Here is a 288358-nt window from a genome sequence, read left to right as displayed (position 1 = left end):
TGTATTGTACTCTCAAGCGCTTAGTACAATGCTCATAGTTAGCATTCAAGAAATAATGTTGGTATTTGTTAAGCGCTTACTATGTGCCGAGCACTGTTCTAAGCGCTGGGGTAGACACAGGGGAATCAGGTTGTCCCGCGTGGGGCTCACAGTCTTCATCCCCATTTTACAGATGAGGTGACTGAGGCACCGAGAAGTGAAGTGACTTGCCCAAAGTCACCCAGCTGACAAGTGGCCGAGCCGGGATCCGAACCCATGACCTCTGACTCCGAAGCCCGTGCTCTTTCCACTAATGTAATTTCCACTAAGAATTGAGTGGAAATTTCCACTAAGAAATGCCACTAATTGATTGTGATTCATTCAGTCGTATTTGTTAAGCACTTCCTGTGCGCAGATTGTGACGTTTATTAGGGGCCAAGCACCGTAGGAAGCACTAGGGTAGACACAAGATCGTGAAGTCTGTTACAGTCCCGGTCCCGCACAAGGTAACATTCTGAGGAGGAACAGCTATTGAATCCCCATTTTATAGATGAGGAACCTGAGGCTCAGAGAAGCTAATCGAGCCGAGATTCGAACCCAGGTCCTCCGACTCCCAGGCCTGGGTCTGTTGCACAGACATCCTCAGTAGATGGGCCGTCAAGGTTCCACGGAACTCCAAGCTGGGGTCAGGGCCAGATGGAGCCTGTCAGTCAAACCACCAAGTGAAGTTGCTCTGTGAAATCGATTTTTCTCCCGTGCCTGCCGTCAGCTTCCTCTAGGCTGTGAGGTCGATGTGGGCAAGTCACCGTGTCTCCCGACCCTGTCTGACTCTATGCTCCCAAACGGCATCGTGCTCCGCACACTGTTAAGTGCTCAGTAAATACAATCAATTGATCGACTGAACGGTAGAAGAATTTACCTTCTGACGAGAGACAGCGTGGCCTTGTGAACGTAGCCCAGGCCTGGGACTCAGAGGACCTGGGACTTCCCTTTATCTGCCGTGTGACCTTGGGCAAGTCACTTCCTTCTCTGGGCCTCAGTTTCCTCATCTGCAAAATGAGGATTAAGACTGTGAGCCCCACGTGGGGCAGGGACCGTGATTAGCTTTTATAAGGTTGGTATTTGTTAAGCGCTTACTACGTGCAGAGCACCGTTCTAAGCGCTGGGGGAGATACAGGGGAATCAGGTCGTCCCACGGGAGGCTCCCGGTTAATCCCCATTTTACAGATGAGGGAACCGAGGCACAGAGAAGTATAAGTTAAGCTGATACCTACTCCTGTGCTTAGTACAGTACCTGGCACGTAGTAAGCGCTCAATAAATACCGTATTAAAGACCGTATTAGAACAGATGCTCACGGGAACAATCACCCAGTTATTTATTGAGCACTTACTGTGTGCAGAGCACTGTGCTAAATGTTTGGGAGAGGCCAATACACCAGGATTGGTAGCCGTGTTCCCTGCCTACAGTGAGCTCCACTGATCAGTCGGTGGTATTCATTGAGGATTGCCCAGTCATACACAGAATGCTACACTAAGCATTTGGGAGAGACTCAATCGATGGTACTTATCAATCAATCAATCAAGTCCCATCGATCGAGGGTACTTAATGAGCACTTATCATACCTAGAGCTCTGTACTAGACATTTGTATAATACAAATACATGTAATGCGAACGATCCCTGCCCTCAAGGAACTTGAAATCCCCTGTTCCCTTTCTCAATAATCATAATAATGATGATGGTATTTGTTAAGCGCTTACTATGTGCAAAGCACCGTTCTAAGCCCTGGGAGGCTACAAGGTGATCGGGTTGTCCCACGTGGGGCTCACAGTCTTCATCCCCATTTTCCAGATGAGGGAACTGAGGCCCAGAGAAGTGACGTGACTCGTCCACAGTCACACAGCTGCCAAGTGGCGGAGCCGGCATTCAAACCCATGACCTCTGACTCCCAAGCCCGGGCTCTTTCCACTGAGCCACGCTGCTTCTCTCAACTCCACTTTTGGCAACCTTTCTAATAATAAGATGGTATTTGTTCAGCGCTTACTATGTGCAGAGCACTGTTCTAAGCGCTGGGGTAGATACAAGGTAATCAGGCTGTCCCACGTGAGGCTCACGTCTAAATCCCCATTTTACAGATGAGGTAACTGAGGCACAGAGAAGTTACCCAGGCACTGTACTAAGCACTGGGGTGGATATGAGCAAATCAGATTGGACAGAGTCCCTGTCCCTCGTGGGGCTCACAAATCCCCAATTTACAGAGGATGGAAGTGAGGCCCAGAGAAGTGAAGTGACTTGCCCAGGGTCACACGACAGGTGGTGGATCTGGGATTAGAACCCGTGACCTCTGCCTCCCCAGCCCAGGCTCTTTCCACTGAACCCCGCCGATTCCCTTTCCCCCTGCTCTTCTGGGGCCGGGGGTGGAGCGGAAGAGGCCTCCGCGGCCTCAGTGAACCTGGAAACGGGGTCAGTGGGTAAGCCCGGCCGAGCACCGAACTAAGCGGTTGGGAGAGCACCACGGAATCAGGAGACACGGTGCTCGGCCCCCAGGGAGCTGCCGTTCCAGAGGGGAAGGACCCTCGGGGCTTCAGAAATACAACGCGAAAGCTTAGAAACGCTCCGGCTGCCCCAGTCCTCGATTCCTGCTCATCGGTTCTCCCGGGATCCACCCTCCATGGCGGGGAGAGCGTGGTTTCTGAAGCGCAGAGGATGTGGTCAATCCCCCCTGCCGTGACGATTGGTCAGTTCATTCATTCAATTGTATTTATTGAGTGCTTACTGGGTGCAGAGCACTGTACTAAGCGCTTGGAATGGACAGTTCGGCAACAGATAGAGACGATTCCTTGCCCAACCGCGGGCTCACAGTCTAGAAGGGGGAGACGGACAAGTAGACAGGCATCAATACCATCAAAATAGAGAAATAGGATCATAGATACATATTCATTCAATAGTATTTATTGAGCGCTTACTATGTGCAGAGCACTGTACTAAGCGCTTGGAATGCACAGATCGGCACCAGATACAGACCCTGCCCTTTGATGGGCTCACAGTCTAATCAGGGGAGACAGACAAAAACAATAGCAATAAATAGAATCAAGATATATACACATCATTAATAAGGCTCACGTGGGACAACCTGACTACCCTGTATCTCCCCCAGCGCTTAGAACAATGCTCTGCACATAGTAAGCGCTTAACATACACCAACATTATAAACTAGAGTAATAAATATTATATACAAATACGCACAAGTGCTGTGGGGCGGAGAAGGGGGTGGGGTAGAGGGAGGGAGTTGGGGTGATGGGGAAGGGAGGAGGGGCAGAGGGAATGGGAGGGCTCAGTGTGGGAAGGCCTCCTGGAGGAGGTGAGCCCTCAGTAGGGCTTTGAAGAGGGGAGGAGAGTTAGTTTGGCGGAGGTGAGGAGGGAGGGCGTTCCGGGACGGCGGGAGGACGTGGCCCGGGGGTCAGCGGTGGGACGGGCGAGAACGAGGCCCAGTGAGGAGGTGAGGGCGGCAGAGGAGCGGAGCGTGCGGGCTGCGATGGAGAAGGAGAAGGGGAAGTGAGGCAGGAGCCCAGAGACACCCCTCCCAGAGTTAAACACAAACACACACACACACAAACACACATTCTCTCTCTGTCACCGCCCACCCCTCCACACCAACACATCTCAGCACCAACAACCTCTCTGGTCTCTCCCCCTAGCCTCAACGCAATGTTAAAGAAGGAGCTGATCCATTCCACCAAAGACCAAGACTCCTTGGCTTTAAAAAGCTACCGCACCGGCATCCTTCATCTCCCCTGGCTCTTCATTCCATCCACTTTGAGTCGATTTTTTCTTTTGGTCGACGTTTCGTTCGCCAAAAAATGTCACCTTTAGCTTTCCGGTGGCTTTACCCTGCTGCGATTGAAGCGGATCACTTACGGCTTCCTCCCTTGAACCCTCAGATAGGAGCCGGTGCTGTTCGTTGGGCAGACTGGGAGCGAAATGCCGTAGGAGAACCAAGAGAACTGCCTAGAGAATAAATAGAACTTTATTTGTATTTTGCCCAAAAAGGCATTCATTCAATCATATTTATTGCGCGCTTACTGTGCAGAGCGCTTGGGAAAGTACACTATAACAATAAGCGGTGACATTCCCAAATCATTGTTGAATTGGTGTGACTTCCATTTGATCGTACACGTTATTAATAACGGTGATGATTGTAAAGTGTTCTTGTCTGTCCGTCTCCCCCGATTAGACCGTAAGCCCGTCAAACGGCAGGGACTGTCTCTATCTGTTGCCAACTTGTTCATCCCAAGCGCTTAGTACAGTGCTCTGCACATAGTAAGCGCTCAATAAATATTGAATGAATGAATGAATAAAGTGCGTCCTATGCGCCAAGCGCTGTACTAAGCGCCGGGGTAGATACAAGACAATCAGATCCCATAGGGGGCTCACGGTTTAAGGAGGAGGGAGAAGAGGATTCGAATCCTTCTAATGAAGATGAAGGAGATGAGCTTCAGAGAAGTTAAGTGATTTACCCGAGGTCGCCCAGCAGGTCGTGGTATAGTGGGTTGAGCATGGGTCTGGGGATAGGAAGGTTGTGGGTTCTAATCCCAGCTCTGCCACGTGTCTGCCTTGTGACCTTGGGCAAGCACTTCCTTTCTCTGTGCCTCTGTTACCTCAACTATAAAATGGGGATTAAGACTCTGAGCCCCACGTGGGACAGGGACTGTGTCCAATCTGATTAGCTCGTAAAATAAATAAAAAAAACCATGGTGGTATCTGTTAAACGCTTACTATGTGCAAAGCACGGTTCTAAGCGCTGGGGGAAACGAGGTGATCAGGTTGTCCCACGTGGGGCTCACAGTTTTAATCCCCATTTTACAGATGAGGTAACTGAGGCACAGAGAAGTTAAGTGACTTGCCCAAAGTCACACAGCTGGCAAGCGGCGGAGCCGGGATTCGAACCCCTGAACTCTGACTCCCAAGCCCGGGCTCTTTCCACTGTGCCACGTTGCTTCTCGTATCCACCCCGGCGCTTACTCCAGTGCCTGGCACACAGTAAGTAGAAGCGGCATGGCGTAATGGCTAGAGCCCGGTCCTGGAAATCAGGAGGTCATGGGTTCTAAACCCGGCACTGCCACTTGTCTGCCGTGTGACCTTGGGCAAGTCACTTCACTTCTCTGGGCTTCAGTTACTTCATCTGTAAAACGGGAATCAGGACTGTGAACCTCTCGTAGGACAGGGACTGTGTCCAACCTGATTTCCTTGTGATAAGAATAATATTGATGGTATTTGTTAAGTGCTTACTATGTGCCAAGCTCTGTTTTAAGCACTGGGGGAGATACAAGGTTATCAGGTTGTCCCACGTGGGGCTCACAGTCTTAATCCCCATTTTACAGATGAGGCAACTGAGGCACAGAGAAGTGAAATGACATGACCAAAGTCACACAGCTAAATGGCGTAGCCGGGATTAGATCCCATGACCTCTGACTCCCAAACCCTTGCTCTTTCCACTAAACGTCGCCACTTCCCCAGCGCTTAGTACAGTGCTTTACACGTAGTAAGTGCTTAGCAAATACCATAATTACTATTATTAACAAAGAGGACTATTATCATTATTATTATTAGGTCCGTGGCAGAGCCGGAATTGGAACCCATTTCCCCCGCGTGCCAAGTCTGTGCTGTTTCCACTAGGCCAATTTAACGAGATGCATTAGGGGAAGAAGCGTGGCTCAGTGGAAAGAGCCTGGACTTCGGAGTCAGAGGTCATGGGTTCGAATCCCGGCTCTGCCACTTGTCAGCTGTGGGACTGTGGGCAAGTCACTTCACTTCTCTGTGCCTCATCTGTAAAATAGGGATTAACTGTGAGCCTCACGTGGGACAACCTGATTACCCTGTATCTACCTCAGCGCTCAGAACAGTGCTCTGCACATAGTAAGCGCTTACCAAATACCAACATTATTATTATTTTCATAAATCGGCTATGGATTATAGAGCTGAGACTTAATAATCCAGCGAAATGGGCACAAAACAGTTGTTGCGGTCCGCAGAAGAAGGGGCACTGTTGATTTTAGTTTTCCAAGGTCTGGAGCGCGGTGGTCAATTGTATCGTGAGCGAGCAGCGCTGTGCCGGGCGGTTGCGTGAGTCCGGCAGAAGCAAGACGCTTATTCGCCGCCCTCGAGGAGCTCGCAAACTAACAAGGGAAAAGGACGGAGCGCAATTATCGACCAAGAGGGTCATCGGGAGAAGACACTTCACCGTGGCTTTGGAATTGGTTTTTCCAGGCTGACAGTACCTTCCCTCAGTTACTTTTTTGAGTCACTGCAAGAGAATATCGCCATTCATTCTGTGTAGTGATTGACAGTGTGTGAATGAGTGGCTCATGAGGAAAGCTGCCCGATAATAGGACTTTGTGAATGGCTGATGATGATATTTGTTCAGCACTTACTGTGTGCAGACACTGTTCTAAGTGCTGGGGTAGATCCAAAGTAATCAGATTGGACACACTTCCTGTCCCACTTGGGGATCCCAGTCTTAATTCCCATTTTCCAGACGAGGCGACTGGGGTCTGAGAACTGAAGTGACTTGCCCAAGGTCACACGGCAATACTAGTAATTATGGTACTTGTTAAGCACTGACTATAGGCCAACCATTGTTCTAAATGGTGAGGTAGATAGACGCTAATAATAATGTTGGTATTTGTTAAGCGCTTGCTATGTGCCGAGCACCGTTCTAAGCGCTGGGGTAGATACGAGGGAATCAGGTTGTCCCACGTGGGGCTCACAGTCTTCATCCCCATTTTCCAGATGAGGGAACTGAGGCCCAGAGAAGTTAAGTGACTTACCCAAGGTCACACAGCTGACAAGTGGCGGAGCTGGGTTTAGAACCCACGCCCTCTGACTGCCAAACCCGGGCTCTTTCCAATGAGCCACGCTGCTTCTCTTCCCGGCTCGGCCACTTGTCAGCTGTGTGACTTTGGGCAAGTCACTTAACTTCTCGGTGCCTCAGTTACCTCATCTGTAAAATGAGGATGAAGACTGTGAGCCCCACGTGGGACAGCCTGATTCCCCTGTGTCTACCTCAGCGCTTAGAACAGTGCTCGGCACATAGTAAGCGCTTAACAAATACCAACATTATTATTATTAATCAGGTTGGACATAGTCCCTGCCCCATATGGGGCTCCCAATCTTAATCCCCATTTTCCAGATGAGGTAACTGAGGCACAGAGAAGTGACATAACTTACCCACCGTCACACAGCATACAGGTGGTGGAGCCGGGAGTAAACCCAGGTTCTCTATCGTCCAGGCCCGTCCTCTTTCCACTAGGCCATGTTGCTACTAATAATGTAATGATATATGTTAAGCACTTGCTCTGTGCCTAAATGCTGTGCTAGGCTCCAGGTTAGATAGAATACCAGCTTCGCTGTCTTCTTTTGGCATTTTTTACAAGTGAAAAATAGAATGAGCCAGTTTTTGTCGGGTAATTTGTGATGAAAAACTGTTTTCCTGAAGTCCGTGAGCGGGGGCTCTAATGATAACCACCAGGGCAGCTACTTAGTTGCAGCCACAAAATGGTGGCCCGGTGCCCCGATTAATCAATCAGTGGTATTTATCGAGCACTTACTCTGTGCGGAGCACTGTACTAAGTGGTTGGGAGTGTGGAGAAGCAGCACGGTATAGTGGTTAGAGCCCAGGCCTGGGAATCAGAAGGTCATAGGTTCTAATCCCTGTTCTGCCACTTGTCGGTTGTGTGTGATCTTGGGCAAGTCACGTCACTTCTCTGGGCCTCAGTTACCTCCTCTGTAAAATGGGGATGGAGGCTGTGAGGCCCACGTGGGACAGGGACCGTGTCCAACTTGATTTACTTGTATCCACTCCAGCGCTTAGTACGGTGCCTGGCACCTACTCAGCGCTTAACAAATATCCTCATGAATTAATTAATTTCAGTCCCATAGAATCGGTAGACACGTTCCTTGACGCCAAGGAGCTTACCAGTCCCTAGAAGAGTCACTTCTTCCATTTTCCGGCGGCACGTTGCCAACTCTGCGACAGGCAACGAGTTCTAGCTTTCACGCGCGGCCGCGTCGCAAAGGTTGGGTTAGCGAGTCTCCCCAATCCCTCGAGAGTTTGACCCGCCCCAGGTTTAAGAGAGCGGACCCGTTTCGAGTAGGCTGTGATGCGTGAGAGACTGCTTTTTTCCCCGCCCCCCGTTTCCTTGTCTTTTATCTGCTTTCTTTGCTCTTCGCTCCCGAGGCAGCGAAAGCGGTCGGAGCACCCCAAGCTTATCCATGTACTCAGAGAGCAAATCTTCACCTTCCAGCTACCAGCAGGCTCCGCGTCACTTCCATGTCCCAGGTAGGCCTTCCAGAACTCAGCTCCTCGCCGCTCCTTCCTTCCGTCCTCTCCGGCTCCCTCTCGGCTCTCCTCCCTTGCTGTGTGAAATCCGGCGGGAAACCCCTTCCGTCCTTCTGAAAGGCCGTCTCTATCAGTGAATCGTTCAGTGGTACTTATTGAGCGCTTACTACGTGCCGAGCACTGTACTAGGTGCTTGGGAGAGGGACATGGATTTAGGAGATACCTATCGTTAAAGAATATATTAAACCTTATCAACTACCTATTTATTCCTATTAATGTTTACATAATACAGTATAAACTACCTTTTTAATAATAATAATGGTATTTGTTAAGTGCTTACTATGTGCCAAGCACTGTTCTAAGCGCTGGAATAGATACAAGGTGATCAGGCTGTCCCACATGGGGCTCACAGTCTTCATCCCCATTTTACAGATGAGGGAACTGAGGCACAGAGAAGTGAAGTGATTTGCCCAAAGTCACACAAGTGATAAGTGGCGGAGCTGAGATTAGAACCCACGACCTTTGACTCCGAAGCCCGGGCTCTTTCCACTAAGCCACGCTGCTCCTCTATTTATTCCTATTAATGCTGTCTCCCCCTCTAGACTGCAAGCTTGTTGTGGGTAGGGAATTTGTCTATTTTGATAGTGTACTCTCCCAAGTGCTTAGTAATAATACTTGTGGTATTTCTTAAGCACTTACTATGTGCCAAGCACTGTACTAAACCCTGGGGTGGATCCAAGCCAGTCCCCGATTAGACCGTAAGCCCGTCAAACGGCAGAGACCGTCTCTATCTGTTGCCGACTTGTTCATCCCAAGCGCTTAGTACAGTGCTCTGCACATAGTAAGCGCTCAATAAATACTATTGAATGAATATTGAATGAATGAATGGGGCTCGCAGTCTCAATCCCCAATTTACAAACGTGGGAACTGAGGCCCAGAGAAGGCAAATGATTTGCCCAAGGTCATACAGCAGACAAGTGGCGGAGCCTGGATTAGAACCCAGGTCCTTCTAACTCCCAGGCCTGGGCTCTATCTTCACATGGTAAGCGCTCAGTAAATACCACTGATTGATTGACATTTCAACAGAATTAGCAGACACTTCCCCGCTGAAGAGTGAATGCGCTCTTTTCTGTGCAAACATCAACAGCTTCGTGCTTTTTCAAGCTTCCCCATCCAAGTCAAGTAATAGAATAGAGTCGGTCAATCAATCGATCATATTTATTGAGCGCTTACTCTGTGCAGAGCACTGAACTATCAATTAATCCTTTTTATTGAGCACTCACTGTGCGCAGAGCACTGTACTAAGCATTTAGAACGCTCTAACGGAGATGGTAGACCTGTCGGCAGCATGGCGTAGTGCATAGAGCCTCGGCGTCAGAAGGTCATGGGTTCGAATTACCATCCGCCACTTGTCTGCTGTGTGGCCTTGGGTAAGTCACTTCACTTCTCTGTGCGTCAGTTGCCTCATCTGTAAAATGGGGATTAAGACTGTGAGCCCTCTGCGGGACAGGGACTGCGTCCAAACCAATCTTCTGGTATCCTGTCAGTGCTAAGTGCCTGGCATATAGTAAGTGCTTAACGAATAACATTATTATTATTATTATCATTATTATTCCCTGCCCACAATGAGCTTCCAGTCTAGAGAGAACAGAATTGGATGAAATAAGAATTCTGGTGGAGTCAATTTGTTCCATTCAGGGTTGGGGCAGGAAGGTTTTTAGTAGCCCCCAGGCTTCTTAGCCCTGTTCATTACTAGCTTACCAATCAGCGGTATTTATTGAGCTCTTATTCTGTGCAGCACACTGTTCTAAGCACTAACTGAATATCTGGGGCAGTTTCCCAGCCTTTGGTGAATGATGAATGCTAAATCCTGCTTCCATATTCATTCATCCGGTTGTATTTATTGAGGGTTTACTGTGCACAGAGCACTGTACTAAGCGCTTGGGAAAGTGCAACACAACACTAAACTGTGACATTCCCTCCCTACAACGAGCTCACAGTCTAGCGGAGATAGGCCAAGTGATTCTAGTCCAGAGCCTTGATCAGAGGGTGCTTAACAAGTCGACTTTGAAGACGGATGTAGATTTCTAATTCTGGAGTGAATGAAGCTGTTTCGGTTGAAAATAAATTCATGGGGAAACCATGAAAACTGCTTGCTTACTCTTTTATTCTGTCCTTTTTCTCTCCTCTTCCTCAGAGTCTGGAGTAAAAGATAACATCTATAGAAAACCCCCTATCTACAGACAGCATGGTACAGTCTGCTTTTCTTTTGCTGCAGTCTTTGTGCTCGTGGTCTTAAATGCACATTTACCGCTGTGATAATCATTTTAGAATCATTTACTTCCCCCTCCATGCCAAATCCCTCGGCCGCACAGGCGTGAAATGTAAATTCCTAAATAGCGCCTAGAAAACATGTCCCTTACGTGAGCTGCCAATGAACTATCAATGCACAAACATCTGACTAGCTGGGTTTCTGTTGATGGCACAGGGGAATTGGAATTTGGCTGGAGAATGAGGAGAAGCCTTATCCTAGTGTGCTCGGTAAAGTGTAGTGAGTCTGATCTTACTGGGAAGGGGAAAAAGAATTGCTTTCTGGAGAAAACAAATTCTTGTTTCCCCCAGATGGAATAGATAATACGGGCCCCTACCTACCAACTTACCTTACAGGGTGAGGTGAAAAATAGTAGGAGGAGTCTTATTGGCAGTTTTAGTGAGAATAGCAGTAATGTTACTAATATTAGAAGGTGTAATTCAATTAATCAATCAATCCATTGTATTTATTGAGCCATTACTGTGTGCAGAGCACTCTACTAAGTGCCTGGGAGAGCGCAAGCAATATCAAAGAGTTGGTAGACACGTTCCCTGTCAGTAGCGAGCTTAGGAGAGGGAGAAATATATTAATGCAAATTCAAAAATTACAGATATATATATATATAGGTCCTAAGGGACTGAAGGAGAGTTGAATTAAAGGAGGAAATGCAAGTGCAAGAATTCCAAAAGGGAGGGGGAAAAGAGGAAATGAGGGCTTCTTCAGGGAAGGCCGCTTGGAGGAGATGGGCCTTCGATAAGACCTTGAAGGTGGAGGAGAGTCATTGTCTGTCAGATATGAAGAGGGAAGGCGTTCCAGGCCCAGAGGCAGGGCACGGATGAGAGGTTGGTGACTAGATAGAAGAGATCGAGGTACAGAGAGTAGGTTGGCATTAAAGGAGCGAAGCGTTGAGACTGGGTTGTAGTAGGGGAGCAGTGGGAGAAGTCTTGTCGTTGGGTAGAAGAGAGGGAGGAATTAAAGCAGGTGAGGATAAGCTTAAAATGGATAGGTTAAGCCTGATGTATGGATTTCCACCAGCAGCACTTAGCAGCGTGGCTTAGTGAAAAGAGCCCAGGCTTGGTAATCAGAGTACATGGGTTCTAATCCCGGCTCCAAAACTGTCTGCTGTGTGACTTGGGGCAAGCCACTTAACTTCTCTGTGTTTCAGTTACCTCATCTGTAAAATGGGGATTAAGACTGTGAGCCCCACGCGAGACAACCTGATCACCTTGTATCTACCCCAGCACTTAAAAACAGTGCTTGGTACATAGTAAGTGCCTAACGAATCCCATAATTATTATTACTATGAGCGGAAGAAGCTGACTGTGGAGGCGATCCAGGGCTGTGGGTTGGTGGTACACGATCGGCCAAGAGATGGGAGCGAAGGACTTACGTTCAGAGAAAGGGGTAGAATCGACAAGTAAATTTGTGCATCGAGAGAGGATAAGTTGGGTATGGAGACCAAAGGGGACATGACTATGGAGACCAAAGGGGACATGATGACTTGGTAAAATCGGAAGGGTCAAGAAATTGGTGGTTTCTTGGGTCGGAGCTGGGGGAGAGGGAACAGATTCGTGGAGAAAGGGGTGTTCAGGAGAAGATGGCGGGACAGGAAGTTTTAGCTGCAGATTGGAATTTCAGAGTCAGGGGAGTTGGAGATTGTACGGTCACTATAGAGAGGAGACAGAGTGTTTGTCCAATAATATAATAATAATTATGGTATTTGTTAAATGCTTACTATGTGCCAAGCACTGGGGTAGATACAAGGCAATCAGGTTTTTCCACGTGAGGCTCACAGTCTGAATCCCCATTTTCCGGAGGAGGGAATGGAGGCCCAGAGAAGTGAAGTGACTTGCCTAAGGTCACACAGCAGACAAGTGGCGGAGTTAGGATTAGAACCCACTTCTCCTAACTCCCAAGGGCGTGCTCTAAGGTGTTTGGTGGGTGAGGTGGGGTGGAGCAGGAGGGAAGTGGAGTAGAGGAACGAGAGGAGAGTTTGGATGAAGAGGAAGGGACAGGTCACGCTGCTTCTCCAGCATATGACTTGCTCCCTTCATTCAATCGCCCTCCCGGCCCCACCGCACTTACCTCCATATCTGTTATTTATTTATTTCTATTAATGTCCGTCTCCCCTTCTAGACTCTAAGGCAGGGAATGGGTCTGTATATTGTTCTGTTGGACTCACCCAAGCGCTTAGTACTCTGCACACAGTCAGCACTTAATAAATATGATTGAATGAATGAATATTGATTTAATCAGAGGAAAAATAAAAGCAGTATTTGCAATCGAACTGTTGAGAAAAATAAGCCCCAAGGACACTCCGATGACTCAGGACGAGGATTTGTTCTTAACCATCAGGTTTTCTATATTCATTCAATCGTATTTATTGAGTGCTTATTGTATGCAGAGCACTGTGCTAAGTGCTTGGAAAATACAGTTCGGCAGCAAATAGAGACAATCCCTACCCAATGGGTAAAATGATGGAACTGGTGTTGAAAGTGTGCTTGGTTTAGCATGGAAATAGATTCAGAGTGTTCATTTTTCCTTTGGTCATCTGTTGTCATTATTGAACAAGGTTACAGTATTTTTTAGTAGCAGTGATAGTGTTTGATTAAACATCTACTGTGGGCAAAGCACTGCATTAAATGCTGGGGAAAAGTACAAACTTGGGAATTAGACCAGCTCTTTGAATACGAATTTAAGAATCTAAGAATAAAGGATAAGCAGATTGGGTGGGAAACTGATTCACAGGGAGAGATGAAATTCTAAAGCAAGAAAAAATGCCATAAAAGCCCAGGGCAACTCTAAATTCTGTAAGTGCAGGTGGGTATGATGTCTAGAGGAGCATGATGGCTCCCCAAAAGTGATTTAGGGGAGAGAATTGTCGTTGGGCCTCCCAGAACACGTTTTGATTATGCATTTTTGACAGAATGCGACAGGCAAATGAAGGATTGTTGTATTTGTGAAGCACTTTACTATATGCCAGACACTGTACTAAGCGCTGGAGTGGATACAAGCCAATCAGATTGGACACAGCCCCTCTGCCAAGGGGGGCTCACGGTCTCAATCCCCATTTTATAGACGAGATAATTTATGCACAGAGAAGGGAATAGACATGCCCAAGGTCCCACAGCAGACAAGTGGCGGAGGCGGGATTGGAACCCAGGTCCTCTGACTCCTCAGCCTGGGCTCTAGGCCCTAGGCCCAGCTGCCTAGATGGAATGTTGTGTTGCACTGGCAGAGGAAAGTTGTGAATGCATATGAAATGCCACCCTGGAGCCCGACTGCAAAGCTATTTCCCCTCAAGGCAGGCTTCTTTAGAAGCAGAACCTCTGCTCTTTAGGAAGATTGGCTGAAATTAATAATAATGTTGGTATTTGTTAAGCGCTTACTATGTGCAGAACACCGTTCTAAGCGCTGGGGTAGATACAGGGTAATCAGATTGTCCCACGTGAGGCTCACAGTTAATCCCCATTTTACAGATGAAGGAACTGAGGCCCAGAGAAGTTAAGTGACTTGCCCACAGTCACACGGCTGACAAGTGGCGGAGCCGGGATTCGAACTCATGACCTCTGACTCCCAAGCCCGTGCTTTTTCCCCTGAGCCACGCTGCTTCTCTATTAGGGAGACCCTTCCCTAGGAAGTCCGATAAAAAAATTAGTGGTATTTATCGAGAGCTTACTATGAGCAGAGTGCTGTACTAAGCGCTTGGGAGAGTACAAGAGAATTAGCAGACACATTTCATCAAAGAGATTATAGTCTAGAGGGGGACGCAGATGTTCCTATGAATAAATAAGTCATTTATAATATAGAATTTAAAGATATGTACGTAAGCGCTGTGAGATTGGGTGTAGGGTGAATATCAAATGTCCAGAAGTCGGAGATCCAAGTATGTGGACGTCGCAGAAGGGGAAGCGAGCTGGGGAAAAGAGGGCTTAATCGGGGAAGGCCTCTCGGAGGTGGTGTTACCTTTGGTCATTCCAAGGATCTTTCCAAAGCTTCCAAGAACATCTGACATTGCCATTACTTTGGATTTGAGAATGGGGTGTTTTAGTTTATATTCTTTTTTTAATGGTCTTTGTTAAGTGCTAACTATGTGCCAGGCACTAAGTGCTGGGGTAGATACAAGGTAGTCAGTTTGGACACAGTCTTTGTCCCACGTGGGGATCACAGTCCTGATCCCCATTTTAGAGATGAGGCAACTGAGGCACAAAGAAATGACTTTTCCAAGGTCACGGATTAGACCCCAGGTCCTCTGACTCTCAGGCCTGTGCCCTTTCCACTAGGCCTCTCTGAGATGGCCAACTTTGGTCTAGGGGAATCTGACCAAATTTGTTTCTGCCACTACCCATGTCTGCACCCTGTGTTTTGGAAAAAATGCTGTTGGGGATTTAGAACCTGCTCTTCCGACCCTATGCAACCAGGTAGAATGCAAACGCTTTGGCAGAAAAAACAGTAGAACTGATAGGATGTTGTATCGGACCGACTTTATGATCCGTGTCTAGGATCACGTCAAGGTTGCGAGCTTGTGAGACGGGTGATTCGTGGTGCTGTCTATGTGATAGGAAAGTCGAGAGGAGGACAGGGTTTAGGTGGGAAGATGTGGAGTGTTGTTTTGGACATGTTAGGTTCGAGGTAACCTTGGGACATTTAGGAAAGATGTCCTGAAAGCAGGAGGAAATTCGAGGCTGAAGAGAGGGAGAGAGATCAGGGCTGGAGATGGAGATTTGGAATCATCCACATCGAGGTGGTTGTCGAAGCCATGGGAGCGAATGAGTTCTCCGAGGGAGTGGGTGTAGATGGAAAATAGAAGGGGACCCAGAACTGAACCTTGAGGGACCCCCCACAGTTAGGGGATGGGAGAGAGAGGACAAGTCAGCGAAGGAGACTGAGAATGAGCGGCCGGAGAGATGAGGGGAGAACCAGGAGAGGACATTGTCAGTGAAGACAAATTTGGATAATGTTTCCAGGAGAAGGGGGTGGTCGACAGGGTCGAAGGCATCTGAGAGGTCGAGGAGGATTAGGATGGAGTAGGGGCCATTAGAGTTGGTGAAACTCATCAATGTGCCACTTTTTGTGGGGTGTCATTTCCAGATTTCACCTAGGTCTTTGGGGAAATTTTGAGGTTCCACCTGACAAGCCCCAAGCCAGTTTTCTTCTGGAAACTCTGCTCTAAGGCATCAGATATAATAGGACATAAATGTCCATATACGTCCAGATTCCCAGGGACACCATCCTCCATCATATCCAGGGGTGTCAGAGCTGCAGGAACTGAAGCAAAATAGGCAGTTCTGTTTTCTGGACCCCGCTCATAATAGTAACGAAAAATAATACAGATAATAATAACAATAATAAAATTTTAGACAGGGAACCTGGCTGCTAATTCTACTGCAAATCTTCTCTTACAAGTGCCTAGTACAGTGCTCTGCACATAGAGAGCACTCAATAAGTACTATTGATTGATTAGTAATAATAATAATCCCCCTAGATTGTAAACTCATTTTGGGCAGCGAATGCGTCAGTCAATTCTGTTATATCATACTCTCCCAAGTGCTTAGTACAGTGCTCTGCACACAGTGAGCACTCAATAAATATCACTGATTGAAAATAATAATAATGATGATAATAATCCCTCTAGACCGTAAACTCATCCCTCCACACTCTAAGATAGTTGTGGGCAGGGCAGTCGTCTAACAATTCTGTTATATATGTGAGCACTCAATAAATACCATTGACTGATTGGTTGTGGTATTTCAGTGCTTATATGCCAAGCACCGTTCCAAAGACTTGGGTAGATTCAAGATTATCAGGTGGCACACGGATATTAAATCCCCATTTTACAGATGAGGAAACTGAGGCACAGAGGAATTAAATGACTTATCCAAGGTCCGACAGCAGGCTAGTGGCAGGGCTGGGTTTAGAATCCAGGTCCTCTGACTCTCAGGCTCGTGCTCTTTCCATGCTCTTTCCATGTGACGGAGAAACAGCGTGGTTCAGTGGAAGGAGCCCGGGCTTTGGAGTCAGAGGTCATGGGTTCGAATCCCGGCTCGGCCACTTGTCAGCTGTGTGGGCAAGTCACTTACCTTCTCTGGGCCTCAGTTACCTCATCTGTAAAATGGGGATGAAGACTGTGAGTCCCACGTGGGACGACCTGATTCCCCTGTGTCTACCCCAGCGCTTAGAACAGTGCTCTGCACATAGTAAGCGCTTAACAAATACCAACATTATTATTTCCACTAAGCCATGCAGTTTCCAAATAAAAACAGGCCCTCCTCGTGAGAGAAGCCTCTTACACTGGCTGAACGCTGATTTTACGGTCTAGGTGGTGTAACTCTCCAGAGGAAGGGAAGTCTCCTTTTACCCTCCTGCCATAATCTCGTGGTTCAACCACAACTGGTGAGAAAGTGCATTAACTAACTGTAGAAGACTGCATTCAAGCCTACTTTCAAAGAACCAACGTTTTGACAGCCAGGTGTCTCACTGTTTATTATGTTGAACTCTCCCAAGCGCTTAGTACAGTGCTCTGCACGCAGTAAGCGCTCAGTAGATATGCCCGAATTGAATGGAATTAAATTGAATTTTCCATCGTTGGAGAAGGCATGGTGTAGTGGATAGAGCATGGGCCTGGGAGTCAGAAGGTCATGGGTTCTAAACCGAGTTCCACCTCACTTGTCTGTTGTGTGACCTTGAGCCTGTCCTTTCACTTCTCTGGGCCTCAGTCTCCTCATCTGTAAAATGGGGATTGAGGTTGTCAGGCCCATGTGTGACAGGGACCATGTCCAACCCGATATGCTTGTATCTACCCCAAAACTTAGTACGGTGCCTGGCACACACTAAGCACTTAACAGATACTGCAATTATTAGCATTACTATTATTTTATCAAAACTCGGTAATTGGTTCAGTTAACCCTTGGTTCAATAACCATGCACAGAACAATAGAGGCTTTCTTTTTCTTAAAAAGATTTCATTCTTTAGTCTCAAAATCAATCAATAATATCTATCAGACATCAACGTTGGGTCAAGCACCCTACACAAGGGTTTGGGAGAGTACAATAGAGTTCGGAGACATAATTCCTGCTGTCAAGGCCCCTCATTTATTCACTCAATGGTATTTATTAATAATGGTATTGTTAAGTGCTTACTATGTGCCAAGCACTGTTCTAAGTGCTGGGATAGATACAACATAATCAGGTTGCACCACGTGGGGCTCACGGTCTTAATCCCCATTTTACCAATGAGGTAACTGAGGCCCAGAGAGGTTAAGTGACTTGTCCCAAGTCACACAGCTGACAAGCGTGGGAGCCAGGATTAGAATAATGATAACGTTGGTATTTGTTAAGCGCTTACTATGTGCCGAACACTATTTTAAGCACTGGGGTAGACTCAGGGTAATCAGGTTGTCCCACCTGAGGCTCACAGTCTTAATCCCCATTTTACAGATGAGGTAACTGAGGGCCAGAGAAGTTAAGCGACTTGCTCAAAGTCACACAGCTGACAGGTGGCGAAGCCGGGATTTGAACTCACGACCTCTGACTCCCAAGCCCTTCCTCTTGCCACTGAGCCACGCTGCTTCTCTGTTATTGAGCGCCTACCATACGCAGAGCACTGAACTAAGCATTTGGGAGAGTACCGTACAACAATAAGCAAATACATTCCCTGCCCACAACAAGTTTACAGTCTAGCTGTAAACTGACAATCAGTGATAATTATGGAGCGCTTACTCTGTGCAGAGCACTGTAGTAAGTGCTAAATAGTCTAGCAGGGAAGATACAGTAGACTTTACAGATGAAAGCGGAGAATGAAAAACATGGGTCTCCAAGCGGGTAAGTACCAAAAATTGTAGGGTGGATGTAAATCGGTATTTCGCTTAATGAACCTGTGGTATGTCCTAAATCCGGCTGCTCAGAATTCAATTCTGACCTTATCTTGTCAAAGGTCGAGTAGCCCAGTCCAAAATTTCCCAAGTTTCTGACCTGGTTTCAGTCCTGTCCTTGGTGGTCCAGGACTCAGTGTACGTGAAAAAAATAAAGTCTCCCGAGCTGAAGTCCGCAGGTAAGGAGGCAATTCACTCTTTCATTCATTCATTCATTTCTTCATTCATTCACTCATATTTGTTTTGCGCTTACTGGGTGCAGAGCACTGTACTAAGCGCGTGGGAGAAACGATAGAACACAGACCAGACACTTTCCCTGCCCACGATGAGCTTACGGTCTAGAAGGGGAGACAGATATTATTATGACGCAGACGGGAGAGGGAGAAGCGGAAAGGAGGGTTTAGTCAGGGAAGCCTTCTTGGAGGAGTTGGGCCTTCAATAAGGCTTTGAAAGGGGAGAGCGATTGTCAGAATCGAGGAGGGAGGACATTCCAGGCTAGAGGTGGGACATGGGCCGGGGTCGGCGATGAAGTAGATGAGATTGTCGTAGAGTGAGAAGGTTAGCGTTAGAGGAGTGAAATGTATGGGCTGGGTTGTAGTAGGAGAGTAGGGAGGTGAGGTAGGAGGAGGCAGGGGGATGGACTGCTTTGAAGCCAAAGGTGAGGAGTTTTTGCTTGATGTGGAGGTGGCTGGGCAACTCCTGGAGGTTCTTGAGGAGAGGAGAAACATGGTCTGAACGTTGTTATAGAAAAATGATCCGGGTGGCAGAATGAAGTATGGACCGGAATGGGGAAGAGACCGGAGGCTGGGAGGCCAGCGAGGAGGCCTTTAATAATAATAATGTTGGTATTTGTTAAGCGCTTACTATGTGCAGAGCACTGTTCTAAGCGCTGGGGGAGATCCAGGGTCATCAGGTCGTCCCACGTGAGGCTCACAGTCTTAATCCCCATTTTACAGATGAGGGAACTGAGGCACAGAGAAGTGAAGTGACTTGCCCACAGTCACACAGCTGACAGGTGGCCGAGCCGGGATTCAAACCCATTGACCTCTGGCTCCCAAGCCCGGGCTCTTTCCACTGAGCCACGCATCAAGGTCGTTAGGATAATAATGATGGCATTTGTTAAGCACTTATTATGTGTGAAGCACTGTTCTAAGCGCTGGGGGTGGGGATACAAGGTGATCAGGTTGTCCCACATGGGCCTCACAGTCTTAATCCCCGTTTTACAGATGAGGTAACTGAGGCTCAGAGAAGTTAAGTGACTTGCCCAAAGTCACACAGCTGACAAGTGGAGGAGCGGGATTAGGACCCGTGACCTCTGACTCCCAAGCCCGGGCCCTATCCACTGAGCCGTGCTGCTTCTAAGTGATTGTATTAACCCGGTAGCAGTTCGGATGAAGTGGAAAGGGTGGATTTTAGTGATGCTGTAAAGATGGAACCGTCAGGATTTAGTGATGGATTGAATATGTGGGTTGAATAAGAGAGAGGAGTCAAGCGTAACCCCTAGGTTACGGGCTTCTCAGACAAGAAACATGGTGGTGCCATCTATGATGATGGGAAAGTCAGAGGGAGGACTGGATCTGTGTGGGAAGATAAGAAATTCAATATTCGAATAATTGATTTTGACGAGATGGGAGGGCATCCAAGTAGAGCTGTCTTGAAAGCAGGAGGAAATGTGAGACTGCAGAGAGGGAGAGAGATCAAGGCTGGAGATGTAGATTCAGTGTCATCCGCATAGAGGTGGTGGTTGAAGCCGTGGGATCAAATGAGTTCTCCGAGGGAGTGGGAGTAGATGAAAAATGGGAGGGGACCCAGAACTGAACCTTGAGGGGTTCCCACAGCTAGGGAGTGGGAGAGAGAGGAGGAGTCCATTAAAGAGGCTGAAAATGAGTGGTCAGAGAACTAAGAGGAGAACCAGGAGAGGACAGGGTCAGTGAAGCCGAGATCGGATAATTTTTTCCAGGAGAAGGGGGCGGTCCGCAGCGTCGAAGACAACTGAGACGTGGAGGAGGTATAGGATGGAGTAGAGGTCGTTGGATTTGGCAAGAAGGAGGTCGTCGGTGACCTTTGAGAGGGCAGTTTCTTTGTAATGAAGGGGACAGAAGCCAGATTGGAGGATGCCAAAGAAAGCATTGGAGGAGAGGAACTTGGGACAGACGGTATAGACGACTCGCTCGAGGAGTTTGGAGAGGAATGGTAGGAGGGAGACGGGACAATAAGTGGAGCGAGTCATGCGGTCAGGGGACGGTTTTTTTAAAGATAGGGGAGACATAGGGAAGTTTGAAAGCAGTGGGAAAGAAGCCTTTAGAGAGCAAACAGTTGAAGATGGTAATTAGAGAAGGAAGAAGGGAGGGAGCAGGTGTTTTGTTAAAGTGCCAAGCGATGGAGTCGGATGCTCAGGTGGAGGGGATGGATTTTGAGAGGTGATAGGAGATCTCCTATACAGATACTGCTGGGAAAGACAGGAGACTTGAAGAAGGGGCAGGAAGGGAAAGGGACTGGGGTGGGGCAGGGGAAATTTTAGGAAACCCACACCTGAAACTGTCAATTTTCTCACTAAAGTAAGTGGGCAGCTCGTAGGGGCCAAAGGATGGGGGAGGTCGGGGGACAAGGGAGCCTGAGGAGCCAGTTAAACATCTGGAACAACTGGCCAGGGCGATGTGCATGAGGGTCAGTACTGTCATTACTGGGGATATCTTCATTGTCATCATCAGTTTGAAAGTGGAACTTTCCAAATTGGGATTGAAATGAGCACGCAGAAAATGAAAAACGGGGGGGTGGAAGGGGTGGAGGTCGGTAGGTAGCCGATCCACTTTTTATCTGGGTGGGAGGCTTCTTGGAGTCTCTTCTCTGACTATGTGGAAGGAAAAAGAGACAAATAGGAGGTGGGTTGTTCAACTACGGAATTGAAACATTTTACACTCATCAGAACACCCAGTCAGAGGGAAAATAGTAATAATAATAATGGTATTTGTCAAGTGCTTACTATGTGCTATTACTAAGCGCTGCAGTGGATACACGGAAATCAGGTTAGACACAATGTCCCACGTGGGGCTCACAGTCTCAATCCCCATTTTAAAGATGAGGGAACTGAGGCACAGAGAAGTGAGGTGACTTGCCCAAAGTTGCACAGCAGACATGTGGCAGAGCCGGGAAAATGTGCTCACCAGAAAGGATGGGGGGCAGGGAAAGATGTTTTTTTAATGGTATTTGTTAAGTGTTTACTATGTGCCAGGCACTATTCTAAGCCCTGGGGTAGATACGAGGTAATCGGGTTGGACATAGTCCTTGTCCTGTGTGGGGCTCGCAGTCTTAATCCCCATTTTACAGAGAAGGTAACTGAGGAACAGAGAAGTGAAGTGACTTGCCCAGGGTCACGCAGCAACAAATGGAGGAGCTGGGATTAGAATCCAGGTCGTTCTGACTTCCAGGCCCCTGCTCTATCCACTAGGCCACCCTGCTACACTTGGCAGATTTGCTTACTTGCTCATATATTTTCCATTTCCTTTCCTCCCAGTGAATTAACTGCATTCATCCTCCATGTTTCTTTTCAAACGCCAGTTGGCATTTGTTTAATAATTTTGTCCTTTTAAAAGTCGATTTTAATAACGCAAGGGTTGCCCTTAAAAGCGTTTTTAGGCTGCAAGGGAAAATTTCAAATAGATGTGGGAGTACATGTGTATATGTCTGGCTGACATTTCTGCCCCGTGGTGATGAAAATCACTCCAGCTGCAGGTGTGACCCCAAAAGTCACTGGGACACAATAGTCTAAAAGAGTTGCGATTTTAGTGAAACTTTTATTTAATTGAATCGAGAAACAAATCACTTTCCCTATCCACAGGGAGTTTACACCCTAATGGGAAAGACAGACATAAAAATATGTACATAGATTTTATACCAACTTGATGTTTCCACATATATCATTTTCCTCCTTGGTGTATTTGGTCACCCTTGACCCCCCAAATTGAGCTGCAATCCAACTTATTTTTTTTAATAGCATTTGTTCAGCGCTTACTATGTACTGGGCAGTGTACTAAGCGCTGGGGTAAATACAAGACAATCAGGTTGGACATAGTCCGTGACCCACGTGGGGTTTATGGTCTTAATCCCATGAGGCAAATGAAAAACAGAAAAGTTAAGTGACTTGCCAAAGGTCACACAACAGATGCTCATAAAAAAGAAGCCACCCAGGCAGAAAGCGATCTCTTCTTCTGTTGTACTTTCAAACTACTAATAATGATAATGATGGCATTTGTTAAGCGCTTACTATGTGCAAAGCACTGTTCTAAGCGCTGGGGAGGATATGAGATGATCAGGTTGTCCCACGTGGGGCTCACAATCATAATCCCCATTTTACAGATGGGGTAACTGAGACACAGAGAAGTGAAGTGACTTGCCCATCACACTGTAACCTCAACAAATGGCATTCCAATCATTCGATTGTATTAACACTTACCATGTGCAGAACACTGAACTAAGCATCCGGGAGAGTACAATCTAACAAGGAACAGCATGCCTTAGTAGACAGAGCCCGGGCTTGGGAGTCGGGGGTCTTGGGTTCTATTCCCGGCTCCGCCACTTGTCAGCTGTGTGACTTTGGGGCAAGCCGCTTAACTTCTCTCTGCCTCAGTGAACTCATCTGTAAAATGGGGATGAAGACCGTGAGCCCCATGTGGGACAACCTGATCACCTCGTATCTACCCCAGAGCTTAGAACAGTGCTTGGTACGTAGTAAGGGCTTAACGAATACTATCATTATAATTATTATTATTATTAACAGTAAACAGACTCATTCCCACCCCACATTACTATCTATCATTTATCTATCATCTGCTGGGTGTAACGTACTGTACGGAGAATTTGGGAGAGTACACTAGAATCAGTAGATAAAATCCCTGCCCTCAAGGAAATTACAATTTACTGGAGTTTACAATCTGCTTACCTCCCTAGGATCCCTGAGTTGGAGCTTTACTCCCAAACGAACTTCTTGGCTAGCTGAACTCTCTCCCGCATTAATTGAAACCAGTTTCCTCTTTGTTGGTTCTCCCCGTTCAGAGATAATAATAATAATGATAATGTTGGTATATGTTAAGCGCTTACGACGTGCAGAGCACTGTTCTAAGCGCTGGGGTAGATACAGGGTAATCAGGTCGTCCCACGTGAGGCTCCCGGTTAATCCCCATTTTACAGATGAGGTCACTGAGGCCCAGAGAAGTGAAGTGACTCGCCCACAGTCACACAGCTGACAAGTGGCAGAGCCGGAAGTCGAACCCATGACCTCTGACTCCGAAGCCCAGGCTCCTTCCACTGAGCCACGCTGCTTCCCATAACTACCTGTGTGCATCTCTCGTAGAATCCGTCATGTATAGAAGTAATAGAAGTAGCGGTTGGAGGGAGTAAGAGCATTTAATGAGCACCTGCTCAGTGCAGTGCACTGTATTAAGACTGTGAGCCCCATGTGGGACAACTTGAACACCTTGTATAATAATAATAATGTTGGTGTTTGTTAAGCGCTTACTATGTGCCGAGCACTGTTCTAAGCGCTGGGGTAGACACAGGGGAATCAGGTTGTCCCACGTGGGGCTCACGGTCAATCCCCATTTTACAGATGAGGTCACTGAGGCCCAGAGAAGTGAAGTGACTCGCCCACAGTCACACAGCTGACAGGTGGCAGAGCCGGGATTCAAACTCATGACCTCTGACTCCAAAGCCCTTGCTCTTTCCACTGAGCCACGCTGCTCCTCTGTATCCTCTCCGGCGCTTAGAACAGTGCTTTGCACATAGTAAGCACTTAACAAATGCCATCGTTATTATTACTAAGCGCTTGGAAAGCACAAAACAAGCAAAGGACACATTGCCCGCAAACAAGAAGCTTGCACTCTAATATTCGAAAGTAGCTATTAAGCTTCCGATGAGCGTTTTCTCGACTAAACAACGATAAATCCATTTTAAGCTTTTTTCTTATAATGTATTTTCCATGCCTTCATTCATTTTTTCACTCTTCTCCCATTTCTCAAAAATGCTTTTTAAAGTGTGCGTCCCCAGGCGGAAGGATCGCTTTCCATTTTGCTAAGCTTTAAGGATTCTAAGCACCGTCCGAGAACGTCGCTGAACCTCATGGCTTTGATCCTTAATGGGAATCTCTCCCCCAGTCTTTATGAAAGAAACTGTAGCGTAGGGAACCGCGGCGTAAATATTCAGGGTCCAAGCGACGGCGTGCATTCATTCCGCTTTTAAGCCGATGTTTCTCTTTTAGTGACGAGGAGATCGGACGGAGAGGACGGAAGTTTCGATCAGGACAACAGGAAGGTAAGGCGAAGCAAACGCTATAACCCACCCTTGCACCAGCGAACTGGATTCTTTCCTTTCGTGGAAATCTAACGGCTCCTCTTTTTCCAATCTGACTTAAAATCCCTGGCTTTCCCGGTCTTAGGATAAATCATTCCTAAACAAATAATATAATTTTAATAATAATAATAATGTTGGTATTTGTTAAGCGCTTACTATGTGCAGAGCACTGTTCTAAGCGCTGGGGTAGACACAGGGGAATCGGGTTGTCCCACGTGGGGCTCACCGTCTTCATCCCCATTTTACAGATGAGGGAACTGAGGCCCAGAGAAGTGAAGTGACTTGCCCACAGTCACACAGCTGACGAGCGGCAGAGCTGGGATTCGAACTCATGAGCCCTGACTCCAGGGCCCGTGCTCCTTCCACTGCGCCACGCTTCTTCTCCAGAGGCATCAGCTCTCTATAGAAATGTGATTCATAAAACGGTTTCCCTTCCCTTCACTTTGACCCATACCCATCGAAGTTACTTTTTGAACATTTACCATGTGCAGAGCGCTGTACTAAGCGCTTAGGAGGAGGGTACAGGGCAACGGAGTTGGCAGACGCATTCCCTGCCCACAGCAAATTTACATTCTAGCGCCTTATGTGAACAAATTTTATCCCGGCTCCACTGCTGATCTGCTGTGTGACCTTGGGCAAACTGCTTCACTTCTCTGTGCCCGTGACCTCATCTGTAAAATGAAGATTGAGACTTTGAGCCACCCATGTGGGACGGGGACCGTGTCCAACTTGATGTGCTTGTATCCACCCCAGCGCTGAGCACAGTGCCTGGCTCGTAGTGAGCGCTTAACGAATACCACGATTTTCATTCTTTTTACACGTATATAGGCTGATGAGTAATAGACACCCATTTGGTGCGGTGCACTGTACTAGACACTTAAGAAGTGACAAGTTTCCTGCCCTCTAACGAGGGCGGCCAATACAAAGGTATTTGCAACTAGAGTGGTTAAAATAAATAGTTGAGGTCGCATATATATTTGAGTGGTGAAGAGGGTTCTAAATATCGATCAATCATCTTTTTAGAGCACTTACTGTGTTCAGCACACTGTGAAGTAGACACTTGGGAGAGGACAATGCGGTAGATTTGATAAACCTGAGCACACAATCTAGATGGTGAGACAGACAGCAACCAATCAGCGGTATGTATTGAGCGTTTACACTGTGCAGTGCACTGTGATAAATGCTTGAGATAGTACAACACAACCGAAGTTGCTTCCACGGGGAAGCAGCGTGGCTCAGTGGAAAGCGTGGGCTTCGGAGTCAGGGGTCATGGGTTCGACTCCCGGCTCTGCCACTTGTCAGCTGTGTGACTCTGGGCGAGTCACTTCACTTCTCTGGGCCTCAGTTACCTCATCTGTAAAATGGGGATTAACTGTGAGTCTCACGTGGGACGACCTGATGACCCTTGTATCGACCCCAGTGCTTAGAACAGTGCTCTGCACATAGTAAGCGCTTAACAAATACCAAATTATTATTATTAACAGAATTAGCTGGTGATTTCCCTACCCATACTGAGCTTTCAGTTTAGAGGAAATTAAAAGAAATGATAGCTATGCACATGAATAAGTGCCGTCAGAGTGTGGGGTGGGATGTATATGTCTACATATTTATTACTCTATGTTAATGATGTGTATATATATAATTCTATTTATCTATTTTGATGTCATTGATGCCTCTCTACTTGTTTTGTTTTGTTGTCTGTCTCCCCACCCGTTGTTGGGTAGGGATTGTCTTTATCTGTTGCTGAACTGTACTCTCCCAGCGCTTAGTACAGTGTTCCGCACACGGTAGCGCTCATTAAATACGACTGAATGAATGAACGAAGTGCTTACGGGCAAAGATAGAAGTGCTTAGGTGACGCAGAAGGGAGAGGGTGTAAGGGGTATCGATCAATCAGTCAGTGAGGTTTATTGATCGTTACTGTGTGCGGAGCTCTGTACTGAGCACTTGGGAGAGGACAATACAACAGAGTTAGCAATGATAACCATAACTGTGGTTTTCATTAAAAGCTTACTATGCGCCAGGCACCGTACTAAGCGCTGGGGTGGATACAACTCATCAGGTCGGACCCAATCCCTGTCTTGCATGGGGCTTATGGTCTTAATCCCCGTTTTCCAGATGAGGGAACTGAGGCCCGGAGGAGTGAAGTGACTTGCTCAAGGTCACCCAGCCAACAAGCGGTGGAGCCGGAATGAGAACCCAGAAACTTCCGACTCCCAGACCTGGGCTCTACCCACTAGGCGACGCTGCTTCTCACTGAGCTTGATACGTGCGTGTCCTGCCCAGTGAGGGCTTAGGGGAGTTCAGAAACACCAGATGGGCTGAGGATGGATTTGGTGATTAAAGTCATTATTATTAAGTGAATCAGGGCAGTAAATCAGGGAAGGCGCAGCGGAGGAGGCGGGAGGGGAGACTGATGGGCCCCTCTAGAGAAGCAGTATGGCATAGTGGCTAGAGAACGGGCCCAGGAGCCAGAAGGTCACGGGTTCCAATCCCTCCCCCACCACATGTCTGTTGTATGGCACCGGGCAAATCCCTTCTCTTCTTTGTGCCTCAGTTCCCTCATCTGGAAAACAGGGATGAAGACTGTGAGCCCCACGTGGGACGGGGACTGTGTCCGTCCCGATTAACTCCCGTCTACCCCGGCGCTTAGGACAGTGCCTGGCCGACAGTAAGCACTGAACAAACACCATTAGATCGTAAGCTCATCGCGGGCGGGCAACGGGCCCGTTTGCTGTTGCATTTTACTCTCCCGAGCGCTCAGTAGGGCGCTCCGCGCGCAGTAAGCGCTCAACAGGTACGATGGACCGTCTAACCGCCTCTCTCTGTTTCCCTGAGCAGAGGGCTGACTGGATGACCCTGAAAGGATCCCCTGCCACCGGCACCAGCTCCCCGGAACTGGACGTACAATCCCAGAGCAGCGCGCTGGATGGAGAATCGCTCCAGAGGCCGCCCGCTGACAGCCCCCACTCACGTGAGTCCCGAGGCCCGGAGCCGCACGTGGATGCTCTTGGAGGAGCAGGGGGGGAAAGAGCGGGACCCTTCCAACCTCTCTCTTCCGGTTGTTCCGGGGAGATCGAATCCAAGTCGGCATTCCCGTCGCGGCTGGATTCTGAGGTGGCTTTATTCGCCCTCGGACTGAAAGCTCTCCTCGGATGATTCTTGCGGAGGGAGGATGCCAGCGCGGTGGCCCCCACAGGATGATGATGTTATCTGTTGAGCGCTTACTAGGTGCCGAGCACTGTTCTAAGCGCCGGGGTAGATCCAAGGTTATCAGGTTGTAGCCCCACGTGGGCCAACCTGATTCCCCTGTGTCTACCCCGGCGCTTAGAACAGTGCTCGGCACCTAGTAAGCGCTTACCAAATACCGACATTACTATTAGGTTGTCTCACGTGGGGCTCACAGCCTTTAATCCCCATTTTACAGAGGAGGCAACTGAGGCACAGAGAGGTGAAGTGACTTGCCCAAAGTCACACAGCTGACAAGGGGCGGAGTCGGAATTAGAACCCACGACCTCGGACTCCCAAGCCCGGGCTCTTTCCACTAAGCCACACTGCTTCTCTGCATCTGCCGGTCTGCGGACGTTAGGGGCTGTGAAGGATTTTGGAGGTCAGAGATGAGTTTGGCCGTGAGCGTGGTCCAGATTAAATGAGTACCTCGTACGGATTGAGGAGCAAGACTGTGAGTCCATCTTCTAGACTGTGAGCCCCTTGTTGGGTAGGGATTGTCTCTCTCAGTTGCCGAATTGGACTTTCCAAGCGCTTAGTACAGTGCTCTGCACACAGTAAGCGCTCAGTAAATGAATTAAAGGAATAGTCTGCACAGCTACCATCGTGGTATCCAGCTCAGTCTTGGAAGGATTATTTTTCCTCCTTCATTTGGCGACCCTGAGTAAAGACTCATCATATCTATCAGCTCTGCAACACCATGCTTAGTACATTGTTCTGTAATAATAATAATAATAATAATGATGGTATTTGTTAAGGGCTTACTATGTGCCAAGCACTGTTCTAAGAACTGGGGTAGATACAAGGTAATCAGGTTGTCAATACTGTGCTTAGTACATTGCTCTGTAATAACAATAATAATAATAATAACGATGGTGTTTGTTAAGTGCTTACTATGTGCCAAGCACTGTTTTAAGAATTGGGGTAGATACAAGGTAATCAGGTTGTCCCACATGGGGCTCACAGTCTTAATCCCCATTTTACAGATGAGGTACCAGAGGCACAGAGAAGTGAAGTGACTTGCCCATAATCACACAGCAGACAAGTGGCGGAGCTGGGAGTAATAATGTTGGTATTTGTTAAGCGCTTACTATGTGCAGAGCACTGTTCTAAGCGCTGGGGGAGATACAGGGTAATCAGTGCCTGGTACATAGTAAACGCTTAACAAAAACCAAAATAATAATTACTATTAATGTAACAGACGCATTCCCTGCCCAGAACGAGCTTACAGTATAGAGGGGGAGACAGACATGAATAAAAATAAATAAAATGAGAGATCTGGACACAAGTGGTGTGGGGCTGGGAGGGGGATGAAGAAAGGGAGCGAGTCAGGGTGAGGCAGAAGGGAGTGGGAGAAGAGGAAAGGAGGGCTTAGTCAGGAAAGGCCTCTTGGAGGAGGTGTGTCCTCAATAAGTCTTTGAAGTGGGAGAGAGTATTTATGGGGCTCTGTACTGAGTGACTACTGGAGGAGAAGCGGCCGTGGCTCAGTGGAAAGCGCCCGGGCTTGGGAGTCAGAGGTCATGGGTTCTAACTCCGGCTCCGCCGCTTGTCAGCTGTGTGACCTTGGGCAAGTCACTTCACTTCTCCGCGCCTCAGTTACCTCCTCTGGAAAATGGGGATGAAGACTGTGAGCTCCAGAGGGGCCTAGTGGCTAGAGCACAGGCCTGAGAGTCAGAAGCACCTGGGTTCTAATCCCAGCTCTGCCACCTGTCTGCTGTGTGACCTTGGGCAAATCACTTCACTTTTCATGGGAATTAAGACTGTGAGCCCCGGGTGGGACAGGACTGTGTCCAACCCGATTTGCTTGTATCCACCCCGGCGCTTAGCATAGCGCCTGGGTCACGGTAAGCGCTCAACAAATACCATAATAATAATAATAATATCCCTAATACTGTCCATTTCCCCTAGCTGTATTTATCTGAATGTCGGTGTCCCCGTCTAGACTTTAAGCTCGTTGGGGCCCGGGATCATCTCTACCGACTCTACTGTATTATACTCTCCCAAGCGTTTAGTACAGAAAGCGCTCAGTAAGTAGCCCTGATGGATTGACGGGGGCGGGTAACTTGGGGAAGGCCATCCCTGTACTTTTTTCCCCCGACCACAAGATGTCACCCCCAGTTTACCTTACAGACTCTGAAGGGTTGGATCGTCTCATTCATTCATCCAATCCCATTTATTAATAATAATAATAATAATAATAATGTTGGTATTTGTTAAGCGCTATGTGCCAAGCACTGTTCTAAGCGCTGGGGTAGACACAGGGGAATCAGGTTGTCCCACGTGGGGCTCACACTCTTCATCCCCATTTTACAGATGAGGGAACTGAGGCCCAGAGAAGTGAAGTGACTCGCCCACAGTCACACAGCCGACAAGTGGCAGAGCTGGGATTCGAACTCACGAGCCCTGACTCCAAAGTCCGTGCTCTTTCCACTGAGCCACGCTGCTTCTCCAATTAAGTAGGTGCTTTATTGAGCACCTACTGCGTGCAGAGCACTGTACTAAGCGCTTGGGAAAGTACGACCCAACAGTGAGCAGTGACATTCCCTGCCCACAACGAGCTTGGAATCTCCAAACTGTTTAAGAGAAGCAGCGTGGCTCAGTGGAAAGAGCCCGGGCTTGGGAGTCAGAGATCATGGGTTCAAATCCTGGATCAACCGCTTGTCAGCTGTGTGACTTTGGGGAAGCCACTTCACTTCTCTGTGCCTCAGTTACCTCATCTGTAAAATGGGCATTAAGACCGTGAGCCCCACGTGGGACAACCTGAGCACCTTGTATCCTCCCCAGCACTTAGAACAGTGCTTTGCACATAGTAAGAGCTTAACAAATGCCATCATTATTGTTATTATTTCAAGGTCTCAGCATCCAAGCTCTACTCACTTGACCCCAGCTCATTCACTCGTTCAATTCATTCATTTAATCGGATTTATTAAGCAATTATTGGGTGCAGAGCGCTGGACTAAGTGCTGGAGAAAGAACAATATAACAATAATAATAATGTAATAATGTTGGTATTTGTTAAGCGCTTACTATGTGCCGAGCACTGTTCTAAGCGCTGGGGTAGACATAGGGGAATCAGGTTGTCCCACGTGAGGCTCACAGTCTTAATCCCCATTTTACAGATGAGGGAACTGAGGCCCAGAGAATTTAAGTGACTCGCCCACAGTCACACAGCTGACAAGTGGCAGAGCTGGGATTCGAACTCATGAGCCCTGACTCCAAAGCCCGTGCTCTTTCCACTGAGCCACGCTGCTTCTCTAATAACAATAAACAGTGATGTTCCCTGCCCACGATGAGCTCACAGTCTCTCATTCAATCGTATTTACTGAGCACTTACTGTTTGCGGAGCACTGTACGAAGCTCCACACCATTGATCCAGCGATTGATGAGATCAGTTGCTTACCACTGATCCATCGATTGATGAGATCCGGTCCCAGACCCACATGGGGCTCACAGTCCACAGGGGAGAGAGGATGGGTATCTGCTTAACAAATAACGTCATTATTATCCCCGTTTTACAGTTGAGGCACATTCATTCATTCACTTGCATTTATTGAGCGCTTACTGTGTGCAAAGCACCGTATTAAGCACTTGGGAGAGTACACTATAATAATAAACGGACACATTCCCTGCCCGCAACCAACTGACAGTCTAGAGGACGAGCTCACAGTCTTTGTTAAGCGCTGTGTGCCAAGCACTGTTCTAAGCGCTGGGGTAGATACAAGATAATCAGATTGTCCTCTGTGGGACTCGCAGTCCTAATCCCCATTTGACAGATGAGGGAACTGAGGCACAGAGACAAATGGTGGAGCTGGGATTAGAACCTGGCCCGAACAGATGAAGTGACACGTCCGAGGTCACCGGGCTGATCGGTGGCAGAGCTGAGACTAGAACCCAGATCTCCTGACTCCCGGCAGAACGACTTTTCCTTTAGGCCGGATGGCCTTGCTTTTTTGGCTGGAAATGAATTTTCTCCCTGAGAGCTGGAGGTGTTTTGGTGAAGGCCACCTAGAAACAGGAGGCTGCCTAAACACAAGCGCTCAGTACAGTGCTCTGCACAGAGTAAGCGCTCAATAAATACTATTGAATGAATTTGGAGAAAGTCGCTCTCGTTTTTGACCCCGAATGACCTGACGATGGGTTGAGTTGGGATCAGCCCGAGAAGGGGAAAGCAAAACCAAAAGAGGCGGATTCTCCACTGCCCCCAAAGGACCCGAGGCCGGGCACGACTCTCTTTTCTACCCTGGAGACGGTCGTTTGAGAACTAGCACGGTGCAGTGGATAGAACCCGGGCCTGAGAGTCAGAAGGTCATAATAATAACAATAATGATGATGGTATTTGTTAAGCGCTTACTATGCGCCGAGCACTGTTCTAAGCGCTGGGGTGGATACGAGGTAATCAGATTGTCCCACGTGAGCCTCACAGTCTTCATTCCCGCTTTGCAGATGAGATAACTGAGGCCCAGAGAAGTTAAGTGACTGGCCCAAAGTCACACAGCTGACCGGTGACGGAGGCGGGATTAGAACCCACGACCCCTGACTCCCAAGCCTGGCTCTTTCCACGGAGCCAGCTGCTTCTCGTGGTCATGGGTTCTAATCTCAGCTCCGCCACTTGTCTGCTGGGTGTTTTTGGACAAGTCACTTCACTCCTCTATGCCTCAGTTCCCTCTTTCGCAAAATGGGGATTGAGACTGTGAGCCCACGTGGGACAGGGACAGGGTCTACCCCGATTAACTTGTATCCACCCTAGTGTCTAGTACAGTGCCTGGCACATAGTAAACGCTTTATAAATGCAACAATAATAATAATAGTCGTTAATGGTATTTGTCAAGTGAAGCAGCATGGCCTAGTGGCAAGAGCACGGACTTGGGAGTCAGAGGCCATGGGTTCTAATCACGGCTCCACCACTGGCCTGCTCTGGGGCCTTGGGCAAGTCACTTCACTTCTCTAGGCCTCGGTGACTTCATCTGCAAAATGGTGCTTGAGATAGTGAGCCCCATGTGGGACAGGGACTGAGTCCAACCCGATTAAGTTGTGCTTAGAACGGTGCTCAGAACAGTGCTTGGCTCATAGTAAGAGCTTAACAAATTCGATAGTGATAATCATGCTGTGCTCCAGGCACTGTAGTAAACGTTGGGGTAGACACAAGCCATTCGTTTGGGACACAGTCCCTGTCCCGCGTGGGGCTCACAGTCACCATCCCCATTTTCCAGATGAGGGAACTGAGGCGCAGAGAAACGAAGCGACTTGCCCAAGGCCGCATAGCAAGTGGACCAGTGACGGTGCCGGGATTAGAACCCAGCTCCCTCGTGCTCCCGGGCCCTGGCTCCAGCCACCAGGCCGCCCCGGCTCCTCTCGTTGGCGGGCTCAGGGCCCGCTACCTTCAACGGCCGCGTTCCTCTCGGGTCCGTCGCTTGTCTGCTCCTCCGTGTGAATTTCAGAGGATTGAAAAAATGTACTGTGTCTGTTTCAGGACTCCACTCTTCCAAATCTTCTTCCCTTCCTGGATACGGAAAGAATGGATTCAACCGGGTAGGTGAACGATGCCGCGCGGGGCTCCGCGGGCCTGAAAGCCGGGGTTTACTCGCCGGAGAAGTCACCGTCCCAGGCAGGCGGACTTGACCGTTAGGACGGCTTCTTGCCAGACCAACTTCAGCCGAGGCCGTGGCGGACGACGCCTCCGGTCGTCTGCTGTTCTAAAAGTCGGGAGAAACCCGGGACCGCCGGCCCTCCGAAATCATTGATCCGGGGGGAAGGCTCAACCCACTGAAGCACCATTCATTCATTCATTCAATGGTATTTATTGAGCGCTTACTATGTGCAGGGCACTGTACTAAGCGCTTGGAATGGACAAATCGGTAACAGATAGAGACGGTCCCTGCCCTTTGACGGGCGCACGGTCTGATCGGGGGAGACGGGCAGCCGAGAACAAGCACCAGCGAGGTCTTGGAGAAAAATGTGGAAAGGGTCAGGAGGAGGCTCAGGAAAAGAGGGTGGAATTTTTCCAATCCTTGTTCCGCGATTGAGTAATCCCATGATTCAGATTGAAATTGGCCACCTGACCTCAAAAATTTCACCCTCCTTCCCCGAACTAAACCATCAGAGTGAGGAGTGTGGCTGTCTGAAGCGGCACAGTTAACGGATCGCGCCGCTAATGATGCTGATAATAGTACTTGTTAAGTGCTTACTTTGTGCCAAGCACTTTTCTAAACACTCGGATTGAATCCAAGTTAATAATAATAATAATGTTGGTATTTGTTCAGCACTTACTGTGTGCCGAGCACCGTTCTAAGCGCTGGGGTAGACACAGGGGAATCAGGTTGTCCCACGTGGGGCTCACAGTCTTCATCCCCATTTTACAGATGAGGTAACTGAGGTACCGAGAAGCGAAGTGACTCGCCCACAGTCACACAGCTGACATGTGGCCGAGCGGGGATTCGAACCCATGACCTCTGACTCCAAAGCCCGGGCTCTTTCCACTGAGCCACGCTGCTGGGTTGGACAAGATCCCTGTCCCACCTGGAGCTTACAGTTGCCGTAGGAGGGATTAGGATTTAATCGCCATTTTACAGATGGGGTCACTGAGGTGCAGAGAAGTCAAGTAAGTGACTGCCCAAGGTCACACGGCAGACATCTCTAGAGAGTAAGTTCGTTATGGGCAGGGAACTCTTTCAATAGTATTTATCGAGCGCTTACGATGTGCAGAGCACCGTACTAAGCGCTTGGAACGGACAAATCGGTAACGGATAGAGACGGTCCCTGCCCTTTGACGGGCTCACGGTCTGATCGGGGGAGACGGACGGACGAGAACGATGTGCCTGCTAATTCTGTTGTATTGTACTCTCCCAAGTGCTTAGTACAGTGCTCTGCACATAGTAAGCGTTCAATGAATCAGATCGATTGATTCATTCAATCGTATTTATTGAGCGCTTACTATGTGCAGAGCACTGTACTAAGTGCTCGGTGATTGGTATGGCAGAGCTCGGGCCCATGCTCTTTCCACTAGACCACACTGCTTCTCATTTCCTGCCGGCGGTAGAAAAGTAGCCTGGCCTGGTGGTTAGAACCCAGGCCTGGAAGTCAGAAGGTCATGGTTTCCAATCCCGGCTCCTCCACTTGTCCGCTGTGTGACCTTGGACAAGTCACTTCACTTCTCTGTGCCTCAGTTATCTCATCTGTGAAATGGGGAGGGAGACTGTGCACCCCACGTGGGACGGGGACCGTGTCCAACTTGATTGGCTTCTATCCACCCCAGTGCTTAGTACAGTGCCTGGCACATAATAATAATAATAATGATGTTGGCATTTGTTAAGCGCTTACTATGTGCCGAGCACTGTTCTAAGCGCTGGGGTAGACACAGGGGAACCAGGTTGTCCCACGTGGGGCTCACAGTCTTCATCCCCATTTTACAGATGAGGGAACTGAGGCACCGAGAAGTGAAGTGACTTGCCCACAGTCACACAGCGGACAAGTGCAGAGCCGGGATTCTGACTCCAAAGCCCGGGCTCTTTCCACTGAGCCACGCTGCTTCTCCAAAATACCATCATTATTAGAGAGAATCCAATCCAGTGCAATCTTTCTTATCCAGCTTCCCCAGGGAGGGGAGGATCCACCTAGTGAGATCACAATTCCCAGTTGACTAAGAAGTCCGAACTGACCAGCAGCGAGCCTAGCAACGTGAGATAACTTGGGAAAACAATAATAATAATAGTAATAATAATAATGGCATCTGTTAAGCCTATGTGCCAAGCATTATACTAAGAGGTGAGGTGGATACAAGCTAATCAGGTGGGGCATAGTCCCTCTCCCATGCGGGAATCACAGTCATCATCCCGGCTCCACCACTTGTCTGCTGTGTGACCTTGGGAAAGTCACTTTACTTCGCTGTGCCTCCGTTCCTTCATCTGTCAAATGGGGATCGAGACTGTGCACCCCATGTGAGACAATGACTGTTCCAACCTCATTTGTTTGGATCCATCCCAGCACTTAGTACAGTGCCTGGCACATAGTAAGTGCTTAACGAATACCATAATTATTATTATTATCCACATTTATTATTATCCACGTTTTCCAAATGAGGTAACCGAGGCCCAAGAAGCAAAGTGACTTGCCCAAGGTCACCCAGCAGACAAGTGGCAGAGCCAGGATTAGAACCTGGGTGCACTGACAACCAGACCTTTCATTCAATAGTATTTATTGAGCGCTTACTATGTGCAGAGCACTGTACTAAGCACTTGGAATGGACAAATCGGCAACAGATAGAGACGGTCCCTGCCCACTGACGGGCTCACGGTCTAATCGGGGGAGACGGAAAGACAAAAATAATAGCGATAAATAGAATCGAGGGGATGGACATCTCATTGAAACAATAGCAACAAATAGAATCAAGGGGATGTACGTCTCATTAACAAAATAAATAGGGTAATAAAAATATATACAAATGAGCGGACGAGCACAGTGCTGAGGGGAAGGAAGAGGGGGAGGAGCAGAGGGAAAGGGGGGGAAAAGGGGGCTTAGCTGAGGGGAGGTGAAGGGGGGGGGGGGGGCAGAGAGGCAGCAGAGGGAAAAGGGGAAACTCAGTCTGGGAAGGCCAGATCAACTACATGCCGGAATATTTCAGGACTATGTAACCATTTTTTCTCTCTCTTCAATCTGAAATGTACTTTGCATCTGTCCTCTGTGCTCCTGGCGATCCACAAGGGACTTATTCGGCTCCTTTCAGATAAAAGATGGCTAGTTGACGTCCAGTCTCTGCATCCTCATCGTAGGGCTGGTTTAGCGAATTCTACTGACACCTTTCTGGAAGAAAATATCGAGATTTTGAGATTTTGAACTGCTTTCTCCTGGGAGGCAAAATGGCAGAGGTGATACAGATATAGCGAAGCAGTTAGGCTTAGCGGATAGGGCAGGGGCCTGGGAGTCAGAAGGACCTGGGTTCTAATCCTGGCTCTGTCGCTTGTCTGCTGCGTGTCCTGGGGCAAGTCGCTTAACATCTCTGGGCCTCAGTTCCCTCATCTGGAAAAGGGGGATTGAGACTGTGAGCCCCATGGGGGACAGGGACTCTGTCCAACCGGATTGTCTCGCATCTGCCCCAGTGCTTATAAGAGTGCCTGGCTCAGAGTAATAATAGTAATGTTGTTTGCTAAGCGCTTACTATGTGCCAAGCACTGTTCTAAGAGCTGCGGGTGGTACAAGGTGATCAGGTCGTCCCACGTGGGGCTCCCAGTCTTCATCCCCATTTCCCAGATGAGGGAACTGAGGCCCAGAGAAGTGAAGTGACTTGCCCACAGTCACACAGCTGGCAAGCGGCGGAGTCGGAATTCGAACCCATGACCTCTGACTCCCAAGCCCGGGCTCTTTCCACCGAGCCACGCTGCTTCTCTGATATTGAAATGTAATCATCTCCAGTTGGAAGCTAGGGAATCTAAGCAGGGAAGCGGGCCGGAATTCAGTTCAGATCACTTAGAGCTCGCAGCTCTCAACAGCCTTGGAGCTGACTAGGTTGGGAAGCTGTTTGGCCACCGAGCCAGATGGTTTTTCCTTGGTAACTGGGTGAAGACAGACCTGATATTTGGTTAAGCGTCATTAACAGTCCACTCTTTTTCATTCGTTCATTCAAACGTATTTATTGAGCGTTTACTATGTGCAGAGCACTGTACTGAGTGCTTCTTTAGAGAAGCAGCATGGCTCCGTGGAAAGAGCCCAGGCTTGGGAATCAGAGGGCATGGGTTCTAATCCCAGCACCTCCACTTGCCAGCTGGGTGACTTTGGGCAAGCCACATAACTTCTCTGTGCCTCAGTTACCTCATCTGTAAAATGGGGATTAAGACTGTGAGCCCCACATGGGACAACCTCATTACCTCGTATCTACCCCAGTGCTTAGAACAGTGTTTTGCACATAGTAAGCACTCAACAAATGCCATTATTATTATGATGATGATGATTATTCTTTTCGAATATAGATATCCTCTCTAGACTGTAAGCTCCTTGTGGGCAGGGAGTATAGCTGTTATTCTCTTGTACTCTTCCGAGCGCTTAATACAGTGCTCTGCACACAAGAAGGGCTCAATAAACACAACCTGACTGACCCAAAAAAACCACACGAGTCTCTGAGCTCCTTGAAGACAGGACATATATGTCTTGTCTCTGTCGTACTCTCCCAAGCACTTAGCACAGTGCTTGTCGCTCAGTACACACAGTAATGTTGGTATTTGTTAAGCGCTTACTATGTGCCAAGCACTGTTCTGAGCCCTGGGGTAGATACAAGGTTATCAGATTGTCCCACGTGGGGCTCACGGTCTTAATCCCCATTTTACGGATGAGGTCACTGAGGCACAGAGAAGTCATGTGGCTTGCCCAAAGTCAGCCAGCAGACAAGTGGCGGAGCCGGGATTAGAACCCACGACCTCTGATTCCCAAGCCCGGGCTCTTCTCACTAAGCTGCGCTGCTTCTCTGATCCTGGATCTGCCACTTGTCTGCTGTGTGACCTTGTGCATGTCACTGCACCTCTTTGGGCCTCAGTTCCCTCGTCTGTAAAATGGGCATGAAGACTGTGAGCCCCAAGTGGGACAGGGACTGTGTCCAAACTAATTAGCTTCCCCCGTTTTAGACTGTGAGCCCGATGTTGGGCAGGGATTGCCTCTATCTGTTGCCAAATTGTACATTCTAAGCACTTGGTCCAGCGCTCTGCACACAATAAGCGCTCAATAAATAAGATGGAATGAACGAATGAATATCTACCGCAGCGCTTAGAGCAGTGCTTGGCAACCGGTAAGGGCTTTCCAAGCGCCATTATCATTTCAATTGTTATTACGTAAGTGCGGTGGGGTGAACAGCCAAATCCCGAGGAGATTCCGACCCAGATGCGTAAGGCCGTGCAGATGGAAGGGTGAGCAGTGCTTTGCGCGTAGTAAGAGCTTAACGAATACCACCATTATTATTCATTATTAATGGGGTGGAGAGTTGAGTGGTGAGTCAGAGAAGACTTGCTGGAGGAGGTAGAAATTTTCCGAGGGCTTTGGAGGTGGAGAGAGGGCTGGTCTGTGGGACGTGAAGAGGGAGGGGGTTCTAGGCCAGAGGGAGGAGGTCAGCAAGGGGTCGGTGGTGAGATAGACGGGATCGAGGTCCAGTACATAGGATGGCATCAGAGGACCCGACTGCGCGGGCCGAGTTGGCGGGGGAGGGGAGCCCAGATAGGTGGGAGGGAGAGAGCCGACTGAGAGCCTTAAAGCCGACGGCCACGAGTTTCTCTTGAGGCTGAGACCCTTGGGTGGGATGGGGCCGGGGTCCAACCTCATCATTTTGTGTTCAGGACGGCGCCTGGCACCTAGTAAATGCTTAATAATAACAATAGTAATAATGTTGGTATTTGTTAAGCGCTTACTATTCATTCATTCAATAGTATTTATCGAGCGCTTACTATGTGCAGAGCACCGTACTAAGCGCTTGGAACGTACAAATGGGTAACAGATAGAGACGGTCCCTTCCCTTTGACGGGCTTGCGGTCTAATCGGGGGAGACGGACAGACGAGAACGATGGCAATAAATAGAATCAGAGCACTGTTCTAAGCACTGGGGTAGATCCAGGGTAGTCAGGTTGTCCCACATGAGGCTCACAGTCTTAATCTCCATTTTACAGATGAGGTCACTGAGGCACAGAGAATAATAATAATAATAATGTTGGTATTTGCTAAGCACTTACTATATGCAGAGCACTGTTCTCCGCGCTGGGGTAGATACAGGGTCATCAGGTTGTCCCACATGAGGCTCCCAGTCTTAAACCCCATTTTACAGATGAGGGAACTGAGGCCCAGAGAAGTGAAGTGACTTGCCCACAGTCACACAGCTCACAAGTGGCAGAGCCGGGATTTGAATCCAGACCTCTGACTCCCAAGCCCGGGCTCTTTCCACTGAGCCACTCTGTTTAACGAATGTCAATATTTTTACTGTTATTAATATCATTGCTATCATTATCATTATTGTTAGAATCATTAGTCAGCCTCCACCACACCGGTGGGGAAGGAATCGGAGTGTTCATTCATCCAGTCATATTTATTGAGCGCTTACTGTGTGCAGGGCACTGTACTGTAAGCGCTTAGTACAGTGCTCCGCACATAGTAAGCGCTCAATAAATACTCGTGAGTGAATGAATGAATGAACTGTGCTAAGCACTTGGAACGTACAATTCAGCAGTAAAGAGAGACAATCCCTGCCCACACCGTGTTTGTGGAGCTGATGTTTCTTTACTTGCGCCATGCTTCATCTTGCTCCAATAATAATGAAGAATAATAAGAATAATAAGAAGAAGAAGAATGGTTTTTGTTAAATGCTCACTATGTGCTAAGTACTGTTCTAAGTGCTGGGGTAGATACAAGGTAATCAGGTTGGGAATAGTCCCCACCCTACATAATAATGATAATAATATTAATGGTATTTGTTAAGTGCTTACTATGTGCCAAGCACTGTTCTAAACACTGGAATAGATACAAGGTAATGAGATTGGACACAGTTCATATCCTACATAATAATAACAATAATAATAATGATTATGGTGTTTGTTCTGTACTTATTACGTGCCAGACACTATACTAAGTGCTAGGACAGAGCTGAGCAAATCGGGTTGGACACATTCCCTGTCCCACATGGGGCTCACAGTCTCGATCCCTATTTTACAGATGAGGGAACTGAGGCTCAGAGAATAATAATAATAATAATAATAATGGTATTTGTTAAGCACTTACTATATCCCAAGCACTGGTCTAAGAACCGGGGTAGATAGGAGATAATCAGGTTGTCCCAGGCAGGGCTCACAGCCTCCAACCCCATTTTACAGATGAGGGAACCGAGGCACAGAGAAATGAAGGGGCTCGCCCAAGGTCACACGGCAGACAAGGGGCGGAGCCGGGATTAGAACCCACCTCCTCTGACTCCCAGGCCTGTGTTCTATCCACTACTCCGCGCTGCTTCTACATGGGGCTCATACTCTTTATCCCCACTTTACGGATGAGGTAATTGAGGCCCAGAGAAGTGAAGCGACTTGCCCAAAGTCACACAGCAGACAAGAGGCAGAGAGAGGATTAGAACCCAGGTCCTTCTGACTCCCAAGTCCGTGTTCTGACCACTCGGCCGTGCTGCTTAATAACGGTGACAGCAGCAATGACAACAATAGTAACGATAATAATAATAATAAGGTATTTGTTAAGCACCTACTTTGTGTTTGTGGTAAGACGAGAAGGTAAATAGAAGATAATCAGGTTGGACGCAGTTAATCAATCAGTTGGTCAATCAACGTGTCCGTAGTGCTAGGGTAGATGCAAGGTAATCAGGTTGGACACCGTCAATCTATCCATCTGCCAGTGGAGTTTATTGAGTGCTTACTCTGTGCGGAGCACTGTAAATGCTGGGGAGAGGACAATACAATAATTTATCGGTCACATTCCCCGCCCCCAACGAGCTTACCGTCTAGAGAGATATTAAAAGAAATAATTTATTCTTTCATTCATTCGGTCGTATTCATTGAGCGCTTACTATGTGCAGAGCACTGGAGAGAGTACAGTAGAACAATAAACAGACACATTTCCTGCCCACAGTGAGCTTCCTTCCAGTCTAGAGGAGGGGCACAGACATTAATATAAATGAATAAATGACGCAGTGATGGGGGACAGGGAGAGAGGGATCACTAAAGGGAGCGAGTCAGGGCGAGGCAGAAGGGAGTGGGAGAAGAGGAAAAGTGGGGCTTAGTCAGGGAAGGCCTCTTGGAGGAGGTGGGCCTTCGATAGAGCTTGGAAGCAGGGGAGAGGAATGATCTGAGGGATTTGAGGAGGCCAGAGGCGGGACGTGGGCAAGAGGTCGACGGCGACACGCGAGATGGAAGCCCAGGGAGAAGGTTGGCATTATAGGAGCGAAGTGTGCGGGCTGCGTTGGAGTAGGAGAGGAGCGAGTAGGTCCTGAGACTGGTATTTCCAGAAGGGACTCCCCGGGCCCAGACTCCACGGACTCTTTGCTGCTATTTCTTTCTCTCTCTTCCAGAATGCAAACGTGACTCCATACGAACAGGAAGCGGATGCCAGTTGGGGCATGAGAGGTACAACCCCACAGGCTCTGGAGCGGCGGGGGGCGGGTGGGAAAATCTCTTTCCTCGCCGTCTTTCCTCCGGTGGGAGGGGAGGCTCCGTCGGCCTCTAACGCTGACTTTGGTTTCTCCGTTCCTCCCCTGACTTTTTGATGGCTTCGACCACTCGGTTCTGTGGTGGGCTACAGGGCCTTCTCCTTGGCAACCAATGTTAATTTTCATCTCCCATCATCGCGACGGTATATCGGATCCTGTCGTGAAATATGTTCTGTCTTGTCCCCATTCGTTAGGAAGAAGTAGAGGAAAGGGGTCTGAGAACTGTCACTGGGCACAGGGGGATCAGAGTCGATCGCTTAGCATCTCAATCCTAATAATGACGGTTGTTCTGAAGCACTTACTACATAGACAGACAGGCAGGTATTTGTTAAGTGCTTACTATGTGCCAAGCACTGTTCTGAGCGCCGGGGAGGATACAAGGTAATTGGGTTGTCCCACGTGGGGCTCACAGTCTTAATCCCCATTTTACATGCCAAACACTGTACTAAGCGCTGGGTTAGACGTGTGATAATCAGGTCGAACACGGTCCCCATCCGGCATGAGGCTTTCCCGGTCTAAGGAGGAGAGAGGACAGATTTTTAATCCCCATTTTATAGATGAGGTACCTGAGGCCCACAAAAGTGATGTCACTTGCCCAAGGTCATTCAGCAGGTTTTACCGACGAAGGACCTGAGGCCCGGAAAAGTGAAGTGACTTGCCCAAGGTCACACAACAGACAAGAAGTAGAGCTGGAATTAGAACCCAGGTCCTGTGGCTCTAGGGCCCGAGTTCTTTCCACAAGGTCATGCTTCTTTCCATATCATAATAATGGTATTTGTAAAGCTCCTTACTATGTGTGAAGCACTGTACTAAGCGCTGGAGTAGATACAAGTTCATCAGGTCCCACACGAGGCTCACAGTCTAAGGAGGAGGGAGAACTTGTCTGGTGTGTGTCCTTGGGCATGCCACTTCATTTCTCTGTGCCTCAGTTACCTCACCTGTAACATGGGGATTGAGATTGTGGACCGTGTCCAACTCAATTTGCCTGTATCCATCCCTGCACTTAGTATAGTGCCCTGCACGTAGTGAGCACTTAACAAGTACCATTATTATTATTATTATTTTTATTATGAAGAGGAACCCTAAGGTAGGGAAGGCCTGAGATTGACCACCAAGGCAGAAAGCAGGAGCCATGACCAAATTTAGCATCGGCCTCCGGGCTTAAAGGAGGTGAAGATGTAAGAGTCCAAAAACAATGGATGACTTGACTATTCAGGTCTGTTCCCCATCTAGACAGTAAGCTCGTTGTGGGCAGGGAATGTGTCTGTTATATTGTTCTGTTCTACTCTCCCAATGCTTAGTACAGTGCTCCCCACACAACGTTCAATAAATAAGAATGACGGACCTCTGGTGCCTTTTTTTAATGGTACTTGTGAAACACGTACTGCGTGACAAGCACTGGACTTAACGCTGGGACAGATAGAAGTGAATTAGATTGGACACAATCCCTGTCCCACCTGGGGCTCACAGTCTAAGTTGTCTCCAAGAACAGAGTGTTGGAATTTGAGAAATCCTCATAATGTAATGATTAGCATATGTTGCAGAACCAGAGATTCTCTAAATCTCCCTGTGTTAAAACAAAGCAAAAAAACAACTTACACGGGGGAGAAAAGAAGTTGAAGAAGTTTGGCAGGCTTTGCGGTTGTCTCATTCTAGGAAGAAAAATGAAGGAAAATCATATCAAATGGAATTTAGAGCTTTAATGAAGTAAAACCCGGATGAAATCTAATGTAGACCCGCTGAGGTATAAAAGCGGTTTAAAAACAAAACCTACTTAGTCTTTTTGGGGGGCGGGGGTGTCCTCGAGACATAGGTAATTATTAAGATTCCCACTTTCCAGATGAATAAAGTCACTCGGGCAGTGCATCATATTTATTAGGCGCTTACCGTGTGCAGGACACTGTACTAAGCACTTAGGGAGCAAGTCAGGGTGATGCAGAAGGGAGAGGGAGAAGAGGAGAGGAGGCCTTAGACAGCAGACTGTTGGAGTGAGAGCCCGAGGCCATCGACAGAGGACAGTGTCCTATCAAAATTAAAATCTTTTTTTTTTTTTGAGTCATCGGTGTGTGCTTCCAGACCTTACTGAGTGTTAGGTGGGGTTGTCCAGGCACATTGGTAATCGATAAATAAGATTAATGACAAAACATCGTAAACTCCTTAAGGGCAGGGATGTGTTTCCTTACTCTGTTGCATCTTCTCAAGCTCTCAGAATGGAGCTCTGCATCCTCTAAGTGTTCAATCGATAGTATCGAGCGACTGACTGAATGGTTAAAATATGCTTTCGGGCAAGTTCGGACTGTAAGCCCCTTGTGGTCAGGGAACTATCTACCAGCGTGGTGGAGTGGCAAGAGACTGGGCCCGGGAGTCAGAGGGACCTGGGTTCTAATCCTGGCTCTGCCACTTGTCCGCTGTGTGACCTTGGGTGAGTCTCTTCACTTCTCTGGGCCTCAGTTACCTCATCTGGAAAATGGGGATTGAGACGGTGAGTCCCTCTTGGGACAGGGACTGTGTCCAACCTGATTTGCTTGAATCCACCCCAGCACTTAGTACAGTGCCTGCCACAGAGTAAGTGCTTAATAAATGCCATAATGAATTAATGGATTGATTATTTAAGCTCCTTATAGGCAGGGAACATATCTACCAACTCCATTATATTGTATTCCCCCAAGGGTTTAGTAGAGCAGCAGAGAAGCAGCATGGCTCAGTGGAAGGAGCCCGGGCTTGAGAGTCAGAGGTCATGGGTTCTAATCCTGGCTCTGCCACTGGTCTGCTGTGTGACCTTGGGCGAGCCACTTAACTTTTATGTGCCTCAGTTCCCTCATCTGTAAAATGGAGATTAAGACTGTGAGCCCCACGTGGGACAACCTGATCACCTCGTATCTATCCCAGCACTTAGAAGAGTGCTTGGCACATAATAAGTGCTTAACAGATACCATCATCATTATTAGAATGTTCTGCACACAGAAAGTGCTCAATAAATAGCATTGGTTGAAGGCAGAACAAATTATCTGACTCATTGGATTTTTAGGATTATATTTGTGAAACTACAGAATCGTAAAAAATCCCGTGACTTTCTTTAAATTCTTTAAATGGAGGGAAAAACAACAGGCCTTGTTTTTCTCTTCTACTTTGCTTGCCTACAGGGTTATTTCCAAGTCACAGAAACTGCAAGGGAATGCAAAATGTTATTGACTTTTGCTCCCTAAACTGGGTTTCCGGGAAAGACAGGATCCTGAAGTACTATTTATATAGTTATATTTATTCAGTGCTTTCTATCTGCCAAGCACTGTGCTAGGCCCTGAGGGAAATACAATACAATATATTAGACAGTCTCTGCCCCACTTGGCGTTCAACTCTATGAGGGTAAGAGAACAGCTTTCTTAACCTCGCTTTAGAGGTGAGGAAAATAGGACACAGAGAGGTGAAGTGACTTGCCCAAGGTCACACAGCAGTCGAGTGGTGGAGCTAGGACTAGAATCCAGGGCTTCTGACTCCCCGAGCTGTGCTCTTTCCACAGAGTCATTTTAAAAGACTTTTGTTGCATGTCTGAGATATTTCCCCCATTTAGATTGTGAGCCCATTGTTGGGCAGGGATTGTCTCTATCTGCTGCCGCATTGTCCATTCCAAGCGCTTAGTACGGTGCTCTGCACATAGTAAGCGCTCAGTAAATACAATTGAATGAATGAATGAATAGTTCTTTCTATTCTTCATGATTGACTATTGATGCACTCTTTATCTCCCTTCCCCAGAAAAATATTTAAGTATTTTTATGCCAAACCCAAGAATGTATGAATCATGAAAAAATGAAGTAAAGTAGGAGATTCGAAGAATGAAACATCTTCCCTTTCTATCATGAGGAGGAGATTTTATTAGACTATTCTTTAAATTCCATATTTATTCAGGGCTCACTATGTGTACTTAAAGCAGTGTGGCTCAGTGGAAAGAGTCTGGGCAGGAGAACCAGAGATCATGGGTTCAAATACTGGTTCCGCCACTTGTCAGCTGTGTGCCTGTGGGCAAGTCTCTTCACTTCTCTATACCTCAGTTACCTCATCTATAAAATGGGCATTGAGACTGTGACCCCACGTGGGACCACCTGATCACCTTGTAACCTCCCAGCGCTTAGAACAGTGCTTTGCACAAAGTAAGCGCTTAACAAATGTTATTATTACTAAGCCCTTAGTAATGATGACTGTGGTCCGTTAAGTACCTATGTGCCAAGCAGTGTACTAAGCGCTGAGATAGAATGAGGACATCCAGTTCAGACACAGTCCACATCCCAGATGGGGCTTCCAGTCTAAGGGTGAGCAAGAAGAGGTGTTGAATCCCCATTTTATAGATGAGGAAACTGAGATCCAGAGAAGTGAAGTGACTCGCCCAAGGTCACACAGCAGGCAAGTGGCAGAACCGGTAGGAGAACCCAGGTCTTCTGACTTCCAGGCCCTTGCTCTTTCCAGTAGGCCACACTGCTTCCAGCGTGGTTGGGAGCACTGGGGGCGGGGGTACTCGTGAGGACGTACCGAATTATTTTGACCCTTCATTTAGGAATTGGTAAACTTAAAAGCTCTGCCTTCAAGGAGTTTACTGTTAGCAAGGGACGTTGCCGTAACAGCATTTCATTTATCGACTGTTTTCTGAAGGCGGAACACTGTAATAAGTGCCTAGATGTTGGTATTTGTTAAGCGCTTTGTTACTATGTGTTGGTGTAATAAGGCGGAACACTGTAATAAGTGCCTAGATGTCGGTATTTGTTACTATGTGCAGAGCACCGTTCTAAGCAGTGGGGTAGATACAGGGTAATCAGGTTGTCCCACGTGAGGCTCACTGTTAGTCCCCATTTTACAGATGAGGGAACTGAGGCACAGAGAAGTGAAGTGACTTGCCCACAGTCACACAGTCGACAAGTGGCAGAGCCGGGTCTCAACTTATTGTCATGTTGTAATAATGTTGGTATTTGTTAAGCGCTTACTATGTGCCGAGCACTGTTCTAAGCGCTGGGGTAGACACAGGGGACTCAGGTTGTCCCACGTGGGGCTCACGGTCTTAATCCCCATTTTACAGACGAGGTAAGTTGTACTCTCCCAAGTGTGGTACAGTGCTTTGCACAGAGTAAGCGCTCCTTCGGTAGAACTGAATGAATGAAGATCATCATAAAGTTAGTTAATAATAATAATTGTGGTACTTGTTAAGCGCTTACTATGTGCCAAGCACTGTTCTCAGCACTCGGATAGATGCAAGTTAATCAGGTTGAAAACAGTCCCTGTCCCACATGGGGCTCACACTCACACTTAGACGTGGGACTCACAGTCTTAATCCCCATTTTACAGCTGAGGGAACTGAGGCCCAGAGAAGTCATATGACTTGCCCAGGGTCACACAGTAGATGTGTGGCAGAGCTGGAATTAGAGCCCAAGTCCTTCCGACTTCCAGCCCTGGGCTCTAGGCACTAAAGCCAAGCTGCTTCTCCAGGATCCCCACCCTCAAGAAGCTTCCAGTTGAGAGGAGATTCATTCATTCATTCAATCGTATTTATTGAGTGCTTACTGTGTGCAGAGCACTATACTAAGCACTTGGAAAGTACAATTCGGCAACAGATAGAGAAGCTGCGTGGCTCAGTGGCAAGAGTACGGGCTTGGGAGTCAGAGGTCATGGGTTCTAATTCCAGCTCCGCCGCTTGTCAGCTCTGTGACTTTGAGCAAGTCACTTCACTTCTCGGTGCCTCAGTTACCTCGTCTGTAAAATGGGGATTAAGACTGTGAGCCCCACGTGGGACAACCTGATCACCTCGTATCCCCCCGGCTCTTAGAACAGTGCTTTGCACATAGTAAGCCCTTAATAAATACCACCATTATTAGATAGAGACAATCCCTGTGCAACAACGGGCTCACGGTCTAGAAGGTGGCGACAGACAACAAAACAAAACAAGTAGACAGGCATCAATACCATCAAAATAGATAAATAGAATTATAGATATATATACACATCATAATAAAATGAATAGAATAATAAATATGTACAGATATACACAAGTGCTGTGAGGAGGGAAAGGGGGTAGAGCAGAGGGAGGGAGTCGGGAGGATGAGGAGGGGCGGAGGAGCAGGGAAAAGGAGGGGATGCATTCATTTATTCAGTCATATTTATTGAGAGTTTATCATGTCCTCTGTGCTTGGGAGAGTATATTACAAAAATAAACGGACGCATTCTCTGCCCACAATGAGCTCAGCAGTTCCAGTTTCCTTACGAGGTACCCGAACCACGCTTCACGCTTTTCAGATTTGTCTGTAGGGTGGTTTTCTCAGGATAGTGTTAGCAGTCGGAGCGTTCTTTCCACGGGTACAATAAAAAAGTTTTCCATGGCTCATGCTAGTTCTGCAGAGGGAGGGGCAATCATTTGCATCGAATACAAATGAAAAACAAAAAAAATTACAGTGCATGCCGTCTCTCACTAGCATGAGAGAAATGAAACCGTCTAAACGCCCACCTTCTGAAAGAATTGACTCAATGCACCTTCTTTTTCTTTCAGAATACAAGGTAAGAGGGACGGTTCAGCTGCCGACAGGACCCTCAGGTCGCGCCAGACCTGTCCTTTACGTTGTCGTAGCCCCGAGAAACCTGTAGAGCGAGACCTGGGTCAAGTATATGCCACCCCGATTCGGCGGGTCCTCAGATATTGACTCCCACAATGTCAGCTGCTTCTCCATCTCACGCTGGCCTTCTGCTTTTTTATCCTGCGACAGGTCTATCCTTACGAGATGCTCATTGTGACGAACCGAATTCGAGTGAAATTACCCAAGGATGTGGACAGGACCCGGTTGGAGGTAAGGATGGTTTCTGTTTTGTTTCACCTTCTCGCGGAACCTGACTCTGCCAAACCGCCGGGGTGAGTGGTGGGAGATCTGGACCAAACTTTTAGCCCAAGACAATGGAGGTAGACTGAGCGTTTCATGAGGGCAGGGGTAGTGTATGTCAACTGGGTGGTATCTTCCTAATAAAAATGATAATAATGATGGTGTTTGATGATGATGATGGTATTTGTTAAGCACTTACTATGTGCCAAGCACCGCTCTAGCTGGGGGGGATACAAGATCATCAGGTTATCCCTCGTAGGGCTCACAGTCTGCTGCTTCATTCATTTATTCATTCAATAGTAGTTATTGAGCGCTTACTATGTGCAGAGCACTGTACTAAGCGCTTGGAATGTACAGATCGGCAACAGATAGAGACAGTCCCTGCCCACTGACGGGCTTACAGTTTAATCGGGGGAGATGGACAGACAAAAACAATAGCAATAAATAGAATCAAGCTTCTCTGTTGAGCACTTACTAAGTGCCAAGCACAGTGCTAAGCTCTGGGGCAGATACAAGATTCAAATCCTGGCTCCTCCGCTAGTCGGCTGTGTGACTTAGGGCAAGTCGCTTCACTTTTCTGTGCCTCAGGTACCTCATCTGTAAAATGGGGATTAGAAAGGTCATTCGGGCATCGGGGCGAAGTGCGGACTGGAGCGGGGAGAGACAGGAGGCTGGAAGGTCAGCAAAGAGGCCGAGTCATCCAGGCAGGAGAGGATGAGTGATTGTACTAATGTGGTAAAGTTTTGGATGGAGGGGAAAGGGCAGAGTGTAGCGATGTTGTGAAGGTGGGACTGACAGGATGGAGTGACGGATTGAATGTGTACAATGAATGAGAGGGAGGAGTCAAGGGTAACGCCAAGGTTATGGGCTTGTGAGATGGAAAGGATGCTGGAAGGTCAGCAAAGAGGCCGAGTCATCCAGGCAGGAGAGGATGAGTGATTGTACTAATGTGGTAGTGTTTTGGTGGAGCGGAAAGGGCAGAGTGTACCGTTGTTGTGAAGGTGGGACTGACAGGATTTAGTGATGGATTGAATATGCACACTGAACGAGAGGGAGGAGTCAAGGGTAACGCCAAGGTTATGGACTTATGAGACGGAAAGGACGCAGGTGCTGTTTACAGTGCCGGGAAAGTCGGGGGAGGACAGAACAGACGAGATGGGAAGATAAAGAGCTCTGTTTTGGACGTGGTAAACTTGAGGTGACGGGAGGATTTCCAAGTAGACATGGCCCGCCATTTGGGTCAGCGGAATCTGTTGGAGTCAAATCTCGATTTCCAACAGGCCCTGATTTCTGACACCTCACTGGGAGAAGCAGAAGCCAACGGCTTCTCGGCTCTCTGTTCCTCAAAGAATCGGGCTCGGAGGGAGCTCGAAGCTACTGGGACGAAGCTTTGGTGCCCTGAGCCATTGAGAAACCTTGGATTTTCCTACTCCTGTAGAAGGGGTCGGAGCAAACAGTTCATTCAGCATCCTGAAAAAATCAAAAGAGCAACGTGGCCTAGTGGGAAGAGCCCGGGCTTGGGAGTCAGAGAAACCTGGGTTCTAATCCCGGCTCAGTCACTTGTCTGACGTGTGACCTCGGACAAGTCATTTCACTTCTCTGGGCCGCAGTTCCCTCATCTGTAAAATGGGGATTGAGACTGTGAGCCCCATGTGGGACAGCGACTGTATCTAACGTGATTTCTTTGTATCTATCCCAGCGCTTAGACCAGAACCTGACACATGGTAAGCACCTAAAAAATACCATTAAATAAACCAACAGATCCAGGTGGTGCAGAAGGCACCCAGAGCAGTTCAAAATGCAATTTATCTTATGAAGTGTGATGAGGGAGATTTTGAGGCAGCAGATTACCTTGAGGAAAATAGGGTTTCCAACGTGTGAATTCCTGAATTACCCTAATTCAGGGTATTCCTAATTACCCTACTTAAAACTCACCTCCTCCAAGAGGCCTTCCCAGACTGAGCTCCTCTTCTCCTTCTACTCCCTCTGCCACCCCCCCTTTACCTCTCCGCAGCTAAACCCTCTTTTCCCCCTTTCCCTCTGCTCCTCCACCTCTCCCTTCCCATCCCCACAGCACCGTACTCGTCCGCTCAACTGTATATATTTCCATTACCCTATTTATTTTGTTAATGAATTGTACATCGCCTTGATTCTATTCAGTCGCCATCGTTTTTACGAGACGTTCTTCCCCTCGACTCTATTTATCGCCATCGTTCTCATCCGTCCGTCTCCCCCGATTAGACCGTGAGCCCGTCAAACGGCAGGGACCGTCTCTATCTGTTGCCGACTTGTTCATTCCAAGCGCTTAGTACAGTGCTCTGCACATATTAAGCGCTCAATAAATACTATTGAATGAATGAATGAATTTGACATCAAAATTCCTTGGGATTCTTCTATTCTAATTCATCTTTAATCAATCAATCAATGGTATTTATTGAGCACTTACTATGTGCAGAACACTATACTAAGTGCTTGGGAGAGTACAATACAACAGAATTACCAGACACATTCCCTGCCCATAATAAGCTTATAGTTTTAATTAAAGGAGTTTCTTTGTTAAGAGTGCAATCAAGGGTATTTGGAGTATGTGTGACAATTCAGTAAGATTTATTAAGCACTTACTGTGTTCAAAGCACTGTACTAAGTGTTTGGAAGAGGACCAGACTTCATGGTGTGAAGACCAAAATTCCTATCTCCTTGTGATGTTTTTTTTGCCAGCTCAGTGAAGTAGTTTAATCAAACTGTAATGAAGTTTGGATTATCTTTTGGCTTCTGGCTCCAATTTGAGTCAATCCTGGTAAATATTATAATGAGGATCCATTAAGAAGCCGCGTGACCCAAATAACATTGATTTGATGTTTGATTATTTGATGTTTCCGGTGCTGAGAACAGTGCTTGGCACATAGTAAGCACTTAACAAATACCATCATCATCATCACTGATGGAACTGAGAATTTGAGCCCTCAGAAGGATTTAAAATGGAGGGAGCAGGAGGAAGAGGCCAAGCTCGGACAGGAATTTTTTTTTTCCCCTCCATCCCATGAAGTCACCTGAGACACAGTCGAGAGCAAAGATTGCCACTTAAAAAGCAACACGACCCAGGACTAGAATGTGCCGATGAATTAAGTTGCTCCAACAATAACAACAACAGCGTCAGGAGGGTGTCATCTCTGTTTAGAGTCTTCCAACTGGTTAGCTGAGAACGTGTGAAAGATGGGAGAGTGTGGGTCTGAATTTCCTTTTTCCAGACAAAGTGGGGTTTGTTTTGGAAGGATAAAGGGTGTCTCCCGCCTGCTAACCTTAGTCATTCATGCATTGTGCTCAGCTTGAGGTGCTGTTTGCTTAACTTGGAAGGGCTCGGTTTACCTCATACCAGGTGCAAGTCGGGGCCTCATGTTTCAAGGAGCCTGGTGTCTTCAAAGACCTCAGAGAATTTGCAAAAGAACAGTAAATAAAATCTGCTTTAAACCCCGCATAGCAGTGATAAGGGTAGCAGAAATACCGGCCCTTCCTGGAGGGAAAAAAATTGCAGGATTCATATTCACCCAGAGAACATTCTGGAACCCTTAAATGGTATACTAATAATTATTATTATTGTGGTATTTGCTAAGCGCTTACGATGGGCCAGGCACTGTACTAAGCACTGGGGTGGATTCAAGTCAATCGGGTTGGACACAGTCCCTGTCCCGCAGAGGGCCCATAGTCTTATTCCCCATTTTACAGGTGAGGGAACTGAGGCACAGAGAAGCGAAGTGACTTGCCTATGGTCACACAGCAGATAAGTGGAGGAGTCAGGATTAGAACCCATGGCCTTCTGACTTACAGGCCCGGGATCGATCCACTACGCCATGCTGCTTCGCTAATATCTGTGGTTTCCAAGCAGTTGAATTAGCAGGGGGTCAGATTGGGATTATGCATCCTGGTTTGGTGATAATTCTTAATCGATTGCATTTATTGATCACTTACCATGTGCAGAGCGCTGAACTAAACTCATTATTATTTTTTATTATTACTTTGTGCTTACTATGTGTACCAGGCCACTCTTAATAATAATAATAACAATGATGACATTTGTTAAGTGCTTTCTATGTGCCAAGCCCCTTTCTAAACTCTAGGGTAGATAAAAGGTATTCAGGTTGTCCCACACAGGGCTTACGGTCTTCATTCCCATGAAGTGAAGCGACTTGCCCAAAGTCACACAGCTGACAGGTGGTGGAGCCGGGATTAGAACCCATGACCTCTGACTCCCAAGCCCAGGCTACTTCCTCTAAATCATGCTGCTTCTCTGAGCGCTGGCATAGATACAAAATCATGGAGTTGGACACAGTCCCTGTCCCACGTGGGGCTCACAGACTTAATCCCCATTTTACAGATGGTGCACCTGAGACACAGACAAGTGAAGTGGCTTGCCTGAGGTCACACAGCAGACAAGTGGCGGAGCAGGGATTAGAACCCAGGTCCTTCTGACTCCCAGGCCCCGGGCTCTAGCCACGGGGCTATACTACAATATAACAGAGTTGGTAGGTATATTCCCTGCCCACCATGACCTTACAAAACTTTCCAAGGTGTTCTACATCAAGAGATTTGATTAATGATAATCACCGTGGTGTTTGTTAACTGCTAACAAGAGTGCTGAACACTGTACTGAGCACCGGGGTGGAAACAAGCAAATCGGGTTGGACCCGATCCCTGTCCCACGTGGGGATCACAGTCTCCATCCCCATTTTATAGATTCATTCATTCATTCAATCGTATTTATTGAGTGCTTACTGTGTGCAGAGCACTGTACTAAACGCTTGGAAGGTACAATTCAGGCAACAGATAAAGAGACAATCCCTGCCCAACAACGATCTCACAGTCTAAAAGGGAGAGACAATTACAGATGAGGTAAATGAGGCACAGAGAAGTGAAGTGACTTGCCCAAGGTCACAGAGCAGGCAAGTGGTGGAGACGGGATTAGAATCCATGACCCTTCTGATTCCCAGGCCTGTGCTTTAGTTTGTTTCAGATATTTTTCAGCCCATTTTTCAAAACTGCATCGTTCTAAACGGCTCCAAACGTAATAAAACGTTATTATTGTTAAACCCAAACCCTAATCTTTGTAATGGAAAGGTGCGGCATATAGATGGTTATTATAACAATAATAATAATAATAACGTTGGTATTTGTTAAGCGCTTACTATGTGCCGAGCACTGTTCTAAGCGCTGGGGGAGATACAGGGTCATCAGGTTGTCCCACGTGAGGCTCACAGTCTTCACCCACATTTTCCAGATGAGGTAACTGAGGCACAGAGAAGTTAAGTGATTTGCCCACAGTCACACAGTTGACAGGTGGCAGAGCCGGGATTAGAACCCATGACCTCTGACTCCTGAGCCCGTGTTCTTTCCCCTGAACCACGCTGCTTCTCGTTATGCCACATGACCCATGTCCATATCCATAATTTATTTTAATATTCCCCTCCCCTTTTAACCTTTAATAATAATAATGTTGGTATTTGTTAAGCGCTTACTATGTGCAGAGCACTGTTCTAAGCGCTGGGGGAGATACAGGGGAATCGGGTTGTCCCACGTGAGGCTCACAGTTAATCCCCATTTTACAGATGAGGTAAGTGAGGAACTGAGGGACAGGGAAGTTAAGTGACTTGCCCGAAGTCACACAGTTGACAAGTGGCAGAGCCGGGATTCGAACTCATGACCTCTGACTCCCAAGCCCGGGCTCTTTCCACTGAGCCACACTGCTTTAAGCTCTTCGTAGCGAGAGAACATGTCTTCCCAGTCTAATATTGTTCTCTCCCAAGTGCTTAGTATAGTGCTGTGCGCACGGTAGGTGCTCAGTAAATACCATCGATTGATCGATTGATTGATGTGGGATGTTTAGTAGTGCTGTAGGAAGGGAGGGAGAGGCAGAAGCACCCAATAATAATAATAACGTTGGTATTTGTTAAGCGCTTACTATGTGCCGAGCACTGTTCTAAGCGCTGGGGTAGACACGGGGGAATCAGGTTGTCCCACGTGGGGCTCCCACTCTTCATCCCCATTTTACAGATGAGGTAACTGAGGCACCGAGAAGTGAAGTGACTTGCCCAAAGTCACCCAGCTGACAAGTGGCCGAGCCGGGATTTGAACCCATGACCTCTAGACTCCAAAGCCGGTGCTCTTTCCACTGAGCCACGCTGCTTCTCACCCAGTGGTATTTAAGCACAGATAGGGAGGTAGGCTGTACTGAACACCTCCCTTGGGCGGAACACTGTGATGAGTGCTTCAGAGAGCAAACCAGGAGGAAGAGACACCTTTCTTTCCCTTAGTGGGTTTGGAATTTAAAGGGGCCAGGTGGGCCAGGTAGGAACTCCATACAAATTGAGAGCAGGAGGGAAACGAAGAATTAAACAGTGCGTCCGAATGATGTAGATAAGTCAGTAATTAACACAAGTCTGGAGAACGTAAGCACTCAGGGTGAACGATGGTGTGATACCACAGGTTGGGAATTAATCAGGGAAGACTTCTCGGAGGAGGTGGGATCCAGTGTGCCCACGTGGAAAGAATGCCAGGACAGGAACCTGAGATCCGGCTTCTAATAATAATATAATAATGATGGTATTTGTTAAGCGCTTACTATGTGCCAAGTGCTGTTCCAAGCACTGGCGCAGGTACAAGGTAGGTTGTCCCACCTAGGGCTCACAGTCTTCATCCCCATTTTACAGATGAGGGAACTGAGGGACAGGGAAGTGAAGTGACTTGCCCGAAGTCACCCAGTTGACAAGTGGCAGAGCCGGGATTAGAACCCACGTCCTCTGACTCCCAAGCCCGGGCTCTTTCCGCTGAGGCACGCTGCTTCTCATATAATGCTCCGCACCTCGGAAACGGTCAGTAAATACGACTGACCGACTAATCCCGGCTCCATCGCTTGTCTGCTGTGTGATCCTGGGCAAGTCATGTCACTTCTCTGGGCCTCAGTTCCTACATCTGCAAAGTGGGGATTAAAACTGTGAGCCCCAAGTGGGACAACCTGATTACCTTGTATCTACCCCAACGCTTAGAACAATGTTTGACACGTAGTAAGTGCTTAACAAATACCATAATAATTATTATTATCATTACTATTTGCAAACATTCAGGACCAGGCCAACGTCCCACAGGGTCTCACAGACACAGCAGATGTTCCCAAAATATTCATGCGTTGAATCATATTTATTGAGCTCTTACCGTGTGCAAAACACCGTACTAAGCGCTTGGAAGACTATAATTTGACAATGAACGGACACGTTTCCTGCTCACCGACAATATGGATTAGGAATGGAGAAGCTCGTAGCGTTAAAGAACTAGTTTGGAAAAGAAAGCCAAGAGCCAACCCCTCTGTGAGGAGAGAAGGTATTTTTTTCTTCCACCACCCATTAGATGACAGGAGCAAATGTAGCGTCCTCGCAGATCCTGTTTCAGTTGGAAAGTCAGCATTTTCTGTTTATGATATTGTAGATGGTCTTGCCAAAAACATCCTCCCACTGGGTAGTTATGAGGTGAGAAGCCATTTTGAGGTGAGAAAGAGAAACTAATAATATTGAAAGGGATTGGTTTTTTTCTTTCTTTTTTTATGGCGTTGGTTAAGCCCTTACAATGTGCCAGACCCTGTACTAAGCACTGGGGTAGATACAGCTTGAACAGAGTAAATGACTCACATGGGACTCACGGTCTTAATTCTCATTTTACAGATGAGGGAACTGAGGCCCAGAGAAGTGAAGTGACTTCACATGGGGCTCACAGCCTTAACTCCCATTTTACAGATGAGGGAACTGAGGCCCAGAGAAGTGACATGACTTGCCCAGGATCACACAGCAGACACGTGCCAGAGCCAGGATTAGAACCCAGGTCCTCTGACTCTCAGGCCCGGGCTCTTTCCATTAGCACACGTTGCCTTTCTTGCCTGTGGTTTGTCTTTCCATTGACAGTGGCAAGATTTGAGAGAAAGTACCTGTGAGTGACAGATTCGCCTCTCTCAGCTGAGGCAGGGGCCATCTCTGCTAATTTTGCTGCTCTCCCAAGGGCTTTGTGCAGTGTTCTGCACATAGTAAGCGCTCAATAAATACCACTGATTAATTGATTGACCGATTGAGGCAAAAGCCTTGTAGGAGAGAACGTCCCAGAACCACAGATTGGAAGGAATCTTTTAAAGTCGTCTGCGTGAAAAGCAGAGTGGCCTAATGGGCAGAGCCCGGGCCCGGGAGTCAAGAGGATCTGCGTTCTACTCCCGGCTCAGCCGCTCTTGACCGTGTGACCTTGGGCAAGTCGTTTCTCTTGTACTGCCCCAGTACTTAGTACGGTGCCTGGCACATAGTAGGTGCTTAACAAATACCATTAAGAAAAAGAAGAAGCATCATAAGTCTCGAAAAAAGAGAGTTTAAACTTCCTACATCCACATCAGCAAAACACACATCCTCTAGAAGCCTGAAGATAGGTGGAAGTTAGAATGGGATTTGTGAAGCCCTCACTCGAAGTCAGGAAGTGTTACAAGAAAATTGAAATGGACCCAATTCCTGCCCCTCCCGAGGCTGAGTCTGAAAGGTGGGGAGAGAGAAGGCACCTTATCCCTGTTTACTTGTTTTGTTTTATTTTCTGTCTCCCCTCTTCTAGACCGTGAGCCCGTGGTGGGCAGTGATTGTCTCTATTTGTTGCCGAATTGTACTTTCCAAACAGTGCTCTACACACAGTAAGCGCTCAAAAAATACCATCGAATGAATGAATCCCCATTTGACAGATGAGGGTGCTGAGGCCCGGAGAGGTGACGTGACTCGCCCAAGGCCACACAGCAGACAAGTGGCGGATCCGGGATTAGAACCCAGGTCCTCCGACTCCCAAGCCCGGCCTCTTTCCACTAAGCCAACTGGCTTCTTCTTGCCTCGGTCCAGCACTGCCTCCCATAATCATCAGCACGGCCTAGTGGAGAGAGCTCGGGCCTGGGAGTCAGAAGGTCGTGGGTTCTAATCCAGACTCCGCCCCTTGTCTGCCGTGTGACCTTGGACAAGTCGCTTCACTTCTCGGGGCCTCAGTTCCCTCATCTGCAAAATGGGGATTGAGACTGGGAACCCCACGCGGGGCAGAGGCTGTGTCCAATCCGATTTGCTTGTATCCGCCTCACCGCTTTGTACAGTGCCTGGCACGTAGTAAGCGCTTAACGAATGCCATAATTATTATTATTATTATTATAATGTCACCCTGGGGAGATGACTATCCACCCTCCTGGCTCCCTGCCTCATCCCCTTCTCAATCCCCACGGCTTTTTCCCTTCTTTCCTGGGTCCTGGCCACAGAGTTTGTTTTTCTTCGGGTCCCGAGCCTGTAGAGGGTTAAGAGTTATATACATGAAACATGCAACAGGAATGTAGTTCCAGAGTATCTATGTGTCATATGCCTCAGCAAGTTCTTGGTTATTCCAGGGGAAAGCAGGGACACGGGCCCTGGCGTAGATCATGAGGCTCTGAAAGCTGCAATTTGAGGCTAATCTTTTTTTTTCACTTTGGGAATTTAAAGAGCTCTGCCTCTCCTTATCTTCACAGCCCTCCTGAAATCACATTTCCTCCAGGAAGCTTTCCCTGCTTCATTTCCTCAGCTCTGTCCCCAGAACTGGGCCCGCAGAGGAGAAGCAGCGTGGCCCAGTGGAAAGAGCCGGGGTCTGGAAGTCAGAGGATCTGGGTTCTAGTCCCCGCCCTGCCACTTGCCCGCTGGGTGATCTTGGGCAAGGCACTTCACTTCTCTGTTCCTCGATTTCCTCGTCTTTAAATGGGAATTAAATCCTACTCCCTCCTACCTTTCCTTCATTCATTCAGTTTCACTTATAATAATGTTGGTATTTGTTAAGCGCTTACTATGTGCAGAGCACTGTTCTAAGCGCTGGGGTAGATACAGGGTAATCAGGTTGTCCCACGTGAGGCTCACAGTCTTAATCCCATTTTACAGATGAGGTAATTGAGGCACAGAGAAGTGAAGTGACTTGCCCACAGTCACACAGCTGCCAAGTAGCATAGCCGGGATTCGAACCCATGACCTCTGACTCCCACGCCCATGCTGTTTCCACTGAGCCACGCTGCTTATTGAGTGCTTACTGTGTGCGGAGCACGGTACTAGCGTGGCTCAGTGGAAAGAGTCTGGGCTTCGGAGTCAGAGGTCATGAGTTGGACTCCCGGCTCTGCCACTTGTCAGCTGTGTGACTGTGGGCAAGTCACTTGACTTCTCTGTGCCTCAGTTCCCTCATCTGTAAAATGGGGATTAAAAGTGTGTGAGCCCCACGTGGGACAACCTGATCACCCTGTATCTCCCCCAGCCCTTAGAACAGTGCTCGGCACCTAGTAAGCGCTTAACAGATACCAACATTATTATTATTACTAAGAGCTTGGAAAGTACAATTCAGCAACAAAGAGAAACAATCCCTGCCCACACTGGGCTCACAGTCTAGAAGGGGGGAGACACACATCTAAACAAGTAAACAGGCATCAATAGCATTAATAGAAATAAATAGAATTATAGCTATCTATGCATCACTAATAAAAAATACAATTATAATTATACATATATACATATATACACAAGTGCTGTGGGGTGGGGAAGCGGGTAGAGCAAAGGGAGCGAGTCGGGGCGATGGGGAGGGGAGGAGGAGCAGAGGGAAAAGGGGAGCTCGGTCTGGGAAGGCCTCCTGGAGGAGGAGAGTTTTCAGTAGGGCTTTGAAGAGGGGAAGAGAGATTGGCTAAATCACCTGGATTGTGAGCCCCATGTGGGACAGGAATTGTGTCCAACCTGACAACCTTGTATCCTCCCTCCTGCTGAGAGAAGCAGCGTGGCTCAGTGGCAAGAGCCCGGGCTTGGGAGTCAGAGGTCATGGGTTCGAATCCCGGCTCTGCCACTTGTCAGCTGTGGGACTGTGGGCAAGTCGCTTCACTTCTCTGGGCCTCAGTTACTTCATCTGTAAAATGGGGATTAAGACTGTGAGCCTCACGTGGGACAACCTGATTACGTGTATCTACCCCAGCGCTTAGAACAGTGCTCTGCACATAGTAAGCGCTTAACAAATATCAACAAACGAAACACCCCAGTGCTGGGAACATTGCTTGGCACATAGTAAGCGCTTAGCAAATACCATAAAGAAGCCCCAAAAAACTTCTGTGTCAACTGAGCAGTTGGTGGTCACACAGTCCTATCACACTTAGACACAACACAACCTGACACGGATCTATCTTCACACTCTGCTGTTTCCCAATACCCGTCCTCTATTTTAATAACTGCCTCCCCTGCTAGATTTCAATCTCCATAAGGACAGGAATAATGATAATAATAATTGTGATATTTATTTAGAGCTTACTATATCCCAAGCTCTGTAATAAGCGCTGGTGGGTAGACACAAAATGATCACATCCCACATGGGGCTCACTAAATATGATTGATTGATCACTATAATAATGTTGGTATTTGTTAAGCGCTTACTATGTGCAGAGCACTATTCTAAGCGCTGGGGGAGGTACAGGGTCATCAGGTTGTCCCACGTGAGGCTCCCAGTTAATCCCCATTTTACAGATGAGGTCACTGAGGCACAGAAAAGTGAAGTGTCTTGCCCACAGTCACACAGCTGACAAGTGGCAGAGCCGGGAGTCGAACCCGTGACCTCTGACTCCGAAGCCCGGGCTCTATCCACTGAGCCACGCTGCTTCCCTGAATAGATAGAGAATATTGACCATTAAAATGGACTTGGATAACTCCTCAGCAGTCAACAAATGATGGCGGAGAGCTATGGAAGAGGTAGAAGCGGTGTGGCCTAGTAAGTAGATAACGGGCCTGGGAGTCGGAAGGACCTGGGTTCTAATTTCTGCTCCGCCACTTGTCTGATGTGAGACCTTGGCCAAGTCACCGTCACTTCTCTCCTCTCTGCCTCAGTTACCTCATTTGTCAAATGGGGATTTAGACTGTAAGCCCCATGTGGGATGGGGGCTTTGTCCGACCCAATTGGCTTGTATCCGCCCCAGTGCTTAATACAGGCCCTGCCATATAGTATGTGCTTAACAAATACCCCAGTTATTATTATTATTATTGTTCTTCTTAGAAGAAATAGTGGTGTATTACATAGGATATAAGCATAGTTTGACTCTGCTCTCGGTATTCTGACTTTCCCAAGTACTTGGAAAAGATCTGTTTGCAGAGATTCCATCTCCAAACCTATAAACCACCAGACCGTTAACAAGAGATTCAGAGATTGCCCACAGAGAATCATGTTGGGTATGAGGAAATCATTCTCTCGTCTAGTCTGCCCTCTCCCAACCCGCTGAGAACATTTTTGGCACGACAGAGGCTCAGTGCCTTCTTTCTATCTTGGAAGATGAACATCTCTGTTATCATTCCTGGAAAATTCTGGATGTCGCTCGGCCCTTGGACGTGTATTTGAGCCATCGTCATTTCCGGACTGGAGGGCCCATTTCAAAAGCAGAGAGCCAGTGTGAATAGTCATCCGGAACGCTTAGAGCAGTGCTCGGCACACAGTAAGCGCTCAATAAATATGACTGAATGAATCTGAAGTGGGTAATAATAATAATAACAATGCCTGTGGTATTTGTTAAGCACGTACGATGATCCAGGCACTTTACTCAGCGCCGGGCTGGATACGAGCAAATCGGGTTGGACGCAGTTCCTGTCCCACATGGGGCTCACATTCTCAGTCCCCGTTTTACAGATGAGGGAACTGAGTCCCAGAGAAGTAAATTGATTTGCCCAAGGTCACACAGCAGACAAGGGGCGGAGACGGAATTGGAACTCAGGTCCTACCGACTCCCGGGTTGCTCTATCCTTTAGGCCACGCCACTTCCCATCCACAGCCATTCCTGCCTCTCCTACCGCTGGGGAATGTTGGCTGATAGAGAGCACTGACCCATGTAAGCTCACTGTGGGAAGGGAACATGTCTGTTTTTTGTCCTATGTACTCTCCCAAGTGCTTAGTACAGCACTTTGCACACTGTAAGTGCTCAATAAATGTGATTGAATGAATGAATGAACATGTCAGCCCAGGACAGAACTGAGTTTGGGCTTGGAAGCAGGGACGAAGAGTCATAGAACAATGCTTTGACCGAAAGTTTTCCTGAGAAATTTAGTTTGGAAGTAGCGTGGCCTAGTGGAAAGAAAACAGGGCAGAGAGCCAGAGTTTCCAATCTCAGCTCCTCCATATCAGTCAGTCAGTGTTATTTATTGAGCGCTCACTGTGTGCAAAGCGCTGTACTAAGCACTCGGTAGAGTACAATTCAACAGAGTTGGTAGACACCTCCCCTGCCTGCAAGGAGCTTACAGTCTAGAAGGGGAGGGGACAGACAGTGATATAAATAAATGATTTATGATCTATAATTTATAGATTTGTACATAAGTGCTGGCCTAGGGGTCAGAAGGTCACGGGTTCTAATCCCAAATCCACCACTTCTCGGCTGTGTGACCCTGGGCAAGTCACTTCATTTCTTTGTGCTTCAATTCCCTCATCTGTAAAATGGGGATTGAGACTGTGAGCCCCTCATGGGATAGGGACCGTGTGAAGCCCAATTTGCTTGTATCCACCCCAGTGCTTAGTACAGTGCTTGGGACATAGTAAGCACCTAACAAATGTCATTATTATTATTATTATTAGGAGGCCTCCTGGAAGAGATTTGACCTTAGTAATGATTTGAAGGTAGGAAGAGGAAGGGGGTCTGGTGTCTATGAAGGGGGAAGGATTGCCAGGCGAGGGGAAGGATGTGGGCCAGGGGTCTGCGGCGAGATAGATGAAATCGGGGCACAGTGAATAAGCTGGTGCTAGAGGAGTGGAGTAATAATAACAATAATGATGGTATTTGTTAAGTGCTTACTCTTTGCCAAGCACTATTCTAAGCGCTGGAGTGGATACAAGATAATCAGGTTGGACACAGTCCCTGTCCCAGGTGGGCCTCACAGACTTAATCCCCATTTTACAGAGGTGGGAACTGAGGCTCAGAGAAGTGAAATGACTTGCCCAAGCAAGGTGAGGGGAGGAGCGGGTGAAGGGTGGAGGGCTTTAAAGCTGATGGTGAGGAGTTTCTGTTTGATGTGGAGGTGGGTGGACAACCACTGGACGTTCTTGAGGAGTGGGAAGACATGGACTGAGCGTCCATGTCACCCGTGTCTGCTGGGTGGCCTTGAGCAAGTCACTTCACTTCTCTGCCCCTCAGTTTCCTCCTCTATAAATTGGGGTTCAAATCCTTCTCCCTCCTGCTTAGACTGCGAGCCCCATGTGGGACAGGGACTGTATCCAACCTGATGAACTTGTATCTACCCCAGTGCTTAGCACAGTGCTTGGCACGGGGTTAGCACTTAACAAGTACCATTATTATTATGATGATGGTTATTGTTATTACTGGTTTGAAGAAGGAACCCAAAAGAAATGACTGTGAGCCCATTGTTGGGTAGGGATTGTCTCTATCTGATGCCAAATTGTACATTCCAAGCGCTTAGTACAGTGCTCTGCACACAGTAAGTGCTCAATAAATACGGTTGAATGAAGGAATGAAGCAGCGTGACCTAGTGGATAGAGCCCAGAGTCAGGAGACCTGGGTTCTAATCCCTACTCTGCCACTTGTCTTTTGAGTCTCCTTGGGCAAGTCTCATCACATCTCTGAGCCTCAGTTTCCTCATCTGTAAAACCGGGATTTGTCTCCCATTCTCCCTCCCCTTTAATAATAATAATAATAATAATAATGATAGTACTAATTATGGTATTTGTTAAGCGCTTACTATGTGCAGAGCACTGTTCTAAGCGCTGGGGGAGATACAGGGGAATCAGATTCTCCCACGTGGGGCTTTTTTTAATCCCCATTTTTACAGTTGAGGTAACTGAGGCCCAGAGAAGTTAAGCGAGTTGCCCAGGGTCACACAACGGACAAGTGACGGAGCCGGGATTAGAACTCACGACCTCTGACTCCCAAGCCCGGGCTCTTTCCACTAAGCCACACTGCTTCTCTAAGACCTTAGAGAAGCTCGCTGCTTTAGACCGCGAGCCCCATGGGAGACAGAGACAGTGTCCAGCTTCCATAGCATGCACCTTCCCCAGGGCTCATCACAGAGTGGGCACTTAACAAGTACCCCGATCATCCCCACGGCTTTCAGTCCCAGCTTCTGATCTCTCTTGTTCATCGCGGTCATATCGGTGGCAGAATTTGAGCCGGAGTGTCATTCTTCAAGCACGCGGACCTTTCTTTATGTCGTGGCGATTGATAGCCCCCAGGGGCTGCTGGCTGGACTTGGTTCTCATCTTGGGTCGAGGTGACGCCACTCTCTGTCCCCTGGGCTAAGCCGCATCTACCCCGAAGTCTAAACACGACTGTCTCTGTTACCGATTTGTCCATTCCAAGCGCTTAGTACAGTGCTCTGCACATAGTAAGCGCTCAATAAATACTATTGAATGAATGAAGGAAGGAACACGTGCGGCTTCGGGCCTCCCAAAGGCGAACCGCGCACGACTCGTTTCTTAGCCGTCATCCAGGGAGCCGTAACCCCGACTCTCCGCAACGCTCGGCCTCTCCTGAGGGATTCAAATGGGCATTTCTGTCTGCAGAGAAAATGGTTCTGTAGATGGAATCTCGTCCGGAGGCTCTGAGCGCGTTGTGGATGGGAATAATGATGTCGGTATTTGTTAAGCGCTTACTAGGTGCAGAGCACTGTTCTAAGCACTGGGCAGGCTAATCAGGTTGTCCCACATGGGGCTCATAGTCTTCATCCCCATTTTCCAGATGAGGTAACTGAGGCGCAGAGAAGTTAAGTGATTTGCCCACAGCCAGCTGATAAGCGGCAGAGCCGGGATTCGAACCCATGACCTTCGGACTCCCAGGCCCCGGGCTCTATCCTCTATGTCATGCTGTTTCTTTGATCATTAACTACAATGCTTACTGTACTGGGAATCTGTCCATTGGTTGTTATAGCGTACAATTATGGTTTTTGTTCAGCGCTTACTATGTGCCAAGCACTGTACTGAGCGCTGAGGTGGATAAAAGCAAATCGGGTTGGATGCAATCCCTGCCCCACTTGGGGCTCACAGTTTCAATCCTCATTTTACAGATGAGAGAACTGAGGCACGGAGGAGTGAAATGACTTGCCAAGGTCACACAGAGCCCATTGTTGGGTAGGGATTGTCTCCCTCTGTTGCCGAATTGTACTTTCCAAGTGCTTAGTACAGTGCTCTGCCCGCATAAGGTGCACAGTAAATACCACTGAATAAATGAATGAATGAAGTGGCTGGGGTGGGATTAGAACACGGTTCTAAGCGCTGGGGTAGATACAGGGTAATGCTATTGAATGAATGATTGCATGTATGCACGATGCATGCACACAATCCCGTCTCTGCCACCTGGCAGCTGTGTGACTGTGGGCGAGTCACTTCACTTCCCTGTGCCTCAGTTACCTCATCTGGAAAATGGGGATGAAGACTGTGAACCTCAGGTGGGACAACCTGATTAACCTATGCTTAGGACAGTGCTGTGCACATACTAAGCGCTCAATAAATGCTATTGAATGAATGATTACATGAATGCACGATGCGTGCACACAATTCCATCTCTGCCACCTGTCAGCTGTGTGACTGTGGGCGAGTCACTTCACTTCTCTGTGCCTCAGTTATGTCATCCGCAAAATGAGGATTCAAACTGTGAGCCCCACGTGGGCCAACCTGATCACCCTGTATCTACCCCAGCGCTTAGAACAGTGCTCTGCACATAGGAAGCGCTTAACAAATACCACCATTATTATTAGAACCCCTCACCTTCTGACTCCCAGGCCCGTGCTCTATCCTCTATGTCATGTTGCTTCTCTGAGCATTAAGTACAGTGCCTTGCACACAGTAAGCGCTCAATAAATACGATCGAATGAATGAATAATTCTTCCCTTTGTGGCCTTCGAGGTATTAGTTGTCTCTTTCAGACCTTAGATGGGGTAAAATCCAGGGATTAGAACTCAGGTCGTTCTGGCTCACAGGCCTGTGCTCTATCCACGAGGCCTTTCCCGACTAAACCATATTTTCCCTGGCTCACTCTCCCTACTTCCTCCTCTATACCCTTGGATGGGTGACCTTTGGACATTTGCTGTTCTCCCCATCCCCAGCCCCACAGCAATTTAGAATCGGGGTGATGTACATCTCATTAAACAAAATAAACAGGGTGATGAAGATCTATACAGTTGAGCGGACGAATACGGTGCTGAGGGGGTGAGACGGGAGAGGGGGAGGAGGAGAAGGAAAGGGGGGAGAAGAGGGTTTAGCTGCGGAGAGGTGAAGGCGGGGAGGTAGAGGGAGCAGAGGGAGAAAGGGGGGAGCTCAGTCTGGGAAGGCCTCTTGGAAGAGGTGAGCTTTAAGTAGGGATTTGAAGAGGGGAAGAGAATCAGATTGTCGGAGGTGAGGAGGGAGGGCGTTCCGGGACCGCGGGAGGACGTGGCCCGGGGGTCGACGGCGGGATGGGCGAGACCGAGGGACGGTGAGGAGGTGGGCACAAATGTCTCAGATCAAGAACTGTGCCTCAGTTCTAGATTTGAGGGAAGCCTTGTCAGGTATTAGCATGTTCTTACACCCTAGGAGAAAATGCTCCAACACAGGATATTACGGGAAATGAGAAAATGGACCTCTGCCAAGGTTCTGGTATTCTGAGTTCACGTAAGTTCAAAGTCTCTACGTAAGGGAAATCCGGACAAATCTATACTAACGTGTGTATTGCTTGGCCCCAGGCCTGTCTGTAGAACGGGCGGACGCTAGGAAGAAGCGAATAGAATACTCCACTGTGGAAGCGAAGGGTGTTCCGTGAGAAGCACACCACAAGCTGAGCTTCCTATATTAAAGTAGGGAGGCTCAGTGGAAATAATAATAATAATAATAATAATAATGATAATGGTGGTATTTGTTAAGCGCTTACTATGTGCCGAGCACTGTTCTCAGCGCTGGGGTAGATTCAGGGTAATCAGGTTGACCCATGTGAGGTTCACAGATTGAATCCCCATTTTACAGATGAGGTGACCGAGGAGGCACCGAGACGTGAAGTGACTTGCCCAAAGTCACACAGCTGACAGGTGGCGGAGCAGGAATTAGAACCCACGACCTCTGACTTCTAAGTCTGGGCTGTCTCCACTAAGCCACATTGCTTCTCCCAAGAGCCCAGGCTTGGGAGTCGGAGATCGTGGTTTCTAATCCCAGCTCCGCCACTTGTCTCCTGGGTGACCTTGGGCAAGTCACTTCACTTCACTTCTCCATGACTCAGTTCCCTCAATTGTAAAATGGGGATTGACAGTGTGAGCCCCACATGGGACAACCTGATTACCTTCTATCTACCTCAGTGCTTAGAACAGTGCTTGGCACAGTGTAAGCGCTTAAGAAATACCCTAATTATCTTCTAGACTATGAGCCCGTTGTTGGGTAGGGATTGTCTCTGTTGCCGAATTGTACTTTCCAACCGCTTAGTACAGTGCTCTGCACATAGTAAGTGCTCCATAAATATGAATGAAAGAATGTATTTGCACAAACTCTATAGAAAACTCTGCCTAAAGCATCTGGACCGGAACTTGCATTCATTCATTCATTGAATCGTATTTATTGAGCTCTTACTATGTGCAGAGCTCTGTACTAAGCGCTTGGAAAGTACAATTCGACAACAAACAGAGACAATCCCTACCCAACAACAGGTGTTGATGTGAGTCTCCAGTGAATGGGGCTCTTATTGCCTTGGTTTTCATGGGTTTTGGATCAATCAGTGGTACTTACTGAGCATTTACTGTGTGCAGAGCACTGTTTTAAGTGACCCATGGCAAGTCACTTTCACTCATTCATTCAATCGTATTTATTGAGCAGCGGATTTATTCAGCGTTTACTGTGTGCAGAGCACTGCACTAAGAGCTTGGAAAGTACAATTCGGCAACAGATAGAGACAGTCCCTGCCCAACAACGGGCTCACAGCCTAGAAGGGGGAGACAGACAACAAAACAGAACAAGTAAACAGGCATCCATACCATCAAAATAGATAAATAGAATTAGAGATATTTAGACATCATTAATAAAATAAACTGAGCTCTTAAACAGAATTAATTCCCTCTAGAATATAAATTCGCTGCGGCCAGGTAACGTGCCGGTCATTTGTTTTGTTGTACTCTCCTAAGTGCTCGGCACAGTGCTCTGCACACAGTAAGCGCTCCATAAATACTACTGAAAGATTGAATTAATGTACCAGAAAAAAATGATCTGTCAATCAATCAAGTATATTTATTAAGTGCTTACTGGGTGCAGAGCACTGTAGTAAGCGCCGGTTCCTTCTCAACCAGCTTGCAGTCCTGCAGTGGAAAGAGACAAAAGATATTTTACGGGTGGGCAGAGAAAGAGAAAGAGATGATCCGCTATGTGGGTAGGGGCTTCAAATTCCAAGCAGATGCTACAAAGGATACTGAGCATTATTAATCTGCTTAGCTGAGTTCAGGGTTTATCACTAGATCCACAGAGTAACTCAGACAAAATACAATCGTTTCCACAAAAAGGCATCATTTATTTCTAAGATAACCTTTTAAAGTAAGGGTCTGAGGTCACGAGTAGAATCCAGAACGTGATTACTGAAAATTCTGTAATAAATTACAGAATGAAGATCGGGGCCCTCCCTGACTAAGCCCCGTTTCTTCTCTCACTCCCTTCTACGTCACCGTTTCACGTGGATTTGCTCCCTTTTTTCACCTCTTCTTCAGCCCCACGGCACTTATGTAAAGATCCGTAATTTCTTTACGTTAATATCTGTCTCCCCCCTGCTCAGTGTGGGCAGGGCACGTGTCGACCAGTTCTATTTTATTATACTCTCCCAAACGCTTGGTACAGTGCTGTGCACATAGTAAGTGCTCAATAAGTATGATCGATTGGTTGAGCAGAACATCTATTTCCCAGGTACTGTTTCTTCTAACCAGGCTCCAATTCCAAGAAACCACCTGGGAGATTGTGATAATAATACAATTATAATTGAGAAGCAAAGTGGCTCAGTGGAAAAAGCACGATCTTGGGAGTCAGAGGTCATGGGTTCTAATCCCCATTCTGTCACTTGTCAGCTGTGTGACTTTGGGCAAGTCACTTCACTTCTCTGTGCCTCAGTTCCCTCCTCTGTAAAATGGGAATTAAGATTGTGAGCCCCACGTGGGACAACCTGATTACCTTGTATCTCCCCCAGCGCTTAGAACAGTGCTTGGCCCATAGTAAGCACTTAACAAATACCATCATTTTATTATTATTATTATTATTGTTAAGACAAAGAAGAATGATAATGAATAATGGTGCCTTTTAAGCGCTTACTATGGGCCAAGCACTGTTCTAAGGACTAGGGTAGTTACAGGTTAATCATGTTGGACACAATCCCTGTCCCACATCAATTCACTCCTCTCTTTCCCCTGTGATCTTATTCCAGGCCTTTTCAGAACCTTTTCTATCATTCATTCATTCAATTGCATTTATTGAGCGCTTACTGTGTGCAGAGCACTGTACTAAGCACCTGGAAAGTACAATTCAATAATAAAGAGGGACAGTCCCTGCCCACGCTGGGTTTACAGCCCTCGAGGTGGGGAGTTACACATCAAAACAAGTAAACAGGCATCAATACAAGTAAAATACATGTGTACATAAGTGCTGTGGGGAGGGGAAGGGGGAAGGGCAGAGGGAGGGAGTAGGGGGAATGGGGAGGGGAGGAAGAGCAGAGGGCAAGGGAGGGATCAATTTGGGAAGGCCTCCTGGAGGAGGTGAGTTCCAGTAGGGCTTTGAAGAGGGGAAGAGAGTTAGTTTGGCGGAGGTGAGGAGGGAGGGCGTTCCGGGACAGCTGGAGGATGTGGGCCGGGGGTCGACGGCGGGATAGGCGAGAACGGAGGATGGTGAGGAGGTGGGTGGCACCAGAGGAGCGGAGTGTGCGGGGTGGGCAGTAGAAAGAGAGAAAGGAGGTGACATAGGAGGGGGCAAGGGGATGGACAGCTTGGAAGCAAAGAATGAGGAGTTTTTGTTTGATACGGCAAGACTTTGAATCATTTAACAAACCAATGGAAAATTTCTTGTGGCTTTGGTTTAATGGTTAATGGTGAGCTTTATCAACGTTGATACAAAATAGAATGCATTTTCTAATTACTGGAGTATGCGGTTAGATTTTACTGAAAGGCTGCTTTTATTCCCTTTCCATTTTCTAGGCCCCCTAAGGATTACGATTCATCCATTACGCAAGGAGCGATCTCTCGATTGCTTCTGCAATAAGAATAATGATAGTGGTACTTGTTAAGTGTTTATTATCTGCCGAGAGCTGTAATAAGTGCTGGGTTTATTACAAGACAGTCAGGTCAGACATAGTCCCTGCCTCACCGTCTAAGGGAGTGGGAGGAAAGGTATTTAATCCCATTTTACATGTGAGGAAACTGATGTCCTGAGAAGGACAGTGACTGGCCTAAGGTCACCCAGAAGGCAAGTGGCAGAGCTGGGATGACAACCCAAGTTTTCTGACTCCCAGGCCTGGTCCTTTCCCGCTAGGCATGTGTTCCCCTCTAGACTACAAACTCAATGTGGGCGGGGAATAATAATGATGGTATTTGATAAGCGCTTACTAGGTGCCAAGCACTGTTCTAGTGCTGGGGCAGATACCAGGTAATCAGGTTGTCCCATGTGGAGCTCACAGTCTTAATCCCCATTTTACAGATGAGGTAACTGAGGCACAGAAATATTAAGTGACGTGCCCAAAGTCGCAGAGCAGAGAAGTGGGATTCGAAGGATCTGTGGAGTGGGGCTGAGCTGAGGTATTGGTTGTTTCATGTCCGTGGAGTGTTTTGAAAGCTTCTTGTGATAATCTTGGTTCTGGTAAAAAGCCAAGTTCCCTTTCTTCACCTTCCTGGACCTGCTTATCCAACACGCTCACGGATTTACTCTTTGTAGGCAAGCTTCATTCAATAGTATTTATTGAGCGCTTACTATCTGCAGAGCACTGTACTAAGCGCTTGGAACCAACAAGTCGGCAACAGATAGAGACGGTCCCTGCCGTTTGACGGGCTTACTGTCTAATCAGAAGCTTCCCGTCTTCTAACTCTAGAGTTCTCTCCTAAGCGTTTAGTGCAGTGTGCTCTGTGCATCATAGAGGGCTGTGAAAGTACTGTTGATGGAAAGATAGATCTTCTCTTCTCTCACCACGTGAGGATTTTGCCATCTGGAGTGTAAGCTCATTGTGGATGGGGGATTTATTATTATATTTATTTCCTTAATAATGAATAAATATCTATAATTCTATTTATTCAATAATAATATCAGGTGATCGATAAATATCATTGATTGATTGAGGAAGCAGCATGGGGTAGTGGCTGGAGTATGGGCCTGGGAGTCAGAAGATCATGGGTCCTAATCCCAGCTCCGCCACCACGAGAAGCAGCGTGGCCCAGTGGAAAGAGCACGGGCTTTGGAGTCCGAGGTCATGGGTTCGAATCCTGGCTCTGCCACTTGTCAGCTGTGTGACTTTGGGCAAGTCACTTCACTTCTCGGTGCCTCAGTGACCTCATCTGTAAAATGGGGATGAAGACTGTGAGCCCCACGTGGGGCTGATTCCCCTGCGTCTACCCCAGCGCTTAGAACAGTGCTCGGCACATAGTAAGCGCTTAACAAAGACCAACATTATTATTATTATTATTGTCCACTGTGTGACCTTGGGCAAGTCGCTTCAGTTCTCTGGGCCTCAGTTACCTCATCTGCAAAATGGATGTAAAATGAGACTATGAGCCCCATGTGGGACAGGGACTGTGTCCAACCCGGTTTGTTTCCACCCCAGCGCTTAGTACGGGGCCTGGCACAAAGTACGCGCTTAACAGATACCATCATTATTATTATTGATTTGATTGATTCCCCTAGTCTCCCTTCTGCGTCACATCTATGTCCTTGAATCTGTCCCCTTAAAGCACGTGATATCCCCCCACCCCCACCCCCAGCCCCACAGCACTGATGGATGTATTTTTACAGTCTCCCATTTCTTCTGCCTGGAATGGATTATTTCCATCTCTTTCTCCTCCTCTAGACTGTAAATTCTTCGTGGGCAGGAATCATGTCTACCAACTCTACTGTATTATGTTATTTTAAGTGCTCTGAGTGCCACTGATCGATTGATTCATTGATTATAAACTACTTATCAATCGATCAATGGTATCTGTTAAGTGTTTACAGTGTGCAGAGCACTGTACTAAGCGCTTGGAAGAGTCCAGTGCAACAGAGTTCCCCGCCCACAACGAGCTGACAGGTTGTTCAGGATTGTGACCGTCAACTCTATTGCAGCTGGGCTCTTTTAAATGCTTAGTATAGGTCTCTGCATACAGTAACAGTCCAATAGTAAAAAAAAAAAATACGGTGTTTTTTAAGCTCTTATTATGTGCCAAGCACTGTTCTGAGCACTGAGGTAGATGCAAGGTAATCAGGTTGACCCACGCAGGGCTCCCAATCTTAATCCCCATTTTACAGATGAGGTAACTGAGGCCCAGAGAAGTTGAGTGAGCCACTGAGGGACAGGGACGCTGGCCAACTCAGCTTGTGTCCAACCCAGCCAGCTTGTATCCACCCAGCGCTTTGTACAGTGCCTGGCACATAGTAAGCGCTTAACAAATACCAGAATTATTATCATTATTATTATTATTATTATTATTATTAAGTGCCTTGCCCAAGGTCTCACAGCAAAGTGGATTAGAACCCACATCATCTGACTCCCAAGCCCGGGCTCTTTCCAATAAGGCATGCTGCAGTCCATTGCAATCAAGTACCGTTGTTTGATTGATTGATTGATATCTTGATTGATTGATATCTTTTAAAATGGGGATTAAGACTGTGAGCCCCACGTGGGACAACCTGATTCCCCTGTGTCTACCCCAGAGCTTAGAACAGTGCTCGGAACATAGTAAGCGCTTAACAAATACCAACATCATAACATTATTATTCATTCATTCAATCGTATTTATTGAGCACTTGCCGTACGCGGAGCACAGTACTAAGCTCTTGGAAAGTTCAAGTCGGCAACAGATAACAGGCAACAGATAACAGATAACAGATAACATCAAAATAGACTGTGAGCCCGTTGTGAGCAGGGATTGTCCCTTTTTTGTTGCTGAATTGGACTTTCCAAGCGCTTAGTACAGGCCTCAGCACACAGTCAGTGCTCAGTAAATACAATTTAATGAATGAATGAATTAATTAATTAATATATGCACGGGGGAAAGAGATGGCGGGAAAGTTGGATTTGCCCAGGAAAAGGATTTATTAAGAGCTATGTGTGGACACTGTACTAGACGCTTGAGAGAGTACACCCTGGTTAGAAGACCTGATCCCTGCCCTAATAACGTTTCAAAAGGCCATTGTGAGATCACGTAGAATCTGGAATGAAGCTATGACTGTTGGAGATGATGCTTCCGAGGTAAAAGGCAGTGGGCATCCCAAGCCCTCAGTACAGTGCCCTGCTCGTAGTCCAGTGCTTTTTCCACAGTAAGCGCTCAACAAATACGACTGACTGGCTGTCTAAGCACTGGTGTGGGTACAAGATATTCAGGTTGGACACAATCCACGTCCCACGTGGGGCTGACAATCTTAATCCCCATTTTATAAGTGAAGGAAACCCAGGGAAATGAAATGACTTGCCCGAGGTCACACCGCGAGGTCACACAGCAGCCAGATGGCCGAGCCGGGATTAGAACCCAGGTCCTTCTGACTCCCAGGCCCAGGCTCTACCCCCCACCCCACTCTAGAGTGTGGCTCGGTGGAAAGAGCCCGGGCTTAGGAGTCAGAGGTCATGGATTCGAATATCGGCTCTGCCGCCTGTCAGCTGTGTGACTGCGGGCAAGTCACTTCACTTCTCTGGGCCTCAGTTACCTCATATGGAAAATGGGGATTAAGACCGTGAGCCTCACGTGGGACAACCTGATGAGCCTGTATCTACCCCAGCGCTTAGAACAGTGCTCTGCACATAGTAAACGCTTAACAAATACCAACGTTATTATTGAGAAGCCGCGTGGCTTAGTGGAAAGAGCCCGGGCTTGGGAGTCAGAGGTCGTGGGTTCTAATCCCAGCTCCACCACATGTCAGCTGTATGACCTTGGGCAAGTCACTTCACTTCTCTGAGCCTCAGTTACCTCATCTGTGAAATGGGGATTAAGACTGAGAGCCTCACGTGGGACAAGGTGATTACCCTATATCTACCCCAGCGCTTAGAACAGTGCTGGGCACATAGTAAATGCTTAGCAAATACCATAATTATTAATTATTATTATAGTAAGCGCTTCACAAATACCATCATCATCATTATTACTGATGATGGTACTAGGTAGAACTGGAGGGTCGTTGCAACACCCAGAGGACTAAAAGCGTCACGTTATCAAGCAAAAGGCGGTGGAGCCTAGCAGTTTTGACCCTTGGTTAATTTTTTGTTTAATTTTATGCATCTCGAGAGACGCGAAAAAATCTGCAAGCACACTGAAGAAACTATCGGCCTAGCCCATTTGAAAAATAACCCTAATGAATGTGCACCACCCAGATAATATAAGATTTCCAGCACATCTGCTTGGGTCAGATCCATGGGCCTGGGGGAAAAAAAGAGTCAGCACGTGGATCTTTGCCAGGGCAGCTGGAGGAGTCCGTTTGAAATAGAGAAAATGCAGGGCTGCCTTCTGCGTGGATCCGCGGCCCGAGAAAGCCGTGTCAGAAGCGGCGCGGCCCAGTGGCTGGAGCCCGGCCCTGGGAGTCCGAAGGATCTGGATTCTGATTCTGTCTCTGCTACTTGTCTGCTCTGTCATCTTGGGCAAGTCGCTTCATTTCTCTGGGCCTCAGTTCCCGCAGCTGGAAAATGGGGATTGAGACTGAGCCCGGCGTCCAGCCTGATTACCTTGTACCCACCCCAGTGCTTAGTACTGAGTACTTAGTACTTGAGAAGCAACGTGGCTTAGTGGAAAGAGCCCAGGCTTGGGCGTCAGAGGGAGTGGGTTCTATTCCCGGCTCTGCCACTTGTCAGCCGTGTGACTTTGGGCAAGTCACTTCACTTCTCTGGGCCTCGGTTACTTCATCTGGAAAATGGACTCACAATCAAGAGGATTAAGATTGGGAGTCCCACTTGGGAGGGGGACTGTGTTCAACCTGATTATCCCCTCCGGTGCTTAGATTCTAATCCCGACTCTGCCCCTTGTCAACTGTGTGACTTTGGGCAAGTCACTTCACTTCTCTGGGCCTCGGTTACTTCATCTGGAAAATGGGGATTAAGACTGTGAGCCTCATGTGGGACAACCTGATTACCCCGTACCTACCCCAGTGCTCAGGACTGAGTACTGAGTACTTGAGAAGCAGCATGGCTCAGTAGAAATAGACCGCGCTTGGGAGTCAGAGGTCGTGGGTTCTAATTACGGCTCCACCGATTGTCAGCTGAGTGAGTTTGGGCAAATCACTTAACTTCTCTGTGCCTCAGTTACCTCATCTGCAAAGTGTGATTAAGACTCTGAGCCCCATGTGGGACAACCTGATTACCTTTTATCTACCCTCCCGCTTAGAGCAGTGCTCGGCACATAGTAGGCGCTTAACTAATACCGTCGTCATTATTATTACAGCGACTGGCACATAGTAAGCCATTAACAAATACAATTATTATTATTATTATTACTGTAAATTTTGCCGAATGAGTCAGTCAGTCGTATTGACTGAGAATTTACCACTGGCAGAGCACTGTACTAAGTGCTGTGATTTGTTAAGCGTTTTGTCAAGTCCCTGTCCCACGGTAGGGCTCACAGTCCCATTTTACAGATAAGGTGATTTAGGCCCAGAGGAGTGAAGTGACTTGGCAAAGGTCGCATAACCGACAATGGAAGAGCGGGATTAGAACCCATGACCTGACTCCCAGTCTCTAGCCAATACACCAAACAGACATATTCCCTGCTTACAGTCTAGAGCCTCCTGTTTTCCCAGCCTTCATCCAGCACTGAAGTCATCAATCAAATTCATTCAATAGTATTTATTGAGCGCTTACTATGTGCAGAGCACTGTCCTTCCATAAGAGATTAGAGTTAACTCAGAGCATAAATCTCCATTTTGGCCAAAGGTATGAGCAGCCCTGTGCATCGTCAGGGTACAGGAATGACAACGGTCATAACTGTGGTAGGAAGGAGGTTTTGAGAGAGAAGAGAGGTGGACAGAAGCGGTGTGGCCTAGTGGAAAGTGCACGGGTTTGGGAGACAGAGGACCTGGGTCCTAATCCCAGCTCCGCCACTAGTAGGCTGTGTGACCTTGGGCAAGTCAGTTTACTTGCCCAAAATCTCCAGTGGATACCTATCCACTTCCGTAACTCCTCACCATTGGCCTTAAAACAGTCCATCCCCTTGTCCCCTCCTACCTCACCCCCTTTCTCTCCTTCTCCATCGCAGCCCGCACACTCCGCTCCTCTGCGGCCGCTCACCTCCTCACCGGGCCTCCTTCTCGCCTGTCCCGCCATCGACCCCTGCCCCGCGTCCCGCCTCTGACCTGGAACTTCCTCCCACCTCACATCCTCCAGACAACGACTCTTCCCCCCATTCAAAGCCTTACTGAAGGCCCATCTCCTCCAAGAGGCCTTCCCTGCCTAAGCCTCACTTTTCCTCTTCTCCCTCTCCCTTCTGAGTCATCTCGATTCCCTCCCTTTGCTCTCCCCTGCCCTCGCAGCCCCACACCACTTATTTCCATATCTGTAATTTTATTTATTTGTATTGATATGTGTCTTCCCCGACCCCTGCCAATCTCTGAGCTAGTTGAGGGCAGGGATTGTCACTGTTTATTGTTGTATTTTCCCAAGGGCTTTTTACAGTGCTTTGCACACAGTTAAGTGCTTAATGAGTATGATTGAATGAATGAGTGAATGAATGAATTTGTCAGTACAAGATTGAACACTCTGGAAAAGCAATATGGCGTAGTGGCTAGAGCCCGGGCCTGGGAGTCAAAAGGCCATGGGTTCATTCATTCATTCATTCAATAGTATTTATTGAGCGCTTACTATGTGCAGAGCACTGTACTAAGCGCTTGGGATGAACAAGTCGGCAACAGATAGAGACGGTCCCTGCCGTTTGACGGGCTTACGGTCTAATCGGGGGAGACGGACAGACGAGAACGATGGCAATAAACTGCGTCGAGGGGAAGAACATCTCGTAAAAACGATGGCAACTAAATAGAATCGAGGCGATGTACAATTCATTAACAAAATAAATAGGGTAACGAAAATATATACAGTCGAGCGGACGAGTACGGTGCCGTGGGGATGGGAAGGGAGAGGTGGAGGAGCAGAGGGAAAAGGGGAAAATGAGGCTTTAGCTGCGGAGAGGTGAAGGGGGGATGGCAGAGGGAGTAGAGGGGGAAGAGGAGCTCAGTCTGGGAACGCCTCTTGGAGGAGGTGATTTTTAAGTAAGGTTTTGAAGAGGGAAAGAGAATCAGTTTGGCGGAGGTGAGGAGGGAGGGCGTTCCGGGACCGCGGGAGGACGTGACCCGGGGGTCGACGGCGGGACGGGCGAGACCGAGGGACGGCGAGGAGGTGGGCGGCGGAGGAGCGGAGCGTGCGGGGTGGGCGGTAGAAAGAGAGAAGGGAGGAGAGGTAGGAAGGGGCGAGGTGATGGAGCGCCTCGAAGCCTAGAGTGAGGAGTTTTTGTTTGGAGCGGAGGTCGATAGGCAACCACTGGAGCTGTTTAAGAAGGGGAGTGACGTGCCCAGATCGTTTCTGTGGGAAGATGAGCCGGGCAGCGGAGTGACGAATAGACCGGAGCGGGGCGAGAGAGGAGGAAGGGAGGTCAGAGAGAAGGCCGACATGGTAGTCTAGCCGGGATATAACGAGAGCCCGTAACGGTAAGGTAGCCGTTTGGGTGGAGAGGAAAGGGCGGATCTTGGCGATATCGTAGAGGTGAAACCGGCAGGTCTCGGTAACGGATAGGACGCGTGGGGTGAACGAGAGGGACGAGTCAAGGATGACACCGAGATTGCGGGGCTGCGGGACGGGAAGGACGGTCGTGCCATCCACGGTGATAGAGAAGTCCGGGAGCGGACCGGGTTCGGGAGGGAAGATGAGGAGCTCGGTCTCGCTCACGTTGAGTTTTAGGTGGCGGGCCGACATCCAGGCGGAGACGTCCCGGAGGCGGGAGGAGACGCGAGCCCGAAGGGAGGGGGAGAGGACAGGGTGGAGATGTAGATCTGCGTGTCATCTGCGTAGAGATGGTAGTCGAAGCCGTGAGAGCGGATGAGTTCACCGAGGGAGTGAGTGTAAATGGAGAACAGAAGAGGGCCGAGAACTGACCCTTGAGGAACTCCGACAGTTAAAGGATGGGAGGGGGAGGAGGCTCCAGCGTAGGAGACCGAGAATGATCGGCCAGAGAGGTTCTAATCCCAACTCCGTCACCTGTCTTTGGTGTGACCTTGGACAAGTCACTTCGCTTCTCTGGGCTTCAGTGACCTCATCTGTAAAACGGGGATTTAGACTGTGAGCCTCATGTGGGACAGGGACTGTATCCAATACCATTTGCTCGTATCCACCGCAGCGCATAATACAGTGCAGGTAGTAAGCGCCTAACAGATGCCATCATCATTATTTTCCCAGAACCTCGATTTTTCCCGAATTACGTAACCACTTTTTTTTTTCATTTTCTTTCAAAGAGACACTTGTCCCCTGAAGAGTTCCGGGACGTGTTTGGGATGACCGCCGAAGAATTTGATCGCCTGGCTCTGTGGAAAAGGAACGAACTGAAGAAAAAGGCCCTGCTTTTCTAACCTCTCACAGACAGAAAAGCGTCACGCAAAACGAAAACCGTCTTGCCCGAATTCCCATCTATCCTTGCTGTTGAACCATTGTCTGACTTCATTGTGTTGGTAGAGGGAGACGTACCTAGAGGAGGAAGATCTCAGCTCCCGGATTGAGAGTCATCTAGGGACAAGGGCTGGGACTCCATTCTAGAAAGTTTTAGGGGTTCTAGTCCTGACTCTCCCCTTAGCCTGCGGGGTGACTTTGGACAGGCCCCTTGACCTCTCTAGGCCTCACCCTCCTCATCTCTAAAATGGGGATGGACGGTATCTGCCTCTCTCTATCACCCAGGAATGACGAGCAGATAAATCGAGGTCCTTGCTACGGACGCGCTCTGGAAAAACATCCAGGCGCTCCATAACCGACCAAGTTCTTATTATTAGTACTAAACGGAGTGGCCAGCTGTTTCTGTTGATAATCTTTTTCCTAGCCGTGGATGCAGTGAAGCTAACTATAAATCTCCGGGGATCTTAGGGTCTCGCCTGTTGAAAGAAGGCGCCTTAAAAGGAAAGGAAGAGCCTTAAATTGGAGGAGGTTTTGTAGCAATAACAACTGGAGTGAAGGAGGCGATGAAGTGAAGGGGTAAGTAGTGAGGGTGTGACCACGCCACAGGGGATAATCCTTTGTCCCAGAGAGCTGGAGGTCAAAGAGAAGCAAGTCCCAGCAGCCTTTTTTTTTCATCTGGTTCTAGCAAGGGTCGAAAACTAAGGTAACGGAGCACCTTAAATCCACCGCTGGATTTTAGCCGCATGCTGTTGCCTAAAGATCTCACACGCCGAGAGGGTCACTTTAATTATGCTACAAGAGGTTTTATTTTAGTAAAAAATACACGTCCACGTTACGATTGCAGTGTACTAAGGCATAGGAAGGTATCCGTAGAGAATTTCGTGATAATGTCCCTTTCGTTAGGGCTTTCCGAAGCCTTACAGGACGCTGTTTCACAACTGCAAAGCGCTAGCGATTGGAGTGGGTTTTTTTTTTTCTCCTTTTTGGTTTCTTTTACATCGCACACAGCAAGCATTCACTCCATTCAAACATAAGACAGTGCTGTTTGTAAATACGTGTTAGAAGATCAATAGCTCCACTATTCTCTCCACTTTCTGGCTTTATCTTTCAAGCGGTGAAAAGAGAACTCAATTTTCTAGGGCCGAGGCTCTGGGGGAGAAGGGTTCGGCGGGAAAAAGAATAAAATCCTAGCTCTGTGTGGTTGAGCAGCGATTTGTCAACAGGTGAAAGCCCCCACCTCGGAGAGCGCGTCTGCATGTTCTTTTAAAACCCAGACGCTTGTGAAGCGAAGGGACAAAATCGAATCGAGCTTAAGCTCCACCTTCAAATAATAAGACACAATTCAACAGGGTTTTGGGTCTGGATTTTGGATTCTTCCGTCTCTTCCAGCGGAAAGAAAGAATCCCGCCGTCGCTCCTCCTGCTTGGATCGTGATGGCTCTCCGACTGGGCTAATCGATCCGTCGCATTTATTGAGCGCTTCCTGTGTGCGGAGCACTGAACCAGACGCTTGGGAGAGCACAACGCAGAGTTGGTAGACAAATTCCCTGCCCACAAAGAGGTGTTAAATCAGAGGTGAAGGGGATAGATTGATGGTGATTCTAAAAAAAAACGAATGTCTTACCGGAAGTACATCAGACGTTTGGGGTTTCGGGGTATCTGCATTTTTATTTTTAGTGTCTTGAATGTTTGTACTCCTATTCCACTCTATATCCTTTTGCAGTTCCTTAAATAAACTGGTTAGTCTGACACTGTCGCGAGACTGGAGCTACTGTAGCTTTAAACATATGCCTCTTTTCCATCAGCATCGAGAATCCGAGCATTTGAAAATAAATACTTTCCACTGGCTCATTGTGATGTCTGGTCTGGTCGTGTCTGGTCCGGGAGAGAAGCAGTGTGGCCCAGTGGGTAGAGCCCGGGCCTGGGAGTCAAAGGGCCTGGGTTCTTCGCCGCTCGTCCGCTGTGTGACCTCGGTCGAGTCACTTGACTTCTCTGGGCCTCCGTTCCCTCATCTGCAAAATGGGGATTCAGTACCTCTTCTCCTTTTTAAACTGTGAGCCCCATGTGGGCCCTGCTTAACTTGTATCTGCCCCAGCGCTTAGTACAGTGTTTGCCACATAGTGAGTGCTTAACCTATTATTATTACCATTATTATTCATATTATTCATAAATGCGGACAACACCGGATGAAGAAATATTTGGATTGGATAATAGCAAATAGCAAAGAGCATTCGAATGTAGAGGTATATTTGCCAGCTGGATAGTTTAATTCTAATAACGGTGTTTTTGAATTTTCCATTAAAGCTGGCAGGGGGGTCCTTTCTGGGCTGAACAGAGATGAGGCTGGGTCCAAGAGCTACTTTAAATCTCACCCGCCTAACACCCTGTCAGTGTAGATAAGCGCTCAGCTCCTCAGCCATTCATTTTTCAGTAGACACTGATTCCCCCCTCCTAAAGAACCTCCAGTGATTGCCCATCCACCTCCACATCAAACAGAAACTCCTCACCGTTGGCTTTAGAGCCGTCCATCCCCTCGCTCCCTCCTCCCTCCCGTCCGTCCTCTCCTTCTCCATCGCAGCCCGCACACTCCGCTCCTCTGCTGCCGCTAACCTTCTCCCTGGGCCTCCATCTCGCCTGTCTGGTTGCCGACCTCCTACCCATGCCCTGTCTCTGGCCCGGAACGCTCTCTCTCCTCTAATCCGACAGACAATCCGACTCTCCCCTGCCTTCAAAGCCTTATTGAGGCCCATCTCCTCCGAGAGGCCTTCCCTGACTAAGCCCCACTTCCCTCTTCTCCCACTCCCTTCTGCGTCACCCTGGCTTGCTCCCTTTTATTCATCTCCCCTCCGCGCCTCACAGCCTTTACGTCCATATCTGTAACTGATTTCTTTATATTATTGTCCATCCCCTCCCCTGGACTGTAAACTCACTGTGGGCAGGGACCGTGTCTGCTTATTGTTATATTATACTCTCCCCAGGGCTTAGTAAAATCTTCTGTACACAGTAAGCGCTCCATAAATACGATTGAATGAATGAATGACCGATCAAAAGCCTTGTCAATCCTAATGATCTCAGTTGAGATCAGAACTCTTTAGACTGTAAGCTCCTCATGGGCAGGGATTGCATAGACCAACTCTGTTGGATTGTCTCTCCCAAGCTCATAGCTCTGTGTCCTCTGCACACAATAAACGCTCCCAAAATACCATTGATTGACTATTAGTATTTATTGAGCACTTACTCCATGCAGAGTACCGAACTATGCCTTTTGGTGTACACAAACTACAGGGCTTAGCGGAAAGATCACACTGCTGAGTGTCGGGAGAATCCCACTGCGAGCCACTTGTTGGGCAGGGATTGTTTCTATCTGTTGCCGATTTGTAAATTTCAAGCGCTTAGTACAGTGCTCTGCACACAGTTAGTGCTCAATAAATACGATTGAATGAATGAAGAGACTCGGGTTCTAATTCTGGATTAGCCACTTGCCTGCTGTGTGACCTCGGACAAGTCACTTCATTTCTCTGTGCCTCATCTGTTATCCCATCTGTAAATTGGGGTCGAAATTCCTGTTCTCTCTCCCCTGTAGACAGTCAGCTCCATATGGGACAAGGACTGGGTCCTCCCTGATTACAGTCTGCTCTCCCCAGCCCCTAGTAGAAAGTTTGGCACGTAGTAATCGATCAATCGATGGAATTTCAATCATTCGGTGGTATTTATTGAGCGCTAACTGTGTGCAGAATGCAGCACAGAATGCTTGGGAGGCTACAGTGCAACAGAGAGAAGCAGCATGGCATAGTGGATTGAGCACGGGCATGAGAGTCAGAAGGTCATGGGTTCTAATCCCGGCTCCGCTGCTTGTCAGCTGCGTGATCTTGGGCAAGTCACCTCACTTGTTTGGGTCTCGGTTACCTCATCAGGAAAATGGGAATTGAGACCGTGAGCCCTTCATGGGACAGGGACTGTGTCCAGTCCAGTTTGCTTGAATCCATCTCAGGGCTTAGTACAGTGCCTTAATAAATACCGTAATAATAATAGTAAGTTGGTAGACACGTTCCCTGCCCACAGAGAGCTTAATCGCTTAACAAATACCACAATTATGATTGTTATTAGTAAGGAAGTTTTAAGTCACTTGCCCAAAGTTCCACAGCTGACAAGTGGCTGAGCAGGCATTTGAACCCATGACCTCTGACTCCCAAGCCCATGCTCTTTCCAATGAGCCATGCTGCTTCTCTTAAGCTGCTTCTCTTATGATATAATAAAATTTTAAAAATGATAATAATAAAAATGGTATTTGCTAAGTGCTTAACTGTCTGCCAAGCACTGTACTAAGCACTGGGGTGGATACAAGAAGATTGGGATGGACACAGTCCCTGTCTCCCATGGTGCTCACAGTCTCAATCCCCATTTTACAGATGAGGAAACTGAGGCCCAGAGAGTGAAGTGGCTTGCCCAAGGTCACACAGCAGACAAGTGGCGGAGCCGGGATTAGAACCCATGACCTCCTGACTCCCAGACCCAGACTCTGTCCACTACCCCAAGCAGTAAAATAAATTACAGATGGGCGAAGGAATGGGGTCTAATGTTTTGGGCCTACGTGCTACATACATAGAGGAATTCCTGACACAGTGCTCTTTTGACACAGAGGCTCTTTGCCGTCTGAAAACTAGATTAGGTCTTTTAGTCAGAGCACCTGGGTTCTAATCCTGCCTCCGCCACTTGTCTGCTGTATGACCTTAGGCAATTTTCTTCACTTCTCTGGGCTTCAGTGACCTCATCTGTAAAATGGGGATTAAGATGGTGAGCCCTACATGGGACGGTGACTGTGTCCGACCTGATCGTCTCTTATAATAATAATAATAACTGTGGTATTTGTTATGCGCTCACTATTCATTCATTCAATCGTATTTATTGAGTGCTGTTCCAAACACTGGGGTAGATGCAAGATAATCAGGTCGGACACAGTCCCTGTCCCACAATAAGGCTCACAGCCTTGATCTCCATCTTAAAAACGAGGGAACTGAGGCCCAGAGAAGTGAAGTGACTTGCCCAACGTCACACCGCAGACAATTGGCGGGGCTGGGATCGGAACCCAGGTTCTTCTGACTCCCAGGTCTTCGTTCTAGCCATGCTGGGCCGTGGTGAGGGATGTTCTCTTTGACAACCCAAACATTTCCTCTAGTCAACCCTCTCCTAGACCCTCCTAGAACCCTGACCCTAGACGGAACTGTCAGCTTAATGTGGGCATAGAACGTCTAGCAATTCTGGTGTATTGAACTCTCCCAAGTGCCTAGTTCATTGTGAGCTCGTTATGGGCAGGAAATGGGTCTGTTTATTGCTGAATTCTCCAAGCGCTTCGTACAGTGCTCTGCACACGGGTAGCACTCAATAAATGTGGTTGAGTGAATGACTGAATAAATACCATCGCTCGATCGATGGACCCATAGACCCTACTTGCACCTCCGGACGTTTCCAGTCCGCACGACTCCCGATTGTGTGAGAAAGCGAATCCGATCGTGTCGACTCAACATGATCTCCTTTGGCCTTAAGGGTCGGGCGGGAGCAGGAAGTGGCCCAAGATGGTGGCTCCATAATAGCCGCCTCTTCCTCCCCCAGACCCGCTCTCGCTCCCCGTCCTGGACGCCACTCTGCCTCACTCTGGACCCAGGCTGGAGTCTCCGTCTCGCCCCAGGAAACGTGTTGCGGGGTCTCCGTCCCTTTCCCTCTGCCCCTCCTCCCCTTCTCATTCCCCCTCCTCCCTTCCTCTGCTCTAGCCCCTTCCCTCCCCACAGCACTTGTGTATACTGTATATATTATTTATTATTCTATTTTAGTTTCGTTTTAATAATGTGTCTACATCTATATCCATGATTCTATTGATCTTGATGGCATTGATGCCTTACTACTTGCTTTGTTAACTGTTTAACTGTTGGAGTTCCTCAAGGGTCAGTTCTTGGCCCTCTTCTGTTCTCCATTTACACTCACTCCCTCGGTGAACTCATCCGCTCTCACGGCTTTGACTACCATCTCTACGCAGATGACACGCAGATCTACATCTCCGCCCCTGTCCTCTCCCCCTCCCTTCGGGCTCGCATCTCCTCCCGCCTCCGGGACGTCTCCACCTGGATGTCTGCCCGCCACCTAAAACTCAACATGAGCGAGACTGAGCTCCTCATCTTCCCTCCCAAGCCCGGTCCGCTCCCGGACTTCTCCATCACCGTGGATGGCACGACCGTCCTTCCCGTCCCGCAGGCCCGCAATCTCGGTGTCATCCTTGACTCGTCCCTCTCGTTCACCCCACGCGTCCTATCCGTTACCGAGACCTGCCGGTTTCACCTCTACAATATCGCCAAGATCCGCCCTCTCCTCTCCACCCAAACGGCTACCTTACTATTACGGGCTCTCGTTATATCCCGGCTAGACTACTGTGTCAGCCTTCTCTCTGACCTCCCTTCCTCCTCTCTCGCCCCGCTCCGGTCTATTCTTCACTCCGCTGCCCGGCTCATCTTCCTGCAGAAACGATCTGGGCACGTCACTCCCCTTCTTAAACAACTCCAGTGGTTGCCTATCGACCTCCGCTCCAAACAAAAACTCCTCACTCTAGGCTTCGAGGCGCTCCATCACCTCGCCCCTTCCTACCTCTCCTCCCTTCTCTCTTTCTACCGCCCACCCCGCACGCTCCGCTCCTCCGCCGCCCACCTCCTCGCCGTCCCTCGGTCTCGCCCGTCCCGCCGTCGACCCCCGGGTCACGTCCTCCCGCGGTCCCGGAACGCCCTCCCTCCTCACCTCCGCCAAACTGATTCTCTTTCCCTCTTCAAAACCTTACTTAAAAATCACCTCCTCCAAGAGGCCTTCCCAGACTGAGCTCCTCTTCCCCCTCTACTCCCTCTGCCATCCCCCCTTCACCTCTCCGCAGCTAAAGCCTCATTTTCCCCTTTTCCCTCTGCTCCTCCACCTCTCCCTTCCCATCCCCACAGCACTGTACCCGTCCGCTCGACTGTATATATTTTCGTTACCCTATTTATTTTGTTAATGAATTGTACATCGCCTTGATTCTATTTAGTTGCCATCGGTTTTTACGAGATGTTCTTCCCCTTGACGCTGTTTAGTGCCATTGTTCTCGTCTGTCCGTCTCCCCCGATTAGACCGTAAGCCCGTCAAACGGCAGGGACTGTCTCTATCTGTTGCCGACTTGTTCATCCCAAGCGCTTAGTACAGTGCTCTGCACATAGTAAGCGCTCAATAAATACTATTGAATGAATGAATGAATGAATTTGTTTTGTTGTCCGTCTCCCCCCCTTTTAGACCGTGAGCCCATCGTTGGACAGGAATTGTCTCTGTTGCCGAATTGTGCATTCCAAGCGCTTAGTACAGTGCTCTGCACGCAGTAAGCGCTCAATAAATACGATTGAACGAATGAAGGAAGGAGGGGGTGTCTGGACCAGAAGGCGGCCTCGGAGCTACTGTGGAGGGTCGATCCCGGCTGGGGTGACCATCTTCTCCAACTGGGCCAGGCCGGCCTGGGGTGGCTGCTCCTGCCGTGGTGTGATGGAAGCGGGGGTGACTATTTTCTCCCTCTGCCCCTCTCTTTCTTCCCTTCTTTTCTCAACCTCTTCCCCTTTCCCCCCTTTTTTCTCCCCCTCTCCTCCTGTCCCCCTTTTCCTCTCTCCCACCCTCTTTTCAACTTTCCGCTTTGCCTCTTCCCTTCTTGACCACTCCCCAGGTTCCCCCATCCCCTCTAACAATTAATCGATGGTGTCGATTGAGCGTGAGCAGAGCATATCAATGTCTGTTTATTTGTAGCGATGTCTGTCTCCACCCCCTGTGGGCAGCGATTGTCTCTCACAGTTCTAACGTACTCTCCCAAGTGTTTAGTACTTGGGAGTCAGAGGTCATGGGTTCGAATCCCGGCTCTGACGCTTGTCAGCTGTGTGACTGTGGGCGAGTCACTTCACTTCTCTGGGCCTCAGTTACCTCGTCTGTAAAATGGGGATGAAGACTGGGAGCCTCACGTGGGACAACCTGATGACCCTGTATCTACCCCAGCGCTTAGAACAGTGCTCTGCACATAGTGAGCGCTTAACAAATACCAACATTATTATTATTATTACAGCGCTATGCACACAGTAAGTGCTAAACAAATACGATTGAATGAATGAATGAAGTGTTTTGGAGAGTACAATAAAACAGTTGGTCGAGACGTTCCCTGCCCGCAACGAGCTTACAAGCTACAGTTTTTCTTCTTTTTCTGTCAAGTGGCCACAGTGCTGGGCACATAGTAAGTGCTTAACAAATGCCATCATTATTCTTTGAGCCCGCATGACTCCCCACGTTTTCTTGATGATGATGGTATTTGTTAAGTACTTACTATGTGCTAAGCACTATTAATAATAATAATAATAATGATGGTATTTGTTAAGCACTTCTATGTGCCAAGCACTATTAATAATAATGATAATAATGATGATGATGATGGTATTTAAGCGCCTACTATGTGCCAAGCACTGTTCTAAGGGCTAGGGTAGATTCAAGGTAATCAGGTTGTCCCACACGGGGGTCACAGTCTTAGTTCCCATTTTACAGATGAGGTAACTGAGGCACAGAGAAGTTAAGTGACTTGCCCAAAGTGATGATGATGATGATGTTGGTATTTGTTAAGCGCTTACTATGTGCCGAGCACTGTTCTAAGCGCTGGGGTAGACATAGGGGAATCAGGTTGTCCCACGTGGGGCTCACAGTCTTAATCCCCATTTTACAGATGAGGGAACTGAGGCACAGAGAAGTTAAGTGACTTGCCCACAGTCACACAGCCGACAAGTGGCAGAGCTGGGATTCGAACTCATGAGCCCTGACTCCAAAGTCCGTGCTCTTTCCACTGAGCCACGCACACAGGTGACAAGGGCCAGAGTCGGGATTAGACTCTAAGCACTGGAGGAGATGCAAGGTCTTCAGGTTGTCCCACGTGGGGCTCACAGTCTTCATCCCCATTTTCAGATGAGGTAACTGAGGCACAGAGAAGTGAAGTGACTTGCCCCAAGTCACACAGCTGACAAGTGGTGAAGCTGGGATTAGAACCCATGACCTCTGATTCCCAAGCCCGGGATCTTCCCACTGAGCCATGCTGCTTCTCCTCTGCCTCTGTGTGGATCCTCCTGCTGTTTTCTGTCACTTCACTTCTCTGTTCCTCAGTGACCTCACCTGTAAAATGGGGATAGAGACCGTGAGACCCATGTGGGACAAGAACTGTATCCAACCTTCTAACCTCGGCTTGCTTCCTCTGCTGCCTAATTCTGCAGCTCTTCCACACCCTCCCTGTAATGTCGTGAGCCGGACTTCAGTCGATCAAACAATCACTCAATCAATTATATTTACTAAGCGCTTAGTGTGCACAGAACAAAGTACTAGAGAAGCAGCGTGGCTTCGCGAAAAGAACCCGGGCTTGCGAGGCAGAGGGCGTGGGTTCTAATCCTGGCTCTCTTCTGGTCTGCTCTGTGATCTTGGGCAAGTCACTTAACTTCTCTGGGTCTCAGTTCCCTCATCTGTAAAAGGGGGAGCGAGACTGTGAGCCCCACATAGGACAACCTGATGACCCTGTATCTACCCCAGCGCTTAGAACGGTGCATGGCACAGAGTAAGCGCTTAACAAATACCAACATTATTATTACTAAGTCCTTGGGAGAGGTCAATATAATAGAGTCAGCCGACAATGAGTTTACGGTCAGCCACAATGAGTTTACGGTCAGTTATCCCAGATGAGGCAATAATAACAATAGTAATAATAACACCTGTGGTATTTGTTAAGCATTTACTAAGTGCCAGGCACTGTACTAAGTGCCAGGGTGGATACAAGCAAATCGGGTGGGGCACAGTCCCTGTCCCACCTAATAATAATAATAATGGCAACAATCTCAATCCTCATTTTACAAATGAAGGAACTGACCTTGTCCAACCTAACCTGTTTCTACCCCAGCACTTAGAACAGTGCTTGGCACCTAGTAAGCGCTTAACAAATACAATGATCATTATTATTATTGTTATTATTATTATTATCCCGGGAGCAGTAACCCTTAGTGGCAGAAGGGAAGGTGGCTTCATACTAACCTTTGGGGTGGGAACAAGCAAATCAGGTTGGCTACAGTCCCTGGTCCACATGGGGCTCACAGTCTTAATCCCCATTTTACAGATGAGCATGGCTCAGTGGAAAGAGCCCGGGCTTGGGAGCCGGCGGTCATGGGTTCGAATCCCAGCTCTTCCACTTGTCAGCTGTGTGACTGTGGGCAAGTCACTTTGCTTCTCTGTGCCTCAGTTCCCTCATCTGTAAAATGGGGATGAAGACTGGGAGCCTCATGTGGGACAACCTGATTACCCTGTATCTACCCAGCGCTTAGAACATGTGCTCTGCACATAGTAAGCGCTTAACACATACCAAATACTACTAAGATGAGGTAAGTGAGGCCCAGAGAAGTGAAGTGACTGGCCCAAGGTCACGTGGCAGACAGGTGTGGCAGAGCCGGATTTGGCACCCACGTCCTTCTCATGCCCAGGCCTGGGCTCTGTCCACTAGGCCACACTGCTTCTCTTTCATCCCCGCCCCAGCGGGCAAGGAGGATGTTAGGAGCCTGGACCCGCGGTGATGAAAAGGAAGGCGGCTACACCGTCTTCTGATGCCTTGTCAAATTGTTAACCGTTACTTCCAGGATTGCCTATTGGACTTTTAAACATGGGGACAGGCTCCTGCCATCTGCCCCGACTGGAAGATGTTTCTCAACCCTCCCAAAGTTGTGCAGAGGAGAATTTCAAAAATAAACACGGGATGTGCATTTTGGCTTATTTGGAAAAAAAAAATCTTGTTTTCTTGACACGTGCCAGATAACATAAGGCTGATGTCAACACTCCTGGCCCTTCTTTCTAGAATTCCCCCCGGAATCAACTGGAGCGTGATGTGAAAAGGCAATAATGTTTGGATTCCACCCAGGGCGATAAGGGGCGGGGAGGGGGAATTCAGGTATCATTTTAACTTGAGGTCAGATCTGAAAATAACCAGGACCAGAAATGCTATCTTAGAGGAAGAATTTCACTGGCACAGAATAACCCAGCTCGGCCAGGAAAAATCCGTTATCTGTGAGCTGTCTCGGTGCAGACGTTTAGAATAAGGCCTATAATGTCATCCGTGGCAACTTTTCAGAAATTCTCCCGTTCCTCTGGCCGGGATGAGAATTCGGGCCAAACACCCGGTGCTATTTCAACCGACTGTGAGGGGGAAGAAAATATTAGGCAGGGAGAGCGCAGTCACTTATCAGGTTTGGATTTTTCCAAAAGCTGTCCAGTGTGGCTTAGTGGAAAGAGCACGGGTTTAAGGGACAGGAGAGCAGGGGGCAAATCCTAGTTCTGCGACTTTCCTGCTAAGTGACCTTAGGCAACTGATTTTTTTCTATGGCATTTGTTAAGCGTTTACTATGTGCCAGGCACTGTTCTAGAGAAGCAGCGTGGCTCAGTGGAAAGAGCCCGGGCTTGGGAGTCAGAGGTCATGGGTTCGACTCCCGGCTCTGCCACTTGTCAGCTGTATGACTGTGGGCGAGTCACTTCACTTCTCTGGGCCTCAGTGACCTCATCTGTAAAATGGGGATTAACTGTGAGCCTCACGTGGGACGACCTGATTACCCTGTATCTACCCTCATCTTCCCTCATTTGGAAATTAGGGATTGCGACTGTGAGCCCCATATGGGACAGGGGCTGTGTCCAACCCCATTTCCTTGTATCCACCTTAGCACTTAGTACAGTGTCTGGCACATAGTAAGTGCTTAAGAAAAACCACTATTATTATTATTATTATTACTATTATTAGAGAAGCAGCAAGACTCAATGGCAAGAGCACAGGCTTGGGAGTCAGAAGGCATGGGTTCTAATCCAGCTCTGCCACTTGTCTGCTGTGTGTTCTTGGGCAAGCCACTTCACTTCTCTGTGCCTCAGTTCTCTCATCTGTAAAATGGGGATTAAGACTGGGAGCCCCTTCGTGGGACAAGCTGATAACTTTGTATCTACCCCAGCGCTTAGAACAGTGCTTGGCACAAAATAAATGCTTAACAAATGCCATTATTATTATTAATATTATTAGAGTGATCTGCACACAGTAAGGGCTCTCCCCCTCTAGACTGTAAGCTCGATGAGGGTAGGGAATGTATCAGTTAATTGTTGTACTGTCCTCTCTCAAGTGCTTAGTACAGTGCTCTGCACTGCTTTAAAGCCACTGGAGAGTAGTTTTTGTTTGATCCAGAGGTTGTTGGGCAATCACTGGAGATTACCCTGTATCTACCCCAGCGCTTAGAACAGTGCTCTGCACATAGTAAGCGCTTAACAAATACCAACAGTATTATTCTTATTATTTTTGGAGGAGGAGGGTGACAAGTCTTGAACGTTTTAGTAGAAAAATGTTCGGGGCAGCAGAGTGAAGTATGGACTCGAGTGGGGAGAGGCAGGAGGCTGGGAGGTCAGCAAGGAGGCTGAGGCAGAAATCCAGGCAGGATAGGATGAGTGATTCTACTAATGTGGCTGCCTTTTGGATGAAGAGGAAAGGGCAGATTTTAGTGATGTTGTGAAGGTGGGACCGATAGGATTTGGTGACGGAACGAATGTGTGAGTAGAATGAGAGAGAGGAGTCAGAGATCACGTCAAGGCTTGTGACACAGGAAGGGTGGTGGTGCTGTCTACAATGATGGGAAAGTCAGGGGAAGGACAGGGTTTGGGTGGGAAGATAAGGAGCTCTGTTCTGGACACGTTACGTTTGAGGTGATGGGAGGACATCCAAGTAGAGATGCCTTGAAGGCAGGGGGAAATGTGAGGCTTCAGAGAGGAAGAGAGATCAGGGTGGGAGATGGAGATTTAGGGTGTCATCCTCATAGAGGTGAGAGTTGAAGCCGTGGGAGTGAATGAGTTCACCAAGGGAGTGGGTGGAGATGGAGACTAGAAGGGGACCCAGAACTGAACCTCGAGGGACCCCCACAGTTAGGTAGTCTGAGAGGGAGGACGAGCCCGTGAAGAAGACTGAGAACGAACGGCCCGAGAGATAGGAGGAGAACCAGGTGAGGACGGAGTCAGTGAAGTCAAGATCGAATAACTTTTCCAGGAGAAGGGGGTGTCCAGGGCAGCTGAGAGGTGAAGGAGGGTTAGGATGGAGTAGAGGCCATTGGATTTAATAATAATAATAATGTTGGTATTTGTTAAGCGCTTACTATGTGCCGAGCACTGTTCTAAGCGCTGGGGTAGACACAGGGGAATCAGGATGTCCCACGTGGGGCTCACAGTCTTCATCCCCATTTTACAGATGAGGTAACTGAGGCACAGAGAAGTGAAGTGACTTGCCCACAGTCCCCCAGCTGACAAGTGGCCGAGCCGGGATTCGAACTCATGACCTCTGACTCCAAAGCCCGTGCTCTTTCCACTGAGCCACGCTGGATTTGGCAAGAAGGAGGCCATAGGTGACCTTTTAGAGGGCAGTTTCTGTGGAGTGAGGGAGATGGAAGCCAGATTGGAAGGGGTCAAGGAGAAAATTAGAGGAGAAGAATTTGAGACAGCAGGTGGATGACTTAGTCAAGGATTTTGAAGAGGATTGGTAGGAGAGGGAGGGGGCAATAACTGGAGGGAGCCATTGGGTCAAAGGACAGTTTTGGGGATAGGGGAGACGTGGGCATGTTTGAAAGCAGTGGGGAGGAGGCCAGAGGTTGAAGATGGCTGTTAGGGAGGGAAGAAGGAAGGGGGCGAGAGTTTTGATAAGGTGGGAAGGAGTGAGGTCAGATGTGCCAATGGAGGGGGTGGATTTTGAGAGGAGGCAGGAGATCTCTTCCGGAGAAACTGCTGGGGAGGATGGGAAAGTTGAAGAGGATACTGCCTGGCACAAAGTAAGCACTTAAATACCACAATTATTATTAATCATTACTATAATAGTTCTCTGCACACAGGACGTGTTCACTATCCATTCATTCATTTATTCAATCGTATTTATTGAGCGATTCCTGTGTGCAGAGCACTGTACTAAGTCCTCGGGAGAGTACAATTCAGTAAACAGACACATTCCCTGCCCACGACGAGTTTACGGTCCTTGACGGATCGACTGATGGACTGACTTAGTCTCCCCCCTGCTTAGGCCGTGAGGTCCACAAGGGCCAGATTCTGTGTCCCAGCTAATCATCTTGATTCGAGCACAGTGCTTTCACATAGAAAATGTTTATTCAATACCATCATTATGATTTTGGAAATTTCCCTTAGTCAAAATGCATACTGTCCATTGTTAAAAAAGGGAAAGGAAGTGGAGGGTGGAGAACAGTCAAGGGAAAGTCTCTGTAAAGGAAAATATTCTAAGGATACAATTAGAGAACTTGACCTAGAAAGGCAAGAAAAATAAAATTACCCCATGTCTTTGTCCTTCCCCAACTGAGGCCTCAGTTTCCTCTCCTCCCTCTCTCTTCTGCATCACTTTTAAACCTGGATCTGCAAATTTTTATTCACCCCTCCTTCAGCCCCAGAGCGCTTATATCCAAAACTATCATTTATTTATGTTTACTAATGCCTGTCTCCCCCTCTAGACTGTGAGCTCATCGTGGGCAGAGAATGTGTCTGTCTGTCGTTGTTCCGCAGTCTCCCAAGCTGTTAGTGCAGTTCTCTGCACAAAATAAGCGCTCAATAAATACGATCAGATGAACGAATGACATGTCTATCAACTCTGTTGTGTCATACACTCTCAAGTGCTCAGTACGGTGCTCTGATTGATTGATCAATTGACTGGACAGTCGAAGAAATGAACAGTTTCGATGCTGGATGTTTACTCTCCGTTGAATAATAACCATCTCCCTAAATTTTACTTTCTGAAGGACTTTGGCAATTCTTCTCATGCCTTTAGAAGAAGCGTGGCCTAGTAGAAAGAGCATGGAACTGGGAGTCAGAAAACTTGGGTTCCAATTTCAGCTCTTCCACTGGCCTGCTGCCCATCCTTGGCTTAGTGGCAAGAGAGCTTACGTGACAGTCAGAGGATGTGGGTTCTAATCCCGGTTCTGCCACTTGTCGGCTGCGTGACCTGGGGCAAGTCATTTCACTTCTCTGGACCTCAGTTACCTCAACTGTAAAATAATAATAATAATGAAGATGATGGCATTTGTTAAGCGCTTACTGTGTGCCAAACACTGTTCTCAGTACTGGAGTAGATACAAGATCATCAGGTTGTCCCACTTGGGGCTCACTGTCTTAATCCCATCTTACAGATGAGGTAACTGAGGCACAGAGAAGTTAAGCGACTTGCCCAAAATGGGGATTAACACTGTGAGCTCCAAGTGGAACAGAGACTGTGTACAACCCATTTTGCTTGTATTGTAATAATAATAATAATGATGTTGGTATTTGTAAAGCGCTTACTATGTGCAGGACACTGTTCTACGCGCTGGGGTAGATACAGGGTAATCAGGTTGTCCCATGTGAGGCTCACAGTCTTCATTCCCATTTTACAGATGAGGTAACTGAGGCATCGAGAAGTGAAGTGACTTGCCCACAGTCACACAGCTGACAAGGGGCAGAGCCGGGATTCAAACCCATGACCTCTGACTCCTAAGCCCGGGCTCTTTCCACTGAGCCGCATCACTATCCTTTTCAAGGAGAAAGGCAAAACTCTTAAAATTAACAACCGCAACAACAATAATAATGATAATGTTCTACTTTTATATGTATAATATATTATTATCACAATTATTATATTATTATATATATTCCTCTGAGGATGGCACCTGGATAGTTTCCAGTCCTCTACTGGTTTCAACTACTAGAGGGCGAGTGAAGCCGAGGCCTGTCCATTCCATTCCTAGCTTGGGCAGTGGCTAGCGAGCGGCAGGCCCTCGGCTACAAGTCAAAACTCCCCCGTGCCGGGCAGCAGCGGCCCGGGAGCGAGTCGAGGGCGGAGACTCGAGTTGACCGTGTGGAAGGAGGCGATGGTCACCACGGCTGGAGTTTTCCCAAGAAAACTCTGCGGATCCGCTCCCGGAACGATGGCAGACGGAGGTGGGGCCTTCTGGGAGAGATGTGTCCATGATGTCGCTATGGGTAGGACATGACTCAACAGCATAAGGTAACAAGAACAACAATTTTATATATTATATCATTATTATTACATCACAGTAATAATAATTAGAAAACCCAGGTCCTCTGACCGCCAGGCTCACGTTCTTTCCATGAGGCCAAGTTGCTCTTCTGTTTTAGTGCTTTATGTGGTACAGAGGGTTATGTTTCATCACCCCAAATCCTAGAACCCAAGTTTTGGGGTCGCTTTCATTTTCACTGTGTTGTCACCTAGGGGTAAGAGCCCAGGCTTGGGAGACAGAGGACGTGGGTTCTAATCCCGGCTCTGCCACTTGTCTGCTGCATGGCCTTGGGCGATCACTTCTCCGGGGTTCATTTTCCCTAACTGTAAAATGGGGATGAAGACTCTGAGCCTCATGTGGGTCGGTGACTGTGTCCAACCCGATTAGCTTCTATCTACCCCAGTGCTTAGAACAGCATGTCTTAGTGGATAAAGCATAGGCCTGGGAGTCCGAAGGTCCTGGGTTCTAATCCAGGCTCTGCCACCTGTCTGCTGTGTGACCTTGGACCTCAGTTATCTCATCTGGAAAACGAGGATTGAGACTGTGAGTCCAAAGTGGGACAGGACCGTATCGGACCCAATTACCTTGTATCTACCCCAGTGCATAGTATAGTGCCTGGCACTAAGCACATACTACAATTATTATTATTATTATTGTTATTAACAGTGCTTGACACATAGTAAGTACTTAACAAATACCATCATCATTTTTATTATTATTATTTACCAAGATAGAAACGTTTTATTGTATATACCTGGAAAGTGAGGCGATCCTCAGATTGCATTTTCTACCACCTGCCTGGCCTTGTTTCTCTTCAAACACCTGTGTCCATGGGGAGTGGAAGAAACTGGAAAGTGGTCATGGAAAAAAAGCGAGTGAAACCAGGAATAGTCAGAACCTAATTAAGTTTATTCCTCAGGTGACACTTGGCAGCAAGCGTAAACAACGAGAAGCACTCAGCAGAACACAAAGCCACCAAAGAGAAGAGAAGGAAAAATGCATCACTGACCTCTCTGGGGATGCTTAAATTCCCTTCCCTTTCCACGTCTCCAGAAAACTGGGAAAAATGTGGGTCCCCTGTTTAAGGGTCCTGTTTTATCCTGGAGCTTTGGTTTTCTGTTGATCTGTCTTCTGCCTGGCACAGATTCCAACTGGAATCCACTTTAATGATAATAATTCCACTGGCATTTATCATGTGCTCACTCTGTTCTCACTAGAGAAGCAGCTTGGCCTAATAATAATAATAATGTTGGTATTTGTTAAACGCTTACTATGTGTAGAGCACTGTTCTAAGCACTGGGGTAGATGCAGGGGAATCAGGTTGTCCCACGTGAGGCTCACAGTTAATCCCCATTTTCCAAATGAGGTAACAGGCACAGAGAAGTTACGCGACTTGCCCACAGTCACACAGCTGACAAGTGGCAGAGCCGGCATTTGAACCCATGACCTCTGACTCCCAAGCCTGGGCTCTTTCCACTGAGCCACGCTGCTTCTCTGGTGCCTAGTGGATAGAGCACGGGGGTCCGGGTGTCAGAAGGACCAGAGTTCGTTCATTCGTTCGTTCATTCATTCATTCATTCATTCAATAGTATTTATTATGCGCTTACTGTGTGCAGAGCACTGAACTAAACACTTGGGAAAGTACAATACAACAATAAAGAATGACAATTCCTGCACTTGTCTGGGACTCAGCGAACTCATCCATAAAATGGGGATTAAGATTGTGAGGCCCATGTGGGACAGGGACTGTGTCCACCCTGATTGCCTGCTTTCTTCTGCAATGCTAAGAACAGTGCCTGGCACAGGGTAAACACTTCATAAATACCATTTTAACAAAATGACATCTTCCTAGGTTGATAGGAGACTGTCAGACACAATCTCTGTTCCATAACGTCAACTGGTCAAGGGTGAGCAGATATTTCAAACCCATTGTTCAGCTAAGGAGAGCAAGGTTAGGTGACTTGCCCAAGGTCTCCCAGCAGTTCAGTGCCGGTGCTGCAGTTAGAACTGAGCTCCCCAAACAGCTAGCTCCAGACTCTACAATTACTATTTTGTTAAATGGTATAATATTAAGGGCTTACTATGTGCCAGGCAGTATATTAGATGCTGGGGTAGATAAAGCTAATGAGGCTGGACACTATAAGTCAATCGTATTTACTGAACACTTGCACTGTGCAGAGTGCACTGTGCTAAGCACTGGGGAGAAAATAATTTAACAATATAGCCGACACATTCTCTGCCCATAACGAGCTTGCAGTCTAGCAGGGGAGACAGACATTCATTCATTCAATTGTATTTATTGAGCACTTACTGTGTGCAGAGCACTATACTAAGCGCTTAGAACGTACAATTCGGCAACAGATAGAGACAATCCCTGCCCAACGACGGGCTCACAGTCTAAATGGGGGAGACAGACAGTAAAACAAAACAGACATTAATATGAATGACTAAAATTACAGATTGATACATAAGTGCTGTTGGAGATGGGGGATGAATAAAAGCAGCAAGTCAGGGCGACGCAGAAGGGAGTGGGAGAAGAGGAAAGGCGGCCTCTTGCAGTCAGGGAAGGCTTCTTGGAGGCCTGTAATAAGGCTTTGAAGGCAGGGAGAGTAACTGTCAGATATGAGGAGGGAGGGCATTCCAGGCCAGAGGCAGGATGTGGATGAGAGGTCGGAGGTGAGATAGAAGAGATGGAGGCACAGCGAGCAGGTTGGCATTAGCGGAGCGACGTGTGCGGGTTGGGATGTTGTAGAAGAGTAGTGAGGTGAGGTGGGAGGGGACAAGGTGATTGAACGCTTTAAAGTCAATGGTGAGGAGTTTCTGTTTGATGCAGAGGTGAATGGGCAACCACTGGAGGTTCCTGAGGAGTGGGGAAGACATGGACTGAACGTTTTTGTCGAAAAATGATCCAGGCGGCAGAGTGAAGTTTGGGACTGGAGTGGGGAGAGACAGGAGGCTGGGACGTCAGCGAGGAGGCCGATACAGTCATCAAGGCTGGATAGGAAAAATGCTTGTATTAACAAGGGAGTTCAGATGGCGAGGAGAGGGCAGATTTTAGGGACGTTGTGAAGGTGGAACCTAAAGGATTTAGTGATGGATTGAATATGTGGGGTTGAATCAGAGATAGGAGTCAAAGATAACGTCAAGGCTATGAGCTTGTGAGATAGGAAGGATGGTGATGCCGCTGAATACAGTGATGGGAAGGTCAAGAGAGGGACGGGGTTTTTGTGGGAAGATAAGGAGCTCTGTTTTGAGCATTCTATTTATTTGCTATTGTTTTAATGAGATGTTCTTCCCCTTGATTCTATTTATTGCCATCGTTCTTGTCTGTCCGTCTCCCCCGATTAGACCGTAAGCCCGTCGAAGGGCAAGGACCGTCTCTATCTGTTACCGATTAGTACATTCCAAGCGCTTAGTACAGTGCTCTGCACATAGTAAGCGCTCAATAAATACTATTGAATGAATGAATGAATGAATGAAGTGATGGGAGGACATCTAAGTAGAGAGAGGTGTTGAAGGCAGGAGGAAACGCGAGACTGGAGAGAGGGAGAGAGATCAGGGCCAGAGATGGAGATTTGGGAGCCATCCATATAGAGATGGTTTTTGAAGCCATGGGAGCTAATGAGTTCTCCAAAGGAGGGAGTGAAGATGGAGATTAGAAGAGGACCAAGAACTGAACCTCATGGAATCCCCAAAATTGGGGGGTGGAAGGCAGAGGAGCCCACAAAGGAAAGTGAGAATGGGCCTCGTGATTTTAATCTCCATTTTACAGATGAGATCACGAAGGCCTAGAGAAGTGATATCCTGACTGGATGACTGCATCAGCCTCCTTTCCGATCTTCCATTCTCCCATCTCTCCCCACTTCAGTTTATACTTCACTCTGCTGCCCGGATGATTCTTCTACAGAAAGACTCTGGGCATGTCACTCCCCTCCTCAAAAACCTCCAGTGGTTGCTTATCAACCTTCTCACGAAACAAAAACTCCTCACTCTTGGCTTCCAAGCCGTCCATCCCCTTGCCCCCTCCTACCTCTCCTCCCTTCTCTCTTTCCATTGCCCACCCCGCACGCTCCGCTCCTCCGCCGCCCACCTCCTCGCCGTCCCTCGGTCTCGCCCGTCCCGCCGTCGACCCCCGGGCCACGTCCTCCCGCCGTCCCGGAACGCCCTCCCTCCTCACCTCCGCCAAATTAACTCTCTTCCCCTCTTCAAAGCCCTATTGAGAGCTCACCTCCTCCAAGGGGCCTTCCCAGGCTGAGCTTCCCCTTTTCCTTCTGCTCCCTCCCCCTTTCCCCCCTCACCTCACAGCTAAGCCCCCTTTTCCCCCCTTTCCCTTTGCTCCTCCCCTCTTCTTTCCTCTCCCCTCAGCACTGTGCTCATTTGCATAGATTTTTATTACCTTATTTATTTTGTGAATGAGGTGTCCATCCCCTTCATTCTATTTATCGTGATTATGTTGTCTTGTTTTTGTCCGTCTGGCTCCCCTGATTAGACTGTAAACCCGTCATTGGGCGGGATTGTCACTATCTGTTGCCGACTTGTTCATTCCAAGCGCTTAGTACAGTGCTCTGCGCATAGTAAGCGCTCAATAAATACTACTGAATGAATGAACAAATGAACAATGAGCTCACAATCTAGAGGAGGGGAGACAGGTATTTGGGTGCAAAGATAAGGAGCCCTGTTATGGACACATTAAGTTTGAGGTGACCGGAGAACATCCGAGCAGCATGGCTCTGTGGAAGGACCCCGAGTTTGGGAGTCAGAGATCATGGGTTCGAATCCTGACTCTGCTGCTTGTCTGCTGTGTGACCTTGGGCAAGTCACTTCACTTCTCTGTGCTTCAGGGATCTCATCTGTAAAATAGGGATTAAGACTATGAGCCCCATTTGGGACAATCTGCTTACCTTGTATCTACCTCAGTCCTTAGAACAGTGCTTGGCATATAGTAAGCACTTAACAAACCATCATTGTTGTTATTATTATCATTACCCCGGCTCATTCCTTGTCTGCAGTGTGACCTTGGGCAGGGTGTTGCGATTCTCTGTGCCTCAATTACCTCATCAGTAAAATGAGGATGAAGAGTGTGAGCCCCACATGGGACAAACTGATGACCTTCTATGCCCCCCCAGCGCTTAGGACAGTGCTTGATGCATACTCAGTGGAAAAGGCCCAGGCTTGGGAGTCAGAGGTCGTGGGTTCTAATCCCAACTCTGCCCTTTGTCTGCTGTGTGACGTTGGGCAAGTCACTTCACTTCTCGGTGCCTCAGTGACCTCCTCTGTAAAATGGGGATGAAGACTGTGAGCCCCATGTGGGGCAAGCTGATGACCTTGTATCTACCCCAGCGCTTAGGACAGTGCTTGGTGCATACTCAGTGGAAAGAGCCCGGGTTTGGGAGTCAGAGGTCGTGGGATCTAATCCCAACTCCGCCCTTCGTCTGCTGTGTGACCTTGGGCAAGTCACGTCGCTTCTCTGGGCTTCAGTGGCCTCCTCTGTAAAATAGGGATGAAGACAGTGAGCCCCAAGTGGGACAACCTGATGACCTTGTGTGCCCCACCAGCGTTTAGAACAGTGCTTGGCGCATAGTCAGTGGAAAGAGCCCGGGTTTGGGAGTCAGAGGTCGTGGGTTCTAATCCCAACTCCGCCCTTCCTCTGTTGTGTGACGTTGGGCAAGTCACTTCACTTCTCTGGGCCTCAGTGACCTCCTCTGTAAAATGGGGATGAAGACTGTGAGCCCTATGTGAGGCAACTTGATGACCTTGGATCCTCCCCCGGGGCTTAGAAGAGTGCTTGGCACATAGTAAGCGCTTAACAAACGCCATCCTCATTATTATTATTGGCCAATACCATCCTTATGTACAATGGGGATGAAGACCGTGAGCCTCATGTGGGACAACCTGATGACCCTGTATCTGCCCCAGCATTTAGAACAGTGTTCTGCACATAGTAAGCACTTAGATACCAACATTATTATTTTCTGGGCCTCAGTTCCCTCATCTGTAAAATGGGGATTAACTGTGAGCCTCAGGTGGGACAATCCGACGACCCTGTATCTGCCCCAACGCTTAGTACAGTGCTCTGCACACAGTAAGCGCTCAATAAATAGTATTGAATGAATGGTGATGCTGCTGAGGGCCAGGCCCGGGCTCTACCCACAATCCTTGTCGTGAGGCAAGAGTGCGGCTCTTTGGCCCACCAGGCAACTTCCGGCCCGGCCCGATCCGGTCCGATCCGGCCCGATCCGGTCCGGTCCCTCCGCCCTCCTTTGTTCCCGTTGCCCCGCCCCCTCTCCCAGCTCCGCCCTCCCATTGGCCGGCCGGCCCGTCCGTCTCGGCCCTCCCGCCCCCCCCCCCCGCGGAGGGGGCGCTTGTGCGCCTGCGCGCTCTCCCCCCTCCCCCGCCCGCCGCCGGCATTCGCCCGCGTGGGGCCCCGGAGGCCCCGCCCCCCGGCCGAGGCCCCGCCCCCGCCCCCGCCCCGGAGCGCAAGCCCCGCCCCCGTCTCTGGCCCCGCCCCCTCCCCGACCACGCCCCCTAGCGGCGGCCCTGCCCCCTCCCCGGCCTCGGCGTCTCCTGCCGAGCCGCCGCCGCCGCCGCCGCCGCCGCCCCATTGTCGGCCGGGGCCCGGACGCCGCCTCCTCCCCGCAGCCCTCCGGCTTGCACCGCCGCCGCCGAGGTGAGCCGGCCCGGGACCCTCCTTCTCTCCTTCTCTCCCTCCCCGCCGGCCGCGCTGCTGGTCCGCGCCCAGGCCCGGTGCGCGGTGCGCGGTGCGCGGTGCCCTGTGCGGTGCGGGGCCGGGCCGGGCCGGTCCTTCCCGGTGGCCGCTGGCAGTCTGCGTCCAACCTCGCCCCCTCTCCCCCGCCTGCTCCTGTCCGGTGCGGTGCGGTCCTGTGCCGTGCGCTCCGCTCCTGGGCGGTGCGAGGAGCTCCAGCCCGCCGCCCGATGCAAACGGCCGCCGACTGGCCAGGGCCGGCCCGCACCCTTCCTTCTCCTTCTCCTTCTCCTTCTCCTTCTCCTTCTCCTTCTCCTTCTCCTTCTCCTCCTTCTCCTTCTCTTCTCCTTTATTCCCCTTCTCTTCTCCTTCCTTTCCCCTTCCTCTCCTCCACCTCCTCCCCTTCTCTTTCTCTTTCCCTCCCCTTCTCCTCCTCCTCCTCCTTCTCTTCTCCTTCCCTTCTCCTTCCTCTCCTCCACCTCCTCTCCTTCCCCATCCCTTTCTCTCCCCTTCTCCTCCTCCTCCTCTTCTTCCCTTCCCCTTCTTCTCCTCCACCTCCTCCCCTTTCCCTCCCCCTTTTTCCCCTTCTCCTATTTCGCTTCTCTCCTTCTCCCCTTCCCCTTCTCTACCTCCTTCCCTTCTCCTCTTTTTCCCTTCTTCCCTTCTCCTCCACCCCCTTCCCTTCTCCTCTTTTCCCTTCTTCCTTTCCCCTTCTCCTCCACCTCCTCCCCTTCTCTTCCACCTCCTCCCCTTCTCCTCCTTCCCTTTCTCCTCTTCCTTCCTCTTTTCCACCTTCTCCACTTCTCCATCCCCTCCCCTTCTTCTCCACCTCCCTCCCGTTTCTTCCCCTTCTCCTCCTCTTTCCCTTCTCCTTCCCTCCTTCTCCTTCTCCTCCTTCCCCTTCTCCACCTCCTCCTCTTCTCCTTCCCTTCCCCTTCTCCTTCCCTTCTCCTTCCCCTGTTCCTTCCCTTCCCTCTGTTTCCTCTCTTTCCCTTTCATTCTCTTCCCCTTTCTTTCCCTTCCCTCCCCCTTTCCTTCTTTTCCCCTTTCTTTCCCCTCCCTTCCCCTTCCCAGCGTGTTTCTCTTTCCTTTTCCTTTCCCTTCCCCTCCCTCCTCCTCCCCCTTCCCTTCCTGGGCCTTCGCCCCCCAGGCCTGTTCCCCAAGATGGGAAAACCCCAGAGCCCGCAGGGTCATGGGCAGAGAAGACCCCCGTCAGTCCAGACCCCAACCCAGACTCGGGCTCCCTACATTTCCTTCCCAACCCAGAGGGCCTCGCCCTCCTCTCCTACTTCCATTGCTTCCGTTGGGACGTTTCAGGGAGGCGGACAGAAATCCCATTCCCCCTCTCTTGGTTCCTGCCCCGGGTGACCCGTGAAACTTTTTTCCTACTGTTTGACCGGTAGGAAAATGAAATGCACGCGTTGGTCTCTCTTGATGACATTCGGGAACACATACGCTCCCGGACCCAGAGGCCAAAACGAGGCAGAAGGCGGTTTTCTTGCCTTCGAAATGTCCACGGAGGAGGCTGGGAAGGAAAACGATCCCATTCTGCTTTGGAGATGGAAAATCCAAAGCCGGGAAGAAGCCGGCTCGGTGTGTTGGCTTCAGAGCTCGGAGATGCGGCCGGCCGGGAGGATTGTATCTCAGCGGACCCACGATGAATGCGATGATTGATTGATGGATCGATTGACAGCCCTGCGTTTCCTTCCCGATTAGATCTCCCCCACGTGCCATATTCCCAAACGGAGTTATTCCTGTTCCCTGTGATGTGAAGGAGCTTAAGTTGTGACCCTGCTGGTAGGTAGAGTAATGGTTAAGCGCTTACCCTGTACCCGGCCCTGGGCCGAAGCGCTTGGTTTGGTAACGGTGTGGTTGTCCTTTGTGCTTGAAGACACCACAGATGGTGAAGTTCCCCCGGGGAACGTGTGCGAAGCCGAAAAGGCTAATTGTCGCTGTGTGTGCACACACACGGCGTTGTGATATCATGACACAAAGCCTTTTGACAGCCTCCGTCGTGCGACCGCGTTCGCAGGCCCCCGGGTCGCTCTCTTTGGCATCCTTTTCTCCCGACTGCCAACGAGCTTCTGCTGGAAATTTTAATGTTTGCGATTCATGTATAGATCTGGAATTTATTTCCGGAACTGTAACTTATTCATAGTTCCGTTATGTATTTATCCACATTAACGTCTTTCTCCCCCTCTTGACTGTGAACTCGTTGAGGGCAGGGAATGTGTCGGTTCACTGTAACTCTCCCACGCACTTAGGAGAGTGCTCCGGACAAAGTAAGCGCTCAATAAATATGAGTGAATGAATGAAAAGAGACCGTCCTTTCCCTGAAGTGGAGAGGCAGGTCGGTCTGCGGTGCGGGACCGCCAGGTTCAGCGGGGATGGGGGTATTGTCATCTCTGTCTTTGTTTTCCCGGATCGGCGAAACGCTCCCTCTGCCCGTCTGGCACTCCGCTTCCCCATTGTCCCCTCTCCCTCCGGGCAGCTGCTTGGGTCCCCTGCTGCCTGTCCCCCTTTCCCCTCTCACCTCGCACCCGAGCCCGGACCTGGGAGTCAGAAAGATCTGGCTTATAATAATAATAATGATGACGATGGTATTTGTTAAGCGCTTACTATATGCCAAGCACTGTTCTAAGCGCTAGTATCCCGGCTCCGCCGCTTGTCTGTAGTGTGGCCTTGGGCCAGCCTTCTTGCTGACCTCCCACCTCCTGCCTCTCCCCACTGCAGTCTATACTTCACTCCGCTGCCCGGATTATCTTCCTACAGAAACGTTCAGGACGTGTCAGTCCCCTCCTCAAAAATCTGCAGGGGTTGCCCATCCATCTCCGTATCAAACGAAAACTCCTCTCCTGCTTTAAAGCTCTCCATCACCTTGCCCTCTCCTATCTAGACTCTAGACTGTGAGCTCATTGTGGGCAGGGATTGTCACTGTTTATTGTCGTTCTTTCCTAAGCGCTTAGTACAGTGCTCTGCACCCAGTAAGCACTTAATAAATATGATTGAATGAATGAATGAATTCTCTGGACCTCAGTTCCCTGATCTGTCAAATGGGGACTAAGAGTGTGAGCCCCAGGTGAGACAGGGACTGTGTCCAACCCGATTAGTTTGTATCTACTACAGTGTTTGACACATAGTAAGCACTTAACAAATACATTATTATTGCTATTATTCTTTGCCGGGAGACCAACTTGGATCAGAAATCTCATTCTTGGTGATCTCGAGGCACATCCTGTCCAAGAGACCTTCCCTGACTGACCCCTCCTTTCCTCTTCTCCCACTCCCTTCTACGTCGGCCCTGACTTTTTCTCTTCATTCATCCCCCTTCTCAGCCCCACACCCCTTATATCCATATCCGTAATTTATTTATTTCTATTAATGGGAGCATAGTTCAGTGGAAAGAGCCCGGGCTGGGGAGTCAGAGGTCAGTCACTTAACTTCTCTGTGCCTCAGTTCCCTCATCTGTAAAATGGGGATTAAGACTGTGAGCCCCACGTGGGACAACCTGATTCCCCTATGTCTACCCCAGCGCTTAGAACAGTGCTCAGCACATAGTAAGCGCTTAACAAATACCAACATTATTATTATTATTATTATGGGTTCTAATACCGGCTCCTCCACTTTTTAGCTTGTGTGACTTTGGGCGAATCATTTCACTTCTCTGTGCCTCAGTTGCCTCATCTGTAAAATGGGGATTAAGATTGTGAGTCCCACGTGGGACAACCTGATTAGCTTGTATCCACCAGTGCTTGGCACCTAGTAAGCGCTTAACAATACCGTCATCATTATTGTTTTCCACCTCCACGCTCCCCAGATTGTAAGCTCGATGTAGGTGGCGAATGTGTCTGGATATTGTTGTACTGTACTCTCAGAAGCACTTAGTACAGTGCTCTGCACATAGTAAAGCGCACAATAAATATGATCGATACAGAGTCGGGCCTTAAGTGATGCAGGCAGAACCGGGCAAGGATCTGGATGTGGGAGTCTGAGTGGGGTCTGGGGAGAAGGCCAGCCGGACAACATAAATACGATTGAATGAATGAATGAACGGTTCAGTTTTGGAGGCTTGGAAATTGGTCTGGATTCTGATATCTTGCTGCCACCAATCAATCAGTTGTATTTATTGAGTGCTTACTGTGTGCAGAGCACCGTTCTGAGTGCTTGGGAAAATACAATACGACAATAAAGAGAGACGGTCCCTGCTCACGACAGACTTACGGTCTAGAGGCGGGGAGATAGACATCAATTCAGATAAATTAAATGAAAGATACGGACTTGGGGTGGGGAAGAGCAAAGGGAGCCAGACAGGGTGACGCAGAAGGGAGTGGGAGATGAGGAAAAGTGGGGCTTAGTCTGGGAAGGCCTCTTGGAGGAGGAGATGGGCCTTCAACAGGGCTTTGATGGGGGGGAAGAGTGATTGTCTGTGGGATATGAGGAGGGAGGGCGTTCCGGGCCAGAGGCGGGACGTGGGCCGGGGGTCGACGGCGGGACAGGCGAGGAGGAGGCCCGGGGAGGAGGTGAGCGGCGGCAGAGGAGTGGAGTGTGCGGGCTGGGATGGAGAAGGAGAGAAGGGAGGGGCGGGAGGAGGGGGCAAGATCTCTTCTCTAATTCAGAATCTCAGCAGAGATTTCTCTAAAAGAGCCTGATTGAGTATTGGAGTGGTGGGTGAGGGTGGACAGGAGAGCAGTATCAGCCCAGGGAAGCAGTACGGAGTAGTGGCTAGAGCACGGTCCTGGAAGTCAGAAGGTCATGCTTTTTAATCCCGGCTCCGCCACCTGTCTGCCGTGTGGCCTTGGGTAAGTCACTTCACTTCTCTGGGCCTCAGTTCCTGATCTCTCAAATGGGGATGAAGACTGTGAGCCCCAAGGAGGACAGGGACTGTGTCCAATCTGCTTTGCTTGTTTCCACCCCAGTGCTTAGTACAGTGCCTGGCACATAGTAAACACTTAACAAATAGCACAGTAGCCAGGGGAAAGCACTGTGTCTTCCACCCCTCTCCTTTCATATGTGTCCAGCTGGTACCGCGAGCAGCAGGAGGAGGAAGATGGTGGTAGCGATGAGGTCCCGATAACCACACCTCCCCCCCGGCCCATCCCCAGAAGTAACTGGGGTGTTACTTAAGCACTCACTCTGTGCCAAGCCCTGGGATAGATACAAGATCATCAGGTGGGACCCAGTCCTTGTCCCATCTGGGGCTCACGGTCCAAATAGGAAGGAGAATGATGGTTTCATCTCCGTTCTACAGATGAGGAAACTGAGGCACAGCCAAGTGACTCGTCCAAGGTCACACAGCAGGCAGGCGGTGAAAACGGGATCGGAACCCGGATCTCCTGACTCTCAGTCTTCTGCTCTGCATCTCAGAGAGCGCACCTCAGCCCAGGCCGGGTCTTCCCATCCTGGTATTTATTAAGTGCTTACACTCCGCTAGGCGCTGGAGTCGACCCAAACCGGGCACGGTGCCATTATTGTCCCTCCCAAGTAGCGAGAAGGTATTTCTTGAGCGGTCCCTGCACTCCCTCAACTGCACTAAACACGAGAAGCAGCGTGGCTCAGTGGAAGGAGCCCGGGCTTGGGAGTCAGAGGTCATGGGTTCGAATCCCGGCTTGGCCACTTGTCAGCTGTGTGACTTTGGGCGAGTCACTTCACTTCTCGGTGCCTCAGTGACCTCATCTGGAAAATGGGGATTAAGACTGTGAGCCCCACGTGGGACAACCTGATTCCCCTGTGTCTACCCCAGCGCTTAGAACAGTGCTCTGCACATAGTAAGCGCTTAACAAATACCAACATTATTATTACTTAGGAAAGCAGAGAGGAGCCTAGGGGAAAGAGCAGAGAGCTGAGTTCTCTCCCACTGGTCATTCATTCATTCGACCGTATTTATTGAACGCTTACCGTGTGCAGAGCACTGTATTAAGGCCTTGGAAAGTACAATTCGGCAACAGATAGAGGCAATCCCTACCCGACAACAGGCTCACAGTCTAAGATGGGGGGGTGTGGCCACGCAGGGGCCATGCGAGGCTTCCCTTAGCCACTCTGTGCCTCAGTTTCCCCCCATTGTAAAACAGAGTTAAGATCCAGGGACTATCCGATTGGCTTATCTCACGCCTTCCCCACCCATGATACCTGCTAAGCTATTAATAAGCATCACAGTTAACGAAGCCCTATAATGGACAAGATATGAAGTCTAGACGAAGTGAGAAGCAGCTTGGGCTAATGAATGGAGCCCCATCCTGGGAGTTAAAAAGACCTGGATTCTAATCCCGGCTCTGCCACTTGTCTGCTGTGTGACCTTGGGTAAGTCACTTCACTGTTCTGGGCCTCAGTTACCTCCTCTCTACAATGGAGATTAAGACTGTGAGCCCCATATGGGACAGGGACTGTATCCAACCCGATTTGCCTGGATCTACCCCGACGCTTAGTACAGTGCCCGGCACATAGTAAGCGCTGAACAGATCTGAATGATCTCTTTCATTATTATTAAGAAGCGGGGAACCGTATTGAAAAGAGCAGCATTCCTAAGGAATTCTAATTCTGTTTATTTCTACTGATGCCCGTTTCCTTGTTTTGATGTCTGTCTTCTCCCTTCTAGAATGTGAGCCCGGTTTGGGCCAGGATTCTCTCTCTCTCTAATGCTGAATTGTACTTTCCAAGTGCTTAGTACAGTGCTCTGCACACAGTAAGCGGTCCATAGATTTGATTGAACGAATGAGTGACTAAGCGTGGCTCAGTGGAAGGAGCACGGGCTTTGGAGTCAGAGGTCATGAGTTCGAATCCCAGCTGTGCCACTTGTCAGCTGTGTGACTGTGGGAAAGTCACTTAACTTCTCTGTGCCTCAGTTACCTCATCTGTAAAATGGGGATTAAGACTGTGAGCCTCACGTGGGACAACCTGATGACCCTGTGTTTACCCCAGCGTTTAGAACAGTGCTCTGCACATAGTAAGCGCTTAACAAATACCAACATTATTAAGGAGAAACTTGTCTCTCAGTTTCTCCAGGGTTTGTAGTTTTGCCCACCGGACTTTTGCTACGGTGACCTGGAGCAAGTTCCTCCTCAGATTTATTTTTCTACGCGAGGCATTTGGGATCCTGGGCTTGAGGATCGTTCAGGCAAGGTTCCTCACCTGGTGGAGTGTCTGGCAATTTTTGTCCGCTTCTGGTAAGGAAACGGCTAAGTCAGTTCTTCCGAGAGGCACGTTGGCCTTTTGCGGGAAAATCTCAATTGTTTCGAGCCCGGAGGCTCGGTCCGCTAAAGAATCCATTCTTCTCCTTGGAAGGTGTAAGAAATTCATCCTGCTTTCCTTGATGCAGACATTGCTCCAGAACCCAAAGCCAACATCCCTTTCACCAGTTAAACGCCCAACCGTATTTAATGTTGCTTTTCAGTGAACCTATCGAGTGACTAATCGGCTCCTTAAAAGCCCGGAGAGGAATGAAGATGACAACGTGCTCAGAATTTGTAAAGAAGTGAAACACTCTTTCCTTTTTAAGAGTCACGAAAGATCCTCGCCACATAAGGAAAAGAGAATGTAATGCTGTGAGCCTGCCACACATTGGATTTTTAAAAATAGCTGGGGATCGGATAGGCTTTGACTCTGTTTTCTCACCTTTGTCGGGCTCGATGCAATTTGGGTAATGGTCTCTGCTCCAGGCGACTGGAGAGAGTTCTCCTTTAGGTCCGCTTCTAAATGTGGAACAAAAGAAATAGGTTTTTATCGTTAGAAATTAGAAATGGAAAATGCCCCATATCTACGTTCCGATCCAATCTATACGGCTTTCGGCATTCATTCAGTTCATTCAGTCGTACTTGTTGAGCGTTCACCGTGTGCAGGGCACTGTACTAAGCATTCCCAAGAGGCTTCAAATAATGGCTTATTTTGTTTTAGAATTGGCTATAACATGTTGTGTATTGGTGCTGTTATAATAATAATAATAATGAATGTATTGGCTAAGCACTTACTATGGGCCAAGCACTTCTAAGCACTGGGCTAGATAGAAGGTAATCAAGTTGCCCCACGTGGGGCTCACAGCCTTAATCCCCATTTTCCAGATGAGGGAACTGAGGCACAGAAAAGTTAAGTGACTTGCCTAAAGTCACCCAGCTGATCAGTCATGGAGCCAGGATTAAAACCCGCAACCTCTGACTCCCAAGTCCGGGCTCTTGCCACTAAGAGTCTGACCCTTTTTATCAGGCCATCTGGAAGGGACCATCATTGGCATGAAATACTTTACATGAAAATAATGATAATAGTAATAATAATAATAATAAAAACTGTGGAATCTGTTAAATGCTTGCTATTTGCCAAGCACTGTATTAAACGCGGGGCTAGGTGCAAGATAATCAGGTCCCTTGTGTGTTTCACATCCCGAGTAGGAAGGAGAACAATTATTGAAACCCCATTTTTCAAATGATGGACCTGAGGCCCAGAGAAGTGAAGCAACTTGCCCGAGGTCACACAGCAGACAAGTGGCAGAACTGGAATTAGAACCCAGAGCCTCCGACTCTAGGCCCAAGCCCTTTCTACTAGGTCGCGCTGATTTCCATGTCCCCGTCAGCTCCAGTCTCTCCCGGAGTAGGAGTCAGGAAAGCCAAGTCCTAGTCTTGGCCGCACCCTTTGCTTGCTGTGTGAGTTTGGGCAGTTCAGTTGCCCTCTCGGTGCCTCAGTTTCCACATCAGTGAAATGGGAACGAGACTCTGAGCCCTGTGAGCGACGGTGACTGATTTGATTGCGCGAGTCTTGGCGCTCAACACGTAGCAAGCGCTTAATAAACCCGGCCGGGATGATTATTTGTGACTGTGTGCGCTGTTGGCCGAATGACCTCCCGGGCGATAGGACTGTGGAGGTGGGAGCGGAGCATCCCAAGAGAAAACGATTGAATTCAGGGACCCGCGTTTGTGAAGAATAATGATGGGATTTGCTAAGCGCTTGCTATGTGTCAGGCGCTGTTCATTTATTCAGTTGTATCCAACTGAGTGCTTATTTTTGTGTAGAGCACTGTTCTAAACGCGTGGCAGAGTACAATTCAGCAATAAACAGACACGTTCCCTGCCCATAACGAGCGTACAATCTAGAGGGGGGAGACAGACATTAATGGAAATAAATAAAAGGACAGATATGGACATAAGTGATGTGGGGCTGGGAGGGAGGGATCATTAAAGGGAGCGAGTCAGGGCGACATAGAGGGAGTGGGAGAAGAGGAAAACGGGGGGCTTAATCAGGGAAGGCCTCTTGGAGGAGGAAGTGGGCCTTCAATCAGGCTTTGAAGCGGGAGAGAGTCTTTGTCTGAGGAGGGAGGGCGTTCCGGGCCAGAGGTAGGACGTGGGCAAGGGGTCACTGGTGAAACAGATTGTTCTAATCACCGGGGTGGTTACAAGCAAATTGGGTTGAACACAGACCCTCTCCCACATGGGGCTCACAGTCTTAATGCCCATTTTACAGGTGAGGGAACTGAGGCCCAGAGAGGCGAAATTCATTCATTCATTCATTCAATAGTATTTATTGAGTGCTTACTATGTGCAGAGCACTGTACTAGCGCTTGGAATGGACAAATCGGCAACAGATAGACACAGTCCCTGCCCTTTGACGGACTCACGGTCTAATCGGGAGAGACGGACAGACAGAACAATGGCAATAAATAGAATCGAGGGGAAGAACATCTTGAAATATGCCCAAGGTCACACAGCAGACAAGTGGAGGACCCGGATTAGAACCTAGGTCCTTCTGACTCTCAGGCCCGGGCTCTCTCTAGTTGACCACGCCGCTTGAGGCTCTGTGGCCGTCACCCGGCTATCGTGTCAGTGCCAAGCTTCACGGCCCAGTGTGCAAAGAGGTAGGGACCGGGATCCAGGAGACATGAGTTCAAATCCCACCGTGGCCTCCGGCCTCCTTTGGGAACTTGGACAAGTCCGCTTCACCGCTCGGGATGTCAGTTTCCTCACGGATAAAATGGGGAGAAGACCCCACACGGCTGGATCTAGATCTCAGTTTTAACGATACGATACTCCGGGCGGTTTTCCGTCGGCAGGTGCGAAGCGAGTGAGGAAATCCCGTGTCTTTCCGGCTGTGTCTTTGTGTCGCCCGAAGCCATCCGTCACCGGGTCCCGGGCACCTCCCAGGCGAGACGGCTGCGTGATCTGTATGAAAAGACAAAGGAGTCTGCAGTTTCACTTGGCCTTTTAGAAGGGAAACAAGCGCCCGCATCTTTGACGTCCTGCGGGAAACGGGCGAAGTCAAAATGGCTTTGGATCTTTTTCCCAAGATCGATATTTGATATTCGTGCAGATTGGCTCCGATAAGCAGGTTCCGGAGCTGGGGTTTTGTCGGACGTCGTGGTACGTTTTAACTCACCCAAACCAAGAACCCCAAGCGCCAACTGGTAGTAGGGAGGGTTGCGAGGCCTGGTTAACTTTGAATAGTGACAGACCCATGAAACTCTAAATGAATGAAAATTAACGAGACATTTCACTTCTCTGGGCCTCGGTTCCCTCATCCGTGAAACGGGGATGAAGACTGTGAGCCCCATGTGGGACGGGAACTGTGTCCAAACCGACTTACCTTGGGTCTACCCCAGCACTTAGAACAGTGCTCGGCACATAATAAGCGCTTAACAAATGCCGTGATTATTATTATGATTATTACTGATTAGTTACTGCATGCAGAGCACTGTACTAAGCACGTGGGAGAGTACAATTAAACAGAGTTGGTGGACACGTTCCTTGTCCACAAGGAGGTATAATCATCTTGGATCTCTTGCGGCTTTCTTACTTGTCACAGCCGGCCAGTGTTTAGAAAAGTGCTTGACACATGGCTCGTTGTGGGCAGGGAATGTGTCCGTTTATTCTTATTTTGTACTCTCCCAAGGGCTTAGTAGTCATGATGGTATTCGTTAGGCGCTTACTATTTGCCGGGCACGTACTAAGCGCTGGGATAGATACAAGCAGATCGGGTTGGACACAGTCCCTGTCCCACGTGGGGCTCACGGTCTCAATCCCCATTTTTACAGGTGAGGGAAATGAGGCCCAGAGAAGTTCAGTGACTTGCCTAAGGTCACGGAGCCGGCACGGATCAGATTAGAACCCGCGACCTTCTGACTCCCAGGCCCGTGCTCGCTCCACTAGGCCAAGCTGCTCAGCACTCAGTAAACGCTCAGTGAATATGATTGAAGTGCTTAGCAAATACCAAAATAATAATCATCATAATATCCACTTCCTTCAGTTTTTTTATTATGTGTCAGGCACTGCACTAAACACAGAATTCACTCAATTTGGTTACCTTTGTGAGCATTAAGCAGGGAGGAAGAGCCTTCCTGGCAAGAAGCTCGTTAATCTTAAAATCTTCCTAACGGGCCTAGGGGTCTATACTGGCAAACCCTGCTTAGCTATCGGTAAGTCAGTCCGTCATATTTATTGAGCGCTGACTGTGTGCAGAGCACTGTACTAAGCGCTTGGGAGGGACAATAGAACAATCGACAGGCTTGTTCCCTTTCCACGACCTGCTCACGGAGTCTCCTCATTGGTTGTTTGGGAAGCAGCATGTTGGAGTGGCCTAGAGCCTGGGCCCTGAACTCAGAAGGTCCTGAGTTCTAATCCTGGCTCCGCCACTTCTGCCGTGTGGCCCTGGGCAAGTCATTTCACTTCTCTGGGCCTCATCTGGAAAATGGGGATGAAGACTGTGAGCCCCAGGTGGGACAGGGATTGCGTCCCACCCAATTTTCTTGTATCTGTCGCATCGCTTAGGTCCAGTGCCTGGCACATATAAGTGCTCAACAAATTCCGTAATTATTATTTATTATTATTGTGTAAAAATAGAGGGCTAAATGATCATTCCAGTCGCATCTATCATTCATTCAGTCGTATTTATTGAGTGCTTACTGTGTGCAGAGCGCTGTACTAAGCGCTTGGGAGGGGATAGTTCAGAGTGGGTGGACACGTTCCTTGCCCGCAAGGAACTTTCAGTTGAAAGGACAGAGGACTAAACAAAACTCTGTCCACCAGAAAACATAGTAAAGGACGTTCTTGGGTTCCCAGGATCGAAAAAACAGACGGAAACAGCATAAATATAACAACAAAGTGATGCCAAACACACATTTATTTACATGATAGAATAGCAATACAAGAATGGAGGAACAGTGAAAGCATTAAAATGAGGTTTTTTTATGGGTGTTGTTACGCTTCATTTTCAAGGCGATCTCGCTTCACCTCCACTCAGCAAGTAATCATTCTTTCAGTTCATTCGATCATATTTATCGAAGGCGTTATTGTGTGCAGAGCACCGTACCAAGCTCTTGGGAGAGGACAGTACAACAATATTTCATTCAATTCGTATCAATTGAGCGCTTTCTGTGTGCAGAGCACTGTACTAAGCTCTGCGGAATGTACAATCCCCTGCCCAACAACGGGCTCACAGTCTAAAAGGGGGAGACAGACAGAAAAACAAAACAAGTAGGTCCAGGGCGGCAGTACCATCAAAATAGATAAATAGAATCATAGATATATGCACATCAATAAATAGAGTAATAAATAACATATACAAATATGCACAAGTGCTGTGGGGAGGTGAAGGGAGTAGAGGGAAAGGGAAGGCTCACTCTGGGGAGGTCTCCTGGAGGAGGAACAATAATAATGTCGATATTTGTTAAGCGCTTACTATGTGCAGAGCACTGTTCTAAGCGCTGGGGGAGATACAGGGGTCATCCAGGTTGTCCCACGTGAGGCTCACGGTCTTCATCCCCATTTTACAGATGAGGTCAGCTGAGGCACAGAGAAGTTTAGTGACTTGCCCACAGTCACACAGCTCACAAGTGGCAGATCCTTGATTCGAACCCGTGACCTCTGGCTCCCAAGCCCATGCTCTTTCCACTGAGCCACGCTGCTTCTCCGTAAATAATACAATTTACAATAATACAGAATAAAAAAACAACAGGACACTTTCACATTCACAATACACAGACACATTCCCTGCCCACAATGAATCAATCGGTGTATTTATTGAGTGCTTCCTCTGTGCTGTAAGAAACACTGAAAACCGTCCATCTCCTGGCTCTCTTCCTACCTCTCTGGCCACTTCATCTCATTTCCTTTCACTGGCCCCTCCTCCGCCTCCCACCCCCTAACCGTGGGGGTCCCTCAAGGCCAGTTCTGGGTCCCTTCTTTTCTCCACTACACCCACTCCCTTGGAGAACTCATCGGCTCCCGTGGCTTCGCCTTCCGTCGCTGTGTGGACGCTTCCCAAATCCCCATTTCCATCCTGATCTCTCTCTCTCTTGCAGTCTCGCATTTCCTCCTGCCTTCGGGACATCTCTACTTGGATGGTCCTCCCGTCGACCTCAACCTTAATATGGCTAAAACTGAATTTATTATCATCCCACCCAAGCCCTGTCCTCCCCCCGACTTTGCCATCACTGTTGACAAGCTCCACCATCTTCCCCGGGTCCCAGGTCCATAACCTCGGCGTTATCCTCGACTCATCTTCTCTCATTCTACCCACATATTCATTCTGTCACCAAGTCCCGTCCGTTCAACCTTCGCATCGCTAAAACTTGCCCTTTCCTCTCCGTCAAGACCGCTACCCAACGTTAACGCCCAAGCACTTATCCTCTCCCGCCTTCATTGCTGCATCATCAGCCTCCTCGCTGACCTCCCAGCCTGCCGGTCGCTCTCCCACTCCCGGATCACTTTTTCCAATAAAACGTTCAGTCCATCGCTACCCCATATCCCGCCTCCCAATCAAACAGAAACTAACAGGCTTTAAAGCACTCGATTCATCTCGTCCCCTTTCCTATCTTTAATTGATGTCCCACCACAACCCAGCCCGCTCACTTCGCTGTTCGTTGCGACCTGTTAGCTGAACCCCGACCTCGGAGTCCTCGCCCACATCCCGCCTCTGGCCCGGCACTCCCTCCCTCTTCGTTTACGGCAGCCCCGTCACTCTCCCCACCTTCAAAGCTTTGAGAAGAGGCGGGAGACCTCTTCTTGCATTATTCCTGGGAAAGATGGGAATGTCTAAGAAGGGGCAAGAGGAGAGAAGGAGTGGAGATTAGAAGGGGAGATTTAGGGAGCTCACGGCTTGGTGGTTTCAATTTTTCTCAATAAAGGAGGTGGCCAGGTTAATGAGGGACAAAAGGTGAGGACGGGGGACTTGAGGAGGGAGTGTGAAAAACTGGTCTAGGGCGATGGGCTGGGCCGTCGGTAAGGATGGAGAAATGATGGAGAGGGCGGAATTAAAGTGGGTGAGGGTGAATTTGAGGTAGATGGGGTCGGCCCGGTGTCTGGATTTCGCCGATGGCGCCTGCGGCTTAAACCGCGGAGGCGATCCGGGGCTGTGGGGTCAATGGTCCGAGATCAGCGGAGAGAGGGGATGTGAGTCGAGCGGAGAAGAGAGACGTCGAGGGCGTGTGTAGAGAAGGTACGTTGGGAGGAGAGACCAGAAGGGACGAGGAGACTACCGAGCCCAAGCCACACACCAGTGGCAGAACAGGCAAAAAGGGGGGTCCCTCCACCGGTTTTTACCCCCTCTCCCTCTCCCGAGAGCAAGCCGGCCAAGATCCCAGATCTCCTGCTACAGGAAAGGATGGAGCTCCTGGAAAATGCGAGGTGCCAGCCGTCTCCTCAGCCCCTGCAACTCTCGACCAAGACCCTGGGACGGCACTCCTGGTTCTGATGCATCTCGTTTCTTAGAGAAGCAGCGTGGTTCGGTGGAAAGAGCCCGGGCTTGGGATTCAGAAGACGTGGGTTCTAATCCCGGCTCTGCCACTTCTCAGGTGTGTGACCCTGGGCCAAGCCCCTTCACTTCTCTGGGCCTCATTTCCCTCATCTGGAAAATAGAGGTTAGACCTTGAGCCGCCCATGGGACTACTTTCATTCAATAGTATTTATTGAGCGCTTACTATGTGCAGAGCACTGTATCAGCGCTTGGAATGGACAAATCGGTAACAGATAGAGACAGTCCCTGCCCACTGACGGGCTTACGGTCTAATCGGGGAGACAGGCAAGAACAATGGCAATAAATAGAATCGAGGGAAGAACGTCTCATTAAAACTATAGCAGATAAATAGATATCAGGGTGATGTTACATCTCATTAACAAAATAAATAGGGTGATGAAGATATATACAGTTGAGCAAATGAGTACAGTTGCTGAGGGGAGGGGACGGGAGAGGGGGAGGAGCAGAGGGAAAGCGGGGGGAGAAGAGGGTTTAGCTGGGGAGAGGTGAAGGGGGCTAGAGGGAGCAGAGGGGTTGTATTCACTGTGGCTACTTAGAACAGTACCTGGCACATAGTAAGCGCTTAACCAAACACTATAATTACTATTATTATTCTCACCCATTTCATCTCCCAAAGCCTAGCTTAGTTGGATTTACATCAGAAACAATCTAGATGGCTCAAGCCAGCAACTTTTTTCTATGTTTCCAGTCTGGAAATGGTCAAAAACAGATGTTAGTCTCTGAAGCAGCGTGGCTTAGTGGGTAGAGCACGAGCCTGGGAGTCAGAAGGACCTGGGTTCTAATCCCGACCTCTGCCACTTGTCTGCCGCGTGACCGTGGGCAAGTTACTTCTCTGTCTCTCAGTTTCCTCGTCATCCTGTGTCACTTCTACTTCTTATAATAATTGTGGCATTTCTTAGCCGCTTACTAGGTGCCAGGTACTGGAACTTAAGCGCTAGGTGGATACAAACAAATGTGGGCTGGACACAGTCCCCTTTTCACATGGGGTTTACAGTCTTAATTTCCATTTTACAGATAAGGTAACTGAGGCACAGAGCAGACACAGTGATTGGAGCTGTGATTAGAATCCAGCTCCTTCTGACTCCCAGGCCCGGAAGAAGAGAAGCAACATAACTTAGTGGAAAGAGCCTGGACTGGGAGTCAGAAGTCATGGGTTCTAATCCGGCTCCGCCATTTATCAAACTGTGTGACTTTTGGAAAGTCACTTCACTTCTCTGTGTCTCAGTTACCTCATCTGTAAAATGGGGATTGGAAGACAGTTGAGCTTCCACGTTGGAACAACCTGATTCCCATGTATGGAGAAGCGAGCGTGGCTCAGTGGAAAGGGCTTGGGAGTCGAGGTCATGGGTTCGAAATCCCTGCTCTGCCACCTGTCAGCTGTGTGACTGTGGGCGAGTCACTTCAACTTCTCTGAGCCTCAGTTCCCTCATCTGTAAATGGGGATGAAGACTGGGAGCCTCATGTGGGACAACCTAATTACCCTGTATACCCCAGCGCTTAGAACAGTGCTCTGCACATAGTAAGCACTTAACAACTACCAACATTATTATTATTATGTATCCCCCTCCAGCACTTACAACAGTGCTTGGCACATAGTAAGCGCTTCACAAATGCCATCATCATTATCATTATTATTATCTTTTTTGTGGTGGACTTCCAGAATACGGTAGTAACAGTCAGACAGTTGTCTGAGTGCTTTTAGATGATGCTTTTAACCAGCTCAGTGGGTTATGGGATTGATTATCAATCAATCTCCCCCGACTCTAGACCTTAACCTCATTGTGGGCAGGGAAAGTGTTTATTGTTGAGTTTTATTGCCCCAGCGCTTAGTCCGGTGCTCTGCACCCAATAAGCGCTCCATAAATACGATTGAATGAATTAATAGTTTATTCTGTGATAAATCCTGTGCTAAGCGCTTGGGAGAGTGCAGTAAAATAGGTAGAAACGACTCCCTATCCTCAGAGACCTTACAGTTTATTAAGGGAGGCAGACACCCGAGCAGCGTGGCTTAGAGGAAAGAGCTTGGGCTTGGGAGTCAGAGGACGTGGGTTCTAATCCCCGGCTCACCACCTTGTCTGCTGTGTGACCTAGGGCAAGCCACTAGATGTCTCTGTGCCTCAGTTACCTTCATCTGTAAAATGGGGATTAAGAAATGCGAGCCCCACATGGACCAACCCGCTTACCTGGTATCTATCCCAGCGCTTACAGACAGTGCTTGGCATACAGTAAGTGCTTAAACAAGTACTATTGTTATTATTATTAAACGATGGGTGGGGAGAAACAAAATAAATGTAGTAAAATAAGTGTAAAGATTTTCAGGCTAAGGACAGGAGGGCATCTCGTTTTACAAAATCATCACGAATCCAATTTTTATTTCTGTTGAGGGAAGTCAAAAGTCTCCAGAGCCAAGTTTTTAAGTCTTGTTCGGGAACAAGTGACTTCTCCATTTAGAAAAGAGTAAGTTTATAGAGAGCACGAAATGTAGCTTAATAATAATAATAATAATAATGTTGGTATTTGTTAAGCGCTTACTGTGTGCCGAGCACTGTTCTAAGCGCTGGGGTAGACACAGGGGAATCAGGTTGTCCCACGTAGGGCTCACAGTCTTAATCCCCATTTTACAGATGAGGGAACTGAGGCACAGAGAAGTTAAGTGACTTGCCCACAGTCACCACAGCTGACAAGTGGCAGAGCTGGATTCGAACTCATTCGAATTTTAAGCTCATTCGAGCTTAAAAAAAGAAAAGAAAACCAAAAGCCTCGTCAGTGGTGCCAGTAGAGTTTTTTACTCCTTTGGTTGAGAGGAATAGCTCTCCCAACCGCATAGCCATTCAATCATCATCATCATAGTGGTATTTGTAAGTGCTTACTATGTGCCGACCACTATATCCAAGCACTGGGTGATTCAAGGTAGAGCAAGCAGCGTGGCTCAGTGGAAAGAGCCCGGCTGGGAGTCAGAGTTCATGGGTTCGAATCCCGGCTCTGCCACTAGTCAGCCGTGTGACTGTGGGCAAGTCACTTAAATTCTCTGTGCCTCAGTTCCCTCATCTGTAAAATGGGGATCAACTGTGAGTCTCACGTGGGACAACCTGATTACCCTGTATCTCCCCCAGCGCTTAGAAAGTGCTCTTCACATAGTAAGCGCTTAACAAATTGCACAACATTATTATTAATCCTGTGGACACAATCCCTGTCCACAAGGGCCGGGTGGGGCGCGTCACAGCCCAGTCCCATATTACAGATGAGTAACTGAGGCCCGGAGAAATAAAGTGACTTTGTCCAAGGTGACACAGCAGACATTCACCTTCCCCTCAGCTAAGCCCCTTCCTCTGCTCCTCCTCCTCTCCCTTCCCCTCCCCTCAGCACTGGTGCTCATATTGGATAGATTTTATTACCCTATTATTTTGTTAACGAGCTGTCCGTCCCCTCGATCCTATTTATCGTGATTACGCTGCCTTGGTTTTGTCCGTCCCTCTCCCCCGATTCAGACCGTGAGCCCGTCAATGGGCAGGGATGGTCTCTATCTGTGGCCGAATTGTCCATTCCAAGCGCTTAGTACAGTGCTCTGCACATAGTGAGTGCTCAATAAATACAATTGAATGAATGAATGGACGGAGCCGGGAGCCGTACGCGCGCAGACACCCACAAACACACACATACATACATATGTACATACATATATATGAACATACATGCATGCATACACACCTTTCCCCTAAACTGATGGAAGGTCTTGTTTTGAGGTTAGCGAGGGCTGCCATTATTCTCCCCACCTTCCAATCCTTACTCCTCCTCCAAGAGGCCTTCCCTGACTAAGCCCTCATTTCCTCCTCTCCCACTCCCTTCTGCGTCACCCTGACTCACTCCCTTTGCTCTTCCCCCCGCCTCCCAGCCCCACACCCCTTAGGTCCACAGCTGTCATTTATTTACATTAATGTCTGGCTCCCGCTCCAGACCGTCACCATATAAGACGGGCAGCGCGGCTCAGTGGAAAGAGCCTGCCTGCTGTGTAACTTCGGGCGAGTCACTTCACTTCTCTGCCCCTCAGTGATCTCATCTGGAAGATGGGGATTAAGACTGGGAGCCCCACGTGGGACAACCTGATTACCTTGTATCTACCCCGTAGAACAGTGCTCGGCATATAGCAAGCGCTTAACGGGTACCGTCATTAACATTATTGCTATTCCATCGTTGTCTCCTAAGCACTTAGTACAGTGCTCTGCAGAATGTAAGCGCTCGGTGAATAGAATTAACAGTCACGTGCATATATGGACGCGCGCCCCTATTTGGTCTGAGCCCACATTGTGGTTGTATCTATCCAAGCGCAAGCAGTTGCAGGCTCCAGCCAAAACACGGGGTGAAATCCTTCCCCTTTCCCCCCTTCACCTCCCCTCAACTAAGCCCCCTTTCCCTCTGCTCCTCCCCTCTCCCTTCCCCTCAGCACTCTGCTCATTTGAATATATTTTTATTACCCTATTTATTTTGTTAATGAGGTGTCCATCCCCTCCGATTCTATTTATCGTGATTATGTCGTCTTCGTCCGTCTGTCTCCCCCCCGATTAAGACTTTGAGCCCGTCCTTGGGCGGTGGATGGTCTCTATCTGTTGCCGAATTATCATTTCCAAGCGCTCAGTACAGTGTCAGTAAGGACTCAGTAAATACGACTGAGTGGACGAATGAATCCTCGTGCTCAGAGTCGCCTCTCTGCTCCCGGGTGGCCCCCGACCCTCGCCCACCCTCCTCGCCTTTCCGTTGAGTGTCGCCGGATTTGTTCCCCCCGAGTAGCTTTGGCAGGGAAGCACTTGCTGAATCCCGCAGCAAAATGATTTTGGAGCGGAGGCCCTCCAACGTCAGTGGCTTTATCCCGTTGCCAACGAGGGATGAGTCCCCAGGCAGAGAAATATTAACAAGTTAAAGGGAAACTTGAATCCAGTAGGGTTCTGGTATTCCTCACTGGTGTGTGGGGCTTGGTGAGGAAGGCTCTATCTTGGAAATCACCAGCCCCTCTCACTCTTTGTCTGCAACTTTTAAGAATAATGATAATAATGATATTTACGGTATTGGTTAAGTGCTTACTCTATGTCAAGCACTGTTCTAAGCGCTGGGGGAGATACGAGGTCATCAGGTTGTCCCACCTGGGGCTCACAGTCTTCATCCCCATTTTCCAGGTGAGGTGACTGAGGCACAGAGGAGTTAAGTGACTTGCCCAAGGTCACACGGCAGAAAAGTGGCACAACTGGGATTAGAACCCACGTCCTCTGACTCCCAAGCCCGGGCTTTTGCCACTAGGCCATGCTGTCTTCCGTGTCTGTCTGAATAGTAATTCATTCAGTTCTATTTACTGAGCGCTTACCGTGGGCAGAGCACTGTATTAAGTGCTTGGAAAGTACAATTTGACAACAGATAGAGACAATCCCTACCCAACAATGAGCTCACAGTCTAGAAAGGGGATGATGATGATATTTGTCAAGTGCATACTGTGTGCCAAGCACTGATCTAAGCACTGGGGTAGATACCAGGTAATCAGGTTGTCCCACGTGTCAAGGCTCGCAGTCTTAATCCCATTTTACGGGTGAGGTAACTGAGGCACAGAGAAGTGGAGTGACTTGCCCAAAGTCACCCAGTTGATAAGTGGCGGAGCCGGGATTAGAACCCAAAACCTCTGGCTCCCAAGCCTGTGTTCTTTCCACTAGACCATGCTCATTGTGTTATTTGTTGTTAATAGCAATGATAATAATGATGATGATAATGGTATTTCTTATACAGTTACTATGTGCCAAGCACTATTTTAAACACTGGGGTAGATCAGGTTGTCCCACGTGAGTCTCAGTGTCACACTCCCCATTTTCCAGATGCGGTAACTGAGGCCCAGAGAATGTGAGTGACTTGCCCGAGGTCACACAGCCAAGAGGCAGAACCGGGATTAGAATAATAATGTTGGTATTTGTTAAGCGCTTACTATGTGCGGAGCGCTGTTCTAAGCGTTGGGGTAGATAACGGGGTGATCAGGTCGTCCCACGTGAGGCTCACAGTTAATCCCCATTTTCCAGATGAGGGAACTGAGGCCCAGAGAAAGTGAAGTGACTCGCGCCCACAGTCAGGCCGCAGCTGACGAGTGGCCGAGCCGGAGTCGAACCCATGACCTCCGACTCCGAAGCCCGGGCTCTTTCCACTGAGCCACGCTGCTTCCCGTATACCCACATCGTCGACTCCCAAACCCCGCGCTCCTAGCCGCTAGGCCATGCTGTCTTCCTTGTCTGAATAATCATTAACTGCGGTATCCGTTAAGTAATCATTATTACCGTCTGAGGTCCCGGAGCAGGGAACTGAAGGAGCCGGGATTTAAACCCAGCTCTTCTGACTTGCCGGGCTAATTTGCAGCCGAGGGAGAAGAAGGGACGATTCCTGCCCTCCCGGCGTTCGCGGCGGCGTGGAACACCGAGGGAGCGGAAGGCCAGAGAGGGATTTTGTACGGAGCTCAAACCCCCCGGAAAAGCTGGAGGTCGTCAGGCCGGGGAGGCTCGGAGGGGTGGAGAGAGCGAGGAAATGGAGGATTATGTATTGTGCGATCGCAGTAATACGTGCTCTGTTGCGAGAGCTCTCGCCAAGCGTTGCGGTTAGCGTGTAAAAATTTCAGGCCGCCGGCTGCCAAGTGAATCCATTCCCGTTCCCCTGCGCCTCGCCCCGCTCTCCGGACGGCCCGGCCGGTTCCGTCGGGAGAGGGGACCCACCCGTCCGTCCGGGCGAAGTCCGTCCGGGCGAAGGAGCCCTCGAGGCCCGAGGCCGGCGCCGGGAAGAGTCCGTCGGAGGCGTCGACTGAGCGCTTACCGGGCGCAGAGCGCTGTACTGAGCGCTTCGGACAGGGTGAGCCGACAGAGTCCGTAGACACGGACTCGCCCACCTCGAGAAGCGGCGGGGCACAGTGGATGGAGCGCGGGCCCGGGGGTCGGAGGGTCGTGGGTTGTAATCCCCACTCCACCACCTGTCTGCTCTGTGACCTTGGGATACGCGAACCGGAAATACAGTTCGGGATAATGATGGTATTTGTTAAGCGCTTACTACGTGCAAAACACTGTTCTGAGCACTGGAGTAGGTCCCAGGTAATCGGACGCAGTCCCTGTCCCACATGGAGCTCACCGTCTTCATCCCAGCTGTACGGATGAGGGAAATGAGAAATAAAGGGATGATTAGACTGTACTAAGCGCTCGGGAGAGTACAGAATAACGATAAACAGACCCATTCCTTACCCTCCACGAGCTTACAGTCCAGATGACTTCCAGTCTTCCATTCTACAGTCCTCTACACTGTCAGCGCAGCGTGGCTCAGTGGAAAGAGGCCGGGCTTGGGAGTCAGAGGTCATGGGTTCGAATCCCGGCTCCGCCACTCGTCAGCTGGGTGACTGTGGGCAGGTCACTTCACTTCTCCATGCCTCAGTTACCTGATCTGGAAAAGGGGGATGAAGACCGTGAGCCTCACGTGGGACAACCTGATGACCCTGTATCTTCCCAGCGCTTAGAACAGTGCTCTGCACCTAGTAAGCGCTTAACAAATGCCAACATTATTATTATTATTATTTGTAATAATAATTACAGTATTTGTTAAGCGCTTACTCTACGCCAGGGCCTGGACTAAGCACTGGGGTGAGAAGCAGCGTGGCTCAGTGGAAAGAGCCCGGGCTTGGGGGTCAGAGGTCATGGGTTCGAATCCCAGCTCCACCACTTGTCAGCTGTGTGACTGTGGGCAAGTCACTTCACTTCTCCGTGCCTCAGTGACCTCATCTGTAAAATGGAGATTAAGACCAGGAACCTCACGTGGGACAACCCGATCACCCTGTATCTAGACCAGCGCTTAGAATAGTGCTCGGCACATAGTAAGTGCTTAACAAATACCAACGTTATTATTATTATTATTACAAGCATTCATTCGTTCAATAGTATTTACTGAGCACTTACTAAGCGCAGAGCACTGTACTAAGCGCTTGGAATGTACAAATCGGCAACAGATAGAGACGGTCCCTGCCCTTTGACGGGCTTACGGTCTAATCGCGGGAGACGGACGGACAAGAACGATGGCAATAAATAGAGTCAATAAATAGAGTCAAGGGGAAGAAAATGGGGTTGGACCCAGTCCCTGTCCCACATGGGGCTCACAGTCTCAGTCCCCATTTTACAGATGAGGGAACTGAGGCCTTAATCAGGGAAGGCTTCTTGGAGGAGCTGGGCCTTCAATGAGGTTTTTGGGGAGGAGAGCAACTGATAACTGATTCTTCCTTCCCCTCGCTGCCCTTTTTCCCCGACTAAACCTCATGGAATTCCAGTCAAGAAAAGCACTGGATCTGTGATGAGCTTCCTGAAACGACGCCTCGAACCGCCCAGACGTGAACCGAAAAGCGGCGTGGTCTAAGCGGATAGAGGACGGGTCTGGGAGTCGCAAGACCCGGGTTCTAATCCCTGCTCCGTCCCTTGCCTGTCAGTCGATCGGTCAGGCGTATTTGTCGAATGCTCACGGGGTGCAGAGCACTGTAATAAGCGCTTGGGAGAGGACGGTGCAGTCTAACGGATGCATTCCCTGCTCACAACGAGCTTACAGTTTAGAGGGGGAGATGCAGCATGGCTTAGTTGCAAGAGTCCGGGCGTGGGAGCCCGAGGACGTGGGTTCTAATCCCGGCTCCGCCACTTGTCTGCTGTGTGACCTTGGGCGAGTCACTTCACTTCTCCGGGCCTCAGTTCCCTCATCTGCAAAATGCGGATTAAGACCGTAAGCCCTATGTACATTCCAAGCGCTTAGTACAGTGCTCTGCACATAGTGAGCGCTCAATAAATACTATTGAATGAATGAATGAATGGACAGGACAGGGACTGTGTCCAACCTGACGAGCCTGTACCCACTCCAGCACTTAGAACAGTGCTTGGCACATAGTAAGCGCTTAACGAATACCGTCATTATTATTATTATTATTATTATTATTATTATTATAAATAAATAAGACTTTGACCTCGCGCGAGTCACTTCACCTCTCTGTACCCTGTTCCTTCATGTGTAAAATGGAGATTGACTGTCCCACGTGGGGCAACCTGATTACTTTGCATCTCTACCAGTGCTTAGAACAGTGCTTGGCACATAATAAGCTCTTCCATGCTCCGAGAAGCAGCATGGCTCAGTGGAAAGAGCCCGGACTTGGGAGTCAGAGGTCATGGGTTCTAATCCTGGCTCCGCCACTTGTCAGCTGTGTGGCTGAGGGCAAGTCACTTCACTTCTCTGCTCCTCAGTTACCTCATCTGTAAAATGGGGATTAACTGTGAACCTCAAGTGGGACAACCTGATGACCCTGTATCTATCCCAGCGCTTAGAACAGTGCTCGGCACGTAGTAAGCGCTTAACAAATACCAACATTTTTATTATAGTAGACACTTAACAAATACCGTTAAAAAAAGGAAAACAAACAAGCCGTCTTGGTATTTCCTGTTTCTCCGTGGGGATTTCACATGGAGAAAATGAGGCTTCGAGGTTGATGTTTTGGGTACTTTATTAATGATTACAGTATTTGTTTAACTCGTTGAGGGCAGGAAATATGTTTGTTTATTGTTGTATTGTCCTCTCCCAAGTGCTTCAAACTGTGCTGTGCACAGTAAGCGCTCAATAAATAGGATCGAATGAATGAATAATACTATGGGTCAAACACTGTTCTAATCATAATAATAATAATGTTGGTATTTGTGAAGCGCTTACTGTGTGCAGAGCACTGTTCTAAGCGCTGGGGAAGATACAGGGTCATCAGGTCGTCCCACTTGAGGCTCACAGTCTTAATCCCCATTTTACAGATGAGGTAACTGAGGCACAGAGAAGTGAAGTGACTCGCCCACAGTCACACAGCTGACGAGTGGCCGAGCCGGGAGTCGAACTCATGACCTCCGGCTCCGAAGCCCAGGCTCTTTCCATTGAGCCACGAAGAGCTGGAGTAGATATAAGCTAATCAGGTCTGACAGTCCTGGAATCCTAATGGCGCTCACTATCTATGGAAGTGCGAGTAGAGGTATCGAATCTCCATTTTCAGTTGAGGAAACTGAGGCCCAGTGAGGCAGAGTGACTTGTCCAAGGTCACACAGCGGACGAGTGGCAAAACTGGGATTAGAAGTCAGATCCTCGGTCTCAGGCCCGGGCTCTTTCCACTAAAGTCCAACTGCCTCCGCAGGGTGTTCACCTGCCGATCCAGGGAGGCGTGAAGCGGGTCCTGCGAAGCAGAGGGACCCACTGAGAGGAGTACGTCAAAGCAGTCGAGAGACCCGGGTTCTAATCCCGGGCCCCGATCGCTTGTCTGCTGCGAGACCTTGGACAAGTCGCTTTATCTGCTGTGCTTCGGTTTCCTCATTCGTAACATGGGGATGTGTAAGGCTGAGAGTCTCAGGTGGGTCAGGAACTCTGTCCAACCTGATTATCGTGCGTCCATATCAGTACTTAGTGTTTGGAAGAGAGGAAGTGCTTAGCAAATTCCACAGTGATTGGTAGTGTCCATCAATCAGTAAGCCACATTTATTGAGTGCTTCCCATGTGCATAGAAGCAGCGTGACTTAGTGGAAAGAGCCCGGGCTTGGGAGTCAGAGGTCGTGGGTTCTAATCCCGAATCCACCACTAGTCTGCTGTGTGATCTTGGGCAAGTCACTTCACTTCTCTGTGCCTCGGTTACCTCATCTGAAAATGGGGACGAAGACTGTGAGCCCCTCGCGGGACAATCTCATGACCCTGTATCTACCCCAGCGCTTAGAACGGTGCTCTGCGTATAGTAAGCGCTTAACAAATACCATAGCCGTCAGTCGTGTTTACTAAGCACTCGCTGTGTGCAGAGCACTGTACTAAGCACTCGGAAAGTACAGTTCAGCAGTAAAGAGAGACAGTCCCTGCCAGGCCTGATTGATTAGTGGTACAATGGTATTTCAGTGCTTACTGCCAGACACTGTACTAGGCGCTGGGGTGGATACACGTAAATCGGGTTGGACACGGTCCCTGTCCCACACGGGGCTTCCCGTCTCAATCCCCATTTTACGGATGAGGGATCCAGAGAAGTGAAGTGACCCACCCACAGAGCAGACAAGCGACGGAGCCGAGATTAGAACCCGGGCCCGGGCTCTACCCACTGAGCCACGGTGCTTCTCTGAGGAACCTGAGACCAGAGGAGTGAAGGGACTTTCTCGAGGTCACACAGCGGGCCAGCGGCCAAGCCAAAACTGGAGTCCAGGCCTCCGGACACGCACTCTTGTCTGCTAGGCCTCGTTTCCCTGCATTAGGAAAGACGGTCAATTTCTTCATATCCATTTAATTAAAAAAAAAAAGAAAGGGGGGGGGCGTTGAATCAAGTTTATAGGAATTAGGAAAGGTCCATATCCAGCCAAAAACTTGGGAATGTGCTTGGAGTTTGGAAAGACCCTCCAAAGCATTCTTTATTTTTTGCCAGCTATATGTTAATGTTTAGTAATAATGAGGTAATACGGAATACATTCGAATGTGTCCTGAAACCGGGTTTGAGCCAGGTCCTGAAGGGAGCTTCATAGGCGCAGAGCTCTGAATCATGTTGAATCAGTGGGGAGTAACTAAGGTCAGGACAGATGCCTTCATTGATTGATTCATTCGTTCGGTTGTATTTATTGAGCGCTTACTGTGTGCAGAGCACTGGACTAAACTCTTGGGAAGTACAATGCGGCAGTAAAGGGAGACGATCCCCGCCCACAACGAGCTCACCGTCTAGAGGGCGAAGACGGATGGAAGTGGCCCTTTTATTTCAATCCATCAGTGGGATTTATCGAGCGCTTACTGTGTGCAGGACACTGTACTAAGCGCTTGGAAACTACAGTACGGCAATAAAAAGAGACAATCCCCGCCCACACCGAGCTCACCGTGTAGAGGGCGAAGACGGATGGAAGTGGCCCTTTTATTTCAATCCATCAGTGGGATTTACGATAATAATAATAATGATGGTATTTGTTAAGGGCTTACTACTTGCAAAGCACTGTCCTACGCGCTGGGGGGGGGTATACAAGGTAATCAGGTGGTCCCGCGTGGGGCTCCCAGTCTTAATCCCCATTTTACAGATGAGGTAACTGAGGCACAGAGAAGTGAAGCGACTTGCCCAAAGTCACACAGCTGACAAGGGGCGGATTTGGGATTAGAACCCACGACTTCTGACTCCCAAGCCGGTGCTCTTTCCACTAAGCCACGCTGAGCGCTTACCGTGTGCAGAACACTGTACTGAGCGCTTAGAAGAGCCCAATATAACAGATGGCGTTCCCTGCCCACAACGAGCAGGTCTAGTTTCTGGGAGAGACGTGAATATTTTGGTGATTAGCTCCGATCCCGAAGCCCGAGTGCTAGGACCGGGGGCTAGTTAATAATGTTGGTATTTAATAATAATGTTGGTATTTGTTAAGCGCTTACTGTGTGCAGAACACTGTTCTAAACGCTGGGGTAGACACAGAGGAATCAAGCTGTCCCACGTGGGGTTCACAGTCTTAATCCCCATTTTACAGATGAGGCAATTGAGGCACAGAGAAGTGAAGTGCCTTGCCCACAGTCACACAGCTGACAAGTGGCAGAGCTGGGATTCGAACCCATGACCTCGGACTCCGAAACCCGTGCCCTTTCCAATGAGCCACGCTTGTTTCAACCAAAGCCTGACAGAGCGTTGTTTTCGATTATATCCACGAAAAAAACCCTCCCCCAAACCTACAAAAACATTTAGGATCAGGGGCTGAATGGTTTGAGCCGAAGGTTCCTCGGCCAGGCTTCACGCATTCATTCAGTCGTATTTATTGAGCACTTATTGTGTGCCTGGGAGCTCTGTACTGAGCACTTGGGAGAGTCCAGTCGAACAATAAACAGCCACGTTCCCTGCCCACAACAAATTTATGATCTAGTTCCTGGGAACAGACTGGGGGGGTGAAGGTTGGACAGAGACTCAATCATTCAGTTAATCAATGCTAATTATTGAGTGCTCGCTATGCGTAGAACACTGTACTAAGTGTTATTTCACACTACTACTTCGACACCCATGCCCGATACGCCCGCCAATTGTTCCGGACCTTTACTCTCTCCTTAGGCCCCCGTTCCTCCCCCTCCCCCATCTCTCACCCCCATGATCTGGCCACCTATTTCCTCACGAAAATCAACGCGATCGGGTCTGAGCTCCCCAAAGTCACCCCTCCGCCTCTCCCCTCCCCCCACCGACCCTCTCCCCTTCTTCCCCATCCTTCCCCGCGGTATCCTCAGAGGAGATCTCCTCCCTCCTCGCAAGCGCCACCCCCTCCGTGTGCCTCGGACCCCATTCCCTCTCGCCTTATTAAAACCGTCGCCCCTGCCCTCCTCCCTTCCTTAACTTCTATCTTTAACCACTCGATTCCAACGCTCCTTCCCCGCTGCCTTCAAACATGCCCACGACTCCCCCATCCTAAAAAACCCGCTCTCGACCCCACTTCCCCCTCCAGTGATCGCCCCATCTCCCTACTACCCTTCCTTTCCAAGATCCTAGAACGAGTCGTCTACGATCGATGCTTGGAATTCCTTAACTCCCATTCTCTCCCGGACCCCCTCCGATCTGGCTTCCGTCCCCTCCGCTCTACCGAGACCGCTCTCTCTAAGGTCACCCGTGACCTCCTTCTTGCCAGATCCAATGGCTCCTACTCCATTCTGATCCCCTCGACCTGTCTGCTGCCTTGGACACCGTCGACCGTCCCTCCTCCTCCATACCTCATCTCACCTCGGCTTCACGGACTCCGTCCTCTCCCGGTTCTCCTCTCGCCTCTCCGGCCGGTCCTTCTCGGTCTCCTTCGCCGGCGCCTCCTCCCCCTCCCATCCTTTAACCGTCGGAGTTCCTCGAGGGTCGGTTCTCGGCCCTCTTCTCCATTTACACTCACTCCCTCGGTGAACTCGTCCGCTCTCACGGCTTCGACTACCATCTCTATGTAGATGACGCGCAGATCTACATCTCCGCCCCCGTCCTCTCCCCCTCCCTTCGGGCTCGCATCTCCTCCCGCCTCCGGGACGTCTCCACCTGGATGTCGGCCCGCCACCTAAAACTCAACATGAGCGAGACCGAGCTCCTCATCTTCCCTCCCGAACCCGGTCCTCTCCCAGACTTCTCTATCACCGTGGATGGCGCGACCGTCCTTCCCGTCTCTCGGGCCCGCGATCTCGGTGTCATCCTCGACTCGTCTCTCTCGTTCACCCCGCGCGTCCTATCCGTTACCGAGACCTGCCGGTCTCACCTTTACGATATCGCCAAGATCCGCCCTTTCCTCTCCACCCAGACGGCTACCTTACCGCTACGGGCTCTCGTTATATCCCGGCTAGACTACCGTGTCGGCCTTCTCTCTGACCTCCCTTCCTCCTCTCTCGCCCCGCTCCGGTCTATCCTTCACTCCGCCGCCCGGCTCATCTTCCCGCAGAGACGATCTGGGTGTGTCACTCCCCTTCTTAAACAACTCTGGTGGTTGCCCATCGACCTCCGCTCCAAACAAAAACTCCTCACTCTAGGCTTCGAGGCTCTCCGTCCCCTGCCCCTTCCTACCTCTCTCTTCTCTCTTTCCACCGCCCACCCCGCACGCTCCGCTCCTCCGCCGCCCACCTCCTCGCCGTCCCTCGGTCTCGCCTTTCCCGCCTTCGACCCCCGGGCCACGTCCTCCCACGGTCCCGGAACGCCCTCCCTCCTCGCCTCCGCCAAACTGATTCTCTTCCCCTCTTCGAAACCCTACTTAAAACTCACCTCCTCCGAGAGGCCTTCCCAGACTGAGCGCCTCTTCCCCCTCTACTCCCTCTACCGCCCCCCCCTTCACCTCTCCGCAGCTTAACCCTCTGCTCCCCCATCTCCCTCCGCTCCTCCCCCTCTCCCTTCCCCTCCCCTCGGCACCGTACTCGTCCGCTCGACTGTATATATTTTCATCACCCGATTTATTTTGTTAATGAAATGTACATCGCCTCGATTCTATTCAGTCGCCATCATTTTACGAGACGTCCTTCCCTCGACTCTATTCATCGCCATCGTTCTCGTCCGTCCGTCTCCCCCGATCGACCGTGAGCCCGTCAAACGGCAGGGACCGTCTCTATCTGTTGCCGACTTGTTCATTCCAAGCGCTTAGGTCCAGTGCTCTGCACATAGTAAGCGCTCAATAGATACTATTGAATGAATACTAAGAGCTTGGGAGAGAACGTTATAATAATGATAATTGCAGTTGGTTAAACGCTCACTGTGCGCCAAACACTGTTTTAAGCGCTGGGGTAGAATAAAGAAGCAGCGTGGCTCAGTGGAAAGAGCCCGGTGCTTGGGAGTCAGAGATCATGGGTTCAATCCCAGCTCCACCACTTGTCAGCTGTGGTGACTTTGGGCAAGTCACTTAACTTCTCTGTGCCTCAGTTACCTCATCTGTAAAATGGGGATTAATACCGTGAGCCCACGTGGGACAACCTGATTCCCCTGTATCTACCCAGCTCTTAGAAACAGTGCTCGGCACATAGTAAAGCGCTTAACAAATATTAACATTATTAACATTATTATTAAAGGTATCAGGTTGTCCACTTGTGGTTCACCAGTTTTAGTGGCGAAGCAGCGTGGCTTAGGGAATGTTCACGGACTTGGGAGTCAGAGGACAGGGGTTCTAATCCCGCCTCTGCCACTTGTCTGCTGTGGTGACCTTGGGCCACCCGCTTCACTTCTCAGTGCCTCAGTTTCCCCATCTGTAAAATGGGGATTGAGATGGTGAGCTCCTCGTGGGACAACCTGATTACCTGCTTAGAACAGTGCTTGGCACAGAGTAAGCATTTAACAAATACCATTATTATTATTGCCCATTTTACAGAGGAGGTAGCTGAAGCACAGAGAAGTTAAGTGGCTTGCTCAAGGCCACACGGCGGACGAGCGACGGAAGCCGGGGTTAGAACCCAAGTCCCTCTGACTCACAAGCCCGGGCTCTTTCCGCTAAACACGCTGCTGTAACATTTCCTGTCCTTAGGAGCTTCCAGTCAAATATACTGGAATGAAGCAGCCTGCCTCATTCAGGCAGAGTTAGCCAGGGTGCGTCTCCTTTTATGATCCTGTTTGTAGCATTAACTGATCGGGTGGTATTTATTGGGCGCTTAGTGTGTGGCGAGCACTGTACTAAGCGCTTTGGGAGCAGGGCTACTCGTGGTTTTTTGTGGAAGCTCCGACGCGTGGCCGTAGAAAGGCTCAGCTGGTCTGTGCCCTCGCCTTCAGCCAAAGCTACAGCTAAAGCAGCAAGATACACGTGGCTTAGTGGGTGGAACCCGGGCCCGGGAGTCAGAGGGGCTTGGGTTCTAAATCCCGGCTCTCCCACGTGTCTGCGGTGTGGCCTTGGCCAAGTCACTTCCTTCTCTGGGCCTCAGTTACCTCATCTTGTAAAGAACTGTGAGCCCCATGTGGGACAGGGACTGGGTCCAACTTGATGACCTTGTACCTACCCTTAAGCTGTTAGACCAGTGCTTGGCAAATGGGAAGCACTGAAAAGAGAAGCAGAGGTCAGCGAGAGTCAGAGGTCACGGGTTCTAATCCTGGCTCCGCCACTTGTCAGCTGTGTGACTTGGGGCAAGTCACTTCACTTCTCTGTGCCTCAGTTACCCTCTCTGTAAAATGGGGTTGGAGACTATGAGCCCCACGTGGGACAACCTCATTAGCTTGTATCTCCCCCAGCTCTTAGAACAGTGCCGGCGCATAGTAAAGCGCTTAACAAAATGCCGTGATTATTAATTATTTATGTATTATTTTAATGGTATTTGTAAGGTGCTTATTATGTGCTCATTATTGTACTAGTGGCTGGGATAGCTGCAGAATAAGCAGGTTAGACACAGTCCTTGCCCCACATTGCAGCGTGGCTCAGTGGAATGAGCACGGGCTTGGGAGACATAGGTCATGAGTTCGAATCCCACCTCTGCCACTTGTCAGCTGTGTGACTATGGACAAGTCACTTAACTTCTCTGTGGCCTCAGTTCCCTCATCTATAAAATGGGGATTAAGAACTGTGAGCCTCACGTGGGACAACCTGATTCCCCTGTATCTCCCCCAGCGCTTAGAACAGTGCTTCGCACATAGTAAGCGCTTAACAAATGCAAACATTATTATATTGGATTCAGAGTCTTAAGGGGAGGGAGAACAGGTATTCATTTCAATAGTATTTATTGAGCGCTTACTATGTGCAGAAACATTGTATTAAGCGCTTGGAATGTACAGTTCGGCAACAGATAGAGACGACCCCTGCCCAATGACGGTCCTTAAGGTCTATGAGGAAACTGAGGCCCAGAGAAGTAACGTGGCTTTTTCACAGTCTTTAAAGATGAGGTCACGGAGGCCTGGATAAGTGAAGTGACTTGCCCAAGGTCACCCAGCAGTCAAGCGGTAAGAGCCGAGATGAGAACCAGGTCTTTTCGCGACTCCCTGGCCCATGTTCTTTCCCTTGGACACAGTGCTGCTCTTTTGAGCGTGTCACTTTTGGGCTTTTCTAAGCCGGTGTGATTCAGTTTCCTTTTCTTTCAGTGGCTTTTTTCGCAGGGAGCTGGGTCTCTCGAGAGAAATTGGGTAAAGGAAACGTGTAAAGGAAAAGTCAGCTTGACTTTTCGATGCACGTAGTAATTAAGTATATAACGAGAAGCCGCATGGCGTGGCGGGTGAGGCCGGGCCTGGGAGTCAGAAGGTCATGGTTCTAATCCCAGCTCCGCCACTTGTCTGCTCTGTGACCTTTGGCGAGTCACTTCATTCCTTCTGAGCCTCATTTCCCTCATCTGGAAAATGGGGATTGAAACCGTGAGCCTCATGTGGGACAGGGACTGCGTCCAACCTGATTTGCTTATATCCACCCCAGCGCTCAATATAGTGCCCGGCACATAGTAAGTGCTTGACGGATGCCATCATTATTATTATTAAGGTAAGGGAAAATTGATTAAGTCTGGGCTTCCCTTTGCCCCCGAACGCCCTCAGTGGTTGTCAAGTGAAGAGTGATTAGTCAGAGCTAGGTCCCCTTGACGTCGAGATCCCGCCGTGGGTTTAATAATCAAAGTAATAATGGGGCTATTTGTTGAGCACATAATGTGCCAAGCACTCTATAAGTTCTGGGATAGATAAAACGATCATCAGATTGGGTCCCACGTGGACTAAGCGTGAGAGAGAAAGGGTATTTAATCCCTGTTTTACAGATGTGGAAATGAAACAGAGAACTGAAGCAACTTGCTTGGGATTGCACACCAGGGAAGTGGCGGAGCTGGGATAGAACCCGGTTCTCCTGATTCCCAGGCAGTTGCAGTTATGGAAGCAGCAGTTAAATGACTTGCCCAAGGTCACCCAGCAGACATGTGGACCGAGAAAGCAGCGTGGCTTAGTGGAAGGAGCCCGGGCCTGGGAGTCAGAGGTTGTGGGTTCTAATCCCCGCTCCGCCACTTGGCAGCTGTGTGGTCTTTGGGCGAGCCACTTCACTTCTCTGGGCCTCAGTTCCCTCCTCTGTAAAATGGGGATGAAGACTGTGAGCCCCATGTGGGACAACCTGATTACCCTGTATCTTACCCCAGTGCTTAGAACAGTGCTTGGCAGATAGTAGCTCCATTTTCTCTGCCGCTCCATCACTGACCCTCCCGGCTTGGGTCAGAACTGGCCCTGTGATCGTCCCAGCACGGAGGCAGTGTGGGTCTGCTGGACAGACCCAGGACCCTGGGTCAGGAGATACAGGTTCTAGTCCCTGCCCTGCTACTTACTGGCCTGCCGGGTGACCTTGGGGAAGTCATAAGCTCTCTCCGCCTCAGTCCTCCTCCCCGGTAAAATGGAGATAAGATCCATTCTCTCTCTCTCTTTGACCGTGAGCCCCATGTGGGAAAAGAGATTCCTCACTCAGTAATCCCTCTGATCATTTTGCATCTTCCCCAGCGCTTAGCATATACCATGAATTAATCAATGGTATTTATTGAGCCCTCACGATTTATTTATGGTATTTAAGCACTTATTAAGCACCGGGCACTGTTCTAAGTGCTGGAGTATTTACAAGCGAATCAGATTGGACTATAGTCCATGTCCCACACGGGGCTCACAGCCCAACCCTCATTTTATCGATTGAGGTAACTGAGGCCCAGAGAAGTGAATCGCCTAAGGTCACTCAGCAGACAAGAGGCGGAACCGGGATTAGAACCCAGTTCCTTCCACTCCCTGACCTCGGAGCAGGAGGAAGGGAGACACGCCACGTGACTCACCCGTGCTAGAGATGTTTGGTTCTGGAAACTCCATCCACCTGAGCCCGTCATCCCACCACATGCACGTACACGCGCAATAACCACACACAGAACATCAGCGGTGATGAGTTGTGCATTCCGGTGTTCCATTCCTAACGACCCGAATGCTCGACGGTGGTGCGTCTGGGAAGGGTGGGTTGGATTTTCCAGAACAAAGGCATCCCAGGTCTCAGCTCTATCCACTTTGGCTTCAGCTCTGGAACCTGCATCCTAAAATCCAGCTCCTCAGGAAACCCAGCCCACACTCTGCTTCCTTCATAATAATAATAATAATTATTATTATCGGTGGTGTTTAAGTGCTTACTATGTACCAGGCATTGTAACTAAGCGATGGGGCGGATACAACGCAAACCGGGTTGGATAAGGTCCCTGTCTCACGAGGGGCTCACAGTCCTCAATCTCCATTTTACAGGTGAGGTAACTGAGACATAGAGAATAAGAAAATAATGATAATAATGGTCTTCGTTAAGCACTTACTATGTGCTGAGCACTATTCTAAGCACTGGGGTAGATACAAGGTATTAGGTTGCCCCACAGTCTTAATCCCCATTTTACAGATGTGGGAAACTGAGAGAAGTGAAGTGTTTTTCATTCATTCATTCAGTTGTATTTATTGAGCGCTTACTGTGTGCAGAGCACTGTACTAAGTGCTTGCAATGTACAATTTGGCAACACATAGAAACAATTCCTCCCCAATAACGGGCTCACAGTCTAAATAGGTGAGACAGCAAAGCAAAACAGAACAAAGCAAGTAGTCTCAAGGTCACACAGCAGACAAGTGGCAGAGTCAGGATTAGAATCCAGTACCTCCTGACTCCCAGGCCCAGACTCTGTCCACTATGCCATGAGATGATGACATTCATTACATACTTATTCGGTGGCCAAAACACTAGACTGAGGTAAGGGTAGATACAAGGTAATCTTATTCTTTTGAGAGACTTGAGAGGGAGGAGAAACAATCTCTTAACCCCATTTTACAGCTCATGAAATTGAGGAGGTGAAATGACTTCGCTCAAGGTCTCCCGGAAGGCAAGAGGGGAGCTGGGATTGGAACTCGGGTCTCCTGACACCAGGCCCGTGTGTTTTTCCAGTCAGCCTCACTGCCTCAGGTCTTCTGTCCTTCTCCTTGAGAGTTGGCCCAGCTGTGATTTCGGTGCAGTTCTCGTCATCCCAATCTGAGGTTCAGACGGCAGTCAGCCAGTCCAGTCATATTCACTGAGCGCTTACTATGTGCAGAACACTGTACTAAGCACTTGGGAGAGTAAAATCCAACACTAAACGGACACGTTCCCTGCCCGTGACGAGCTTAGGGTCTAGAGGGGGAAAGACATTGATATAATTTAAGTAAAAATTGCAGGTATATACGCAAGTGGTGTGGGGCTGGGAGGAGGGATGAATAAAGGGAGCAAATTCGGGTGACGCCGAGGGAGTGGGAGAAGAGGGAAGGAGGGCTTAGTCCAGGGAAGGCCTCTTGGAGGAGGCAGATTCTTCAAATTAGGCTTTGAAAGTGGGGAGAGTCCATTGACTGTCAGAGGTGAGGAGGGAGGGGGTTCCAGGCCAGAGGCAGGACGTGGGTTAGAGGTCGTCGCGAGATTTTACAAACGAGCGAACCGAGGCTCAGAGAAGTGAAGTGACTTGCCCCAGGTCACACAGCAGGTAATTGGCAGAGCTGGGCTTAGAGCCCAGATCCTCAGATTCCTGGGTGATGACCGACCCGGCCCCCCTGTATAAATTCAGAGGAGAGAATGTGGGACCCGATGATCTTATATCTACCCAGCCGTCAGTACGGTGCTTGGCACATAGTAAGTGCTTAACAAATTCCATAATTATTCTTATTAGAGAACCGAGGGAGACAGAGTGTTTCCGGTGGAAACTCTTGGGCACGCTCTGCTACCTGTTAGAACGGAATAGGACACCCATTGTGAAGGAAATAAACTGCGTGTCATGTTAGTGATGGAATTTATTGAGCACCCACAAGGTGAAATGCACTTGACTAGGTACCTCACATCACGATATGGGAAACGAAGCCTCTGCTTGTGCAGAAATTAAATCCCGTGACGAGTAGAATAACCAAACCACTCCTTACCACATTTCGTTCTTCTCCCACTACAACCCAGGCTTCACACTTTGCTCTTCTAACACCAATTTACTCATCACACCTCCATCTCATCTGTCTCACCGTTGATTCCTTAGTCAATCCATCATATTTATCAATAATAATAATAGTTATAATAATAATAATGTTGGTATTTGTTAAGGCACTTACTATATGCAGAGCACTGTTCTAAGCACTGGGGTAGTTACAGGGTCATCAGGTCGTCCCACGTGAGGCTCACAGTTAATCCCCATTTTACAGATGAGGTAACTGAGGCACAGAGAAGTGAAGTGACTCGCCCACAGTCACACGGCTGACGAGTGGCAGAGCCGGGATTCAAACTCATGGCCTCTGACTCCCAAGCCTGGGCTGCTTCCACTAAGCCACGCTGCTTACCGAGTGCTTACTCTGTGCAGAGTCCTGTGCTAAATATGTGGGAGAGTACAATGTAACAGACACTCTCCCCTGCTTCTTCCCTGGAACTCCCTCTCCCTTTTTCCCGACAGATGATATGAGAAAGAATTTTGTTAAGCGCTTACTATGTGCCAACCACTGTACTAAACCCGGAGGTAGATATAAACAGGATATTCAGGTTGGACACAGTCTAGGTAGAGGGACTGGGATTTAATCCCCATTTATACAGAAGAGGTAACTGAGGCACAGAGAAGTGAAGCAGTTGGCTCAACGTCTCACAGCAGAAAAGGGGCCGAGCCGGGATTAGAACCCAGCTCCTCTGAGTCCCTGGCCCCGGCTCTTTCCACTGCCTCCTTCTGGGGGGGGTGCTACTTTTATTAATAATAATAATAATAATAATAATAATAATGATGGCATTTGTTAAGCACTTACTCTGTCACACTGCCTCCCGGGACCGTAGACAGCCCTAACCCTAGTCAAAGCCCTCCTAAAAGTGAGCCCGTTGCTAGGCAGGGATCGTCTCTCTCTGCTGCCAAAGTGTACATTCCAAGCGCTTAGTACAGTGCTCTGCACACAGTAAGCACTCAATAAATACGATTGAATGACAAGGCCATCTCCTCCAGGAAGGCTTCCTGACTCTCACCTCAACACCCGCCTATTTTGCGCTCTTCTGAGTCACCTTTGCATTTGAGTCTGAATTACCCAATTTATTTTGTGAATGAGGTGTCCATCCCCTTGATTCTATTTATCGTGATTAAGTGGTCTTGTTTTTGTCCGTCTGTCTCCCCCTGTTAGACTGTGAGCCGTTAGTGGCAGGGATTGTCTCTATCTGTTGCCGAATTGTACATTCCAAGCGCTTAGTACTGTGCTGTGCACATAGCGCTCATAAATACTATTGAATGAATGACTCCCCCTACTAGCGCTTCATTTTAACGTCCATCTAAGAATAATAATGGTAACCGGGGTATTTGTTGAGCGCCGACTACGTGCCAGGGTAGATACAAGGTAATTGGGGTTGGACACAGTCCATGTCCACATAGGGCTCACAGTCCTAATCCTCATTTTCCAGATGAGATAGCTGAGGCCCAGAGGAGTGAAGCGACTTGCCCAAGGTCACACAGCAGGCAGGTGGCAGAGCCGGGATTAGAACCCAGGTCCTTCTGACTCCCAGGCCCGGGCTGTAACCATTAAGCCACCCTGCTTCTCATTGCATCTTCCCCGCTAGACTCTAAGCTCCTTGAGGAGGGGACTCGTCTCTACAGTAGCCTCCCCAGCGCATAGTACATTGACCTGCTGGTCGTGTGCGCTCAGTAGATACCCCTGATTCTGAAGTGGCTCCCAAAGATTTTCACCCTTCAGTCTTCCTTTCCCCTTGCCCCATGTCAACATTCCTCCCATCCGCCTCCCACCCAATAAAAGAGAAGCAGCGTGGCTCAGTGGAAAGAGCCCGGGCTTGGGAGTCAGAGGTCATGGGTGCTAATGCCGCCTCTTCCACTTATCACGGTGTGACCTTGGACAAGTCGCTTAACTTCTCTGTGCCTGTTACCTCATCTGTGAAATGGGGATGAAGGTCTTGAGGCCCACTTGGGACAACCTGATTAATTTGTACACCCCCAGGGCTTAGAACTGTGCTTGGCACAGAATCAGTGCTTAACAAATGCCATCATCATCATTATTATTATTAATAATAAAAGTAGCCCCCCCCCCCCCAGAATAAACACCCTGACAATTAGCATTCTGTTTAACTGAATATTTTAACTCCCTCTCTAGAGTGTAAGTTCACTGTGGGCAGGGAATGTGTCTGTCATATAGCATTTTACTCTCCCAACCGCGTAATAAAGTGCCCTGCTCAGAGTAAGTGCTCAGTAAATGCGCTGGATTGATTGAAGCTGAGGCTTTTCTTCCAATGCCATGAAGGTCTTTGTAAAATGAGGCTTCTGCTAAAAAAAATGAAGGTTTATAAAAATAATGATCATGATTTTAATCCTAGTGTGATTGTTAAGGGCTTACTGTAATAATATTGATGATGATGATGGCATTTGTTGAGCTCTTACTATGAGCAAAGCACTGTTCTAAGCGTTGGGGGGCATACAAGGTGATCAGGTTGTCCCACTTGGGGCTCACAGTCTTAATCCCCATTTTACAGATGAGGTAACTGAGGCACAGAGAAGGGAAGTGATTTGCCCAAAGTCACACAGCTGACAAGCGGCAGAGCCGGGATTAGAACCCACAACCTCTGACTCCCAAGCCCGGGCTCTTTCCACTGAGCCACGCTGCTTCTCGCCATGTAAAATTCCCATTTTACAGAGGAGGGAACTGAAGCCCCGAGTAGTAGTAATACTAATAATTGTATCTGTTAAGTGCTTACTATGTGCCAAGCAATGTTCTAAGCGCTGGAACAGATACAAGGTAGCCAGGTTATCCCACGTGGAGCACACAGTCTCAATCCCCATTTTACAGAAGAGGGAATTGAAGCCCAGAGTAGTAATAATACTGCTAATAATGCTATTTGTTAAGTCCTTACTATGTGCCAAGCACTGTTCTAAGCACAGGGGGGGATACAGGGTCATCAGGTTGGCCCACACGGGGCTCACAGTCTTCATTCCCATTTTCCGGATGAGGAAACCGAGGCCCAAAGAAGTGAAGCGACTTGCCCGAGGCCACACAGCAGACGAGCGGGATTAAAACCTAAGACCTTCTGACTGCTGGGCCTGGGCTCCGGCCTCTAGGCCATGACAGGCAGGGATCGTCTCTATCTGTTGCCGAATTGTATATTCCAAGCGCTTAGTACAGTGCTCTGCACACCGTGAGCGCTCAGTAAATACGATTGTAGGAAGGAATGAATGAACCAGCTTGTGTATGATACGGGAGGCCCCAGGACACCTCAGATAAGAAAGCGTCAGGCTAATGAACGCGGCAGTCAGACTTCTGCGTCGCAGTGTAGCTCAGATTCATTCATATGGTAGTATTGAGCGCTCACTGTGTGCAGAGCACTGTACTAAGCGCTTGGAATGTACAATTCGGCAACAGATAGAGACGATCCCTGCCCATTGACGGGCTTATAGTCTAATCGGGGGAGACAGACAACAAAACAGAACAAAACAAGACTACATCATCAAGATAAATAGACTCAAGGAGATGTACACCTCATTAACAAAATAAATAAGGTCATTCATTCAGTAGTATTTATTGAGCGCTCACTATGTGCAGAGCACTGTACTAAGCGCTTGGAATGGACAATTCGGCAACAGATAGAGACAATCCCCGCCCAGCGACGGGCTCACAGTCTAATGGGGCGGGGGAGACAGACAACAAAACAGAACAAAACAAGACATCATCAAGATAAAGAGACTCAAGGAGATGTACACCTCATTAACAAAATAAATAAGGTCATTCATTCATTCAGTAGTATTTATTGAGCGCTCACTATGCGCAGAGCACTGTACTCAGCGCTTGGAATGTACAATTCGGCAACCGATAGCCCACAAAACAGAACAAAAGACATCATCTAGATAAATAGACTCAAAGAGATGTACACCTCATTAACAAAATAAATAAGGTCATTCATTCACTCAGTAATATTTATTGAGCGCTCACTCTGTGCAGAGCACTGTACTAAGCACTTGGAATATACAATTCGGCAACAGATAGAGACAATCCCGCCCAACGACGGGCTCACGGTCTAATCGGGGGATGGCATCGTGGTCCTGGAAGAAACCGTGAAAACCCCAACGGTGGGGGTGTATTTTAGAGGTGATATTAAAGCAGCAAGCGGTGACTCGCACTGGACCCTTAACCATTTCCACATGTCTCAGAAGAACCTTCAGTCGAGCCCGAAAGGCAAACCCATTTGGACAAATGACTATTTTCGGGCGGATTTCTTCCCCTTTTTCAAACCCGCTTCACCCTTCAATTAAGATTTTTCAGATAGTTGCCGTTTTACTCCTGAAACGCCTCTCTGGGAAGGCCGGGCCAAAGGAATACGCAGCGTTGGGCGTCTTATAGGAACCAAATGTTACTCGCTAATGCGAAACAGACACGTCCGAGTCACCAGGCGATGGCGGGCGCGTTTCGGCCTCATCTTTCGGCGCTCCCGTGATCCCGGGCCACGGCGCTTACGCGTTCGGGGCCGATCGACCGGGGCCGAACCCAGCTGGCTGCCTTTGGCTTCGGGGTTTTTCTTTCTAATGATATTTGTTCGGCCCTTACTCTACGCCAGGCACTGTGCTGAACGGTGGGTTAGGTACAAGAGCCCGGGCTTGGGCGTCAGAGGTCGTGGGTTCTAATCCCGGCTCTGCCACTTAGCTGTGTGACTGTGGGCAAGTCACTTCACTTCTCTGGGCCTCAGTTCCCTCATCTGGAAAAATGGGGATTAAGACTGTGAGCCCCCACCGGGACAACCCGATTGCCTCGTATCTGCTCCAGCGCTTAGAACAGTGCTCTGCACATAGTAAGCGCTTAACAAATAACATTATTATTATTATTATTACGAGCTAATCGGGCCGGACACAGTCCCCGTCCCACGGCGGGCTCACCGTCTCAATCGGCATGGTTTAGTGGAAAGAGCCGGGGCTTGGGAGTGAGAGGACGTGGGTTCTAATTCCGGCTCTGCCACTTGTCCGCTGTGTGACCTTGGACGAGTCACTTAAGAAGCAGAGTGGCTCAGTGGAAAGAGGCCGGGCTTGGGAGTCAGAGGTCATGGGTTCGAATCCCGGCTCTGCCACTCGTCAGCTGGGTGACTGTGGGCAAGTCACTTCACTTCTCTGGGCCTCAGCTCCCTCATCTGTAAAATGGGGATGAAGACTGTGAGCCCCACGTGGGACAACCTGATGACCCTGTACCTCCCCCAGCGCTTAGAACAGTGCTCGGCACATAGTAAGCGCTTAACAAATACCAACATTGTTATTATTATTATCATTATTATTATTATTATTATTGTTATTCTCTGGGCCTCAGTTACCTCATCTGTAAAATGGGGATGAAGACTGTGAGCCCCAAGTGCGACAACCTGATTACATCTACCCAGCACTTAGAACAATGCTTGGCGTGGCTTAGTGGAAAGAGCCCGGGCTTGGGAGTCGGAGGTCGTGGGTTCTAATCCCGGCCCTGTCACTCGTCTCCTGTGTGACCTTGGTTAAGCACTTAACAAATGCAATTATTATTATTATTATCATTATTATGAATCCCCATTTTAGAGACGAGATAACTGAGGTCCAGAGAAGTGAAGTGGGTCTGCCCAGGGTCACACAGCAGACAAGTGGGAGACCCAGGATTAGAATAATAATAATAATGATTGTAGTATTTGTTAAGCACTTACTATGTGCTGGGCACTCTACCAAGCACTGGGATGAACGCAAACAGATTGGATTGGACCTAGTCCTTCTCCCACAATACTCACTGCCTTAATCCCCATTTTACAGATGAGGTCACTGAGGCATAGAGAAATGAAGTGACTTGCCCATGACCACACAGCAGACAATAATAAAATAATAGTAATAATAATAATAAGCAGACAAGTGGCAGGCCTGGGATTAGAACCCAGCTCCTTCTGACTCCCAGACCCAGTGCTCTAGGCATTAGCCCATACGGCGTAGTACAGTGCTTTGCACACAGTAAGAGCTCATTAAATACAGATGAATGAATGAATGAGTGAGTGAGTGAATGAATGAATGAATGAATGAATGAATGCTTCTGCTAATTCACCGTGTCTGAACCCAGTTTGCTGTCTTTGATTTCTGGGTTTTTCTTTTTAATGATATTTGTTCAGCGCTTACTGTGTGCCAGGCACTGTGCTAAACGCTGGGGTAGATACAAGCTGGTCAGGTCGGACACAGTCCCTGTCCCGCGAGGGGCTCACGGTCTACAGCCCCATTTTACAGACGCGATAACTGAGGCTCAGAGAAGTCAGTTGGCTCAGACAGTGAACCCATCGTGGGACCTGATTATCTTGTATCTTCCCCAGGGTTTAGTGTAGTGCATGGCACATAGTAAACCCTTGCCAGATACCACCGGGGCAGCAGTGGGGCTTAAGGGAAAGAGCCCGGACTTGGGAGTCGGAGGTTGTGGGTTCTAATCCCGGCTCCGCCACTTGTCCGCTGTGTGGCTTTGGGCAAGTCACTTCTCTTGGCCTCTGTTACCTCATCTGTAAAATGGAGGTTTAGACTGTGAGCCCCACGTGGGGCAACCTGATTACCTTGTACTTACCTCAGCGCTTAAAACAGTGCTTGGCACATAGTAAGCGCTTAACAGATGCCATCATTATCATCACCACAAATTACTGTTACTATTATTTGTATAAGTGGCCCTGCATTTTTGCGTAATTTTTTGCCACCACCCCGACAGGGGAGGGGCTATTAAGCGGGGAATTGGATCTAAGCAGCGTGGCTCAGTGGAAAGAGCACGGGCTAGGGAGTCAGAGATCATGGGTTCAAATTCCGGCTCCGCCGCTTGTCAGCTGTGTGACTTTGGGCAAGTCACTTCACTTCTCTGGGCCTCGGTTCCCTCATCTGCAAAATGGGGATTAAGACTGTGAACTCCATGTGGGACGACCTGTTCACCTTGTATCCCCCAGAGTTTAGAACAGTGCTTTGCACATAGTGGGTGCTTAACAAATGCCAACATTATTATTATTATTATCTAGCAAGAAGGGAAGAAAGAAAGGGATAAGAAAGAGAAAAGAACCAGGGCATCTCTTACTTGTATTGCACATCTTCCCGTGCGGCGTCCAGGAAGTGTTCAGCAAATTCCTTTAAGCTTCTCCCCTTCTCGTCCTCCCCAGGTGCGCAGACACGTGTCAAAGACGAGACCCTCAGTCCCGGGCCTGAAGGTTTCTCTTCAGGATTTCCCCACTGAGGGGGGAAGGAGATGAGGTGGTGGAGGCAATTATCAGAAAAATATAATAATGTTGGTATTTGTTAAGAGCTTACTAGGTGCAGAGCATCATTCTAAGCGCTGGGGTAGACACGGGAATCAGGTTTGTCCCACGTGGGGCTCACAGTCTTAATCCCCATTTTACAGATGAGGGAACTGAGGCACAGAGAAGTTAAGTGACTTGCCCACAGTCACACAACCGACAAGTGGCAGAGCCGGGATTCGAACCCATGACCTCTGACTCCAAAGCCCGGGCTCTTTCTACTGAGCCACGCTGCTTCTCTATTCATCCTTTATTCCTTAATTCATCCCCCAGGCTCAGCCAACCCCACACCACTTCTGTCCATAGCCGGGGCTCAGTGGAAAGAGCACGGGCTTTGGAGTCAGGGCTCATGAGTTCGAATCCCAGCTCTGCCACTTGTCGGTTGTGTGACTGTGGGCAAGTCACTTAACTTCTCTGTGCCTATGCCTAGAGAAGCAGCGTGGCTCAGTGGAAAGAGCATGGGCTTTGGAGTCAGAGGTCATGAGTTCGAAATCCCAGCTCTGCCACTTGTCAGCTGTGTGACTGTGGGCAAGTCACTTAACTTCTCTGTGCCTCAGTTACCTCATCTGTAAAATGGGGATTAAGACTGTGAGCCCCACGTGGGACATCCTGATTCCCCTGTGTCTACCCCAGCGCTTAGAACAGTGCTCGGCACATAGTAAGCGCTTAATAAATACCAACATTATTATTATTATTTATTATTATGTCTACCCCAGCGCTTAGAACAGTGCTCGGCACATAGTAAGCGCTTAACAGATACCAACATTATTATTATTATTATTATGGAAAGAGCGCGGGTTTGGGAGTCAGAGGTCGTGGGTTCTAATCCCGGCTCTTATGTGACCTTGGGTAAACCGCTTCGCTTCTCTGTGCCTCAGTGACCTCCTCTGTAAAATGGGGATGAAGACTGTGAGCCCCATGTGGGACAGGAACCGTGTCCAATCCCATTTACCTTGTATCTACTCCAGCACTTAGAGCAGTGCTTGGCGTATAGTAAGCGCTTAGCAAATACCATCATTATTATTGTCCTTATTATTATCCTCTTTTTTTTATAGTATGTCTGTCTCCCCTCTAGATTGTAAGTACATTGTAGAGCAGGAAACTGTCCGTTCATTGTTATATCATGCTCTCCCAATAGCTTAGTACAGTGCTCCGCACACAGTAAGCGCTCAATAAATACAATTGAATTGGAATTAGAAATCAGCACTAAATATCCTGATTCACATCCTGATTCTGAAAAGCAGCATGGCTTAGCGGAAAGAGCCCGAGCCTGCGAGTCTGAGGACATGGGTTCTAATCCCGCCTCCGCCACTTGTCTGCTTTGTGACCTTGGGCAAGGCACTTCACTTCTCTGTGCCTCAGTTCCCTCGTCTGTAAAATGGGGGATTAAGTCTGTGAGCCCAAAATGGGCAACCTGATTACCTTATATTCATTCATTCAATACTATCTATTGAGCGCTTACTATGTGCAGAGCACTGTACTAAGCGCTCGGGACGAACAAGTCGGCAACAGATAGAGACAGTCCCTGCCGTTTGACGGGCTTACGGTCTAATCGGGGGAGACGGACAGACGAGAACAATAGCAGTAAATATTCATTCATTCATTCAATAGTATTTATTGAGCGCTTACTATGTGCAGAGCACTGTACTAAGCGCTTGGAATGTACAAATCGGCAACAGATACAGTCTCTGCCCTTTGACGGGCTTACGGTCTAATCGGGGGAGACGGACAGACAAGAACAATGGCAATAAATAGAGTCGAGGGGAAGAACATCTCAGTAAAACAGTAGCAATAAATAAAATCAAGGGGATGTAATCTACCTCAGCACTTAGAACAGTGCTGGGCACATAGTAAGCGCTTAACAAATACCATCATTATTATCATTATTATTATTCTTTCTCCATTAGTTGCTTCAGCATGTCAATAGTACGTTTTACTCTGTGAAAATCGCCTCACGAAAGCGGACAGATCCTAGGAGTCTATCTGGCATCTCTCAGGAGAAAAGCGCACATGTTAGCATTTGATGAGACGGTCTTCTGAAAAAAAAAATCTCCGGGGGGGGAAAAAAGGAAGACTCAGCTGGTTGCCGACCTGATGAGAATCAAGGCTCTAATCACAAAGTCTCATTTAAGACCCAGGGGTAAAGAAAAAAAAGAAACCCTATCAGTGGCCAGACATTTAAATGCTTGCCTCATCTCGCCATCTGCTTCTCCTGCCAGCACTTGAAAATTAATAAAGCTGCTATTAGAAAGAGGAGCTAATGTTCCACTGAACTTCCTTAAATTACAGATGACTGCTAGATGGCGGAGGCGGAGCTAATATTTTTTCCAAGCACAATTCTTCTTATCAGATTAGAATTCCGCTGCCTAAAAGGACAAGTTTGCTGCCGTTTTAACCCTCCCTTGCTAAACTCTAAAATAGAAAAGGAAATTGGGATTTTGAAGCCGATTATCGCCAAACTCGGATACCACCAAATCGGATTTCCTTTTAAAAGAATAAAGGAGAACTAGGAACTCTTCAAGGGGGAGTCCAACCAAGGAATTGCTTCTGCCTTGCGGAAAGAGCCTGGGCGCGGGAGTCAGAGGCCCTGAGTTCTAGTCCCGTTCCCATCTCTTGGCCTGCTATGTGACCCTGGCTAAATTGCTTAACTTCTCTGTGTCTCAGTTTCCTCATCTGTCCAATCGTCTAGCAGAGTGTGCTGTGTAACCTGTCCTTCCGCTAAATACCACCACTACTCTCATCAGTGGCATTTGAGTGCTTACTGTGTGCAGAGCACTGTACGAAGCACTCGGGACAGCGCAACAGAACAGAGTTAGCCGACAAGTTCCCTGACCACAGCGTGCTTGACTTTATTTTTTTTTAGTGATATTTGCGAAATACTTACTATGTTCCAGGCACTGTACTAGGCCACCCCTCGCCCACGTCTTGCCTCCCTCCTCAAATCCCACAGACAATGACTCTCCCCGCTTCAGAGCCGTATTGAAGGCCCACCTCCTCCAAGAGGCCTTCCCGGACTAAGCCCCACTTTTCCACTTCGCCCACTCCCTTCTGCGTCGCCCTGACTTGCTCCCTTTATTCATCCCCCCCCTCGTCCCCCCGGCACTTATATCCACATCCACCACTTACAGTCCAGGATGGGAGACAGACATTAAATATATTTTATTTTTATTTATTTCTATTTTATATGTTTAATCTCCCCCACCCTGAACTGTAGGCTCATTGTGGGCAGGGAACGTGTCAGTTTATTGATGTATTGTCCTCTCCCAAGTGCTTAGTACAGTGCTGTGCCCACAGTAAGCTCTCAATAAATATGATTGAATGATCGAATGAAAGAATGATTCCTGCCCTTCCCACCTGGTCGAAAGACTGTGGAAATCCATTGTCAGAGCTCTTCCCAGCGTGGCTCAGTGGAAAGAGCCTGGGCTTCGGAGTCAGGGGTCATGGGTTCGAATCCCCGCTCTGCCACTTGTCGGCTGTGTGACTGTGGGCAAGTCACTTAACTACTTTGTGCCTCAGTGACCTCATCTGAAAATGGGGATTAACTGTGAGCCTCACGTGGGACAACCTGATGACCCTGTATCTACCCCAGCGCTTAGAACAGTGCTCTGCACATAGTAAGCGCTTAACAAATACCAACATTATTATGTTGAGAATAATAATAATAGTGTTGGTATTTGTTAAGCGCTTACTATGTGCAGAGCACTGTTCTAAGCTCTGGGGGAGATACAGGGTCATCAGGTTGTCCCACGTGGGGCTCACAGTCTTAATCCCCATTTTACAGATGAGTAAAAAGAGAAGTGAAGTGACTTGCCCAAGGTCACAGCAGAGTCAGGATTAGAACCCAGGTCCTTTTTACTCGCAGGCCCATTCAAGGATGACTGATAATACTACTGTCGTGTGCTCATCACGAGTAGGGAACGTGCCCCCCGGCCCTGAAGTTTGAATTCTGGAATGAACTCCCGCAATTGGAATTATTCCTCCTTTCCGGAAGCGATGAGCCGACCTCTTGCCCTCGCCCTGCCTCTGGCCTGGACCACCCTCCCTCTTCAGAGCTGAAAGACAATGACTCTCCCCTCCTTCCAAGCCATATCGAAGGCCCATCTCCTCCAAGAAGCCTTCCCTGACTAATCCCTCCTTTCCTCTTCTCCCACTCCCTTCTGCTTCTCCCTGACTTGCTCCCTTTATTCATCCCCCCCACCCCCAACCCCACACCACTTCTGTCCAGACCCGTTATTTATTTATTTCTATAGATGTCTTTCTCCCCCCGCAGACTGTGAGCTCACTGTGGGCAGGGAATGTGTCCGATTATTATTATCTTGTATCCTCCCAAATGTTTAGTACAGTGGTCTGCACGCAGTAAGCGCTCAGGAAAATCTATTTATTTCTATTGTTTGTCCCCGCCCGCAGATTGTGAGCTCCTTGTGGGTGGGGATTGTCTGTTGTTGTTTTGTAATTTCCCAAGCGCTCAGTACAGTGTTTACAGTACGCACTTACTCAGTTTCCTCATTTGGAAAATGGGGATTTGATATCTGTTCTTCCTTTCTCTTGGAAGGGGAGTATCATGTGGGTCAGGTACTGTGTCTTCATTCATTCAAGTGTACTTATTGAGCGCTTACTATGTGCAGAGCACTGTATTAAGGGCTTGGAAAATACAATTCGGCACTGTAAGCACTTAATAAATACAATTGTTTATAGTGATGCAGTAAGAGTTTGGGAGCATGCCATGATTTTTCTGCAGAAGCCCCCTCCCCCGGGGGGGTACCATGGCCACCCACCGATCTCCCTGAATGATCTCCCTGATCATTCATTTATTCATTCATTCATTCATTCAGCCAGTCATATTTATTTAGCACTTACTGTGTGCTGAACACTGTTCTAAGTGCTTGGAAAGCCGCTTCCTGCCACCAGGGCCCTGTACTGGCGTTTCTGGAGACTCCCCCGGCGGGCAACGGCGGGATAACCCAGGCTTGGGAGTCAGAGGTCGTGGGTTCTAATCCTGGCTCTGCCACTTGTCAGCTGTGTGACCTCGGGCGAGTCACTTAATAATAATAATGTTGGTATTTGTTAAGCGCTTACTATGTGCAGAGCACTGTTCTAAGCGCTGGGGTATACAGGGTAATCAGGTTGTCCCACATGAGTCTCACAGTCTTAATCCCCATTTTACAGATGAGGTAACTGAGGCACAGAGAAGTTAAGTGACTTGCCCACAGTCACACAGCTGCCAAGTGGAAGAGAAGGGATTCGAACTCATGACCTCTGACTCCCAAGACCGTGCTCTTTCCACTGAGCCACGCTGCTTCTCTAACTTAACGTCAGCCACTTAACGTCTCTGGGCCTCAGTGCCCTCCTCTGTAAAATGGAGATGAAGACTGTGAGCCCCACGTGGGACAACCTGATCACCTTGTATCTACCCTAGTGCTTAGAACAGTGCTTGGCACGTAGTACACGCTTAACAAATACCATCATCATTATAATTACAATTCAGCAATAGAGGGACAATGTTTCGCTAGGTAATATAGCTCAACACGGCTCCCAGCGGGCACTCGATTCAAATCTGTGGTTCATTCTTCTGGTTCAGCAGGTACACCTACATTAAGGTTGGGAAACTATCAGCTAATCATCATAATAATGATAGTAATAATCATGCTAATAATGGTATTTGTTAAGCACTCACTATGTGCCAGGCCCTGTACTAAGCGCTGGGGTGGACACAAGACAATTGAGTTGAACACAGTCCCCGTCCCACGTGGGCTCCCAGTCTCAATCTCCATTTTACATATGAGGTAACTGAGGCTCAGAGAAGTGAAGTGACTTGCCCAAGGTCACAGAGCAGACAAGTGGCAGAGCTGGGATTAGAACCCGTATCCTTCTGACTCCCAGGCCTGGGCTCTTGCCACTCCACTAGGCTGCTTCACTCTCTAGTCTGTAAGCTCGTCGTGGGCAGGTAACGTGTCTCCTAATTCTAATAATAAAGATAATAATAATAATGGTACTTGTTAAGATCTTACCATGTGCCAAGCATTGTTCTAAGCATCAGACTTTTAATCCCCATTTTACAGATGAGGGAACTGAGGTCCAGAGAAGTGAAGTGACTTGCCCAAAGTCACACAGGAGACACGTGGTGGAGCCGGGACTCTCCCAAGCGGTTAGTACAGTTCTCTGCACATTGTAAGCACTCAGTAAATCCCGTTGACTGATTGACTGAGAAACAACCCTGCCCTCAAAAAACCGTCTAAAATTTTATAGTTCTTTCTTTTTTCTTTTAAATTGTATATTTTAGGCGCTTACTATATGCCAGGCACTACATTCAGTGCTGTAGTAAGCACTGTATCTGTAGATATAAAAAAAATGTTGGTATTTGTTAAGCGCTTACTATGTGCAGAGCACTGTTCTAGGCGCTGGGGTAGATACAGGGTCATCAGGTTGTCCCACGTGAGGCTCACAGTTAATCCCTATTTTTACAGATGAGGTAACTGAGGCACTGAGAAGTTAGGTGATTTGGCCACAGTCACACAGCTGACAAGTGGCAGAGCCGGGATTCGAACCCATGATCTCTGACTCCCAAGCCCGGGCTCTTTCCACTAAGCCACGCGGCTTCTCATAATCAGGTTGAACACAGTGTCCCTTGTTAGAGGGCTCACAGTCTTAGTCCCCCCACCCCCTTTTAATGGTATTTGCTAAGCGCTTACTACCTGCTTAGTAATAATAATAATGTTGGTATTTGTTAAGCGCCTACTATGTGCAGAGCACTGTTCTAAGCGCTGGGGGAGATACAGGGGAATCAGATTGTCCCACGTGAGGCTCACAGTTAATCCCCATTTTACAGATGAGGTAACTGAGGCACAGAGAAGTGAAGTGACTTACCCAGCTGGCAGGTGGCAGAGCCGGGATTCGAACTCATGACCGCTTATTCCAAAGCCTGGGCTCTTTCCACTGAGCCACACTGCTTCCTGGAGTTTACAGATTCATATATCTTAGGCCGTGAGCCCTGTGTGGGATAGGGCCTGCGTCTGACCTGATTCTCTTGTATCTATTCTAGTGCCCGGCACAATATTAAGCGCTTAAATACTATTCTTTATTATTGAGCTACTAAGCGCTGAGACAGATACAAGTTAATCAGGTTGGACTCAACCCCTGACCCACGTGGGGCTCGCAGTCCTAATCCCCATTTTACAGAAGAGGTAACTGAGGCCCGGAGAAGTGAAGCGTCTTGCCCAAGGTCACCCAGCAGATAAGTGGCGGGGATTAGAACCCACGACCTCCGACTCCCAGCCTCGTGATTAATCCTCTAGGCCACAGCGTCTCATTTCGTCTCTCTCTGCGGTGAATCTGAAAGCTTCAGGGGAGACAGATTCTCTCTCCCAGCTGGGAAGGAGCGGAAATGAATGGACAGTGTTCTGCACATAGTAAGCGCTCAATGGATGCCATTGACGGAGGGAAAAAAAGCTCATTCTTCTTGTTTCCTCCGGGCTCGTAATGTCTCCCCGGGATTCTCAGACGCTCTCTCAGCTCCCCCGAGACACCGGGGGAGGTCTCTGTCCTCTCACTGACTCTCGGAGTACGGACAGATTCCTCTTTCGAAGAGCCTCGTGCCCATTTATTTTATCGGTTAACTTTTTTATGGTATTTGTTTAAGCGCTTCCCACTTGTCAGATGCCGTTCTAAGTGCTGGGACCGGGTACAAGTTAATTAGGTTTAATTAAGTGGGACACAATAACATTTGCCGTATTCGTTAAGCGCGTCCCACGCGTCGAATGCTGTTCTGAGTGCTGGGGCAGGTCCAAATTAATTAGATTTAATTAGGTCGGACACAAATGATAATTGCGGTATTTGTTAAGCGCTTACTGTGTTCATTCATTCCTATTTATTGAGCGCTTGCCGTGTGTAGAACACTGCTCTGGGCGTTTGTAATGTTTGGCAACAGATAGAGACAATCCCTGCCCCAAAACGAGCTCAAGTCTAAAAGTGCCAAGCACTGTTGTAAGCGCTGGGGTAGATACGCATAGATAATAGGCAGCATGGCTCAGTGTGAAGCAGCTTGGCTCAGTGGAAAGAGCCTGGGCTTCGGAGTCAGAGGTCATGGGTTCGACTCCCGGCTCTGCCACTTGTCAGCTGTGTGACTGTGGGCCAGTCACTTCCCTTCTCTGTGCCTCAGTTCCCTCATCTGTAAAATGGGGATTAACTGTGAGCCTCACGTGGGACAACCTGATCACCCTGTATCTCCCCCAGCGCTTAGAACAGTGCTCTGCACATAGTAAGCGCTTAACAAATACCAACATTATTATTATTCTTATTATACGAGCTGATCGGGTTGCACACACTCCCTATCCCACACGGGGCTCACAGTCTTCCCCCCCATTTTACAGATGAGGTAACTGAGGAACGGAGAAGTGAAACGGCTTGACCAAGGTCACGCAGCAGACATGTGGCAGAGCCGGGATTAGAACCCACGTCCTCTGACTCCCAGGCCCGGGCTCTACCCACTAGGCCCCAGCGAGCGATGGGCAGAGCCAGGATTCAAACCCAGATCCTTCTGCCGCGCAGGCCCGTGCTCTTTCCCCTGCGCCACACTGCCTGTCGTTAATATTAATATTCCAGGGAGATTTTCATCTCTCTGGACATCTGGAAGGTCTGAAGGGGCTTTCTCAGACCAGCTGGTTGTGCAGTCAGGATGGTCTCTGATGGAGCACGGAGAATCCTGAATCGTTTCTTTCTTGGGCCACGCCTTGGCTTTCTCCATTTAAATCGTTGTCGGCATTGAGGGGAAGAAAAAAGCAGTGTTTCATATCTGGAATTTTATTTTGACTAAGATCTGGATTCCTGCCATTCATTCATTCATTCATTCAATCATATTTATTGAGTCCTTACTATTGCAGAGCGCTGCACTAAGCACTTGGGAAAGTAGAAAACAACAATAACAGTGACATTCCCTTCCCACGACGAGCTTACGGTCCCGGGCAGGGAGGCGGACGTGAATAGAAATAAATAAAATGACGGATTTGTCCCTGAGTGCTGTGGGGCTGGGAAGGGGGAAGAGCAAGGGGAGCGAGTCAGGGCAACGCGGAAGGATTCCTCGCATCCTCCCTTTTAATATGGATTTAGCACATTAAACTGAATGATGAGATGCAAATTATAGAGCTGTCTATCAAATTGGCACGCGTCGCCGATTGCCGAAGAAGGTATAAGAGCAGCAGTAGTATTTATTCAGCATTTTCTATACACTAAATACTGTTATAAGTGCTGAGAAAAATGCACAGATTGTAGATTGTAAACTCGTGGGCAAGGAAAGAGTCTGTTCACTGTTATTTTTTTAATAATAATGTTGGTATTAAACGCTTACTATGGGCAGAGCACTGTTCTGAGCGCTGGGGGAGATACAGGGGAATCAGGTCATCCCACGTGAGGCTTACAGTTAATCCCCATTTTCCAGATGAGGTAACTGAGGCACAGAGAAGTGACTTGCCCACAGTCACACAGGTGTCAAGTGGCCGGCAGTCGAACCCATGACCTCTGACTCCAAAGCCCGAGCTCTTTCCACTGAGCCACATGCTTCCCCTACTCTCCCAAGCGCTTAGAACAGTGCTCTGCATAAAGTAAACACTCCATCAATATGATTGAAAACTCTCTTCCCCCGTTCAAAGCCCTACTGAGAGCTCACCTCCTCCAGGAGGCCTTCCCAGACTGAACCCCCCTTTTCCTCAGCTCCCCCTTCCTTCCACGTCACCTCGACCTGCTCCCTTTGCTCTTCCCCCCTCTCCTCACCCCACAGCAGTTACGTATATATCTATAGTTCTGTTTATTTATATTGATAATATAAACAATATATTGATAATGTACTTTCCAAGCGTTTAGTGCAGAGCTCTGCACACAGTAAGCGCTCAATAAATATGATTGATTGAATGAATTAGAAACGGTCCCTGTCCCTCGGGAAGCTCACAACCTGAAAATCAAAGCTGGCGACAGACTCGAAAGGAGAGATGAGGCAACACCACGACAGCGTGGAGACAAAAATCAAGCTCAGGAGGGTCGGGGTGGGGGGCTCTCAGTGCAGAGGAGAGCCACGGTGGCGTCCTGGGGGTAAACTGAGGCAGTCCACAGAGGGTCCTGCAGGTTCCTGGAGGAATCTCACAATCCGGCTCCGTTTATTTATTATGTATTTATTAAGCCCTTCCTGTGTGCTCTGATTAGCAATTGATCATTCGTATTTTCTGGACTCTTACTCTGTGCACAGTAATAATAATAATAATAATAATGTTGGTATTTGTTGAGCGCTTACTATGTGCAGAGCACTGTTCTAAGCGCTGGGATAGATACAGGATAATCAGGTTGTCCCACATGAGGCTCACAGTTAATCCCCATTTTACAGATGAGGGAACTGAGGCCCAGAGATGTCAAGTGACTTGCCCACAGTCACACAGCTGACAAGTGGCTGAGCTGGGATTCGAACCCATGACCTCTGACTCCCAAGCCCGGGATCTTCCCACTGAGCCACGCTGCTTCTCTAGGCACTTGGGAAAGTGCAGTTTAATAATAATAATGTTGGTATTCGTTAAGCGCTTACTATGTGCAGAGCACTGTTCTAAGCACTGGGGGAGATACAGGGTCATCAGGTTGTCCCACTTGAGGCTCACAGGTTTCATCCCCATTTTACAGATGAGGTCACCGAGGCCCAGAGAAGTGAAATGACTTGCCCACAGTCACACGGCTGACAAGTGGCAGTTTAAGAGTTCTAAGTTCATTCATAATTATTGAGCACTAACTACGTGCAGAGCACTGTATTAAGCGCTTGGGAAAGTACAAATCCCATCTCCGCCACTTGTCTGTTGTGTGACCTTGGGCGAGCCACTGCACATCTCTGGGCCTCAGTTCCCTCATCTGTAAAATAGGGATGAAGACTATGAGCCCCACATGGGGCAACCTGATGACCTACCCCAGCGCTTAAAACAGTGCTTGGCACATAGTAAGCGCTTAACAAATACAATTATTATTATCATTATTATAGTCCAGCAATAAAGAGAGACAGTCCCTGCCATCAACGAGCTCATGGTCTAATTTCTCTCATGATAGAGAAGCAGCGTAGCTCAGTGGAAAGAACCCGGGTTTGGAAGTCAGAGGTCATGGGTTCGACTCCCGGCTCTGCCACTTGTCAGCTGGGTGACTGTGGGCGAGTCACTTCACTTCTCTGCGCCTCAGTCACCTCATCTGGAAAATGGGGATTAACTGTGAGCCTCACATGGGACAACCTGATGACCCTATATCTCCCCCAGTGCTTAGAACAGTGCATGGCACATAGTAAGCGCTTAAGAAATACCAACATTATTATTATTATTCTCTGGGCCTCAGTGACCTCATCTGTAAAATGGGGATGAAGACTGTGAGCCCCACGTGAGACCATCTGATCACCCTTTATAATAATGTTGGTATCGGTTAAGCGCTTACTATGTGCCGAGCACTGTTCTAAGCGCTGGGGTAGATACAGGGTGATCAGGTTGTCCCCCGTGAGGCTCACAGTTAATCCCCATTTTACAGATGAGGGAACTGAGTCACAGAGAAGTGAAGTGACTTGCCCACAGTCACACAGCTGACAAGTGGCAGAGCAAGGATTGGAACCTATGACCTCTGACTCCCAAGCCCGGGCTCTTCCGCTGAGCCACGCTGCGTCTCTCTACCGCAGCGCTTAGAACAGTGCTGTGTACATAGTAAGCGCTTAACAAATACCAACATCATCATATCACTGAGCGGACCTTTCCGATAACTCCCCTGGCCCCGACGAGTCTTTTCTGAAGAAAATCGGCAGCGTTTCCTCAGCCGTTCATTTGGATCCCTTTTCCGCAGGGGTCGAAGCAAGATTTTTAGCACCGGGCCGGGAAACCCGTATGAGGGAAAATATGCAAGGGGCAGGCAGACTTCGAGGAAGGCAGAGCTGAATTCGATCCGCCTTCTCACTGTCACACCAAGACCGGATCGATTAAGCCCCTCTCAAAATGGTCCCGCGTCCGTTGAAGTCACGGCCCTTCCAGGGAAGATAGTTAGCCGGTGGTGATCGGGGGGAGTCGGGTGAGAAACAGTTCTTTAAAGAGATTTAAAGAGAAAGAGCCGGGCTGTATCTGGGGGCTTTTCCCCGTCTCTGGTGTGAGCTGAGGGAAGCGGTGTGGCCTAGTGGCTGGCGCTCGGGCCCGGGAGTCAGAAGGAACTGGGTTCTGTTCATTCATTCAATCCTATTTATTGAGCGCTGTACTGAGCACTTGGAATGGGCAGTGCGGCAACAGATAGAGACAGTCTCTGCCCAGCGACGGACCCGTGGTCTAAACGGGGGAGACAGACAACAAAACAAGTTGTCAGGTGTCAATTCCATCAAGATAAATAGAATCATAGATCTATACACATCGTAGTGTGACTCGGTGGAAAAAGCCCAGACTCGGGAATCAGAGGTCGTGGGTTCTAATTCCGGCTTTGCCACTTTATCGGCTGGGTGACTTAGGGCAAGTCGCTTCACTTCTCTGTGCCTCAATTCCCTCATTTGGAAAATGGGGATTAAGACTGAGCCCCACGTGGGACAACCTCATTCCCCTGTATCTCCCCCAGCACTTACAACAGTGCCTGGCACATAGTAAGCGCTTAACGAATACCAAATTATTATTATTATTATTATTATTATTAAACGGGGGAGACAGACAACAAAACGAAACAAGTAGTCTGCCATCCATCCCAGGACAGAGTCATAGATATCTACACATCATTAGACGGTAAACCCGTCTAAGGGCAGGGACTGTCTCTATCTGTTACCGATTTGTACATTCCAAGCGCTTAGTACAGTGCTCTGCACGTAGTAAGCGCTCAATAAATACTATTGAATGAATCATTAATAAAATAAATAATCCCCGCTCTCCCGCTGCTTGTCCGCCGTGTGATCACATCAAAGCAGTGAGAAGCAGTGTAGCCTAGTGGATGGAGCTCTTGCCTGGGAGTCAGAAGGACCTGGGTTCTAATCATGGCCCCGCCACTTGTCTGCAGTGTGAACCTGGGCTTGTCACTTGACTTCTCTGGGCCTCAGTTTCCTCATCTGTAAAATGGAGAGAGAGACTGTGAGGCCCATTTGGAACAGGGATTGTGTCCATTCTGATTGGCTTAGATCTACCCCACTACTTAGTACAGTGCCTGGCACGTAGTAAGCACTTAACAAATACTATTATTACTAATATCATTATTGTTATTATTAATAAATACTTGGAGGTCACCCCCGACAGCTTGTTCTCAGAGAAGCAGCATGGCGGCGTGAGCTCGGTCCTGGGAGTCGGAAGGACCTGAGTTCTAATCTCAGATCTGCCACACATCTGCTGTGTGAGCTTGAGCAGGTCACCTCAGTTCTCCGGGCCTCAGTTCCCTCATCTGTTAAAAAATGGGAATGAAGAGTCTGTGAAGAAGGGACTCTGTCCAACCCGATCAACTTGTATCTACCCCAGCGCGCAGAACAGTGCTTGGCACATAGTAAACGCTTAACAGATGCCGTAATTTTTTTTTCTTTTTTAATTCGGGGCCGGATCAGGTCTGGTTTTGGGGGGACGGTCACAGAATGTGGGAGACGGTGGGCAGCGGAAGCCGACAGAGAAAAGGTGGTGGAAAGACACCAACTATGGCTCAGAGAAGCAGCGTGGCTCAGTGGAAAGAGGCCGGGCTTGGGAGTCAGGTCATGGGTTCGAATCCCTGCTCTGCCGCTTGTCAGCCGTGTGACTGTCACTTAACTTCTCTGGGCCTCAGTGACCTTAAATTGGGATTAAAACTGTGAGCCCCATGTGGGACAACCTTTGTTAGCGCTTACTATGTGCCGAGCACCGTACTAAGCGCTGGGGGAGATACAGGGTCATCAGGTTGTCCCACGTGAGGCTCACAGTTAATCCCCATTTTACAGATGAGGTAACTGAGGCCCAGAGAAGTTCAGTGACTAGCCCACAGTCACACAGCTGACAGGTGGCAGAGCCGGAAGTCGAACCCATGACCTCTGTCTCCGAAGCCCAAGCTCTTTCCACTGAGCCACGCTGCTGCCCCTGATATTTGTTAAATGCTTACTATGTGCCGAGCATTCTTCTAAGCGCTGGGGAAGATACAGGGCCATCAGGTTGTCCCACGTGAGGCTCACAGTTAATCCCCATTTTACAGATGAGGTAAATGAGGCCCAGAGAAGTTAAGTGACTCGCCCACAGTCACACAGCTGACGAGTGGCAGAGCCGGGATTCGAACCCATGACCTCTAACTCCCAAGCCCGGGCTCTTTCCACTGAGCCATGCTGCTTCTCTATTATATATATATATATCTATTATATCTATATAGATATATCTATATCTATATATACTAGATATATCTCTAGTATCTCTGTTAGAGATACTAGCCTCTCCTCCCCACTATAGCTAAATTATAGAAAATAGAGGATCCAACAGGGAGATGAAGCACGGCCTATTGGCAAGAGCCCGGGCTTGGGAGTCAGAGGATGTGAGTTCTAATCCCGGTTCTGCCCTCTTCTGCTGGGTGACCTTGGGCAAGTCACTTAACTTCTATGTGCCTCAGTTACCTCATCTATAAAACGGGGATTAAGACTGTGAACCCACATCAGGACAACCTGTATCAACCCTAGCACTTAGAACAGTGCTTGGCACATAGTATGTGCTTAACAAGTACCATCATCATTCTTATTATCATTACCCCAGTGCTTAGAAGGTGCTTGACACGTTTTAACAAATCCAATTATCATCATTATTATTGTTATCTGCCTAGCCCTTAGAGCCTGGGCCTGGGAGTCAGAAGGACCTGGATTCTAATCCCGGCTCCGCCACTCGTCTGCTGCGCTTGGTCACTTAACTTTTATGGACCTCAGTAATTTCATCAGTAAAATGGGGATGAAAACTGTGAACCGTATGTGGGGCAGAGACTGTGTTCAAAGTGATTATCTTTTATCTACCCCAGCACTTGGAATAGTGCTTAGCACATAGTAATCACTTAACAATTATACAGGTTGTCCAAGGGACAACCTGATTCCCCTATGTCTACCCCGGCGCTTAGAACAGTGCTCGGCACATAGTAAGCGCTTAACAAATACCAACATTATTATTATTATTATTATTAACAATTGCCATAAAAACAAAAGAAGCAGAGACGCAGTGTTGTGTTTCGGCTAGAGTCCGGGTCCGAGAGTCAGAAGGTCGTGGGTTCTAATCCCGGCTCTGCCACCTCTCTGCTGTGTGACCTTGGGCGAGTCACATCCCTTCGCTGGGCCTCAGTTCCCTCATCTGGAAAATGGGGACTGAGACCGTGAGCCCCAGGTGGGACAGGGACTGTGTCCAACCTGATTCGCTTGCCTCCACCCTAGCGCTTAGTACAGTGCCTGGCACAAAGTAAGCGCTTAGCACATACCATGATACTAATAGCGTCTGACCTTCCTCTAGACTGTAAGGTCCCTGTGGGTAGGAATGCGTCTACGAACCTGTCACCCAAGTGCTCAGTACAGTGCTCGCGTACAGTAGTTATGATTAATAGCAAACCTCTCACTCTAGGCTTCGAGGCTGTCCATCCCTTGCCCCTCCTACCTCTCCTCCCTCCTCTCTTTCCACCGCCCACCCGCACGCTCCGCTCCTCCGCCGCCCACCTCCTCGCCGTCCCCACGTTCTCGCCGTCCGCCGCCGTCGACCCCCGGGCCGCGTCCTCGCCGCCGTCCCGGAACGCCCTCCCTCCTCACCTCCGCCAAACTCATTCTCTTCCCTCTTCAAACCCTACTTACAGCTCACCTCCTCCAGGAGGCCTTCCCAGACTTGGCTCCCCTTCTCCCTCTACTCCCTCTACCCCCCGCTTCACCTCTCCGCCAGCTAAACCCTCTTTTCCCCCCATCTCCCTCCGCTCCTCCCCCTCTCCCTTCCCCTCCCCTCGGCACCGTACTCGTCCGCTCGACCGTATATATCTTCATCACCCTATTTATTTTGTTAATGAGATGTACATCGCCTCGATTCTATTTATTTGCTATTGTTTTAATGAGATGCTCATCCCCTCGATACTATTTATCGCTATCGTTCTCGTCCGTCCGTTTCCCCCGATTAGACCGTAAACCCGTCCAAGGGCAGGGTACTGTCTCTGTTACCGATTTGTCCATTCCAAGCGCTTAGTACAGTGCTCTGCACATAGTAAGCGCTCAGTAAATACTATTGAATGAATGAATGAATGAGTTTACAGTCTGAAGAGAGAGACAGACATTAATATTAGAATACAGAATTAATAATTCGATTAGACTGTAAGCCCGTCAAAGGGCAGGGAGGGTCTCTGTCTGTTACCGATTTGTCCATTCCAAGCGCTTAGTACAGTGCTCTGAACATAGTAAGCGCTCAATAAATACTAATGAATGAATGAATAGTAAGCGTCCATTAATGCCAGGGATGATTTAAAGGTAACTTTCCCAAATCCAAAGCGCTTTTCCTAATCACACTTTCCTCCCTCCGTTTTTCAGCATGGAAGAATTAATAGTTGAGCTGCGTCTGTTCCTTGAACTCCTGGACAACGAGTACCTGACATCCACCGTCAGGGAGAAGAAGGCCGTCATCGCCAATATCCTCCTGAGGATCCAGGCCGCCAAAGGTGAGGGCTGGAATCCGAGCCTCCGCCAGGCTTCCCGGCGCTTACAACGGTGCTCGGCACGTAGTAAGCGCTTAACAGAGACCATCACCATTGTTATTTTTATTATTATCATTTAACAAATACCATCATCATTATATCATTCTAGACTCCCTCATTTCGCGGCTTGCGAGGGGTGTAATGACCCTCCCCGCTCAGAGCCTTAATTGAAAGCCGCCTCCTCCAAGAGGCCTTCCCCGACTAAGCCCTCCTTTCCTCCCTTCTGTGTCGCGCTGACTTTATTCATTCCCCGCTCCCAGCCCCCGCACCACCAAGGTCCGTATCTCTCATTTATTTCTTTCTATTAATGTCGTCCCCCTCCCTAGACTGTAAGCTCATTGGTGGGGCAGAGAATTGTCCGTTTTATTGTTCTATTGCACTCTTCCCGGTGCTCAGTGCAGTGCTCGAGCACCCGGTAGGCGCGCTCGATAAATATTATTCTTGTAGTCTCTGAAGAGCTCAAGACAGTGCCCCTGAACACATTAAGCGTTTAATCAATGTGATTGAATGTTGTACTCTGTCAAGCGCTTAGTAAAGTGCTCTGCACACAGTAAGTGCTCCGTAATTATTTTATCATCATGTATTTTGTTAAGCTCTTACTGTGTCAAGCACTGTTACTAAGGGGTCCACGGTCTTAATCCCCATTTTACAGATGAGGTAACTGAGGCACAGAAAGGTGAGGGGGCTTGCCCAAGGTCACAAAGCAGACAAATGCAGAGTTGGATTAGAATCACGTCCTCTGACTCCCCAAACCTTTCCACCAAGCCACGCTGCTTCTGTTTTACTCTCCTAAGCACTTAGCACAGTGCTCCGCACACAGATAGTGCTCGGTAAATAACTAACTATTGTCCTCTCCTAAGTGCTTAGTACAGTGGTCTGCTCACAGTAAGCGCTCAATAATATGATGAATGACTATTGTAGTCTCCTAAGCACTTAGTCAGCGCTCTGCTCACAGTAAGCGCTCATAAATATGATTGACTCACTGTACTCTCCAAGTGCTTATTGAGTGCTCTGCCACATAGTAAGCGCTCAATAAGAATAGTTGAGTGACTGTTGTACTCCCTAAGTGTTCATCGGTGCTCTGCACAAGTAACACTCATAAATATGATTGACAGGACATTGTACTCACTAAATGCTTAGTACGATGCTCTGCACACAGTAATCGCTCATTGAATACGATCGACGACTACTGTAGTCCTAAGCGCTTAGTACAGTGCCTGCACACGGTAAGCGCCGACAAATACGATTGAACTGTCGTACTCTCCTAAGGGCTCGTTCAGTGCTCTGCACATATTAAGAGCTCAATGAATATGATTGACTGACTGTTGTAGTCTCCCAAGGCGTTTAGAACGGGGCTCCGCTCTCCAGTAAAGTGCTCAATAAATATTCGAATTGACTGTTGTAGTCTCCAAAGCGCTTAGTACGATGCTCTGCACACAGTAAGAGCTCCGTGAATATGATCGACTGACTATTGTAGTCTGCAGAGCGTTAGTTCGGTGCTCTGCACACAGTAAGAGCTCAGTGAATATGACCGACTGACTATTGTAGTCTCCTAAGTGCTTAGTACGGTGCTCTGCACACATTAAGTGCTCAGTAAATACGATAGACTGAGAAGAGAGTGAGGACTGTGCAGAAAGGCGCTGGGCGGATTGAACCAGAGATTGCGGGAGAGAAGAAGATGCAGCGTGGCTCAGTGGAAAGAGCCCGGGCTTGGGAGTCAGAGGTCATGAGTTCGGATCCCGGCTCCGCCACTTGTCAGCCGTGTGACTTTGGGCAAGTCACTTCACTTCTCTGGGCCTCAGTTACCTCATCTGTAAAATGGGGATGAAGACTGTGAGCCTCAGGTGGGACAACCTGATTACCCTGTATATCCCAGCACTTAGAACAGTGCTCTGCACATAGTAAGCGCTTAATAATACCAACATAAAGAAGATGTGCCGGGGGCTCCGGGAATGGGGCGCGGGAGGAGGGTCTTTCCCGGCAGCGACTGAAGCGGAAGCTGATGGACGAGCCCAGGGATGGACACCGGGGCGGTTTGTCCGGCCGAACCGTGGCCGCTCCCCGGGAAGCAGCGCGGCTCAGTGGAAAGAGCCCGGGTTGGGGAGTCAGAGGCCCGTGGGTTCTAATCCCGCCTCCGCCGCTTGTCTGCTGTGTGACCTTGGACAAGTCACCTCACTCTCTGGGCCTCAGTTACTCATCTGGAAAATGGGGATGAAGACTGGGAGCCCCACGTGGGACAAACTGGTGACCTTGTATCCTGCCAGCACTTAGGACGGTGTGTTCACACATAGTAAGCGCTTAACGAATAGAGAAGCAGCGCGGCTCAGTGGAAAGAGCACGGGATTTGGAGTCAGAGGACACGGGTCCGAATCCCAGCTCCACCCCCCTCAGCTGTGTGACTTGGGGCGAGTCACTTCACTTCTTGTACTTCAGTTACCTCATCTGTAAAATGGGGATTAAAAGTGTGAGCCTCACGTGGACGACCCGATCCCCCTGTATCTCCCCCAACGCTTGAACAGTGCTCGCACATAGTAAGCGCTTAACAAATACCAACATTATTATAAATTACTATCATTCAGCACTTTGGACAGTGCTGTGCACACCAGTAAGCGCTCAATAAATACGATTGAAATGAATGAATCATTGAATGGGGGAGACGTCTCATGCTGCTGGACCCCACCCACGGAGTGGCTGGGTCTCAGTTCCCTCATCTGGAAAATGGGATTGACCCTGGGAGCCCATGTAGGCCTAGTGGGTAGAGCCCAGGCCTGGAAGTCCTAAGGTCATGAGTTCTAATCCTGGATCTGCCACTTGTCAGCGTGTGATTTTGGGCAAGCCACTTCTCTTCTCTGGGCCTCTGCGACCTCATCTGGAAAATGGGGCTGAAGACTGTGAGCCCCATGTAGGACAACTGATCATTCTTGTATCCACCCCCAGCACTTAGAATGGTGCTTCGCACCTAATAAGCACTTAACAAATACAAATAATAATAATAATCAATAATGTGGTATTTGTTAAGCGCTTACTATGTGCAGAGCACTGTTCTAAGCGCTGGGGTAGACACAGGGAATCGGGTTGTCCCACGTGGGCTCACGGTCTTAATCCCCATTTTACAGATGAGGTAACTGAGGCACCGAGAAGTGAAGTGACTCGCCCACAGTCACACAGCTGCCAAGTGGCCGAGCCGGGATTCGAACCCATGACCTCTGACTCCAAAGCCCGTGCTCTTTCCACCGAGCCACGCTGCTTCTCTTCATCATCATCATCCAACCCTATTTGCTTGTATCCACCCCAGTGCTTAGTACAGTGCCTGGATCGCAGTAAATGCTTAACAAATACTACAGTTATTATCATGTGGGACAGGGACTGTGTCCAACCTGATTAACTTGTATCTACCTCATAATAATAATAATTAGTAATAATAATTATGGAATTGTTAAACACTCACTATGTGCCAAGCACTGAACTAAAGTTCTGGGTAAAAGACTATAACCTAGATTATTGTGGGCTGGGAGTGTGTCTCTTTTATTGTTCTTTTCTGCTCTTTCCATACACCTAGTACGGTGCTCTGCCACATTAAGTGCTCAATTAAATACCGATCCCAGTGAATGCAAGGTAATCAGGTCAGACACATCGGATCCCCACATGGACTTCCAGTCTCAAGTCTCTCCATTTTACAGATGAAGGAACTGAAGCACAGAGAGTTAAGTGCGTTGTCCAAGGTCACCCAGCAGACAAAGTGGCGAGCCGGATAGAACCCACATCCTCTGCCTCCCAGCCCGGGCTTCTTGCACTGGGGCCACGCTGCTTGACGTATAACACAATTATTCTGATTATTATCATTAGAACCTGCCTTAGTCTGGAAAGAAATTCGGGGGATTAAGAGCGTGAACCCACTTGGGACAGGGACCGTGTCCAACCTGATTAACGCGTATCTTACCCCGGCGCTTAGAACAGTGTTTGGCAGGAGAGTAAGCGCTTAACGAGTACCATCCTTATTATGATTCCGGTTATCATGGTGATTATCCACAGGCTTGGACTACGCGATCACGGGTACGCCGGGCGATGTTTCCAGCGGGTTCCCGGCCCCCTCCTCAGATGCCCCCTGCCGGAAATCCCTCAGCAGTGGCTGGTGAGTGCCCCGGCCCTCGGCCCCTGGGGGGTTTGGGGGCGAATCCCAAATTTGGGGAGGCGTGGGGGTGGTCCCGGAGACGGAGCCCACCGTCTCCAATTTGGTTTGAGCCGCCCCAAGCGCTAAGTACCAGTGCTCTGCACATAGTAAAGCACTCAATAAATACTATTGAATGAATGCCCCAGTCAATTTATGGGTAGAGAGAGCAGTCGGGGCAATATCGGGGAGTAGGCCCTGGTACTTATTAAGGCATTTATTCATTCATTCACTCAGTCATATGTACTGAGCGCTTACTGGGTGCTCTGCCCATGTACTGAGCGCTTGGGAGAATACAACGCACAATAAATAGTCACATTCCCTGCCCAGCGTGGCATGAGTGGCTAGAGCCCCGGCCTGGGAGTCAGAAGGACTTGAGTTCGAATCCTGTCTCTGTCACTCGTCTGCTGCGTGGCCTTCGGCAAGGCGACTCACTTCCCTGGGCCACAGTTCTCTCATCTGGGAAATGGGGATCAAGACTGTGAGTCCAATGCGGGACAGGGATGGTGTCCGACCCCATTTGCCTGTATCCGCCCAGCCGCTTAGTACAGCACCTGGTACACAGTAGTGTTTAACAAATACCACAGTTATTAGATGGGAGATGGACATTGATAGAAGAAATGTCAGCTCTGGACATAAGTGATGTCTGAGAGCTCACCTCCTCCAGAGGCCTTCCCAGACTGAGCTACCCCTTTTCCCTCTGCTCCTCTATTCCTCCTCTGCTCCTCCCCCTTCCCCCTTCCCCTCAGCTAAGCCCCCTTTCCCTCTGCTCCTTCCCCTCCCCTCAGCACTGTGCTCATTTGTATATATTTTTTATTACCCCTATTTATTTTGTGAATGAGGTGTCCATACCCCTTGATTCTATTTATCGTGATTATGTTGTCTTGTTTTTGTCCGTCCGCCTCCCCCGATTAGACCGTGAGCCCGTCATTGGGCAGGGATGGTCTCTATCTGTTGCCGAATTGTCCATTCCAAGCGCTTAGTACGGTGCTCTGCACATAGTGAGCGCTCAATAAATACTATTGAATGAATGAATGGGGCTGGGAGGGAGGATGAATAAAGAGAGCAAGTCAGGGTGATGCAGAAGGGAGTGGGACATGGGGAGAAGGGAGCTTAGTCCGAGAAGGCCTTCTTGAGGAGGAGAGGGCTTTCAGTAAGACTTTGAAGCCGGGGGAGGCCTTGAGCAGACACCTCACAGTCTGAAGTGCCAGATTGGAAGGAAATTAAGACTGGGTGGAAACATCTGTTTCTGTGGAAAAATTGCTATTTGATGCTATTGATGACTGTCTACTTGTTTTGTTTTCTGTCTCCCCCTTCTAGACTGTCAGCCCGTTGTTGGGTAGGGATGGTCTCTATCTCTTGCCGAATGGTACTTTCCAAGCGCTTAGTAGAGTGCTCTGCACACAGCACTCAATAAGTACCGATGAATGAATGGAAAATGACAGCTATATAATTAAGACCTTAGCCTGCTTTCATGCTGGGGTTTAATAGTAGCAGCAAAGAGCAGACACGAAGAGGAAGGATGGAGTAGGATCCTGGAAAACGCTGAATTTCTGAATTTTATTGCCGAATTCCTACTTTCCAAGCGCTTAGTACAGTGCTCTGCACATAGGAAGCATTTCAATAAATACAGCTGAATGAAGGAAAGAATGAAATGGCTGCCCTTCTTCTCTGTCTGCGCATTATGGGCCTTGGGGAAGGGGTGTGGATCAGAGTTTCACGTGTTATGGATTCCAATCTTTTTACTCTCTCTCTCTCTCTTGGCCCGGAGATTGTCCACGTGATAGCAGGTGATTTATTTATTTGGTTTGGTTTTTTGTTTTTTTGAAATGGTATTTTTTAAAGTTCTTACTACGTGCCCTCCACTGTTTTTAAGAGCTGGCGTAGATTCAAGATAATCAGGTTGAACCCAGTCTCTATCCCACATGGGGGCTCACAATAATTCATTTGGTCATATTTATTGAGACTTACTGTGTGCAGGGCATTGTACTAAGCGTTTGGGAGAGCACAGTGCAAAAATTAAACAGACACATCCCCTGCCCACAGTGAGCTTACAGGCAGACCGGGGGGATGGCAGACATCAAAACAAATAAATAAATAACAGATAAAGGTGCTGTGGGGTTGGGAAAGGGGAAAAAAATAACGTACCGGTTAAGCGCTTACTATGTGCCGAACACTGTTCTAAGCGCTGGGGTAGATACAAATTAATCAGATTGGCACAGTCCCTGTCCCACACTAGGTTCACAGTCTTCATCCCCACTTTTTACAGATGAGGTAACTGAGGCACAGTGAAGTTAATCGACTTGCTCTAGGTCACACAGCAGATAAGTGAAGCAGATAAGAGAAGCAGCGTGGCTCAGTGGAAAGAGCCCGGGCTTGGGAGTCAGAGGTCATGGGTTCGAATCGCGGCTCTGCCGCTTGCCAGCTGTGTGACTGCGGGCAAGTCACTTCACTTCTCTGTGCCTCAGTTCCCTCATCTGTAAAATGGGGATTAAGACTGTGAGCCCCACGTGGGACAACCTGATGACGCTGTATCTACCCCAGCGCTTAGATCAGTGCTCTGCACATAGTAAGCGCTTAACAAATACCAACATTATTATTATAAGTGGTGAAGCTGGGATTAGAACCCATGACCTCCTGACTCCCAGGCCTGGGCTCTAGCCACTTCAACGTGCAAAGAGAGCAAGTCATGGTGACGCAGAAGGGAGTGGGAGAAGAGGTCAAGGGGGTCTTAGGGAAGGCCTCTTGGAGGAGATGCGACTTCATTAAGGCTTTGAAGGAGGGGGAGAGTCATCGTCTGGGAGATTTGAGGAGGGAGGGCGTTCCGGGCCCAGAGGCGGGACGTGGGGCCAGGGGTTGATGGTGGGACAGGTGAGAAGGAGGCCCAGTGGACGAGGTGAAGGGCGGCAGAGGAGCGGACTGTGTAGGCTGCGATGGAGAAGGGGAGAAGGGAGGGGAGGTAGGATGGGACAAGGAGATGGACGGCTTTAAAATCCCCATTTACAGGTGGTATGAAGTGAAGTGACTTTTACAGAGAAGCGACTTAAATCCCCATTTTACAGGTGGTAATGAAGTGAAGTGACTTTTACAGAGAAGCGACTTTTTAATTTTTTTAAAATGCTATATGTTAAACGCCTACTCTGTGGTAGGCACCGTTCTATGGGCTGGGGTAGATACAAGATAATCGGATTGGACGCAGTCCCTGTCCCATATGAGGCTCACAGTTTAAATCCCCATTTCCAGATGAGGGAACCGGGGCCCAGGAGAGTGAAGTAGCTTGCCCAAAGCCACGCAGCGGCCAAGTGCAGAGCCGGAAGTTGTTAGGTTTGTGGCTTTTTAGTCCTTTCCAAGCAGGTGGGGCCAGGTCCAGTGAGCATCGGATCATAGAATCAAGTCAGCCTGTCAGAGGATTGAAGTTTGTTTTTATCATATTTATTGCACATTATGTGCCAGACACAGCACTTAATGCTGGAGACTCTGACCTCGCTGTGGGCAGGGAATGTCACTGTTTATTGTTGTATTGTACCTTCCCGAGCACTTAGTATTCATTCACCGATTCATTTAATCGTATTTATTGAGCGCTTACTGTGTGCAGAGCACTGTTCTAAGCGCTTGGAATGTACACTTCGGCAACAGAGACAATCTGTGCCGAACAACGGACTCACAGTCTTAAAGGGGGAGACAGACAACAAAACAAAAAAAAGTAGTCAGGCATCAATACCATCAAAATAGATATATAGAATCATAGATATGTACACATCATTAATAAATAGAGTAATAATAATAATAATAATAATGTTGGTATTTGTTAAGCGCTTACTATGTGCAGAGCAGCTGGTTCTAAGCGCTGGGATAGACACAGGAGAATCAGGTTGTCCCACATGGGGCTCACAGTCTTAATCCCCATTTTACAGATGAGGGAACTGAGGCACAGAGAAGTTAAGTGACTTGCCCACAGTCACACAGCTGACAAGTGGCAGAGCTAATAAATAGTATATACAAGTATGCACAAGTACTCTCGGGAGGGGGAAGGGGGTAAGATCAGAGGGAGGGAGTAGGGGCAAAGGAGAGGGAAGGAGGAACAGAGGGAAAGGGGGGGCTCAATCTGGGAAGACCTCCTGGAGGAGGTGAGCTCTCAGTAGGGCTTTGAAGAGGGGAAGAGAGTTGGTTGGGCGGAGGTGAGGAGGGAGGGTGTCCCGGGACCGTGGGAGGATGTGGCCCGGGGGTCGGCGGCGGAACAGGAGAGAACGAGGCCCAGTGAGGTTAGCAGCAGAGGAGCGGAGCGTGCGGGGCAGGCAGTAGAAAGAGAGAAGGGAGGAGAGGTAGGAGGGGGCAAGGGGATGGACAGCCTTGAAGCCCAGATTGAGGAGTTTTTTCTTCGTGCAAAGGTTGATAGGCAACCCCTGGAGGTTTTTGAGGCAGGGAGTGACATTCCCAGAGCGTTTCCATAGGAAGATAATCCGGGCAACGGAATAGAGAAGGGACTGGAGTGGGAGAGACGGGAGGAAGGGAGATGAGAGAGGAGGCTGATGCAGTCATCCAGTCGGGATAGGATAAGTGACAAGGCAGCAGTTGGGATGGAGAGGAAAGGGCAGATCTTGGTGATGTCGTGAAGGTGAGACCGGCAGATTTTGGTGACAGATTGGATGTGTGGGGTGAATGAGAGAGCAGAATCAAGGATGACACCAAGGTTGGGCTTGGGAGACAGGAAGGACGGTCGTGCCTTCCACGGTGACGGGGAAGTCGGGAAGAGGCCAGGGTTTGGGAGGGAAGATGAGGAGCTCAGGCTTGGACATGTTGAGTTTTAGGTGGCGGGCAGACATCCAGGTAGAGACGTCCCGGAGGCGGGAGGAGATACGAGCCTGAAGGGACGGGGAGAGGACAGAGGAGATGGAGATCTGTGTGTCATCTGCATAAAGATGATAGTCGAAGCTGTGGAAGCGAATGAGTTCACCGAGGGGGTGAGTGTAGATGGAGAACGGAAGAGGGCCGAGAACTGACCCTTGAGGAACCCCGACGGTTAGAGGATGGGAGGGGGAGGAGGAGCCCGCGAAGGAGACCGAGAATGAGCGGCCAGAGAGATGAGAGGAGAACCGGGAGAGGACGGAGTCCGTGAAGCCAAGGTGAGATAAGGTGTGGGGGAGAAGGGGACGGTCGACGGCGTCAGAGGCGGCTGAGAGGTGGAGGAGGATTAGGATAGAGTAGGAGCCATTGGATTTGGCAAGAAAGAGGTCACTGGTACCTTTGAGAGAGCAGTTTCGGTGGAGTGGAGGAGACGGAAGCCAGATTGTTTAGCACTTACTGTTTTAAAGTGCTGGGCAGATAAAAGTTAATCAGGGTAGACACAATCCCTGTGCCACAGGAGTCTCACAGTCTAAGTAGGAAGGAGTAGGATTTAATCTCCTTTTACAGATGAGGAAAACTGCGGCACAGAGAAGTGGAGTGGCTTGCCCAAAATCACACATTAGGCATGTGGCGGAGCCGGGATTGGAACCCAGGACCTCAGACTCCCAATCCCGATTCGGGAAAATCCCAAATTGATATTTGGATAATACCGATACTCAGCTGGTCACCAATATAACTTTGAATCATAATCTACAGACTTTACCCTTTCTTAATAATTGTGGTAATTGTTAAGTACTTTCTATGTGCCCAGCACTGTGCTAAGCACTGGGGCAGATACAGGACAATGAGGTCCCACGTGGGGCTCACAGACTAAATAGGATAGAGGACAAATATTGCATTTTGCGGATGAGGGAACGGAGGCAAAGAGAAGTTAAGTGACTTGCCCATAGTCACCCAGTAGGATGTGGTGGGAGCAGGATTGGAATTCAAGTCCTCTGAGTCCGAGACCCGTGCTCTTCCCACTAGGCCATGCTACCTCCCTCTAAGTTAAATATCATTCAGGAGAGAAACTTTAGCAATTTCGCCGGAAAATTCAGAGTCCATCCCTCAATCGGCCCGTCGGTCCATGATACTGTTAGAGCACTCACTGTACGCAGAGCACTGTACTAAGCGCTTGGGAGAGAACAGAGAAGAGTTGAAAGACAAGTTCCCTGCCCACAAGGAGCTTCCAGTCTAAAGGGAGCTGATAGGGTAAAGCAGAGCTCTCAACCTAGACGAGAAGCAGCGTGGCCTAGTGGAAAGAGCCCCGGGTTGGAAGCCAGAGGACTTGAGTTCTAATCCCGACCCTGCCACTTATCTGCTTGGGCAAGTCACCTGTATCCACCCCAGCGCTCAGAACACGGTTTGCCACATAGTAAGCTCTTAAATGCCCTCATTATTGCTTTACTTCTCTGTGCCTCATCTGTAAAATGGGGATTAAGACTGTGAGCCCCTCGTGGAATGACCTGATTACCTAGTATCTACCCCAGCGCTTAGAACAGTGCTTGGTATACAGTAAGCGTTTAGCAAATACCATCGTTATTATTGTTATTATCATTATCAGAGGGTGTAGCATTCTTTGTAAATTCCTGAACTTCCCCCTCCCCGCAATTTGTCCCAGACCAAGACAACCGCATAAAAAATAGGATTATTTTTAGACATCGACATTTGCTAGAAGAAACTCTGCAGTTCTGAGAGAGCCCTATTCATTCAATCATATTTATTAAGCGCTTACTGGGTGCAGAGGACTATACTAAACGCCTAGCCCCACCGGTGCTGGTGGAACTTCGGAAGTAGCCGGCCTGTGTTTCCACTTGGAAAACAGACCCATAAATTTGCAGGCTTACAAATATTTATTTCTGTTTTCGGGACATGTTTAGCTTTGTCTCCAGTAAAATAAGTGCAAATTCCTCATAAAGTTCTACTGGGAGCGAATCTGACTGGCCAACGAGCCAGCTCTCTGTGACAGGGCCTGACGTCACCCTCCAAAAATTCACCTTGGGAGTTCTTCAAGGCTGGGGCCCGTGGAGTCGAGAGAAATCTCGTCAGAGTCCTTCGGAGAGGAGAGAGGAGTCTCAAATAGGAACTTCTCTTGCCCTCCGAGGAAGCCGTGCCGCAGAACCTGGGTTCTAATCCCGGCTCCCCCTGCTCGTCTGCCGTGGGAGCTTGGACGAGCCCCTTTAACATCTCTCGGCTTCAGTTACCTCACGGGAAAATGGGGATGAAGACTGTGAGCCCCATGTGGGACAGGGACTGTGGCCAACCTGATGAGCGTGGATCTGTCCCAGCGCTTAATACAGTGCCCGGCCCACGGTAAGCGCTTACAAATACCGTTAAAAAAAATTCTGTTTCCTTTAATTTCGTTGTCGTATTTATTGAGCGCTTACTGTGTGCAGAGCGCTGTGACTTGCGAAAACCCCAACGAGATGCCATTTGCGGGTGTCTCAGGTGTCCGACTGCTGAGCGTGAGGCAGGAGGAGACGGCAGTGGGAGCCGGTTGAATATTGGGAAGAACCAGGCCTAGGCAGTGTAGCCTAGTGGAAAGAGCACAGGCCCAAGTTTCAGAGGACTTGGGTTCTAATCCCATCTAATAATAATAATTATCATTATTATAATATTTGTTAAGCACTTACTATGTCCCAGGCACTGTACTAAGCACTGGGATGGATCCAAGCAAATCAGGTTGGACACAGTCCCTGTACCTTATGGGGCTCCCAGTCTCAATCCCCATTTTCCAGACGAGGGAATGGAGGCCCAGAGAAGTGAAGTGACTTGCCCAAGGGCAGACAGCAGGGACTCTATCTGTTACCGATTTGTCCATTCCAAGCGCTTAGTACAGTGCTCTGCACATAGTAAGCACTCAATAAATACTATTGACTGAAAAGTGGCAGAGCCGGGATTAGAAACCTGGTCCTTTTGACTCCCAGGCCCGGGCTGAAGCCACTAGGACACACGCTTACGGTGTGCAGAGCCCTGTACTAAGCACTTGGGAGAGGACAGAGTCAGTAGACGTGTTTCCTGTCCACAACGAGTTTACAGTCTAGGGGCACGTTGTATCCATCGAGGCCTGTTGCCGTGTGGACAGGCTAGGTTAGGAAACGTTTCTCAACCACTCACTGCGTGGGGAGGTTAGTTAATCAATTAATTATGGTGTTTTGTAAGCATTTACTATGTGCCAAGCACTGTTCTGAGCGCCGGGGTAGATAGAAGGCAATCAGGTTTCCCACGTGGGGCTCACGGTCTTATGTTGGTATTTATTTAATGTTGGTATTTATTAAGTGCTTACTATGTGCAAAGCACTGTTCTAAAAGCACTGGGGGATACAAGGTGATCAGGTTGTCCCACGTGGGACTCACAGTTTTAATCCCCATTTTACAGATGAGGGAACTGAGGTATAGAGAAATTAAATTGAGAAGCAGCGTGGCTCAGTGGAAAGAGCCCGGGCTTTGGAGTCAGAGGTCATGGGCTCGAACCCCGGCTCGGCCACTTGGCAGCTGTGTGACTTTGGGCAAGTCACTTCACTTCTCTGTGCTTCAGTCACCTCATCTGTAAAACGGGGGTTAAGACTGTGAGCCCCACGTGGGACGACCTGATTCCCCTGTGTCTACCCCAGCGCTTAGAACAGTGATCGGCACATAGTAAGCGCTTAACAAATACCAACATTATTAACATTATTATTAAGTGACTTGCCCAAAGTCACACAGCTGGCAAGCGGCGGAACTGGGATTAGAACCCATGACCTCTGACTCCCAAGCCCGGGATCTTTCCACTGAGCCACGCTGTCTTCATCCCCATCTTAAAGGTGAGGTCACTGAGGCCCAGAGAAGTGAAGTGGCTTGCCCAAGGTCACACAGCAGACAAGTGGCGGAGCTGGGATTAGAACCCACGACCTCTGACTCCCAAGCTGTGCTCTTTCCTCTAAGCCACGCTGCTTCTCCAAGCAGGGAGGTTCGGCTAGGTACACAACACACTTGAAAAGCAGCCCTCCTGATAAGACTGTCAGCTCTTTGAGAGCCGGGAATGTGTCTACCCCCTCTCAGCCTAGTGATAAGAATAACTATGGTATTTGTTAAGCGCTTACTATGTACCAGGCACTGTCCTAAGCGCCGGGGTGGGATGCAAGCGAATCGGTTTGGACACAATCCCGGTTCCCCGTAGGGATCACAGTCTTCATCCCCATTTGACTGATGAGGGAACTGAGGCTCGAGAAATGAAGTGACTTGCCCAGGGTCACCCAGCAGATAAGTGGCGGAGCTGGGATTAGAACCCATGACCTTCTGAATCCCAGGCCTGGGCTCTATCCGCTAGGCCACACAGCATCTTTAATAGTAATAATATTGTTATTTGTTAAGCGCTTACTATGTGCAGAGCTGTTCTAAGCGCTGGGGTAGACACAAGAGAATCAGGTTGTCCCACATGAGACTCACAGTTAATCCCCATTTTACAGATGAGGGAACTGAGGCACAGAGAAGTGAAGTGACTTGCCCACAGTCACACAGCTGACGAGTGGCAGAGCCGGCATTCGAACCCATGACCTCTGACTCCCAAGCCCAGACTCTTTCCACTGAGCCACGCTGCTTATTGTGTTGAATTCTCCCAAGCGGTTAATACAGTGCTCTGCAAGAGTAAGCGTAATTAAGCATAATTAATTAAGAGTAAGCGCTTAATTAATACAGCAACTACAACTACAGAGGTCGTGGGTTCTACTTCCGGCTCCGCCACTTGTCTGCTGTGTGACCTTGGGCAAGTCACTTAACTTCTCGGTGCCTCAGTTACCTCATCTGTAAAAATGGGAATTTAAAAATGTGCGCCCCACGTGGGACAATGATGACCCTGTATCTACCCCAGTGCTTAGAACAGTGCTCTGCACATAGTAAGCACTTAAATACCACACTTAATATTATTATTATAATAATTGTGGTATTTAAGCGCTTAACATGGGGCAGGCACTGTACCGATCCCTGGGATAGAAACAGAGTAATGAGGTTGGACACGGTCCCTGTCCCACATGGGGCTCCCTGTCTTCATCCCCATTTTCCAGATGTGGGACCTGAGGCCCAGAGAAGTGAAGCGACTTGCCCAAGGTCACACAGCAGACAGGCGGCAGAGCCGGGAACCGCGATCGATCGGCGGAGTCGAGGCTAGAGCCTGCCTTTCTCCCGAATCCTTAGCGGTCATCTTCAAAAAGAGTCGAGTTTCTTCTTTCGGAGCCACAGCGTATCTCTCAAAACGAATCGTGCTTTAAAAAACAACAACAAAAAATCCAAAAAAAATCCCCCCAAAAACCCCTCTCGTTCTGTAAGGGAAGTGCTGAGCCAGGCTTTCCAAAAGCAGACCCAGCAAATTCCGAAATGGATTCCATCTGTGTTGACATTGGCTGGACGTTCCCCCACCCCGCCCCCCACCCGGATATTCAGCTGGGCCACAAAAGGGGCGGGGGGGGGGGGGGGGCTAATTCAGACAAGCAACATTTGTGTTTGGTTTTCCTCGTCTGTCCCCCTTCCGCACCCTTCTCTCCCTCAGCTCCCCGATCCCCGGCCCCGATGTCTCCGCCAGGCCCGCTAGGCCCGAAACCAGCGTTTTCGCTCTCCGGGGGGGCCAGGCGTGCCACGGGAAGAGCTAAATGGCACATAATCAGGACGTTTCCTAGACGGATTCGATTTGATAACCCGGAGATTGTTTCCGAAGGAAGCAGTTTCAGTTTTTGGCATTTTCTAGCCACAGCTAGAAGAGACGTCTGATGCTTTTCGTTAGAGCCTCGGGGAAGCCACTGAAAACTTGGGAAGCAGCATGGCCTAGAGGAGGGAGCCCGGGCCTCGGAGTCAGTTGGACCTGGGTTCCCGTCCCGGCTCTGCCGCTTGTCTGCTGTGTGACCTTGGGCAAGTCACTTTGCTGCCCTGGGCCTCAGTTTCCTCATCTGGAAAATGGGGATTTAGACCCCACGTGGGCTGATTTGCTTGTATCCACTCCAGCGCTTAGAACAGTGCCTGGCACGTAAGCATTTAGCAAATACCACAAGTATTATCTCTATACTCTAAACTCACTGTGGGCAGGGAATGTGTCTGTTTATTGTTATACTGTCCTTTCCCTAGTACAGTGCCTTGCATGTAGTAAGCGCTCAATAAATACAATTGACTGAATGAATGAACGATTATCATCGTGTCCTTGCCCTTGGTATAGATCTAAAATTATTGTTATTTTTTTAATGTGGCTGTTCAGAGGGCTGCATTTTTCCAGGTTAAGACTCACTCAAAACACCAACGAACAGCAAAGCAGTGGTCAATCAAGCAATCAGTCGTATTTATTGAGCACGTACTATGTGCAGAACACTGCTCTAAGCGCTTGGGTGGGTGCAATATAGCAGACTTTTGCTATTGAGAAGCATCATGGATTAGTGGATAGAGCACGAGCTTGGGGGTCAGAAAGACCTGATTCTAATCCCGCCTCTGCTACTTGTCTATTGTGTGAGACCTTGGGCAAGTCACTTCACTTCTGCCGGCCTCAGTCGCCTCATCTGTAAAATGGGGATTAAGAGTGTGAGCAGGGATTGGGTCCAACCTGATTCACTTGTATCTACCCCAGGGCTTGGCACATAATAAGCACTTAACAAGTACCATTATCATTATAATTGATTTAAGTGCATAGAAGGGTGCCTTGCTCCCACTAAGTGCCCATTCATTCAATAGTATTTATTGAGCGCTTACTATGTGCAGAGCACTGTACTGAGCTCTTGGAAGAGGACAGCAGAACAGTAAAGGGACATATTCCCTGCCCACAAGGAGCTTACAGTCTAGAGGTGGAGACAGATATCAGTATTAATAAATTACAGGTATGTACCCAAGTGCTTTCTTTATTAAGCTCTTCCTTTGTTTGGAACACTGTACTAAGTTCCTCCACTGCCCGGCTCATCTTCCTGCAGAAACGCTCTGGGCCTGTCACTCCCCTTCTTAAAAACCTCCAGTGGTTGCCTGTCAACCTCCGCACAAAACAAAAACTTCTCACTCTAGGCTTCAAGGCTCTACATCACCTTGCCCCTTCCTACCTCTCCTCCCTTCTCTCTGCTCTCTCTACCCCCCCCTTCACCTCTCCACAGCTAAACCCTCTTCTCCCCCCTTTCCCTCTGCTCCTCCCCCTCTCCCGTCCCACCCCCCCATCACTGTACTCGTCCGCTCGACTGTCTATATCTTCATCCCCCTATTTATTTTGTTTAATGAGATGTACATCACCCTGATTCTATTTATTTGCTATTGTTTTAATGAGCTGTTCTTCCCCTCGACTCTGTTTATTGCCATCGTTCTTGTCTGTCCGTCTCCCCCGATTAGACCGTGAGCCCGTCAGAGGGCCGGGACTGTTTCTATCTGTTGCCGATTTGTCCATTCCAAGCGCTTAGTACAGTGCTGTGCACATAGTAAGTGCTCAATAGATACTATTGAATGAATGAATGCCACCCCAGAGTGGATAGAAATAGAGACTCCCGTCCCACAAGGAGCTTACTACTACTCGTATTACTACTATCACTGGTATTAATAATGCTGATATTATTAATGATTGTGGTATCGTTAAGCACTTTACTATGTTTCCGGCATTGTATTAAGCCCTGGGGTAGATAGAAGCTAATATGGGTGGGCACAGTCCCTGTCCCACGTGGGGCTCACAGCCCCAATCCCCCTTTTCCAGATGATGGAACTGAGGCCCAGAGAAGTGAAGTGACTTGCCCAGGGTCACACAGCAGATAAGGGGCGGAGCCGGGATTAAAACGCAGAGATCCTTCTGACTCCCAGGCCCGGGCTCTAACCGCCAGACCACACTCTCTTCCTTTTCTACAAGCCATGCCCACAGATAGATGGTTGAGCCCGTCGTGGGCAGGGATTGTCTCTCTTTATTGCTCAATTGTACTTCCCAAGCACATAGTACAGTGCTCTGCACACAGTAAGCGCTTCATAAATACAGCTGAATGAATGAATATATTATATCTATATCTACAGTCCCGTTTCCTGTCTCCTGCCCACCTTCTATATTTCACGTGCAGTCTAATGCGAGAAAGATTCAGGCCACATTTGTGCCAAGCAGATGCCCCGAACTAAGCTGTGACACATGTGAGAAGCGGCATGACCCGATGGCAATGGGAGTCAATTGCTTAGTACAGTCCTCTGTACAAAGAGCTCATTGAATACCATCTACCCCAGGACCGTGGGTTTGTTTTTGTGTCTTTCTGCTGCAACTTTATAGTGTTTAACTGAGCAAAATAAATAAGTGCCACGGGATTCCTCTACGGATAGATAGGAGATTGTAGGAATTCGTATTAAAAACGTTGGTATCGTCAGACCAATCCAGCCCACTGAACCAAGGATTTGTGTCACGGGGTTTTGTTTTTTTGGACCACGGACTTCTTCGAGAACACAACTTCACGAATGGAGTAGAACTTGTTGGGTTAAAGTGGATTCTTCTCCAAGATTCTGCCTTATATAACCTGTATCTACAAAGGGCATGACTAATGTTTGATCCCAATTCAGGCCCCAAGGCAGAGGCCAGCAGCAGAGATCTGTGGCTGACAGACTGTGAGGTTGAGGTTCATTTCGTTTTTCTTTTGGTTTTGTTTTTTTAAATGGTATTTGTGAAGCGCTTACTATGTGCCGGCCACTGTACTAAGCGCTGGAGTACATATAAGCTATTGAGGTTGGACACAGTCCATGTCCCACATGGGGCTCACAGTCTTAGTTCCCGTTTTACAGATGAGGTGACTGAGGCCCAGAGATGTGAAGTGACGTGCCCAGGGTCACCCGGCAGACAAGTGGTGGAGCCGGATTAGAACCCACGACCTTCCGACTCCCAGGCCCGGGCTGTAGCCACTGGCCTATACTGCGTCCGGGCTGGGAATGTATCCACCTCTAGACTGTAATTCATTAATGTATCCACTAATTCTCTTATATTTTCTTTTTTCTCTTATATTGTCTTATAATATATTCTCTTATATTAGGGAAGCAGCGTGGCTCAGTGGAAAGAGTCTGGGCTTGGGAGTCAGAGGTCATGGGTTCGACTCCCGGCCCTACCACTTGTCAGCTGTGTGACTGTGGGCAAGTCACTTCACTTCTCTGTGCCTCAGTTCCCTCATCTGTAAAATGGGGATTAACTGTGAGCCTCATGTGGGACGACCTGATGACCCTGTATCTCCCCCAGCCCTTAGAACATTGCTCTGCACATAGTAAGCGCTTAACGAAAACCAACATTAATTCATTCAATAGTATTTATTGAGCACTTACTATGTGCAGAGCACTGCATTCATTCAATAGAATTTATTGAGCGCTTACTATGTGCAGAGCACTGTACTAAGCTCTTAGAGTGAACAAGTCGGCAACAGATAGAGACAGTCCCTGCCGTTTGACGGGCTCACGGTCTAATCGGGGGAGACGGACAGACACTGTACTAAGCGCTTGGAATGTACAAATCGGTAACGGATAGAGACAGTTCCTGCCCTTTGACGGGCTTACAGTCTATTACATTGTGCTCTCCGGAGAACTTAGTTCAGTCAGTCGTATTTACTGAGCACTTACTATGTGCAGAGCACTGGACTAAAAGTTTGGAAAGTACAGTTCAGCAATAGAGACAATCCCTGCCCACACCGGGCTTACAGTCTAGAAGGAGGGAGACAGACATCAAAACAAGTAAACAGCACGGTACTAATTGCTTGGGAGAGTCTAGTATAACATTGCAGCAGACACATTCCCTGCCCACAACGAGCTTACGGTCGAGAGGGGGAAACAGACGTTAAATAAATAAAATTCCAGATATAGACATCGGGACAAAGGGGCTGGGAGAGGGGATAAAAAAAGGAAGCGAATCAGGGCGACGCAGAAGGGAGTGGGAGAAGAGCAAAGGGGGGCTTAGGGAAGGCCTCTTGGAGGAGGTGGGCCTTCAGTGATGTTTTGAAGGGGGGAAAGAGTAATTGCCAGATATGAAGAGAGAGGGCGTTCCAGATAAGAGGAACTCCACACATTAATTGATTCATTCAGTCATTTATTGAGCGCTCAATATTGTATTGATCTCCTCTTCTCCCTCTTCTCCCTCTACTCCCTCTACCGCCCCCGCTTCACCTCTCCGCAGCTTAACCCTCTTCTCTCCCCATCTCCCTCCACTCCTCCCCCTCTCCCTTCCCCTCCCCTCAGCACTGCACTCGTCTGCTCAACTGTATATATCTTCATCACCCTATTTATTTTGTTAATGAAATGTACATCGCCTCGATTCTATTCAGTCGCCATCGTTTTTACGAGATATTCTTCCCCTCGACTCTATTTATCGCCATCGTTCTCGTCCGTCCGTCTCCCCCGATCAGACCGTGAGCCCGTCAAACGGCGGGGACCGTCTCTATCTGTTGCCGACTTGTTCATTCCAAGCGCTTAGTCCAGTGCTCTGCACATAGTAAGCGCTCAATAAATACTATTGAATGAATGAATGAAAACAAAGAGTCAGGCATCATTACCATCAAAATAGATAAATAGAATCATAGATAAATTCCATTGATTGACTTGTTTTGCTTTTATGGTATTTGTCAAACGCTTACTATGTGCCAGGCACTGTACGAAGCGCTGGGGTAGATCCAAGCTCATCAAATTGGCCCTAGTCCCTGGCCCACCCTGGCCTCACAACCTTAATCCGCATTTTACAGATGAGGGAACTGAGGCCCAGAGAAGTGAAGTGACTTGCCCGTGGTCACACAGCAGACAAGCGACGGAGCTGGGATTAGGTGGTTGTGATGCCCCACGTGCCAAGACTGTGAGGGACTGACGGGGAATGTGATTGTTTATTGTTGTATCGTACTCTGGGTCGTGGGTTCTAAACCCGACCCTGCCACTTGTCGGCTGTGTGACTCTGTATGACTGTGGGCAAGTCACTTCACTTCTCTGTGCCTCAGTTCCCTCATCTGTAAAATGAGGATTAAGACCGTGAGCCTCACGTGGGACGACCTGATTACCCTGTATCTCCCCCAGCGCTTAGAACAGCGCTCTGCACATAGTAAGCGCTTAACAAATACCAACATTATTATTATTTGGGCAAGTCACCTGGCTTCTCCGGGCCTCAGTTCCCGCATCTGTGAAATGGAGATGGAGACCGTGAGCCCCACGGAGGACAACCTGATGACCTTGTATCTAGAGTCATGCTTGGCACATAGTAAGCGCTTAAGAAGGACCATCATTTTTATTATCCCAAGCGTTTAGTACAGTGCTCCACACACAGTATGCGCTCAATCGATAGGATTGCCGGAGTGACTGATTGCTGGGTTTCTGGGTTTGTCCTGCAGCCTCCGGACAGCGGACCTCCCCCGCTGCCGGCCTCGTCGCTCCCGGAAGGCTACTACGAGGAGGCCGTGCCGCTGAGTCCCGGAAGAGCCCCCGAATACATCACATCGAGTGAGTTTGCGGCCCACCTCTCTCACACCCGCAGGCGCCCTCACCACCCGCTAATGATCAAAATAATAATAATAATAATGATGATGGTATTCGTTAAGCGCTTACTATGTGTCAAGCACTGTTCTAAGCGCTGGGGTAGATAGAGAAGCAGCGTTGGCTCGGTGGAAAGAGCCCGGGCTTGGGAGGCAGAGGTCGTGGTTTCTAATCCCGGCTCCGCCACTTGTCAGCTGTGTGACTCGGGGCAAGTCGCTTCACTTCTCTGGGCCTCAGTTCCCTCATCTGGGAAATGGAGATTAAGATTGTGAGCCCCATGTGGGACAATCTGATCACCTTGTCTCTCCCCCGAGCCCCGGGCCCCAGCATTTAGAACAGTGCTTGGGACATAGTAAGAGCTTAACAAATACCACCATCATCATTATATTATTCTTAACTAATCAGGTCGGACACAATCCCTGTCCCACGTGGAGCTCGCAGTCTTCATCCCCATTTGACAGATAATACTAATAATGGTATTTGTTAAGCGCTATGTGCCAGGCACTGTTCTAAGTGCTGGAGTCGATACGGGGTTATCAGGTTGGACACAACCCTCATCCCACATAATAATAATGATAATAATAATGGTATCTGTGAAGTGCTGACTATGTGCCGGGCACTGTTCTAAGCACTGTTATAGTTGCGAGGTAATCAGGTTGGACACAGGTCCCTGTTCCACATAAAAATCATGATGATAATGATGGTATTTGTTAAGCGCTTACTCTGTGGCAGGCACTGTTCTAAGCGCTGGGGTGGATACAGGGTAATCGGGTTGGACACAGTCCCTGTCCCACATGGGGCTCACGGTCTTATTCCCCATTTTACAGATGAAGGAACTGAGGCCCAGAGAAGGAAGGTGATCTGCCCAAAGTCACACACGAGACAAGTGGCGGAGCTGGGATTACAAGTGGCGGATCCCACGGGGCTCATAGTCTTAACCCCCACTTTACAGATGAGATAACTGAGGCCCAGAGAAGTGAAGTGACTTGCCCAAGGTCACACGGCAGACAAGTGGCGGGGCCGGGATTGGAACCCATGACCTTCTGTCTCCACGGTCCGTGCTCTGTCCACCATGTAGTGCTGCCTCTCTGTAGGAGATAGATGAGATCTACATGAAAGATGATATCTGAGGCCCAGAGAAGTGAAATGACTTGCTCAGGGTCACACAGCTGACATGTGGCAGCACTGGGGTGAGAATCCAGGTCGTTCTGACTCCCAGAGCCGGCCTCCATTCATTCATTCAGTCGTATTTATTGAGCGCTCACTGTGTGCAGAGCACTGTACTGTGCGCTTGGAATGTACAGTCTGGCAACAGAAGCTTTTCACGCTGCCCGTCCATCCGAGCCCAGCCGCGAGAACCAGTCACGGGAAAATCCGGAGCCGTCCCCATATTTCGCTCAGTTTAGAGCCCTCTTTTTTTTTTGACTGTATTTTTTCAGAGATGATGATTTGCCAGACCTGGTACTAAGGGCTGGGGTAGGTAAAAGATAATCAGGTTGGACACAGTCTATGTCCCACGTGGTGCTTACAGTTTAATCCCGGTATTATTCATTCGTTCAGGTGGATTTATTGAGCACTTAATTCATTCAGTCATATTTATTGAGCACTTACTGTGTGCAGAGCACTGTACTAAGTGCTTAGGAGAGTATGATACAATGATAGACGATAGACCGATATATTCCCTGCGCCCACAACAAGTTTACAGTCTAGAGCGCGAATTTAGAGTCTAGAGGGCAAGTTTACAGTCTAGAGGTAACTGAGATGCAGAGATGTAAAGGGACTTATCCCAGGTCGCTTCAGGCAGACGAGTGGCGGAGCCGGGATTTGAACCCAGCTCCTTCTGACTCCCAGTCCCTTGCTGTATGTCCCACATGGTGCTTACGGTCTTAATCCCGGTATTATTCATTCATTGGATTGATTCAATTCATTGGATTCATTGAGCAGTCAGTTCATTCAATCGCATTCATTGAGCGCTTACTGTGTGCAGAGCACTGTACTAAGCACTTGGGAGAGCAAAGTACAAAAACAAACCGACACATTCCCTGCTCACAATAAGCTTACGGTCTAGAGGTAACTGAGGCTCAGAGATGTAAAGGGACTTGCCCAAGCTCACTTCAGCTACCCCCCCTCCACTCAGTGCTTAGAACAGTGCTTCACACATAGTAAGCGATTAACCAATGCCATTATTATTATTATTATTACCTACCTCCAGCTAAGGGTGGCTTCCTTGAATAGAGTGACGAGAGCCCGTTTCAGTTGGGTGGAAGACGATGGGCGATTGGGCTGAGGCGGCGGAAGATCACTATGGAGTCACGCCCGCCCCAAACCCGCAGATACTTGGGAAACTCTCAGGCCCGCGCTCTTTCCACTAGGCTACACTCCTTTGCTGGGCCTCAGTTTCCTCATCCACAAAATGGCCATTCAGTAGACGTTCTCCCTCCTACCTAGACTGTGAGCCCCCGGGGAACTTAAATATAGCCCAGTACTTAACAAATAATAATGTTGGTATTTGTTAAGCGCTTACTATGTGCAGAGCACTGTTCTAAGCTCTGGGGGAGATACAGGGTCATCAGGTTGTCCCACGTGGGGCTCACAGTGAATCCCCATTTTCCAGATGAGGGAACTGAGGCCCAGAGAAGTGAAGTGACCTGCCCACAGTCACACAGCTGACAGGTGGCAGAGCTGGGAGTCGAACCCATGACGTCTGACTCCTAAGCCCAGGCTCTTTCCACTGAGCCACGCTGCTTCCCCGTGGTATTAATACTATCAATATTGATATTATTATCATTATTAAGCACTTACTATGTGCCAAGCACTTTCTAAGCTCTGGGGTAGATACAAGGTAATCAGGTTGTCCCACATGGGGCTCACAGGTCTTAGTGCCCATTTTACAGATGAGTTCACTGAGGCACAGAGAAGTTATAATAATAATCATGGTATTTGTTAAGTGCTTACTATGTGCCAAGGACTGTTCTGAGCACTGGGGGAGATACGGGGTAATCAAGTTGTCCCACGTGGGGCTCATACTTTTAATCCCCATTTTACAGATGAGGTAACTGAGGCACAGAGAAATGAAGCGACTTGACCAAGGTCACACAGCAACAAGTGACGGAGCCGGGATTAGAGCCCAAGTCCTCTGACTCCCACGTTCTAGCTCTTTCCACTAAACCAGGCTGCTTCTCTAATAATAATGATAATGGTATCTTTTAAGCGCTTACTATGTGCCAAGCACTGATCTAGGCGCTGGGATAGATATATGGTAATCAGGTTAATAATAATAATATTGGTTTTTTTGTTAAGCACTTACTATGTGCTGAGCATTGTTCTAAGCACTGGGGTAGATACAAGGTCATCAGATTGTCCCACATGAGGTTCACACAGTCCTTATCCCCATTTTACAGATGAGGTCACTGAGGCACCGAGAAGTGAAGTGACTTGCCCAAAGTCACACAGCTGACAGGTGGCAGAGCCAGGATTAGAACCCATGACCTCTGACTCCCAAGCCTGGGCTCTTTCCACTGAGCCACGCTGCTTCTCTAGCCCCTGCTTTCATTCATTCAAAAGTATTTATTGAGCACTTACTATGTGCAGAGCACTGTACTAAGCGCTTGGAATGAACAAATCGGCAACAGATAGAGACGGTCCCTGCCCTTCGACGGGCTTACGGTCTAATCGGGGGAGACGGGCAGACGAGAACGATGGCGATAAATAGAGTCGAGGGGAAGAACGTCTCATTAAAACAATAGCAAATAAATAGAATCAGGGTGATGTATATATATGCTTGGCACATAGTAAATGCCAGGAGAAGCAGGATGGCCAAGTGGATAGAGTACAGACCTGGGAATTAGAGAAGCAGTGTGGCTCAGTGGAAAGAGCCCGGGCTTGAGAGTCAGAGGTCATGGGTTCGAATTCCGGCTCTGCCACTTGTCAGCTGTGTGACTGTAGGCAAGTCACTTAACTTCTCTGTGCCTCAGTTCCCTCTTCTGTAAAATGGGGATTAAGATTGTGAGTCTCACGTGCGACAACCCGATGACCCTGTATCTCCCCCAGCGCTTAGAACAATGCTCGGCACACAGTAAGCGCTTAACAAATACTAACATTATTATTATCATTATTATTATTAATTAGAAGGACCTGGATTCTAATCCCGGCTCCTCCACTTGTCTGCTCGGTGACTTTAGGCAAGTCACCTCACTTCTCTGTGCCTCAGCTCCCTCATCCATAAAATGGTGATTAAGATTGTGAGCCCCATGTGAGACATGGACTGTGTCCCACCTGATTAGCTCATGTCAACCCCAGTGGTTAGAACACTGCTTGGCACATAGTAAGTGCTTAACAAGTACCATAATCATGATAATAATAATAATAATAATAATGTTGGTATTTGTTAAACTCTTACTATGTGCAGAGCACTGTTCTACATGCTGGGGAAGGTACAGGGTAATCAGGTTGTCCCATGTGAGGCTCACAGTCTTCATCCCCATTTTACAGATGAGGGAGCTGAGGCACAGAGAAGTTAAGTGATTTGCCCACAGTCACACAGCTGAAAAGCGGCAAAGCTGGGATTTGAACCCTTGACCTCTGACTCCCAAGCCCGGGCTCTTTCCACTGAGCCACGTGATGATAGTAATAGTAGTAATTATTATCAATCACTATCATGGTATTGTTAAGCACTTACTATCATCATAATCATGATGATAATGATAGTAATTATTATTAATGATCAACTAGCAATTATTGTTATTGCCATCATTCATTCCGTTGTATTTATTGAGCGCTGACTGCATGCAGAGCACTGTACTAAGCGCTTGGAAAGTACAGTTCGGCAACGGATAGAGACAACCCCTACCCAACAACGGGCTCGCCATCGACGGAGACCCCTGAGTACCGGGGACCGTGTTATCTTCAGTCGGAGGTATTTACTGAGCGCTTATTGTGCGGAGAGCACTGTACTGAGCGCTTGGGAAAGTTTAATATAAGAGAGATGGCAGAAACGTTCCCCGCCCATCATGAGCCTTCTGTCTAGTCTAGTCTTTCTAGTTGAGAAGCAGCGTGGCTCAGTGGAAAGAGCCCGGGCTTGGGAGTCAGAGATCATGGGTTCAAATTCCGGCTCTGCCACTTGTCAGCTGTGTGACTGTGGGCAAGTCACTTCACTTCTCTGGGCCTCAGTGACCTCATCTGTAAAATGGGGATGAAGACTGTGAGCCTCACGTGGGAGAACCTGATTATCCTGTAAATCTACCCCAGCGCTTAGTGCTCTGCACGTAGTAAATGCTTAACAAATACCAACATTATCATTATTATTATTATTATTATTATTATTATTATTATTATTAGTCCTCCATTCCATTCTGTCCCGGTGGCCTTACAGTGTTTGGTACATGGGCAACACACCGAACGAACGCACCACTGAATGGAAAAAAGAATGAACAGGGCGATCCTAACGGTCAGCGACATCTATTTCCTAAAGGAAAACCCATCTTGAGCTGGAGGAGGATTTTTCTTCAGGCAGTGGCGTTGGACAACCGGATCAACGAATCAGGAGCTCTGTTTAATTCAATTAAAACAATCGTCTTTTGGGGCTTAATTACCTTCATTACTCCACTGGGAGACTGAAAATGATTTGTTCCTGCCTTGTGTCCCGTCTTTCAGTAAACCAGCGTGAAATCGGGTGAAGAAATAGAATGGTAAGGCGGATGATCTTTCTGCACTGTGAGCTTGTGGGGGGCAGGGAACCCGTCTGCTGACTCTTTCGTTCTCTCCCAAGCGCTTCCTACAGTGCTCTGCACACAGTGAGCGACCGTGGCTCAGCGGAAAGAGCACGGGCTTTGGAGTCAGAGGTCACGGGTTCGAATCCCGGCTCGGCCACTTGTCAGCTGTGTGACTTTGGGCAAGTCACTTCACTTCTCGGTGCCTCAGTTACCTCATCTGTAAAATGGGGATGAAGACCGTGAGCCCCACGTGGGACAACCTGATTCCCCTGTGTCTACCCCAGCGCTTAGAACAGTGCTCGGCACATAGTAAGCGCTTAACAAATACCAACATTATTAGTGAGCGCTCAGTCAATGCCGCCGATAGATGATTGGCAATTTAGAGAATAACTCCGGGGTGTTTTCGTTTCTGAATTCTCCACCTGCGGCCAATCGTTTCTGTCATCCAGGGTATCAATCAGAGGTACTTAATAATAATATAATTATGGTATTTGTTAAGCACGTACTGTGTGCCAAGCACTGATCTGAGCACTGGGGGGATACAAGCTAATCGGGTTGTCCCTCGTGGGGCTCACAGTCTTAATCCCCATTTTACAGAGGCACGGAGAAGTGAAGCGGCTTCCCCCAGATCACCCAGCAAACAGGTGGCGGAGCCGGGATTAGAATCCACAGCTTCGGACTCCCAAATCTGTGCTCTTTCCACTAAGCCATGCTTATTGAGCAGTTACTTTGTGCAGAGCACTGTGCTGAGCACTTGGGAGAGTACAATATAACAGCATCATTAGACACATTCCAATCAATCAATCTGTGGCAGAAACAGCGTGGCTCAGTGGAAAGAGCCCGGACTTAGTAGTCGGAGGTCATGGGTTCTAATCCCTGCTCCGCCGCCTGTCAGCTGTGTGACTTTGGGCAAGTCACTTGCTGCTCGGTGCCTCAGTTACCTCATCTGTTAAATGGGGATTAAGACTGTGAGCCTCACGTGGGACAATCTGATTATCCTGTATCTCCCCCAGCGCTTAGAACAGTGTTCGGGACATAGTAAGCGCTTAACAAATACCAGCATTATTATTATTATTATCTTTTGGGCCCTAGTGCAACATGCTAAGTGCTTGGGAGAGTACAGTACAAGAGAATTAGCAGATGTGTTCCCTGCCCATAACAAGCTGACGGTCTAGAGGGGGAAAGAGACATTAATATGAATAAAGAAGACATAATATATCATTTAAAGATATGAACATGGTGGGGGCCATATATCAGATGTCCCAGAGTCACAGGTGGAAGTGCGTAGATGACGCAGAAAGGGAGAGGAGAGCGGAAGGCCTCTTGGAGGAGATGTCACCTTAGTAATGCTTTGAAAGTTGGAGTGGTGGTCAGGTGTAGAATAATTATGGTATTTGTTAAGTGCTTACTATGTGCGAAGCCATATTGTCAAGCAAAAACTCCTCACCATTGGCTTTAAAGCCGTCCATCCCCTCGCCCCGTCCTACCTCACCTCGCTACTCTCCTCCATCGCAGCCGGCACACTCCGCTCCTCTGCCGCCGCTCACCTCCTCCCTCGGCCTCCTTCTCACCCGTCCCGCCGTCGACCCCCGGGCCACGTCCTCCCGCGGTCCCGGAACGCCCTCCCTCCTCACCTCGGCCAAACTGACTCTCTTCCCCTCTTCAAAGCCCTCCTGAGAGCTCACCTCCTCCAGGAGGCCTTCCCAGACTGAGCCCCCCCTTTCCCTCTGCACCTCCTCCCCTCGCCATCGCCCCGACTCCCTCCCTCGGCTCCAACCCCTTCCTCACCCCACAGCACTGTGCATATATGTACATATTTATTATTCTATTCATTTTATTAATGATGTGTATATATCAATTCTATTTATATTTATGCTATTGAGGCCTGTCTGTTTTATTTTGTTGCCTGTCTCCCCCCTCCTAGATTGTGAGGCAGTCATTGGCTTTGGATTGTCTCTGTATGTTGCCGAATTGTACTTTCCAAGCACTTATTATAGTGCTGTGCACACAGTAAGCGCTCAAAAAATACCATTGAAAGAATAAATTAATTAATTAAGCGCTAAGGTGTATGTGGAGGCTGGGGGCAGGGAGGAGTTCTAGGCTAAGGGGAAGATGAGGAGAAGGGGTCGGACGGGAGATAGACGAGACCGGGCCCGTGAGGAAGCTGATGCTAGAGGAGCAGAGTGGGCTAGCCGGGCTGGAGGAGGAGATCAGTGAGACGAGGTAATAATAATCATAATCGTGGTATTTCTTAAGCACTCGGTATGTGCCAGACACTCTGCTAAGCACTAGGGTGGACACAAGCAGATGGGATACAAGGAAAGGGACGCAGTCCCTGTCCCACATGAGGCTCACGGTCTCAATTCCCATATTACAGATGAGGGAACTGAGGCGCAGAGAAGTTAAGTGACTCGCCCAAGGTCACGCATCAGACAAGTGACGAACCTGGGATTAGAACCCGTGCCCTTCTGACTCCCAGACCCGGGCTCTTTCCGCTATGCCGTGCTGCTTAGGAGCGGGTGAGCTGATTGCGGGATTTAAAGCCAATGGTGAGCAATTTCTGTAAGAGTAAAGACCTACTTCTGTTCCCTGCCCAAAGCGAGTTTACAGTCTAGAGAGGAAGACAGACATTAGTATAAATACCTAATTAATAATGTCTAATTTGTAGATTTGGCATATATTTGATAGAGCACAGGCCTGGGAGTCAAAAGGACATGGGATCTAATCCCGGCCTTGCCTCCAGTCTGCCATGTGACCGTGGGCAAATCACTTCACTTCTCTGGGCCTCAGTTACGTCATGTGGAAGATGGGGGTTAAGACTGTGAGTCCAATGGGAGACAGGGATTGTGCCCAACCCCATTTGCCTGTATCCCCCCCACAGCGATTAGTACAGTGCCTGGCAAATAGTAAGTACTTAACATATGCCACATTTACTATTATTATTATTATTATTACTAGAGGATGAAAACATGGAAGGTAGCCAACAGGAAGCTTGGAAATCAGGACACCTTCCTTTGAATCCCATCCCTCTTCTCTCCTGCTGGGGGATTTGGACAAGCCACTTGACCTCTCTGGGCCTCAACCTCCTAATCTCTAAAATGGGGATGAGATCCATCGTGAGCCTCTTGTGTGACGGCAGCCGTGTCCAATCTAAGAGGCTTTCATTTTATTCGGTTGTATTTACTGAACACCTACCGTGTGTGGAACACTGTACTAAGTGCTTGGAAGAGCACAATACAACAATAAACAGAAACATTCCCTGCCCCAAACAAACTTACAGTTCAGACGGAGGGAGGCGGACATCAATAGAAATAAGTAAATGGCAGATACGGACATAAGTGGTGTGGGGCCGGGAGAGGGGAAGAGCGAAGGGAGCAAGTCAGGGCGATGCAGAAGGGAGTGGGAGATGAGGAAAGGAGGGGATAAGTCAGGGAAGGCTTCTTGGAGGAGGTGGGCTTTCAGTAAGGCTTCGAAGCAGGGGAGAGTCATTGTCAGATATGATTTGTCCTCATGGGAAACGGCCTCTGTCAAACCCGAGTGTCTTCTATCTACCCGAGCTCTTAGTACACTGTTTGACACCTAGTAACTACCATAACTATTATCCCAGTGATTCTTGTAGTAATTTCTGGGAATCTAAATATTTGCCGGAGCCAATTTTCACTTCTATTTTTGTAGTGACGGAAAATGATTCTTTTTTTTAATTCTCCCATGAGATCATCGGTACCATTTCCCAAACCCTTATTTGGTGTGACAACCACAAACCCTATCCAACCCTGGGGGTTGTGCTCTAAATCGATTCCCGGGAGCATAAAAAGAAAAATTCGTGGAGAAAAATGGTCATTCCTTGACTAGTAAATCAAAGAGATGGAATTGTTATTACAGCTCCACATCGTGAGCACTTCACATCAGTAGGGGCAGAACCCATGACTTAGTGAACAATGAAGAATAGAGGCTTTTCAAAAAATTTTTAAGCGATGAAAAAGCGATTGTATTAAGAAAATAGTACTGGAAATGTTATCCTTTAGAGTGTAGAGAATTCCGTGTGGGCAGGGAAAGTGTCTGCCAACTCTGTTGTAATGGACTCTCCCAAGAGTATATTACAGTGCTCTGCACACAGTAAGCGCTCAATAAATACCCTCGTCGGATTGACGTAAGATAATCAGGTTGAACACAGTCCCTGTCCCATGTGGGGCTCCCGGTCTAAGTAGGAAGGAGGTGGATTTAACCTCCAAGTCCTCCCAGCGTTGTCCAAACCCGTTTGCTATGCAACTAGTTCTCTCATTCAGTAGTATTTATTGAGCGCTTACTATGTGCAGAGCACTGTACGGATCGGCAACAAGCAATCAGTAGGATTTACTGGGTGCTTTCTGTGTACAGAGCAGTGTACTAAGTGTTTGGGAAAGTACAATACAATAATCGATCACCTTGTCCCCGTCTTCCTTATCTCTCCTGTTAAAATCCAGCCCGCACACTTGGTCCCTCTAATGCCAACTTACTCACTGTTCCTCCATCTCGTCCATCTCACCACCGACCTCTCGTCCACGTCCTGCCTCTGGCCTGGAACACCCTCCCTCTCCGTATCCGACAGAAAATGATTCTTCCCCCTCTTCAGAGCCTTGGCTTGGATTTGCTCCCTTTATTCACCCTTCCCTTAGCCCCCCCGGCACTTATAAATATATATATATATATATATATAGATACAAGAATGTATACATATATAATATATACAATATATAATGTATAATATATACATTAATATATGCATATATTGTGTATATGTGCACACAAATGTAATTAAATAATTATAATAATTATAATAATTATAATTATTAAATGCCGAGTCATTTCCGATTCATACCGATATGTACTTGTGTACATATCTGTAATTTATTGGTTGATCGTAGCGTCCATCTCCCCCTCTAGCCTGAAAGCTCACTGTGAGCAGAGAACTTGTGTACCAATTCTGTTATACCTGACTCTCCCAAGGGCTTAGTACAGTGCTCTGTACATCCTAAGCACTGGATGAATACGATTGACTGATTGATGGATCGATCGTTGCGACGGAGTTGGTGGATCTGATCCATGTCCATAATGAGCTCACAGTGTTCAGCACCCAAGAAAAGATTACAGTGCTTGGTACATAGTAAGCGCTTAACAAATACCATCGATATTATCATTAATTTTCAACAATGGTACATATTCAAAGCTTAAATCACTTTAGTTGAGCACTTACTGTGTGCAGAGGAGTGTGGCTCAGTGGAAGGAGACCGGGCTTGGGAGTCAGAGGTCATGGGTTCTAATCCCAGCTCCGCCGCCTGCCAGCTGTGTGACTTTGGGCAAGTCACTTAACCTCTCGGTGCCTCAGTTACCTCATCTGTAAAATGGGGATAAACTGTGAGCCTCACGTGGGACGACCTGATTACCCTATATCAACCCCAGCGCTTGGAACAGTGCTCTGCACATAGTAAGCGCTTAACAAATACCAACATTATTATTAATCCCAGCTCCGTCACTTCTCTGCTGGGTGACCTTGGACATGTCACTTCACCTCTTTGGGCCTCATTTACCTCATCTGTAAAACTGGAATGGGACAGTGATTCCCCTCCCACCCCCCGCCCCGCACTGGGACTGGGACTCTGTCCAACCTGATTTGTATGTTTCCACCCCAGTGCTTAGTACAGGCCTGACACGTAGTAAACGCTTAACAAATACCATCATTATTATTATCATCATCATTTCCTGCCTTGATTTCTGCATCTGCCTCCTTGCTGACCTCCCTGACTCCTATCTCTCCTCATTCCGTTCAACACTTCACCCTGTTCCCTGGATCATTTTTCTAAGAAACAGTTCCATCAATCTTTCAGTCAATCCGTTGTATTTATTGAGCGCTTACTTTGCGTGGAGCACTGTACTAAGCTTTTGGGAGAGTACAGCATAGCTAGGGTAGACACGTTCCCAATGATCTTATAAAGGAAATCACAGTAAGACCGCAACGTTACTTGAACGGCTGCTGCCCTCCTGGCGTACAGAATGTCAATTTTCACTAAATTAAATAATCACTGAGTATTTTTAAGAAATAAAAGTCAAGATCCCGGCTCTGCCACTTGTCACTGTGTGACTGTGGGCAAGTCACTTCACTTCTCTGTGCCTCAGTTCCCTCATCTGTAAAATGGGGATTAACTGTGAGCCTCACGTGGGACAACCTGATTCCCCTGTATCTCCCCCCAGCGCTTAGAAGAGTGCTCGGCACATAGTAAGCGCTTAACAGAGAACATCATTATTATTATATCCAAGTAGTTAGTCCAGCAGATGATCTGACTCAAGCAGTCAGGCTGCAGGAATCCAGCGTAGTTTGAGATCGGGTTGAGATCAGATAACCCTTTTCTGCTTTAGATAAATGGAGGAGCTAATCACCATAGCCGGAGTCCTCCTCCAGTTTTCCCTATTTAGCAGTTGTTTAATACATTGGCATTTCCTTTCTCAAAAATGAAATTTTGTTTAGTCAAAATGAGACCCAGCGAAGAATCTCAGCCCCGATGTCTGGTTGTTGGTTTGTTGTTTTTTTTTAAAGAAGCTTGTGTAGGAGTTTCTCAATCTGCTTTCATTGGCAGAGGTTGAAGAGGCATCACTTTGATTAATTATAGGGTTTTAATCTTTTAAAATTGACTCCTGGGGGTTTTGGTACTTGTATGTCTTGTAAGTGCAGTCACAGGAGTTCAATAAACATAAAATCCTCAGGAGCCGGTTTGACCTCGCCCATGCACTCTCTGATGTTTACTTCACTGGGGGCTCTAGCTTTCATTATTCATTTTCATTTCTTCTGTGGCTGTATTGACCAGGTTGTTCTAATCAGGGAAGAATTGTGGGGAATTTTCAAAGCCAATGTCCAAGGGACCCTCAAAGGGCAAGTTGGAGAACTGCTAAGAGGCTTAGGGAGCTGCTAAGTACTTGCTTTAAAGAAGCGGCGTGGCCTAGTGGAGAGAGCCAGGGTCTGGGAGTCAGAGGACCTGGGTTCGAATTCCGGCTCAGCCACTCTTCTGCTGTGTGACCCTGGGCAAGTCACTTCATTTCTCTGTGATTCAGTTCCTTCATCTGCCAACTGGGGATTCAATCCCTGTTCTCCCTCCTCCTCGGACCGAGAGCTCCACGTGGGACCTGATTATCTTGTAGCTACCTCAGCACTTAATACAGTGCTTAACATATAGTAAACGCTGAACAAATACTATTGTTATTATCATCATAATATCAGGAAGCAAAGAGTCAGGAGACCTGAATTCTAATCCCGACTCTGGCATCTATGACCATGAGCAAAGCAATCAGTCAGTGGTATTTGTTGTGTGATTACCGTGTCAAGAGTAAGGTCTTGTCACTTGATTTATCAATAAATCGGTCATATTTATTGAGCAATTACTGCATGCAGACCACCCTGCTAAGCACTTGGGCGAATACTAGATAGCAGAGTTGGTAGACACATTCCCCGCCCACAGTGAGCTCTCTTGTCTGGGCCTCAGTTCCCTCATCTGTAAAATGGGGGGTTAAATGCCTGTTCTCCCTCACACTTGGACTAGGAGTCCCCTATAGTGGCCGTGTCCGATCTGATTTTCATGTAGCAACCCCAGAAGCAACGTGGCCTAGGCGCAAGAGCCCGGGCTTGGGAGTCAGAGGACGTGGGTTCTAATGCCGACTCTGCCACTTGTCTGCCGTGTGACCTTGGGCGAGGCTGTTAACTTCTCTGAGCCTCAGTTACCTCATCTGTCAAATGGGGATTAAGACTGTGAGCCCCACATTGGACAACCTGATCACCTTGTATCCAACCCAGCACTTAGAACAGTGCTTGGCATGTAGTAAACGCTTAACAAATACCAGTATTATTATTATTATTATTACAGTACCTGGGCCGCAGTGATTCGTTCTAGAGCTGTGTTTTATCTTTGGCGCTTTCCCTCTGGCCTTTTAGCTCGTCGTGGGCAGTGAATGCATCTGCCATATGGTTATTTTGTACTCGCCCAAGCGCTTAGTACAGTGCTCCGCCCCCAGTAAGCGCTCAATAAACCCGATCGCTGGATCGATTCTAACTGGGTCGCTTTCCGTTCTCTTCAAAGATTATGACTCAGATGCCATGAGCAGCTCTTACGAGTCATACGACGAGGAAGACGAAGACGGAAAGGGGAAGAAAATGCGGCACCAGTGGCCTTCGGAAGAAGCTTCGATGGACCTGGTGAAAGATGCCAAGATCTGCGCCTTCCTGTTGAGGAAGAAACGATTTGGACAGTGGACGAAGCTACTCTGCGTGATTAAAGACACCAAACTCCTGGTAAGGCTAGTTGGTCCTATAGAAAAATGTCCCAGGCCAAAGCCTAGTGGAGGAAAATTCTTCTTAGAGTATCAGAATCAATCATAATCGTGCTATGTGATAATAATAATAATAATGATGATAACTATGGTTTTTGTTAAGCGATTGCTATTTTCCAAGCACCGTTCTAAGGGCTAGGGTGGATGCAATCTTAATCAGGTTGGACACAGTCCCTGTCCCATGTGGGACTCACATTCTTTCCGCTTGGCCTACTGGCGATAGCATGGGCCTGGGATTCAATAGGACCTGGTTTCTCATCCTGGCTCTGCCACTTGTCGGCTGTGTAACTTTGGGCAATTCCCTTCCCTTCCCTGGGCCTTAGTTCCTTCATCTGTAAAATGGGGATTAGCGCGGTGAGCCCCATGTGGGACCAGGGACTGTATCCTACCTGATTAGCTTGTATCTCCCCCAGCGCTTAGAATGGTGTTTGACACATAGTAATCACTTAAAAAATATTGTCATTATTCTTGTCATTATTATTGCTATTATTATTACTGTGGGCCAAGCAGTGTTCTAAGCCCTGGTGTAGATACAAGGTAATAAAATCGCATTACCTGTCGCATTTGGGACGTTCAGTCCAAAGAAGAGGGAGTGATTTAATCCCCATTTTACTGATGAGGGAACAGAGACAAAAAAGTGAAGCAACTTGTCTAATTTCATTCAGAGACAAGAGGCGGAGCCGGGATTAGAACCCAGGTTTTCTGACTCTCAGGCCCATCCTCTCTCCACGAGGCAGCGCTGCTTCTCATTTTACTGATTCTCAGAATGAATGTCCAAAGGGAGAAAATTAGGGTTCAGGTGACAGATCCAAACCGTCACCAAAGCCTGCCAGTCTCACCTTCACGACATCACCAAGATCCGCCCTTTCCTCTCCATCCAAACTGCTGCCATGTTAGTTTCATCACTCATCCTATCCCCACTGGATGACTGCGTCAGCCTTCTTTCTGACCGCCCAGCCTCTTGTCTCTCCCCACTTCAGTATATACATCACTGCGCTGCCCGGATTATGTTTCTACAGAAATGTTCTGGGTCTGTCACCCCCCACCTCAAAAATCTCCAGTGGTTGCCTGTCAACCTCCTTATCAAACACAAACTCCTCACTTTGGGCTTTAAAGCTATCCATCCCCTCACCCCCTCCTACCTCCCCTCCTTTCTCTCCTTCTCCAGCCCAGCCCTCACACTCCGCTCCTCTCTTGCCGCTCGCCTTCTCACTGGGCCTCCTTCTCGCCCGTCCCGCCGCCGACCCCTGGCCCACATCTTACCTCTGGCCTGGAACACCCTCCCTCCTTAAATCCACCAAACAATGACTCTTCCCTCCTTCAAAGCCTTACTGAAGGCTCACCTCCTCCAAGAGGCCTTCCCAGTCTAAGCTTGCACTTTCCAAGCGCTTAGTGCAGTGGTCGGCCCACAGTAAGCCCTCAGTAAAGTAATTCATTCATTCAATAGTATTTATTGAGCACTTACTATATGCAGAGCACTGTACTAAGATCTTGGATTGTACAATTCGACAACAGATACGACTGAATGAATGAATGATTCTTCTCCAAAGATCCGTGAACTGTTGCTGTGTAATAATATACCTGCTGGTCTCACCTCTATAATATCGCCAAGATCCGCCCTTTCCTCTCCACCCAAACGGCTATCTTACTGCTACGGGCTCTCGTTATATCCCGGCTAGACTACTGTGTCGGCCTTCTCTCTGATCTCCCTTCCTCCTCTCTCTCCCCACTCCGGTCTATTCTTCACTCTGCTGCCCGGATCATCTTCCTGCAGAAACACTCTGGGCCTGTCACTCCCCTCCTCCAGTGGTTGTCTATGGACCTCCGCTCAAAACAAAAACTTCTCACTCTAGGCTTCGAGGCTGTCCATCCCCTTGCCCCCTCCTACCTCTCCTCCCTTCTCTCTTTCAACCGCCCACCCCGCACGCTCCGCTCCTCCGCCGCCCACCTCCTCACCATCCCTCGGTCTCGCCCGTCCCGCCGTCGACCCCCAGGCCCCGTCCTCCCGCGGTCCCGGAACGCCCTCCCTCCTCACCTCTGCCAAACTGATTCTCTTCCCCTCTTCGAAACCCTACTTAAAGCTCACCTCCTCCAAGAGGCCTTCCCACACTGAGCTCCCCTTTTCCCTCTGCTCCCTCTACCCCTGCCTTCACCTCTCCTCAGCTAAGCCCTCTTCTCTCCCCTTTCCCTCTGCTCCTCCCCGTCTCCCTTCCCACCCCCTCAGCACTGTACTCATCTGCTCAACTGTATACATCGTCATTACCCTATTTATTTTGTTAATGAGATGTACATCACCTTGATTCTGTTTATTTGTTATTGTTTTAATGAGATGTTCATCCCCTCAATTCTATCGCTATTGTTCTTGTCTGTCCGTCTCCCCCGATTAGACCGTAAGCCCGTCAGTGGGCAGGGACTGTCTCTATCTGTTACCGATTTGTACATTCCAAGCGCTTAGTACAGTGCTCTGCACATAGTAAGCACTCAATAAATACTATTGAATGAATGAATATAATAACAATATTAATGGTATTTGTTAAGCGCTAACTATGTGTCAAGCAGTCTTCTAAGCACTGGGGTGGATGCAAGCTAATCAGGTTGGACAAAGTCCCAGTCCCACATGGGAATCACATTCTTAATCCCCGTTTTCCAGATGAGGGAACTGAGTCCAAGAGAAGTGAAGTTACTTGCCCAGGGTCACCCAGCAGACAAGTGTCATAGCCTGGATGAGAACCCACGACCCTCTGACTCTCAAGCTTGGGCTCTAGCCACTAGGCCATGCTGCCGTGTCCTGTCAGCCCGGGCCTTTCTTAAAACAGGAATTATTCCGGATCACTTGTCATTGCGGATCACATGACGGGGAAGGTCAAGGCTCTAATAATAATGTTGGTAATAGTTAAGCGCTTACTATGTGCAAAGCACTGTTCTGAGCGCTGGGGGGATACAAGGTGATCAGGTTGTCCCACGTGGGGCTCCCAGTCTTAATCCCCATTTTACAGAGGAGGGAACTGAGGCACAGAGAAGTGAAGTGACTTGCCCAAAGTCACACAGCTGGCAAGCGGCGGAGCCGGGATTCAAACCCATGACCTCTGACTCCCAAGCCCGGGGTCTTTCCACTGAGCCCCTCTGCTTCTCTGAAAGGCTAAGTGAATTTGGCAGGCACCAAGAGCCATAAGTTGTTCCGTGGCGGGATGGTCAGCCTCGTTAGAAGTCCTCAGCGTTGCTGAAATCACACAGGGTCGTGGAGAATCTCCAATCTTCCGTCTTCTCTTCGGACCCACTTACAATCCTCTCCGCCCTTCAAAGCCTTACTGAAGGCCCATCTCCTCCAAGAGGCCTTCCCTGACTAAGCCCTCTTTTCCTCTTCTCCCGCTCCCTTCTGCGTCGCCTTAACTTGCTCCTTTTAATCATCCCTCCTCCGAGCTCCACACCTCTTATGTGTGTATCTGTCATTTGTCTATTTCTATTAATGTCTCCCCCTCTAGAATGGAAGCTCACTGTGGGTAGGCAGTGTGTCTGTTTATAATAATAATTGTATTTGTTAAGTGCTTACTATGTGCCAAGCACTGTCCTAAGCACTGGGCGAGATACAAGGTATACAGGTTGTCCCATAGTCTTAATCCCCATTTTCCAGATGAGGTAACCGAGGCACAGAGAAGTGAAGTGACTTGCCCAAAGTCACTCGGTTGACTGTGAGTTATATTGTACTCTTTCAAGCGCTTGATACGGTGCACTATATACAGGGCACACAGCTAGAATAGCTAAATATACAGCTAAATACAGCACAATAAATACCATTGATTGAATGAATGAGTGAATTACACTCCAGGAGACTGCACGAGAGGTGAAAGCTGAAGTCAGAATTTGGTTGAGATCCACCCGAAAATTCCTCCGCCTCTACAGAGCCTCGGGCTGTTGGAATTTCTCCCAGAACGTCTGTGAAGAAGTCACGTAGCCTTACCCTATTTCTTCCTAGCAGACCTTGTGGAAAGAGCGAGGGGGGGACCGACGATATTGGGTTCGTGTCCCGGCTCGGCTCCTATCCTACTGTGATGCGAGTCCGGACTTGGTCCGGGCTCGGGAGTCAGAGAACGTGGTCTCTAGTCCCGGCTCCGCCGCTTGTCTGCCGTGTGACCTTGGGCAAGCAAGGTTTATTTATTGCCATCGTTCTTGTCCGTCCGTCTCCCCCGATTAGACCGTAAGCCCGTCAGAGGGCGGGGACTGTCTCTATCTGTTGCCGATTTGTCCGTTCCAAGCGCTTAGTACAGTGCTCTGCACATAGTAAGCGCTCAATAAATGCCGTCGAATGAATGAATGGATGAAAGGCCAGTGCCTCGGTGATCTCACTTCACACAGAGAAACAGCATGGCTTAGTGGAAAGAGCCTGGGCTTGGGAGTCAGAGGTCGTGGGTTCTAATCCCGGCTCCGCCACTTGTCCGCTGTGTGACCTTGGTCAAGTCACTTCACTTCCCGGTGCCTTAGTTACTTCATCTGCAAAAATGGGGATCAAAATATATGAGCCCCACGAAGGACAATCTGATTATCCTGTATCTAGCCCAGTGCTTAGAACAGTGCCGTGCACATAGTAAGCGCTTAACAAATACCAGAATTATTATTTTTATCTCACCTGTAAAATGGGAATACTGCCGGTGAGCCCCCCGTGGGACAACCCGATGGCCTTGTATCTACCCCAGCGCTCGGAAGAGTGCCCGGCCCACAGTAAGCGCTTAACAAATGCCATTGTTAATAATGTTGGTATTTGTTAAGCGCTTACTACGTGCCATGCACTGTTCTAAGCGCTGGGGTGGATACAGGGTAATCAGGTTGTCCCACGTGAAGCTCACAGTTAATCCCCATTTTCCAGAGGAGGTAACTGAGGCCCAGAGAAGTGAAGTGACTTGCCCACGGTCACCCAGCTGACAAGTGGCAGAGCCGGGAGTCGAACCCATGACCTCTGACTCCCAAGCCCGGGCTCTTTCCACTGAGCCACGCTGCTTCCCCGTTGTTAGTACTGTCAGGATTATTCCTAACGGATTGGCCGTTCTGTGCCCGTGCAGTGTTACAAGAGTTCGAAAGATCAGCAGCCGCAGATGGAGCTGCCTCTTCAGGGCTGCAGCATCACCTACATCCCCAAAGACGGCAAGAAGAAGAAGCACGAGCTGAAAATATCCCAGCAGGGCACGGATGCCCTAGTGCTGGCAGTGCAGAGTAAGGAGCAAGCGGAGCAGTGGTTGAAGGTGAGCCCTCCCCCCTCCCCGCCAAGACCGACCGCTTTCCCTTCCCAGGCTCACATAATCATAATCGGAAGAATAATGACGGTATTCACTTACTACGGGCTAAGCGCTGGGGGAGATACAGGGTCAGCAGGTTGTCCCACGGGGGGGCTCGCGGTCTTCATCCCCATTTTACAGATGAGGTTAGTGAGGCCCAGAGAAGCCAAGTTGACTTGCCCAAAGTCCCACAGCAGACAAATGGCGGCGGCGGGATTAGAACCCACATCCTCTGACTCTTGCCACTGAGCCACGCTGCTTCTCATCCCCTTCGCATACGTGGTTTGAGGCCTATTTTAAGATCTCGATGGTGACGCTCTAGACTGTCTGTTGCAGACAGATGATACGTCTCTTTATCGTTCTATTGTCCTCTCCCAAGAGCTTAGTAGAGGTCTCTGCACACAGTAAACGCTCAGTAAATACGATGGACTGACTGACTGCAGGACCCTCCCCTTCCTGCCCTTGAAAACTGAAGCAGATAAGGGTTTAAAACAATAATAATAATAATAATAATAATAATAATAATAATAACTGTGATATTTGTTAAATGCTTACTATGCTCCAGGCACTATACTAAGTGTTGGGGTGGACACAAGTAAATCAGGTTGGACACTGTCTCTGTCCCACATGGGGCCCACAGTTGCAGTCCCCATTTTACAGATGAGGTCACTGAGGCCCATAGAAGTGAAGTGACTTGCCCAGGGTCACCAAATAGACAAGTGGCGGAGCCAGGATTAGAATCCACGACCTTCTGACTCCCAGGCCCGGGTTTTATCCACTAGGCCCTGCTGTGAACTGACCTCCCGTACATTTTTTAATAATAATATAATAATAATAATAATTTGGGTATCTGTAAGCACTTACTCTGTGCCAGGAACTGTACTAAGCCCTGGGGTGGACACAGGCAAATCAGGTTGTCCAACGTGGTACCTGTTAAGAACTTACTATGTACCAAGCACTTTTCTAAGTATGGTGCTGTTACAAGGTAATCGGGTTGGACACCGTCCCTGTCCCTCTTGGGGCGCACACTCTCAATCCCCATTTCACCGACGAGGAAACTGAGGCCCAGAGAAGTAAAGCGACTTGCCCGAGGTCACACAGCAGACAAAGTGCGGAGCCGGGATTAGAATCCGGGCCCTTCTAACTTTTGGGCCTTGGCTGTATATATTAAGTCCCACTGTTTCGCAAGTGCGTAACAAATACCGTAAAAAACCGATACATGTCGGTGAGCGAAGTGGGGTGTTTCGGACTTGGAAAGTCCATCCCTTGAATCCTATTTTCTTTTATTAATAATAATAGTAATATTTATGGTATTTTTAAAGCTATGTGCCAAGCACTGTTCTTAAGCGCTGGGGAAGATACAAGGTAATCAGGTTGTCCCGCATGGAGCTCACAGTCTCCATCCCCATTTTCCAGATGAAGTAACTGAGGCACAGAGAAGTAAAATGGCTTTTCCAAGGTCATCCAGCAGACGAGCGATGGAGCCGGGATTTGAACCCTCGTCCTCTGACTCCTAAGCCCGGGCTCTTTCCGCTCTGCCCCGCTGCTTCTTTTCCTCCATCTCCTGCTTCCCTGAGGGCAGAGAACGCGTCTGCTACCTCTGTTCTTTTAAGGCCTTGTCCTTTTGGGTCTCCCAGTCCAACGGGGAGGGAGAACAGGTATTGAATCTACATTTTACTGACGAGGAAACGGAGGCCTAGAAGAGTCAAGTGACTTGCCTAAGGTCACACACCAGACAAGTGGCGGAGTCAGAATTAGAACCCATGACCTTCTGACTCCCAGGTCTGGGCTCTAGCCTCTAGGCCACGCTGCTTCTTCTCTTCCTTCCCCTGCTTCCATTAAGCTCTTAGTACAGTGCTCTGCATACAGTAAGTGCTCAATAAATACCATTGAATGAAGGAATAAATGAATGCATGCGGAGAACGTGTCTGCTACCTCTCTTCTGCTGTACTGTCCCAAACGCTTCGTGCCGTGCTCCGCATGCAGTAAGCGCTCCATAAGCATCATTGATTGCTCGCTAGGGAAACCGAGGCCCTGAGATAATAATAATGTTGGTATTTGTCAAGCACTTACGATGTGCAGAGCACTGTTCTAAGCGCTGGGGTAGACACAGGGTAATCAGGTTGTCCCACGTGAGGCTCACAGTTAATCCCCATTTTACAGATGAGGTCACTGAGGCACCGAGAAGTTAAGTGACTTGCCCACAGTCACACAGCTGACAAGTGGCAGAGCCAGGATTCGAACCCATGACCTCTGACTCCCGAGCCCGGACTCTTTCCACTGAGCCACGCTGCTTCTCTAATGTTAAGTGGTTCACCCGGGGCCGCACTGCTGGTCAGTGGCAGAGCTGGGATGACTCGCACTCAGTTCTCCGGGGTCTGGGGCCTGTTCCACTAGCCACTATTGGTTAAGGAAACAGTGAAGCAGCTTGATTCTATTTATTGCTATCTTGATTCTATTTATTGCTATTGTTCTTGTCCGTCCACCTCCCCCGATTAGACCGTAAGCCCATCAAAGGGCAGGGACTGTCTATCTGTTACCGATTTGTCCATTCCAAGCGCTTAGTACAGTGCTCTGTACATAGTAAGCGCTCAGTAAATACTATTGCATGAATTGAATGCATGATGAAACATCCTCGAATCTGGCTCCGGAAAGCACACTCTTTCCATCCCTTCACTCTTAGGGATGGACTTCATTCATTCTTTAGAGAGGCAGCATAGCCTAGTGGGTAGAGCCTGGGTCTGGGAGTCAGAAGATCATGGGTTCTAATCCTGGCTCTGCCCCTTATTCATTCATTCAACGGTATTTATTGAGTGCTTACTATATGCAGAGCACTGTACTAAGCGCTTGGAATGTACAGTTCGGCAACAGATAGAGACAATCCTTGCCCAATGACGGGCTCACGGTCTAATATCTGCTGTGTGACCTTGGGCAAGCCACTTCACTCCTCTGGGCCTCAGTTCCCTCATCTATAAAAAATGGGGATCGCGTCTGTGAGCCCCCCGTGGGACGGAGACTGCGTCCAAACCGATTTGCCCGTTTTCACCCCAGCGCTTAGTACAGTGCCTGGATCATAGTAAGCGCCGAACAGATACGGTAATACTAACGATAATCCTTGCTTTCCTCCCCCTGCCCTTCTGGGAAAGCCAGGCCGACTGGGATGTAAAAAATGAAGGATTTAGAAGGAGCCTGTGGGAAACAAAGCGAATGGCAGGAGGAACCAGCTGGGGAAGCAGATTTGCCAGAGATGGGGGGAGGGAGACAGTTCCTAACCCGCCAGCTGCCTCCGATAAATTTATGAGGACGGGGAAAGGGATCAGTGAAGACAATAGGAAATATATGCTAGGACGGAGCCTGCTTTAGCTTCGTACTCAAAGCTGCACGTAGAGGAAAAGAGGATTCGATTGAGTCTTAATGCCCCAACTTTATTTAGCATTCATTCCTTGATTCAGTGGTATTTATAGAGTGCCTACTGTGTGCAGAATACTGGAAGAGAACTTGGGAGAGGACATTATAACTACAAATAGACACATTCCCGTCCACAGCGAGTTCGCAGTCTAAAAGAGCTACGGATATTTATATCCTTTGGGGTTTTTTTTATGGTATTTGTTAAGCACTCGAGAAGCAGTGGGATCTCATGGATAGAGTCAAGGTCTGGGAGTCAGAAGAATCTCAGTTCTGATCCTGGATCCATAACTTGTCTGCTTTGTGACCTCGGGCAATTCAGTTTACTTCTCTGGGTCTCAGTCTCCTTATGGGGAAAATGGGGATTAAGACACTGAAGTCTACGTGGGACAGGGACTGTGTCTAATCTGATTGATTTGTTTCTATCTCGGTGCTTAGTTCAGTGCCCGGCACATAGTGCTAAACAAATACCACTGAAAAGAGTAAAAACATTTATCATGGGCCTGGCACTGTTTTAAGCCCTAGGGTAGATAGGAGATAATCAAATTGGACTCAGTTCATATCAAATTTGGGGCTAACAGTCTTAATCCCCAATTTATAGATGATATAACTGAGGCCCAGAGGAAGGGAAGTGACTGGCCCAAGGTCACGCAGCAGACAAGTGGTGGAGCCGGGATTCTGACTACCCAGGTCCTTCTGACTACCAGGCCCTTGCTCCTTTTACTAGGCCATGCTGCTTCCACATAGCTTTTTTTTATTTTCCCTTTCCATATAAAAGAGGAACTTTCTTATTCCTCTAATTTAAGATGGCATTTACGTGGCACAGTGACAATAACATGGGCTTTGGGCTTAGGACCCAGGGGACAGGGGGCCTGAATTCTAGTCTGAGCTCTGCCACCTGCCTGCTCTGTGACCTTGGGCAAATCACTTCCCTTCTCTGGGCCTCAGTTATGTCATCAGTAACTGGGGATCAAGACTGTAAGCCCCACGTTTGATATGAACTGAGTCCAATCTGATTATCTCCTATCTACGTTAGCGCTTAAAACAGTAACGTATAGAGCCCGGATCTGGGAGACAGAAGGTCATGGGTTCTACTCCCGGCTCCGCCACCTGTCTCCTGTAGGACCTAGGGCAAGTCACTTTACTTCTCTGTGCCTCAGTTCCCTCATCTGTAAAATGGGAATTGAGACTGTGAGCCTGACATGGGACCGGGACTCTGTCCAGCCCAACTTGCTTGTCTCTAATCCAGAGCATAGTACAGTGCCTGGCACAGAGTAAGCACTCAACAAATGACACGATTATTATTATTATTATTGTTAGTATTAATCCTACTCTCTCCTTCTGTGAGCCCCATATGGGACAGGGACAACCTGATTGACTTGTATCGACCCCAGTGCTTAGAACAGTGTTTGACGCAGAGGAACGCTTAACAAATACCATAAAAAGAATGTCAGCCGCAATACCCAGCTGCACATGAAATACGTGTCAAGTCACTTCACTTCTCTGGGCCTCAGTTCCCTCATCTGTAAAATGGGGATTAAGACTGTGAGCCCCACGTGGGACAACCTGATTACCCTGTACCCCCTTCCCTCCCACAGCTCTTAGAACAGTGCTTGGCACATAGTAAGCGCTTATCAAATGCCATTATTATTATTATTATTATTATGTTATACCAGACCTAACCTGGGTGGCCCAATTCTTTACTGGAGGCCTATTTAAAAACTTGTGATACTTGGTGAGCACTTACTATGTTCCAGGCACTGAACTAAACTCTGGGGTAGATTCAAGATCAACAGGTTGGACCCATCCCTGACCCGCATGGAGCTCCAAGACCAAAATGGAGAGAAGAGGATTTCATCCCCCTTTAACAGCTGAGGAAAATGAGGCCCAGGGAAGGGAAATGGCTTGCCCAGGGTCACACAGCAGACAAGGGGAAGAGTCAGGATTAGATGGCAGGTTCTCTGAGTCCTGAGAGCATGCTCTTTCCATGAGGCCACACCTCTTCCCTTCCAGCGCTCTGGAACAGTGGGTGAGAGCCCCCAGAATCCCAAAATTGATCCTTCCAAAATCCCCAACTCCCATCTTGCCTTGCTGCAGTGGGACCACGGGGCTCTATTTCAGCCTTACTGGGTACAAAGCACTGTACTAAGCACTCAGGAGAGGTTCATACAGTAGAGTTGGTGGACACGTTCCTTGAAAGGATAGGCAATGTCCTTGTCCCACATGTGGATTGTCTCTATCTCTTGCCAAATTGTACCTTCTAAGCGCTTAGTACAGTGGTCGGTACACAGTAAGCGCTCAATAAATGCGATTGAATGAATGAATGTGGTTCCCCGGCTAGAGGAAACGGAGAAGTATTTCATCACCATTGTATAGATGAGATAACTGAGGCCTAGGGAAGTGAAGTGACTTGTCCAAGGTCCCACAGCAGGCAAATGGCAGAGCCGGGATAAGAACCCATGACCTGCTGACTCCCAGGCCTGGGCTCTAGCCACTTCACCGTGATTGAATGCCTAATTTACAGTTGAGGAAACCGAGGCTCAGAGAAGTGAAGTGACTTGCCCAACGTCACACCGAAAGCAATCGGGAGAGCCACGATTAGAACCCACATCCTCTGACTCCCAAGCCCGAGGTCCTTCCACTAGGCAGCGTGGCTTCTCTAGTGACATGATTTAGACAGAATCACGAGAGAAGTTTGGGCAAGGAAGAGGGAGGAGGAAGATATCGAGGCAGAGGTGGAAACGTCAGGGGTCGGATGACTTTATCGAACGACAAATTAGATTAGCTCCGGGTGGCGGAAGTTGCGGTGGGGAGGGGTGGAGGGAATTTGCCAAAAATAATAATAATAATTGTATTTGTTAAGTGCTTACTATTCATTCAATAGTATCTATTGAGCACTTACTATGTGCAGAGCACTGTACTAAGCGCTTGGAATGTACAAATGGGTAACAGAGACAGTCCCTGCCCTTTGACGGGCTTACGGTCTAATCATATGCCGAGCACTGTTTCAAGTTCTGGGGTAGATGCAAGGTAATAAGGTTGTATACAGATCCTGTCCCACATGGGGCTCACAGTCTTAATCCCCATTTTACAGGGGAGGAAACTGAGGCCCAGAAAAGTGAAGCGACTTGCCCAAGGTCTCTTATCATTATCGGTAATAATAATTAGAAATTCATCCTTTGCCTCACATCCTCCTGGACTCTGGGCGAAGAGGTGTCAGAACAGGCAGGTAATAATAATGATGAGGGTACTTGTTAAGTGCTTCTTATGTGGCGTCACTGTTCTAAGCGCTGGGGTGGATACAAGCAAATCGGGTTGGACACGGTCCCTCTTCCGTGTGGGGCTCATGACACGGTCCCTCTTCCATGTGGGGCTCACCGTCTCAATCCCTGTTTTTCCAGATGAGGGAACTGAGGCCCAGAGAAGTGAAGTGACTTGCCCAAGGTCACACAGCAGGCGAGTGGCGGAGCCAGGATTTGGACTCATGACCTTCTGACTCCCAAATCCGTGCCCCATCCACTAGGCCATACTGCTTCTCAAAGCTGAACACAGTTAGACTCTAGACTGGAAGCTCACTGTGGGCAGGGAATGTTTCTATTCATTGTTCTATTATACTCTCAAGCACTTAGTACAGTGCTCTTGCACATAGTAAGCGCTCAATAAAATAGAGAAGCAGCATGGTCTAATGGTTAGAGCATCGCCTGGGAGACCAAAGATCAGGGGTTCTAATCTAGCCACTTGTCTGCCGTGTGACCTTGAGCAAGTCACTTCACTTCTCCGGACCTTAGTTCTCTCATCTGTAAAATGGAGATTAAGACTGTGAGCCCCACGTAGGACAGGGACCGTGTCCAACCTGTTTTGCTTGTCTTCCCTCCCAGGGCTTAGTACAGTTCCCGGCACATAGTAAGTGCTGAGCGTAGCCCACAGTTATTAAATACGATGGAATGAATGACCACTGGCTCATGGCAGCCGTAGACAGACAGACCAGGTTTCTGCTCCCCCCCTCCCACCCGATCCCCTTGTCCTCGAAATTGTCCATCCGTCCGCCGAGGTCGGGGGATTTGGGAGGCTGGGAGTCGGGGTCACGCCACCGGGCAGGAGAGAAGCAGCCGTGGGCAGGCCAAAGCTGGCCCTGGGGAGCTGAGAAACCACAGGGAAAATGACCAGAGAGGGGAAGAATGCTTTGTAAGGGACCAGTGGCAGGCCCAGGATCGAATTTCAGACCGTGGCGGTTTCTTTTATAAACCCTCACCCCCTCGTTGCTTCACAGGGTCTCCCTCCCTCTTAACCCACAGGGTCCGGGGGGGGACCGGGCTGGGGGGGCGTGGGTGGGAACCATCTCATTGTCTTGTCTCTGTCTGGGCTCCACATCCAGAAGGAGGAGGAGGAGGAGGAGGAGACGTGGTATTTATTAAACATTTATTCATTCATTCACTCAGTCGTATTTATAGAGCACTTACTGTGTGCAGAGTAAGCATTTGAGAGAGTACAGTCCAATAATAAACACATCCCCTGCCCAAAGTGAGCTTACAGTCAATAGAAATAATAATAATAATAATAACGTTGGTATTTGTTAAGCGCTTACTATGTGCCGAGCACTGTTCTGAGCGCTGGGGTAGACACGGGGGAATCAGATTGTCCCACGTGGGGCTCACAGTCTTAATCCCCATTTTACAGATGAGGTAACTGAGGCACCGAGAAGTGAATTGACTCGCCCAAAGTCACACAGCTGACAGGTGGCCGAGCCGGGATTCGAACCCATGACCTCTGACTCCAAAGCCCGGGCTCTTTCCACTGAGCCAAGCTGCTTCTCATAAATACATGACAGATACAGACATAAGTGGTGTGGGGCTGGGAGAGGGCGAAGAGCAAAGGGAGCGAGTCGGGGCGATTCAGAAGGGAGTGGGAGATGAAGAAAAGGTAGGCTTAGTCTGGGAAGGCCTCCTGGAGGAGATGGGGCTTCAAGAAGGCCTTGAAGGGTGGGGAGAGTCACTGTCTGTGGGATTTGAGGAGGGAGGGCGTTCCGGGCCAGAGGCGGGACGTGGGCCGGGGGTCGACGGTGGGACGGGGGGAACGAGGCCCAGTGAGGAGGTGAGCGGCGGCAGAAGAGCGGAGTGTGCGGGCTGCGATGGAGAAGGAGCAAAGGGAGGGGAGGTAGGAGGGAGCAAGGGGATGGACGGCTTTAAACCCAAGAGTGAGGAGCTTTTGTTTGATACGGAGGTGGATGGGCAACCGCTGGAAACTTTTGAGGAGGGGGGTGACATAATAATAATGTTGGCATGTGCTAAGGGCTTACTACGTGCAGAGCACTAGTCTGAGCTCTGGGGTAGACATAGGGTAATCAGGTTGTCCCACTTGAGGCTCACAGTCTTAATCCCCATTTTACAGATGAGGTAACTGAGGCAGAGAGAAGTTAAGTGACTTGCCCCAAGTCAAGTGACTCGCCCACAGTCACTCAGCTGACGAGTGGCACAGCCGGAATTCGAACCCACGACCCCTGACTCCCAAGCCCGGGCTCTTTCCACCGAGCCACGAGAGCGTTTCCGTAGAAGGATGATACGGGCAACGGACTGAATTTTGGACTGGGGTCGGGAGAGATAGGAGGTCGGGAGGTCAGAAAGGAGGCTGATGCAGTCATCCTGGCGAGAGAGGAGGAGTTGTACTAACGTGGTAGCGGTTTGGATAGAGAGGAAAGGGCAGATTTTAGTGATGTTGTGAAGGCGAGAACGACAGGATATGGTGAGGGATGGGTCGAATGAGCGAGAGGAGTCAAGGATAACGCCAAGTTTGCGGGCTTGTGAGACGGGAGGGACGGTGGTGTCGTCTGCAGTGGTGGGAAAGTCAGGGAGAGGACAGGATTTGGATGGGAAGATAAGGAGCTCTGTTTTGGACATGTTAAGTTTGAGGTGACTGGAAGACATCAAAGAAGAGATGTCTTGAAGGCGGGAGGAAATGTGACTGCAGAGATGGAGGGAGAGAGAGACATCAGGGGAGGAGATGTAGGTTTGCGTGTCATCCGCGGAGAGGTGGTCGTTGAAGCCCTGAGAGCAAACGAGTTCTCCGAGGGAGTGGGTGGAGATGGAGAATAGAAGGGGACCCAGAACTGAACCTCGAGGGACCCCCCCTCCCCCTCCCAGTTAGGGGGTGGGAGGGAGAGGAGGGGCCCGCGAAGGAGACTGTGAGTGAATGGCTGGAGAGATGAGGAGAACCAGGACTTAATACTGTGCTCTGCATATAGTAAGAGCACAATAAATAAGATTGAATGAAGGAACCAGGAGAGGACAGAGTCAGTGAAGCTAAGGTCGGGTAACGAATTCAGGAGAAGGGGACGGCTCACAGTGTCGAAAGCAACTGAAAGGTCGAAGAACGTTAGGATGGAGTAGAGGCCGTCGGATTTGGCAAGAAGGAGCTCATCGGTGACCTTTGAGAGGGAGGTTTCTGTGGAGGGAAGGGGACGGAGGCCAGATCGGAGGGGATCCGGAAGAGAGTTGGAGAAGAGGAATTTGTGACAGCGGGTGTAGACGACTCGCTCAAGGAGTTTGGAGAGGAACGGTAGGAGGGAGGGGAGAGATAACTGGAGGGAGCCATGGGGTCAAGGGAGGGATTTTTAAGATAGGGGAGACATGGGCATGTTTGAAAGCAGTGGGGAAGAAACCACTGGAGAGCGAGTGGTTGGGGATGGCTGTCTTCCCAGACTGAGCTCCTCTTCCCCCTCTACTCCCTCCGCCATCCCCCCTTTACCTCTCCGCAGCTAAAGCCTCATTTTCCCCTTTTCCCTCTGCTCCTCCACCTCTCCCTTCCCATCCCCACAGCACTGTACCCGTCCGCTCAACTGTATATATTTTCGTTACCCTATTTATTTTATTAATGAATTGTACATCGCCTTGATTCTATTTAGTTGCCATCGGTTTTTACGAGATGTTCTTCCCCTTGACGCTGTTTAGTGCCATTATTCTTGTCTGTCCGTCTCCCCCGATTAGACTGTAAGCCCGTCAAACGGCAGGGACTGTCTCTATCTGTTGCCGACTTGTTCATCCCAAGCGCTTAGTACAGTGCTCTGCACATAGTAAGCGCTCAATAAATACTATTGAATGAATGAATGAAAGGAGGGAGGGCCGGCGTGAGACTTTGTATAAGGTACAAAGAAATGGGGTCTAATGCTCGTGTGGAGGGGGTGGCTTTTGAGAGGAAGCAGGAGATCTCCTCTAGAGATAATGCTGGGAGGCATGGAAAGTTTAGAGAAGCAGCGTGGCTCAGCGGAAAGAGCACGGGCTTTGGAGTCAGAGGTCATGGGTTCGAATCCCAGCTCGGCCACTTGTCAGCTGTGTGACTTTGGGCGAGTCACTTCACTTCTCAGTGCCTCAGTTACCTCATCTGTAAAATGGGGATTAAGAATGTGAACCCCACGTGGGACAACCTGATTCCCCTGTGTCTACCCCGGCGCTTAGAACGGTGCTCGGCACATAGTAAGCGCTTAACAAATACCAACATTATTATTACTATTGAAGAGGGGGCCGGGACGGGGAGGGAATGAGGAGGGCAGTGGTGGTTTCTTAGGATTGTTCCTTAGGATAATGAAAGCCAGCAGTGTCATGCCACCCGTTTTAATATGAATAAGAAAAATAGCACTTGTTAAGTGCTTACTTGGTGCCAAGCGTTGTTCTGAGCACTGAGGTAGAGACAAGTAATTCAGGATGGATACAGACCCTGTCACACGGGGCTTACAGATCTTAGCCCTCATTTTACAGATGAGGGAACTGAGACCCATAGAAGTTAAGTGACTTGCACGAGGTCACACAGCAGACGTGGCAGAGCTGGGATTAGAACTCAGGCCCTTCTGACTCCTAGGGCACTGCTCTATCCACTGAGCCATGTTAGGTCGGTGGCAAACATACCTAAAACACTCTGTTGTATTATACTCGTCTAAGTTCTTGGTACTGTGCCCTGATAAGAGTAAACTCTCACTAAGTGCAATTGATTGATTAATAAAAATGATGATGACGATAATAATGGCAATAATAATATTTGTTAAGCACTTTGTGCTAGGCACTGTAGTAAGCACTCAGGTTTATATAAGCAAAAGGGTTGGACACGGGTCCTGTCATTCATTCATTCAGTCGTATTTATTGAGCGCTTACTGTGTGCACAGCACTGTACTAAGCACTTGGGAGAGGACAGTATAACATCTGACACATTCCCTGCCCACAGTGAACTCACAGTCTAGAAGGGGCCTCACAGAGTCAATCCTCATTTTACAGGTGAAGTGAAGCAGACAAGTGGCGCTGCCGGGATTAGAACCCATGATCTTCTGACTCCCAGGCCCGGCGTCTACCCACTAAGCCACGCTGCTTCTCATGATCATAAATGGGGCATTGGTTAACCGAGCATTTACTATGAACTTAACTTTGGCATGGATTTTGAGGTCAGACGTGGTCAGAAAATCGCGGGTTCCAATGCCGACTCCATCACTTGTCTGCTGTGTGACCTTGGGCAACTCACTTCACGTCTCTGGGCCTCGGTTCCACCGTCTGTAGAATTCATTCAGTCGTATTTATTGAGCGCTTACTATGTGCAGAGCACTGTACTGAGCGCTTGGAATGTACAATTTGGTAACAGATAGAGACGATCCCTGCCCCATAACGGGCTGACAGTCTAAATGGGAGAGACAGCAAAGCAAAACAGAACAAAACAAAAACAAGTAGTCTGGAATTGAGACTGAGAGTCCCACGTGGGACAGGGACTGTGTCCAACCTCATGTGCTTGTATCCACCCCAGCACTTAGTACACTGCTTGACACATAAATAAGGGCTTAACAAATTCCATCTTTGTTTTTATTATCATTGTTATTATAGAGGAGGCAGGAAGCAGTCCTAGCTTTTGACCTGAAGTTTTTTAAATGATGCCTCTAATAAGCACTTACTATGTGCCAGGCACTATACTAAGCACTAGGATAGATACAAGATAATCCTGTTGGACACAGTTCATTATTATGATTATAATGGTATTTTGTTAAGCGCTTACTATGTGCCAAGTACTGTTCTAAGCGCTGGGATGAATACAAGGTAATCATGTTGTCCCATGAGGGGCTCACAGTCTCAATCCCCATTTTACAGATGAGGTAACTGAGGCCCAGAGAAGTGAAGTGACTTTCCCCGGGTCACTCAGCAGTTCAGTGGCGGAGTCGGGATTAGAACCCACGACCTCTGATTTCCAAGCCTGTGCTCTTGCCACTAGGCCATGCTGCTCCTCTGTACCACATGGGACACACTGTCCTAATCCCCATTTTACAGATGAGAGAACTGAGGCACTAAGAAGTGAAGTGACTGGCCACGATTTACTTGTATCCACCCCAGCGCTCAGTACAGTGCTTGGCACCTAGTAAGCGCTTAACAAATACCACCGTTATTGTTATCATTCAGTTATATTAAGGAGCACTGACTGCGTGCAAAGCACTGTACTTAGCACTTGGGAGAGGACAATATAACAAACAGAGACATTCCCTGCCCACGACCAGCAGGTTTTGTAGCGTTCCGTCCAAGCCGGGCCGGGCTACCTTGACCCATCTCCTGGGTTCCCCACCCGCTGACCCCCAGTCTTTCATTCATTCATTCAATAGTATTTATTGAGCGCTTACTATGTGCAGAGCACTGTACTAAGCGCTTGGAATGGACAATTGGGCAATAGAGACAATCCCTGCCCAGAGACGAGCTCACATCCATCCCCGCCCATGTCACCCACTGGCCAGTTCTCTGGATCTCCCCCAACCCCCAACTTCCCGATGATCCACTCTCCCCCTTCTAGACCGTGAGCCCATTGTTGGGCAGGGATTGTCTCTGTCGCCGAATTGTACTTTCCCAAGCGCTTAGTACAGTGCTCTGCACACAGTAAGTGCTCAATAAATACGATTAAATGAATGAATCAATTAATGAATCCACTCCCAGACGGCACCACCAGCTTCCGGTTGTTTGCCGGACACCCTAAACTGGGGAGGGGATCAGATTCGGACTGAAAGGAGGCCGAAATATTCCACTTATCTAAAAATAATAATAATGGTAATGATAATAGGGAAGCCTCACAGCACCTATTCATTCATTCATTCCATCGTTTTTATTGAGCGTTTACTGTGTGCAGAGCACTGGACTAAGCACTTGGGCGACTACGATACAACAATAAACAGACACGTTCCCTGCCCACAGCGAGCTTTATATCTGTATCTGTAATTCATTAATCTTTATTAATGTCTGTCCCCCTCCACTAGACTGTCAGCTAACTGGGGGCAGGTAATGAGTCTTTTTATTGTCTTTTTGTACTATTTTTTTTTTTTTGGTATTTGTTAAGTGCTTACTATGTGCAGAGCACCGTTCGAAGCGCTGGGGTAGATACAGGGTATTCAGGTTGCCCCACATGAGGCTCACAGTCTTAATCCCCATTTGACAGATGAGGTAACTGAGGCCCAGAGAAGTGAAGTGACTTGCCCACCATCTCACAGCTGACAAGTGGGACAACCTCATGACAGTCATGAGTTCTGACTCCTGAGCCACGCTGCTTCCCTCTTCCAAGTGCTTCCCTCTTCCAAGCACCTAGTACAGTGCTTTGCACACAGTAATTGCTCAATAAATACCACTGAATGAATGAATTAATGAATGAAATCACTGGTTCTTCTTGAGCGCTGATTGTGTGCAGAGCACTGTACTAAGCACTTGTTTGCAAAATCATATTTGTTAAATGCTTACAGTGTGCCAGGCATTGTACTAAGCACTGAGGTGGAGACCAGCTAATCATTTTGGACAAAGTCCCTTTCCTACATGGGGCTCACAGTCTCAGTCCCCATTTTACAGATGAGGGAACTGAGGCCCAGAGAAGTGAAGTGACTTCCCCCAGGTCACACGGCAGACAAGTGGCGGAGCTGGGTTTAGAACCCACAATCTGCTGATTTCCAGGAATCCAGATCCTCTCACTCCCTGGACTGTGCTAACAACAGAGTTGGTAGACACGTTCTGTGCCCACAGGGAGCTATCTAGGGAGCTGGCTTACTCTGTGCCAAGCACTGTTCTAAGCACTGGGGTAGATGCAAGATAATCAGGTTGGACACAGTCCCTGTCCCACCCGGGGCTCAGAATCTAAGGGGGAGGAAGAATAGATATTGAATCCCCATTTTACAGCTGAGAAAACTGAAGCACAGAGAAGTTTGTTCATTCATTCATTCATTCAATAGTATTTATTGAGCACCTACTATGTGCAGAGCACTGTACTAAGCGCTTGGAATGGACAAATCGGTAACAGATAGAGACAGTCCCTGCCCTTTGACGGGCTTACGGGCTAATCGGGGGAGACGGACGGACGAGAACGATGGCGATAAATAGAATCGAGGGGATGAGCGTCTCATTAAAACAATAGCAAATAAATAGAATCAAGGTGATGTACAGCTCATTAACAAAATAAATAGGGTAATGAAGATTAAGGTGATTAATGAAGGTAATTAAGTGATTTATTGAGGGTCACACAGCAGTCAGGAGATGGAGGTAAGATTAGAACCCAGGGCCCCAGACAGATAATTGCCTTCAGATAGCCTTATTGAAGGCCCGTCTCCTCCTGAGCCCTCCTCTCCTCTTCTCCCACTCCCTTCTGTGCCGCTCTGACTTGTTCCTTCATACATCCCCTCTCCCCCACGGCACATAGACCTGTCATTTATTTATTCATTTATTTATGTATACGATTATCTGTCTCCCCCTCTAGACTGTGAGCTCGCTGTGGGCAGGGAACGTATTTGACGGTATATTGTACTCTCCCAAGCGCTTAGTACAGTGATTTGCCTGCAGGAAGCGCTCAGTGAATAAGATTAATGGGATGTGTTTTATTTATAAATTTATTTTTATTTAAATTTATTTCAATAAATTTATGTATTTATAAATAAAATAAAATCCCAGAACTGTTCTCTTTCCATAAGGCTACACCGTTTTCTAAAGGAACTGTCACCTTCCTTTAGGAAAGTAAAAATTAGGGGATATGTCCTACGTTAGATTTCCTTACCTCATTCATCCACTCATTCATTCCATCATATTTTTCGAGCGTTCACCCACAATCTTCTGTCCCCTTAGTACAGTGTCAGGGCACTGTACTAAGCACTGTAACAAGCGCTTGGGAGAGTGCAGTACAACGATAAGCAGACACATTCCCTGCCCACAGCGAACCGACGGTTTTGAGGGGGAGACGGACACCGATAGAAATAGAGTTGAATGGCCATCAGCGTATCGAAGAGGCCTGGAATCAAAGAAACCCCTGTAAAACAAACTGCAGAAAAAAGTTCTAAAAAAACATTCGAAAAAGTTCTAAAAATGCCCCTAAAGAGACATGGGAGAAAGAGCTGATAAAGCTGAGGTAAATCGGAGTCTAGACAGCAAACCACACGGCCAGGCTGAGGATTAGAAGCCAAGGAATGCTTGCCGAATATTCGAGCTGATGTCACCCAAGCGTCGGTCAGAAATGCGGAGAGGATTCAGAGCACATTGGAACTGGGGCACATTTCACAACGCTCCGACTTTCCGCGACGGAGTGTGTGCGGAAAGAAAAGAAGAAGCCAAAAATGAAAGAGCGGCGAAACCGATCTGAGGAAAGGAAGAGGCCTGGGAGAAAATGGGAGAATGCTGTGGGAAAAAGAATCGAGGGGGACGTGTGTCCGCGGAGACGGTTTCGTGTGGAGGCCTCTGCTTCCCGCAGAGTTTGCCTTTCCCAGTGGGTTCTGGAATAACCAGAATAATGCGTGGCTTAGTGGCAAGAGCCCCGGCTTGGGAGGCAGAGGTCATGGGTTCGAATTCCGGCTCAGCCGCTTGTCAGCTGTGTGACTGTGGGCAAGTCACTTCACTTCTCTGGGCCTCAGTTCCCTCATCTGTAAAATGGAGAGGAAGACTGTGAGCCTCATGTGGGACAACCTGATTACTCAGTATATACCCCAGCGCTTAGAACAGTGCTATGCACCTAGTAAGTGCTTAACAGATACCAATATTATCATTATTATTATCATTATTATTATTATTATTTTGAGCCCCAACTTGGGAGCCACAGGTTGTGGGTTCTAATCCCTGCTCCGCCACTTGGCAGCTGGGTGAATTTGGGCAAGTCACTTCACTTCTCTGTGCCTCAGTGCCCTCATCTGCAAAATGGGGGTAAAGACTGTGAGCACCACGTGGGGCGACCTGATCACCTTGTATCTACCCCAGTGCTTAAAACAGTGTGTGGCTCATAGTATGCTCTTAACAAATACCATCATTATTATCTTTATTTTATAATGCAATACTATTAATTGTATTTATTCAATTTACATTTGTAAGGGCTTACTATGTGCCAGACACTTTACTAAGCGCTGGGGTAGATAGAAGCTAGTCAGTCCATGTGGGACTCACATTCTGAATCATCATTTCACAGACGAGGGAACCGAAGCCCAGAGAAGTGAAGTGATTTGCCCAAGGCCACATAGCAGACGAGCGGCTGAGTAGGATTAGAACCCAGGTCCTCCTGACTCCTGGGCCTGAGCTATATCCACTAGGCCTCGCTGCTTCTTGTAGCCAATTGAGCGCTAACTCTGTGCAGTGCATTGTTCTAAGCGCTTAGGAAAGTACAGTTCAACAGAATTAGGGACACATTCCCTTTCCATAATGACTTTAGAGTGTAGAGGACAGCGACATTAATATGAATAAACTATATTATTTAATAATAATAATAGAGATGAAGAATTACAGTATTTGTTAAGCGCTTACTACGTGCCAAGGACCATTCTAAGTGCTGGGGTAGATACAGAGTCATCAGGTTGTCCCACGTAGGGCTCAGTCTTCATCCCCATTTTCCAGATGAGATAACTGAGGCCCAGAGAAGTGAAGTGACTTGCCCGGGGTCACACAGCAGCAGCGTGGCTCAGTGGAAAGAGCCCGAGCTTGGGAGTCAGAGGTCATGGGTTCTAATCCCGACTCCGCCACTTGTCAGCTGTGTGTCTTTGGGCAAATCACTTAACTTCTCTGGGCCTCGGTTACCTCATCTGGAAAATAGGGATTGAGACCGTGAGCCCCACGTGAGACAGGGACTTTGTCCAACTCGATCTGCTTGTATCCACCCCAGCGCTTAGTACAGTGCCTGGCACATTGTTAAGCACTTAACAAATGCCATGACTATTATTATTATTAGTAATAGTAGTAGTAGATACAGCCCGGGCCTGGGAGTCAAAAGGACCTGGGTTCTAATCCTGGTCCGCCACTTGTCTGCTGTGTGACACTGGGCAAGTCTTTTCATTTCTCTGGGTCTCAGTTCCCTCCTCTGTAAAATGGGGATCAACCGTGATCCTCCCGTGGGACGACCTGATGACCCTGTATCTCCCCCAGCGCTTAGAACAGTGCTGTGCACATAGTAAGCGCTTAACAAATACCGACATTATTATTATTATTATTAAAATGGGGATTAAGACCGTGAGCCCTACGTGGGACATGGACTGTGTCCAATGAGATTATTTTCTATCTACCCCAGCGCTTAAAAAAGTGCTTGCCACTTTATATCGTAATTTCTTACTTCATTCAATAGTATTTATTGAGCGCTTACTATGTGCAGACCACTGTACTAAGCGCTTGGAATGTACAAATCGTCAAGAGATAGCGACAGTCCCTGCCCTTTGACGGGCTTACAGTTACTTCATTTCATTTATTTTTGTGAGGGCTTACAATGGGCCAAACACTGTACTAATCACAAGTTAGTCAGGTTGGACACAATCCCGGTCCCACGTTGGGCTCACGGTTTTAATACCACTTAAAAACAACAAAACAAAAACTGGTTCGCCGATAGTCAATCAGTTGATGGTATTCATTGTGCACGTACTGCGGGCAGAGCACTGTGCTAAGCCCTCTAACTTGCTCCCTTTGCTCTCCCCCCTCCCATCCCCACAGTACCTCTGTCCTTATCTGTCATTTTATTTATTTGTATTGATGTCTGTCTCCCCGCCTCTACTGTCTGAGCTGGTTGTGGGCAGGAATTGCCACTGTGTACTGTTGTATCATTCTTTCCCAAGCGCCTAGCACAGTGCTCTGCACACAGCTAGCACCCGATCATTCTCGGTCTCCTACGCTGGAGCCTCCTCCCCCTCCCATCCTTTAACTGTCGGAGTTCCTCAAGGGTCAGTTCTCGGCCCTCTTCCGTTCTCCATTTACACTCACTCCCTCGGTGAACTCGTCCGCTCTCACGGCTTTGACTACCATCTCTACGCAGATGACACGCAGATCTACATCTCCGCCCCTGTCCTCTCCCCCTCCCTTCGGGCTCGCGTCTCCTCCAGCCTCCGGGACGTCTCCACCTGGATGTCGGCCCGCCACCTAAAACTCAACGTGAGCGAGACCGAGCTCCTCATCTTCCCTCCCGAACCCGGTCCGCTCCCGGACTTCTCTATCACCGTGGATGGCACGACCATCCTTCCCGTCCCGCAGGCCCGCAATCTCGGTGTCATCCTTGACTCGTCCCTCTCGTTCACCCCACGCGTCCTATCCGTTACCGAGACCTGCCGGTTTCACCTCTACGATATCGCCAAGATCCGCCCTTTCCTCTCCACCCAGACGGCTACCTTACCGTTACGGGCTCTCGTTATATCCCGGCTAGACTACCGTGTCGGCCTTCTCTCTGACCTCCCTTCCTCCTCTCTCGCCCCGCTCCGGTCTATTCTTCACTCCGCCGCCCGGCTCATCTTCCCGCAGAGACGATCTGGGCCTGTCACTCCCTTTCTTAAAAACCTCCAGTGGTTGCCTATCGACCTCCGCTGCAAACAAAAACTCCTCACTCTAGGCTTCGAGGCTCTACGTCACCTTGCCCCTTCCTACCTCTCCTCCCTTCTCTCTTCCTACCGCCCACCCCGCACGCTCCGCTCCTCCGCCGCCCACCTCCTCGCCGTCCCTCGGTCTCGCCCGTCCCGCCGTCGACCCCCGGGTCGCGTCCTCCCGCGGTCCCGGAACGCCCTCCCTCCTCACCTCCGCCAAACCGATTCTCTTTCCCTCTTCAAAACCTTACTTAAAAATCACCTCCTCCAAGAGGCCTTCCCAGACCGAGCTCCTCTTCCCCCTCTACTCCCTCTGCCATCCCCCCTTTACCTCTCCGCAGCTAAAGCCTCATTTTCCCCTTTTCCCTCTGCTCCTCCACCTCTCCCTTCCCATCCCCACGGCACCGTACTCGTCCGCTCGACTGTCTATATTTTCATTACCCTATTTATTTTGTTAATGAATTGTACATCGCCTCGATTCTATTTAGTCGCCATCGGTTTTTACGAGATGTTCTTCCCCTTGACGCTGTTTAGTGCCATCGTTCTCGTCTGTCCGTCTCCCCCGATCAGACCGTAAGCCCGTCAAACGGCAGGGACCGTCTCTATCTGTTGCCGACTTGTTCATCCCAAGCGCTTAGTACAGTGCTCTGCACATAGTAAGCGCTCAATAAATACTATTGAATGAATGAATGAACACAATTGCACTGAGTTGAATCACAATATAACAATTCCTGTATCTCCCCCAGCGCTTAGAAAAGCAGAGTGGCTCAGTGGAAAGAGCCCGGGCTTTGGAGTCAGAGGTCGTGGGTTCGAATCCCGGCTCGGCCGCTTGTCAGCTGTGGGACTGTGGGCAAGTCACTTCACTTCTCGGTGTCTCAGTACCGTCATCTGTAAAATGGGGATGAAGACCGTGAGCCCCACGTGGGACGACCTGATTCCCCTGTGTCTCCCCCAGCGCTTAGAACGGTGCTCGGCACATAGTAAGCGCTTAACAAATACCAACATTATTAGGAGTAGTAGTGGTACGGTGATTGGCAAATAATGAGCGCTTAACAAATACCGTTGAAAAGCAAAGCAAAACTCAACAACAATAAAAAAGAAACCACCCTCTTATCGACGTTTCCCGCTGGCTTCATTCCCGGTGCGAGAACAGCTGTGTGACGTTCAGGCCGGCAGCACCATCTGCTGGAAAATCCGCATCCCACTCCTCCCCAATCACTTACTGGTATTTATTGGGCGCTTACTGTGTTCGGGGCACTATACTAAGCGCTTGGGGGAGTCCACTCTAACAGTCGATGACCACCTTCCCTGCCCACAACGAGCTTACAGTCTAGAGGACAGAGCATGGGCCCGGGAGTCAGAAGGATCTGGGTTCTAATCCCGACTCTGCCACTCGGCTATGTGACCTTGGGCAAGTCGCTTCAGTTCTCTGGGCCTCCGTTTCCTCATCCGTCAAATGGGGATGAAGACTGATTCCCATGTGGGACGGGGATGGTGTCCAACCTGATTACGTTGTAATAATAGGAATAATGATGGTATTTTTAAAGCGCTTACTTTGTGCCAAGCACTGTGCGACAAGCCCTGGGGTAGATACAAGGTCATCAGGTTGTCCCAGATGGGGCTCACGATCTCAATCCCCGTTTTACAGAAGAGGGAACTGAAACTCAGAGAAGTGAGGCGGCTGGCCCGAGGTCACACAGCAGACAAGTGGCGGAGCTGGAATTAGAACCCATGACTCTCTGACTCCCAAGCCTGCGCTCTTCCCACTAAGCCACTCTGCTTCTCTACCCTACTACCGACTGCTTGATACAGAGTAAGCGCTTAACAAATAGCGCATTACTGAGGAGGCAGGAAGCACTCCAAGTTTTCAGTCAGAATTTTTTTTTTTAATGATGCATTTATTAAGTACTTGCTGTGTGCCAGACGCTGTACTAAGCACTAGGATAGACACATGCAAATCTGCTCGGATGCAGCCCCTGTCCCACATGGGGCTCACTCTCCTAATCCCCATTTTACAGATGAAGGAACTGAGGCACTAAGAAGTGAAGAGACTAGCCCAAGGTCACACAACAGACAAGCGACAGACTCAGGTTTAGAACCCGGGTCCCATGACTCCCAGCCCTGTGTTCTTTAGAGAAGCAGCGTGGCTCAATGGAAAGAGCCCGGGCTTGGGAGTCAGAGGTCATGGGTTCGAATTCTGGCTCTGCCACTTGTCAGCTGTGTGACTGTGGGCGAGTCACTTCACGTCTCTGGGCCTCAGTTCCCTCATCTGTAAAATGGGGATTAACTGTGAGCCTCACGCGGGACAACCTGATTACCGTGTATCTACCCCAGTGCTTAGAACAGTGCTCTGCACATAGTAAGCACTTAACAAATACCAACATTATTATTATTATTATTATTTCCTGTAGACCCCTCAGCACCCAATTAAAATTCTTAGTTTGTGGCATTAATTGAACAGTGATGGAGCGCTGTGCGAAACGCTTGGAACAGTACAACACTAGGAAGGAGTGCGGCCTAGTGGGACCTGGAAGTCAGGAGGACTTGGGTTCTAATCCAGTCTCTGCCATTTGTCTGCTGTGTGACTTTGGGCAAGTCACTTCACTTCTCTGGGCCTCAGTTGCCTCATCTGTAAAATGGGGATTGAGACTGTGAGCCCCACGTGGGACAAGGATTGGGTCCAACCCGATTGACTTGAATCCACCCCAGCACTTAGCACAGTGCCTGGTACATAGTAAGCGCTTAACAAATACCACAATAATCATTATTCTTATTCCAATAGAAGTCAGTCGCGTGTTCCCTGCCCCCAATAATAGCGATAAGGGTTATTAAGCGCTCACTATGTGCCAACCGCTGTTCTTAGCGCTGAGAGAGATACAAGATGATTCTGTGGGAAACGGTCGCGAAGAATGTGTGAGAAGAGCTATTTCATCCCTGTTTTACCGATGAGGAAAGTGAGGCCCAGAGCATGGCGTAGTGGCTAGAGCCTGGGAGCCAGAAGGTCATGGGTTCTAATCCTCACTCTGCCATTTGCCTGCTGTGTGACCTTGGCCAAGTCGCATCACTTGTCTGGGCCTCATGTTCTTCATCTGTAAAATGGGGAGCGAGACTGTGAGCCCCACGTGGGACAAGGGACTGTATCCAACCCGGTTAGCTTGTATAATAACGATTATGGTATTTGTTAAGCTCTTACTGTGTGCCAAGCACTCCACACCAGCGCTTAGTATAGTGCCTGGCACATAGTAAGCACTTAACAAAAACCACAATTATTATTATTATTATTTTTGCCTCCGCTCCCACAGCAGTCAGGGGGACAAAGTGGGATGAGAACCCAGGCCCTCCGACTCCCAGCCGAGGCTGCTTCTCGACAAACTGGAAATTGCCAAGTGTGAAACCACTTGGCATGAGGGGATTTCTGCCCTCTCCAGGGTTCGATGAGCCGGCCTCAAGTGGCTTAGAGAAGCGGCATGGGCGGAGTGGATAGAGCACAGGCCTAGGAGGTCCTGGGTTCTAATCCTGCTCCACTGCCTGCCTGCTGTGTGACCTTGGGCAAGTCACTTCACATCTCTGGGCCTCCGCTCTCTCATCTGTAAAATGGGGATTGAGACTGTGAGCCCCATGAGGGACAGGGACTGTTTCCAGCCCCAATTTGTGTGTATTCATTCATTCATTCATTCATTCAATAGCATTTATTGAGCGCTTACTATGTGCAGAGCACTGTACTAAGCGCTTGGAATGAACAAGTCGGCAACAGATAGAGACGGTCCCTGCCGTTTGACGGGCTCACGGTCTAATCGGGGGGAGACGGACAGACAAGAACAATGGCAATAAATATCCACCCTGGCGCTTAGTACAGTACCCAGCACAAAATAAGCACTTAACAGTTCCCACAATTATCATTATTATTACCTCCTCCCGCGTGCCAGCCCCCCTCTGCAAATCTAGATTCCTTAGGGCACGTTCAGGCAGTCGTATTTATCGGGCACTGACTGTGTGCACAGCACTGTACTAAGCATTTGGGAGAGTATAATACAGCAACACCCAGCCAGGTCGCCTGCCCACGATGAGGTCACACTCTCCTTTTCTTCTTTTTTAGGTGATCAGAGAAGTGTACAGCGGCTGCAGTGGAAACGCGGATTCAGACGGCCCTTCCTCCACCTCCCCCGTGCACAAGACGGAACTGGAAAAGGTAAAATCAGCCACAGCCATCCACGTTCCCTTCCATCTTGAAGGCGTCGGGAGGGATTCGCAACCCGAAGACCCCAGTCCGTAAACTCGTTAACGGCTAGGGACCGGCTCTGCTAATTCTGTACTGTTGTAGTAACAACAGTAATAATAATAATAATTATAATAATAAGAGTAGTGGTATTGGAGAAGCAGCGTGGCTCAGTGGAAAGCGCACGGGCTTTGGAGTCAGAGGTCATGGGTTCGTATGCCGGCTCCACCACTTGTCAGCTGTGTGACTGTGGGCAAGTCACTTCACTTCTCTGGGCCTCAGTTACCTCATCTGGGAAATGGGGATTAAGACCGTGAGCCCCACGTGGGACAACCTGATTCCCCTGCGTCTCCCCCAGCGCTTAGAACCGTCCTCTGCACATAGTAAGCGCTTAACAAATACCAACATTATTATTTGTTAAGGGCTTACTGTGTGGCAGGCACTGTTCTAAGCTCTGGGGTGCATATAAGCAAATTGGGTTGGTGCAGTCTCAATCCCCGTTTTGATAATAATAATAAAATAATTCTGGTATTTGTTAAGCATTTACCAAAGCACTGTTCTAAACGCTGGGGTAGATACAAGCTAATCAGGTTGGACCCGATCCCTGTCCCACATGGGGCTCACAGTCTTAATCCTCATATTACAGATGAGGGAACTGAGGCCCAGAGAAGTTAAGTGTCTTGCCCAAGGTCACACAGCAGACAAGCGGCGGAGCCGGGATTAGAACCCACGTCCTCTGACTCCCAAGCCCGGGCTCTTTCCACTAAGCCATACTGCTTCTCGTTCTATAGATGAGGTGACTGAGCTATAGAGAAGTGAAGTGACTTGGCCAAGGTCACACAGCCGACAAGGTCACTGCTCTATCCAACCCCCATGCTGCTTCTCCTATACACTCCCAGGCTCTCAGGCCAGGGCTCTGCATGCAGTACGCGCTTAATAAATAACAATCATAATAATAATAATTATTAATTGTATTTGTTAAGCGCTTACTTTGTGTCAAGCACTGTTCTAATCACTGGGGTAAATACAGAGTAATCAGGTTGTCCTACATGGGGCTCACAATCTTAATCCCCATTTTCCAGATGAGATAAGTGAAGCCCAGAGAAGTGAAGTGACTTGCCCAGAGTCACACAGCTGACAAGTGAAGGAGGCGGGATTAGAACCCACAACCTCTGGCTCCCAAGCCCAGGCTCTTTCCACTAAGCCCCGCTGCTTCTCACTGATACCATAGATGGATTGATTTGAAAGCTAAAACGTTTAAAACCTACCTGTCACTTGGGAAAGGCCCGGGCTGTGGAAATACCTTGGATTGTCAATCGTTCAGTCGATCCCCAGTATTTATTGAGCGCTCTCTGTGTACAGACACTGTACTAAGCGCTTGGGAGAGTGCAGTGCATTAATAGGCACGGTCCCTGCCCCAAAGGAATCAGCATGACATAGTGGATAGAGCCAGGGCCTGGGAGGCAGAGGTTGTGGGTTCTAATCCTGGCTCTGCCACTTGTCTTCAGTGTGACCTTGGGTAAGTCACTTCACTTCTCTGTGTCCTAGTTTCCTCATCTGGAAAATGGGGATTAAAACCGTGAGCCCCCATGTGGGACAGGGACTGGATCCAACCTGATTGCCTTCTATCTACCCCAGCACTTTAGTACAGGGCCTGGCACAAAATGAGCGCTTAACAAACGCCACGATTATTATTATTATTGTTTTCAAGGAGCACCAGGGTGTTTAGATCAGTACCATGCTTTACCTTGGCCCCCTCAAATAATAATAATAATAATAATGATGGGATTTGTTAAGTCCTTACTATGTGCCAAGCACTGTTCTAAGCACTTAGGGTAGATACGAGGTAATCAGGTTGTCCCACGTGGGGCTCACAGTCTTCATCCCCATTTTACAGTTGAGGTAACTGAGGCACAAAAAAGTGAAGTGACCCGCCCAAAGTCACACAGCTGACAAGTGGCAGAGCCAAGATTAGAATCCATGACCTGTGACTACCAAGCCCGGGTTCTTTCCACTAAGCCACGTTGTATCTTTCCATAGCTCAGGGATGAAGGCCAATTGACCGGGGAGTCAGAAGGACATGGGTTCTACTCTTGACTCCATCATTGGTCTGCTGTGTGATCTTGGGCAAGTCACTTCACTTCTCTGGGCCTCAGTTCCCTCATCAGTAAAATGGGGATTGAGACTGTGAGCCCCAGGTGGGGCAGCGACTGCATTCAACTCAATCTGCTTGTATCCACCCCAGCGCTTAGTACAGTGCTTGGCACTCTGGATATAAGCAGAGAAGGAACTTGGCTTAGGGGAAGGTCTTGGGTTCTAATCCCAACTCTGCCACATGTCTTCTGTGTGACCTTGGGCAAGTCGTTTCACTTCTCTGTGCCTCAGTTCCCTCATCTGGAAAAGAGGGATGAAGACTGTGAGCCCCATGAGGGACAACCTGATTACCTTGTATCTATGTCAGTGCTTAGAACAGTGCTTGGCACATAGAGAAGCAGCGTGGCTCAGTGGAAAGAGCATGGGCTTGGGAGTCAGAGGTCATGGGTTCGAATCCCAGCTCGGCCACTCGTCAGCTGTGTGACTTTGGGCAAGTCACTTGACTTCTCGGTGCCTCAGTGACCTCATCTGTAAAATGGGGATGAAGACCATGAGCCCCACGTGGGACAACCTGATTCCCCCGTGTCTACCCCAGCGCTTAGAACAGTGCTCAGCACATAGTAAGCGCTTAACAAATACCAACATTATTATTAACATTATTAACAAATACCATTATTATTATTAAGGTGGTTGCGGGCAGAGGACATGGCTGTTAAACTGTCATATGGTCGTCTCCCAAGTGCTTAGTACCGTGCGCTCCACACGGTAAGCGCTCAGTAAATACGATCGACCGACTGGCACGTAGTCAGCGCTTATCAAATACTATTAAAATACCATTAAGTGAAAATACTGTACGTGCTCGGCGCACGCTAAGCGCTCAATAAACACAAGTGAATGAATGAATTAAAGCCAAAAAACAAGGAAAAGTTCTTTCTTAGCATCTGTGAGCAGAGCCCCGTGCGGGCGTGGTGGCTTTTCCTGGTTTAGCTGGGAAAGCAGTCTCCGCGATTGACCTCTCGACCGTCCTGGGGCGTCCGTCTGGGCGTCTGGGGGTTCGGCCCACAGTTTTCCCAGCGCTCCGACCTGTGTCCGCCGCGTCCCCTGAGCGAGGAGTGACCCCATCCCTCTGTTCCCGCAGAAACTGTCCTCGGAGAGGCCCAGCTCGGACGGCGAGGGCGCTGCCGACAACGGACCCGCTCTGTGTAACGGAAAGGAACAAGGTGAGTGTCCGCCCGGGGCCCGGAGGACACCCACCCCCCAAGAGTGACCGGGGGTGAGCCGCTTAACCTCTGACGGGCCTCAGTTTACACCCCTGAAAAACGGGAAGAGGTTCGATCCTGAACCCTTCTGGACTGTAAGGTCGTCGTGGGCAGGGAATAATGATAATAATAATGATGATGGTATTTGTTAAGCGCTTACTATGTGCCAAGCGCCGCTCTAAGCACTTGGGGGAATACAAGATAATCAGATCGTCCCACGTGGGACTCACCGTCTTCAACCCCATTTTCCAGATGAGGGAACTGAGGCCCAGTGAAGTGACTTGCCCAAAGCCACCCGTCTGACAAGTGGTGGAGCTTGGATTAAAACCCATGACCTCTGACTCCCAAGCCCGGGCTCTTTTCACTGAGCCAGGCTGCTTCTCAATGTGTCTGTTTATTTTTCGGTTGTTCGTTCGTTCAGTTGTATTTTTTGAGCACTTACGTGCAGAGCACTGTGCTCAGTGCTTGGATAGTACAATTCAGCAACAAAGAGAGATAATCCCTACCCAACAATGGGTTTACATCTAGACGGGGGGAGACAGACCAAAAAAACGGGAAACAGCCATCAATAGCGTCAGTGTAAATAAATAGAATTAGAGATATATGCACATGATTAATAAAATAAGTAGAATAGTAAATATGTACATATATGCACACGAGTGCTGTGGGGTGGGGGGGGGGGCGGTACAGCAGAGGGAGGGAGTCGGGGCGATGGGGAGGGGAAGCAGAGAGGAAAAGGGGGGCTTAGTCCGGGAAGGCCTCCTGGAGGAGGTGAGCTCTTTCCTCCCAAGCGTTTAGTACAATGCTCTGCCCACAGTAAGTACTCAATAAATACAACTGATGGGATGACGGATGAGGTAACTGAGGCCCAGGGAAGTGAAGCGACTTGCCCGAGGTCATCCAGCAGACAAATGGCGGAGCCAGGATTAGAACCCAGATCTTCCCAACTATCAGACCCGGGCTGTAGCCATTAAGTCGTGCTGCTTCTCGTTTGGATTTGCTTTCCTGCTCCCAGGGCCCCACGGCCAGCCGGCCGTCTTTCTACCCGCCCGCCACAGATGGAGAATTAAAACCTCCCCGCAGGTCGAGGAGAACCTGATTCGGGGACACGAAGTTTCCACCCAAAGTTCCCACCGGAAATATCTGCCCTGACTTTCCAATTCCGTTTCCAGCTTTCTTTTCGGGGAATCCTAGGGTTGTGATCAGGTAACGCAGCGTGGCCTAGAGAACAGAACCCGGGTCCCAGAATTAAAAGGATCGGGGTTCTAATTCCGCCGCCGCCAATTGCTTGCCGTGTGACCTTGGGCGAGTCATTTAATTCCCAGCACCTCAGCTTCCTCAACTGTAAAATGGGGGTGCCTGTTCTCACTCCTACTTAGACTGCAAAACAGGGACTCTGTCTGTAATCAGTACCTACCTCCAGTCCTTGGAACGGCGTCTGACATATCGTCGTGGGCGAGAGGTCAGCGGCACGATCAGACAAGGTGGAGGTACGGTGAGAAGGTTGGCATTAGAGGACTTAGAGCAGTGCTTGGCACGTAGTAAGCACTTATCAAATACCATCACTAGAGGAGTGAATTGTGCGGGCCCGGTGGGAGTAGGAGAGTAGTGAAGTGAGGTAGGAGGGGGGAAGGGGATGGAGGCTTTTGAAGCTGCGGGTGAGGAATTTCTGGCCTGCAAATTTCTCCCTCTTCATATCCCACGGACAATGAATCTCCCCGACTTCAAAGTCTTCTTGAAGGCCCATCTCCTCCAGGAGGCCTTCCCTGACTAAGCCTCCTTTCCTCTTCCCCCACTCCCTTCTGCGTCACCCGGGCCCTTGGATTTGACCCTTTATTCACCCCTCTCTCAGCCGCACAGCACTTTTGTCCATGATTTACTTATTCTTGTTAATAGCTGTCTCCCCATCTAGACTGTAAGCTCACTGTGGGCAGGGAACTTGTATATTGTAGTGTTCCAAGCGCTTAGACAGTTCCTTGAGCAAAGTAAGTGCTCAATAAATATGACTGTTTGATGATTTCAGTTATTAATGGTAATAATAATGTTGGTATTTGTTAAGCACTTACTATGTGCAGAGCACTGTTCCAAGCGCTGGGGTAGATACAGGGTCATCAGGTTGTCCCATGTGAGGCTCACAGTCTTCATTCCCATTTTACAGATGAGGTAACTGAGGCACAGAGAAGTAAAGTGACTCGCCCTCAGTCACACAGCTGACAAGCAGCAGAGCCGGGATTCGAACCCATGAACTCTGACTCCCAAGGCCGGGCTCTTTCCACTGAGCCAATAGGTCTGGAACTATCCTCCCCTCTCCAGAAATCACAGCTGTTCTATAACAAATTCCTTGACGTCTCACATGTTAACACTCTGTTCTAGCACGGCTGGGCTGAATGCAATACCCCAGTCGTACATCTCTTAGAGAGGCCTCGTGGATGGAGCGCGGGCCTGAGAGTCAGAAGGTCGTGGGTTCTAATTCCGGCTCCACCACGCGTCTGCTGTGTGACCTTGGGCCAGTCACTTCCCTTCCTCTAGGCCTTAGAGAACAGGGACCGGGACTGCATCCAACCCCGTTTGCTTGTATCCACCCCAACGCTTAGTACAGGGCCTGGAACACAGTAAGTGCTGAACAGTCAGCACAGTTATTATTATTATTTTTACCTCTCTGGCGGGAGGATGAGTCCGTGGAGAGGAGAAAGCTTCCCAGATCGATCAGAGGTGTAAATTGAGCAGTTACCACGTTCCCTGCCCGTAATGAGCTTATAGCGTAGACGGGGAGACAGACATTAAGAAGGAGGGAGTCGTAAGAGTCTGTCGAAGAGGCTTCACCTTTCAGATTTCGGGTTCTGCCCTGCTCCTCTTGAACCCTGGACCGAGGCCGTTGGCCTTGTTGGGCAGCCAGCCTGGGACTCTCCCTAGAGCCACACTGGGCAGTGGGCAGGATTTGCTGTGTGACCTTGGGCAGCTCATTTAACTTAATAATGATGTTGGTATTTGTTAAGCGCTTACTATGTGCAGAGCACTGTTCTAAGCTCTGAGGTAGATACAGGGTCATCAGGTTGTCCCACGGGAGGTTCACAGGTAATCCCTATTTTACAGATGAGGTAATTGAGGCACAGAGAAGTGAAGCGACTCGCCCACAGTCACACAGCTGACGAGTGGCAGAGGCGGGATTTACTGACCTTCCCTATCCATAAGGAGCTCACAGTCTAGAAGATACGACTGAACGAATAAAATAGTGGTATTTTTTAGGCACTTGTTCTGAGCCGGTGCTGTTCTGAGCACTGGGCAGATACAAGTTACCCGGGCTGGACACAGTCCCTGATAACAGTGGGGCTACCAGTCCTCATCCCCGTTTTACAGAAGAGAGAGCTGAGGTACGGGAAAGTGAAACGTTTGCTTGTATAGAACCCAGGTCCTGCTGACTCCCGGGCCCGGGCTCTAGCCACTAGGCCACACTGGGGATGAAGACCGTGAGCCGCATGTGGGACGGGGACTGTGTCCAACCCGATTTGCTTGGATCTTCTCTATCGCTCAGTATGATGCTTGACACGCGTTAAGCATTTAACACAAAAAGTACAAAAGACAATAAGATTCTCTTTATGGTTTTGCATTCTTTCTCACACTGAGCTGTCCTCGTTCCAGATTTGTTTCTTTACCCCCTCTGCTGTCTTTATATCACATCGAGGAACAGCGTGGCTCAGTGGAAGGAGCCCGGGCTTTGGAGCCAGAGGTCATGGGTTCGATTCCCGGCTCTGCCACTTGTCAGCTGTGTGACTGTGGGCGAGTCACTTCACTTCTCTGGGCCTCGGTTCCCTCATCTGTAAAATGGGGATTAACTGTGAGCCTCACGTGGGACAACCCGATTACCCTGTACCCAGCGCTTAGAACAGTGCTCTGCACGTAGGAAGGGCTTAACAAATACCAACATTAATATCATAACTTTAAACTGTATATTGTAAATTAATTGTTCATATTAATGTCTGTCTCCCCCTCTAGACTCCGAGCTCATTATGGGCAGGGAAAGTGTCTGGTAATTCTTTCATATATGTTTGCTAATTCGGTGGCATTGTACTCTCCCGAGAGCTTAGCACAATGCTCTGCGCATAGTAATGACGATAGTGGTATTTGTGAAGCACTTAGTATGTTCTAGGCACTGTACTGAGCGCTGGGGTGATAAAGCAAATCGAGTTGGACACCGACCCTGTCCCACATGGGGCTCACAGTCTCAATCCCCATTTTACAGATGAGGGAACTGAGGCCCAGACAAGTGAAACGACTTGCCCAAGGTCACGCAATAGACAAGTGGCAGAGCCGGGATGAGAACCCTCGACCTTCGACTCCCAAGCCCGGGCTCTAACCACTAGGCCACGCCAGCGCTCAGTAAATAGTTTCTACAGATTGACCGTTGTCTTGGAAAGAGCCCGGGCTTGGGAGTCAGAGGTCATGGGTTTGAATTCCGGCTCTGCCACTTGTCAGCTGTGTGACTTTGGGCAAGTCACTTCACTTCTCTGTCAGTGACCTCATCTTTAAATGGGGATTAACTGTGAGCCTCACGTGGGACAACCCGATGACCCTGTATCTACCCCAGCGCTGAGAACAGGGCTCGGCACATAATAAGCGCTTAACAAATACCAACATTATCATTATTCCTGGGGCCCATCCATCCATCCTTCTCTCTGTTTTTGTTTTTGTTTGTTTGCTTGTTTTCCCGGGCAGTTAAGAGGAAGAAGAGCAACAAGCCGGAGTCCAAGGGGGCGGTGACGAAGGTGACGGGGAAGAAGATCACCAAGATCATCGGGCTGGGGAAGAAGAAGCCGTCGACCGACGAGCAGACCTCGTCGGCGGAGGAGGACGTCCCGACGTGCGGTGAGGGCTCGGAGCCGCCGCTGCTGCTCTCGGGGTCCCCGCCTCCCCAAACCCCTCCCCTCCTTCCCCGTCTTATGTATCGAGCGCTTACTCTGCGCACAGCACTGGACTAAGCGCTTGGGAGAGGACACTAGAACAATAAAACAGACTTGGGCTCCCTTTGGGAAGCAGCACGGCGCCGGGGGCAGAGCCCGGGGCTGGGAGTCAGAAAGTCATGTGTTTTCATCCTGGCTCCACCGCGTGTCTGCGGAGTGACCTTGGGCAAATAATAATGGTGGTATTTGTTAAGCGCTGACCATGTGCAAAGCACTGTTCTAAGCGCTGGAGGGATACAGGGTGATCCGGTTGCCCCACGTGGGGCTCCCAGTCTTCATCCCCATTTTACAGATGAGGGAACTGAGGCACAGAGAAGTGAAGTGACTTGCCCAAAGTCACCCAGCTGGCAAGCGGCGGAGCCGGGATTCGAACCCATGACCTCTGACTCCCAAGCCCGGGCTCTTTCCACTGAGCCACGCTGCTTCACTTCTCTGGGACTCAGTTCCCTCATCTGGAAAATGGGGATCGAGGCTCTGAGCCCCACGGCGGACAGAGATTGGGTCCAACCCAGTTTGCTTGTATCCACCCCGGCGCTTAGGACGGTGCCTGGCACATAGTAATTGACTAACAGATATCGTAATTATCACTATTATTACTATTATTATTTTTGAGCGCTCACCGTGTGCGGAGCACCGGACTAAGCACTCAGGAGCACACAATAGACACATCCCCTGCTGGGATTTGAACCCGTGACCTCCCCACTCCCTAGCCCGGGCTCTTTCCACTGAGCCACGCTGCTTCTCTGATCCCAGAATCGTTAGCCGGTCCACCCGTGGTATTCACCAAGCGCTTCCTGTGGGCAGAGCACTGTCTAAGCGCTCGAGAGAGCGGGGCCGACCAATCGAGGGACGCTTTCCCCGGGTGCGGCGAGCTGAGGCGTGTGGATCTTCCGTCCCGCAGGCTACCTGAACGTGCTGTCCAACCACCGGTGGCGGGAGCGCTGGGCCCGCGTCAAGGACGGCCGGCTCCTGCTCCACAAGGACCGCACCGACCTCAAGACCCACCTGGCCGCCCTCCCCCTCCGCGGCGGACAGGTGGCCCCCGGCCTGGACCCCCGACACCCGCTGGCCTTCCGCCTGCTGCGCCACGGACAGGAAGTGGCCGTCCTCGAGGTACCCCGTGCCGGTCCCCCCCCCCCGCCCCGTAATCCCCCCGTCCCCCCCACCCAGCTCCGGGCCTCCCCTCGGCGCCTGGCTTTTCTAATAATGATAGTAATAATAATGTTGGTATTTGTTAAGCGCTTGCTATGTGCCGAGCACTGTTTTAAGCGCTGGGGGAGATACGGGGGAATCGGGTTGTCCCCCCGTGGGGCTCACAGTTTTAATCCCCATTTTCCAGAGGAGGGAACTGAGGCCCAGAGAAGTGAAGCGACTTGCCCACACAGCTGACATGGGGCGGAGACGGGATTCGAACCCATGACCTCTGACTCCCAAGCCCGGGCTCTTTCCACCGAGCCACGCCGCTTCTCTGTGCTCATTAAACACTTACGATGGCCCAAGCACTGTTCTAAGCACTAAGGGGCATACAAGGTAATCAAGTTGCCCCACGTGGGACTCACAGCCTTCATCCCCATTGTACAGATGAGGGAACTGAGGCCCAGAGAAGTGAAGTGGCTTGCCCAAGCTCACACAGCGGACGAGTGGCGGAGCCGGGGTTAGAACCCAAGTCCTCTGACTCCTCACCCCCACAAACCCCCGGCTCGCGCACATTCGATGCGGCTTTGTCTAGCGGCTAGAGCCCGGGCCTGGGAGTCGGAAGGTCGGGAATTCTAATCCCGGCTCCACCATTCGTCTGCTGGGAGACCTGGGGCAAGTCACTTTGCTTCTCTGGGCCTCAGTTTCCTCATTTGGAAAATAGGGATTGAGACTGTGAGCCCCTCATGGGACAGGGCCTGTGTCCAACCCCATTTGCTTGGATCCACCCCAGCGCTGAGTATAGTAAGCGCTTAACAAATGCCATCGTTAGTATTATCGTTATTCTTAATAATAAAATAATGTTGGTATTTGTTAAGCGCTTACTATGTGCCGAGCACCGTTCTAAGCGCTGGGGTAGACACAGGGGAATCAGGTTGTCCCACGTGGGGCTCACAGTCTTAATCCCCATTTTACAGTTGAGGGAACTGAGGCCCAGAAAAGTGAAGTGACTTGCCCACGGTCACCCAGCTGACAAGTGGCCGAGCTGGGATTCGAACTCATGACCTCTGACTCCAAAGCCCATGCTCTTTCCACTGAGCCACGCTGCTTGTATTCTTCCCACACCGCGATCGCGCGAGCAGTCGGGTGTATCGAGCGCCCTTTGGGTGCCGACCACTGAACGAAGCGCTCTGGGGGGGGCGCGATAGAATGGAGTTGGTGGACGCGTCCCCTCCCCACAGAGAGTTTACAGTCTAGAGGGGGAGACGGACATTAATTAATACGGCTGAGAAGCAGCATGGCCTAGTGGCTAGAACCTTGGCCTGGAATCGGAAGGTCCTGGGTTCTAGTCTCAGCTCCGCCGCTGGTCCGCTTTGTGACCTCGGGCAAGTCGCTTCACTTCTCTGAGCCTCAGTTGTCTCCTCTGTAAAATGGAGATTCAGAGTGTGAGCCCCATGTGGGACAAGGACTGGGCCCAACCTGATTAAGCAACTGGAACAGTGATTGGCACATAGTAAGCACCTAAAAGATATTATTAGTATTCTCATTATTATTATTATTACCTCATCTATAAAATGGGGATTAAGAGTGCGAGCCCCATGTGGGACAGGAAATGTGTCCAACCCGATTTTTATCTACCTCAGTGCTCAGAACAGTGCTTGGCGCGTAGGGAGCGCTTAACAAGTACCACTGTGCTAACCACTTGGGAGAGTACCACGTGAACAATAGAATAATAATTATAGTATTTGTTAAGCACTTACTTTGTGCCAGGTACCGTTCTAAGCGCTGTGGGGAGTTGCAAGGAAACCAGATTGTCCCACGTGGGGCTCACAGTCCCAATCCCCATTTTACAGGTGAGGGAACTGAGGCACAGAGAAGTGAAGTGACCTGCCCAAGGTCACACAGCAGACGAGTGACAGAGACTGGCTTAGAACCCGTGACCTTCTGACCGCCTGGCCCATGCGGTGCTCACGACGAGGAGACGCTCAATCAATCATTTCGTTCGTTCCGTCGTATCTATTGAGCGCTTACTGTGTGCAGGGCACTGTACTGAGCGCTTGGGAAAGGACAATACAGCAGTAAACGGTGACATTCCCTGCCCGCAACGAGCTCAGAGTCTACAGCAGGAAAGACAGACAGGGATACAGATAAAGAAAATGACGGATTTATGCTTAAGTGCTGTGGGGCTGAGAGAAGTTAATCGATCCAGTCGATCGACGGATTGGTGACGCAGATGGGGCGAGATCCGTGCGATAGGGTGCCGTGAGATCTCTCCTTTCCCTGCGCAGGCCCCGTCTTCGGAGGACATGGGCCGGTGGATCGGGATTCTGCTGGCCGAGACGGGCTCGTCCACGGACCCCGGGGCTCTGCACTACGACTACATCGATGTGGAGATGACCGCCAACGTCATTCAGACGGCCAAACAGACCTTCTGGTACGTCTGCCCGCTCGCTTTCGGTTACCCCGGGCAGATTTAATAGTGATAATAGTAATAATGATATTTCTTAAGCGCTTCCTGTGGGCCAGGCACCTTTCTGAGCGCTGGAATAGATACAGGTTAATCAGGTCGTCCCTCACGGGGCTCACGCTTTTAATCCCCATTTCGCAGATGAGGAAACTGAGGCACAGAGAGGTTAAAGGACTTGCCCAAGGTCACAGAGCAGGCAAGTGGCGGTGTTGGGATTAGAACCCACGACCTCTGACTCCCCAGCCCCAACCCTTTCCACTAAACCACACTGATTTTCCCAGACGGGCCAAGCTCTGACCTGTTCATTCAGTCGTATTTACTGAGCGCTTATTTTGTGCAGAGCACTGTACTAAGCGCTGGGGAAAGCGTGGCTAGGGAGTCAGAGGTCGTGGTTTCTAATCCCAACTCTGCCACTTGAGTGCTGTGTGACCTTGGGCAAGTCACTTCACTTCTCTGGGCCTCAGTTCCTTCATCTAGAAAATGGGGATTAAGACCGGGAGCCCCACGTGGGACAACCTGATCACCTTGTATCCCTCCCAGTGCTTAGAACAGTGCTTGGCATAAAGTAAGCACTTAAATACATCACTCATGAATTAATTATATTAATTAATTTTTGTTATTATTATCATATTATTAATTCACAATAAAGAGAGACAGTCTCTGCCCAGAACGAACACACAGTCTAGGGGGGAGACGGACATCAGTACAAGTAAACAGTCAAGTGATGAGCGCCCGCAGGATGTAATTAGGATGAGGCAAATTGAGAAGGAACTTGGCCTAGCGGATACACCCTGGACCTGAGAGTCACCAAGATCTGGGTTCTAATCGCGGTCCTGCCCTTTGTCTGCTGTGTTATCTTGGGCAAGTCACTTCACTTCCCTGGGCCTCAGTTACCTCATCTGTCATCCGGTCTGTTGTATTTATTGAACACTTACTGTGGGCGGAGCACGGTACTAAGCGCTTGGGAGATTAGAAGCAGGGAAGCAGCGTGGCTCAGTGGAAAGAGCACGGGTTTGGGAGTCAAAGGCCATGAGTTTGAATCCCCGCTCTGCCACTTGTCAGCTGTGTGACTGTGGGCAAGTCACTTCACTTCGCTGGGCCTCAGTTCCCTCATCTGTAAAATGAGGATTAACTGTGAGCCTCACGTGGGACAACCTGATTACCCTGTATCTGTCCCAGCGCTTAGAACAGTGCTCTGCACATAGTAAGCGCTTAACAAATACCAACAATATTATTAGAATACAACAATAGAACAGATGCACTCCTAGCCCGAAATAATAATAATAATAATAATGATGATGGCATTTGTGAAGCGCTTACTATGTGCCAAGCACTCTTCTAAGCACAGGAGCAGATGCAGGGTCATCAGGTTGTCCCACTTGGGGCTCACAGTCTTAATCCCCATTTTACAGATGAAGGAACCGAGGCACAGAGAAGTGCCTTGCCCAAGGTCACACAACGGACGGACAAGTGGTGGATCAGGATTAGAACTCATGACCTTCTGACTCCTAGGCCCGGACTCTAGCCACTCCGCCACGCTCCTTCCTCCTCTCTAAACTGTCAGCTTGTGGGTGGGGGAACGTATCTGCTCATTGTTCTGTTGTCCCCTCCCAAGCGCTCAGTACAGTGCTCTGCAAAATACGGTGGAATGAATGAGTGAATGCTTTTCTATCTTTCAGAATGAATGAGTGAACACTTTTCTATCTTTCAGCTTTATGAACCGACGAGTCATTTCCACGAATCCCTACCTGGGAAGCGTTTCCAACGGTTATGCCTGCCCCAGCGCAACGGCGCTCCACTATGACGACGTCCCCTGCATCAACGGATCGGTGAGGGGGGTCCTCTCCAGTTGGGGGGTGGGGGCAGAGATGGCCTTCTCTTTGAGAATCAGCGTGGCCAAACGGCTAGAGCCCGTCCCTGGGACTCAGAAGGCCCTGGGTTCTAATCCCGGCTCCTCCACTCATCTGCCGCTGTGTGAACTTGGTCCATTCCACTTCTCTGGGCCTCAGCGACCTCATCTGCAAAATGGAGGTGAAGAGGCTGAGCCCCATGTGGGACGGGGCCTGTGTCCAACCTGAGTCACTCGTATCTACCCCAGCGCTTAGAACAGTGCTTGGCAGTAGAGACGCAGCGTGGCGTAGTAGATAGAGCCCGGTCCTAGAAGTCAGACCGTCCTAGGTTCAGATCCCGGCTCTGCCCCTTCATTCATTCATTCAATTGTATTTATTGAGCGCTTACTGTGTGCAGAGCACTGTACTAAGCGCTTGGAAACTACAATTCGGCAATAGAAAATCCTTACCCAACAACAGGCTCACAGTCTAGAAGGGGGACACAGACAACAAAGAAAACAAGTACATAGGCATCAATAGCATCAAACTAGATAATATCCATTATAGAATTATAGATATATCCACATCATTAATAAAAAAGAGTAATAAATATGTACAAATATATACTTGTCTGCAGTGTGGCCCTAGGCACATCACTTTATTTCTCTGTACCTCAGATACCTCATCTATAAAGCAAGGATTAAGACGGTGAGTCCCACATGGGACAGGGGCTGCGTCCAACGCGATTTGCTCGTGTCCACCCCAGCACTTCGTACAGTGCCTGGCATGTAGTAAAGGCTTAACAGATACCACAGTTATCATTATTACTATTTTTTATTATTATTACATAGTAAACGCCTAATAAGAACTGTAATTAGTATTATTATCATTTGTTGCAAGGCAGGAAGTCTGAAACCTCTGTTCCTCAGGGTCTCCGCATCCAGGCTAAGGGAGCTGGAATATTCCTCAGTTTGTCAGAAGGTGATAAGACTCCTCCACAGTCTATCAGTCGGATTTATCGACACAGTCAGAAGGATGATGATGATATCGTGAAGGTCTTACTAAGTGCTAAGCTCTGCACTGAGCCCTGGAATGAGTAAAATGGGGATTAAGACCGTGAGCCCCATGTGGAGCAAGGACTGTGTCCAATCCTATTTGCTTGTATCCACCTCAGCCCTTAGTACGTTGTCTGGCACAGAGTAAGCACTTAAATGCCATTGTTATAATAATATCGTTATGAGAGCGTCAAATCAGGACATTCGGTATCCCGGACTGTGTAAAAGTGATGGCGAGTAAGTGCTTTAATCCCAGATTACCCATGAGGAAATTAAGATCCTGAGAGGGTGACTTGGCTAAAGTCACATAGCAGGCTAGTAGCAGAGTCGGGATTAGAACCCGGGTCTCCTGGTTCCCGGCCCCGTGCTCTTTCCATGATACTACACTGCCTCTGGGAATCAGTCAGTCAAAATCCAATCATTCTTATCGAGCGCTTACTCTGTGCGGAGCAGTTTCTTTTAATTACTTATACTGAAGGAAGCCCAGCCTCTGATGTAGCAGTAGACTTTACCGGTTTGTTCTCCTCCCACACTAATCAAACTCCTCGAAGTGCTGGAAAATAAAGGAAAAAGTAGATCAGGTAATGAGAAGACTGAGAAATCGGTGGAGCGTAATTTATTCACTCATTCATTCATTCAATAGTATTTATTGAGCGCTTACTATGTGCAGAGCACTGGACTAAGCGCTTGGAATGGACAAATCGGTAACAGATAGAGACGGTCCCTGCCCTCTGACGGGCTTACGGTCTAATCGGGGGAGACGGAAAGACGAGAAGGATAGCGATAAATAGAATCTAGGGCATGAACATCTCATTAAAACAAAAGCAAATAAATAGAATTAAGGCGATGTACATCTCATTAACAAAATAAATAGGGTAATGAAGATATATACAGTCCAGCGGCGAGTACAGTGCTGAGGGGATGGGAAGGGAGAGGGGGAGGAGCAGAGGGAAAGGGGGGAAAAGAGGGTTAAGCTGCGGAGAGGTGAAGGGGGGCGGTAGAGGGAGTAGAGGGAGAAGGGGAGCTCAGTCTGGGAAGGCCTCTTGGAGGAGGTGAGCTGTAAGCAGGGATTTGAAGAGGGGAAGAGAGTGAGGTTGGCGGAGATGAGGAGGGAGGGCGTTCCGGGACCGTGGGAGGACGTGGCCCGGGGGTCGACGGCGGGACGGGCGAGAACGGGGGCCGGCGAGGAGGTAGGCGACGGAGGAGCGGGGCATGCGGGGTGGGAGGTGGAAAGAGAGAAGGGAGGAGAGGTAGGAGGGGGCAAGGGGATGGAGAGCCTTGAATTTATCATCAACTGCTAATAATAATAATAATAATGATGGCATTTTGTTAAGCGCTTATTATATACCAAGCACTGTCGGTCAATCAATAGATGCTATTTATTGAATGCTGATTGTGTGCAAAGCACTATGCTAAGGGCTTGGGAGAGTGCCGTGTAGTGAATTTGGAAGACATGATCCCTGCCCTTAAAAGGCCCTCGGTGGGGAGAAATATAAAACATATTTTGAAAGGGAAAAAGGAGGACAGTAAGCCCCCACAGCACTTTGCCTGGCGGAGGAGAGGGCAGAGTTAAGGCAGGAAAGGATAAATTTGAAGTGTGTGAGGTCGGCTTGGTGCTTGGACTTTCGCCAGCAGTCCATCCTATTTATTGAGCACACAGAGTGTGCAGTGCACTGAAATGCACTGAATGAACGATGGTATTTCTTAAGCGCTTACTCTGTGTCCAACGGCGTTCTAAGCGCTGGGTCGAAACAAGCTTAATTAGGTTGGACCCAGTTGTGCAGTGGTGGTTTACATTTTTAAATTTATTTTGTCTTCTCTCTCTCTAGGCTGTAAGCTCCTTTTGGGCAGGGAACGTGTCTATCTCGTCGTACTCTCTCGAGTGGGTAGCACAGTGCCCTGCGTGCAGTAAGCTCAAGAGAAATAATAATAGTAATAATGATGATGGTATCTGTTAAGCGCTTACTCTGTGCCAAGCGCAGTTCTAAGCGCTGTGGTAGATACAAGGTGATCAGGTTGTCCCTCGTGGGGCTCCCACTCTTCATCCCCATTTGACAGATGAGGTAACTGAGGCACAGAGAAGTGAAGTGACTTGCCCACAGTCACACAGCTGATCAGTGGCAGAGCAGGGATTAGAACCCATGACCTCTGACTCCAAAACCCGGGCTCTTTCCACTAAGACACGCGGCTTCTCAGTCACTATTGATCGATTGATGAGGGCTGTCGGGCCGAGAGTGAGGTGAATGTCAAGCTCTTAAAGGGTCCGGGTTCGAGTGCATTGTTGTTCCCGAACGCTCAGTACGGTGCTCTGCACACAGTAATAAGCACCATTATCCCTGTTAGTGATCAGTCAGCCAGTGGTAGGTACTGAGCGCTTATTTTGGTGCAGTGCACTGTGCTAAGCGCTTAGAAAAGTACAGTTTAAATAGAATGTAGATGTGATCCCTGCCTACAGTGGGGGAATTCAAATGAGAGCATCATTTGAATTTGGGGGAGAAAGGAATTCAAAGCATTTGCGGGATAGGAGAAATAGTACAGTATGAAGGATATCTTGATTCTATTTATTGCTATTGTTCTCGTCTGTCCGTCTCCCCCGATTAGACCGTAAGCCCGTCAAAGGGCAGGGACTATCTGTTACCAATTTGTACATTCCAAGCGCTTAGTACAGTGCTCTGCACATAGTAAGCGCTCAATAAATACTATTGAATGAATGAATGAATATTTTCAGAAGTTCTGTGGGGATTGATGTGAATCTCAATTCTTAGGTGTAGTAATAGCACTTATAATTACATTTAATAAGCATTATTATTGAATATAATTGTCATTATGTACTAATAATAATTGCGGTATTTGTTAAGCACTTCCTCTGTGTCAGGCACTCTGCTATGCACTGGGTTAGACACAAGGGGATCGGGTTGGACGTAGTCAGTCCCTGTCCCACATGGGGCTCCCAGCCTTAATCCCCATTTTACAGGTGAGGAAACTGAGGCCCAGAGAAGTGACGCGACTTGGCCAAGGTGGCACAGCAGAAACGTGGCAAAGCCGGGATTAGATCCCAGCTCCTCCCGACTCCCAGGTCCGGGCTCTATCCATTAGGCCGGGACACTTCCTCCTCCTCCTCCTCGATTTCCTCCTCCTCTCCCTCCTCCCCGTCCTCTTCCTCCGTCACTGCCTCCTCCTCAGAGTGCAAGACTGGATCCTATTTACTATTCCCAGCTTAGTATGTTGCTTGCCGTGCACCCTTGAACAAGTCACTTAACTACTCCGTGCCTCAGTTTCCTCCTCCGCAAAACGAGCACCAAGCGCCTATTCTCCCTCCCCATGAACAGGGAGCCCCGTGGGGGAAAGGTTCTGTGCCCGATCCCCTCTCTCCCCCGCCGCTCAGCGCAGTGCTTGGCGCGTCGTGATTATGGCATGTGTTAAGCGCTTACTCTCTGCCAGGCACTGTCCTAAGCGCCCTTCCCGAGTACCTCGATGGCCGTGGTGGTTTCCCGCCCGTCACTCGCCGGAGTCGGCCGAACCCGTCGTGGCTCGTGGGGTCGGGTTGCGGATCTCCCCTTCCCTCCCGCTCTCCCCCGCTAACGCCGCCTCCTCCCCGCGCCGTGCTTTCTCCCGACCGACTGACCTCCAGCCCGGCTGTGTGTATTGCAGTGGGAGCCGGAAGCCGACCTTCCCACCCTCCGAAGCAGGAGCTCGGGCGAAGAAGCGCTTTATGATAACGCAGGCCTGTACGATAACTTGCCGTCTCCGAAAATCTTTGCACGCGTCCCACCCGCTGACCGAACGGCCACCGGACTAGCTCCCGACAAACTGTCCACTAACCCTTCCCAACATCCCGTCTCGTCCGGTCTGTCTTCTGCTCAGTCTGTCACTAACCGCTCTTCCGTGGCCAGGGTACGTGCTCGTCTGCTCTTCCTCGGGGCGTCTGATCCGTTGCGTCCGCTCCGGTTCGGTCGTGTCCGGCGGCCGCTGGCGGCCGGCGGTTGTCCTTCTCCCCCTCTGTCCGGCGGTGGTTTTCTTGAGGCGCTCACTGTGTGCAGAGCATCGTACGATATAACGGGGAAACGAGAGGAGGGAAGCAGCGTGGCCTAGCGGATAGAGCCCGGGTCTGGGAGTCAGAAGGGCCTAGGTTCTAATCCCGGCTCCGCCGCTTGTCGGCAGGGTGTTTTGCACCCGGTAAACGCTCAATAAATACGATTGAACGAATGGGTGACCTTAGGAAAGTCACTTCTGGACCTCTGTGACCTCTGGAAAATGGGGATGAAGACTTGTGAGCCTTATAACCTGATTACGCTGTATCTACCCCTGCGCTTAGAACGGTGCTCTGCAATAGTAAGCGCTTAACAGATACCAACATTATTATTATATGGGACAGGGACTGAGTCCAACCCAAATAGCTTTTATCTACCTCAGCGCCTAGTACATTGCTTGTCACGTAGTAAGTGCTTAACAATTACCACAATCATCAGTTTCCCTGCCCAGACCGAGCTTGCTTCATTCATTCATTCAGTCATATTTATTATTAATAATAATAATAATAATACTGCTGGTATTTGTTAAGCACTTACTATGTGCCGAGCACTGTTCTAAGCGCTGGGGGAGATACAGCGTCATCAGGTTGTCCCACGTGAGGCTCACAGTCTTCATCTCCATTTGACAGATGAGGTCACTGAGGCCCAGAGGAGTGAAGTGACTTGCCCACAGTCCCACAGCTGATAAGTGGCAGAGCCGGGATTGGAACCCATGACCTCTGACTCCCAAGCCCGGGCTCTTTCCACTGAGCCACGCCGAGCGCTTACTGTGTGCAGAGCACTGTAACTAAACGCTTGGAAGGTACAATTCAGCAACAGATAGAGACAATCCCTGACAGAGACAGTCTTGAAGGGGGGAGACAGAAAATAAAACAAAACTAGTAGACAGGGATAAGGTGCCTTCTCTCTCCCCGCCTTGTAGAATCACATCTAAAAGGGGGAGCGTCTCGAAGGGGAGACAGAAATGAATATAAAGAATAAATTACAGATTCGGACATAAGTGGTATGGGGTTGAGGGTGGGGAGGCAGTAGAGGAAATCAAGTGCAAGGGTGACGCAGATGGGAGAGGGAGAAGAGGAAAGGAGGGCTTAATCAGGGAAGGCCTTTTGGAGGAGATGGACCTTCAACATCTTTGAAAGGGGGGAAGAGTCATTGTCGTCTGTGAGGGAGGGCGTTCCAGGACAGAGGCGGGACGTGGGTAAGAGGTCGGTGGCGAGTGGGATTGGGATGGCGAGAGGGCAAAAGGGCATCTTTTTCCCCAGTGAAAGTGTCATCAGCTCTATTCCAAATGCAGTTAACTCGGGATTATTTGGGATCTGGTTTTCCGGTCTGGGGATTATCTGGGCTTTCGTCTGTCCTGGTCGCTAGCTGATTTGTTCCTGCCGCTCCCAAAGAGGCTGTAATAGCAGTAACCCTGCTCGGCCTGGTAGCAGTTGTCGTTGACATAGCAGTCTTTACCGAGGACGCACTGATAATAATAATGATGGCATTTGTTAAGCGCTTACTGTGTGCCAAGCACTGCTTTAAGCGTTGGGGTAGAAAGAAGGTAATCAGGGGCTCCCAGTCTTCATCCCCGTTTTCCAGATGAGGGAACTGAGGCCCAGAGAAGTGAAGTGACTTGCCCAAAGTCACACAGCTGGCAAGTGGCGGAGGCGGGATTAGAACCCACAGTCTCTGAGTCCCAAGCCCCTGCTCTTTCCACTAAGCCACGCTGCTTCTGTAGCGCAATGCACTGTATTAAGCGCATGGGAAAGTACCCCAGAATCATAAGACGTAAGTCGTAAGATGGTCTCTGCCCCCAAGAGGCATACATTTTAAAGGGGGAACAATTGTGAAATATAATATATATTAGGAGCGGTGTGGCCTATTGGGAAGAGCACGGGTCTGGGAGTCCGAGGGCCTGCGTTCAAATCTCGGCTCTGCCTCCCGTCCGCTGAGTGATCCTGGGCCAGTCGCTTAACTTCTCTGTGCCTCGGTTTCCTCACCTATAAAATGGGATTGAAATCCTATTCTCTCCTCTCAAGACTTTGAGCTCCACGAGCGGCTAGAAAGTACAATACAACAATAAACAGATTCCCTGCCCGCAAAGAGCTTACCTATCGATGAATCGATGTTACTTAGTCTGGTATCTCCCCCAGTGCCTAAAACAGAGCTTAGCACATAGTAAGCGCTTAACAAATACCACAACTAATATGACGTACACGCAAAAATATATGTGAACATCTCTCTAGACCTAAAGCTTATTGTGAGCCGGGAATGTGTCTGAAGATTTTTTTCTGCTAATTTCCGAGGGTTAAGTACGGCACTCCACACCCGGTAGGATCTCAGTAAATACCACCGTTGGTTCTGTTGTACTCTCCCAAGCACTTAGCGCATGCTCTGCACACTAAGCGCTCAGTAAATATCGCTGATGATGGTGTGTACACCTGTGTATATACGTATGCACGTATGTGCACATATATGCATGTAAGCCAGTTATGGGCAAGGGACATGTCTGCTAATTCTGTCGTAGTCTCCCAAGCGCTTAGTACAGTCTTCTGCACATAGTGCTCGATAGGTATCATTTATTCATTGACAGGAAAGCTCTTTGGCGGCAGGGAATCTGTTTATTGTTGTATTGTACTCTCCCAAGTGCTTGGTACGGAGCTTTACAAACAGCAAGTGCTCAACAAATTCATTCAATAGTATTTATTGAGCGCTTACTATGTGCAGAGCACTATACTGTACGATTGAATGAATGAATGAATACATACATATATGCAGACCGATACACGGGTTAGGGGTGAGTCTAAATAAAGGTACTTTTGGGTTGAAGAATCCTGCTATTTAGGGAAAGTGGGAATCCCTGAAGTAAAATTAGGGGAAGGCGAGGAAGGAGTGGGAATCTGGAGAGGAACAAAGGATAAAGGGAACTCTTCAGGTTTGCTCTCAACCGCCACTTGTCTGCTATGTGGCCTTGGACAAGTCACCTCGCTTCACTGCGCCTCAGTTCCCTTATCTGTAAAATGGGGATTGAGACTGAGAGCCTCACCTGGGACAGGGGCTGTGTCCAAGACTGATTTGCTTCTATCCACCCCAGGGCTTAGTAGCTGTGTGACTGTGGGCAAGTCACTGAACTTCTCTGTGCCTCAGTGACCTCATCTGTAAAATGGGGATTAACTGGGAGCCTCACGTGGGACAACCTGATTACCCTGTATCTACCCCAGCGCTTAGAACAGTGCTCTGCACATAGTAAGCGCTTTACAAATACCAACATTATCATTATTATTATTACAGTGCCAGCACGTAATAAGTGCTTAACAAATACCATCATCATAATAATATTAATTCTTGCAGCTTTTCCTCCATTGTTTTCTATAATCAAAATCTGCCTATGGCCCTTCTTTTCCCTAATTTGGCTTCACCGACAACAAGCTCCTTCTCTTATCCTTGTGACCCCCTGATTCTATCTAGACTTTTATAATATTTACGACAGTGAATGAAACCGTGCATTTTCCCCTCAAGTAAAGGGCAAAGCCTCATCTCAGTTCCCATGCTTCTTTTTCTGAATCCGGCAGAGTGACTCATTTGTAGCTGTTGTACCTTAACATATTTTCCACCTTCAGGTTTCTGCTTTGCAGAACAGGTGTGTACAGTCATCTTAGACGGCAGGCATATGATCTCAGGCTGGAGTAATATGGCCGGTCCATTGCCAGATATGAGAACACATAAATTTGACATCAGGAGTTACTCCCCCTCTGATTTCAAAGAAATGAACTCACGATAGCAATGATAATAATAGCTTTATTAAGTGCTTACTTTGTGTTAAGCACTGTTCAAAGCACTAAGATATGAGATAATCAGGTCAGACACAATCCCTCTCCAAAACAGGTCTCACAGTCTCAATAGGAAAGAAAACAAGTATTGGATCCCCATTTTACAGGTGAGGTAACTGAGGCACAGAGAAGTCAAATGATGTGTCCCAAGTCAGTTAGTTGTATTTATTGAGCACTTGCTGGGTGCTGAGCAATGTGCTAAATGTTTGGGAGAGTACAATAAAACAGTGATGATGATAATGATATTTGTTAAACACTACGTGCCAGGCACTGTACTAAGCGCTCGGCAGACACAGTCCCTGCCCACAGCTTAATGCAGGCACGTGGTGGATTAGAACCCAGGTCCTCTGACTCCCAGGCCTGTTCCCTTTCCACTTGGTCACACTGCTTCCCACTGCCATGTCCCCAGCTGAACACCACAGACGTATTGGAAAACTGTAGCGCGAGGTCTCATCGATGCTTCACGAGGAAACGTCTCAAAAATCTTCCACCCCAATATACCAAATATTTCTATGAAACTGGGAAATTTCTCACACCAATCGATCGGTCAGTGGTATTTATTGAGCACGGACCATGTGCGGAGCGCTGTATTAAGCGGTAGGGAGAATGCAGTACGTTAGAGTTGGTGGATACCATCCCTGTGTAGAAGGAGCTTGTAGTTTTGCAGAAAGCTTGTCTTCTGTCTTTCTGACAAGACAAATGACCTCTGAGGGAAATATGCCATTGGCAAGGAAAGAATCGATGGGGCACAATTGGATAATGAATGAACAGGGCAGCGAGTGCCATCCTATTTTGTTGGAACTAAAATTTGGTCAAATAATAGTGATAATAATAATGATGGCATTTGTTAAGCGCTTACCAGGCGCCAAGCACTCTTCTAAGCTAAGAGGATAAAGACAAATCAGGTTAGACGCAGTCCCTGTCCCACGTGGGGCTCCCAGTCTTCATCCCCATTCTACAGAAGAGGTCACTGAGGCCCGGAGAAGTGAAGTGACTTGCCCAAGTTCACACAGGAGACAAGTGGCAGGATTAGAACCAACGCCTTTTGGACTCCCAACACTGTGCTCTGTCCACCAGACCACACTGCTTCTCCAGCAGAGGTAGACTATCTCATAGAAGTCGAATTCACACTTGCAAAGTCATCCAGGTAATTCAGTCCCCAGGTTTTAATAGTAGTGAAGGTATTTATGGGTGCTTGCTTTCAATCAATCATTCAATTGTATTTATTGAGCGCTGACTCCCGGCTCTGCCACTTGTCAGCTGTGTGACTGTGGGCAAGGCACTTAACTTCTCTGTGCCTCAGTTACCTCATCTGTAAAATGGGGATGAAGACTGTGAGCCTCACGTGGGACAACCTGATGACCCTGTATCTACCCCAGCGCTTAGAACAGTGCTCTGCACATAGTAAGCGCTTAACAAATACCAACATTATTATTATTGTTCATTCATTCAGTAGTATTTATTGAGCGTTTACTAAGTGCAGAGCACTGTACTAAGCACTAGGAATGTACATTTTGGCGACAGATAAAGACAATCCCTTCCCAGTAACAGGCTCACAGTCTAAACAGGGGAACTGTTGACTTTTGTTTGTTTCCACAGAAGTTTGTGGTGGCTTTATCAAGTTCTACTTTGTCAATTATTGTGTGCAGAGCACTGTACTGAGCGTTTGAGAGAGCACAAAAGAACAGAGTTAGTGGACACGTTCCCTGTCCACAAGCTCATTCTCTCTCCACAAGCTCGTTGTAGGCAGGGACTATGTCTATCGTTACACTATACCCTCCCGTGTGCCTAGTGCAGTGCTCTACACACAGGAAGTTCTCAGTAAAAACGATTAAATAAATGAGTGACGGAGCATACAGTCTAGAGTGGAGATTGACATTAATATACATAATTAGAGATATGGACATAAGTGCTGTCGGGCTGGGAGGGGGATGAATAAAGTGGGGCAAGTCAGGGTGACACAGAAGGGAGTGAGAGAAGAGGAAAGGGGGGCTTAGTCAGGGGAGGCCTCTTGGAGGAGATGGGCCTTCAATAAGGCTTTGAAATATGGGGGAGAGAGGTGTTCCTGGCAATGTACTCTCCTTGACAGTGTTTGGGAAGAGCAAAACAAAGGGAGGACAGATTTCCCGCCCCCAGGGAGCTTCCAGACTAATAGGGGACAGAGACGTCTCTGCAAATGGGGCAGTCAGAGTGAATAATTGACCAAAACTGTATTATCCCAAAGGGGCGAGGAAGGGAATTGATAAGTTCCTAAGAGGTAGAAGTCCTCCGAGCCGGCGGGCTCAGGAGAGGCCTTTCAGTCGGCTGTATGTGGTAACCGAGGGAGAACAGTGAGGAGTCGAACAGCACTCGAACAGCACCCGAGGACTCGGCCACCTCTCACCGTGTTCTTGTTTTGTTTTGTTTTAACCGTCTACAGTTCAAAAGCAAGAAGCCCCCCGCGACGGCCAATGGGGTCCTGAGCAAAGAAAGAGCGGTCGCCAACCAGCAAAAGAAAGTCGATTCGCTGAGTAGTGTCAAGCGCAGCTCGTCTAGTAAGTGTTGTCCCCGGAGCCCCCACCCCACCTCCTTCTCCCACTAGGTTCTGTGGAAAGCAACAGAAATTGACAAAGTAGAACTTGATATAGCCACCACAAACCTCTGTGGAAACAAACAAAAGTCAACAGTTCCCCTGTGAGCCTGTTTTGGGGCAGTGATTGTCTCTATCTGTTGCCGAATTGTACATTCCAAGCGCTTAGTACAGTAAGCGCTCAATAAATACTACTGAATGAATGAACAGTCACCGCCCCCCTCAGAAATCTCCAGTGGTTGCCCATCCACCTCTGTATGTAACAAAAACTCCTCACCGTCGGCTTCAAAGCTGTCCATCCTCTCGCTCCCTCCTACCTCCCCTCCCTTCTCTCCTTCTCCATCGGAGCCCGCACGCTCCGCTCCTCTGCCGCCCGCTCACCTTCTCACTGGGCCTCCTTCTCACCTGTCCCGCAGCCGACCCCTGGCCCACGTCCTGCCTCTGGCCCGGAACGCCCTCCCTCCTCTAATCCACCAAACCATCGCTCTGTGTTGGTATTTGTTAAGCGCTTACTATGTGCCGAGCCCTGTTCTAAGCACTGGGGTAGATACAGGGTAATCAGGTTGTCCCACGTGAGGCTCACAGTCTTAATCCCCATTTTACAGATGAGGTCACTGAGGCAACGGGAAGTAAAGTAAGTGACTTGTCCAAAGTCACACAGCTGACAGGTGGCAGTGCCGGGATTAGAACCCATGACCTCTGACTCCTAAACCCGGGCTTTTTCCACGGAGCCACGCTGCTTCTCTGCTTCATTCTTCCCCCCTTCCAACCCTTATCGAGGGCCCATCTCCTCCAAGAGGCCTTCCCTGACTAAGCCCCACTTTTCCTCCTCTCCCACTCCCTTCTGCGTCTCCCTGCTCACTCTCTTTGCTCTTCCCCCCTCCCAGCCCCGCACCACTTATGTCCATAGCGGTCATTTATTTCTTTGTGTTGATGTCTGTCTCCCCCGCTCTAGACTGTGAGTCTGTCGTGGGCAGGGAATATCACTGTTTATTGTTGGATCGTAGTTTTCCAAGTGCTTAAGTACAGTGCTCTGCACACAGTAAGCGCTCGATAAATACGACTGAATGAAAGTAGAACCTGGTATATCCAGTCAATAAATGGTATTTATTGAGTGCTTACTGTGTGCAGTGCACCGTACTAAGCGCTGGGGAAAGGACAAGGACTTTATTAATCCGCCTTCCCAACCCCACAGCACTTAGGTGCATATCTTCAATTTTATTTCTTTATATTAGTGTCTGTCTCCGCTCTAGACTGCGAACTCGTTGTGGGCAGGGAATGTTTCTGTCTATTGCTGCACTGTACTCTCCCAAGCGCTTAGTACAGTGCCCTGCACAAGGAAGCACTGAGTAAGTATGATTAACTGAGTTACTGACTGACAATACAACAGAGTTGGGAGAAGAGATTTCTGCCCTCGCCAAGTTTATAGTCCCCAGGAGGCAAGAGAATGACTTAGGTAGGGGAGGGAAACTGCCTTGAGCAAGATCCTTCCCTCATGAAATCTCAGTTTGTCTCTACAGCTTCTCATTGGTCAACAGTGAAGCAGCGTGGCTCAGTGGAAAGAGCCCGGGCTTGGGAGTCAGAGGTCATGGGTTCGAATCCCGGCTCTGCCCCTTGTCAGCTGTGTGACTGTGGGCAAGTCACTTCACTTCTCTGGGCCTCAGTTACCTCATCTGTAAAATGGGATGAAGACTGTGAGCCCCATGTGGGACAACCTCATTCCCCTGTATCTCCCCCAGCGCTTAGAACAGTGCTCTTCACATAGTAAGCGCTTAACAAATACCAACATTATTAACAGTGGTTATTTTATTGCTTAGATGATTTATTTTGTAATCAATCAATCGTATTTAGTAAGCGCTTACTGTGTGCAGAGCACTCCACTAAGTGGTTGGGAGAGTACGGTGGAACAATATAGAGAAGCAGCGTGGCTCAGTGGAAAGAGCACGGGCTTTGGAGTCAGGGTTCATGAGTTCGAATCCCAGCTCTGCCACTTGTCGGCTGTGTGACCGTGGGCAAGTCGCTTAACTTCTCTGTGCCTCAGTTCCCTCATCTGTAAAATGGGGATTAAGACTGTGAGCCCCACGTGGGACGACCTGATTCCCCTATGTCTACCCCAGCGCTTAGAACAGTGCTCGGCACATAGTAAGCACTTAACAAATACCAACATCAAATACCAACATCATCAACAATATAACAGACACATTCCCTGCCTGTAACGAACTGACAGTCTGGGGCGGGTGAGACAGGCGTTAAAATAAATAAATAAATTACTGACATGGACATAAGTGCTGTAGGGCCAAGGGAGAAGGGATGACACAGAGTATGTGCTATCCCTGGCATATAATAAATGCTTTACGAATACCACACAAAAAAAGGAAAAGAAGAGATTATTCTGCAGATGCTCATAATAATGATGGTATTTGTTAAGCGCTTACTATGTGCAAAACACTGTTCTAAACGCTGGGGGGATGCATGGTGATCAGGTTGTCCCCCATGGGGCTCACAGTCTTAATCCCCCCTTTACAGGTGAGGTAACTGAGGCTCAGAGAACTTAAGTGGTTTGCCCAAAGTCACACAGCTGATGTGGCAGAGCCAAGATTGGAACCCATGACCTCTGACTCCCAAACCCGTGTCCTTCCCACTGAGCCACGCTGCTTCTCTCCTTCAACGCTGCTCATTGGAATCATTACTTGCTTTAGAAAGCAACATGGCGTAGTGGATAGAGCCCGGACCTGGGAGACAGAAGGTCAAGGGTTCTAATCCTGGGTCCATCACTTGTCTGCTGTGTGACCTTGAGCTAGTCACTTTACTTCTCTGTGCCTGGGACCTCATCTTGTAAAATGGGCTTTGAGCCTGTGAGCCTCACATGGGACAGGGACTGCATCCGACTCTATTTGTACATATCCACCCCAATGCTTAGTACAGTACCTGGCACATAGTAAACACTTAACAAATGCAATAATAGTGTAATAATAATAATAATAATAATAGTATTTTTTAAGCCTCTTTCGAAAAATGCTAGAGGTTGGTCCACTCGAAGCAGTTTTGGCTTTCTAGTAATGTGATTTTCCTTCAGACATTTCTCTGTCAGGCCTGCCCTGAATCCCAGACCACTTCTCGTTAGCAGCGTGGCCTAATGGCTAGAACCCGGGCCTGGAAGGCAGAAGGACCTGACTTCTAGTACGGGTTCTGTCACTTGTCTGCGGTGTAATCTTGGGCAAGTCACTTCACTTCTCTGGGCCTCAGTTACCTCATCTGTTAAATGGGGATTATTATTATTAATAATAATAATAATAATAATGATAATATTTGTTAAGCGCTTACTATGTGCAGAGCACTGTTCTAAGCTCTGGGATACAGGGTAATCATGTTGTCCCACATGAGGCTCACAGTTTAAATCCCCATTTTACAGATGGGGAACTGAGGCACAGAGAAATGAAGTGACTTGCCCACAGTCACGCAGCTGACAAGCAACAGAGCCGGGATTCAAGCCCATGACCTCTGACTCCCAAGCCCGGGCTCTTTCCACTGAGCCACGCTGCTTCTCAAACTACTACTACTAATAATAATAGTGGTATATGTTAGCGCTTACTGTGTGCCAAGCACTGTTCTAAGCACTGGGGGAGATACACGGTCATAAGGCTTTCCCACATAGGGCTCACAGTCTTAATCCCCATTTTACAGAGGAGGTAACTGAGGCCCAGAGAAGCTAAGTGACTTGCCCAAAGTCACACAGCTGACAAGTGACAGAGCCAGGATTAGAACCCATGACCTCTGTCTCCCAAGCCAGGGCCCTTCCCACTGAGCCATGCTGCTTCTCAAATCTTCGTAAGCCCGGGAGCCCCATGTGGGACAGGGACTGTGTCTGGACCTGATTAACTTGCATCTACCCCAGCGATTAGAATAATAATAATAATAATGTTGGTATTTGTTAAGGGCTTACTATGTGCCGAGCGCTGTTCTAAGCGCTGGGGTAGATACAGGGTAATCGGGTTGTCCCACGTGAGGCTCACAGTTAATCCCCATTTTACAGATGAGAACAGTGCCTGGCACACAAAGTACCAGAATTATTATTATTATAGTTATTCTTGTACGCTCACTAAATACGATGACGATGGTAGAGCAGGCCGACTTGTTTTGTCTTCCCAGATGCCGATCAGTATAAGTACGGCAAGAACCGGGTGGAAGCGGACGCCAAGAGGCTCCAGGCCAAGGAAGAGGAGCTGCTGAGGAAGAAGGAAGGCCTGAGGAACCGGCTGGCCCAGCTGCGGAAAGAAAGGAAGGACTTGCGCGCCGCCATCGAAGTCAACGCTGGTACGGCGTGGTTAATAGTAATGTTGGTATTTGTTAAGCGCTTACTACGTGCAGAGCACTGTTCTAAGCACTGGGGTAGATACAGGGTCATCAGGTTGTCTCACGTGAGGCTCACAGGTAATCCCCATTTTACAGATGAGGGCACTGAGACACAGAGAAGTGAAGTGACTTGCCCACAGTCACACAGCTGACAAGGGGCAGAGCCGGGAATCGAACCCATGACCTCTGACTCCCAAGCCCGGGATCTTTCCACTGAGCCACGCTGCTTAACCACGCTGCTTAACCTGGGCCCGGCCTCCGGGGTACTCGGTCAACCGGTCGAGCATATTTGTTGAGCGCTTCCTGTGTGCGGAGCACTGGGCTGAGCGCTTGGGAGAGACCAATAATAGAACGGTATCCTGTCTTGCCACGGTTACTGGGTCAGCCTCCTTGCTGACCTCTCTGCCTCCCATCTCTCCCCATTCGGATCTTCAGTTCACTCTGCTGCCCAGATCATTTTTCTAGAAAAACGTTCAGTTTGTGTTTCCCCACTCCTCAGGAGGCTCCAGTGGTTGCCCAGCCACTTCCTCATCAGACGGAAACTCCACACCGTTGGCTTTAAAACTCTCCACCACCTCGCCCCCTCCTCCCTCGCCTCCCTTCTCTCCTTCTCCATCGCAGGCCGCACGCTCCGCTCCTCTGCCGCCGCTCACCTTCTCACTGGGCCTCCTTCTCTCCTCTCCCGCCGTCGACCCCGGCCCACGTCCTACCTCTGTCCTGGAACGCCGTCCTTCCTCAAATCCACCAAACTAACCCTCTTCCCCCCACGTGGGGCTCACAGTCTTAATCCCCATTTTACAGAGGAGGTAACTGAGGCCCAGAGAAGCTAAGTGACTTAACTCTCTTCCCCCCTTCAAAACCCTACTTAAAGGTCACCTCCTCCAAGAGGCCTTCCCAGACTAAGCCCTCCTTTCCTCTTCTCTCTCTCATTTCTGCATCCCCTTGACTTACTCCCTTTATTCAACCTTTTTTCCACTTGTCTTCCTTGATGACTTGGGTTTTCCTGCCTGGAATAATAAAGATAATCATTATGGCACTTGGTAATGAGAATAATATTAATAAGAAGAAGAATTATAGTATCGATTAAAGCGCTTACTATGTGCGAAGCACTGTTCTAAGCACTGGGGACTGTCTCTATCTGTTGCCAATTTGCACATTCCAAACGCTTAGTACAGTGCTCTGCACATAAGAAGCGCTCAATAAATACTATTGAATGAATGGGGAAGATACAAGGCAATCAAGTTGGATACAGTCCCTGTCCCAAATGGGGCTCATAGTATTAATTCCCATTTTACAGATGAGGGAACTGAGACACAGAGAACCGAAGTGACTCGCCCAAAGTCACACAGCAGGCAAGTGGCGGAGCCGCGATTGGAACCCGCGTCCTCTGACTCCCAAGCCCGGCCTCTTGCCACTAGGCCAAGCTACTTCTCAATAATGGTATTTGCTAAGCTCTTTCTAGGTGTCAGGCCCTGTGCTAAGCACTGGGGTGGATACAAGCAAATCAGATTGGACACAGTCCCTGTCCCACGTGGAGCTCACAGTCTTGAACCCCATTTTACAGATGAGGGAAATGAGGCCCAGAAAAGTGAAGTGACTTGCCCAAAGTCACACAGCAGGCAAGTGGCAGAGCTGGGACTAGCACCCATGACTCCCAGGCCCGGGCTCTATCCACCAGGCCATGCTGCACTGTAGCAGCATGTTAAGCGCTTACTATGTGCTAAGCACTGTTCAGAGCGCTGACATCGATACAAGCTCAGCAGGTTGAACACAGTCCCTGTCCCACATGGGGCTCCCACTCTTCATCCCCATTTTTTACAGAAGAAATAACAGAGGCACAGAGAAATGAAGTGACTTGCCCAAGGTCACACAGCAGACATGTGGTGGAGCCAGGATTAGAACCCGGGTCCTTCTGACTCCCAAGCCCGGGCTCTACCTACTTCTCTGGGCCTCAATTCCCTCATCTGTAAAATGGGGATTAACTCTGAGCCCCACGTGGGACAACCTGATCACCCTGTATCTACCCCAGCGCTTAGAACAGTGCTCTGCACGTAGTAAGCGCTTAACAAATACCAACATCATTACTCAGCGTGGCTCAGTGGAAAGAGCCCGGGCTTTGGAGTCCGAGATCATGGGTTCGAATCCCAGCTCTGCCACTTGTCAGCTGTGTGACTTTGGGCAAGTCACTTCACTTCTCTGTGCCCAGTTCCCTCATCTGTAAAATGGGGATTAAGACTGTGAGCCCCACGTGGGACGACCCGATTCCCCTGTGTCTACCCCAGCGCTTAGAACAGTGCTCGGCACATAGTAAGCGCTTAACAAATACCAACATTATTACTCTGCGCTCTTTCTCCAATATAACAGTAAACAGTGTAGAAAGATAGAGCTGGTAGACACATTCCCTGCCCACATCAAACTCACAGTCTAGAAGGGGAGACAGACATTAATATAATTACATCAGTTATGGATATGGACATAAGTGCCGTGGAGCTGGGCGGGTGAATAAAGGAAGACAGCGCTTAGAACAGTGCTCGGGACATAGTAAGCACTTAACAAATACCATCATTATTATTATTTACTTCTATATTCCCCAGAGCTTAGAAAAGTGCTTGGCACATAGTAAGTGCTTCACAGGTATTATTATCATCATTATTATTTAGTCATATCTCCCCCAGAGTTTAGAGCAGTGCTTGTCACATAGTAAGCGCTTAACAGTGTGGCTCAGTGGAAAAAGCCCAAGCTTGGGAGTCAGGGATCATGAGTTCGAATTCCGGCTCTGCCACTTGTCAGCTGTGTGACTGTGGGCAAGTCACTTCACTTCTCTGTACCTCAGTTCCCTTATCTGTAAAATGGGGATGAAGACTGTGAGCCTCACGTGGGACAACCTGATGACCCTGTATCTACCCCAGCACTTAGAACAGTGCTCTGCACTAGTAAGTGCTTAACAAGTACCAACATTATAATTATTATTATTAACAAGTACTATTATGATTATTATGATGATTTACTTGTTTCTCCCCCAGAGCTTAGAATAGTGCTTGGCCCATAGTAAGCGCTTAACAAGTACTATTATCATTATTATCATTATTTAGTTATATCTCCCCCAGAGCTCAGAACAGTGTTTGTCCCATAGTAAGGGCTTAACAAATACTACTATTATTATAATTATCATTGTTATTTTAAGAAGCAGTTTGGTTCAGTGGAAAGATTCCGGGCTTGGGAGTCAGAGGTCATGGGTTCGAATCCCCGCTCTGCCAGTTGTCAGCCGTGTGCCTGTGGGCAAGTCACTTCATATCTCTGTGCCTCAGTGACCTCGTCTGTAAAATGGGGATTAACTGTGAGCCTCTCGTGGGACGACCTGATGACCCTGTATCTTCCCCAGCGCTTAGAACGGTGCTCTGCACCTAGTAAGCGCTTAACAAACGCCAACATTATTATTATTATTCTTATTTGTACCTCCCCCAGAGCTTAGAACAGTGCATGGCACGTAGTAAGCGCTTCACAGGTATCCTAACGATCGTGATTATTATTCCAGGCAGGAAGACCCAAGTCATCCTGGAGGACAAGTTGAAAAAGCTGGAGGAGGAATGTAAGCACAAGGAGACGGAGCGGGTGAACTTGGAGCTGGAGCTGACGGAGGTGAAAGAGAGCCTGAAGAAAGCTCTGGCAGGAGGGGTCACCCTGGGCTTGGCCATCGAGCCGAAGTCCGGAACTTCAAGCCCTCAGGTAAGGCGATGACCAAGGAGGATTGCTTTCTTCTTTTTTCTTGGTTTATTTAATAATGTTGGTATTTATTAAGCGCTTACTATGTGCAGAGCACTGTTCTAAGCGCTGGGGTAGATACAGGGTGATCAGGTTGTCCCACGTGAGGCTCACAGTCTTCATCCCCATTTTACAGATGAGGGAACTGAGGCACAGAGAAGTGAAGTGACTTGCCCACAGTCACACAGCTGACAAGCGGCGGAGCAGGGATTCGAACCCATGAACTCTGATTCCCAAGCCTGGCTCTTTCTACTGAGCCATGATGCTTCCCCAAAGGAAAATTGTTAAGAAGTGACCTTCCCTGACCGGGAGTCGAACCCGGGCCGCGGCGGTGAAAGCGCCGAATCCTGACCACCAGGGACCTTATTTGGGAAGTGCTTACTAGGTGCCGGGCGCTATCATCGTAATTCATTCATTATTATGGTATTTGTTAAGCGCTTACTGTGGGCAAGCACTGTTCTAAGCACTGGGGGAGAGATAAGGTCATCAGCTTGTCCCACGTGGGGCTCACGGTCTCACGTGGGACAACCCGATTACCCTGTAATAATAATGTTGGTATTTGTTAAGCGCTTACTATGTGCAGAGCACTGTTCTAAGCGCTGGGGGAGATACAGGGTCATCAGGTTGTCCCATGTGAGGCTCAAAGTTAATCCCCATTTTACAGATGAGGTCACTGAGGCACAGAGAAGTGAAGTGACTCGCCCACAGTCACACAGCTGACAAGTGGCAGAGCCGGAAGTCGAACCCATGACCTCTGACTCCGAAGCCCAGGGTCTGTCCACTAAGTCACGCTGCACGCTTAGAACAGTGCTCTGCACATTAGTAAGCGTTTAGCAAATACCAACATTATTATTATTATCCCCATTTTACAGAGGAGGGAACTGAGGTACAGAGAAGTTAAGTGCCTTAGTAATAATTGCGATGGTATTTTTTAAAGCGTATGTTATGTGCCAAGCACTGTTCTAAGCACTGGGGTAGATACAAGGTAATCAGGTTGTCCCACGTGGGACTCACAGTCTTAATCTCCATTTTGACGGATGAGGTAACAGAGGTTACAGAGAAGTCGAGTGCTTTGCCCAAGGTCACGTATCCAACAAGTGGCAAAGCTGGATTAGAACCCACATTCTCGATTCCCAAGCCGGGCTCTTTCTACTAAGCCACACTGCTTTTGGACTCTCCCAAGTGCTCAGTACAGTGTTCTGTACATGGTGCACCCTCAATACAATTGAATGACTGAGTTATTTATGTCTATTAATGTCTAATCTCCCCCTCTAGACTGTTAACTTGTTTTGGCAGGGAATAAGTCTGTTCTATTGTTCTTTTGGACCTTCGCAAGTGCTTATTATAGTGCTCCACACAGAGCGAGCGCTCAATAATAATCATAATAACGTTGCTATTTGTTAAACGCTTACTATGTGCAGAGCACTGCTCTAATCGCTGGGGAAGATACAGGGTCATCAGGTTGTCCCACGTGAGGCTCGCAGTTAATCCCCGTTTTACAGATGAGGGAACTGAGGCACAGAGAGGTGAAGTGACCTGCCCACGGTCACACAGCTGACAAGTGGCGGAGCCGGGATTTGAACCCGTGACCTCTGACTCTCAAGCCCGGGCTCTTTTCCATTGAGCCACGCTGCTTCTCAATAAACACGACTGTATGAATGAATAATAATAATATCGACAATAGGGATGGCATCTGTTAAGTCCTTACTATGTGCCAGGCACTTTTCTAAGCGGTAGGGTAGATATGAAGTAATCAGGTTGGACGGTTGGACACAGTCCCTGTCCCACATGGGGCTCAGAGTCTTAATCCCCATTTTACAGATGAGATAACTCAGGCCCAGAGAAGTGAAATGACTTGCGGAAGGTCACACAGCAGAAAGGTGGCAGAGCTGGGATTAGAGCCCACGTCCTCTGACTCCCAAGTCCTTGCTCTTACCACTGGGCCGTACTGCTTCCCGAACATTTGAAAGAATGAATAATAATAATAATGTTGGTGTTCCCCGTCAACGGCAGGGACCGTCTCTATCTGTTGCCGACTTGTTCATTCCAAGCGCTTAGTACAGTGCTCTGCACATAGTAAGCGCTCAATAAATACTATTGAGTAAATACTATTGAATGTTAAGTGCTTACTATGTGCAGAGCTGTGTTCTAAGCGCTGGGGTAGATACAGGGTGATCAGGTTGTCCCACGTGAGGCTCACAGTTAATCCCCATTTTCCAGATGAGGTAACTGAGGCCCAGAGAAGTGAAGTGACCCGCCCACAGTCACCCAGCTGACAAGTGGCAGAGCTGGGATTCGAACTCATGACCTCTGACTCCCAAGCCCGGGCTCTTTCCACTGAGCCACGTCTGGTGCGATTTGAAATCACAAAAATATCCTTTCTCCCAGCTCTGATCTCATGCTGCTTTTCTGGAAATTCCCTGGACTCTCTGACCTGCTTAGACCCGGGTCAGAGGGGGATCCAGGTCTGGGTCTGATCAGATTTTCCCTTCCATCTCCCCCAAAAGTTACCACTCTGCTAGCCATACAATGCCCCGGACTCTCCCAAGCGCATACTACAGTGCTCTGCACGTAGTAAGTGCTCAATAAATACCATCGATTGATTAACTGATGTAATAAGTGCTTAATGAATACCTAATAATAATGACTGGCTCAGTGGAAAGAGGCCGGGCTTGGGAGTCAGAGGTCATGGGCTCGAATCCTTGCTGTGCCACATGTCAGCTGTGTGACTGTGGGCAAGTCACTTCACTTCTCTGGGCCTCAGTGACCTCATCTGTAAAATGGGGATTAACTGTGAGCCCCACGTGGGACAACCTGATGACCCTGTGTCTCCCCCAGTGCTTAGAACAGTGCTCTGCACATAGTAAGCGCTTAACAAAAACCAACGTTATTATACGGGTTGTGAGCCTCACGTGGGACAACCCGATTACCTTGTATCTATCCCAGCACATAGAACAGTGCTTGGCACATAGTAAGAGCTTAATCAACACCAAGGTTATTATTAGCAGTAGTAGAAATATTATTAACAATAGAATAGACACATTCCCTGCCCACGACGAGCTTACAGTCTAGAGGGGGAGACGGACTTTAATCATTCATTCAGTGGTATTTATCGGGCGCTTACTGCCTGCAGATCATTGTACTGAGCGCCTGGGAGAGTAGAATAGAACAGTAGACCGACACATTCCCTGCCCACAAGGAGCTGACAGTCAGAGGGGAGCTAATCATCTAACGTACCGGTCTGTCAGTCTCCGGTTTTCAGGCACCGAACGGTGGAAAACTCTCCCATCTCGAGTTGCGACACCAGTGACACGGAAGGCTCGTCGGCCGCGACCCGGCCCGCGGCTGCCCAGGGACAGCGCGCCACGCCCGCCAACTCCCCGTGCCGCGGCCACGTGCTTCGGAAAGCCAAGGTGAGACCCTCCGACACCCCCCGACACCCCCGTTTCCTCGCCTCAGGGCCCCGGCCCCGTCTCATCGAGAAGATCTTATAGAGATCTTATAGAGAGGCAGCTTGGCCTAGTGGATTGAGCATTGGCCTGGGAGTCAGAAGGTTCTGGGTTCTAATTCATTTTGTTAATGAAATGTACATCGCTTTGATTCTATTTATTTGCTATTTTTTCATGAGATGTTCATCCCCTCGATTCTATTTATTGCCATTGTTCTTGTCTGTCCGCCTCCCCCGATTAGACCGTAAGCCCGTCAGAGGGCAGGGACTGTATCTGTTACCGATTTGTCCATTCCAAGCGCTTAGTACAGTGCTCTGCACATAGTAAGCGCTCAATAGATACTATTGAATGAATGAATGAATGCTCTGTGACCTTGAGCATGTCACTTCACTTCTCTGGGCCTCAAGTTACCTCATCTGGGAAATGGGGATTGAGACTGTGAGCCCCACGTGGGACAAGGTCTGTGTCCAACGCAATTTGCTTTTATCCACGCCAGTATTTAGTACAGTGCCTGGCACATAGTAAGTGCTTAACAAATATCATTGTTATTATTTTTATTAGTGTTACTATCATCAAGCCCCTTTGAGTGCAGATGACCCCTTTCTAAACACTCTGGCTTTTTACTAATAATAACCGTACTGGTTAACTGCTTTCTATGGCAAAGCAGCATGGCCTAGTGGATAGAGCCCGGGCCTGAGAGTCGGAAGATCATGGATTCTAATCCCGGCTCTGCCATTTGTCTGCTGTGTGACCTTGCACGAGTCACTTTACTTCTGTGGGCCTCAGTGCCCTCATCTGTAAAATGGGAATTAAGATTGTAATCCCCACGTGGGACAGGGACTGTGTCCAACCTGATTACCTTGAATCTACCCCGGTGCTTGTGATTCCGCAATTACAATTAGTAGAATTAGTGCTCTACACTCATTAAGTCTTCCCCCTTCTTCCTTCTCCCCACCTCCTTTCCGGCTTCAACAGCTTCTTTCCTTTTGCTTTTGCTCACTGACCTTAGGCTCATTCCAGTCTGTGTGGGAAAAAGTGCTTCCAGCTCTCAGGATGCACTTATAAAACCTAAGCAATTTTTTAATGTTATTTAATGATCATAATAACAGTGGTATTTATTAAGTGCTTTCTATGTGCCAGGCACTGTACTAAGTACTGGTGGGGTTAAAAGCAAATTGGGCTGAGGACAGACCTTGTCCCACGTGGGGTTCACGGTCCCAATCCCCATTGTGGTATTTGAGACAGAGAAGTCAAGTGACTTGCCCAAGGTCACACAGCAGACACGTGGCCAAGTCGGGATTAGAACCCATGATCTTCTGACTCCCAGGCCCAGGCTCTATCCACTATGCCGTGACTATACTATGTGTTGAGGTAAGTAGAAGCTAATCAGGTTGGACACAGTCCCTGTCCCACAGAGGGCTCACAGTCTTAATCCCCATTTTACAAGCAGCCAGTCGTATTTATTGAGCGCTTACTATGGCAAAAGCGCTGTTCTAAGCGCTTGGGAGAGTGCAGTGCAACAATAAACTGACACATTCCCTGCCCCCAAAGAGCTTACAGTCTAGAGGGGAAGACAGACATGAATAGAAAGAAAGAAATGACAAATTGGGACATGGTGCTGTGGGACTGGGAGGCGGGGTGAATAAAAGGAGTACGACGTAGAACGTAGTAGAAGACGATGGAACTGAGGCACAGAAAAGTGAAATTACTTTCCCAAGGTCACACAGCAGACAAGCAGCAGAGCCGGCATTAGTAACCGGGTTCTCTGACTCCCAGCCCTGGGCTCTATCCTCTAGGCCACGTTGCTTTTCTGAACGGCGAATTGTCTTTCGTACATTCATTGATTCAGTCGTATTTATTGAGTGTTTACTGTGTGCAGAGCACTGTACTGAGCTCTTGGAATATGCACTTTGGCAACAGATAGAGACAATCCCTGCCCGGCAACGGGCTCACCGTCTAAAAGGGGGAGACAGATAGCAAAACAAGTAGTCAATACCATCAAAATAGATAAATGGAATCGTAGATATAGTCTTAGTTGTGCATTTTGATGACACAACTTTCTGTCAGGGCCGGGGTGTGGGGAGCAGGATCCCACCGACACCGGCTCCCGGAAAAGCCGGAGACGAAGCCGTGGAGCGATGCCGTCTCAGGCCGCGTGTGACGCGGCGAGGGCCGACAGAGGGACCCCGGGGTGGGAGGAAGGATGGGCAACATCATGTTATATTGTTGTCTGTCTCACCCCCCAGCCCAGTAGTAATAATAATGCCATTTGTTAAGTGTTTACTATGTACTGTTCTAAGTGCTAGGGTAGGTAAGAATAATAATGATAATAATAATAATGATGGTGATGACGGTGGTATTTGTTAAGCATTTACTATGTGCCAGGCACTGTACTAAGCGCTAGGATGGATCCAAGCAAATGGAGTTGGACCCAGTCCCTGTCCCATGTGGGTCTCACAGTCTCAATCCCCATTTTACAGATGAGGGAACTGAGGGCCAGAGAAGTGAAGTGATGTGCCCAAGGTCACATAGCAGACGAGTGGCTGATCCGAGAGTAGAACCCATGACCTTCTGACTCCCAGTCCCGAGCTCTACCCACCACGCCATGCTGCTTCTCCTATGAGCTAATCAGGTCGGACACAGTCCCTATCCCACCTGGGACTCACGATCTGAATCCCCGTTTTGTTTAGTGCCATTGTTCTCGTCTGTCCGTCTCCCCCGATTAGACTGTAAGCCCGTCAAACGGCAGGGACTGTCTCTATCTGTTGCCGACTTGTTCATCCCAAGCGCTTAGTACAGTGCTCTGCACATAGTAAGCGCTCAATAAATACTATTGAATGAAATACTATTGAAAGATTAGGGAACTGAGCCGTGGAGAAGTTAATAGTAATAATAATAATAATAATGATGATGGCATTTGTTAAGCGCTTACTATGTGCAAAGCACTCTTCTAAGCGCTGGGGGGATACTAGGTGATCAGGTGGTCCCACATAGGGCTCCCAGTCTTAATCCCCCTTTTACAGATGAGGGAACTGAGGCACCGAGAAGTGGAGTGATTTGCCCAAAGTCACACAGCTGACAAGTGGCGGAGCCGGGATTAGAACCCATGACCTCTCACTCCCAAGATCTTAGTGGAAAGAGTCACGCCTCTCGACTTAATAATAATGCTAATGATTATGGTACTTGTTAAGTGCTTACTATGTTCCACGAACTGTTCTAAGGACTGGGCTAGTTACAGGTTAATCAGGTTGAACACAGTCCCTGTCCCACATGGGGCTTCACACTCTCCCCATTTTCCAGATGAGGGAATTGAGGCACAGAGAAGATCAGTGAGTTGCCCAGGGTCATACAGCAGACAAGGGGCAGAATCTGGATTAGAATCCTGGTCCGTCTGACCAGGTCCGTGCTCTATCCACTAAGCCACGCTGCTTCCTTGTCCCAGGTCAAACAGCAGACAAGTGGCGGAGCCAGGATTAGAACCCATGTCCTCTGGGTCCCAGGCTCGGGCTCTTTCCAAGAGGCCATGCTGCTTCCCGTAGACTGTCAGCTCGTTGTGGGCAGGGAATGTGTCTATTTATTGTTCTCTTGTCCTTTCCCAAGTGCTTAATCCAGTGCTCTGCACCCAGTAAACCCTCAGTAGAGAAGCAGCCTGAGTAGAGAAGCAGCATGGCTCAGTGGAAAGAGCACGGGCTTGGAAGTCAGATGTCATGGGTTCGAATTCCGGTGATGCCACTTGTCAGCTGTGTTACTGTGAAGTCACTTCACAGTGCCTCAGTTACCTCATCTGTAAAAACGGGGATTAAGACTGTGAGCCTCACGTGAGACGACCTGATTACCCTGTATCTACCCCATGCTTAGAACAGTGCTCTGCACATAGTAAGCGCTTAACAAATACCAACATTATTATTATTATTATTATTAGATAGGACTGACTGGCTGACCCTCAAACCATCTCTCTAGACTGTGAGCTCATCGTGGGCAGGGAATGTGTCTGTTCATTGTTGTGTTGTCCTCTTCCAACCGCTTAGTTCAGTGCCCTGCCCACAGTAATCACTCAACAAATTCACTCATTCATTCAGTGGTATTTATTGAGCACTTACTGTGTGCAGAACACCGTACTAAGCGCTTGGGAAAGTACAACAATGGTCAGTGATGGTCCCTGCCCACAAAGAACTCACAGTCCAGAGTCAGGGAGATAGACATCAATACAATGTTGTTCTTGTCTGTCCGGCTCCCCCGATTAGACCGTAAGCCCGTCAGAGGGCAGGGACTGTCTCTATCTGTTGTCGAACTGTACATTCCAAGCGCTTAGTACAGTGCTCTGCACGTAGTAAATGCTCAATAAATACTATTGAATGAACGAATGAAGTGACAGATATGGACATCCATTCGATTGACTGACTTTCACGCCGTACGCCCTCCCTCCTCAAATCTGACAGGCAGTGACTCGCCCCACTTTTAGAGCTTTACTGAAGGCCCATCTCCTCCAAGAAGCCTTCCCCGACTAAGCCCCACTTCTTCTCCCACTCCCTTCTGCGGCACCCTGACTTCCTCCCTTTGCTCTTCCCCCCTCCCAGCTCCGCACCACTTAGGTCCGTATCTGTCGTGTATTTATTTGTATTGATGTCTGTCTCCCCGACTGTGGACTGTTCAGGGCAGGGACCGTGTCTATTTATTGTTGCATCGTCCTCTTCCGATCGATTAATACAGTGCTCTGCACGCAGTAAACGCTCGATAAATGCGATCGAATGAATCTTTCTGCCCTGTCTGCCCTTCCAGGAATGGGAGCTGAAGAACGGGAGCTAACGCCGACGCGGCCCCTGGTCCTCCCCTTCACCACGGCCCGCCGACCCCAACGATCAGGATGCCAGCCGACCCTCCGGAGACCCGACCGGAGAGAGGGTCCCCGCGACGCCAGGCCTGAGGCGAAGACCCCCCACCCCGTCCAGATCCCCAGAACTTGGCTCTCCTTTCCTCGCTCTCTTTCTACTGTATAATGATGACCCTTTTTTATTCCGTTGACGCTTTCCTTTCCCCATCTATTTGTGTCAAAAGAGAGAGAGGTAGTTGAAGAGAAGCATCAAACCGTTAGGGAAACGTTCCCAAACCGGACCAGCGTAACGTTAAAGTGGGCCTCTCTGATCCCGGGCGAACCCGTTCCCGAGACCCAAGCGGAACCACCCTGTTTGGACGGGAGAGCGCGTCTTCCTTCGATCGTATTTATTGAGCGCTTACTGTGTGCAGAGCACTGTACTAAGCGCTTGGGTCTTGATCTTCAGAGCTCAGCTCTCCGGGAGAAATCCACCAGGGCGAGGTCTCATCCCCAAGCTTGCCCGTTAACACCTCCTTCTTCCCAAGAGAGCCCGAGCTAAGTGGATTCCTCCTCCCCTTGAGTCTCCGTTCCCCACGCCATTAGAGAAAACAGAGGAGAAAATAGTGCTGTGAAGCAACTGTTTATATTTTCTTTTTTTTTTTGTTTTTGGACAGACGCTTTTGTCATTGGGACACGAAAAAGCTGCCACGTTTTTTAGCTGCATTTTTTAAGTACAGAATGTGTCGTTTTCGGGGGGGCGGGAGGGGAGTTTGTTTTTTTGTTTAACTAAGCACTTGTCATTTTCGGAGATCTTTTGTATCACGTTTTAGGAATTCTTTTTCTACCGCTTGGGAAAGGCAACAAAATGCTTTTTATACTTCTCTTTGTTGCCGAGCCTCCTCTCCCCTACCCCCAACCCCCCTGCATGAGAGAATTGAGCTTCACGCCGAATCTTTCCAAGTTGTTCTGAAAGGGCAGTGCCAGGCTTACAAGCTGGTACTTTTGGCCGGGGCATGTGATACCCTCCCTCGATCACCGCGGCTCTGGCGGGTATTGAGAGGGATCAGAATTCTGATGCTCCACCTGGGAAGAGCAGGATCAGAAAATTTCAATTTCTTGAACGCGGACGCTCTGCCCCGAATAACTATCATTTGGTTTCCTCCCCGGTGGCAGGGAAAACTAGAGGCAGGTTTTATTTTTCCCTTAAAAGCTGCCTCCCCTACTAAGAAGAGGTGAATTGCCTGTTGGGAGGGCATTTATTCATTCGATCGTATATATTGAGCGCTCACTGTGTTCTTACTTACCGTGTACTTACACTGTACTAAGCGCTTGGGAGAGGACGATATAAGAACCTGTTCCAGCTAAGAGACGTGAGCTCTCTGAAAGCAGGGATCGTGTCACCTACCCGTCGCTGTTCCCCAAGCGTTCAGTACAGTGCTCTGCACATAATAAGCGTTCAGTTAATATTATGGATTGATTGGCAGCTGGGGCGGTAGAGGCTTGCAAACTTCTACAGTGGATGTTATTAATAATAATATTTGTGGTATTTGTTAAGCAATTACTATGTGCTGGGCACTAAGCACTGGGGTAGATAAAAGAAAATCAGGTTGGACACAGTCTCTGCCCTACCTGGGGCTCACAGTTTCAATCCCCATTTTAAAGATGAGAAAAGTAAGGCCCAGAGAAGGGAAGTGACTTGCCCCAGGTCACATAGCAGACAAATGGCAGTGCCAGGATTAGAACCCCTGACCCTCTGACTCCCAGGCCCTAGCCACTACGCCGCTCTGTTCTCCCTCTGTCGGCGATAGAGATCGTTTCTCCGGACCTGTGCTCTGACTCTTGCACAGAGGAGCTTTATACAGTGCTCTGCACACAGTGAGCGCTCAATAAATACCGTGGAGGATGATGATCGTGATGAGCACAGAGGGACGAGGAGCCACTTCCGGGTCTACGCCATCAATCCCCTTTGTCGGGTTAGAATAGAGTGCCCTGCTCCATCCCGGAAAAACCTGGGATATGGGAAAAAACGAGAGCCAAGTGATTTAATAATGTTAATAATGTTGGTATTTGTTAAGCGCTTACTATGGGCCGAGCACTGTTCTAAACGCTGGGGTAGACATAGGGGAATCAGGTTGTCCCACGTGGGGCTCACAGTCTTAATCCCCATTTTACAGATGAGGGAACTGAGGCACAGAGAAGTTTAAGTGACTCGCCCACAGTCACACAGCCGACAAGTGGCAGAGCTGGGATTCGAACTCATGAGCCCTGACTCCAAAGCCCATGCCCTTTCCACTGAGCCACGCTGCTTCTCGTTCACGGATACAGATGGTTAAAGTTTAAAGGTGTTTGAGGAAATCCCCACCAATGGTCATTTTTATCCTAGGTCCAGGACCTCTACAGGGGAATGAAAGGATTTTCTGTGAGCATCGATATCATTTCATTCATTCAGTAGTATATATGAGAAGCAGCGTGGCTCAGTGGAAAGAGCACGGGCTTTGGAGTCAGAGGTCATGGGTTCGAATCCTGGCTCTGCCACTTGTCAGCTGTGGGACTGTGGGCAAGTCACTCAACTTCTCCGTGCCTCAGTTACCTCATCTGTAAAATGGGGATGAAGACTGTGAGCACTTCGTGAGACAACCTGATTCCCCTGTGTCTACCCCAGTGCTCAGAACAGTGCTCTGCACATAGTAAGCGCTTAACAAATGCCACCATTATTATTTATTGATCGCTTACTATGTGCAGAGCACTGTACTAAGCGCTTGGAATGGACAAATCGGTAACAGAGACAGTCCCTGCCCTTTGACGGGCTGACAGTCTAATTTATGAGTCGCGGGGCTTCAGGGAAAATTACTGATGGCATTTACCTCCCTTCCCGGGCCTGCTTGATCGATAACCCTTTTTTGGCCTTCGTTGCTGCCCTAGTCAAGTCGGTTCATTTCCCTGGGCCTCAGTTCCCTCATCTGTAAAATGGGGATTCAGAGTGTGAACCTCATTTGGGACAGGGACTGTGTCCAACCTGCTTAAGTTGCATCTCCCCCAGCCAAGCACTGGGGAAACAGATGGGGAACAGTGCTTGGCACGTTGATTCATTCCGTCCTATTTATTTAGCACTTACTAAGTGCAGAGCTCTGTACTGAGCACTCGGGAAAGTACAGTACAAAGATAAACGGTGACATTCTCTGCCCACAACGAGCTTATGGTCTAAGAGCTTAACAAGTACCGTAAGCATTAGTATTATTGTCCATTTTACGGAGATCCCAAGGATGAAAATATGCGCCAAGACATTTCGGCTTCTTTGAAAATTCCACTCTCCAAAATTAGGTTTGACCGTTTTTGAAAACAGAGTGGAGTTTCTTCAAATGAGAAATACTGCTCCCTCCTCTCCCCTGCTTCCCTCCCCCATCCCAAAATAAGTGAAAATTCAGTTCAGTCGTATTAATTGAGTGCTTATGGTGTGCAGAGCCCTGTACTATGTGCTTGGGAGATTACAACAGTAAACAGACACATTTCCTGCCCCCAGGATAAGGATTCTTAGGATTCAAATTGGATAGTTCACCTCTCCCTAGTCCCTTTTGATATTTTTAAGTGCTTATAGACCAGACATTGTAGTGAGCGCTGGGGTAGATACAAGTTAATCAGGTTGGACCCAGTCCCTGACCCACCTGGGGCTCACAGGCCTAATTCCCATTTTCCAGTTGAGGTAACTGCGGCCCAGAGAAGTGAAGACCTGAGGTCACACGGCGGACAAGTGGCAGAGCCGGGATTAGAATTCATGACCTTCTGACTCCCTTGCCCGGGCTCAACCCACTAGTCCGCACTGATCACAGAGGGTTCCCTTTGTGGGCATTTCCTGTGATGATTGTGGTATTTCTTAAGTGCTTACTTTATGTCAGGCGCTTTGCTAAATTCTGGCGTCAGACACGGTCCCTGTCCAGCAGAGAGCTCACAGTCTCAGGGAGGAAGAACAGGTATTCTGGTCCCATTTAACAGATGAGGAAGGCGGGGCAGAGAGCAGCAAAGTGACTTCCCCAAGGCCACACAGCAGGCAAGTGTGCCAGAGTGCTGGGATTAGAACCCAGGTCTCCCGACTCCCAGGCCCATCCCTTTCCAACTAGGCCCTGCTGTTCGTAGCATGAGTTGTTAAACAGAATGTCCCGTGCACTTCGGGGAATTCAGGAGAGGTTAAAGAGAGAATCCCTTACCCTTGAGGACCTTGCCTCAAGCAGAGAACGGGTGACTCGGATTTGTCTAAGTCAGCCAATCAGTCGTATTTATTGAGCGCTTACCATAGGCACAGCACTGTACTAAGTGCTTGGGAGAGTAGAATATAACACACATTCTCTGCCCACAAGGAGCTTACAGTCTAGAAGAGTTCAAGGAGAGAGCCAAGCCCACTTAATAATAATGATGGTATTTGTTGTGTGGTTATTCTGAGCCCCATGTGGGTCAACCTGATTACCTTGTCTTTACCCCAGCACTTAGGATGGTGCTTGGCACCTGTAAGCGCTTAACAGATGCTCTAATTATTATTTGTTACTGTGTCAAGCACTGTTCTGAGCACTGAGGTAGGTCCTAATTAAGCAGATTGGACACAGACCCTGTCCCATTTTATAGGTGAGGTAATGGAGGCACGGAAGTGACTTGTCCGAGGTCGCACGGCAGACGAGTGGCGGAGCTTAGATTAGAACCCAGTTCCTTCTGATTCCCGGTCCCCAGCTCTACTAGACCACACTGCTTCAGGAATTGGCACCTCAGGAACTACTCGTCTTTGTGTCGGAAAGGTGCTTCCCACTCGGGGCAAAAAGGGGAATAAAAATCTCACCCGTATCTCTCTCGGATGGTTTAAGCCAGAGACCTCTGGCAAGATTCAGCATACAGCCTATATCTAGCTACCTATCTATTTAGAATATAGATGGGTGGATAGAGAAATTATCTCTTGCTGTCTGTCGACAGAGACATGTTATCACAGTTGTCCTTGAATCCGAAGAAGACATGGCCCATATCGGAGGGTGTTAGCCCGGTTTTGATCGTCCAGTTCTGTAACCCTTTCAGACGGCGAACGCTTTAGACAAGATGGCACGCTGAGTGGGAACCATGTTTTCAAGTGGATCCCGTCACCCTGGGGCCCCTATTGATAAAGCACAGACCCGCCAACGCCAGCCACCCCAGGTATCCCCCTGCATGTTAAGACGGCGGATTAGAATTTAAGTTGAGGTGTTTTCCTTCAAAGTAAGTTATTTATTTGTATATTTACAATAAATATTTGTTTTTAATTTATATCGGTACGTCATTTAAGAGACAAAATCGGGCCTCTCGTCAAAAAATGCCTGACAGTGACCTCCTTCCCACCATTCCGAACCGCCCGCTCCAGCATTCCCTAGGTGGGCCACTTTCCTTAGCCTTCCTCATGCCTGGGGCTGGTGGCTGGGGGTGGTTGTTCAGAGAAGCACGACACAGTTCCTTAATGAAGTTCATTCATTCATTCAATTGTATTTATTTAAGCGCCTACTGTGTGCAGAGCACTGTACTAAGTGCTTGGGTAAGTACAATACAGCAACCAAGAGTGAAAGTCCCTGCTCACAATGAGCTCAAGTCTAGAGGGGAGAGAGACAAACATTAGTACAAATAAATGGACATCAATAGAAATAAATACAATGACAGATATGTACATCAATGGTGTGGGGCTGGGAGAAGGGGGAAGAACAAAGGGAGCGAGTCAGGGTGACACAGAAGGAAGTGGGAGATGAGGAAAAGTGGAGCAAAATGTCAAGCTGGGGTGCAGCAAAGTTCGGGCAATCCCTGCACCTGGACTTGAAGGCTCAATAGGAGGGGCCCTGTGAAAGCCCCAAGCGCTTAGTACAGTACTTTGCACATAATAAGCGCTCAATAAACACAAGTGAATGAATGAAGTCAATGTGAAAAAAAACCCAATAATAATTATGTTACTTATTAAGTGCTTACTATGTGCCAAGCACTATCCTAAGCATTGAGGTAGTCACAAATTAATCCCTTTAGACACAGTCCCTGTTCCTCATGGGGATTACACTCTTTATCCCTATTTTACAGGAGGTGACAGGCCCAGAAAATTGAATGACCTGCCCAAGATCACGCAGCAGACATGTGACAGATCCGGGATTAGAACCCAGGTCCTTCTGTCTCTCAGACCTTGCTCTAGCCAACTAAGCCATTCTGCTTTAGTGGATAGATTTGTAAAAAAAAAATGTGCAAGACGTGGGCATCCAAACTACCATTCATTCATTCATTCATTCAATAGTATTTATTGAGCGCTTACTATGTGCAGAGCACTGTACTAAGTGCTTGGAATGAACAAGTCGGCAACAGATAGAGACGGTCCCTGCCCTTTGACGGGCTTACGGTCTAATCGGGGGAGACGGACGGACGAGAACGATGGCGATAAATAGAGTCGAGGGGAAGAACATCTCGTAAAAACAATGGCAACTAAATAGAATCAAGGCGATGTACATTTCATTAACAAAATAAATAGGGTAGCAGCTTCAACAGTCCCCAAAACTGGTCCCAGAGAAGGTGGTTAAAAGTAGTTGCGGTGCAGTCTTGCGTGACGAAAAACAAGTGGCTTCCGTCACTTGCTTGAAAATAGGGACCCCCTACCACCCCCCTGCCCATCTCCATGCCCTCCAGAACCTCAAAAGGCTTGGGCTTCGTCTGTCAAAGTGGGGCAAATTCATTCTTTCCATTTTCTGGAGTGCTTACTGTGTGCAGAGCACTGTGCTAAGCGCTTGGGAGAGCACAATACCACAATAGACACATTCCCCGCTCACGACGAGCTTACAGTTTAGAGACGGGGAGATGGACATTAATAGAAATCAATAAATGACAGATTTGGACATAAGTGGTTTGGGGCTGGGAGAGGGGAAGATCAAAGGGAGGAAGGGAGCGGGAGAAGAAGAATGTGGGGGCTTGGTGTTTCAGGATGGCAAGAAGCCAACGCTCCCCCTGGGAATGCTTCCGAAGACTTCCATTCTGGAACTTCCCCACCCTGGGAGGAGGATGGGATTGGTCGGGTTCTGTTGGAGTCGTTGAGATGCCCGGACCGCTCTCCGGTCACAAGGATGGTCGCGTGCTTTGAGGAAAATGTCGGTGAGTAGAACCTGCGTCTTGTCCACCGCTACAAGGAGACAGTACCTGTCCCACAGGAGAGAGACAACAGGTACGGAATCCCCTTTTCCCAGTTGAGAAAAACAAGGCACAGAGAAGGAAAGTGATTTGGAGAAGCAAGTGATTTAGGAAAAGCAGCGTGGCGAGTCAGAGGTCATGGGTTCCGATCCCGGCTCCCACCACTTATCACCTGTGAGAAGCACTGAAGCAGTGTGGCTCAGTGGCAAGAGCACGGGCTTAGGAGTCAGAGGTTATGGGTTCTAATCCCGGCTCCACCACTTGTCAGCTCTGTGACTTTGGGCAAGTCACTTAACTTCTCGGTGCCTCAGTTCCCTCATCTGTAAAGTGAGGATGAAGACTGTGAGCCTCACAAGGGACAACCTGATAACCTTGTATCTACCCCAGCGCTTAGAACGGTGCTCGGCACATAGTAAGCGCTTAACAAATACCAACATTTTTTTTCACTTCTCTGGGCCTCAGTGACCTCATCTGGAAAATAACGATTAAGACGGTAAGCCCCATGTGGAACAACCTGATTACCTTGTATCTACTCCAGCACTTAGAACAGTGCTTGGTACATAGTAAGAGCTTAACAAATGCCGTCATTATTATCGTTATTATTATTTGCCCACGGTCTCACCACAGAAGAGGGACAGAACTGGAATTAGAACTCAAGTCCCCTGACTGGCAGTCCCGTGTTCTTTCCGCTAAGGCCACAGTTCCACCTCAGTATCTTATAGCTATCTCAGTGCTCGGTATGGCGCCGCTGCTTAGCAAGCTCTTAACAAATTCCACTGTGTTTATGTGGTCGTTTCTTATCATCAGGATAACGTCGGCGGGAGAAGAACGTTCCCTAATTCTCCATCGGTGCCGTGGCCAGAATGCAGGGTGGGGGACCTGCCTTCTATGATATCTGAAATGGGTCACTCCGGGGCTGGGAAAACCTCACAGGAAAGTCCTGATCAGCCTTTTCAACGCTCTTCTTGCCGCGACATCAAACTTCCCTCCGAGGCAGAACCGGCCTTCCTAAGCGCCAAGACATCCAGGCAGTGGAGTTTGATGTACTTTGCTTTTATTCTTCGTGCGAGGTGGATGAGGGGAATTACACTTGTGCTTTGGGAGGAAAATGAGGTGCGGGCCGCTCTAAGCGCTCAATAAATACGAAGTCCGACTGACTGACCGACTCCAAAAAAAATGGCATCGGTCTGCCCCAAGGACGTTCAGCGGAGCAAGATGGTGAGGGCCCGATCTCTGATCGTGCTTCCATCCTGAGGCCTTGTCTCCTCTTCTCCCACTCCCTTCTGCCCTGCTCTTATTTACTCCTTCATTCAACCTCCCTCCCAGCCCCACAGCACATATGTAGATATCTGTATATATTTATGTATTTATTTATTTCTATTTATGTCTAGCTCCCTCTTTAAACTGTGAGCTCCTTGATGGCAGGAATACGTCTGTTGTTCTTTGTACTCTTCCAAGTGCTTAGTACAGTGCTTTGCACATAGTAAGTGCTCCATTCATTCTAACATATTCATTGAGCGCTTACTGTGTGCAGAGCACTCTACTAAGCGCTTGAAATGTACAATTTGGCAACAGAGACAATCCCTGCCCAAAAATGATTGAATGAATGAATGAATGAATGATGTCACTATGAGCAGGGAACGTGTCCACCAACTCTGTTGTATTGTCAGTCAGTTGTATTTATTGAGTGCTTATTGTGTACAGAGCACTGTACTAAGCACTTGGGAGAGTACAGTAAAACAACATTCATTGAATCGTATTTATTGAGCATTTACTGAGTGCAGAGCATTGTACTATGTGTTTGTGAAAATACAGTATAACAATAAACAGACATATTCCTTGCCCGCAACAAGCTTACGGTCTAGAGTCTACAGTCTTTCCCTGTGCCAAGTGCTTCGTCCAGTGCTCTGCACACAATAAGCGCTCAGTAAATACCATTAGTTGTATTGCTTTACCTTGGGCTTTACCTTCTAAAGAAGATGTGCTTTACCTTCTCCACTGGGAACGCCTGGGTTCGACTGATCCTGGAATGGTCCCCACTGATTTGGGCTGGGAATGTTATAAAGGTGAATCTCTTTGCCACACATCTATTCATGAAGTAATACTAGTGGATGAACATTTTGAGTTTTTGATAGAAATTCCCATTCCCCAGGGAGAGAGCAAAGCCCTCGTTTCAAACTAGGTTCATGCTGTGAAAGAAATCCTTTTTTCTGACCTACTTTTTAATAATAATAACAATAATGGTTCTTTTAAAGCACTCGCTATGTGCCAAGCATGTTCTAAGCACTGGGGTAAATACAAGATAAATGGGTTGAACACAGTCGCTGTCCTACATGGAGCTCACATTCTTAATCCCCATTTTACAGATAAGATAGCTGAGGCTCAGAGAAGTGAAGTGACTTGCCTAAGGTCACACAGCAGACATGTGGCAGATTCAAGATTAGAATAATAATAATGGTACTTGTTAAGCGCTTACTGTGTGCCAGGTACTGTCTTAAGCGCAGGGGGAGATACAAGTTAATCAGGTGGAACAGAGTCCTTGTCCCACTTGGGGCTCAAAGTTTTAGTCCCCTTTTTACAGATGAGGTAAGTGAGGCCCAGAGATATGAAGTGACTTGTCCAAGGTCACACAGTAGACATGTGGCAGAACCGGGATTAGCATCTGACTCCCAGGCCTGTGCTCTAACCAATTAAGCCGCACTGCTTTTCTTTTTGGGAATATGGCTCTTACAAGCAGTGTGGCTCAGAGGAAAGAGCCCGGGCTGGGGAGTCAGAGGTCATGGGTTTGAATCCCGGCTCTGCCACCTGTCAGCTGTGTGACTGTGGGCAAGTCACTTCACTTCTCTGTGCCTCAGTGACCTCATCTGTAAAATGGAGAGTAACTGTGAGCCTCACGTAGGACAACCTGATGACCCTGTATCTCTCCCAGCGCTTAGAACAGTGCTCTGCATATAGTAAGCACTTAACAAATACCATCATTATCAAGTCTGAGAAGGTAATAGATCCTCTTGAACGAAAGGAAGATTTGCAGATTGAACTCCTGTCTGTGCTCACAGGCACTAAAACATATATTTCTGTCTAATATCACATAAAATGTTTTTAAATAGGCTTTCAGGGACCAAAGGGGTTTCTTTAGACCATTCCAGTGTCTTGCTCTTTCTAGTCAAGAAGGAACTGAGAAGAGCCGATCTCTAATTTTAGCCTCAATTTTTCCTTTTTTAGACACTTTCCAAATTGACCAGCCATGGTGACTTGTTATATAATAATGTTCTCGCATTCAGAATGTAATTGTTTCTTCATTATATATTTTCAACAACCACAACAAAACATCATATTTAAAAAGCCTCTGTGAAAGAAGCCAGCAGGAGACATGAAAAAGGCTGTTGGTTCATTTTTTTTAATTGAATACGTTGGCCGTGCCCATTATAATTCGATTGAAAATACATTCTTTTTGCCCTTCATTCATTCAGCTGTATTTATGGAGCGCTTACTGTGTGCAGAGCATTATACTAAGCACATGGGAGAGTATATTTCTCTAATTTAGGAAAAAGAAAATGTGTCAGAGAAGTGTTTCGTGAGGGTTTTACACTTTTAGAAGTGGATTCCCAGCTGACAGTCTCCAGTAGCCTCGTTTGAGTTTTCTGCCTTTTCCACTCACGGCTCCCGTCTGAGGCATTGCTGAAACCCAGCCGGTGGAGTAAAGGGCTCGTGTTCACTACTAATAATGTTGTTGAGATGGGCAAGGTGCCCATGTGGCTACTCTGTTTGGTCGAAATAGTCTAGCCTCCCCTCAGTCCCCTGTGCCATTTTGAAAATGGTGCTAAGAGCCTACGTGTGTTGGCGTGCATGAGCTTTGGCCCCAAGCAACGATCCGTTATTTATGGGGGACGGTGGGCCCGTCCAGCCTCTGCAGGCTCTGAAGTTCTGCCCTTCGGTTTGTCACAGAGCTCTCTGGGATCTGTATGTGTTTATGTTGGAGGTGGGTGGGTTAGGGTCTGTGGGTCCTATCCAGACTCTGTCGACCCTAACGTTCTGCCCTTCCATTTGCCACAAAGCATTCTGGGGTCAGGTGGGGTTCGCGGGTTGGAGGGTGACTCTGGTCAAGGAGGAGTCTGTATTAATAATAATAATCATGGACTTGGTTTAACACTTACTGTGTGCCAAAAGCACTGTACTAAGCACTGGGGTGGATACAAGCAAATAGAGTTAGACGCAGTCCTTGTCCCACGTGGGGCTCACGGTCTCAAACCCCATTTCCCAGATGAGGGAACTGAGGCCCAGAGAAGCGAAGTGACCTGCCCAAGGTCAGACAGCAGACAAGTGGAGGAGCAGATTTTAGAACTCACGCCCTCCTGACTGCCAGACCCGGGCTCCGTGTACTACTCTGTGCTATGTCGTGGGAGTCTGGATCTCACCATGTGGGTGTGCAATTTTCTTTAGCTAAATGTGTGCTTTCTACGTAGTTCCATCCATGTCTCTATAACTAAGCAATGGAGATAGACACTGAGCTGAGACAAATCAGAAGAAGAAGGATAATTATGGGCTAAAAGCCTCCACTCCTCTAGTCCCCACTCCTCAGACCCCCCCCCACCTAGGTCCTCTGCCTCCCAATAATAATACTTATGGTACTTATTAAGTGCTTTATTCATTCATTCATTTAATAGTATTTATTGAGCGCTTACTATGTGCAGAGCACTGTACTAAGTGCTTGGAATGAACAAGTCGACAACAGATAGAGACGGTCGCTGCCGTTTCACGGGCTTACGGTCTAATCGGAGGAGACGGACGGACGAGAACGATGGCGATAAATAGAGTCGAGGGGAAGAACGTCTCGTAAAAACGATGGCGACTGAATAGAATCGAGCCGATGTACATTTCATTAACAAAATAAATAGGGTGATGAAAATATATACAGTCGAGCGGATGAGTACAGTGCCGAGGGGATGGGAAGGGAGAGGGGGAGGAGCGGAGGGAGATGGGGGGAAAAGAGGGTTAAGCTATGGAGAGGTGAAGGGGGGGCGGTAGAGGGAGAAGAGGGAGAAGAGGAGCTCGGTCTGGGAAGGCCTCTCGGAGGAGGTGAGTTTTAAGTAGGGTTTCGAAGAGGGGAAGAGAATCAGTTTGGCGGAGGTGAGGAGGGAGGGTGTTCCGGGACCGCGGGAGGATGTGGCCCGGGGGTCGAAGGCGAGATAGGCGAGACCGAGAGACGGCGAGGAGGTGGGCGGCGGAGGAGCGGAGCGTGCGGGGTGGGCGGTAGAGAGAGAGAAGGGAGGAGAGGTAGGAAGGGGCAAGGTGATGGAGAGCCTCGAAGCCTAGAGTGAGGAGTTTTTGTTTGCAGCGGAGGTCGATGGGCAACCACCAGAGTTGTTTAAGAAGGGGAGTGACAGGCCCAGATCGTCTCTGCGGGAAGATGAGCCGGGCGGCGGAGTGAAGAATAGACCGGAGCGGAGCGAAAGAGGAGGGAGGTCAGAGAGAAGGCCGACACGGTAGTCTAGCCGGGATATAACGAGAGCCCGTAGCGGTAAGGTAGCCGTCTGGGTGGAGAGGAGAGGGCGGATCTTGGCGATATCGTAAAGGTGAGACCGGCAGGTCTCGGTAACGGATAGGACGCGCGGGGTGAACGAGAGAGACGAGTCGAGGATGACACCGAGATCGCGGGCCCGAGAGACGGGAAGGACGGTCGTGCCATCCACGATGATAGAGAAGTCTGGGAGAGGACCGGTTTCGGGAGGGAAGATGAGGAGCTCGGTCTCGCTCACGCTGAGTTTTAGGGGGCGGGCCGACATCCGGGTGGAGACGTCCCGGAGGCGGGAGGAGATGCGAGCCCGAAGGGAGGGGGAGAGGACGGGGGCGGAGATGTAGATCTGCGTGTCATCTACGTAGAGATGGTAGTCGAAGCCGTGAGAGCGGACGAGTTCACCGAGGGAGTGAGTGCAAATGGAGAACGGAAGAGGGCCGAGAACTGACCCTCGAGGAACTCCGACAGTTGAAGGATGGGAGGGGGAGGAGGCGCCGGCGAAGGAGACCGAGAATGACCGGCCGGAGAGGCGAGACGAGAACCGGGAGAGGACGGAGTCCGTGAAGCCGAGGTGAGATGAGGTATGGAGGAGGAGGGGACGGTCTACGGTGTCAAAGGCAGCAGAGAGGTCGAGGGGGATCAGAATGGAGTAGGAGCCATCGGATCTGGCAAGAAGGAGGTCACGGGTGACCTTAGAGAGAGCGGTCTCGGTAGAGCGGAGGGGACGGAAGCCAGATCGGAGGGGGTCCGGGAGAGAATGGGAGTTAAGGAATTCTAAGCATCGATCGTAGACGACTCGTTCTAGGATCTTGGAAAGGCAGGGTAGTAGGGAGATAGGGTGATAACTGGAGGGGGAAGTGGGGTCGAAAGCGGGTTTTTTGAGGATGGGGGAGACGTGGGCATGTTTGAAGGCAGAGGGGAAGGAACCGTTGGAGATCGAGTGGTTAAAGATAGAAGTCAAGGAAGGGAGGAGGGCAGGGGCGACGGTTTTAATAAGGCGAGAGGGAATGGGGTCCGAGGCGCACGTGGAGGGGGTGGCGCTTGCGAGGAGGGAGGAGATGTCCTCTGAGGATACCGCGGGGAAGGATGGGAAAGTAGGGGAGGGGGTCGGTGGTGGGGAGGGGAGAGGCGGAGGGGTGACTCTGGGGAGCTCAGACCCGATCGCGTTGATTTTCGTGAGGAAATAGGTGGCCAGATCACTGGGGGTGAGAGATGGGGGAGGGGGAGGAACGGGGGGCCTAAGGAGAGAGTTAAAGGTCCGGAACGATCGGTGGGGGTGACGGGCGTGGGTGTCGATGAGGCAGGGGAAGACGTTTTGCCCGGCGGAGGAGAGGGCAGAGTTAAGGCAGGAAAGGATAAATTTGAAGCGTGCGAGGTCGGCCCGGCGCTCGGACCTTCGCCAGCGGCGCTCGGCGGCTCGAGCGTAGGAGCGCAGGAGGCGGACGGAGGAGGCGATCCGGGGCCGTGGGTCGGCGGAGCGAGAGCGGCGGAGGGAAAGGGGGGCGAGAGAGTCGAGATGAGTAGAGAGGGCGGAGTCGAGAGCGGAGACCCGGTCGTCGAGAGTGGGAAGCGAGGACAGGGCGGCGAGGTGAGGAGAGATGCTATTGGAGAGACGGATGGGATCGAGAGAGCGGAGGTCTCCGTGGGGCACTGGCGAAGATCTGCAGGGGGAGGGAGTGTGAGAGATGAGGCAGGTGAGAAGGTTATGGTCGGAGAGAGGGATTTCGGAGTCGGCGAGGGGGGAGATGGCGCAGCGGTAGGAGATGACGAGATCGAGGGCGCGACCGAGTCGGTGAGCGGGCGCGGTACGGTGGAGGAGGGGGTCGGCAGAGTCGAGGAGGGATAGCGGGCGGGCGGCGGAGGAGCCGTCGGGTACGTCCACGTGGACGTCGAAGTCCCCGAGGATCGGAGCGGGCGGAGAGAAGGAGAGGAGGAAGGTGAGGAAGGGGTCTAGGTGGTTGAAAAAATCGGAGGTGGGACCGGGAGGACGGTAGATGACAGCGACAAGTATCTGGAGGGGGTGGTAGAGGCGAATGATATGGGTTTTACTATGTGCCAAGCGCCATTCTAAGCCCTGGGACAGATACACGTTAACCAGGTTGGACACAGCCCCTGTCGCGCACTCGGCTCACACTCTTAATCCCCATTTTTTTTTTTACAGATGAGAGGGTTAGTAGCATTAGAGGAGTGAAGTGTGCGGGCTTGTAGTAGGAGAGCAGTGAGGTGAGGTAGGAGCGGGCAAGGGGATTGATTGCTTTAAAGCCAATGGTGAGGAGTTTCTATTTAATGTGGAGGTGGATGGGCAACCATTGGAGATTTTTGAGGAAAGGGGCTCAACGATGTGGTAGAAAAAGGATCCGGGCAACAGAGTGAAGTAAGGATTGGAGTGGGAAGAGACAGGAGCCTGGGACGTCGGCCAGTAGATTGATAGAATAATCAAGGCGGGAAAGGATGAGTGATTAGATTAACCTGGTAACCGGAGAATTCATTCATTCATTCAATAGTATTTATTGAGCGCTTACTATGTGCAGAGCGCTGTACTAAGCGCTTGGAATGAACAAGTCTGCAACAGCAGCGTGGCTCAGTGGAAAGAGCACGGGCTTGGGAGTCATAGGTCGTGAGTTCGAATCCCAGCTCTGCCTCTTGTCAGCTGTGTGACTGTGGGCAAGTCACTTAACTTCTCTGTGCCTCAGTTACCTCATCTGTAAAATGGGGATTAAGACTGTGAGCCTCACGTGGGACAACCCGATTCCCCTGTGTCTACCCCAGCGCTTAGAACAGTGCTCTGCACATAGTAAGCGCTTAGCAAATACCAACATTATTATTATCGAAGAAGCAGCGTGGCTCAGTGGAAAAGAGCACGGGCTTTGGAGTCAGAGGTCATGGGTTCGAACCCCGGCTCTGCCACTTGTCAGCTGTGTGACTTTGGGCAAGTCACTTCACTTCTCGGTGCCTCAGTTACCTCATCTGTAAAATGGGGATGAAGACTGTGAGCCCCACGTGGGACAACCTGATTGCCCTGTGTCTACCCCAGCGCTTAGAACAGTGCTCGGCACATAGTAAGCGCTTAACAAATACCAACATATATATATATATATATATTTATTATTATGGACAACCTTATGCGCTTGTATTTACCCCAGTGCTCAGTACAGATCTGCCCTTTCCTCTCCACCCAAACGGCTACCTTACTGCTACGGGCTCTCGTTATATCCCGGCTAGACTACCGTGTCAGCCTTCTCTCCGATCTCCCTTCCTCCTGTCTCGCCCCGCTCCGGTCTATTCTTCACTCCGCTGCCCGGCTCATCTTCCTGCAGAAACGATCTGGGCATGTCACTCCCCTTCTTCCGGGGTCCCGGAACGCCCTCCCTCCTCACCTCCGCCAAACTGATTCTCTTCCCCTCTTCAAAACCCTACTTAAAGCTCACCTCCTCCGAGAGGCCTTCCCAGACTGAGCTCCCCTTCTCCTTCTATTCCCTCTACCGCCCCCCCTTCACCTCTCCGCAGCTTAACCCTCTTTTCCCCCCATTTCCCTCTGCTCCTCCCCCTCGCCCTTGCCATCCCCTCCGCACTCTACTCGTCTGCTCGACTGTATATATTTTCATTACCCTATTTATTTTGTTAATTTTGTTAATGAAATGTACATCGCCTCGATTCTATTTAGTCGCCAAGTACCATTAAAAGAAAAGTCCAAGCGCTCAGTACAGGGCCTGGTATATAGTGAGCACCTAACAAGTATCATTAAAAGAAAAGTCCAAGCGCTCAGTACAGGGCCTGGTATATAGTGAGCACCTAACAAGTACCATTAAAAGAAAAATCCAAGCTAATGAAGGATGGGGTGGAAAGAGTACTGCAAGCCACGAGAGTGGAGATCCCCAAGGGAGAGTGAGTATAAAGACGAGCAGGGTGCTGGAACAGAGCCTCGAAGGACCCCCCCCGAACTTCGGAGTTAAGAAGTAGGTGGGAAGGAAAGACTCGTAAAAGAGACGGAAAGAAGAGTCTGTGAAAAGGACGCTGAAGTAAGAAGGGAGGCGGGAGAGAACTGTGTTGTTCCAAGCACGGTTCAACAGGGTTTTCCCTGTGGGTAAGGAATGTGTCTACTAACTTTGTTATATCGTAATAATAATAATTTTGGTACTTGTTAAGTGCTTAGTAGGTGCCAAGCACTGTTCTAAGAGCCGGGGTCTTGCCTCATGCCGTCAAGTTGTCTCTGACTCACAGCGACGCCATGGACACATCTCTTCCAGAATGCCTCGCTTTCATCTGCGATCGTTCTGATGGTGGATCCAGAGAGTTTTCACTGTGGGTAAGGAATGTGTCTACCAACTCTGTTATATCGTAATAATGATAATTTTGGTACTTGTTAAATGCTTAGTAGGTGCCAAGCACTGTTCTGAGAGCCGGGGTCTTGCCTCATGCCGTCAAGTTGTCTCTGACCCATAGTGACGCTATGGACACGTCTCTTCCAGAATGCCCCGCTTTCATTTGCAATCGTTCTGGTGGTGGATCCAGTCACTTCACTTCTCCAGTCTCAGTGACCTCATCTGTAAAATGGGGATTAAGATGTGAGTACTCAGGATGAGTGAGTACAGGCTCACAGGAGTGGCGAGAAAATTGGGTCTCTGTTCACTCAATGGATTACAATCGCTTCTCTTGAAATCACTCGATCATCGATGTTATTCCGTGAGCACTTAGTGTGTGCAGAGCACTGTACTAAGTTCTTGGGAGAATATGCTGTAAGAAGCAGAGCAGCTTAGTGGCTACAGCACAGGAGTGGGAGTCAGAAGGACCTGGGTTCTAATCACAGCCCCGCCACGTCTGCTGCCTTACCTTTGGCAAGTCACTTAACTACTCTGGGCCTCAGTTACCTCATCTCTTAAATAATTGTGGCATTTGTTAAGTGCTTACTATGTGCCAGACACTGCTCTAATCAGTGTCCTTGTCCCACACGAGACTCACGTCTTAATCCCCATTTTACAGAGGAGGTACCTGAGGCTCAGAGAAGTGAAGTGACTTGCCCAAGGTCACACAACAGACTAGTGGCAGAGCTGGGATTAGTACCCGAGGCCTTCTGAGAAGCAGTAGAGAAGCAGTGTGGTTATGCAGAAAGAGCCCGGGCTTGGGAGTCAGAGGTCTTAGGTTCTAATCCCAGCTCTGCCACTTATCTGTGTGACCTTGGGTGAGTCACTTCACTTCTCTGAGCCTCAGTTACTTCATCTGTAAAATGGGGATGAAGACTGTGAGCTCCATATGGACAACCTGATTACCTTGTATTTACCCAGCGGTAAAACAGTGCTTGGCACATAATAAGCGTTTTACAAATGCCATCATTTATTTATTTTTATTTTCATTTTTCTGACTCCTAAGCCTGTGCTCTACCCACTACACGATGTTGCTTCTCTGTATGCAGAGCACTGTTCTTAGCATTTGGGAGAGTACAATAAAACAGAATTAGCAGGCACATTCCCTGCCCATAAGTAGTCTCCAGTCTAGAGAGGGAGACAGACATTGACAATAATAATAATAATAACAATAATAATAATAATAACATTGGTATTTGTTAAGAGCTTACTATGTGCAAAGCACTGTTCTAAGTGCTGGGGGGATATAAGGTGATCAGGTTGTCCCACGTGGGGCTCACAATCTTCATCCCCATTTTACAGATGAGGGAACTGAGATGCAGAGAAGTTAAGTGACTTGCCCGAAGTCACACAGCTGACAAGTGGAGGACCAGGGATTCGAACCCTTGACCTCTGACTCCCCAACCCAGGCTCTTTCCACTGAGCCACGCTGCTTCTCTAAGAGACTAAAGATTAAAGACCTGTTCCTCCTCCAACTTAGGCTGTCAGTCCCAAGGACAGGGACTGTGTCTGACCTAATTAATGTCTTTGTATGTGTGTAATGTCTTTGAATTCCCCAGATGCTTAGAATGGTGTTTGACACATAGTAAGCGCCTAACAAGTAACATTAAAAAAAAAAAGATAAAATTCAGGCCAGAGCACAATTTGCAATTGTCAAAAGGGAAGAAACAATGAAAGATTCATTCCATTTGCTTTGGCGTTGATAGCCATTAACACAAAATGAGCAAGCCAACCAAGGGAACTGTTTGAAACCAATTTTATTTAAGAAAATCCGTAGTGCAGTTTCTCAAGACGAATGCGTACCTTTGGAATGCACGGGACATGGGAACACGTTACAGTCGTTTGGCTGCTACAGGTATGGAAGCTGAAAAGATGGTTAAACCTGTTCTGGGCATCGTATAAATAGAATTTTGGAGGTGAATCACTAACATATACCCGGTTATGGATGCGTGTATTTTTTGCACAAGACTGAATTAAAGTAGTGATTGTGCAATTGAATCCCCGGTTAAAGTGTGACAGTAAGCGTATTCAAACATATATCTGCCTCTTTTCTCAAAACAGCACGTGACTACAAAACTGCCATTTAATTTGTTACATATTTACAAAAATATACAAAGATTTCATTTTAATAACTGTTGACAATGCACTGATTATGAAATTATTTCAGCCTTCCCTTTGAAGCCCAAAACTGTATAGAAAGAGCGGAGGTGAGGGTGGTCAGAGTCGCATTTTTCTAAGTGAGCTAGGAACTAATGCATTCAATCGTATTCATTGAGCGCTTATTGTGTGAAAAGCACTGGGCTAAGCGCTCGGGAAACTACAATACAACAATAAAGAGTGACATCCCCTGCCAGCAACGAGCTTACAGTCCAGAGGACAAGCTTAGAGGAAGAATTCTTCTAAACGGCCAGGGGAATAAGATACCGAATGCTCGAAGCTCTGAAACACGCATGCAACGAGGAGGAGACGGGTCTGATGAAAAACAGAGCTACCTCAACCCACTTGGACTTCAAAACCTTCTGTTGGAATTCAGACGGAGACAGAGTTCCTGGAGAGAGGAAACTATTTGGAAGGGAGACGGGAGTTACAACGTGTCTCGGTCCGTCCCTTCTCTGGGCCGAGTTCTGGGTTCGATCACTTTCTAAGGGCCCAATCGGATTCTCATTTCGGAAAAAACGAGTCGGTTGTGAAAGTGTGAAAGACCTGGGAGAGACGTGAAAGAGAGAGGAGGTGGAGAAACCAGGATGGATGGAGAGATTTGCTCCACTAAAACTGGATCCGGGAGGGATCCGGAGATGTGACGCCAGGCTGGAATTCAATCCTGAATTCATTCTATCGGGGTTTATTTATTTTCCCGATTTGAATGACTAAGGCCAGCGGAAGTTACTCAGCAGGCCAAGGTGACATCGGTTCGATACTCTAGGCTTCTCTGTAGCTGACGGCAGCAAGGTTGCCGCCAATGAATCAGTGGTATTTACTGAGCGCTTCCTGTGTACAGAGCACTGTAACCGAGCACTCCTGGCAAACCCTGTATTAAGGGAATGCAAAAACAAATTGGCCCCTCTGCTCCTGTGACCTGTTTTGTCCGGACCTGTGCTGCTGGAAGAACAATTTTGGCTTCTAGTTAAAGCACAAAGGGTCAGCATGTAGCACAAAGCAGCAGGCCATATTTGTGGAACTGCACTTGCCCTCAGTGATGGGGGGAGCTTAGTATAGCCTCTACAGACGGGAAGTGCTCAATAAATGCAACTGATTGTTCGAGAGGGATTAAACTCATCTCATCTGAAGCCTCGCTTTATGACAATTGAGGGCATTGCCTTTTAATAATTACAATTATGGAATTTGTTCTGTGCTGGACACTGTACTAAGCGCTGGGGTAGATATAAGATAATCAGATCTGACCGAATCCCTGTCCCATTTGGGGATCGCCGGCTAAGCGGGAGGGAGAGTCGGTCTTGAATCCCCCTAGATGAGGAAACCGTGGACATGGGAAATGAAATGACTTAACAGTGATGATGGTATTAATCACTGTGGTGTTTTTAAGCACTTATTCTGTGTCAAGCACTGTTCTAAGTACTGGGGAAGATACAAGCTAATCATGTCAGGTTTCACAATCCTACACAGGGCTCACAATCTTAGGATGGAGAATAGGGATTGAATCCCCATTTTACAGATGAGCTACTTGAGGCTTGGTGAAGTGAAGTGACTTATCCAAGGTCACCCAACAGGCAGGTGGCAGAGCCAGAGGATCCAGGTCCTCTGGCACCCAGGCCAATGCTCCTTCTACTGGACCAAGCAGTCTCTCTTCAAGCACTCAGTCTACACCGAGTAAATATTCAACAAATAACAATGATTGATGTAGGTAGCTCAAAAATTTTCTGTTTTATGCCAACGGTTAGGCTGGGGGAAATGTGGTTATCTCAACCCAGTCCCTCTCCAAGTTCTCAACTGGAGAGCCAACTTTCTATTTCCCCAGTAGGAATCCTCTTGTCTGCTGTGTGACCTTGAGCAAATCACTTAACTTCTCTGTGCCTAGGTAACCTTATCTGTAAATTGGCAGTGAAGACTGTGAGTCCCACATAAAACATGGACCTAATTATCTTGTACCTACCTCAGTGCTTACTACAGTGCCTGGCATAAAGTAAGCACCTAAAAAGAGTCCCCGTTTGGGCTCCAGCTGACCACCTGCACAACAAGAGAACAAAAATGGAGAAGAGAAGATCACCGGTTTGGGGCCAACTTCCTTCCCAAAGCAGTCTGGGAACGGGTAGGGATTTGGCCACTTTTCGACATTCCATGGGGAGAATCTGCAGCCTTCTATTTCCGGTCACCCAGCACTCCCTAATAGTAATAATAATAAAAATTATGGTACTTGTTAAGTACTTTGTGTCAAGCACTGTTCTAAGCTCTGCGGTAGATACAAATCAGTCAGGTTGGACACAGTCCTTGTCCCATATGGGGCTCACTCTGTTATTCTCTATTTTAAAGATGAGGCAACTGAGGCACAGAGAAGTGAAGTGACTTAGCTAAGGTCACATAGCTGATTTGAGGCAAAGCTGGGATTAGACCCCAGGTCTTTCTGATTCCCAGGCCCCGGGCTCTATCCACTAAGCGATGCTGCCTCTCACCTCCGCTCACCATCAGCAACAAACTTGTGTTAGAGCAATGAGGAAATGAACTGACCACGTCCACGCAAAGAGAAGCGACCTCTGTATTCAACTTCGCTTCCACCGCAAAATGCTTTTCCCTAGCGACACTCCT

The 288358-nt window shown here is 48.8% G+C and overlaps 2 protein-coding genes across 11 annotated transcripts in view; both read left to right on the top strand.

The window, feature by feature from the left end:
• ABLIM2 (actin binding LIM protein family member 2) overlaps window positions 1–80733 on the top strand; it is a 200050-nt gene extending 119317 nt beyond the window's left edge. For 4 of the 10 annotated variants that reach the window (XM_029063399.2, XM_029063394.2, XM_029063396.2 and 1 more), the window contains 10 exons: window positions 8215–8316; window positions 10514–10567; window positions 18561–18677; window positions 24752–24804; window positions 27685–27817; window positions 33542–33600; window positions 42098–42152; window positions 48759–48766; window positions 48973–49053; window positions 78733–80733. In XM_029063399.2, coding sequence (XP_028919232.1) covers window positions 8215–8316; window positions 10514–10567; window positions 18561–18677; window positions 24752–24804; window positions 27685–27817; window positions 33542–33600; window positions 42098–42152; window positions 48759–48766; window positions 48973–49053; window positions 78733–78846 — 776 coding nt within the window. In that variant the 3' untranslated portion in view covers window positions 78847–80733. The remainder of the gene's footprint in view (window positions 1–8214; window positions 8317–10513; window positions 10568–18560; window positions 18678–24751; window positions 24805–27684; window positions 27818–33541; window positions 33601–42097; window positions 42153–48758; window positions 48767–48972; window positions 49054–78732) is intronic. The other 6 variants (XM_029063398.2, XM_029063401.2, XM_029063402.2 and 3 more) reach the window with 3 other exon arrangements.
• A 20864-nt stretch (window positions 80734–101597) lies between these two features.
• Window positions 101598–266766, top strand: AFAP1 (actin filament associated protein 1). The gene is made up of 19 exons (XM_029064139.2): window positions 101598–101661; window positions 161593–161780; window positions 162017–162032; window positions 165855–165888; window positions 182105–182213; window positions 196060–196271; window positions 201364–201543; window positions 224859–224951; window positions 228211–228292; window positions 233045–233194; window positions 234191–234402; window positions 236712–236857; window positions 238602–238719; window positions 243426–243668; window positions 250040–250154; window positions 254339–254503; window positions 258078–258268; window positions 261553–261717; window positions 266533–266766. The coding sequence occupies exons 2-19, from the start codon at window positions 161594–161596 to the stop codon at window positions 266557–266559; spliced, it is 2445 nt and encodes an 814-aa protein (XP_028919972.1). The 5' UTR covers window positions 101598–101661; window position 161593; the 3' UTR covers window positions 266560–266766.
• Window positions 266767–288358: the final 21592 nt, after the last annotated feature.

The sequence above is a fragment of the Ornithorhynchus anatinus genome, chromosome 4 (genome assembly GCF_004115215.2).
Source record: "Ornithorhynchus anatinus isolate Pmale09 chromosome 4, mOrnAna1.pri.v4, whole genome shotgun sequence".
Taxonomy (NCBI): domain Eukaryota; kingdom Metazoa; phylum Chordata; class Mammalia; order Monotremata; family Ornithorhynchidae; genus Ornithorhynchus; species Ornithorhynchus anatinus.
This window is presented reverse-complemented; position numbering and strand designations above follow the sequence as displayed.

Excerpts from the sequence above, each read along its gene's own strand:
- AFAP1 (XM_029064139.2), top strand. The coding sequence starts at position 161,594 with ATGGAAGAATTAATAGTTGAGCTGCGTCTGTTCCTTGAACTCCTGGAC. Across the intron at positions 234,403-236,711 it reads AGGAAGTGGCCGTCCTCGAG|GCCCCGTCTTCGGAGGACAT; the intron begins GTACCCCGTGCC and ends TTCCCTGCGCAG. Across the intron at positions 238,720-243,425 it reads TCCCCTGCATCAACGGATCG|TGGGAGCCGGAAGCCGACCT; the intron begins GTGAGGGGGGTC and ends TGTGTATTGCAG.